Below are 268,548 nucleotides of genomic sequence, written 5' to 3'. Positions count from 1 at the left end.
TGAGAAGGTGCTGCCTATTCTCTGGGAAACTATTTTGTGAGTAACTACAGCACATACATTGTTTCCTCACAGGAGGCTACCTTTTACATATAAGCTACTTGCTCTATGTAAAGAGCCATGTGTTTGCACTAACCACCATGTGGGTCACATTAGACCACAGAACTATCCACCCTAAAATTGTCCAATTCATGGCTGTTTTCACTTTTTGCAAGCTTGTAAGACGCAGCAAGGGCAGTGTAGGAGTTGGAGATAATGAGCTGGACAATGGCATTACAGTGTGCAGGTGAGCTTTGCTGCGTTTCTGTTGCTGCTAACATCTTAGCTAGCCAGTCTCATTCCCTCTTATTAGATTGCACATAACCTCTTTGGCTGAGAATATTAATGGAGATAAGTGGCACTCCTCTTTATTGACTGTGCACCAGTATTCTGAGTCACTACAGTATTTGCAGAACTCATAGGCAGAGGTAGTTGTCTAGGGCTAGGAAAGGTCCCCATGTACATTTCTGCTGAGTCATTAGAGCATCATTACGATTTGTCTGGGCAGTGACAGTCTGGATCTGGCCTAAATTTGCCTGTGGAGCACTTCCTCCTCCTTTTAATCTGCAAAGCAAAGTCCTTCAAGGAGCTTTCTGCTTGTCTCTTTTCCTTGGGTCTGGTGGCTCCATGGGGCACCTAAATAAAGTGCTTCCCCCTGCCTACCACTGAAGGAGTATCTAACTTAGTGAAATCACCCATAAACCAAAACTTGTTAGATTCTGCTTTTAAAAGAACTGCTTTTCAGGGGTCTCTAACATCATCTGAATATTCTCAGAATTGAGAAGCATATGGGGATCCCCCACTGCAAGACACCAGCCTCATTCACTGTATGGAGAGGCCAAACAGTGACCACTAATTGCAAAATCCTTCTGGAAAACTCACCAGTATGCTAAATACTAAAGTTCTGGCAGATTATGCCCTGCTAGGAGAATGGCAGCAATCCTTTGAGCTTTGCTGTCTTTGATAAACTTAAAAAAAACCCACCTCCATTCTTTACAATCCACCAGTAGGAATAGAACTATTTAAAAATCAGATATTTAAGAGTAAAAAAATGTCAGCATCACTGCAGTGTGCTTTCCTGCCTTCCTCCCCAACTAAATCCCTCTGGTGTGAAGCAAACACAGATTGTTTTAATAGCAGAAATTAACAACCAGTATCAAATTTTTTCTGGTTAAAAGCCTAGACTAAAAATAAGACTATCCCACTGCCCCTGATTCAAGCCCTCTTTCTGCTGCTTGACTTCTGCAGTCTATTTATCAAAACTAATCTAGACTCCACTGCAGCACCTCCTGGGATTTGTATAAGTTCTTGGCATCTATTTTTACATGGGATTTTACTGCCACCAAGTGAGGAAGAATTATTCAGTACAATCATAAACAAGCCTAAGAACCCTGTGTTGTGTGCACTAACAACTTGCTGTCACTTGTTTTAGAGTTTTTATGTTCTATTCCTCTTAATAAATTTTTTTTTAATGAGCCTCAGTCTTTACAATTGTTTTCAACATTGAGATCACCCAGCTGAGTAGAAACAAAAATAAAACCCAACACCCTCAGCTGTTTAGTTACTACAACCACACAAAAAAACCCACCTTCCATTGCTGTAGGAAGCATCTCTATTTCTGATCTCTCCCATCAGAGCACTTAAATTGACTTCACTGCTAGATTGAATTGCACCAGGGAAGAAAGATCACACCCCTACCCAGGCAGGAACAGCTTTGCCAAGTAAACTGCATTTCAGATCTCCCCAACTACTCTAGACAGAGTCCAATGTTCACTCCTGTATTTTTCTGCTCAGAACATCTACATTGTCTACTGCTGTAGGCTAGGCCACTAAAACTTCGGCTTTATGGTAAGTATCTAAAAAAATTTGGAGTTTTCTGCACAATTCCAAGGCAAGTTAAATCTAAGGTTTAACCCTTCCACTCTTCTCTTTGGACATGCACCTCAAGTTATTAACTGTAGTGAATTTACTATTAAATCCTGCTAGTAACAGACTGATGGACAATTCAGCTTAACCCCAGTGATGTGAATACAGACTATTCTGTAACAATCTGCTTTCTCTCCCTCTAGAACCTACATTTTCATAGCCTTCCTTGGAAGGTATGACAAGCATTGCACCTTACACCACTACTCCCAAACTGCTAGCAGAGCTATTATATTGGATGTCCTGACCCATCCCATAGCTACCATGTTCAGGATACCATCAAATACACACTGACTTAGCATTAGATACTCTGTCAAATGCAGAATGAAAATTTGAGTGCCATACTCAGTATTAACAAGGAGTCCGGTGGCACCTTAAAGACTAAGATTTGGGCATAAGCTTTCGTGGGTAAAAACCTCACTTCTTCGGTTGTATCCGAAGTGAGGTTTTTACCCATGAAAGCTTATGCCCAAATATATCTGTTAGTCTTTAAGGTGCCACCAGACTCGTTTTTGTAGATACAGACTAACACGGCTACCCCCGATACTCAGTATTGAAAATTAAGTGAATATAGCTCAGAGGCCATTCTTAGATTCTCCTTGACTCACAAGACAGGTGGTTTGGTATTGCCACAAATTTGCCATTATCCAGTATAATCTCCCTGCTCTTACTGAACGGTTTTCAGTTTTCGCCAGCTGTCTCTTTGCAGCCTAGTTTTTTCCAAATATCAAGACTGCTTTCTGTTCATTACTGAAGACCAGAGTAGTGAACCAAAGAATTCCTCGTTGCATCAACTATGGTAGAATTAGATTAAACATCTAGCTTTTGTTAATAGGGGGTTTCTTGTTTGGACTATATCTACCAAAGCTCAAGGCCATCTTTGAAAACAGAAGAATTGCTAACTTGAGCTGTTACTTCAGGGGAACAGTGTACTGAGATTCAGGACAGCTTGATTCTTACTCTACCAGTGCCTAGATGTGTGCTCTAGGTACTTCACTTGTGTGTTCTAGTTTTCCAATAAGACTAAATGGGGATAAGTCTTCCCGCACCTCACAAGAATAAGGCGGAGGGTTAGGGTTGTTGAACCTTGGGCCAAAGCTACATGCTATAGAGCAGCATAGAATTGAGAGTCTTTTCCAGATAGAATGATTATTCTATCTTCCACACCACAATGTTTTTAACAGCATATTCTTCTCCTGCTCTTGTAACCCCCCCCCCCCCATCTCTTTTCCAATAAGCAATACAACTACCAGTGGCAGTCATATCACAAAGGCAAAACTTGAAGTTCCTGTATTATGTTCTATTTTTTATTTTAAAGATAAATTAAAAGAAATGCCCCCTGCCCTTGAAACAGTCCTGAGTTTTATGGCAGTTTAGACTAGCACTCCAGAAAGTTCCATCTGCACAAGCCTTCACCCAGGAGAGAACACTTCTTTGACATGTTATGTGAATCAATAGGCAAGTCTCATACGTTAAAAGAACAGCAAATTGTTTCACGTGGTTTAATAACTTACATTTCACTCATACAATATACCTTTCATGTTTCATTCAAAATGCATAACAGGTCACATGTGCTTTAAAGTAAATCCAAATTAAAGCCTCTGCATTTGAATTAATGAGCTTTACAGTTGTTTTGATGCCAACAATGGAAGTGAGCTCTTCTGGTCCATTTCATTCCTACAAAGACAGACAGCAGCATTAAACTCCAACCAGTAAATACAAACAAAGTATTAGACAGGTAGCAAACTGACTCCCCCCCCCCCCCCCCCCCAATTACAAGCTTCTCTATTCCAGTCCTTGTCAGAGACTTTTCACCCTTACCTAAGCAAGATTTAAAACTACTCTGAGCCTCAGCCAAAAAAGCATAATCAAATACTGCAGGTACAGTTTTCAGACGAGGTGTCAGAAATAAAGTAGCTCATCACTGGCTCAAGTTTAGGGTTTGCTGGCCCTATTGAAACATGCAGAGTTCATTTTGGCCTCATTTTAACAAGAATCACTGGTGTAGACTCACCTCAACTTGTGAGCATCGAGTAACCTAAAAAAAACAACAACAACACAACACCACTTAATACATCTTAAAGAAGTAATGATAGTTACAAGTACAACGTGCAGCCTCAGGCATGAAGCGTAATCAAGTACTGCTTGGGCAATACTCATACGAGGTGTCAGAAATTGAAAGCTCATCACAGGCTACCCTCGGCAGGACACGTCCTGCAATGGTTAATGCGGCAACCTCCACAACAGCAGCTTGTCCGACCTCTAACTTGGGCAAGCGTTCCTCAGTAACAGACCCCAAGGTTAAGTTTACAGTAGAAAAAAAAACAGGTGCATTAAAACCATGATGGCTAACAAGTTTGAAACAGAACGCAGGACAGCCTTGACACATTACCTGGCCCTGCAGTTTAGGACTTGGCATGGGGGGGGGGGTGATGTGAGTCCCAGTTTACACAGATACACTTGCACTAACATTCATTGACAGTGCACTAAGCTGCATCTACATGAGCAGAGGATTCAACCACGGCCCTCAGCACCAAGTGTAGCCCTACCCCGCTGGCACGTGAGAAACACCACCCTGCCTTGCTCACACCAGGAATCAGCCTCACTCCCAAGGCAGGAGACGTTGAACACGTGCCAGCCGGGGGAGGGGGGTCTGGACTGTGTGGCCACGCCCAGCTAACACGGGTTACAGCCGCGACCGGCCCATCCACACTAGAGCTGGTGAGCGTGTTAGCGGCGCCGTGTCCAACCCCTCCCCCACAGGGAGCCCCCCGCCCGGCCCGCAGCGCGGGGGGGCTTGGCCGCGCGCAGCCCCACACCGGGGCCGGGCCCGGACTCCTGGGTTCCGGCCCCTCTCACCAGGGAGCGTCCCTCGGGCCCGAGGCGGGGCAGGGGCGGGGCCGGTGCCCCACCCCGGGCCCGAGGCGGGGCAGGGGCGGGGCCGGTGCCCCACCCCTCTCTCCCGGCGGCAGACTGGGCCCTCGCGCGCCAACGAACCGACCTCACCTAAGCTACCTCCGCGCGGAGAGACTGTGCCCGCCCCCTACCGCGACTTTTATAGCCGCCGCCGCCGGGCCGCCATTGGGCAGGCTCCCTCCTCACGCACAGCCAGTCACAAATCCTCTTTTCGCTAAAGCCCCGCCTCCTCCGGCTCTAATTGGTAGCTGCTCCCCCCACGCACCAGTCCTACGAGAGACTCGTCTTTAGCCGCGCGATTGGCCAGTAGGTGTGAAGAACGGGCACGAGTGGCCAATAGTGACATAGATTGTAGCATAGAATGAGCGGATGAGCACCAATCAGGGAAAGGCGGCCTAGGGCTGCTGGGATTTGTAGTCCATGCGACACGGGGTTCTCTGTACAGCCGAATGGCAGGGGGCGGGGGGCTGGCGATGAGGGACTACAACTCCCAAGGAGCCCTGGGACCTGCGCTTCCGGCCTGGCTAGACAGGCCCAGCAAGCGCCGGGGCAGCAGCTGGAGAAGGTAGAGGGGCAGGAGATCGGTATGGGCCGGTATTGGCCAGCCGCGGTCCGGCCGCCGCCGCCGCCAGGTGAGTGCGGGGCCGGGGATCTGACGGGCCGGGGCGTGCGGGGACGGGTGCGGGTCCCGGCCCTGTGGCTGGGGCGCCCTTGGGTGAGGGCCGGGGGATGGGGGGGCAGTGGGGGGCTGGATCACGAGGGGGAGGGGCATGAGGGAGGCATCTAGGGGTAAAGGATCTGTGTCGGGGGGGCTGTGTGTCTGGGGGGGGCTCTGTGGGGAGACCCGGGGAGGGGGTGTGGGGCAGGCTGCAGGTGAGGAGAATGGGGATGGGAGCTGTCAGGGGTGGGGGGAGACTGTGGGGAGGGGGCTATGTGTGTCGGGGGGGGGGCTCTGTGGGGAGACCCGGGGAGGGGCTGTGGGGCAGGCTGCAGGTGAGGAGAATGGGGATGGGAGCTGTCGGGCGAGGGGGGAGACTGTGGGGAGGGGGCTATGTGTGTCTGGGGGGGGCTCTGTGGGGAGACCCGGGGAGGGGGTGTGGGGCAGGCTGCAGGTGAGGAGAATGGGGATGGGAGCTGTCAGGGGTGGGGGGAGACTGTGGGGAGGGGGCTATGTGTGTCGGGGGGGGGGCTCTGTGGGGAGACCCGGGGAGGGGCTGTGGGGCAGGCTGCAGGTGAGGAGAATGGGGATGGGAGCTGTCAGGGGTGGGGGGAGACTGTGGGGAGGGGGCTATGTGTGTCGGGGGTGGCTCTGTGGGGAGACCCGGGGAGGGGCTGTGGGGCAGGCTGCAGGTGAGGAGAATGGGGATGGGAGCTGTCAGGGGTGGGGGGAGACTGTGGGGAGGGGGCTATGTGTGTCGGGGGGGGCTCTGTGGGGAGACCCAGGGAGGGGCTGTGGGGCAGGCTGCAGGTGAGGAGAATGGGGATGGGAGCTGTCGGGCGAGGGGGGAGACTGTGGGGAGGGGGCTATGTGTGTCTGGGGGGGGCTCTGTGGGGAGACCCGGGGAGGGGGTGTGGGGCAGGCTGCAGGTGAGGAGAATGGGGATGGGAGCTGTCAGGGGTGGGGGGAGACTGTGGGGAGGGGGCTATGTGTGTCGGGGGGGGGGCTCTGTGGGGAGACCCGGGGAGGGGCTGTGGGGCAGGCTGCAGGTGAGGAGAATGGGGATGGGAGCTGTCAGGGGTGGGGGGAGACTGTGGGGAGGGGGCTATGTGTGTCGGGGGTGGCTCTGTGGGGAGACCCGGGGAGGGGCTGTGGGGCAGGCTGCAGGTGAGGAGAATGGGGATGGAAGCTGTCGGGGGAGGGGGGAGACTGTGGGGAGGGGGCTATGTGTGATGGGGGGGCTGTGGGGCAGACTGCAGGTGAGGAGAATGGGGATGGGAGCTGTTGGGGGAGGGGGGAAACTGTGGGGAGGGGGTTATGTGTGTTGGGGGGGCTGTGGGGCATGCTGCAGGTGAGGAGAATGGGGATGGGAGCTGTCGGGGGAGGGGGGAAACTGTGGGAAGGGGGCTATGTGTGTTGGGGGGCTGTGGGGCAGACTGCAGGTGAGGAGAATGGGGATGGGAGCTGTCGGGCGAGGGGGGAAACTGGGGGGAGGGGACTATGTGTGTCGGGGAGGGGCTCTGTGGGGAGACCCGGGGAGGGGCTGTGGGTCAGGCTGCAGGTGAGGAGAATGGGGATGGGAGCTGTCGGGGGTCGGGGGAGGCTGTGGCTGGTTGTGTGACAGGGGCACTGGTGTGATCTGTTCCCAGCGCTGCAACGGGGGCGCAGTTTGATCTCCCCTGCACGGGGGCGGCCGGGCTTGCTGCTCGGTGCAGGGTCTGCTGCGGGAGCTCATGGAAGAAGCTCAGCACCTCAAGGGTTAAGAGGCTGTTGGCCTCTATGCACGGGGGTTACACTGTGAGGTCAATGTGGGTTTCTGCACTCCTATTAGTTAGCCTTGCCTGGGAATGACAAGCGTGACACATTATTGCAACAGCTGTTCTATGCTGCACCTGTGTTTAGTTAACTGGTTGACAGCTGTGTGGAGGTGCTGAGAGCTGCAGTTGGCCATTAGATAAAGCTATGCAAATGGCTCTCTGCGATGGCTCTCTTGATTGTTGTTTCCTTGTTTTTTATTAAAAGTTAAATAATTTGTTAAATCCCAATGGGGGGTGGTGACTGTCCAGCGCACAATAGAGCCAGGTCTCCTTATGGGACATAGGCCTCAGTAAGTCTTGGCTGCCTCTCGCTCTCCGTATCTCTTATCTCAATACCTTCTCTTTGCTAGGTGCTATTTTATGTACTTCTTTATCATACAGTGCATTTCAAATCTATATTGGCTAGTTGTGTTGCATGTCCTACCCGGGGCATATGCTGCTGATTGTCCTCTATTTCTCTTGATCATCTTAATAACCACATTTCCTCCAGGTTTGTGCCCTTAGCTTTCCCATTACTTGCCTCTCAGTGTGCATTTAGTAGTAAGATTCTGCAATTGCCTCAAGGATATTTTGGTTACAGAGTGTCCTCTTTGGGGCAGAGTAGAAAATTGCTCTTTGAATCTTTCATCTCAGATTGGCTCTTCAGTTCAGCTTGATTTTCATGCCAACCTCTAGCTGCCGCCCATGTGACCAGGGCCACTTTTTCCTACTTGATCAGATTTCAGCCCACTGATCTTTTTTGTTCTGTGGAGCTGTGAAGCATGGGCTCTCTTTCAATTCAGCTTGCCTTCATGCTGGGATCCCATTGTAAGCCACTAATCAGGAACCTGTCTGCTGTATGCTGATAGACATGAAAGGAAAGATCAGTGTAGACAACAGCTTTTGATGCACATTTAACAAATAAGGAGCAGGTTACTGTGTTCTCCCTGTGGAGATTAACTACGCTGCAAAGAACTCCTGTGTGGCATTAATGTATTTTCTGAACTTTGAACATGGTACCAAATCATTCCTTTCTGCTCTGGTAATTTCAGTTTTTCTCCTTAAAGTCCCTGTGCAGTTTCAATTCACCTCTGTCTTAACCTGATTAGCATTGGTGGTAAGTACCTGTCATGTTTCAGCATAGAATGGCTGCTGGGTGAGCAATCTCTGTGTAGCGCTGGAGTATCGTTTGGTTACATTTGCGACGCGCTCCGGGATGGAAGGGCTGTATAAGTGGGTGAGGGCCAGACTGTGCCCTGGTTACCCTCGCCGTGCAGAATGGGGGCAAGCAGGTCAGCCATCTCCGGGGCAGCATCCCTACCTGCTTCTCTGGACGAGCCTCTGTCAGAGGGAAGTGGGCAGGGGGACTGTGCATTGCCCTTCTTCCCCTCCCCACTGGCTCTGGAGAGTTTCCCACTGACACTAGCTGAGGACTGAGTTGTGTTGCCAGGTAATGGTGAGGGGGCACACAAGACCTCCATGCCCATAGACCAGTGTCCCTGCAGGGTCCTTGCTTCATTCTGCAATTTCTCCCCAGCAGAAGAGTGCAGAGAGATTCTCTTGGAGTTTCCTGGCCCCCTATGGGTATTACTGCCCGGAAGCACAGCCATGCCAAAATCTCTCTCACGCATCAGGTGAGATGAAGGAACGGAAATATGTGTTAACTACTTGCCTCTCTGTGCATGCATGCCCAAGTAGGCTAGGAATTGATTTCTATCCATATGTATGACAATGAATATTTATATACATTTACATACATAACTGCATAGGGTTGTTCAGTTGGTATGGGGATTTTAAATAATTCTTGTGTACAGATATCTACCTGCCATGGGGAGTGGGGGGTTTAACAGGGCAATTTTCTGAATAAGGATAAAAAATGCATATAAAAATAAAACCTATCCATGGCCTGATTGATGTCCATTGAAGTCAATGGAGACCCTCCTGTTTACTACAATGGGCATTGGTTCAGACACTGGATGTGCCTGCAGTAGGCATGCCGAAGTGTGTATGGGGTAACAGGAGTGACTATCTGGTAAATCGTTTGTAAAACCTGTAAATCTGCAATAGGCCGCACTCCTCACAGAGGAAAACCATTCTGGACCTAGCAGCTATTGCAATGTCTGAAATAGAGTGAGCCACTGGCCCCCATCAAAGGGTTGATGTTGACTTCAGCTGGTGCTGCGGGATCTTGACACCTCTGAAAACGTTGCCACTTGGTTAGTTGCCGTAATGTCGATTTCGGGCCTAACTTTCCACACCCAAGTTTGAAGATTTTGATCCCACGCTCTCTGGGAAAAGCTGAATGTAGCTAATCAAACATTTGTGACGTATGGCTGGAAGGGTTACCCAGGAATATAGACGGCTGGGTTGTGGATGCTTTGTTGACATGCTCCTGATGCTGCTCATAGCAGAGAGCGCTGAGAAATGATGCTGGTTTCCGGCAGGGCCTTATGGGATTCTGCAGGGAATCGAGGAAGTGTGGGTTGCAAGACATTGCTTCCTGCACCAGGTCTACCTGATCTAATTTCTGCACTGGTCAGCACTTGTCACTTACAAGTTTCAGTTTAAATCCTATGCCCAGAAACCTCTTTTGCGTACGTGTTGCTCGCCCATTCGTCCAGCCTTGGCACTCTCCCCGTCCGAGGCAGATGAACGGCTCAGGAATGTAGGGGCAGCGGAACCTAGCCAAAGCATGAAGGGCTCACTGATGTAGGTGTCAGCAACTGGGACAAGCTTGAACGTTTAAAAATAAATTCAGCTCCAAGTTCCTCCATTGTCAAAATAATTGCTGTTTAAAATCCACCCTTAGCAAATCGCAACAGCGGGTTCCTTCATCCACTGGCAGGAGCTGGGAGTTTTGTCCCCATTAGTTAGCGTTCGTGCAGCTCTTGGAACATGCCAAGGTTGCTATTCTGCGAGTCTGCCAGGACTAGCAGAAGCCTGGATACACTTTCTTTAAATAGGAGATTGCAGCCGCATACAGTAACTTGCTAAAGAATCTCTTTCTGTTACAGGTTCCTCCCTGGGCCTTCATCTGCCCAGTTTGTCCCCAGCAGGAATTCAGTGGGGTTTTGGAGCAGACTGTGGCTCTCCGTGACAGTCAGGGGGTGGGGGGGGGCGGGGGGAGGAGGAACATCTCACACCTTTGGAGTTCTGAGGAAGGGAGGCAAAGGGTTCCTTGCAGCCAAGGCTCACTGGGCCCAGCGTAAAGGGCTCCACATTGCCGGAGTCTGAGTCCAGACACTCTTAGTCCCCGCCCCAGAAAAGGAGTTTGCTCCATTGTAGCCTAGCCCTGTTCTGCTCAGTAACAATCCCTAACCTGAAGGCAAAGATCTGGGCAGAGCGGGATTAACCCTTTCCTTACCAATCCATCCCATTACATGTGTTTAACCTATCTGTAGCTATACCATTGCTCATCATTGGAGAAGCACTGAGCTGAGTGCATGGTGCAGTCAGCTCTTTGGAACACATTCAGCAGTTACCACTTAAAGAAATCCGCAGTTATCATTATTCATGGTATTACCGGAGTGGCTAGAGGCCCCAACTGAAAATGGGGCTCCATTGTGCTAGGTGCTGCACATGTACATAGTAAGAACCGGGCCCTGCTCCAGAGATTTTAGAACCTAAATGAACAAGTTGGGAGAAAGGGCTTGGTATTTGACAGTGAGGAACTGAGCCCAGAGAGATGAAGTGACTTGCCCAAGGACACATGGGAAATCGGTGGCAGAGGAAATAGATCACAGCTCTCCAATCCCAGTGCCTTCACTCCCATGCGGTGGGGATGGAGCTTACTCCAGTATTTCCCAGAATCAGACTGAGGAACGCCACAGTAAACTCAAATATGACAATCTGGAAAGGGCTGGATTTGCTTTTTGGAGTGCTCTGCACTGTGGCTGATCTTGCTCAGCTGCAAATAAAATGCCCCAGCAAGGTGTGGCTAGGAAAAGGTGAAGATCAGTTTCTCTCTGGTGAAATATTCCTAAGTGGTGTTGGGCAACCCAGGCCAAACCGGTGCACAAAGGGGTAGGTGTAAGCGTTCAGTGAGTGAAAATAGCTCCAGAAAGGAAGCGTAAGAGATGTGGTGGTGTTAGGTAACAGTAGTACCTGTATTAACTCCTCCACAGCCACGCTGGACAGCCATCAACGCTGCGTTCGTACTGCAGGAGTGAGAAACCCAGAGGCAAGAGGTCTGGGAGGTTGTTCAGTTTGTTCTTGCTTGCGCAACTCCCCGTGGCTAGGCCGCGCGCTGCAGGAAGCTGTGTCATGTGACGAGCTGGAGGGGAATTACAGCAGAAGGGATTGTTTACTTGGGACTGATTCTGAGTGGTGCTGAGCGGCCGGCAACTTCCAGTTGACTTTGGGGTGTGCTGTGGGTGCCCAGCACCGTCAGGATCAAGCCCTTTTTTATTATGTATGATCTTAACAGCCCCTTCTGGCTTTCAAATCTATACATCTTCCACTAGGATAATGTTAGTCTTTCAGACTGCTTATGGCCCCGGTCAAACACACACATCTCCTCCATCCGTGTCATCCGAAGGACGCAGGGGAGAAGATCCTTCCCAATCTTACTTCTGCACCCTTCGATTACGAAAACAAGCAGCATTTAAAAACCCGGTTTGCCCTTCGCCCTTTTACGCTGCTTCCCACACGCTCGGACGTCACTTTGTTCTCTTTGGGCAAGGAATCTGGGCCTGCTCGGTTTCCCGAACAGGCACAGTCCCGTCACTGCGGCGTTGGGGGTCTCAGTGGGGTATAAGTGCATCCGAAGGTTTGAGTGAGGAATTTTCAAACGCCCCCCCTCCCCCCCCCCCCCCCGGCCTAACTCGGCTCCCACTGAAGTCAAGGGTAAAATTCCCGTTGCTTTAAATGGGAGCTGTGTTAGGCCAGTGCAGGGCACATCTGAAAATCCCACCACCAATTTAAAACACAAAGCCAAAAACTGCGTGTTCGTCCAAATGTCACCGACAGAGTTTTGGTTCATTTTGGATGTTGCAAACTGACCTCTTCCCCTTAACCTCCGGTGGGCTACAGCTGAGTCAACAGTGACTCTTAGGAGCTAGGATAAAACATAACTAGGGGGTTGATTTGAAAGCGATGGAGAAAGGGCCGCGTGTGTTTCCCCTTGGAGATCACTGGCTGCAGCCGGGGCAAACCTAAAATCCTACAACCTGATGCTTATCTCATTGGAGCAGTTTCACAGACCTGTAACTCCAGTGAGCCTTCTCCTGAGCTCTAGCTCGTGGGACAGGCTCTCCGCTCAGTAACAGGGCTCTTTGTGATCACAATTCCAGTCACCCCAGCGTTCCCTGGGGCAGGGCTGCAAACCGTGAGCTGCTGTTTATTAAACTGCTAAACGCTCTGAGGAGTTTGAGGATTTCTGCCCTTCTTTGGCCCAGTTCTAAAATCCCTCTGGAGCGAGCACTGTATGTACTAACCTCTCCTGGGAGGTTTGTCAGGCCAGAGTAAATCCGTGTGTGGGGAGGGTTTTCCTTGCTAGTCTAAATCTCTTTGGACTCAGAGAACAACCCGGACAAAGCCGAAATGGAGAGTTGGGATTGGCTGAGCTGTGGGATTTTCCAGCTGAATTTACATATCACCCACTTCTCTGCATGCCTTTCTGTTTACATCACTTAAGAGCCAGCGATACACACAGACAGGCACACAGATAGTGGAAGAGACATTTTGAAAGAGTAAAAGTCTGCCTGGAGCTGGAGCACTTTGTCCTGGGAGCTACTTGGCCAGCTTTGCTTCTTGCTTCCAGCTTGACTAGCCCGAGTGAATTTCGTGCAAGGTAAAGCCCTGTGTAAGGAGTGTCCTGTGCATGTCGGCAGAGTTTCTGTTTGAAGCACAGTCGGAAGGTGGCTGTTGTTTTTTAGTAATCAGTGACAAGTGAGGGAAGCGTTCTGCGTCTTCATAACTGTATGCAAAGCTGAGTAAGGAAGCTGAATGGAGCTAAAATTCAAGGCCCGTTTGGAAGTGGCTGTTACCCTTCGCCTGCACCTAATTGCAATACCTTAAGATATCTGAATGTGCTGGTATATAAGGTCAGCATGACGCGTCATTAACCCTTTCCTGTGCAGTGATCGGGGGAATCTACATTTCCAAAACGTGTCACAAATGCTAACTAAGGAGGTCTTGTATGTCAGCTACTCTTAAAAATGCCACTCCACTGTAAAGTGCTCTGTGTTATTAAAGGAAACGTTTGAATGGTTCATTAGTATGGGCTTTGGTACATTTTCTACCTAAAAGCTGCTACTAGATTTCTGCGCTTACATTTGGAAATCACCATTGTCACAAATTTATCTGAAGGAATCAAGGGTCTGTTCTCTCGGGGTTCCTAGGTCTGTTTATGGCTATCCTTTGCGACCCGTTCCAATCCCTGCTATCCGTAGTCTCTATTTCCTTTGCTCTGATGCTGGTTGAAAGTTTCTCTAGCAGTAGTGTTGGCTGGCTTGCATTGCATCTGATTGTTTCTGTTTTAAGCAGCAACGTTCAGGGAGATGTAGTAATATGAGCAGACAACTGACCCACACTGAAATTTTTCTCTTCTCATTGCTTTTGTGACATTTCTAGTAGGGGGGCAATGGTTGGCATATTTCAGATGAGTCTTTAAAGCAAACCAGTTGCACCCAGAACATGCGTAAAGCAAGTCATCCAATTTCAAAGTGGTGTAAAAAAAAATGGACGCTACATATGTTTGGGTAGAGATTATGGCTTGTGTTTCTCGGAATGCCTTTCAGCCAGAAGAATCCCCATATGGAATTGCTGGACCCTGCCAGAGGAATGCAGCCACCATTAGGATGGAACATAGTGGCTGTTTAACAGCGGACAATAGCAGTACACAACAGTTTAGGACAGGAGGTAAAGAAGAAAAAGTCATCCAATTGGGGGGAGTTTTAGGAAGGCAGAATGTAATGTGCTGATTTTAGTGTCCAGGGTGCGGCAGGTTTTCTACCATTTGGCAACAGTTCTCTTGATATTGACAGGGATTTCTTTGATCACTTATTAAACTTTACCACTGGGTATTTGGTGGTGTTTAAATCCCTTCACAATTCAAGTGAAAGATGGCTTTTAAATCCACTGCAACCAATGTGAGTCAAACACCAAAGGTTTGATTGATTGAGGACAGATTAGCTTCTGTTCCGCTGCTGCTTTTTCACAGGCAAATTCCTCTGCCCCAGAATATTTGAGGAGCCTGTGTATGAATTGTGGGAGCTGGGGAAGTGAGAAGTGTAGGGGATGAGGTCAGGGGCTGTGTTTGTACAGTAGTTTCCTGGGTCTGTTATCACTACTTCTGGGTTGGTCAGCTAATTCTGACATCCTGCCCAGAGTAGACAGTTGTGCTTTGTTTCAGATGTGTATTTCTTGTGCACATATACAACACCACCAGGGCTGAGGTTGGGGTGGTTTCCTCCACACCCTGGCTCTGCTGCTGGCTTGCTGCATGATCTTGTGCCAAAAGCACTTCCCCACTCTGTGCCTCAGTTTAACCCACCCGTGAAATGGGAAGAATACTTACCTACATCTCTGGGGTATGGCGAGGCTTAGCTAGTACATCTGCAGAACTCTGAACATGGAAAATGCTGTGTACGTGTTCTGTGTTATTAGGTAAAGTACTAAATTGAGCATTAGGGTTTATTTAATTATGACAGCGCTGGGACTGGTCTGCAATCGGTAATGGCCTGTCGGACGTATCTCTGGAGAGCCCTTGGTAACTGAAAATGGCTTCAGATTTCTTAAAGTGAATTGTGGGACCAATTAGTGCCAATTGTGATGTGATTTTTAATTCTGTCGTCTGCTTTTTAAATGTCATCTCTCATGGTCATGCTCTGATTTTGAAGCCCTGATTTCCATTAACTGGGGTCATTGTCTCTCAGTAGTGAGAGCTGCAAGACTGGGCCCGTAGGATGTAACTTGATAAAAATGCACACCTCCAAAAAAGGGTCTAGATGTGCTATAGGATACAACACAAGAGAGTTCTGCAGCGTGCTGATCTCCTCTGACAGTCTGGCCACTTATTCAAGCTGAACTCTTGAAAATGTGGCCCCAGTTGTAGACGCTGGACCCTTCTGAAAGTCTAGCCCTTTGAGTTTTATGCAGTCAGAAAAGTCTGTTTACTAGGGGAAGTTTCCCCCCCCCCCCCCCCCCCAGGTTTCCTAAAATTAAGTCAGGGGAAAGCATGGTGAAGCAGAGTTTTTGTTTTCAATGCTTCAAGATTGATTGTGACCCTTGACCTCTGATCTAAGCTGTGATGTGATCTAAGGAAAAACTAGATGCTTTAGCCCCCTGAAAATTATTTTTGATCCAGTTGTAAGAATGTGTAAAAGTTATTGATTCCGTTTTTAAAACAAAATATTGCAAATAGTTTGTCCATAACTAAAGCTGATTATTTTCTAGAAGGGGAAAACCACTCCAGAGGGGCTCAGAGAAGAAGCATGATGTCTGAGCCCAGCAAAAGGACATACATAGACTCGAAAGGCTGATTCTGTTTCTGAAGAACAGAGACCAGTGCTACAAAACCTGCCGTCCTGAATGGCAGTAACCGGGGCCCCTTTTATTGTACCTCTGTTAACAATATTTTGCACTTCTCCAGCACAGTCTGTTGGCGGTTCTCAACGCGCTTTCTAGACTCTCTAAAGACTTGCAGTAGCTCAACCAGAAGTTACAGGCTGCTGCAGGAATCACTTGGTGAATTCTCTGGCCTGTTTTGCACAGGTCAGACTAGATCATCATAATGGTCTCTTCTGGATTTAACAATCTATTAATCCAGCTTCACAGCCCTTGTGAGGTGGGTATTGTTATCCCCATTTTACACATGGAGAAACTGAGACCCAGAAAGGTGAGGTGACTCTCCCAAGGTCGCCTGGTGAGACTGTGGCAGAGCCAGGAGTAGACCCCATGAATCTGGTCTCCTTTGTGCCTTAGCCACAAGGCTGTCCTTGCCTGCTTTTGTACCAGTCAAGGATTGAATAAGCCATAGAGACTGAACTCCTCTCACAGTTGTAGAGAGACAGAGTCCCCTCCAGGGCAGAAGTTGTGACCCATTGACAGTGGAAGGAGGCTCACACTGCTGATGGCTGCGCTGTCTCTGTGCTCTGTGCATAGAATTGCAATTTCTAGGGCTGTCTCTGTCGCATACACACAGTTAAAGGCTGAGAGAAAGAGAGAGAGAAGCGTCTGCTGAGCCCTGACGTGTGACTCTGTCTTCGGGTGTCCAGAATTCTTTGTCAAGTAGAGAAGGTGTGATATCCCCAGAGACGTTCAAAATCCACAAAGCTGGCCTCCTGCTTGTTGTAACCAGTCTTTCTAGAGGGATGCCCTCCCTTGAATCCAAGAGCCAGTTCTCAACAGAAGGTGGCTTTTCAGCTTTCCATCAGACAATGTTTTTTGGCCTGGAAGTAAAACACAGACAACCCATTCTTACTGCAGCTTGGCAAAGTGGAAAAAGTTCAACTCATGACGGCAGATTCTATGTATCAGAGGGGTAGCCGTGTTAGTCTGGATCTGTAAAAAGCAACAGAGAGTCCTGTGGCACCTTTAAGACTAACAGATGTATGCATCTGATGAAGTGGGCATTCACCCACGAAAGCTTATGCTCCAATACATCTGTTAGTCTTAAAGGTGCCACAGGACTCTGTTGCTTTTGGCAGATTCTATGTGGATTAACTGACCACCCAACAACTGCCTCAGGGGATGAGGGAATGTGACAGAACCTGGGAGATACGTGTAGTTACCGATTCCCCATCAACTTGTCCCCCACTCCAAACACGTCCTTCCCTTTCCGTCTGCATTTGGCCCAGCATGCTCGACTGTTGGACCCGCTCACCATTTATTTCACGTTGTTGCCCTCTCTCTGCCCTGTAATATTCTTTGCTAGGTGCTGTGCAAATAAGCTAAAGAATGTGTAAGCCTCTTGTACAGACTTGCAGAAGTTTGTGATTTTTGTCATTAAAATACCTGCTATGAACTAAAGAAATTCTACGCCTCAGGGGCTCCTGCGAGATACAGTAAGAGACACTCCCCCATCCCCCATGTCCATCCTCGCCACCGTTAGCCAGTGCATGGAGCCAGCAAACAGCCCTGCTTGGTATGATTGCAGCAGCATTGCATAGCATTAGAGACAACCCCAATGAAGCTGGGAGCGGGGAGGAAGAAAGATACACATATGGGGCTTCTTAACTGGACTGTATGGACCATTCCGCACATAAGGTTGGGAGGTGGTTGCAGATTCCTTGGCAAGTACCAGACATTTTGCAGTACGAGGCGTCCCATCAACCCGGTCCTTCTTCTTAGGTGCAATTCTGTATCTAAGGAAATGCATTGGAGGGGTTCTGTCCCACCCCAGTGGAAGTCTCCACATCACAAAACCCATCACTGCCATCATGCCTCTCAGCCTCCTATGGCCCAAACGCGGAGCACAAGTTGGGGCGGAGACCCAGAAAGAGAAACAGAACTGCGTTCATGCAGGAGGATGGAAATGCTGGGGGATTCCTTCCCTTGGATAAATGGCTCTTCCTAGGCCTGGCCTCCCCAGTGAAAGGGAGGGGACGCCAGGTTTGTGTGGCGCTCAGGGACCGAAACGAGAGACATCCCTGGAAATGAGCAGATTCACCTTTCCCGCTGCCTTGTAAGCAGGTGCATGAGAGAGGCCAAAGGCTAGACTGGCCGTAGGGAACACGCTCCCCTCTTACACGGAGCTGCTCCTCCTGACCAGGGTTGAGGCATCTTGGCTTGGGAAGGGCAGTGTGGGAAATTCTGATTCTGCGGAGAGAGGGTCGCAGTCCCTGTGAGCTGGCAGCCAGACCCAGATTTCTTGGCTGGGTCACTTAGGCAGGAATTCTGGCACCTAAAAGTTCAGTGTGAGTACTTGAATCCAGCCCACCTCCCTCACTGCATCTGCTTACTGTCAGTCATGTGATTTAGTGAAAGGCTGGCCCTACTGCTTCCGCTTTTTTTTTTTTATTTTCTCTTGGCAAAAACAGAGAAACTGCTTTAAAAAATAAGCTGCATGGCAGAGGAGCTCTTCAGATCTCTGGATCTGGTCAGGCTGGCTCGCTGTCCTCCCGGGCCTGCCCCTTTCCTAAGGCATGACCCCAAGGCCTTTGCCACTAGCTATGGCCCCTGGCCACGTGAATGGTTGATACTTGCTTGGTTTTCTGGTGCAAAATGGAGCTGTCCCTTCCCCTGCAGCCGTTGGTTGGATACCCGCTGCCCTTGTGGGAGCTGACCCTATAAAGTCCTGGATTGGAAAACTCAGAGAGGGTCTCCAAAAACGAGGACTCTGGAGCCTTCTCTGTGGAGATGTGAGGGGGCTGCTTGAGTGGACATCTAAGGCCACTTGCTTTTCTAAGCAGCTGAGAAGGATATTGTTATTCCTTGTACATCTTTTATTCTGTACATCTTTTATTCGGGATCACGGCGTGCACGTATTTTGTATAACACAGAATATGTCATGGCATTAATGCGTCATTGGGGCAGCCGGCACTCACACCTCCTCAGGATGTGATTTTTGTCCTCCTCAACTGTGCTTGGAGGGGGAAAGTGCAGTGTGCTGTAGGGAAGTGCTGCAGATTCATCTCTTCCTTCTGGGCTAGAATTGATTCACTGCCCCTGCTTGGCGTGAGGAGATGTGGCTTTCGGATGTAAAATCAAAGTCCTGCCCGCTTGTGGCCATCCAAGATCCCATGATAATTTTTGCAAGAGTCGAAAGGTGCTAACCCTAGTGGCCTAAGCAAATTCCAGCTCGAGTCTTTGACATTCGGCCTCCCTGGAATTCCTCAGGTGTCGTTGGCTGGGATGTTCTTCGTTGTCAGTCCAGCAACTGTTCTGTAAGGTGGCTGCTTTTGAGAGGTGGCTGCATTTCAGGACTTGGTGAAGTGATTCCTAGGTCTGGTGGTTAACGTAGTCTGGGATGAAAGATGATATAAATCTGAGTTGTGGCTGCTGCTGTTCTGTGAGCAGCCGATACTCCACTCAGCATCCTGCCCGTTGCTTGCATTGCGCTGCTTTGCTGTTCAGGGAAGACCTGAAGCCGACTCCCAGTTGCCTAGCTCAGGGGGCTACTCAGCCAAGGAGATGTTCTGAAAGAAGAGTGGAAAATCCCCATCTTCTGGCTAACGGTCCCTTATTTAGGGTTGGATCTAAAGGCCACTGAAGCCAATGGGCGTCTTTCCGCCGATTGGAATGGGCTTTGGATCAGCCCCCAAGAGGGTGTGCACTTTCCCCATCCTTAATGTACCTGCTCAGCTCCCTTTAGAATTAAACACTTACATGCTCCCATCTGGAGAGGACAGGGAACCGGGACCCCACATGTCATGCAATTACAGGACTGCAGATTGCCCCTAATTGTCCCTCCTTTGACTAGTCCATCCCTGTTCCCCTGAACCAGAGCTTCCCTTTCCTTTGTGAAGTCTCCATCCCGTATGGTGGCAAAGAAACCCTTCCAAGGGAGAGAGCGTGAAATGGAGTCCGCCTGAGTCTGCACACAGCCTGAAACATTCCCTGAAGAGGCAAATTGCCTCTCTTCATCTCAGGGGGGTGTTTGTTCACTCTGAGCCTAACGAGAACACCTTCAATGTCCGCTCTCTTCGCTCCGCTAGCCGGGGGAGGAACATCAAGCGGGAGAGCCGCTCCCCTGCTGCAGGCTGACGTGGTGGGCGCTGGAACGGAGGGAGAGGGCAGGGAGCAGGTAGATGCTGCCAAGGTTTCCTAGGGTGAGGAATCACAAGTTCAACTCCTTTTCCCCAAATTTAAGTCCCCTCTGCTCCTGCCCTAAAGGGAGAAACCTCCCCTCCCCAACAGCAAGAATCTCAACTGCTTCCTGCTTGCCAAAACACCACACCAACTGCCGCACTTCCTGGGTGCCGAGCCCCTACCCAGCTCCCCTGTAACCACTCCTGCAGGGCGATTGCCCATTGAATATGAGCTAAATATGAGTCAACAGTGTGATGCTGTTGCAAAAAAAGCAAACATGATTCTGGGATGCATTAACAGGTGTGTTGTGAGCAAGACACGAGAAGTCATTCTTCCGCTCTACTCTGCTCTGGTTAGGCCTCAGCTGGAGTATTGTGTCCAGTTCTGGGCACCGCATTTCAAGAAAGATGTGGAGAAATTGGAAAGGGTCCAGAGAAGAGCAACAAGAATGATTAAAGGTCTTGAGAACATGACCTATGAAGGAAGGCTGAAAGAATTGGGTTTGTTTAGTTTGGAAAAGAGAAGACTGAGAGGGGACATGATAGCAGTTTTCAGGTATCTAAAAGGGTGTCATAAGGAGGAGGGAGAAAACTTGTTCACCTTAGCCTCTGAGGATAGAACACGAAGCAATGGGCTTAAACTGCAGCAAGGGAGGTCTAGGTTGGACATTAGGAAAAAGTTCCTAACTGTCAGGGTGGTTAAACACTGGAATAAATTGCCTAGGGAGGTTGTGGAATCTCCATCTCTGGAGATATTTAAGAGTAGGTTAGATAAATGTCTATCAGGGATGGTCTAGACAGTATTTGGTCCTGCCATGCGGGCAGGGGACTGGACTCGATGACCTCTCGAGGTCCCTTCCAGTCCTAGAATCTATGAATCTATGAATCCTTGCCCTCTCTGCTGGGGGTCGTGCAATGCGCTGGGACTCTGGGGAGGCAGCGCAAACGCACCTGAGCAGAACCTAAATCACAGGGGGTGTCTCAGCTGTGTGCACTAGGGCTGGCTTCCTGGCTGCCAGTGGGGCTGGAGTGGCGATGGGAATGGTTGGAAATGGGCACAGCGGTATCCTGGCCTGGGCAATGGGGAGGGGGCATGTGTTTGCATTAGCAGTTATTAATACAGTAGCACCAGAGGCCCCATTGTGCTAGGCACTGTACAGCTACATAGGAAGAGATTGTGAACTCTGGGAGAAGGACTCTCTGAGCCGACTGGCCAGAGAGAGTCAGTGGTTTGCCCAAGAGCACACAGAGAGTCGGTAGCAGAGCGGGGAATTGAGCCCTGGTCTGCTGAGTCCCAGCCCAGTGCCCTAGCCACAAGCCCATATGATTTATTCCCATTCTTTGTTCTCTACAAAGATACTCCTGACCAACTGCCAGGCTCTTTGTGCTGTGCAGCATGGCTTTGACTCTGCTCAGCTCTGGATTGACGCAGCGCCGAGCTGTTCTCGAGACCGCGCCAGTAACGCTGAACATCTCCTACGGGATGTGGCATTTGAACGTGGCCAGTGCACTGCTTCCAAAGAAATGGAAAATAGTCTCCCACGATGGCTTTTTAAAACAGTTTCTTGCTTTCTCAGACCACAGCCTGTTCCAAAAGTTTAGTTCTAGGGAACAGTTCTTTTCCCAGGACTGAACTATTGTACTGTGAATATTGGACAGTTGTGCAACATGGAACCTAAAAACTGTACAGTGTGTCCTGTCAGGCGGGGCTGAGTGGTGTCCTTTTGGCTCACCAGCAGAATGTTTAACATAAAACATGGCCCGGCATGATTGTCATGCTTGTGAGGCCTGATCTACACTTAACAGTTCGGATGAGGTGAGGGGTGTGAAGAAACCAACCCCCTGACTGACACAGTTATGCCAACTTAACCCCAAGTGTAGATGCAGCTGTGTTAATCGGAGAGGCGGTGTTCCTGCACCGAGGGGAAGCCCTTTCCGCTGGTGCAGACTGCCTCTACGGGGACATAGCTTTGCCGGTGTAGTCTCGGGCGCGTTGAGAAATCTGTAAGCGCAAATTTAGACTCGGTTGTTGGGCGTGTGGTGGTAGCACGCGAGGCAGTCTGTACAAACCCAGCACAGAGACCGCCCCGGCCCCAAAGAGCTTACACTGACCTAGTGCAGAAGCTGCATTCAGAGCCCTAGAAACTGAAGTCCTGAATGGAAGGAGCTGCCAGGGCAGGGGTCTGTCTAGTGCAGTCTCATCTTCAGTGGTTAGCGCCAGCTGCTTGGGGGAAATGGACCAGAAACACTGTGCTGGCCAAATATGCAATAGCTGGCCACAGCAGATGTTTCTCCCTATCTGTTAGTGTTGGCTCGTGCCCTGAAATAGGAGGGTTCGGCTCCCTGTTTAGTTTAATTGTTTTTGTCCTGTCTAGTTGAATTGCAGATGTTCTTCTCTGTACAAATGTCTGATCATGCACTGAATCCTCTTAAGCTCTTGAACTCTGTTATCCAGTGGCAGTGAGTTCCAAAGGATAACTATGCCTTGTACAAACAGTTGGGTAAGCGTCTTGCCTTTCAAATTCAGCGGTCCTCTCTTTATCCACTGAGCAGATACAGGAATGCAAGCTTCTCTGTGTGGTCCATCCCCAAAGCACCTCAGCCTTGACAAGGAAGGGGAAACTCAAGAGGGGAGCTCTGTCTCCTGGGCCCTGTGAATCTTTGTCTGCTTTCCTGAAATTGCTGTGATGTAAAACTGGACTGAGTGACCCCTATGGGTGTTCCATGGTATTGCTCTGTAATGGCCCCACACACTGAAGTTTCCATCATTGGAGCAATTAACGTACAATACTGCAGGGTTTCTCTGTAGTCTGGGAAGCCTCCAAATAGCCATCAGATGGGTAACTAACGTTCTCCACAAGCCCTGGTCTGAATCTGAACGGGTGAGCTAGAGATGGCAGGCTCTGCATCTCATTCCCAATGGCCTCAGACACCCAGTTCATGTCAGGCACTTGTGTTTCCTACTTAACGTGCGTCTATTCCACACCAGTCAGTTGTTTTGAATAGAATTTGGGATGGGGGTCTTGTAGCAACTTGGTGTGCCTGTTTATACTGCGAGATTGTGGGCCTGGAAGATGTCCCCTCCCCTAGGCCGAGAGAGGAAATGCTGCATTACTTTAGGTGAGGAGATTCAATATCATTGTGATGGTTCTGAACAGCAGGCTCAGAAATACCAGTTAGGGAGGACTCCCTCTTCACTTGCTCCACCCTCTCCCCATCTCGGTCACCAAAAGTGTTCCTGCATTTCTTTACATGAACCCGCCACAGAAACAGCTCAGTGTCTGCTGGTTGTTGGCTGGGCTTTGCTGTTTAAACAAAAACCCACACATGAGCTGCCCTACTGTTACACACCCAGGCCTGACGTGTGCAGGGTGAGAACCACGCCCACATGGAGTCCACTGAAGTCAGTGGCATGCAGCTGAGCATCAGGATCTGCTCACAAGAGTCTCATCCCAGGATTGAGACCCAGGACTCCTGGCCGACCCTACAATAACAAACCAGGACTCCAGCCCGACATTAAGAAGCCTGGCTATTGTGTACTATCGAGCCAAAACCATGAGGGCACTGCTGTGAGTTGTAAGCTCCCAAAGGGTTTGTTTGGGTCAAACCTGTCAGAAATAATGATATTAAAAAGATGGACAAATACCTTCATAACATTCTCTTTTTACTATGGAATTTGCTAAAACAATGAATTGGTTCCATGCCATCAAACATGTGATTCAGAGTGATGTGGCCAGGTTGCCAAGGGAACTGTGGCCAGCCCTTGTTTGGACATTGGGTAGCCTTGAAGGGAGGAAATGGGAGAATTGACCCCTCACCTATAAAAGCTCTTGGCTGTGATTGAATATGGAGTTTTTGCCATGTGCTAGAAAGGTGGCTTTGGAGGTTGTGACGGGACCCCTGGGGTGCAGCCTGGAACTGTGGGACTGCTGTGCCCCCTTAACTCTCCAGCCTGGGCTGTCTCTCACAATGCTTTGCTAGTGCCAAGCAGCGAGCCCCTCCAGGCATTGTGATCACTCAGCCACCAGCATGCAGAGACACACCCAGCTAAGGTGTGTGAATGCTCTCTTGAACTGTACATAGGGAAAAACCAGCAAGCCTCCCAAGTCCTTCTCTGGAGCAGGGCAATTGTATTAATTAGCTCACCACTTCATCAAAGGAAAGTGGACATGCACCAGCCTTTGTAACCTGAGCAGATTCCCCACACACTTCAGACAAACTCCCTGGCTAAGAGAAAAAATTACAATAAGTGCCTTAGCTACAGAAAGATCGATTTTCAGTTATTATAAGTGGTAGGCATAAAATGTCAGAGGTAGTTACCAAAGACAATAAAAGGTAAGCTCGCAGTCTAAATCCTAAACCTTATTCGAGTAACCAGTATTTGGATCAAGCAGTTTTTCTCACCCCACTGGATGCTGCAGGTAGGTTAGAGTCCTTAATACACAGGCTTCCCCTTTAAGCCTGGGACCAGTCTCCTCAGTTCAAAGTCTTTGTCTTCCCAGTGTTTTTGTTGCTTTCACCATAGGTGAGAGAGGAGAAAAGTAATCGCATGGTGCCACTGTCCCTTATTTTATACGCTCAGTCCATGTATCTGGAAAATGCTAGTCCAGACATGTCCTGGTGGACCTTGTTGAGTCACAGAGTTGAACGATTTAGGACTAAGAGGGACGTTCTTCTGACCTCCTCTGCCCCTGCAAAAATAACCAACCCTCCAACTTTTTGTTGTTCCTCCAGAGCAAACTTCCCATGACTAATAAATGCTGGTCTAGATTATGAGCTCAAACAAGAGCGCTCGCTACAATCGCTTCTCCAGTGGCGCAGCAAACATCACGACTTCTGAGAACACTAACGGGGTAAGGAGCAGAGCAGGGGCGAGAAATGGGCAGGGGAAGGGGTATTTCTGGCTCTTACACCCTCCTCTTTGTTTGGACAAAATAAAGATGATGAATGAAAATCTGGGGCTGCGATCTCCACAAATAAAATCTTAGCAATCTTCTCGTATATTTTACCAACCTTGGCTGAGTAGCAACCCCCAGGCTGTGCCAGATCGACACGTGGTGACGTTAATTCTGCCTTCCTTTCAGACGAGAATGGAAACGACTTTTGGGCCTGCCTATTCCGCTGTGACCACCATCACGAAAGGTGAGCGTCTCGCTGCCCCGGAAGGGCTGCTTACTGCTCCGATTGAATTCTTCCTTCGCTGCACAGATTGCAGGGAACCAAAGCGAGTCACTGCGCGTTCGCTGAGGGACAAGCAACAAGTCACGTGCAGCCCCAGCCCAGCATATTGTAGGGCTCTGATCACCAGGCAGGACAGAGAGAAGTGTCTGTGGAGATGCTTTCCAATCAATCAGACTTTACAGTGCCGCGGGGAAGCCCCTGCTATGTCCAAGATGCACAGCAGTGTCCGTTATCTCCCCAGTTCCGGTCCCCTCCTCGTGACCCGCCCAAGCGCTTGGTGTTAGGGCTGATGCTTTCCATCTTTGCTCTCTGCCCGAATGTGAATTACTTTGGACAGGTTGAGCAAAATCCCCTCAAGTTGTTTGGAGTTCAGCAAGGGGGGGACTGCACTTTTCCCATTTAAAAAAAAATAAATCCTTGCCCTTTTTTCTTCATTTAAAAAAAAAATGTGCACAGGATCCAAGAAAGGGAGTCCACAACCACCCAACCAAAAGTCCCCTTTAAGAAGGCCCCCAAGCCTACCCCAGCTGGCAGAATTCCTAGGTCTTACTGCTCTGGGAAGCAGGCAGGCTTTCTCGCTTTTCCGTGGGCATCAGGTTGGGGAAGGAGCAGCTTGCTGGAGCACATCAGGCCCTTATCTCAGAGCCTTGAGTCAGAGCAACCAAACTTACCGTCAGCAAACAGAAGTCTAGGCCAGGCTGGTGTCCAGGGGCCTGCAACCCACAGCACCCAACATGACTTCTGGTCCCCTGAGTGCTCAGCTTCCCTTCTCCTCTTTAAAAAGCCCAGTGCCAGGGCGGAGCAGGGTGCTCCTTGATTGCTCCCACGCTGTCTTGGCTGTAAGCGCCAGACTATCCCTTAAAGGGGTCGTACACCCCACCTCACAGGGCTCCAGCCAAACGGGGGAGGGGCATGGCATGAACATAGACCTCACAGAGGACCAGTGGCTTTGCTCGTCTTGACAACATTGCTTTTGATTTAGCAAAGCTAAGACTCTCCTACAGGGGAAAATGACATAGTAAAAGGAACACTCACATTATAATGCATAGTCACAAAGGGGCGGAGTTAAGGTTATACTTGCCGCTGTACCTGTCGCATTTCCGGACTTTTGAGTAGTTACGTTTACAACCTTAGTGTAAATTAGTAACAAGCTGATCTTTATATGAACATCTCCACTTTGGCTGTAGCAGCCTTCCCTGGCGCCCAAGGGATACCCAAACCTCCCCTGAGATAAACAATTTACAACGGGGGGAGGCTCCCTTTAAGAATATTTTAAGCCTATAGCTCTAGCAGAATGTCCGTTTATTTTTCCTGCTGGGCCAGCTCCCCTCAAGGAAGCACTGGTGATAAGGTATTGATGGCGCTGCCCTTCCTGGGGCCTCCAGGGGAGAGTGGGGAAATCCCTATTCCTTTTCTTTCGCTTCTCCTCGAGAGCCCTCGCTCCTTAAAGGTGCAGCGAAAAACCTGAAATGTTTCTTTTGCTTTAAAGCTGACGGGACCAATACCTTTAAGCAGCACTGTAGGACTCCCTCCTCATCCAGCACGCTCACCTACTCCCCGCGAGACGAGGACGATGGCATGGTACGTATTGCACAGGAGTGACCTTTCTGATCCCACTCGCAGGGAGTTACAAGAGAAGCGCATTGTCTGATTATCCCCTCTGAGAGCACTCTGCCAGGCAAGTCTCGAGCAGGGCATGTGCAGTTCCTGGGCAGGACAGTAGCACAGCTAGACCTGTCTGGCTTTGCTTGGTTTAATGGAGATACCGAGTGGTGCGACGGGGACCTGTGGGATGGGCAGGTAAGTATCGTTGTCCCTGTTTGGTAGGCAGAGAGGTGACGGTGCTCGCTGACGGTCGATATCAGAGTCAGGATTAGACCTCCGCGTTCATGGCTGCCCCGTCTGGTGCTCAGACTACGAGGCTGTGTGTCTGTCAGGCTCTAGCAGTTTGTAGCTGGGGTTAGATGTATGCGTGGGACTCTTCAGACTGCAGCCTGAGCTTTGGAGGCGATGGGCCTAATTTTTAAAAGCAGGTGCCAAAGTTGTGCCTGCTAAATGTCCATGTAGACCAGCTGCAAAGCCCACAGACCTGCTTGTGCACAGGCAGCAGCTCCCGGTGTGGGAACATTCTGCCCCGAGAGTCACTTGTTACTCAGGGTGCAGAAGGGCTTGAAACAAAACTGTTTTTCAAGGTTTTGGGGTCCCAGTTGAGGCCTGCCAGTCTGAACCAGGCCCCTTTTCAATGCTGCCGGCAGCACCAGTTGGATAAGTAGCTACTTCCACGGAATCTTTTTCCTATTTGCACCTCTAGAGGGGGCCTCTCACCAGAGAATGAAATTCTGGAACCAGAATCAGAGCTAGACATGCCATGATTGTGCCAAAGGGCTGTGCTTCATATTCATCCCGTCCACTGGAGTCAGCCACGGATGAACCAGTGTGAAGTTCTTAAAGCAAAACATTCCCGAGTCTCCAGGTAGCCTCGCCTTCTTGTTTGTATCTGGCTGACTGATTCGTCACACACATCTCTGAGTAACTTCCTCCTCAAGGATCAGGTGTTCTCACAGGGTTTGAGAGCAGTGTGGTTACGGGGCAGTTAAATCAAACTTAGATTGAGGGCTTTTTGAAACAGACAAACAAAACACCCACTTTAGTCCGAGTAGACTTTGTCAGACTTCGATAATGCTTGGTCCTGCCACCAGTGCAGGGGACTGGCCTAGGTGACCTCTCGAGGTCCTGTCCAGTCCTGCGATTTTCTGATTCTTCATTTCGATGCAGATAGTTATGGGCGGGATTTAGAGCTTGATCGTTCACGGTGCTGAGGAGGCTGGTGCTGTCCCCCCAGAGTGCTAAGCACATGCTTAACTTGGAGCAGGAGGGTCGTCCCGTAAAGTTGAGCATGTGCTTCGATGTTGGGCTGGATCGGGGCCAGACTGCTCAGCAATTTGCAAGATCAAGCCGCTAAACCTTCCCCTCCATTGTTGTGTCATTGCCTGAGTCATGGGCCATGATGCTTTTCTGAAAACCTCCACACCCTCTTGTCATTCAGTTAAAAAAACACACCAGAGAATAGTTATTAATATGAGGCCAGAGCCTCCTCTGGGTTAAATCTGCATAGGTCCCCTGGTCCCCTGGATCTGGTCCATTACACCTGCTACACTGCCCTGCTCTTGAATCCTACGTTCCGAGCATTGATTTGACGCGTACCTCTAACATCTAGTGCTTTAAAATCCTAGCAATATACAGACAGAGGAAAAAGATCCCAGCTGGGATTTTCAGAGGAGACTAAGGGAATTCGTTGCCTAGGTCCCCTTGCACGTAGGGCTCCAAACTCCAATCAAAACCAAAATAGATCTCTCGTAAGAGCTAGCCATGGTCCTCACCGAAATGTGCAACCCGTCTTCCCTACAGTGCTACACCTCAGTCAGCAAAAACAGCAAGAAACATAACGAACACAGAAAGCCACCCAGTTGGTGAAGAGCTCTGGACGAGGAGAATGGCAGAGCACGACTCCCTAAAATCCCAGACTGACTCGCTAACCCTTGGGAAAAGCATCCTTTCCCTTCCCCAGAAGGTGCCAGACTCTCGTCACCCATCCCAGAGGCAGCTGGAGGCAAACCGGAGCTCTCTTGGGAATAGGATAGTTTTCTTTTAATTGCTGGTAACGAAACCAAAAGTAGCCAAGTGCTGTCTTCATGCGGGGCGATTACTGCTGGTTGCCCTGCTGGGTGATGACCAAAGGCTGTTCAGAAAACTGCACAGCATGTTCCTGCGGGAATGTGACTAGGGTACAAACTATGGGCCCGATTTTCATTTATACCACGGCTGCTCCACAGCGCTCTAGCAGTGTGCAAAATGTACCCTCTGTTAAGGCTTCCTCACCCTCCCAGCACAGTGTGACGTGGCCTTCGTGTAAATGCTAATGGCTAACGCGGAGTATGAGGAAACCCTTGACAATGGTGGGCCTATTGCTGCCCTGGGAGGTGGATTCTCAGCTCCCACTGTGTTTGTTCGGGGTTTCACCGGTGTGCCTGAGGGCAGAATAATGCCTGTGAAATGTGCTAGGTTGTTAATTCTCCACCAAGGGAAGTTGTGGAAGCTCCATCGCTCGCGTTATTTGAAGATGGAATGGACAGAATTTTGGAGGATCTGGTGTGAAACAACCCAGCCTTGGCAGCACCTCTGCTAACAGACCTCGTCCCTCCCAAAGCTCTGGGAGAACCAATGTGCCAAATTGTCACTGCTGATGGGCAGCTGGTCACCAAGCTCCTGGGCCGGGCAGTCCCTAGGGGTCATCAACCTGCTCGTTAAAGCTTTGCTCTGTGTAGATCTCTCCCGTGTGCTTCCAGGAGACAGACATTCCCGTTGTGTGGCACATGAAGCTCTTCTGTCGCCCTGGGCCCCGAGTTGTTTTTGTTTTATTGCAGTAGCGGCTCGAGGCCCCACCGGAGCCCGGCCCCGTGGTGCTCTGTGCTGCACACACACGTAGTGAAAGATATTCCTGCCCTGGAGCGCTCACAGTCGGAATAGCCCAGAGCAAGGGTGGGAGGGGAACCTGCCCGGGTGGTGCAGCAGGGAATAACGCCCAGGCCTCCTGAATGCTAGGCCAGTGCTCCATGCTTTTGTATCGGCAAAACCGAGGGCGATATTTACCTTGAGGGGGTCACCTCCCCAGACAGCCGATTTTGCTCACTGTCATTTTCCTTTCAAAAATTCTAAGTTAACTCATCGATTTCTTGTTGTTTCCATTTACACTACTGCCGAGCTGCCCAGACCCCAGCCCTGAGTCTTCCGCTAGGAAAACTTTATTTCCCTACCTAATTCCCCCACGTGCCCTCCTTCCCCCAGTAAATCAGTGCAGGTCTAGTCTAGCCACACCCATCTAAATCTCAGACATGCAGAGTAGCCCTGTTGACAGAACTGCCCCGTCTAGTGTGTGTGGTCTGACTACTGAGGTCTTACAGAAAGCTCCTGCCGTGACTTTCTTTGTTTAATAACGTTTTATTATCTTCCCACCAGTAGCACATTCATGGCTGAGTGCATCAAACTGAGGTAACCCATTGGCACCACTCAGCCTTGGGTTTATATATTTACCTAACAATACATTTGCCTGCTCTATTTAAACAGAACTCTGAGCTTTGGCTTTTAAGCGGTGCAGTAACAATAAGAACTCGAATTCTAGTGTCATTAAGCTCCGGAGACAATAAAAGCAGAAGACCAGTTGGTCCTACTTGCTGGTCGTCTTCGGTCCAGTTCAGACCCTTTCCCATCCTGCAGTACGTGGTGTTGTGGCTTGGCCACTTTGCTTCTCAAATCCCTGCACTTCCCTCGGGGAGCCCATTTTACAGCCTGCTACATCTTGCTGGCAGAGATGTTCTCTGATGCTCAGCCTATATTTTCTCCCACTTATTTTCCGGTCATACACTTGTTGAGGCCCCTCTTAACCCATTCCTGTCTGTCCTGGGGCCTGAGTCTATAAACCCTGACGTGAGAATGCTTGTTGGGGTTACTCACGTTGTTTATCCAGCCTGTTTTTAAAAACCTCTAGTGATGGGGATTCCACAACCTCCCTTGGAAGCCTAGACCAGTGCTTAACTACCCTGAGAATTTAAACGGTTTTAATTATGTCTAACCTGAATCTCCTTTGCTGCAGATTAAGCCCGTTACTACTTGTCCGGCCTTCAGTGGCCGTGGAGAACAATCGATCATTCTTTATAACAGCCCTTAACAGATTTGAAGACCATTATCAGGTCCTCCCTCAGTCGTCTTTTCTCGAGACCAAACATGCCCAGTTATTTTAATCTTTCCTCACAGGTCAGGTTTTCTAAACATTTTAGCATTTTTGTGGCTCTCGTCTGGACTCTCTCCAATTTGACCACATCTTTCCTAAATAGTGGTGCCCAGAACTGGACACAATACACAGCTGGGGTCTCACCAGTGCGAAGTAGACTAGGACAATTACCTCCCATGGCTTACATATGACACTCCTGTTAATACATCCCAGAATGACATTAGCCTTTTTCGCAGCTGCATGACGTAGTTGACTCATGCAATTTGTGACCCACTATAACCCCCGGATCCTCTTCCACAGAAGTACTGCCTAACCAGTTAGTCCCCATTTTGTAGTTGTGCGGTTGATTTTTTTCCTTCCTAAATGTAGTACTTTGCACTTGTCTTTATTAAATTTTATCTTGTTAATTTCAAACCAGTTCTCTGATTTGTAACACTCATTTTGAATTCTAAACCTGTTATCCAAAGTGCTTGCAACCCCTCCCAGCTTGGTATCATCTGCAGATTTTATGAGCACACTCTCCACTTCGTTATCCAAGTCATTACTGAAAATGTTGAATAGTGCTGGACCCAGGACAGACCCCTGGGAGAACAACGCTCGATACGTCCTTGCAGTCTGACCGCTAACCATTGAGAACTGCTCTTTGAGTACTGTCTTTCAACCCGTTGTGCACCCACCGTAGAGTAATTTCACCTCGACCAGATTTCCCTAGTTTGCACGCATAACACTTTGTCTTTCCTCCATCAGTCCATCCCTCCTGCTCCCTGCAGGTTTTTCTTGCTCCTCTCCAAGCTCTTTCCAGTTTGCCAGTATCGCTCTTGTACTGAGATGCCCCTCAGTGGATGTACTACAGGCTGTTCATTCCCCCTCCCCCTTGCTGGACTGAAGAGTTTTCTCCATTGTTGCTTTAACGCTGAATTGGAAACACTAAGGGCCGTGCTGATGGTTAATATTCCAGTGGCAACATCCCCTGCAAAGCCAATCCCAAAGAGCCCTGCAGCCAGAGCGACCTCCTTGATTGGTGCATGCAAAGCCCAGTTAGCTCTCCCCTCCCAAACAGGAAGCAACAAAGCCAGGCTGTTCTTGAATTGAATTGGAGGAAGTCTCCACACTTACGCAAAGCAATTTGGCAGAAGTTAGATAGCAGTGAAACAACAAGTGCTACTGCAGAGATTATAGAAACTGCAGAGCCTGGGAGCTGTCTCGGGGGCAGATTTACTAAGCTTTCTGCGAAGGATTCATTCTTAGCGACCGCACTACAGGGACGCGCAGTAAGTAACTGCACAAATGAACCGTGGCGTTTTAATGTGTCGGTGTACGTTGGGCCTGAATGACCAGTGGCACCAAACCTGGTGGGGGAGTCAGGTGACCCATATTGTGTTGGCGATGAGATACCTACTGCTTCAGTCCTGTTTTACACTTGGCCAGGCCAAGCAGCCTGGCATGCAGGAAGATTTGGCAGAGCATGTGGGCCCCTGGAACTGCTAAGTTGCACGGAGGAGGATGGGAGAGGTGGGGTTACTTGTAATAACTGGGTTGTTTTTTGTCTTTAATATGGAAGCCTCCGATCAGTACCCCACGCCGTTCCGACTCCGCCATCTCCGTTCGCTCGTTACACTCCGAGTCCAACATGTCCTTGCGCTCGACGTTCTCGCTCCACGAGGAAGAGGAGGAACCAGTAGGTATTTTGATGTCTTCTTTAGAAACAAAACGAGGACATTCAGTGTCAAAACAGCTTCTTTGTGTAACCTGCAGTGTGTGCATGCGGCCTTCAAATGGAAGAGCCCTTGTTTGGAGGGAATGTTGTCTAGTGGGTTAGTCAGGAGACTAGCAGTCAGGACTCCTGGGTTCCAATCCCAGCTCTGCCACTGACTTGCTCTGTCATCTTGGACAAGTCACCACATCTCGCTGTGCCTTAGTTTCCCCATTCGTAAAATGGGGGTGATGATAATCCTGACTGGAGAGCTGTGAGGTTTCACTGATTAACATCTGTGAAGTGCTTGGAGATCCTGGCTGTGATGAAGGGTGCTAGAGAGGGGAAAGGGCTATGTTATCATTCTATCTGCGGGTGGCAGTGCCTGTATAGGTCATCGCTGTCTTAGGCCCCAGTCCTGCAGTTAGCTCTACGCAGAGTCCCATCGATTTCACTGCAGCTCCACTTGGGAACAGGGATCTACCTGTTTGGAGCTTAGTACGGGATCGGGGCCTTACTCTTAAAAGCGTTAACAAGAGCTGAGCCTGTGTCACAGAGACTGCATCCAGACTTAAACGTCCCCCAGGCCAGGCCATGTCTGGTTCAAGGGTTGGGTAAATGTGTGAGTGACTCATCCTTACCACAATCCATGGGGAGCTCGGGCTGAGTTTCACTCTTGGAGCGATGTATATTGAATCTTAAGTGACAGATCTGAAATGTTAATACGTACTTACCCCTTGGTCTGCTTTGAGCTCGGAGGGTGTACTCCATCTAGCCAGGGAATACTGCTTCTGAGCCCTGAACTTCCCGTTGAACTGGTAAACTAAAGCAGAGCTCCTGGCCCATAGTGACAGAAGCCAAGTCCCGTGGATTGCATGAGGCAGAGAAATCTTTCCTTTAGGACACCTCAGATACACAGGGGGACGAATATATTGTTTCCAAATCACTTTCGAATGTCAGGCTTCAAAGCAATAATCCAGGGGCCTTTTTACCCAGAAGGTTTAAGCTGTCACTCACTGCTTCAGGATGGCCATGATTTGGCAAGGTACTCCTGCCGAGCTGAGGAGTTCCTAAGGCCTCAGCCAGCCTTGTAAACTAGGGGCCAAATTCTCTGCTGGGCTAAACGGGCACAGCTCCACTTCAGTTTAAACTAGCTGACCCCACTAGGGGCCGGATCTTGCCGGATGCCAAGTACCCCCGGTTCCCAGTGAACGGAGTGGTGGGTGAGGGCCCCCGGCCATTTCTAGGCTCAGCCCCCAGCAGCTGGCCTATCGAAATTCAACTTCAGCTGGAGATAAGGCAAGTTGAGTCCTGGCAGTTGGTTAGGAAGCTTTGTTCTCTTGGCTCCTTGGTAGCCTTGGGCTGCATTGCTGGTGTTTGGCATCACAGCCACAGAAACAGACCATCTGCACTACACAGTTAGGTCGACACAAGGCAGTTTACGTCGACCGAACTTCAGAAGCGTCTACACTGAAACGTTGCTCCCACTGATGGAACCGCCCCACTCTGCCGACTTCATAACTCCACCTCCCCGAGCGGCGCAGAGTCAGTGTCAATGCGGTGTCAGTGTAGACACTGCGTTACGTACATCCACTGTTACTGGCTTTCAGGAGTCCCCTCACAATGCCCCACTCTGACAGTACAATGGATACAAGCTCTTCTGGGGAAGCCTTGCACCACCAACACAAGGACACCCAGGAGCAATGTAACTACTGCGGCATCTGTATGCCAACCTAAGTTCGGTTGACTTAATAATTTTGAAGTGTAGACATGGCCTCAAAACTCTTACTGTACAAGCTGCTTCCTCACGCTCTGCTCCCTGCAGTGCGGGAAGGGGGTTGCATTTGAATTGTAGAGAAGCTCCTGACTTCACCCTTGGTCTTTCTTTGTATTCAGGAGCCCTTGGTGTTTGCCGAACAGCCATCAGTGAAACTCTGCTGCCAGTTGTGTTGTAGTGTGTTTAAAGATCCAGTCATCACAACCTGTGGGGTAAGGAAGTCCTCTTTCCGCATCACTACCATGGGCTTTGTGAATTAACAATGTGGCTAGCAGCTATGCCACCTCGACTGGTGACCATTAGATCTTGCAAGCCAAGCTGGGTCTGTGCCTAGATGAGGGGAGACCTGCCAGGAAAACTCACGGTGCTCCATGAAAGGTGTTGATGATTAGTAGGTGGCTTTGTCACCTGAGAGTCTATTCTGAACCACTGCCCCACTGAGGTGGTAGGGGGCGCTGTGCTGCCACCTGTGCTATCTGTCAAATGAGATTAAAGATGGTTAAAGATCCCATGACACTTTTCATATTGCATGTTCCAATCTTATTTCAGTTGGGTTTGTAACCCTTCAGTTCCAGTCCTGAAGAGCTTTGCTGTGCAGCGTTTCTGCATTCTGCTGTGTTCCACCCCAGAGCTGGCTGCATTTTAGTGGTGAATAGACTGTTCCCTATCTACCAAGTGTGGCGTGAGGCTTAATTTAGTTAATGCTTTTAAAAGTCTCTAAGACCCTCAGATGAAAGGCACAGTGGAAGGGCAAAGTATTATTAATTACTTTTATATACTCCATTTTATTAGAATGTTAATGGTAGCTGTATATTATTCCCGCTTCTGTGCCACCTGCAAAAGGAATATGTCTTTATGGTAGTGTTGGGTGTATAATTCTCTAATGCTTGTAAAGTGCTGTTGGATCTATAACTAGAGAAGCACAAGGCAGGATGATTATTAAGGTAAGAGTGCTAGCTCTCGTTAGTTGAAGCTTGTTCCTTTTCGCCAGCCAGAAAGCCTGCCTCTCTGTACACAATACCCGTGTGACTGTTCCAGCCAGAAACCTTTCATGTAGACTCTGAGATTTACTGGTTAATATGGAAAATAACCCTTTGCAACAGGAAACCAACTGGTTTCATTTGCAGCTCTTGTTTGGCAGCTCTGGAGGGAGCGCGCAGCTGTGTGAGGCAGGAAAGGGAGGCCACAGCAGAATTGCAGATAATGTATTGCTGTAATAATAACATTGCAATTCTGAAGTGACGATGCCAAGTTGTGGCCTTGTCGCAGACTCCGGAGAACCTACTGAGTCAGATTAGAATCCTGTGAAACGCTGCGGAGTTCGTCTTTCTCTTTTTCTGTCTATGAGCTTTAGCCTGAGAGTGAGTGTGACGGGTTGAATCACAGAAACCCCCTTGGGGCTGCCAACTGATGTGCCAAGACTACATCTGCCCCTGCTTTCCTGCCCTAGCAGCTTAGGACTTCAGTGCCCTGCCTGGTTTGAGCCAGACCCGCTAGCCTGCTGCAAACCCAGACCCAGGTCTGAACCACGTCCCCTAACAGCTGTAGGCTTAACTGAAAGCAGCTTACAGAAGTGTTCCTGTCTTTAACACTCAGATGTCCAACTCCCAATAGGGTCCAAATCCCAAATAAATCCATTTTACCCTGTATAAAGCTTATACAAGGTAAACTCATAAATTGTTTGCCCTCTATAACACTGATAGAGAGAGATGCACAGCTGTTTCCTCCCCCTCCCCAGGTATTAATACATACTCTGGGTTAATTAATAAGTAAAAAGTGATTTTATTAAATACAGAAAGTAGGATTTAAGTGGTTCCAAGTAGTGACAGACAGAACAAAGTGAATTACCAAGTGAAATAAAATAAAACACGCAAATCTAAACCTAATACAGTAATACAACTAAATACAGGTAAAATCTCACCCTGAGAGATGTTTCAATAAGTCCCTTTCACAGACTGGATGCCTTCCTAGTCTGGGCACAATCCTTACCCCTGGTCCAGCCCTTGTTCCAGCTCAGGTGGTAGCTAGGGGATTCCTCATGATGGCTCCTCTCTCCCTCTTTGTTCTGTTCCACCCACTTATATACCTTTTGCATAAGGCGGGAATCCTTTGTCCCTCTGGGTTCCCACCCCCTCCTTCTCAATGGAAAAGCAGGTTAAAGATGGATTCCAGTTCAGGTGACATGATCACATGTCACCGCAAGACTTCATTACCCACTTGCCAGCACACAGGTATACAGGAAGACTTACAGGTAAAACAGGGCCATCTGCAGACAATTGTCCTGGTTAATGGGAGCCATCAAGATTCCAAACCACCATTAATGGCCCACACTTTGCATAATTACAATAGGCCCTCAGAGTTATATTTCATATTTCTAGTTTTAGATACAAGAGTGGTACATTTATAGAAATAGGGTGATCACACTCAGTAGATTATAAGCTTTGTAACGATACTTTACAAGAGATCTTTTGCATGAAGCCTATTCCAGTTACATTATATTCACACCATTAGCATATTTTCATAGTGAGTCGGTTGCTTTAGTTACTGCAGGTTTCTGTTGCACGAGGAGAAAGGTAGATGCTGTGGCTTTTAACATGGCTGGTTACAAGCCACCTTCCCATTCTTCTACCTGCACAGCTGGGCTTGGGACAGACCTAAAAGCTCTCCGGGTGGGGGGGATGAATGCAGGCAATTTGCCAAGTAGCATAGTCCAAGGGGGGGAAAGTTAAACTGTATTTGTCACCTTTGGATGCTTCTTTCATAAATCGTTACTTGTGTCATTTCTGTTTTGTAATGGGGGGGGTGGCAGGGAAACCCGGGTTGGTCTTTGTGGGTAGAGAAATCAGCCCAGAGGATTCAGAGAGGTGCAGAGCAAGTCCCACTGGATTCACTGCAGGTGCTCAGAACCTCTGAGGAGCAGGCCCCTGGTGTGGTTTTTTGGCTTCTTGAACTATATGGCTGTTTTCACACAGCTTCATTTCTCATGGTATGTGTCTGGGTGGTCATAGGGGCGTGTTACGGTACCGAACAGGGAGCGTATCTGCTGTGGCCCACAATCCACGGGGCTCTGGCCTCTGACCGCCTGACACCCCCCTTCTCCCCCTCCCCGGATTATCTGTCTGATCGTGGGGAGTCTGACAGTGCTATTCCTCTTTGCCTCCACAGCACACGTTTTGCAGAAGATGTGCCTTAACATCTGGTAAGTACAGAACCATCCTTGTGCAATGCTCACCTCTCCCTCCCGCGTCACTGGGCCGTTCAGCCTGGCAATCTGTTCCTCTCTTCCTCCTGGAGAAACTGCAGCGCATCAGCCTTAAAGTCTGCCAGGGTCTAGGATGGACCCCCCGAGCCCACCCCATGTGACCTGTTGTGCCTCAGATCAAGGCCCTGGGGGCTCAGTGGGGAAGTACGTAGCTGTGAGCGTTCTTGCTGCGTTGGCATCCCCACTGAGCTCCCAACCCCCATTGCAGCACTTACTGGATTCAGTGCAGGCTGGAGTGGATTCCCTAGGAGCAAAGTATTCCCAAGTCCTGGTCAGGAATGTGGAGTGGATAATCTCCAGGACAGTCAATGACGCAAGCACCAGCGGTGCCAGACGAGTGCTCCGTTCAGCCCCTCTGCTGGGGATAATTGACATGAGTTTTGACAGAGGTGTCATAAATGCCTCCTTTTCTCCTATGGTTGTGTGCAGTGGTGGTGTAGCCGTGTGGGTCCCAGGATATTAGAGAAGCAGGGTGGGGAAGGTCATGTCTTTTACTGGACCAACTTGTGTGGCTCGAAAGCTTGTCTCTCACCAACAGAAGTTGGTCCAATAAGAGGTATTACCGCAGCCAACTTGAGTCTCCTTTCCTCCTGGCATCTGTTCATGCCAGCTCTTCTAGCCGCTGATTTCCAGTCAATCCAAAAGTTAAGCAGCGTTTCGCCTCTTTTCTTCAATAAACTCCGGTTCAGAAAGCTAGGAGAGGCTCTCTCGGAGATGGAGTAGCCAGCACCTCTCTCCTTTGCACACCATGCTATTAAAACCCATCTTTCTCTCTGCTTGGCACATGAACACGAACGGCGCTGTTCCAGCCGCTGTTCCAGCCCCAGGCCCAGCCGTGCTGACTGCTGGGCTTGCCCCCTCTTCCAGGGAAGGCTCCCCGAGGGCTCATTCTGCCTACAGATGTTTGGCTTTCAAGTGAGAAGGCTCCCCCCATTGTCCTCGTTTGCTCCTTCCCACCCCAGGGCTCTGCAGCAGGAGGCTTCGTAGGTGTGATTTTGGCTCTTTGCTCTGGGGTCTGTCCAGCGAACAAAGGCACCAGAGCAGTGTGTGGGAAAGCATCTGTTCCCTTTTCATCAGAGCTGGGGTGCAGATGTTTGTATTCTGTGCACACAGAGAGCGAAAAGAAACCTCCCCTCACCGCCTCTGCCCGCTGAGACAGCAGAGAGGTGGCTGGAGCTGAGGTGGGAAAGACGCCTAGCACAAAGCAATCGGGTTTAAGGCTCTGTTGACTCAGTGACTTTGGAACAGCACTCCCCCCTGCCTCCCCCGCCCCCCCCCCCCAAACTGGGAGTCACGGGGCTCTTTGCAGATCTCTCCCTCGAGCCCTGCGTGTGCCGGGGTTAGTGGTGATCACAGCCAGCCGTGCCCTAGGCTGTGTGACTGGCACTAGTGCAGCTGACGCCTGTTTGACACTTAAGCAAACGGCACCAGTGCAAATGGCTACACGAGAGGTTTCCCCGATGTACATTACAGGCTTGCACTGATGCAGCTGTTCCAGGAGCTGGCTCTGAGGGCTGAAATCAGGGCTAACCCCCAGCATAGATGAGGCCTTAGAGAAAAGAACCTGCACAAACACCACAGAAAACAGGCCTTCCGGGGCCCAGCTGCTCTCTGCTTGGAGTGTCGTAACTAACACCTCTCTCTCCCCTCTCTCCCTCCCTCCCAGAGAAGTGCCCAGTGGACAACGCCAAACTGACTGTGGTTGTTAACAATATTGCTGTGGCCGAGCAGATAGGGGAGCTGTTCATTCACTGTAAATATGGCTGCCGGCCCGCCGCCAGCAGCAAGCCTGCTGCCTTCGAGGTGGACCCCCATGGATGCCCCTTTACCATTAAACTGAGCGCCCGGAAGTAAGTGCCTTGTGAGCAGAGAATGAACTCTCCGGGGCTGGGCCTCTAGTGCCGGTTTATTGCTCTGCGTTTGCCACGTTATATGGCTCCTTGCAACCGTTCTGCTCCCATGGTCCTTCTGTCCAGCCCTGTGCTGCTGGGAATGGGGTGGGTGCAGCAGGGGACGCCCTCTCCTCTGTCTTAGTGAGGCACTAGGAGACGCTGTGTTGCAGTAGCAGGGTCAGAACTGACCCAAACGTCCCTGCACGGGGATGTTGTACTGCTGAATGTGATGCCTTTCAGCTGAGATCTAAAACTGAGGCTCTGGCCACCTGTGACAAGGACCACAGGCTCTCCAAGAGATGGGGCATTAAACCCACTATCCTACCTCCATTCCCTTTTGAGGAATTCCCATCCCGCCTCCCTAATCCGCCCTCTGCCCCCCGCAGCATTTAATTTGCTTCATGTCCTCAGCTGTTGGGTGCTGTTGATCAGCTGCCATTTCATCTGTCTGTGGAAGGACTGATGCAATTGGAGAAGTTGGTGCTGTCCACATGTATGTGGCCTGTGTATCCTCCAGCAATTGCAGCTGTATTCTTACTGCAAACCTGGTTAAATGGAGGTTCAAAGATAGCTTCCAGCATCAGAACAAGTGTGTATCTCGAGAGGGGAAGGTTTTGATTAGCTGGAGTTCTCGTAAGGGCTGCTTTGCTCCACGCCCTGTCAAGCCGTGTGGTTTCCCATCCTCTCTGCCTGTCGGTGACTTTCTCTCCTTTGTGCCTTTCCCTGTGTGCACAGAGATCACGAAGGCAGCTGTGATTACAGACCAGTTCGCTGTCCCAATAACCCCAGCTGCCCACCTCTCTTGAAAATGAACCTGGAGGCGCATCTCAAAGAGTGTGAACACATCAAGTGCCCTCATTCCAAATACGGGTAAGCAGTGGGGCTCCAGGAACTGGCACCGGGAGAGCTGGCTGGGCCCTTCACTGCTAGGGGGGGTTGGACTCCATTTCTGGGCTGTCTTTCAGACACCGGGTTCTTGAGCTGTGCTGGGCAGGGCCCTGAGACCGAATCTGGTGCTTGGCCTCACTCTCCGGGGCCAAGAAGGTCTGCAGAAGCGAGCACGTTGAGCTCCCCCCGAGGAGAGCATAGCCCATGCTGCTCAGGTGTGACCACTGCTGGCCCTTCGGGAGTGTCCCAAGGAGACTGCAATGGGAGAGCCTCCTAGAGAGAGTGGCGGGATCTGTCCAGGGCAGAACTGATACAAGGATAAGGAAAGTGCAGCTGAGGCCGGTGCTCTCTGTGCTGGAATCCCTGGGCAGGAAGGTATCCTGGTCTGGGAAATGCCCTGCCTGCAGGACACGAGGCCTGAGGGCACTGGCATGGCTAGGACCCAGTGCCAGAGGTGGAGGCTGGAAGGTGGCTGTTGTGTGAGGAGACTCCCTTCTGATGTATGGCTGCAGAGCTCGGCTCTGCTAGAACAGTTGCAATGCACAGACCAGCCTCGGCAATTTGCCAGGAGCCTGGGTGCATGCGTGAGGCCCAAGCCGGCACCCACTGTGTCAGCTGGAGCTTGCCCCTTGACTTCAACGGCAGCTGGACAGGGCCTTCGCGGAGCACGTGCACTGACATAATACTTTGGATCCTGCCTGGGATCTGCTTGTTCTTGGAACTTCCTGGAGAGAGGGATCGGAAGAGCCTACTTGGGCGAGTTCCCCAGCAGGACCAGGTGCAGCTGCTCAGCCTTCTCCTGTGGTTACAGGGGAGGGGTGGCTGCAGCCACGATTGGCCTTTGGGCACTGCAGCACCATAGAGATCCCTCCAGAGGGGAGTGGGGCGCAAGAGCCTTCGCCTGTAGCTGTCTAAATGCCCAGCGCAGGAGCCAGTGGGCACTAGGCCCTCCCGACAGAGCCTGGCTCCAGCCTCCATCTCTCCCCTTCCCTCCAGGTGTACGTTCATAGGAAATCAAGACACCTACGAGACTCACTTGGAGATGTGTAAGTTTGAGGGGCTGAAGGAGTTCCTGCAGCAGACAGATGACCGCTTCCACGAGATGCAGGTGGCAATGGCTCAGAAGGACCAAGAAATCGCCTTCCTGCGCTCAATGCTGGGCAAGCTCTCAGAGAAGATTGACCAGTTGGAGAAGAACCTGGAACTCAAGTTTGGTGAGTCTCCGGGCCAAGGGCCTGGCTCCTCCTTCAGGGCTTTACAGCTAGGTGGTCAGGTTTGTCAAGGGTTTAAACTTCCCATTCGTACCATAGTGAAAACTAGCTGTGGGCAAACCTCGGGAGGGTCAGGGATTCCCTTTGGCTGAACAACCAAAATTGAGCTGATCTTCGGAGCTACCTGGATTTCTTGGGTGTGCAGGTTTGGGGCCTGATCCGACAGCTCTTATGCTGGAAATAATTTCCCTTGGGAATTGTAAGGTCCCTTATTAAGGTTTACCATGACTCAGCTTCCAAACAAGTGTTTCTTTATTAGTCCAAAGGCCACTGGGTCTTAATTACATCAACACACACACACTTACTTTATATCCTAACACAATACAGTTGTAAGCATCGGCCAAAATACTCACAGCACAGTCAGGCCTGGGAGTAACTCCAAAGGGGTTAGGAAAAGGCTCTGCTAGAGAGACATCTGCAAGCCTTGCTTTTTATACCCCAGAACGAACAAGTGATGTTCTTACTGGTTAGTGAACGTTCGCCAAAGACACAAAAGGGAGTCGGAGCTGAACCCTGCACCTGGGGCCCAATTAACCAGGGTGTTTATATTTCTGTTAGTTCAACCCCCGCCTTCAATAAGGTAACTGCAGGTATTTCCAGGGTCACGACAAATGTAACACAAACAACCCGTCTCTGTGCAAACACCCTGGGGTAGTGAGTGAGTTTCCTGGCCAGGCGGCCCTGGGGGTGACGGCCCTGCCGTTCTGTCGCCCTAGATGTGCTGGATGAGAACCAAAGCAAGCTGAGCGAGGACCTGATGGAGTTCCGCAGGGATGCCTCCATGCTAAATGTGAGTCCTTTGCATGATACGGGGCGTCGGGGAGGAGCCTGTCCATCGTAGTCATCTGGGTTTCTGGTGAAGAAAGGGTTAACCGCATGTACTTGTAAAGCTTCTCTTCCCGTGGGCGGGGGAGACCCGGGTTAGGGGTTCAAAATGGCCAAGACCTAGTTCCCTCCGCACTGGCTCTGATCGCCCCCAGTTTTGTTTTTGCCGTAGCCAGGCAGGGATCCCTGCGTGCACAAGGTGCAAAGGGCACCAGAGCACAGCTGGAATCTGGCCCGGGTGGGCAGCCCGGCTGCCTGCAGAAGCCCTTGGAATTGGCTTGGAGGCCTTAGTGTGGCACAGGCTGGAGTCAGGCTGTGGTGCCGGAGCCCTGGGCTGCTACAGCAGGACACTTGTTGCAAGTAGCCAGGGCTTTGCCCGGAACTCTAGCACTCCTGGGCCTTTCGTTGCAGCCAGGGATCGGCCCAGGGCTGGTTCTTTGGGTCTTTACCGCAGTTCTCTCTTACCACTGGCAGGAGAATTGTGCAGAGCCACAGTAATTGTCTAGTACTAACACGTAGCAGGCCCTTGGCAGCCCCTTCTGGCGCTTCTCAGGGCATTGATAAGATCACCTTCCAGCCAGGGTTCAGGTGGGACACGTCCCGCCAGGAGCGCACACCCCAGCTCTGTGCATGCTGCTCAGGACTGAATGCAGAGCGCGCTAGACCTGACGGGGCCAGATACAGCCAGCAAAGCGGCTCCGTTGGAGATGGCAAGGCCCGGGCCCCGGAGCACTGTGTCGAGTGACCCCTGCAATATTTTCAGGCAAAGTGGATTTGGAAAGCACCGCAGAATGAGTAGCTCCTCATGACTGCCTGGCCCTGCCCGGTGTCGGTTTTAGGAAGAGGAAGGATTGTGCATTTTGAAAGGTGTACGAGTGTCCACGTCCAGACCCTGATCCCAGGGAGACCCGGGCTGAGCCCCGTACCCACAGGAGCGTGAAAGCAGGTGCCTGCTCACCTCTGCAGAGACAACATGCATGGCTATAAGGAAGGTGCTTCCAGACCTCCGCTTTCCCCTGGCCAGAGAACGAACCCCCTGGGTGAGCACTGCCAGGCGCTCCTGTCCTCAGTCCAGAGGTTGCTGGCTGGAGCTCTCAGCGTTTGCAGGGAGTGGCTCAGACTCCGTGGGAAGCCTAGCGGAGTGCCTGCCAGTGCCGGGACTCCGGATTGATTCCAGTTGCTCTGTTTCTAACCCTGCCTGGTTTGTTTTTCAGGATGAACTGTCCCACATCAACGCCCGCCTCAACATGGGCATCCTAGGATGTGAGTACACGCTTGATGCTCTCTCCCTCGGCTTGCCCCAGAATGTTAGGCTTGTTGTTACGATTTCTCAGCAGATCCCTTTTGGAGCAAAGCATCAGCTGACTCAGTGTATTTCCCATGATGCATTTCAGGCTCGTGTAACACACCAGCTCTTGTCTGTAGAACCCTCCCCTCTGAGTTCCATGGCCGGTTCTGTGCTGGCAGGGCGTAGCGTCATGGTTCCCCTAACCTCCTCCTGCCTCTTCTCACTCCATAGCGTACGATCCTCAGCAGATCTTCAAATGCAAGGGGACCTTTGTCGGGCACCAAGGCCCTGTCTGGTGTCTGTGTGTTTACTCCATAGGAGACTTGCTTTTCAGTGGCTCCTCAGACAAAACCATTAAGGTAAGAGCCCCGCAGCATGTGCGCACTTTAGACAGGACCATCCACCCCTCAGCTGGGCTCGGAGTGTAGCTCCACATCCGAGTTTACCTGCTCGGCCCCAGGTTTGAGCTGAAATGGCTCTTCCCAACTCCACCTGGGCCGGAAGCATTGTTCAGTTCTCTGCATGAAGATGCCAGACCCGCGTGTCTCCTCTCAGGAGACAAATACAGTCTTCTGAGCTTTATGAAACCCTGATCCTGATCTCACACCTGTTGTTCATGTTTTCACCTTGTCCCAATTCAGCCTTTAGAGAGTGTTTCAGCTGCTAATTCTTTATTTTCCATGGTGGCTAAAGCCCTTTTAGAAGCTGGAAAACAAAATAGATTTTCCCTATGAAATGTGTCTATTTTACAAACATTGTTTGCTTTTCCTTGTCCTGCATTTGAATAGAGCAAATTGACAGTCCGACCAAAACAACATTTTCAAATGTTATCCTGGCCAGCCGCCAGTGTCACGGATGATTGACTGATGGACGGATGTCAGCAAAGCTCTGGGAATTGTGAATTTCACTGATTACTAGAAAACGGGGTGCCTATAGACCCTACATAAACAGAGACTGTCATGGTTGAATCTTGGTTCTTTTTGGTTTATTTATTCAAGGGCTGGGAGCCAGGATTTCTGGGTTCCCATCCTGCTTGAGTTGCTGATGCTCAGATTTGGGGCAAGTCACTTGAGGCCTGATTGATTGGATTTTCTCCCCAGGGGAGACATCAGGGAATTGACATCAGGGAATGCTGTGCGTATCCAGCACCAATGGCAATTGGCCTGGTCATCTATCTGGGCCTCACGCTGGGAGTAATAATTCTTAACTCCCTCTGGCCAAGGGGCACTGGAAGTCTTAATGCATGGGAAGTGCTTAAAGATCTGAGGCTGGCAAAGCCTAACTCTTAGCGTTCCATTTGTCTGCATTTTTCTCCCAATACTTTGCATTCTGAGATGAAGGACCTGGTTTCCATTGGCTGGAGCCACAAATGCCAACATGTAGGCATGGTGGGGTATCCAATTAGGGAGGCCAGATTAGAAAAGCAGGCCCGAGCTTGGTTAGCAGGAACCGCCCTCTTCTCTCTGCCTGTGTCCTGCTCTCGCAGTATGGAAAACGGTTGCTGTACGGTTGGTTTTGAGGTCACTTGTACTAATAGCACATAATACTCAGCAGCTGAAATCCCCATGCGGCAGGAATGATAATGGGGAACACACATTCTTCATGCTCAGACACTGGGAGTGGTGAGAAAAGCTAGCCGGGTGGTGACTAGCACTCACCGCCCATGTGTTTGCCTGAGTCCATCAGGGTCCCCCAGCTGAAATTGCCTGGCATTTTCTTACTACGGGTTTTAGGGAAGTTTGTTATCTGCCCTAGCGCTGTGGAGTGGCTGTGGCTGCATTTCAGGGTTTGGTGTCCCTTGGAAATGCAGCCTGACCCTGCTTGCGAAATTTCCTTTCCTAGATGTGCTCATCTCTGCCGGTCAGACAGGAAAACAGGTGCACCGAGGACACAGGAAACAGCGGACTGATTTCCCTGCTCTCCTGGATCAGCTGACTTCCTGCTCTGATCCCCAGCTGCTCTGGAGAGCAGGCATGGGGTCTCCTGCTAACTTGTCTTTCCTGTTAGGTGTGGGATACCTGCACCACATACAAGTGCCAAAAGACCTTGGAGGGCCACGATGGGATTGTCCTCGCTCTCTGCATTCAGGGGTGAGTGGAGCGGATGATTTTTGTGCCGCTGGGGGGGGAAATGGGGAATTGCGACGAGAGACTTGTGGTCTGTTCTCTGGCCTCTCCTAATTAGTGAATTATGAGAAGAGGGACTAAGATGTTAATTTCCTTCCTAATTCTGGCGTGCGCATGTGCACCAGGCTTTTACACACATGCGCATGTGGATGGGAGGGGCCAGAATCCCAGATCTCCCCGTTTAATAAGCCAGAGGGACAAATGGGCAAAGTCATCAGAGTGAAAAGCCCCTTGGTCCCAGCCCTGTGCGTCTGGGAGATGATGAGCAGAGTGTTTTGTTTGGGGACAGGGGGTGTCGCCCCGGCTCCTTTCCTCTGAGCAGGCAGGGGTGGGGCGAGGAGGGTCTGAAAGGTGCGAGGTTCCTGTTCCTGTGTCCCGTGAGCAGAGCCCCCGGGACAGCTGGAATCCCACCGCTGACTGACGCCCTTTCATTGTCTTGTGACGTTCCAGGAACAAGCTGTACAGCGGCTCTGCTGACTGCACCATCATTGTGAGTATCCGACGTCGCCGTGGGAGGTTACAGGGCACAACAGCTTGTGAAAAGCAGCACCTCCAATGTCCTCTTGGCTGGGAATGGCCGGAGAGAGCAAGAGAACAAAGGAATCCCTTGCGTGTGGTTTCCCCATCCCGGGGATGAATTATAATAATAAAAGGGGGGCGTTTGTCTCTTTCAAGTGCCCTACACTTGACTAGACGCCCCAGTGCAGAGTGGGAAGCCAGGGCATTGAACTGGCTCAGGGCTGACCATACGGGGCTTGGAGTAACTGACAAGTTCTAATCCAGCAGTGGCTTCCTGGGAAGGCTCTGTCCTGCCCCACGAGGGACCTGGCCTCCAGCTTCTGTGGCCAGCCAGGGCTGGGAGTGGGGCACAGAGCCGCTGACTCCTCGCCACCTCTTCTGCTGATTCACAGGAGGCTGTGTTAGTGTCTGGGATGAGAGTCCCACTCAGGAGCCCTCCCGTCGAACCTACGCCCATCAGAGAGGGGCTATATCCTCTGGGCACAGATGCCGTCTATCCTATGTCACAGCTGCCCTTGCTGTGTTTTCCTGCTGGGGGTATTTCCAGGGCAGACAGGCGAGAGGGGGAACTGCAGGGGGTTTCCAGAGCAGGCCAATCCCTAACCGACTTTGTCTTCCTTTTCGAGGTCTGGGATATTCAAACCTTGCAGAAGGTGAACACGATCCGAGCGCATGACAATCCTGTTTGCACTTTGGTCTCCTCACACAACATGCTGTTCAGTGGCTCCCTTAAAGCCATTAAGGTAGAGGGCTGAGAAGGCACCTGTTGGGGTTGGGTGGCCATTTGGGGAGAAGTTCGCTGGCAAGAAAAGGCTCTTTTGGGCCTGCGTGCGTCTGTCTGCACGTGGTCTGGTTAGCGCTGCAGCGTGAGCTTAGGGGGAGACAGACACTAGGAGGGACAGCTAGTGCTCCCTGCAGCCGAGGCTGCAAGTAGATTTTGGAGCAGCTGACTGAAGAGCCTTGCTTGTTTGTGTTGACTCCTACAAATCGGAGGCTGTGGGCACGTGTGTAGTTGGTGTGTACTTGTGCAAACACACAGACCCATGCGGGGGCTCGTGTACCATGTGCTTAGAGCAGGGGACTGGGATCAGGGCCAAGATCGCCACAAGGGAGCAGTGATTTCAGGTGCCTGTTTTTGGGTGTCCAACCTGAGAGCCCTTCAAAGGGGCTGGTTTCCAGAGGGTGCGTGCCACAGTCTGGCCGTCGGGGGCCATTCAAGGTGTCTGGTTGGGCACCCACAATTGCAAGTCCTTTGGAAAATCTCGGCCAGCTCTCCTGGGTTCTGTTTCCAGCTCTGCTGACAAGTCACCATGTGATCTTGGGTGAGCTGCTTAGCTTGGCTGTGCCTCCATTTCCCCATCTGTTGGGGTGTCGTGTGGCTCAAGGGCTTTGGGACTTGTCAGGCACCAGAGAGCTGTAATTCAAACAACCTGCGTTTAGTAAATATGCATTTAAAAAATAAACCTGGCTCCATGTGTGCCAGGTGAGTGGAGCAGAAAACTAACACCTGCTTCTAAAGCTGCTCCAATGTCCTCTCCTCCTGACGCACGTGCCTCAGTGCTGTTCCCCTGCATTGCTCCCTGGCTTCGCAGCTGCTGCTGGACTGCTCAGTCGAGGGTTCTGGGGACGCTGTATGTATGTTGTATTGCAGCCCCCTAGCACAGGGCGGGCGAGTCCCAGGCAGAAAACATTCTCCACTGCAGTTGCTTCTGTTTAAACTTCCAGGCATGTGGCTCACGTTAGAGACGGGCTGTACAAACGGCAGTGTGAATTTATCTGTAGATCAGCAGCTGCAGTGGATCTTCCCAGGGCCTGACACTGCCGCTCTCACTTCTCCCCCCACATGCAAGGGCCAGTATGGGATCGAGGCCCCACTTCCACCCTCTTTGGGGACCTTGTGTTGTCTCTCTGCACAGAGGTGGATTTCGTGCAGGAAGCAGCCCTGCAGAGTTAGTCGTAGCCATTTGGACTGGTCTTTCTGACCACAATGGCCCTGCTTAGCAGTGTGCAAGCTGACCCGTCGTGTGTGTGTGTGTGTGTGTGTGTGTGCCTGCCACAGGTCTGGGACATCGTGGGCACCGAACTCAAGCTGAAAAAGGAATTGACAGGTCTCAATCACTGGGTGCGAGCACTTGTGGCTTCTCAAAACTATCTCTACAGTGGGTCTTACCAAACAATCAAGGTAAGTACGCTGATGACGTGTGTGTGTGTGAGTAAAGCACCTTCCAACCTCCAGCACTAACTTCCTATCTGTGCAAAACCAAAGGCAGCCAGGAGCACTCGGCAGCGTGCTTTCACAGCTGTTGCGTCACTGACACATTGGAGTTTACTCCGGCGATTGTGGCTGGTAGGTTCCCATCTTTGCAGTAAGATCAGAGTTTGGCAGGTCCAAGCTGCTGTTTGACATTAGCCAAGACCAACACTGCCATGTAGCCATGGCCCTTCTCCAGCTGCTGGGACGTTGTCGTCTAGTCTCTGGCACTGACCCTGCTGCTGCTAAGAGAAGAGGGGCAGTGTCTGGGCTGCAGAATCACCATCATTCTGCATTTGGTTCCTGTAAGAGTCTCGTCTTTGTTGGCCCAGTCCCTGCTGGTTAACTTAGCAGCTGGTGTCTGGACTGTTGGAAAGTTGGGGTACATTGTGCCTGGAGCCCCCTGCTCCGCACCCTCTCCCCTCCTGTGACAATGGGCCCACCTCCCCTTCCCTTTCTGGGACAGGACCAGGCTCAGGCCTGGTTCTGCTGGGCCCAGCTCTGTATTTTGCTGCCCGTCAGACGCTGGCTATGGGAGTGGTGCAGCTCGTGCCCCGGTAGGAACTTGGCCAAGAGCCTTTCCACCTGTTGCCGGCCCATTGGCCCTGCCTGGGACAGAGCCACTGGCCCCGACGGGCCCTCCAGCCAGTCTGGAAAGGCACCACCGGCTACGCACTGAGAGGAATCCAGTGTATCGCTCCGGGGCTCACTCATTCCTACTGGGCTACTGCACTGGGGCGCCGCTGACCTGGACGGGGGCTGTTTCAGATCTGGGACATCCGGAACCTGGAGTGTGTCCATGTGCTGCAGACGTCAGGGGGCAGCGTGTACTCCATCGCCGTGACCAACCATCACATCGTGTGTGGCACCTACGAGAACCTCATCCATGTAAGAACACAGAGGCCGGCGGCGCAGCCCTGCCGCTCACTCCCTGCAGAACAGGGGCACAGCATGGCTAGCCGTGCCGGGATATCCCCAGCATCTGCTGTGCCAACGGGCCCACCTCCCTCCTGCCCAGCGGGCTGACGGAGCACCCTGAGGGATAAGAGATGGACTCCACTGAGGCTATCCAGGCCGTGTGCTTTCCCATTCTCTAGGGGCTGGCCTGAGACCCACCCTCTCGGTGCTGGGGGTGCCAGGCAGTCAGAGGGTGCTGTTACCCTCTCTGATTGGTCCCGCTCTGCAGGCCTGGGCGCTGGCCTAGCTTGCTCCCGCTCCGCACCCTTGGATGTTGGCTTCGTCACTCTGAGCCGTCTCTCTCCTGTTCTCCTTGCTCAGGTCTGGGATATCGAGTCGAAGGAGCAGGTGCGCACGCTGACCGGGCACGTGGGGACGGTGTACGCCCTGGCCGTCATCTCCACGCCGGATCAAACCAAAGTCTTCAGCGCGTCGTACGATCGCTCTCTCAGGGTACGTGCTGCCGTGTCCTTGCCTAGCTGGGGGAGAGGCTCCCGAGGCTGAGGGGGAAGCAGCGTTGGGAGGCTAGTCCCCACGTAGACCTCGCACCCTTCACCTGCAGCCCTTACGGCTCTCCTTTGCTTTTAGGTTCTCCGTGTCCGGTAAGGAGGGGGCAACTGGCTGCTGCAGGGGACTGGGAGTGAGGGGTCCTGGGTCAAGTCCCGACTCCTTGTGCCCTTCCACTGTGTGTTCCTCAGTCCCTCCAGCTGTAAAATGGGGCTCGGTGTCTTCGTGTTTGGAGAGCTGCCGATGCAAGGGGGCTGCAGAGCGCTGCTGTTCCCGGTGACACTGACTAGTGATGCCACAGTGCAGAGCCTTGCCAGAACCTGTTCACTACGGACCGGTCCGGCTCTGGCCTGGCACTCGGGAGAACTGGGGTTAGTTAGTACCCGGCGGTGGGGCACTGGGCCGGCCACTGAACTGAAGGAGTGAGAGGCAGGCAGATGTGGTGGTGATGGGACCATGTCCATATCCAGACAGCCGGGACGTGGTGACGCAGAGAGACTGTCTCAGTTCAGCACCCCAGGCCTGGCTCCTGTAACTAACACGGGTCCCTGGGAGAGTAACATAGGTCCCCGAAGGGCAAGGGAGGCCTCTAGGCTGGGGGTGGAGAATTCTTTGGTCTTTGTTCGCACTCCAGGTTGTTTCCTTCCCTTCGTGGCCAGAGCCCTCTCCTCTGAGCCCCCTTGGTGCCTGGGCAGACAGGCCTTGCGGTCCCCAGCTTCGCATTCACACATCCCTGCATGTGCTTCCAGGTGTGGAGCATGGACAACATGATTTGCACTCAGACGCTGCTGCGGCACCAGGGCAGCGTGACGGCGCTCGCAGTCTCCAGGGGCCGCCTCTTCTCTGGCGCTGTGGACAGCACTGTCAAGGTCGGTCGCCCCTGGGCTTTCCCACTGCAGCTTCCTCACCGGGGGGAGAACCCAGAGCCCAGCAGCTTGTCCTGGCGGGAGGGGGTAGAAGCACCAGCTGAGATTACCCTGGGGGGGCTGCAGCTTGGGGAGAGCAGCTGTTGCCCACGATGTGTCCACTCTTCGGGGGGCTGTGGCTGCAGGGCTGGGGTTCCTGGGCAGGCCAAGAGCTCCCCTTTCCTCCTGGGTCACTAGGGCAGCAGCCACGAGTCGGGGAGCAGAACGGGCCCCAGCTGGCCAGCAGGGATCGCTATGGGCTCCGCTTCGAGAAGGGCGTTTTTGGGGAGGGAGAGGAAGGAACCAGCTGGGTTCCCTTGACTGACCTGGATCCCTGTTCACCCGTCCCTCCCTGCCTCCACAGGTCTGGACGTGCTAACGGCAGCAGCTGCACCGGTCCTGCACCCCGAGCTACCAAAATCTCCTTCTCCTCTGCCGGCCTGTTGGATGACTGACACCGCCCTGAAATAGCTGCTGCCGCCCTCTGCTCACCACCACCACCTGCTGCCTTCCATCGGCCACAGCAACTGCGCCCTCAGCATCGCTCGTCCCTCCGACCTGCCGTCGCCCAGGGACGCCCCAGAAGTCAGCCGTGTCCCATGAAATAGGTGGGAGACCTGGCCTGCTGCGAGGGCCGGTGGGTCACTGCTGTTCTCCGTACTGCACACAGCACTGGGCAAGGGTTTGTTACTGTGGCGTCACCATGGCAGAGCCTGACCCAAAGGCTCGGCGCGCCAAACGGGACATGTGCTGGCTGGGCTGGTCGGGCCAAGCAAGGCGCAGTTGGCGTGGACGGCAGGCGGCAATGGGACAGCACAACTCAGCTGGTCGCAGCGGAGCCTGTCGAGGAAGTGAAGGACCAGGAGCGAGGTCACTTTGCAAACAGGAGAACTGAGCTTCGGCCTTGTCCTCCGCCCGGGCCCCTCTCTGTCGCTCTCGTATTTAATTTGACTGCCCAGACGATAGCGAGCTGTTGTTTGGCCTTTCAAGAGGAATCTTCCTTGTGTAGCCAGGTACGATTTTTACACCACAAGCTAGTTCTCTGATCAAGTAACATGAGCGCATCGGTTCACCCTCCCTGTAATTACAGTCTCCACATTAAAGAGAAAAAGCCTCTGTTGCATTTTTACTCACATTTTCTACGGTTTTTAAGATTGTAATATAATTGGATTATTTCTTCATTGACAATAAAAGTGGAAAGAGCTGTTCCAGGCACGTGTGAGTTACTTGGGGGTGGCTCGCTGGGGGAGGGCCAGCTGCCACCCGCCTGGCCTTCCACGGGCACGCACTTCCCAACCCTGCACACCTGGGCAGGGGAGCTCGTCCCTGCGCCAGGCACAGCAGGTGTGGGAGGCCACTAGGGGTATGTCTACACAGCCGCTAGACACCCACAGCTGGCCTGAGCCCCGGCAGCCTGAGTCAGCTAAGGGCTGTTTTATGGCTGTGTAGACTGCTGGGCTTTGCTGGGACCCTGCGAGGGTCCCAGAGCTCGGGCTGCAGCCTGAGCCCCGAAGTCTACACAGCCATGAAACAGTCCCACAGCGTGAGCCAGCTGGCAGAGGCCAGCCATGGGTTTTTCTTTGCAGTGTAGACCTAGGGTAAGGCAAGAGCCATGAGAAGTGAATGGTGAGGCACCCGCGGGGGTGAAGTGAGTTCTTTAAAAATTCTTCTCCCATTGGCATAGGTGCTTGGGGGCTTTCCCCTCCGTACGCTCCATAACTGCTGCAGCGGCTCAGGGCCACATAGTGGGTGAGAATCAGGTGGTGTCTCTGAGCCGACGCGCCGATCGGCTACTGGCAGCAGAGTAAGACAGCAGGAATGGAGTAACTGGCAGTAGCATTGTCCTGTGTAGTCCAAGCGCATGCCTATCTCCCCCCATTACCTTCACTTGGTATCATCCCTGGCACTATCAAAGCAGAGAGCTACGCTTAGGGCTAGATCTGCATCATGGCTGGGAGGGCCCTGGCGAGACCAGGATCAACAGTGCTTTGAGCTGGTTGTGGCCCCAGGGTGTTAGAACCCTGCGTACTTGCCTCTTAGCTGAGGGCAAAAGCCATGGGAAACAGTGTCTCCTACCAGGGCTAGAACGACACCCACTGCCTTGCAGAGCAGCAGCTCTGGGAGTGGAGGGCTGAGGAAGAGGGGGCCTTGGCGTGTTTGTAAGCAAAGGGGGGGGGGGCGATCATATGGGACTAGCGCTGCAGCTTCTCCTGGGGCCGTTAGTGTCTGTGGCCCCAGAACTGGGCTTGCCCCTAATGGAGGAGCAGGGTTCCAAGCAGACTGGTTCAGCATGGGTGGGATATACCAGAGCTAAGGGGGGGGCCGGGCCAAAACCTGCACAGGGAGACACTGACCTCCGGTAGCTGAGCAGCGCAAGAGACGACAAAGTGAAACAGTTTCTTGTTCTGCTGGCTTATCCCCTGCACCTGCCAGACATGGAGGGAGCCTGGCCCAGCTTGTGCCGCTGGTACCTGCTGTGCCTTCCACCCTTGCCAGCAGGCCTTGCCTTAACCCTGGGTACGGGCACCCGCGGGGCAGCTACACAAAAAGTCTGAGCTCCACCAGATGTTCCCCAGAGGTTGGGGGGCACTAACCCCACTGTTGGAAAGCCGTTCAGACTCAATATTTCATTCGTAACATACTCGGCCAGCAACGCTCACCTAAAGAGCCATGCACCCACACCTGCTGGCCCCGAAGAGCAGGCCACTAATGCCACAGCCTCACAGGGGGTGTTGAGTAACCGGCACATTCATTCTGGTTTAAATCTCACACCGAACATACCCAGATTAAACTGCTGCTGGGTGCGGCCGCACCATTATCCAGATGGACAGGCCGCAAAGGGTCAGGAATCAGCCCCCTGGGCTTACTTTAGTCAACCAAAAGGTTTTTTCCACTATGCTTAAACTCCACCACCACCTTTGCTCGCTGTCTAAGCTAAGTGAAAGCGGGGGAATGGGCCTGCTACTGTGGGGATCTTTCCTGGCTTAGACACGACCCCAGTGCAGTGGGCTAGCGAAAGGATCTGAGTCCTCGCCCCTTCCCCAAGCCCCCCCCCCCCCCCATTCACTCCATTTCCCTCTCCCTGCCTTGCTCGCTCTCCCACACCCTCGCTCACTTTCACTGGGCTGGGGCAGGAGGGTGGGGTCTGGGGGCGTGATGGCTCCGGTTGGGAGTGCAGGAGGGTGCTCTGGGGCCAAGGGGCTCAGAGTGTGGGATGTGGCTGGGGCAGGGGTACATGAGGGGTTGGGGCTCCAGGCGGCGCTTATCTCAGGCAGCTCCCAGGAAGGCAGGCAGCAGCCGGCATGTCCGGCTCCACGGGCTGCCCCTGCTGGCAGGCACCACCCCCGCAGATCCCATTGGCTGGGAACCACGGCTAATGGGAACTGCAGAGCCAGCGCTTGGGGCAGGGACAGTGCACGGAGCGCCCCCCTCCCTCCACCCACAGACATGCTGGCCGCTTCCTGTCCTCCCAGGAGCCAGGCAGGGAGCCTGCCTTAACCCCACTGCGCCACCAACCAGACTTTTAATGGCCCGGTCCATGGTGCTGACCAGAGCTGCCAGGTTCCTTTCTGATCAGGTGTTCCGGTCAGGAGTGCCGCCAGCTTTTTTGCTGCCCGAGGCGGCGGAAGGTCCCGCCCCCGAAATGCCGCCCCTGAAATACCGCCGACGACCAGGGCGGCCGAAGATCCGGCCGCCGTAGTCGCCACTCCCCAAATGTTAGCGCCCTACGCGACCGCCTAGGTCGCCTAATGGGTTGCGCCGGCCCTGGTTCTGGTCGAAACCTGAATCCCTGGCAACCCGAAAGCTTGGAAGGGACAAGCCCAGCTGCAGAAATCCCACCCCCCACTCATTCTACGGTGTGTTGTGGCTAGTGGTAGGGTCCCTGCCCCGCCTGTCCATGGGCCTTGCCTTATTGCCCAAGAAGGGCAGCACCAGCGCCTCTGCATTGTCTCTGGGTGCAGGTCCTCTCTTTCCCCCCACACTTCGGGACAACCCCCCACCCCTCTCTTTACTCTGCCTCTGGCCGTTTCCCCTTTTTGCCTCCCCCTCAATGCCCAGTGTGAGTGCAGGGCCCAGAAGGAGCCCTTCCCCTGCTCCAGCTGTCATGGGGCCCCTCCTCTGAGCCCCAGCTCAGGCACTGGGCCTGAGCGGGAAGGGGTCTGCTGCCTGGGCCCAAACAGCCGGGTGGCCCCGGCCCCTGGAGCTGCAGGCTGGTCCCTGGGCCGTGCACAGGCTGGCGTTACATGGTTGACAGCCCCTGTTCCCGTCCATAGAGCAGCCCCATCTCCCGCCCCGACTGCCTACAGCATCCGCCCTGCAGCATCCAATGATGACGTAGGCACTAGCTCCTGCTCATACCAGCAGAGAGCAGGTTGTCTAAACCCTGAGCCAGCCCCACGGCCAGGGACTCTGAAACACTCAGCTCCGCAGGGGTTTCAAATTCTTGCTAAGCCTTTAGTACAGCACCTGAATCAAATGGGGGAGGGGCAGCACAGCTGCTGCTATAACCTGGGCGTCCTTAAGAAGCGAATACTAGGAGCTTTGCTCTCTCCGGTAACAAGGAGTGAGCTGGCCGACACCAGCCCACCTCTTGATCGTTTTCCTCACCCACGCTTTCAATCAGGGAGATTTTTTTTAGGAGTAACAGGGTCAAGTTTAGCATCAAAAGCCTTAAAGTGTCTTGCTGGAGCCAGAGCCGCGGGAAAGGGTGTGACCTCAGTCCCGGCTCCCTTACCTGGTGCCAAAGACATTTACCTCGTCTGGGCCAAGCCAACGCTTCCAGCCCTGGGCATGCCCCTGGTGAATACAGCGCAGCCAGGGGCCAGGCGTGCTGCACCAAGCCCCCGAGCTACAGGACCAGCTCTGGGCGTGCTGCTTAGGGCAGTTCCATTTCCATCCTAATTTGCCAATTTGCAAAAGGTGTCAGTATTCCGGGTGCTCGACCTGAGCCAGGCAGCAGCCGGGCTGGGGATTTCACACCCTGGGGCCCTGGGAGCGAAGCAAGCAGGGAAGGTTTGGTTTAATTGTCCCGCAGCGCGGTGACCGTGTCAGTCCCCATGTCCACAGGTGGCTGCCCCAGTTTTCCGTGCTCCTTGCTCACCCCTATGCTCCTGGGAGGGTTAGGAACACCTGCTCCTCCACGCCACAGTCACTTCTGCCAGGGTTGTAGCAGAACACCCATGCCCCATCTGGCCGCACCCCCATTAACGACAGCAGCCAGGCCTAGCGAAACAAGAGTGGCACCCACCTTGAGTTTTCTGACATTTATTGAGAGCCGATGGCAGTAAATGCAGTCAGTCAAGCATACCACTGCCACATGCCTGACAAAAAATTACAGTAGGAGTCAGTCCATCGCAGGGGACCAGAAGGACATATACACACACTGTACAACCTGGTGCTTTAGGAATTGTCTGTACCATGGAATTTTTTTTGGTTGGAGTTAATTCCCAACAATAAAAATAACATTTGTCTCTTTTACAATTAAGGTTGATAAGGTTTTTTTTTTTTTCCTTTAAATATTTGTTGCCAGACTTTTTATAGGAGCAAACGTCTTCAAAGCACCACGAGCCATTTAATATTCAGAATAGTCATAATAATATAGGTGGAACCGAAGCACAGAAGAGCAGGGAAAAGCACCAAGATGCATAGCTTTGACAGAATGGGAATACAATACAGATTCCATAACTTAATCATAAAAAATATATATATATGTATATCTCCATCATGTAGAACTTTATGGATTTTGTTAAGATACATTTTTTTTCTTTACAACAGATAGTTCTAGGCTTTTTTTTAAAGAAATTTCAAAGTTGTGCCAAACACATCTGGATCAGCAAACACAATGGGAGAAAAAGAGAGAGAGAGAGCAGTTTGTACTTCTCAGAAAAAAATTACATCAACACGTTGTTTTGAAACCACAAGCAAAATGCATTCATCAGAAGTCAAGCGATAAACCAGACTCCAAATCCTGTTTATACATGAATATACAGCTGTGTATTCTCAAGAATACGCACACACACACACACACACACACACACATTCACACACAAAAAAAGAAAAAAAACAACCCTGAAGACACCTAAGAAAAATAAAACAACCTCCAGATCCGAGTTAACAAAAACCTTCATGAAACAAGGCACATCCTTTGAGTTTCTTAAACTGTGTAAAAATAAAGGAAGAACACTGAATTCCAACAGAAAAACAAACCGAAAGCTGTTTGCACAGACCTTCTAACGAGATAAAAGGTATCTTATGCTTGTGCTACTCTTAATATGATCTTGCCACAAAGACATAGAGCTTATTGTAATCTAATAGATTTTTCTCAAGCTAAAATCCAGTTCTCTTGATTTTTTTAAAAACTTTTATTATATAATTGATACTATTTTTAATATTTTAAATATATATTTGTTAAAGTTTATTCCTTTTTTTTTAATTTCTGGGGGAAAATATCTGTCTTAAATCTTTTTTTCCCAATAAATTAATACTTCTTTATATAGCTTATTATTTCTTCATCCCTTATCGCCCTCCAGAGAAAGAGTTTTTGTTCCCCAACTAGGAAGTGTTCGTAACACTTCACTGCAGTAGGGCATTGTCCTAAATACAGGCCTCGCTCAGCCATGTCCTCCTCTAATCTGCTTGCTTCGGCTAAGGCCCTCTTCCCTCTGCAATGAGCTCAGCGCATGTAAGAAACCTACTGGGATACAGAGCGCGCTAACAACCCTCTTGGACAGGAGGCTCAAGCCAGAAGCGAAGGAGCTGAACCCATGGGCTGGTCTGTATTCCCCTAGCCCAATTTTGGGTCCCCAAGGTCATTGGTTTGACAAAGGAGCAAATGTATCGGGATGTGGCAGGGGAAATCACTGGCACTTGCAGGAAGCAGGGAAGCCGATCCCAGCCCCCTCACTCACACATGGCCCCGCTGACATCCATGGGCCCAGGCCTGCGAGTAACACCTACCTACCTGGGTACAGGCTGCAGGATGGGCGGCCTCGGAACTGGAGCCCTTGTAGACGGGAAATGCTGGTCTGGCAAGAGTTTGGAGGAAAAGCCCTGACAACACATCAGCTGCTCGGCCTCGTCCCTGCTGGCCAACCCCAGGCATTGATGCTTGAGCCCAACTAACAGCTCCACGGCGGCTCGTTCTGCTCCGGTTGTCACCCCTGCTTGTTCAGACGCAGCAAGAGGCAGGGGGGAGGGAGACAGGTTATAGAAATGGGGCAGGACATTGAGGCTTTAGAAACCGATGAACAATTTGGGATTTCTCAGACATGCCCCCCCCAGTCCCTTGGGCCAGCATCGCAGCGCATGGCTCACCAGCCCCTTGGAAACTTGAAAAGGGACTGGACATTCTAGGGGAAATCCAGCAGAACCAGAGTTAGCATAACTAATGGCCACACACACATCGGCAGGGACATTCAAGCTCCTGCTTCAGGGCTGTAGCCAAATGCTGATGGGTAGGGCTGGTCTCCATGGCACCGCGGTGCAAGCCAGAGGGGTGGGAATGGTTGAGAACTCTAATCGCCCCCCGTAGACCCGCTGGCACGAACTAAAAGGTACACAGTGCATCGTAACGTAACGGCCACCCTGGGTCAGACCAGTGGTCCATCCAGCCCAGTGTCCTGTCTTCTGGCAGTGGCCGGCACCAGATGGTTCAGAGGGAATGAAGAGAACAAGGCAATTATCGAGTGAGCCATCCCCTGCTGTCCAGCCATCGAAGGACCAATCCTCCATGAACTGATCTAATTCTTTTTGGAAGCCAGTTATACTTTGGCTTCACCACACCCCCTGGCAACGAGTTCCACAAGTTAACTGTGCGTTGTGAAGAAGTACTTCCTTCTGTTTGTATTAAACCTGCTGCCTATTCATTTCAGCTCTACAATTCATGGCGGTGCCCTGCAGACAAGCCCTAAGAGACCAGGAGGAGGCCTAATGAGAGCGGAGGGGAATTATCCTACATCTGCCACTGCAGCCTTCTTACACCCGCCTCTGCTGCATCTGGAACTGGCCCCTCGCTGAGAAGGGACACTGGGCTAGCTGGAGCCAGTCAGGCACGCCCATGGGCCTGGACTGGAAACTGGCAGCACGTTTCTAGGGCGAGCGGCTCCCGCCCAGGCCTGGGCTCCCCACGGACGGCGGGGTGTTCAGAACACAGCCCGGGGCAGTGGGATTAACCAGCAGGGTCAAGAACTGTCTGTCACACTGAGGCTAACCTGCCCAGGCCGCGTGCTACGGGGTTAGACACGGGTTAGCTACTGTGGCTCTCCAAGGTCACGCTCTGACACAAGCCGGTCTCCCTGAGGGCAGGCAGGGCTGGGGCGCAGGGTGGGGGACCAGTGAGCCCCACGTAACAGAAATGCCGCTGGCACCCCCTGCAGGACTGACTGGGACGAGGAAAGGGATTTGTTCCCTGAGCTCCCTCTGCTCCAGGGGCATTGGCGCTGCCCGGGCAGTGCCCTCTGGGCTGGTGGGGGGAAGGAGGAGCAGTGAGGCCTGACCGGCCAATTGGGAATCCATCACTAGGGACTCCTGGATTGTGCTTGTATGAGGGGGTGCTGTAGTCCCATCCCCCTCCTCGCCACGCAGCTCCCCCGGGTCTGGCCGTGGCGGTTGCCAGCAGAACCGTGCCGCGGCGGAACCCACTGGGCAGAGCACTGGGCGCCCCCATGGCCTGGCTCAGGCTCTCCGGGTCGCTAAGGGGGGGGGCGCCCCAGGCTGGCTTCCCTTTGCTATCGGTGAGTTGGCTGCTGCTGCCCCCAACAGACCCCACAGAGCCACCCTCTCGTATCCCCCGGTAAGACCCCCCCACCCCCTACGGCAGCCCGTGACCAGGCTGACACAGCACCTTGCTACAGATGGAGGAGAGCCCTGCGCTCCGCTCACTAGGCAACGCTCCTCTCTGAGCAGCACAGCTCCTGGGGGCTTGGGCTCTTTGGGGCCTGCAGGGCAGGCCTGGGGGGTCTTGGCCGCTGTGGTTGCGGCAGTGTTTTGAGGGGACAAGCGGTGGGGGACGGAGCAGTGAACTGGGAATGAGCCTGGCCTGTGGCTTGCTGCTGCCCCAGCCCTGCATGCATAGCGCCTGGCTCTGAATACCCACAGCCTGGCGCCCACGGCCCTCAGAGAGCTGACAAGCCCCTAGGCTCCTGCCATCACAGCCCCTTCCCTCCCAGCCCCTGCCCTCCAGCAGCATCTGCAGGAGGGTTCTCTCCCCCGCCCTCCGCCCCCCGCACAACTTTCCGGCTCCTCCTGGCTGAGAGCCCCACTACTGCTCACCCCCTCCACAGCCCAGCTCGCGCCGAATCCCCCGCAGCCCCACTGCTCCGGGGACACCACCCCGTTGGGGCCGAACGCATGCAAGCATCCCTTTCACTGGAGACCGCCCTCCGGGGCCCCCAGCCTGCTGCCACGGGCTTCCACAGAGCACAACCAGGCCCCTGACGGCCAGCGAGCCTGGGACTGGCTGTCGCTCCAACAGAGGAGCGGGGTGAGGATGGGCATTAAAGGCTGAATAGTCCAAGTCAAGGACAAAGTCTTTGGAAGCCAAGTGGCTGAGTGGAGAAAGGGGCAAGGTGATGGGGCTGTGCTCAGATTTCCAACAGCCCTTTCTGTGCAGTGAAAGCCACCCGGGCCCCACCTCCCCGGGCAGCCGCCAGGAGCCGCCCCCAGCAGGGAGTGGCATGTGGGAGGGAGGGGGCTATTTTCTATATTTTTCTTTTCTTGTCATAACACTGTCTCGAGCATGCAAACCTACAAAACTTTCTCACGGTGCCGGCACACAGCGCTGCTCCCCCGGCAAGACGGCCCCCAAAATAACCAGAACACAGAAAAAATAATAATTTTTAAAAAATGAAAGAGCTAATTGGTCAAACCGGACTTGTCACCAGAACAACGTCTCACGGTCACAGCTTCTCAGCACCAGGAAAGAACAAACAAACACCTTCCGAATAAAACAAAGCATGCAGCTAACCGAACGCCAGCGGGCAAGCGCCCACCCTGGCACCCACAGCGGGCGGCCCCGGCCCACCACTCCTAGCGTCTCCCAACATCAGCAGACGGGGGCATGGGAACGCAGACGGCGGCACACGGGATAATGGCAGTGCTCAGTCGAGAAACGATAGCAACACGGCGTCACCAGAACGAGAGTCTAACCCAAACCGAACGGGGAGGAAAGCAGACGGATTGGGCCACGTTTGGCTACACACAGAACTGTCACATCTGGGAGTCCGGTGAGAGAGAGGACGATTGGGTCAAACTAAAAAGGTGGAAGTTCAGCTACACGGCACAACCGGAACAGAACCGTTCTCGCTGGATTTCGGGTTTGGCCTGGAGAGGCGAGTCAGGGGACGAGCCCCACTCCACTGCCTTCTCGGCCTGGCAGTTGGGTTTAGACGGCATTATGGGCGCCTTTATCCCACGGTCGCTTGCTACTTCGGTAGGAAAAAAAACATAACAGGGCTTTTTGTTTTTTTGCTTCTGCAAACCCACTCCCGCCAAAAGCCTGCCCCGAGCGCCGCGGGCTGTGTGAGCACAATCCTGAGGTAATCTTTTCTTCTTTGTGCAAACCCCGAAGGATGGGCTGTTCGCCGAGGGGGGGCAGGCTGTACAAGGGGCAGGGAGGGGGGCTGGGAGTCGGTGGATCGTTGTGCCCTTGTACCCACGGTAAATCCTGAGGTTAGCTGGGGTTCTCCTCGGGCCTCATTCCAGCATGGCGTCCAGCTGGTCGGCCAGGTCGTCGAACATGCTGCCGATGTCGTCCAGAATGCTGACTGTGCTCTTCGCTTCTGCGGCAGAGCTGCGGGTGCAGAGAGCGTCCGTTAGCATCAGTGGGGCTGGGCTGCGCCCCACAGGACCCGTGGCTGAGGTGGGTCTCCCCCGGAGGGCAGAGGCAGCGGGCACGTGGGGGCGGGAGGGGTGTCACACTGAGCAGTGGAGTAACTTTCCACCCAAGCTGCAGGGAGGGGACCCAGTCCCTCAGAGCCCAGCAAGCCCCTCCACCCCCACAGCCCCTGACAAAGTAACTTCCCTCCTGTCCCCCCATCTGTACAGTTCTGCTCCCCAAGCACTCCGCATCCTGCCCAGGGCGCCCCTCAAGCCTGTGTCCCACCCCAACTCTCCTCCGTAAGGCCCCCCTCAAGCCTGGATCTCCCCAAGAACCCCCCAGTACTGCCCCCCATGCCTGTGTCCCTCTTCCAGCTCCCCTTGGGTCCCCCTCGGAACTGAGCCTCCTTCCCGGGGGGGAACGAGGAGCTGGAGCTGCAAGGCAGAGCTGGGCTCTGTCCCCCCTCCTAGCTGTGGGGCAGTTGGGGGTCTCACCAGCTCCACGAGGAGGGGGCCATGGAGCAGCCCCCAGAAGCATTGTCCTTCAAAAGCTGAAAGGGGGGTAACCTGGGGAGGGGGGCAGGAGTTTGTATCTATTAGCGCATACGTCCTTAAAGAACCTGGAACTGACCCCAGGAGTCCTGCCGGCTTGTCGGCATGGGAGCTTTTCCAGTGATACCAGCAGAACTCTACCGGTACAGCTAAACCCCGATGGTTATCCTGGGATAACCCTAACCCTTGTCGACACTAGAAACACTACAGCTGTGCCGCTACCCTCGATGGGAGGGTCCGCCTCCCCGAGAGGCCGGAGCTAGGTCAACCTAGCGCTGTCGTCACAGGGACTTGGATTTTTCCACTCCCCTACCCCCAGTGACGCTGCTTGGCCGATCCTAAGAGTAGGTTTTCTCAGCTTAGTTTAAATCAGGGGTCGGCAACGTTTGGCATGCGGCTCGCCAGGGTAAGCACCCTGGCGGGTCGGGCCAGTTTATTTACCTGCTGACGTGGCATGTTCGGCCGATCGCGGCCCCCACTCGCCGCGGTTCGCCGTCCCGGGCCAATGGGGGCGGCGAGAAGCGGCACGGGCAAGGGATGTGCTGGCCGCGGCTTCCCACCACCCCCATTGGCCCGGGACGGCGAACCGCGGCGAGTGGGGGCCGCGATCGGCCGAACCTGCCGCGTCAGCAGGTAAATAAACTGGCCCGGCCCGCCAGGGTGCTTACCCTGGCGAGCCGCGTGCCAAACGTTGCCGACCCCTGGTTTAAATCATTTCCCGAGCAACATAAGCTAAACTGGAAATAGGGCCTCTTGCACCAGAATAAGAGCGTCCACACAGGGAGTTATAGCTGCAGGGCTCTGAATTCACACCCCACCTTATTCCGCTATCACTTCCCTAGGTGCACATGCCCTGCGTCTCATCATTCCTTCACGGCCTAGCAATCAGCTGAGTGTGCATCCCCATCCCCTCTGGGAGCAGGGCCATGTAGAAGATAACAGCCTTCTACTGCTACCGGTTATTTGTTAGCTTACATGGCCGAGCCCTGCTGACGACCCCGTGGAGGGTCAAGACGGTTTAAAAAACCTAGGGAATTACCTAAAAACCCCTCCTTTACAAGCACGTGAAGGGCTGCACAGCTAAGCACCGGCGGTACCTGAATTAAGGTTGTCTGCACTAAGCGCCGTCACACTGAGCTCTGTAGAAGGGAGCCTCTGCCCTGAGGAACGTAGAAAGACTGACCCAGCAGCGACCAGACTCACCGGGAGACCCGCAGGAATGGGGACAGCTGAGCCTTGTCTACACTAGGTGAGAAGGGACTTTTTCCAATGGAGCTAGCCTGGCTCAGCAAACAGCCCCCACCTGACACCGACAGGGAGTACCATATCCCTGAAGCATGAGGAGCAACAGCCCTTGCACCCACGGACTCTTTCCTAATTGCCCTGCTGGACTCTCAACCCGGACACTGTCCAGCAGCAGTGAGTCCCAAAGGTCGGTGCCCCTCACAACCAAGGCACAGCCCCGTGCGCACATGCATGAGGGAGCAGGATCCTTACTCTGCTGCCTGCCCGTCCTCCTGCTTGATCTTCTCCTCCACGGCCTGCAGGGCAGCCGCCAGCGAGGCGCTGGTCTCCTCCAGCTTCTGGTGTGCCGTCTCGGGGCTGGCGCTCTCCGTCGAGGGCCCGGCGATGGAGGAGCGCGGCGGCTTGACGGGCACCTGCTGGGGCTGCCCGCCGGGCGACAAGGGCTTGGCGGGGCTCGAGCAGAGCGAAGGCGGTGTGCTTGAAGGCTTGATCGTGGTGGTGAGCTGCTTGGCAGGGGATGGGGTGGGCGTGGAGCCCGCGCTCACTGACTGGATGGCGGCGTGGGGTTTGGGGGGCTTGGGTGCCGTCGGGGGCGGTGGGGGCTTGGGCGACACCGGGGGTGGGGTGCCGTGGACTCGCTTCACCTCTGCAGGAGAGACGAGAGGAGAGGGGCTGTGAGGGTCATAGCCATTGCTGTTAACACGGGGAGGCTGGGATCGGGGGGGGGGGTCACCTCTGCCCTGGGTGAGAGGGGCTGGGTTCGGGGGGGGGGTCACCCCTGCCCTGGGTGAGAGGGGCTGGGATCGGGGGGGGGGGAGGTCGCCCCTGCTCTGGGTGAGAGGGTCTGGGTGTGGGGGGGTCACCCCTGCCCTGGGTGAGAGGGGCTGGGATCAGGGGTCACCCCTGCCCTGTGGGGGGGCACACTAATGGGAGCCAGCATCAGGCCTTTGGGAGGCTTCCCCACAGTCAGCAGCAGAGCCGGGAACAGAACCCAGGAGTCCTGGTCCCCCCCTCAAGGCCGGCCCTCCCCACAATTAACCTCAATATAAAACCCAGCCACCTCAGGGGCTAATGCATTTTTTCAATACAATCCAGATAAAGCAGCAGGCAGGCAGCGGCAGAGCCACCCTGACTCAGCTGGGGCGGGGGGGCAGGGCCGCCACAGGCCCCGGGGCCCCACACCTCCAGGAGACGGGCGCTGGGGATCCCAGGGGGAGCCGGGAGAGAACGGGACACCCCCAAACAGCGCTAGGCCAGCCGCCAAGCTCAGCGCAACGCGTGCCCTGGGGAAGCTCTTCCCCACGGGCCTGGATGAGCACAGGGTCGGGGAGCCGCCCGCCCTGAAGATCACGCTGCCAGGCAGGGGTACGGCCCAGAGGGGCTCCCGCTATGCCCAGGGCGCTGGAGCACGAGGCACTTGGACGGGCAGAGACCTGGGGCCCTACAGCTGGAATGATGCTTCCAGGCCCGTTACAGACAGCGCTGTGCCTGTAACGCCCACAGCGCTGTGCCTGTAACGCCCACCTGATGGGTGGGTTGTAAAACCCGGCAAGTGGCCTCTCGAAAGGCTCCCAGAGAGCACTCCTCCCACGCCGGGGGGAAGGGAACGTCAAACCACCCCTAGCTGGAGGGTTAGCAGCAGAGCATTAAAACCCACCCGCCAATGGAGGCTCACCGCACGCATCCACCCAGCCTTTAAACACTTCCCCAGCTCCAGCCCACACCCGGGCCCTGGGCAAGGATTATTTCGCTGGGCTGTCGCCCAATGGGCCCTGGCGTTCTGCCTGCAGATCAGCCCTGCGTTAGGAAGAGCCAGAATCCACGACCCGCAGCCATGGACACCAGGGCTGCAGAACTAGTTCTGTTAGCTCTCCTCCCTGGACGCTGGTCGATCCGCCTGTAACCCAGCGTGGGGCTCGTCCCCTCTGCAGACTAGTTAGTGCCACCAGCTCGCAGGACCAGGCCACAGAGCAGTGGTGGGCAACCTGTGGCCACCACTTCCCGCAGCTCCCATTGGCCGGGAAGGGCAAACCGCAGCCACTGGGAGCTGCGGGCGGCCGTGTGAATGTCTGGTGGCCCGCCAGCAGATTACCTTGACGGGCCACAGGTTGCCCCACCGCCCCCACTGCCATAGAAGCTTGTACTCTTAGCTCCAGAGCTCCTACAGTCGGTCCCCATACGTGCCACTCTAGGACTTTGTCGGGGACTCCAGTGAATGTGCCGCTCCCCTCCCACGAGCCTGAGGAATTATGGGGCCTGGCTAATTGCTGGGACAAGCCTCCTAACGCCGCACAGCATTCCAGCGGCTGTTCTAGAGGGGTCTTTTCACTGCCCACTCACCCAATGGGGCGATGTGCAGCAGCTGCTGGCCAGGACCCGGGACCCGGCCCAGCTGCGCAGGATGGGGTGTGGGGGAGGCAGTGCATCCAATGGAGGCTGGCTGGAGGCAGGATGCACGTGAGACTGGCAGCTCTCTGGGGCAGGACTGTCTTTTGTTCTGTCTGTACAGCACCTGGTGCCACGGGGCCCTGGGCCACGAGAGGGCTCCTCGGTGCTACCACAATTCAAGCCATAAACAACAGCGGGCAAGGCTGGAATGGACCTGATCTCTCACTGTTCTGCCCCAGCTGAAGGGATCCCACTCCACCCCGCGGTGCTCCTGGCACATCCCTGTGGGGCAGCGCTCACCGAGCACAGGCTCACGCTACAGAGGGAGGCCCAGAGAGGCTCTGCCGGGCAGCAGGAGGGCAGGCGGGGGCAGAGAAGACGTCCTGTCCCAGCTGCCAGCCGCCATGAGAAAAGGCTTCCCTCAGCGCCAGCCATGAGGATCGCCCCTCGTCAAGCCGTGCGGAGGGAGCCCGGCCCGGTGCTGGGAGAACTGCCGGAGATGGAGATGGGCTGCAGAGCTACCCGCCGCAGGCAATGGGGATTAAACCCGAAACGCCCTCAGCAGACGCTTGGCTGGCACGGAGCCTCCCGTCCCCTCGCAGTGAGCACGAGGCAGGGCCCTGCGCCTGCACCAGCCGGCGTTTGCCTGAGCGCTCTCCCAGGCAAGAGCGACCTGACTCTGACCCCGCTTAGCTTGTGGGCTCTCAGGAGCAGACCCTGCGTCCCTCCAGACTCCTGCCAGCTCCCTCGGCAGGACACCACCTACCTGGGCTGCCGGGGCTGGGGATCGGTGCCTTTTTGGAAGTGGGTGTGGGCGGCCCGGGGACCTTCTGTGCTTGTGGGGTTAACACGGGCTTGGGAGAGACCGGCGGCTTGAAGGGCTTTTTGGGCTCCCCGCCCACAGCCTGCGGCACATGCTCCAGCCTGTCCTGCCTGTCGCCTGCGGCAGGGCCCTGCAGGGGCGTCTCTGCACCGCTCATCTCAGACGCCGGCCTCCGCTTGATGGTGCCGGTGCCGTTCTGGTAGACGGAGAGGGGGGCCGGCTCCAGCCCCTGCTCCTTGTCTTTGGACTTGGGCCGTCGCTTGACTGTGTCCGACTCGGTCAGGATGAACTTGACGCTGTCCTGCTGGCTCTGCTTGGCCCGGATCCTCCTCTTGAGTGTGGCGCTGGCCTCCACCTTGGCCAGGTCCCCGTGCCGGTGAGCAGGCGACAGCCCGTCCCCTGCCTCGCCCTTGGCCAGCCCCATCTGCCGGGGCCGCTGCTTGATGGTCAGGTTCCCATCCTCGGCGAAGGGGATGTTCTCGGACGAGCTGTTCTGGGGGGAGCCCCCGTGCTCCGCCCGCAGCCGCTCCACCGGGCCACCGTCCTTGCCCGTGTCCGACCTGATGCTGTCGGAGCGCTCCCTGCGGGCAGCCGCGATGAGGCCGGTCACGGGGCCGCTGATGGTCCTGCGCCGGTTCACCACCTCCCCGTCCAGGCCGATGGCGTCTTTGTGCTTCACAGTGGCCAGGACGGCGGCCACGCGGGAATGCTCCGGGCTGGCCAGGTGCATGGCGCCAGCAGGGTGCAGGTAGTAGCCTTCGGGTCCCTTCCCTCCTCCTCCTGGGTGAGGCTTCTGCAGGGCCAACGCCCGGGCGCCCCCGCCAATAGAGGACATCTCCAGCATGGCGGCAATGCTCTTCACGCTGCCCGCGCTGCCTGTGTCCACGCTGCCCCCCACGTCGCTCGCACGCCGCTGCTCCCGGTAACTCTCCTGCCCCTCCTCATCCTCCCCGCCGGGTGCGTCCCCTTCCCCCTCCTTGCTGAAGTCGTCGGCCATGTTGGTGCTGGAGATGGCAGAGCTGGAGCGCTTGGGGGGCGGCGGGGGCGGCCCCTTCTTCTTGGGCCTGACGGCGAAAGACTGGCTGCGGTTGACATTCTTGTCTCCGCCCGACTGGGCCCGCACCGAATGGCTCCTGCCCACCCGCCGCTGGACTGTGGCGTAGGGCCCGGCGTCCGGCACCAGCAGCTCATCCCGTTCCTGCTCGCTGTCGGACATGGCGTAGCGGTTCAGGCTGTGCGCACGCTTCTTCGGCCTGCCCAGCTCCTCCTCTGCCTCCCCGCTCTGCGGCGGCAGGCACAGCACGGGCACCGAGACCGGCAGGACTGGGACTCCTTGTGCCACGGGGCCCGGTGGGTACCCGGCGAGGCTTTCGCCCTCCACGGGCTGCGGCATGACGTAGGCAAAGCCTCTGTGGGTGGGGGACTGAGGCAGGGACCGGGGTGACATGGGGCGGTCAGCCTGCTGGAGGAGCTGCGGCGTGGGCTTGACCTTGGCCGTGGCGTGGGGCACGATGAGCGTCTGGGGCGAGGACGGCCGCGGCTTGGTGGGCGTCTGCGGTGGGGTGAAGCGCCCTCCGGCCGGGGGGAATGACTGCCTGGGCTTGCCTGGCACCGGGGGCACGCTGGCTCTCTTGACGGTGTGCCCGTGCCGCATGGGCCTGACCTCCTTGGGCATACTGGGGGGCCCCTCCTTCACCTCCTCCGTCAGGTACTCCTGGCTCTTGGACATGGCTGCGCTCGGCCCCTTGGGCCCGTCCCCCAGCAGCTCCTGGGAGCTGCTTATGTGCTTGGCCCGGCCGCTCAGGCTGTTCTCATGCACGTGCCTGGAGGAGGGGCCCCGGTAGCCTGCTCCGTCCCGGATATGTGCCACGTGGTTCGCCTGCTTCTCCTGGCCCTCGGGTGCCTCGCCCGTGCCCGTGAGGGCCACCTGCAGTTCGTTGCTCAGCTCGCTGTCCTGGAAGGTGGTCATCTTGGGAGACTGGCACTCGGCGTTCTCCTGCTGGGGGGACTCGATGGCCAGCACGTCCAGAGACTGGGGCGCTTTCTTCTTCAGGGTCCCCGACTCGTACTTGACGTACTCGGCCTTCTGGATTTCTGCCAGCTTCTTCACCGCCAGCATCAGCTTCTTCTGGTGGCCTGAAAGGGGGGGAGGGGACACATGGCACAAGGGGGCATTAACCAATGGGGAGCGACTCGTCCCACCAGCAAACCCACAGGCCCCGGTGCTGGCCCGTGGATAGTGACGCTCGTTCCCCCGGGACGGCTGTCTCGGCCCAACCCAGCCATGCCCACACCCTGAGCGAGCGCTTGTCTCCCACAGAGCATCGGGGGGAGGGGGGGGCCTTGGCAGCTTAACCGGGGCTGTGTATTTTAAGGTGTTTTAACTAAAAGGAGACTGCCAGGTTAGAGACACATTGGGGGGCCCCTGACTGGTGTCAGTCGAGTTCTCTGGAGTTCCACTGGTGACATGAAAGCAGATTTGACCCAGGTGGCCCCCGATGAAGGACTCCTTAGATCATTAAACCAGAAATGATTTCATAGGAACCTAGGGACTGCCCCAGTAGATCAGACCCACGGTCCATCTCCCCCAGTATCCTGTGTCTGGCTGCTTCAGAGTGAGGTGCAGGGTCCCCCGCAGGAGTGGATGTGGGAGAACCTGCCCCCCATACTAGGTCTCATCCTGGTCTCTAACAGGCGGCGTTTGGCTAAAGCCCTGAAGCAGGAGGTTTAATGTCCCTGCCAACAGCTGAGTTAGCATTGGCTACCCCAGCTCTGGCTCTTCCTGTTCTGCACAGACATGTCCGTCCCTTCGGGGTCTCGCCCTTCCCCTTTCCAGCCCTCAGGCACAGCCCCGCTCTGCTGCAGGGAGGGGCTCTCAAAGGGGCCTCAGGGAGTTAGGCACATCAGGCCTACTGATTTAGGCCTGCGCGCCCAACTCCTTTAAAAATCCTTCCCTCCCAGCAGCCCGTTTCCGTCAGCACAGCGCAGGGGTTCTCCTGGAAGCCAGGCTGCCCCCCTAGGTCCTGCAACAGCTGGTTCCCACTGACCCCGACCCCGGGGCTGGATTTGAGCCAACACTTCCAGCCCTTTAACCGTTTTGTTTGTTTCCCGGCTGCGTGGGGACTATTCTTGCTGGGAATCACTGCGTAGCACCCAGCGGCTAGGCAGGGGGAGATCTGGGGTGAAGCAACAACCCCCCTAACTGAAGCAACTGGCGGTTCTGGTGAGCAGGAAGGCAGCCAGCCACGGGGGCCCTTGACAGGAGAATCTCTCCCAGCAGAGGGGAGGCTGATGGGTTTTCTAGCTCCCATCTGAGCTCACAGAGCCGCCATTAGCTGGCTTCTCAATCTCCGGGAGCTATACACGCCCGCTATCTCCAGGCATTGCTCCTTTACGTGCTCCAAGCGCCGTTATGAACCCTGATCTCTCCTCCCCCGCAAACCCACCTCGGCTGCCTTGCTCAGTTTGGTTGTTCTTGGCCTCGGCCGTCCCATCGCCACGCGGGTGCAAAGCGTAGCGATCCGCCCAGAGCCGGCCAGGACCAGAGACCGCGCTCACTACAGATGGCATCGCTACCTTACTTCCTAAACCTGAGGTTACTTGCATGAATATGTCAAAAACCCAGAGACTGACTCAGGGACTTAACCCGCCACCAATTTCCACTAACAACCAACTGCACGTGCTCTCTGCACTGGTGGCTTTAATGTCACCTTTAATGTTAGAGAATCCACCACTTCCCTTGGGAGTTTGCTCCACTGCTTAATCTCCCTCACTCTGCCTTATTTCTAATGGGAATTTGCCTGGCTTCCAGCCACTGGTTCTTGCTCTGCCTTTCTCTGCTAAATTGAAGGCCCTTTAGCAGCCGGTATGTTGTCACTGAGCTGACACTATAACCAAATCACCTCTTGACCGTCCTGCTGTAAGCTAGAGATTGAGCTCTTTGAGTCTCTCGCTGTCCGCCATTCTCTCCGCCCCACCAATCCGTTTTGTGGCTTTTTTCGGCCCCCTCGCCAATTGGTCAACATCCTTTTTAAATTGGGGACGCCTGACCTGGGCTCAGCATGCCAAGATCGGTCCCACCAATGCTGCACACAGGGGTAAAATCACCTCCCTGCTCCCGTGTTTCTCTAGTCAAGCGTCACACCTGCCCGTCTGGCCACGGCATCGCACTGGGTGCTCGCATGGTGTGGCTTGTGCGTTATCTAGGAGCCAGCAGTGTACAATCTGGGGCTTGTCTACATAGGGAAATTGACCCGCATTGCGATAGCGGTGTAAATACACGGCTACACGGCTCTGGGCCAAGTTCCCCCGGGTGCAACTGGGCTGACTTCAATGGGATTGTGCCCAAGCTGCACTGGGATGTCGGCCAAGTCGACAGGGTGCGTGTGGTAACCAAGATACAAGGGCCTCTGTCTGTTTTCCTCCCTCTACAGCAAGGGCCCCATTCTCCAGGTCCCCTGGAGGCACAGCACACATGCTGCAATAGCATCCACCATCCCAGGTCTTCACTGGGCATTCGTGTTCCGACCGGGCACCTCTCGCTGACGCGGGCACCTGGGGCAGGGAAGGAATCAGTCACCGCATGCAGAAATGTCAGGCTGCAAAAGTAACCACAACGGGAGCGGTGAGTCCTGCATGTCACGGCAGCTGCAGGCGGCTCCTGATTCATGGCACCGGGAGCAGTGAAGTCCAGGCACCGGCTCATGGCACACAAGATCCCCGGAGGTCGGGAGGATGCCAGAGCTAAGGAACATCCTTACATGGCCAAGCGGGAAGGTGCTGTGAGCCCTGCAGCTGCTCTAATAGACAGCCTGGCCCTGCTTTGGACGCTGCAGGCTTTGGGTGTGAAGCAAGGTACGGCACACCAGGGGTTAACAGAGCACAGCACAGGGTGGGAGAGGCGAGGCCTAGGTGCACCCCAGGGTGCCACAGCATCCTCTGAGCCTAGCTTCTGGTATGAGAATCCCCTCCCCACCTCGGGGAGCCCTTCCATTCCAGTGCCAATGCCCAGCCCCGCATTACCCAGCTTCGTGATCCCGATCTCCTGCAGATCCTCCCACGTGATGTCCGTGATGAAGTCGATGTTCTCGTAGCCGTTCTCCACCAGGACTTTGTAGTACTGGGCCAGGCCGATCATGGAGAGCCAGAGAGCCAGGTTGGCCTACAGGGGGCAGGAGGCAAAGGGAGAACGGTGCTTTGGCCCGGACCCGACACCATTTAAAGGGACAGCGTGGGGGCAATACCTATGCCATGACCTGGCATTAACACACCCCCCCTTCCCCTGAGGTTACTGCAGCCGAGAGCTTTATAATCTAGCCAATGACGTTCCTGCTCCTGGGGCCCGAGTCTGCTGTGCATCTATGTGCACCAGCACCACGTGCCAGCGTTCAGGTCTGTGCACCCGCCTTGCCCGGCTGCGAACCGCGCCCAAGGTGCCAGGCAGCAGCGAATCGGGCCCCTGGCCTTTCAGGATACCCTGAGCCAAAGCGCACGACAGCAGCGAACTGGGCCCAACTAGCTCAGCCTCACTGCAGGACCCTGCCCGGGCTCCGTTCTCCAGCACATTGTTCAGTCTAGTTCAGGGCTCCCACCCCTTCCCATGGGACAGGACTGCACCACGAGGGGGTTTCCTCAGACTCCGCCTAAACTCTCCCTCTCCTCCTAGTTCCAGCCTCGTGCTCCATCCCCTTCACTTGGAGATGGCTTAGCCCCTGGACTCCCCCTTCCTTAGCATCCCGATCAATCCAGCGCCCCGGAGCCATTTCCCCTGCATTTCTCGGGGTCCCCTCCAGGACAGGGCACCCAGACCTGTGCTCAGGGCTCGGGGGAGATCCAGGCAAAGCTCCTCTCTTGGGTGGACAGCATTCACTGCTTTCTGGGAGAGGACTGGAACCTCTGAATGCGCCGGGAGAGGGCCCTTCCACGCTGCACCAGGACGCTGTCCCAAACAAAACAGGCTGCAACACGGGGACCAAACCCACATGGCAAGGAGACGGGGTCCAGGCCTCACCTATCTCCAGCAGTTAAAGAGCCACAGGCCATCCCAGGGTGGGAGAGGTGAGGTAGGTACACCCTGGGGTGGTTAGTCCGGCGACCCCATGCCCCATAGGGAAACCTGCCAACAGGGCAAAGCTGACAGGCAGGGAGCGAGCTGGGGGAGCCGTACCGGCTTGTACTCCGGAAGCCACTCGGGGATGTTCAGGCTGTTGATCTCCGAGGTGATCTTCTTCCTGTGTCCGGGTTTCGTCACGCCGATGGCGGTGAGGTCCTAGGGCACAGACAGACACCGTCACCTTCACCGCACAAGCAGGGCCTAGCCGTGCGGCGCTGGCAGCCCCCGCAGAAGAGCGCAGGCCGTCAGCCGACGCAGGCCACCTCTCCGTTACAAGGGGCGTGGGAGTAAGCTTGGAAGGGTGAGGTTTTTATTGGTAAATGGCGATTTCACTGTACACCCAAACCCACAACAATACTTCCAGTGAGCCCCACGGAGAGCAGCAGACAGGAGAAGTGAGAGCAATGCAGGTTGAGAACTCGTTAGAGCGCGAGGCTAATGACTTTGTGCACGTGGACATGCGACGTGTTGGCATTTTAACAGTTACAAAGTTTTAACTTTTTGGGTCTCAACAGCTATCGTCATTCAATAATTATGGTCTGACACCCTCCCCCATTGCCTGACCTCCATACACACACCCCCGATAATTCCCCCCAACTTAAAATCGATACAAATGAAAAAATGCTTCACAATAAACATTGATCTTCTCCGTGGAGATGAGAAACCAATCCAAACGGCATTCTCCTAGTGGGAAGGAAGGCTCTGGCTTGGCAAAGCTAAGGGCACGCTCTGCAGGGCAGAGATTGCATGTGTGTGTGTGCGCACACACACACACCACACCCAGAGCAGAGGAGCCCCACCCACAAGAGGCCGTTGGATGCTACCGCACTGCTAGGAGTGAACAAATTGGGTCCCGTGGCATTCCCCCAACATCACACACAGGCGGACTCCGGCTGGAAGGGCAGAGCTCAGCTCAGCCGTCCTTTGGAGCCAGGACACCCAGCGTCAGCTCTAAAGCTGCTCTAGGTCCGGAGACCAGGGGAGGAGGGCTAGCTCCCTCGCCCCCGTGTTCTCAGGGCAGGCTGAGGGGTCCCCGCCCAGTCACCCTGCCGGGATCATGCCCCAGGTTCTGGTGAGAACGGGAAACGCCCCCAGAGCTGCGGCTGGAGCAGCCCTGCGACGTGCCATCCCACATCACCAGGCCGCTAGGGGAGTGCGGCAGGGCTGGGAGCCTCAGGATGGAGCTTGAGCCCAGCCGCTCAGAGCTGTCCTCGGGGCCAGTCCCAGCCCACCCGCCAGCAGCTCACGGGGGCCCCAGCCCGGCACCCGTCAGCTTGGGACAAGCCCTTCTGGGTGCTGCTCCGAGCTCAATGGGACGCTGCTGGCCTGCGATCAACCACAGTGTGAGCTGTGGGGACTCAGCGCCTCGGAGAGGCCCGGAGCGTCCCCTGTGAGAGCGCCCAGCGCCCGTGGACTCTGTGCCCACCCAGGCGCTGGTAATGCTGCTGCAGCACGGCGACACCAGGGGGTGGGGCCAGGGCACCAGCCCCCCATGCAGAGCCGCCCTTGGCCCCTCCTGGCACTCCTCACACACCAGCCCCCCACCCGGCCACAGGCGTGTGCCGAGGGGGGTGGGGGAGAGACATGGGCCTGTCCCAGCAGCTCTGGGGGGCTAAGCGCCGAAGTGGGGATCTTAACTCGTCTGCAAAGATGGGAGCTCAGCCTGGATTTGCCCATGAGCGCCGCACCCGCCCCAGGCCTGGCACAGCTCCCAGCTCCTCCTCCCCCCGTACCACTCAGCTGGGTCTGGAACGATCCCCTTTCCCTTTTACCGTCTAGAAGGCCGGGAGCCAGCAAAGCTGGGCGTGCTGCCCACGAGTGCCGCTACTTGCCGTTCGATCCAGGCCCGACGTCCCACCCCACGTCACAGAGCCTCCCAGCCCGTCCTGCAGCCCCTCCTCCGCCCTTCACCTAAGGGGTCTCTGCTCTCTCTCTGGGCCCAACCCCGTGCCACTGCAAGGAGAGCTCAGTGGGAGCAGGATCAGGCCCCTCGCCCTTCCGCTCCCTCCCGGCCTCACCTCTGGCGTCATCCGGCTGATGGTGGGGATGTCGTACCCGGCATTGATGAAGTTGGCCGCGTACAGCTGCAGCTGGAACTTGCAGAGCCACTGGTACACGGCCTCGGAGCTCTGGGGGCGAGGCAGAACGGGGGTCACTGGCACTGCCCAGCCAGACGGCAGCATGCGCAGGCAGTGCCAACCCAGCCGGCACCCAGCCAATCCTCGTACACCACCCACCACCCCATGGGCTGCCTCCCTAGACCCAGCAGTTGGGGGAGAGGGAGCTGCAGTCAGGCAAAGCCCAGAGGCTCCCGGCTGTAACCCCCATGGGCAGGAGAGGCGAGAGCCCAGCCACCTGCAGGATTTAGCAAGGAAAGAACCTCCAGGCTGAGTCTGTGACAGGTGCCTGACCCCAGCTTCTCCCCTGGGCTGCAGCCCTTTGAATGGAAGAGGGGCAGGAGCCTGGGGAACTCCCTGGGACATGAAGGAGCCTGTAGGAGATTTGCTAGATGGTCCCCTTCTGCCCTGGGGCCTCATAGCAAGAGGCAGGCGAGTCATTCACCCCGTCACCAGCCCCGAGAATCACTCCAGCAGGGAGACAGACCGAGCAGCATTTCCTCCCCCTCCCTCAGCCCAGCACGGAGAGGCCCTTCGGAAGCCCGCAATTCCCCAGCGCGCCCCAGGTCCCTGCCCGCCCCTGTGCTCTCTGCACCCCGTCGTGCCAGTCTCCTCGCAGCCTGCTCCTTTGCAGTCCCGCCGCCCCGGGAAGCTGTGAAGCGCAGGTGGCAGCACAACGAGGGAAGCTGTCTGAGGTGCTCAGCCAACGTGCGACTCTCGCCCCGGGCGCCGGAACGGTGGTTCCGGGGAGGGGACCCCGCCGTGCCGCTGCCGAGATGTGACGGCTGAGCCGAGGGCTGCAGACAATGCAGTCAGCACATGGCATCCCCCTGCCCTGCGCAGAGCCAGCCCCGACTCCCACCTGCACTCCCGCACTGAGAGCCGCTCGCAGGGCCCACTTCCTCTCCAGAGCCCCCCTCGCCGTGAGCAATGGGTCAAACTGCCCCCCGTCCCCGCAACACCAGAACCTCTGGAGCTGCCAAAGGGACAGATGTAGGGATTGGGGGGCAGAATTGCTGGGCTGGGGGAAGGGCAGCTGTGGGGCTGGGCACATACCGAATTAGGATGTGGGGCTGGGGAGAAGCTGGGAGCTCTGCACCCCCAGGCGGCGATTGATAAAGGCTGTGTGATTTGATCTGAGTTGGGCTCCCCAGCGAGAGCCCATATCCTGGCATTCGACACACCTGGGCGAGGGGGCAGTGCTGCGACCACCCCACGCCCCCTGGGGGGGCGGCAATCAGACGACAGACCCCAACACAATATCATTTTGCAATCTCATGATCTGCGAATTTCGGAGTTGGCCACGCTGCGTGGGTTCTGCCCGGTGACCCCTGACCTCAGTGGGGTGACCTGTGCGGGGCAGCGTGCCGGATTGGGACGGGGGAGCCACTGCCATTAATAATAAATAGCTCCAAGGTGAGAGTCGACGATAAGCCACTCTCCTGTGACACCCGAACAGCATCTAGAGCTGCCCACTGGGCGGCCGCCGAACCGCACGTGAACTCAGGTGGGGAGAACGCAACAGGAGCGGCCCACGGGACCTCACTAGCTCCCGCTGCACCGTTCCCCAGCTGAGGCCATGGTCCTGGGCATGGGCCGCTGCAGAGAGAGGACCCTGCTTCCAGGAAAAGGGAGGAGGTGAACGCCGGGCAAGTACAGGTCCTGCCTCGGAAAATTAAGCCAGGGGAGAATCCCAGGGGGCAGAACTCCCTCAACGCAGTGCCCCCTGCAGGCACATCCGCTGTGCCCCGGGCCAGCTCGCATCTTCCACAAAGCAAGTGGCCCATCCTGTGCGGGGAAGGTTTTTCCTCACCTGGCCATCTGAGAGCCCACCCCGGAGCCCCAGCGGGCAGATCGCCAGCTGCCTGGTCATGACTCATTGGCTAGGAGTCTCCCGGATTGGCTGGGAGTCTCCCGGAATCGGCATCGATCTCCCGGTGACTATTGAAAGCCATCCAGGAGATTTTAATAGGCCGCTAAAAGTCCGGTCAGCGGTGCAGTGGGGCTAAGGCAGGCTCCCTACCTGCCCTGGCTCTGCGCGGCTCCCGGAAGCAACCGGCAAGTCTGGTAGGCGCAGGGGCAGCCAGGGGGTCTCTGCGCACTGCCCCAGCCCTGAGCACCGACTCTACAGCTCCCATTGGCCGGGAACCGCAGCCAATGGGAGCTACGGGGGAGGCGCCTGCAGGCAGGGGCAGGGCACAGAGCCACCTGGCCACCTCTGAGCCTAGGAGCCGGACATGGCGGTTGCTTCTGGGAGCCGCCCGAGGTAAGTGCCGCCCGGAGCCTGCACCCCTCCCCCCCTCCCCCTGTCCCAGCCCGGTGAAAGTGAGTGCGGGTGGGGGAGAGCAAGCGACGGAGGGAGGGGGGATGGAGTGAGCAGGGGCGGGGCCCGGAGAAGGGGCAGGCAGGAGTGGGGCAAGGGTGTTCAGGTTTGGGCGATTAGAAAGTTGGCCACCCTACGCAGGCGGCGGACAGAGCGAGTGCATCAGAGCCTGACTCGGAGGGCAGGGGGCAGCTCTCTCTGCCACTCGCCGGAAAAGGGAGTGATCGCTAAAATCGAGCTGCATGTGAGCCAGGACAAGCCGGCCAGGGCCGGGGCGAGCTGGGCTGTGACACTGGCCTGCCAGTCACTTCCCTCGCACCGAGCGAGCCTGGCAGATGGGGGCTGCCTCGTGTTAAAGGCCCGTTCCCCCTTCCGGCTGGATTCAATCAGCTGCCAGGTGGGCTCCCACCTTCTTACCTTCCCTTCTGACATCGGCTCTATCTTCTTCAGCTGCTGCTCAGCGGGTGGCTGCCCGGCGTAGGGAGAACTGGCCAGGCTCTGAGTCCGAGACGAACCTGTTGCAAAGCAGGCAAAGGGAACGGTCAGAGCAGCTGGGAACGCTGCACTGGCAGGCCCTGCAGAGGCCTTGCAGGATGTAAACATTAAAGACCCCACGGCACTTCTGTCTGGGGTGTCAGCCTGGGGGTCCTGGCCCCAGGACAGTACGGGAGACCCAATTCCCCTGTAGGTCCAACTGGATGAGGAACACTCTCTCACTTGTCCTAAATTGTTGTGCGGCGTGGCTGCCAAGCTCCTCCCCAGTGGTGGCTGCATTTCAGCAATGGGCGCCTTTCCTGTAGAACCCATTCATGTCTGTGGGGTGCTTGGGGATCCTCCCATAAATGGGGAGATCTGGAGTAAGAGCAGAGTGCGGCATTTCCGTTTCCTCCCACTTCCTCCGGTGCTACAGATTCCCACAGCATAATGACTGCCCAAGCATTATTATTTTATCCACTACAATTGGGTAATAACACAGTAAAAGCCTGCTGATTGAATTATTAACCAATCGAAGTTATTAACCAATCACACAGTGGTGTAACATCATGTGCCACTTGCCTCAGTCTGATTGTCACTGTCCTAGGCCATGTCAGGACAAGACATGAACCCGACAAGAGCCAGGGTGCCGGCCTGCCACGGGTGCAGTGCACCCGCCCTCCACCCTGGGGAGAGCCGCGTATCAGACCTAGAACGGCCCCGGGGCCCTGGGTCTGACGCCCTGGGGAGAGCCGCGTATCAGACCCTAGAACGGCCCCGGGGCCCTGGGTCTGACGCCGTGGGGAGAGCCGCGTATCAGACCCTAGAACGGCCCCGGGGCCCTGGGTCTGACGCTGCTTTTTGGGCACTGGCCCTGGACCAGAGCGCAAAGGCCAGGACGTTCCGACTGGAAACCGGCCCTTCTCCAGCCCCGTTACCACGGCGGTGCCCTGCTGGGGGGCTTTGCTCAGCACCCCCAGCCTAGCTCTTTCCTCAGGTTTGGGGAGCTCCAGGTCCAGAGGAGGGAGTGGCTCTGACCCACAGGGATTACGGCATTCGGCTTAGGGCTGCTCTCCCCTCCCCCTGCGTGCCAGCAGCCAGCCGTGGGAGCTCCTGGGGCCCGGCTGAGAACTCCCACCGCTCGTTCTAGCAGTGCCGTGGGGCGGCAGCCAGGGCAGGGGAGGGAAGCCGAAGGGTTTAGTGACGGGCACGAGCTGCCGGCTCGGCCGAGTTCCCAGCCCCCGGGGAACCTGCAGCCCAAGTTAAGCACTTTGCAATCGGGCTGGTAAAATGGCTGGATGCTTCCAGCATGGAGGTGAGCAGCAACCCCCACCCCCGCCCCACCCCTCACACATCCCCCCACACCACACACACACACACACACACACACACACACACACACCAACCACCCCCACCCCCAACTATACACATGCACACACCATACGCACCCCCCCAACCACACACATACCCCAACCCCCCCACCCACACCAATCGTATACACACGCACACACCATACACACATACCCCAACCACACACCCAACCACCCCCACCCCAACCCCCCATCCACACCAATCGTATATACACACACCACCGTGCCACACACACACCAATCACACTCATATGCACACACCAATCAATCACACACACACCACAACGGCACACATGCACCAACCACACACACGCACCCCCCAACCCCCCCACACACATGCACCCCCATCCCCCCACACCCCTCCACACACATACACCAACCATACACATACACCACATACCCCAGCCCCCCCATACACACACACACCCCAACCACCACGGCACACAGCCACCAATCACACGCACATGCACACCCCAACCACGCACACCTCCAACCCCCCCCCCACGCACACACACACCCCACACACACACCAATCATACACACATCACCACCCCAACCCCGCACACACACACACACCAATCATACACACACCACCACCCCAACCCCGTGCACACACACACACACCCCAATGCACCTCAATCATGCGTGCACACACACCAGTCATACACACACACCACACACGATGCTGCTTGGCACGCAGGGACCGGCGACCAACAGACGGCTCTGGCAGCAGCGCCGAGCCTGCGGGCCGCGGGCTGCCCCTCGCTCCCTCGGTGGGCCTGGAGCGTGGCCAGGCCCACAGCCTGGAGGTGGAGCCCACACCAGGACACCCCCTCGCCCTCCCCAGCCCCCCGGCCCCCGACTAACCGAAGCAGGAGAAGGCCTGGCAGCAGCAGAAAGGCGAGAGCGTCATTTTACCCACGCGCTTTCCTCTTGGGCAACAGGAGCAAAAAAATCAACGCCAAGCCCTCGTAGGTACCAAGGGTCAGCCCTGCTCCGAGCGGCCAGGCAGCCGCCAGCCACGCACCTGCAGGAGACTCCAGGGCCTTGCCCGGCCCATCACCCACCACGGACTCTTGCACCGACGCCTTCTGGGACAGGACCGTCGCCAGCAGCTGAAAAAATACACCACCACGGGTAAAAAATGGGGAGGGAGAGGGGGGTGGGGAGGGGGGCCTGTCAGGAGCCAGAGACTCTGTGTTGCTAACGCTGCGGCAGCCGGAGCCGGAGGCGCGGGCGGGCAGGGAGGGGCGCAGCAGATTTTGGATGCAGCAGGGAGTGTGTGAGAACACAGCTCACAGCACAGATGGTGCTTCGCCTCCAGCAAGTGATGGCAGGAGCTGCAGCTCCATCCGGGACACCCCAATTCCAGCCTCCCGCACACCTAGCCCCAGCCTCCCGCAGCCACGGGGAGCAGGGAGGGGCCCCCTCGGCCTGCTTACCCAGAGCATGGCCCCCTTGCCCGGTGGTTCCAGAGTCCTGGGGGGAGGGCAGGCGTCTGGAGCCAGGGGCCGAGTGGCTGAGTAGAGGCAGCAGAGCCCAGCCAGCTGCAGCAGCAGCCTGGGGACCCTCTGCCCCATGGACAGGCCGGCTCCAGGCACCAGCTTGCCAAGCAGGTGCTTGGGGCGGCCACTCCGGAGAGGGGCGGCACGTCCAGCTATTCGGCGGATGGTCCCTCACTCCCGCTCGGAGCGAAGGACCTCCCGCCGAAGTGCCGCCGCAGATCGCGATCGCGGCTTTTGCTTTTTTTTTTGGCGCCGCTCGGGGCGGCAAAAACCCTCGAGCCGGCCCTGCCCATGGAGAAGGTGCAGGGAAGGGAAGGACAGAGCAGCCCGCATAGGATGGATCTCCTACCCCCAAAGTCAGCCCTGGTGCCACTCCCAATGGACAGCCTCAGAGAGGGGCAGGCCAGCGGGATGGAGGGCCAGGATGGTGCTGGAGAGCACAAAGCCCGTTAGGGGAGGGCTGCAGTAGGCAGAACCGGAGTGCAGCTGGGCCCAGCGTTCTGCGCCCAACCCCCAGGCCCAGAGCAGGCTGCAGGAGCACGGCGGGGACCAATGGATGTGCAGGGCTTAGCGTCTGCTTTGTCATCCTGCCCCCGCTGGGCTGGGCACCCAAACACAGAAGCCCCGTGCAGGCCTCGCCCTCCAAACTGAGCGAAGGGCAGGAACATGCCCAGCGTCCATGGGGCAGAGCACAGGGGCAGGCCAGAGGGCTGGAGCGCTCTGGGCCATCTGGCACCCAGGCAGGGAGCGGGTGCCTGGCGAGGGACTGGCAGTTCTCGTTACATCAGGTGCGTACGCTGAGAGCGTCTCCAGGGTGGGGGAGGACGGGAGACCACCTCGCTCCGCTGCCAGCTCCCCACCAGGCAGGGCTCCCTGGGGAGACAGGGGCCGAGGGTTACCTGCTGCCTCCGCATACCCAGCTGCCTTTACCTTGACCCCTTCGGAGCCAGCATGCAGGGCATGGCTGCCACTTCCCGTACTCTGGCCGCTCCCCGAGCTCCGGGCACTGGCCACGCTTCCTGTGCTCCCCAGGCTGCTGCGGTCCCCACCTGCCAACGGAGAGGGAGGGTTAGATAGCGGGCGACGGCCGTCTGTCACCACCTGGCAGGGCACGTCTCCGCACACCGCGGGGACCCCCTGCTGCTGGGCGCGGCCGGGCTTTGGGGCCCCAGCACCAGCCGGTGTTTCGGAGCCTCCTGTCGGCACGGCTCAGCCTGCTGACGAGCACCACCGCAGGGGAGTGCAGCAGAACGCCAGCCTGCCGCTGGGCAGCAGCAGCAGTCAGCGTCGGGCCGAAGCAGCGGTTCCCAGGGCACGGGGGCCAGAGAGATGCAAAGGCGGCTGTACCTGCAAAGGGTTTGCGCAGCACCCAGATCTCTTCCACCGGAGCCGGTGTGGCAGCGGATCCGCCCTGCGACGGCGACAGATGCGACGGGCTGTCGGACCCTCGGGAACCTTTGGAGCAGAGCGGAGAGAGTGGCGGTGAGAAGGGGGGTAGCAGTGCGGACCAGTGCAGTCTTACCCAGACGCGCCCCCGGGGCGGGGGGCACTTGCTGGGAACGCAGGCTGGTGACAGGGGAACAATCTCAGGCTGGCGTCAGCTGCGTGACCCAGGTAGTCTGGCTGGGCACAGCACGGAACCACTGCCCTGCTGCCCCCCGAGTGGCCCCTTCCGCTGACCAACCCCACTGGCCTCCTGGGGCGGCCTCCCAGCCTAGCTACTGCCAGGCACTGTGCCCATGGACACCACAGGCCCAGGGAGGAGATGCTGCCTTGGCATGAAGTTCCAGGGCAGCTGGGCCCTGCAACAGCTCCTCTCCCTGCCCCACAGCACTGGCACCCTCCCCGCCGACCGGAGGGCAGGCGTGCCCGGCTCGCAGAGCAGCAAGGCAACCAGCCTGTTGCCCAGCCCCGGCGGCGGAGCAGGTACTAGACCTTCCATCGCCCCTTGGCCAGCGCGCAGGGCACACATTTGTAAGGACCCGTCCACACACCACAGCCCCCGGTAAAGCGAACCCTTCCCTCAGCGAGGAGTGCGAGACCAGGCGCGCGCCGAGCGAGAGCGGCTGCAGCGGGGAACAGGCGGGCAGCTGGTCAAGCACTGCTGAGTCTACGCTCCCAGGGGTTATTTCCCCAGGCGCCGGCGGGCCCCGCTCGGAGCTCACCACAGGGGTGCACGAGGGAGAACCGCGTGGAGGACGGGCTTCTCCAGGGCTGTGGTGAGCATGGCATGGTGCAGCCGGCAGCAATGGGGCTGCACACAGAGACAGCCCCCAGCCCCGGCACTGGCTCTCAGGAGGCATCGGAGACGTGCCATGGAAAAGGTTTTCACACGGGGAGAGGATGAGGAGCAGTGGGTGAAGGGCAGTTTAGGTTGACTAGCAGGAATCAGACCGAAGGCGGGCGCCTCCTGGGCCGTGCCTGCTCCAGAACATTTCATACCTGCTTCTCCGCCATGGGGCAGCTGCCACAGCCAGCCCCACAACCTATGTTTGGGGGAGGGGGGCACAGGCAATGACGCTAGCTGGGGGAAAGGGGCCACGAGGGACCCGAGAGCTCTGTCCCATCACCACGAGCCACCGTGCTAGAATTCACCAGCCGCAGCTCTGCGGTGACCCCTCGGCCAGACAGGGGCTGACACGGCCCGGCCCTAGCCTGGCTCCCTGGCCCACATGACCCTGGAGCAGCAACCACCTGCTAAAGTAGGACTCCCCCCCCCCCCCCCCTCGGACATTCACCGGTCATCCCGGAGCGAGAGCCCGTGTCCCCCCCAGCCAGTGGGAAGCTGCTGCCAGGTCGGATTTGGGAGTGGGGACGACGGAGCTGAACGGTCTCACGAAGCGAGCCTCCTGGCATGGCAAGGAGACGGGACGGGGGGCGAGACAGACATTGAAGGCTGGAGTCTCTCGCGAACCGGATCCTGACTAGCGCAGAGCCAGTGGGCTGGGCCGTCACTCGGGGACGCGCAGACCCAGGAGGCTGCTAGCTCAGAGCAGCCCCGGGAGGACAGATTCTCTTTGTCCAGAATTGGGAACCTTGCTCCAGACCCTGCCCGCTCCCCAGAGGCCAGGCTTGGTCTGCACTGGGGGCTCCAGGCTTGGCAGGGGGCTGCGCTGACCCCCCCACACTTTGCCTAGAGGGGCGGAGCCCTGCGTGCTCTCGGGGTGCGGATCAGCACCCCTGGGAGAGGCCTTGGAGAGGAGCCGGGGAGCCCTGCTGGGGCCTGGCCCCTCCACCACAGACAGCGGGGCGGTCAGTGAACGGCAGCAAAGGCCATTGCCCAACGCCTGCCCGGGGAGGCTCAGGACTTGTGCATTCCCCATACGGAGGCTTGGAGGGTGGCTGCGATGGGCTGAGGGAGGGTGCCTCCTCCCAACGCTCTGATCTGCTCGACTTTGCTTATGGGGGGGTGCTGGACCCACAGTGCTTGTGGTTGGCCAGGGCAAGTCACGACCCAGCGACCTCAGTGCTGTCACGGCCTCCCACCAGCTCCAGTGCTGCCCCTCCCTGACTGCATGTGTAACCCACACACCGTCTGGGGGTGGGGTGCTGTCCCATCCAGTGGCACCGCGACCACTTAAAGAGAGAGAGTTAAAGGAGTCTGCGCCACAGCCCTAACGAACAGCCAGTTGGCTTGTAGCTCCTGCACTAAGCTCAGGAGGTCCCCGGTTTGATCCTGCCCGACAACGCCCAGGGTCTGTCGGTGTTACACAGGGACTGCCCACGGAGGCAGGCACACGCCTGTGGGCGTAGGGGGAGCTGCATCCAGCCCGTGGGGAGCATCTGGGATTACAGGAGCCATTGGGAAGTGACACCACAAGGCCCCAAGTTCCTCATCCGCTGAGACCTGTGTTCATTTTGTCTGAGGAGTCGCTCGCTGTGCTTTCCAAGGGCCGGTCAGTGACTTGTTCAGCCGCTCCTTGGTCTTAGAAGCCTGGAAACCCCTCTTCTCTAGCCCTGAGTCTGAGGGAGCGGGAGGGAAGGCAGCTCCCTTTGCACCGCTGATGTCAAAGCGCCCAGCTCTGGGCACCACACTGTGATGTTTGCTGAAGAGCCGGTAGGGGGGAGCCCACGCGTGTTATGTAAAGCGAGCCCCGCGTGGGGTCTGCAAACCGATCTCTCAGCAGCGAGGGAGCAGATTTAACAAAGGGTTCACGATGGAGCAGGGAGTTTCAAAGTGGGTCACACTGGGGGGGGGGGGTGCGCCGCCACTGAGGAAAGCAGCCTCGTGGAGAGCGCAGGCGGCGTTCGGCTCTCAGACAGGAGGGTTAAAACAAGCAGAGCCATTTCCCCGCGTGCAGGGCGACACAACGAGGGGGTTGCAGATTACACCAGAGAAACAACTCAACCCAACTGCACACAGATTCAATGCAGCCATTCCCCCGGGGATTCCTGCAAACAAACATGCATTTCTTATCCCCCTGCCAACCCCCGCGCCAGGAAAACCAGAGTTAAAGGGAAGTGGCTCGGCAAACTCTTTCCTCGCACCTGAAAGAGAAACAGAAAAGCTGGTTGAAAAAGGAAATGGAGAAAACTGGAGATTACTCAGCATGTCCCTGGCCTGGTGATGCTCTGAACCAGCTGGAGAGAGACTGCCAGCTCCCACGGGGAAGGGGAAGGTTTGTTGAGACCCACGGGTATGATGCTGATGCACCAGAATTTAAACCTTTCATCTGCTCCTGTCTCTATTAGCCCTCTGAGAGGAACAAACATCACTGTCATTTGTTTCCAGGTGGGGTCAGTGGCCCAATATCCTGCTTCTTGGAATGCCCAGGACCTGGAAAACCCAACTGTGGCTAGTTATAGCCATAGCCAGGGCTCTGCCAGACCCATGGACTAACTGCACGAGACTAGAAGCAATCGAGTCGGCAGCCCAGCGGGGGGCTCCTGCCTGACCCCAGCAGCACAGCCCTGGTGCATTTCATCCTAGCTGGTGTCACTGCAGATGCTAGCTGTATGCATTCAGTGTGCACACAGGCTACAGCGCAGGGCAGACTGTGCAGGGTGAGAAAGCCATTACGAGGGCTGGAAGCTGAAAAGAGAGGAGCACGGCCTTTAACGAGATGGAACTTGTCTGCACTAGCCAGGCCTTCATCAGCACTCAGGTAGGCCAGCATGGCGGAGTAATGGCCAGTGGAAGGAGAAGGCGAAGAGGGAAGTGCAATCTTCCTGAGATTAAACAGGGAAAATGACAGGCAGCTGCCTAGGCATGCACCCACCCAGCTAAGTAGAAGTAGAAGATATCTAGTCCAACCCCCTGCTCAAAGCAGGACCAAGCCCCAGACAGATTTTTACCCCAGTTCCCTAAACAGCCCCCTCAAGAATTGAACTCACAACCCTTGGTTTAGCAGGCCAATGCTCAAACCACTGAGCTCTCCCTCTCCCCCACATTGGCCTTTCCTCCACATGATTTTATGGTGAGTTCTTTCTGCATTTCCTCCCTCCATACAAAGCAGTATCGCAGCCGCCTCGCCTTGGTTCTTCCCTCGTGAATTCAGTGGTGGACTGACAGACGTCCTCCGTGCACAGTGCAGACATGGCCTGGGTAGCAGGGCACCCTCCCACCCATGGCACCCCCGTTCCCATTCCCTCCTGGAGCGCTCTGTGGGTTAATGTTCAACCAGAGGGTGAATTTCTGGAGTCATCTCAGCACTGACCAGAGACATGACACGTAAGGCACCAACATCCCTGCCCCCCTGGAGCATGCACGGCGTCTGCACATCAGGCACGGTTGAGGTAACGGAGCAGGCGGGGGACCGATGAGTGAGACATCCAGTGATGGGAGAAATGACCAATGAGCAGTGAGGACAGGGTGGCTGGGCCCCAATATTAAATATTTTGTTTCTCTGGTAGGTGCTTACAGATTGTAATCAAGTCACCCCCAATCCTCCCTTTGCTACGTTAGATGGAGCTCCTGGAGTCTCTCACTCTCAGGCAGGTTTTCTAACCCTTTAACCGTTCTGGTGGCTCGTCTCCGAGCCCTCTCCAATTCATCAGCCGCCTCCTCGAACTGTGGCCTCCAGCACTGGACAGGGGATTCCAGCCGCGGTCGCCCCAGTGCCGAACACAGGGATCAAATGACCTCTGCTAGGTGCAGCCATAACCAACCCAGCTGGGCAACCCGGCCTGGGCCAGCAGCAGGGAGCACACACCAGGGAACATCCCCGAGAGCGGCAGGGAGAGGAGCTAACAGGCCGTCCCCAGCCTGGGGTTCCCCGCTGAGCACGGCACATGTGGCCTGCAGCGAGAAGAGGCTCTGCCCGGGCTGCCATCTCACAAACCAACCAGGCAGATTAGATGCACGTAAAGAGCTTAACTGGCCAAAGAGACGGGACATGAAGACACTGCTACTGCGCCCGACAGCCACGCTGCCTCCCGCGGGGAGCCAGCCAGCTCCTACAAGCCCCGCAGAGAGGGCACTGGAAGTGCTCGCAGGGGAGACCTGCAGGGCGGTGCCCTGACATGGCGCTAGGGGGCGCTCTTCTGCTGGACTAGCTACTTTAAGGAGACATAAGAATGAGGTCTGGACCCTCCGAGTGTATCAAAGATCCCATGGCACAGGTGCTAGACTCATGCCCCGGGCACACTCCAGCTGGGGAAATGACACGTGCCCTGCCTAGAACTGAGGGTGGGGGTCTCCATTTCCTCTCCTCACTGTCTGCAGGGCTGCTGAGTGCTGGCGGTCAGAGGTTCGCCGCAGCCACGACCCCCGGGCAGCGGACACAAGGGCACGGCCCAGCTTGCAGAGAGAAGCAAGAGCCACCGGCCCAGGGGGAATTTCGCTCTGTAGCAGAGACCGACGCACTGGAGCGGGATCAGCGCTCACCAGCTTTCGGGGAACCCTCCAGCAGCCCAGCACTGCCTGCCCAAGGGGAAAGTGTGACCTACCGCCCGGAGCCACCCATGCAAGAGCTAGCCCAACCCAGCCTGGCTTAGCCAGTGGGCCCCGGCTCCCAGCACTAGGTGATGCAAACAGGGCGGCTGGAGCCTTGCGTTCTGGGTCCATGCAGCGCCGGGCACAGCGGGGCCCTGGTCCGTGATGGGGGCTCTAGGTGCTACGGTGATACAAACACTAAGTACCGGAATCCTCCCAAGATAGCCACAGACCTGGGCGGCGACTGGCGTAAGAGGCAAACCCAGAATCCAACTCATGAGCACGCCAGCCAAACACTGCACAGCCTTACTCCGCTGCCCACAGCTCCTACCGGCCTGTCTAGCCCCGGAGGAATTGCTCCAGGGCAGCATTGACCCCGTCATCACTGCCAGGGACATCCCAGTGCCACGCCAATCCACAGCTGCAGCTACTTGGGCCCAACTAGCCCAAGTCAATGCTGCTCTAAGTGGGTACCAAGCCAGCTCCAGATCAGAAGAGTATCAAGGTACATTTCCGGTCACCTTTGCACCCCACATCCCCAGACTCGGGCCCCTTAGATCTCAAATTACTTCACCGGATTATTGAGAGTTGCTTCCTGCTTTGCTGTTCAAACATGCACTTGAAGGCTCTCTGAAAAAAAAACTAGCAGCCCATTGGTAACCAGGAGAGATCCCACAGGCCAATTGGCTTTCCCTTTACTGCTTCCACGTCCCCTGTCATGCACCCTACAGTGCAGCCAGGACATTGCTGGGTGAGTCCCCGCACATGCTGTCCTGGCAGCAATGCGGAGAGCGGGGAGCTGTGGAGCTCAGGAGGGGCATGACAATGGCCTCAGAGCAGCAATGCGGACCCTGTGACGTTATCACACGCTTGCAGTGCGCCAATTCTTGCAGTATTTGGTGTCTATCTTAAAGCCCCAGCTCCCGGAGTCACGGGATTCTGGGAGAGTCTCAGCTTCCATTTTTAAAAAGGAAGTTTCTAGCCCTTGTGGTTGCAGCCTGGAAATGTGATCTGAGTGCGCCCCGAGGCCTCTGAAACCAGAAAGCAAAGAAACCCCCCCACATTAATTATTAGGATCGTTCAATCTCCCGATTGCAAGCCAATCCGGTGATTTGGGGGACCTGCCTCCGGATTCTTAACACTAGGGGTTAGCTGTATTGCCCATTTATTGTTGTCTCTCAGGGCAGGCTGTCAGCAGAGAACTCCCCATTCCCTCCCCGGGTCACTAGTGACCCTGCAGATTGTTCCAGCCTGAAGGGTCAGAACAGCGCCCGCTGTGTACGTCCCTCTTCTCATGCGTTTCTGTGACTCTGTGCACTTCCCTCAGCCAGGGCTGGGAAAGCCGACGGTCAGTTTCACCGCCTGGCTCTCCTGCTGAGCTAGCCCAGTGCTGGTGCCTTCGGGGTCCCGGCACTGAAAGCAGACAGGTTTGAACTGATCTTTGTTTTGTTTTCAGCCATAACATCATGTCTAGAACTTGGCTTCCGCAACACCTCTCTCAGTTCCAAGATCTGCACCTCGGGGCCGCTTCTTGCTGACGATGGGCCCGATTCTCCACTGCCAGGCCCCTCGTGTGTCCTTTACACCGCAGTGCAGGGTGGGTGCAGAACAGACAGGCAGTGTCGGACACTGGTTTGGCACAAGGAGCAGGAGGATGGCACGCCAGGCCCAACGGTGGCAATGCAGAAATCTCCAGGGCTCGGTGTTTTTGGTTGTAATTAGACAAGCTCTTTAAATGTTTAGCATGGCTCTTAATTAGGAGAAGCTCCAGGAGCCCAAGTATTTGCTGTGCTGGGCAACCCGCGACACACACCGATGCAGTCTAGTCGAGGGCCTGCCTGCCTGGCATTCAGATGAGTGGCTGGCACTGCGTGTACCGGGGAGCTGCTGCGGTAGACACAGCGCTAGGCTGCCTGGCAGCAGATGGGGAGGAAAGGACGCAGAGAGTCAAACCAGCAAGGAACAAATCGGGGTCCGCACACCTACACTCAGCTGGTCCCACAGAGCCAGTGGACCCATGGCAGAGGACAGGCCCACCTGTGTCATCAAACGGGCTCAGAACATCATCCCTGCCCAGGACCCCCTGCGCCCCATGGCCCTCTCCACCAAACGACTCCCCGTGACCCCGCTGTGTCTGGACAGCAGCTTGACAGGGAACCCCAGCAGCTGTACCTAAGACCTCAATTGTACCAGGCAGTGCACGCTAGCGCCTCCAGCTGGCTACAGAGTGCTGTTTCCCACCATGGCGCTTTGACCACCCGTTGTAAGACGGGGGTTTGGCGCTTGGTGGAGACAGAATGAGGAGAGCGTTCTGCGGGGATCCCCCCCTCAGGCCCTGCCTGCAGAAGCGTGTCGGGGTTCTTTATAGGGCAGAGCACCGACGACTGAATGGCCCGAGGGTGGGGACCGCTCACGGCAGCTACCCTCCGGCTAGGGAGTTCTGCAGCCCGAAGGACCATTCGGGACATGCCCCCCACATGGGCGGGGAGTGACCGTCACACATCCATCATGCCACACTCACGCCACAGCAGCTCTGGAAAGGAAAGGGGGGGTTGGGCAGACACACCTGCTCGCACACGCACCAGAGCAAGCCGAGGGGGAGGGGAAGGCAACCCAAAAAACGAACACAAACCAAATGAAAACCCATGAAGCGAGCGGTGAACTACCTGGTCCATAAGGCAGCTCCTCGGCAGTGCTATGGGAGAGCCTGTGATAGCCAAAGGAACTGAAAAGAGGCTGATGGGAATGTGGTGGAGGAGGTGGAGGTGGAGGCAAGAAATGGAACGGATGGGACGAGGAGTCACCGTTAAGCACAGCCGCCCTGGGCGCTGGGAGCGGGATCTTTTGGTAGTAGTGGGGAATGGTGACTGCGCCCCACGGACCTGCTAATAAAAACATAACAAGAGACAAAATGAAAAAGAAGCAAATAATCAAGAGACACGTAAAGCCACCAAAACCAACCGGCCAAAACGAAAGCAAAACCAAGCCAGGAAGGAGCCTGAGCGCAGCGCCGCATCGCACCCGGACCCCTTGGGAATCCATGGGACTGGCCCCAACCCCCGAGAGCAGATTCCAGCTCCCCGCCAGGACAGCTCCCCAGGGCCAGCTGGCTGGAAACCAACAGGCCACAGGACTTCCCAGCGGCCTCTCTCCAAACCCACATGGAGCAGCAGTGCTTGGACCACGCGGTCACTAGCTGGCAGAGACCAGAACCCGCTGGGCCGAGCACTCTGCCTCTTGGCTACCGGACGGGCCACGAGCGCCAGCACGGCCCGAGGCTCAGGGGGACCCTCAGCTTGCCCTTGACGCGTGCATGACCTTGCAACCAGTGGGGGGCAGCGGTGTGCGGACTCCCACTAGCACCTCCCAGCCGGAGCCGGGGTGGCAAATCGCTCGCCCTGAGCCCAGCACCGTCCCTGGGAGCGACACCAACCCACCCTCCAGAGCAGGGCACGGCCGTCACCACGGGCCAAGGGGCTTGCACACTCCCCGCCCTCCTGCTGGGCACACCCAGGGACAGCCAGCGACTGGGGCAGGCGAGACTCCAGATCCCGCACAAGCAGGCGGCAGCCTGGCCCGTCACAGCCCGACACACACTCTGGGGCCAGCAAAAGCCACCTGATCACGCCCCCCCCCCCCATTCACACCCCAGGAAGAACTCTCCCCCCTCCGCTCCCTGCACAAACGCCCCAGCCCCTGGCCTCCTGGGCCAGCCATTAAAGCTGGTGCGTTTTCCATCCTTTGGGAGCAGGTCTCAGTGCTTGAGGTGTGCTGGGGAGCCGGGGGAGGGGCCCCCGTTTGCCTCTTTTGTCACAGCCAGGGGAGGCACTTGGAGGACAGAGAGGGCGCTTTGAGCGCGGCACAAAGGCTCCAGCACTGCATGGAGCAGCGAGGCCTTGACCTCACCATAAACATGCAGCCCCCAAGGCTGCCGTAGGACCCCGGCAGCTGCCACGCCAAGGCCCTGGCTGGCCCCCAGGCCCAGAATGGAACGGCGAGAGGACGAAGATTTCCAGAGCCAACGGGATGACTTTCCTCGCGGTGCCAAATGAAAAACACCCACGATGGCCACAGCTCTCCGCGCTGAGCGGGACGGATCTGCGTCTCTGCCAGGGAAACGGCCCCCCGAGCCATGGCTGGGGGGGTCTCATTGCTTTGAGGAACCCGCCTGCTTTCTGCAGCTTGTCAAACTAGAGACAAATCTCCTGTCCAGCCGCCAAAGGGACCGGGGTCTCCCCGATCTGCAGTGATAACCACACCTCTGGCACAAGCTGATAACGAAAGGTGACCCATGTCTGGCTTGTTTCAGCTCTAACGTGAAGGCTGCCGCCCCCTGGGCTAAGACCCCACAGTGACCACGGAGCCAGGTTGGAACTCGACAGCAGATGGGATCCAGTCAACGCGTCGCTGGACGCCACCCCCAGGACCGTGTCACTGCGCCGAGCCCGGGCCCGCTCCCTGCAGCCATCCTTGGATCCCGCTCCCAGGACGGTGCAGGACACTGGCCCTGCAGCTCCATGCGCTGGACAGAACTAAATGCTAGAGGGGGCCAGCGAAGCCCAAAAGCTGGAGGCATCAGCCTAGTGCCCGAAATAGATCCCAGCATAGGAGGAGTTGGAGAATGCACAATTGCCGAGATAACCAGAGCCTTGGCCAATAAAGACTTCAGCGAGCCCATCCTCCAGCGGCTCCTTGTCTCAGCCAAAGGCATGCTATGAGCAACGGGACAGCCCTGGCTGAATCGCTCCTGTCCCGTCCCTTGGGAGGACGCCCAAGGCTCTCTGAACAGCGACCCGGTACTTTGTCTCCAAGGCCTCCAGGGCAGAGGCATTCAGGTTACAAATCAGGAGGTGGCTTTTCCAGCTGTCAGCCCTGCAAACAGCCTGGGATCTGAGGGCCAAGCCGGGCTGTGCCTGCAGCGCGCATCATCCCCAAGAACAAAGGTCTGCAGTGCCGCAGCCCCTGCCTCAGGAATCCCGTGCAGCCCCCTTGCCTTGCCCAGGTTTGCCCTGGTGTAGCCAGTCAGGACTTGACTCTGCCGGCAATGCATCCGCCCAGGGCCGCGCTTCCTCCCCCTCCCCGCCTTGCTCTCAGGTGACCCAGGTGGAAAGGACCAAAAGACACCAGGCAGGGGAGAATGAGGGCCCCAGGGCGGGTTAACAGGGCTGGCAGGTGGGGGAAAACATCTCACTTTGTAAGCTGAGTGAGTCGGCTCGGACACCCCGAGGGCAAGGTGACCCTGGCTCCCCGTTCTTAGAGCCCCGTTCCCGAGCGTGGGAAGGGGGGGCTCTCTGGGCTCTGGTGGGTTCCAAGCTCCGACCCGCTCGTTTTCACCCCGACACAGCCCCTGCTGCCCGAGCCAGGAGCCGGCTTCCTCCCGACAGGAGACGCCGCAGACGCGTCAGGACCCTGGTCTGGGGGGCTGGTGAATGGGGAAAACTGACCAGTGTGAGGCAGGGGCTCTGCCGTAGACCCCCCCGATCCTACGGGTACGAGACACACAGGAATCGCAGCCAGGACATCGCTGAGCAGCTGGTGTCCACAAGGCCCTGGGGTGCGCCTGGGCATGGCCAGGGAGCTGCTCCTGCCCGGCTGAGAGCAGAGCTCGCTCGCCCCCTTCGGGGTGTACCCCATCGCAGGGCGTGGGCTCCAGAGTCATGGCACGAGTTGGCCACAGGGGGTGTGCAGGAGACGCTCTGCCAGCCCCTCCCCAGCAGACCCCCTCTGCACTGGGCTGGCATGTGGCTTCTACCTGCTGCCCAGGCATCCGCTCCACCCCCCAGGTGCTCTCCCACCCAGCCTGCTGCCCACCCCCCAGTGCTCTCCCAGCCTGCCCCCCCACCCCACTGGGTGCTCTCCCCCAGCCTGTCCTGCCCCGCCCCCCAGTGCTCTCCCAGCCTGCCCCCCCCGACCCCACCCCACTGCTCTCCCACCCCGCCCCCCAGCCCCCGCCCACTGGGTGCCCTCCCCCAGCCCCGCCCCCCCACGGCTCTCCCCCAGTCTGCCCTGCCCCGCCCCCCAGTGCTCTCCCAGCCTGCCCCACCCAGCCCCACCCCACTGGGTGCTCTCCCCCAGTCTGCCCTGCCCCGCCCCCCAGTGCTCTCCCAGCCTGCCCCCCCCCGGCCCCCTCACTGCTCTCCTGCCCCCTGGCCCCCCCCACTGGGTGCTCTCCCCCAGCCCCGCCCCCCCACTGCTCTCCCCCAGTCTGCCCCGCCCCGCCCCCCAGTGCTCTCCCAGCCTGCCCCCCCGGCCCCACCCCACTGCTCTCCCACCCTGCCCCCCCCCACTGGGTGCTCTCCCCCAGCCCCGCCCCCCCACTGCTCTCCCCCAGCCTGCCCCGCTCCGCCCCCCCCCACTGCTCTCCCCGCCTGCCCCCAGGATGCCATTCGCATTCCCTCTCAATCTGCACCAGACTCAGTTTCTCTGCAGCAGCGACACGAGCTCGGCCCGGCGTGTCCGGCCCTGATGGGGTTGCGCAGTGCGGGAGGCACGGGGAACCGAGGGAAGCCCCCGCCCAAAGCCCGACCACTCTGGCTCAGCTGTACAGAGCCACGGCCCGCCCAGCCGGGCTGCCAGCGCCGGGGCTGACAGGGACGCCACGGGGCTGAGGCCGACCCAGGGCGAAGGGGCACTGGGGACAGACGGCAGGGTGCGATCTCCCACAGGGTCAGCACGGAGTGGGAAGGGAGGCAGAGTCTTGCGGTTTGTAGAGAGCGCCGTCACTTGGCCCCCCATGCCAAGGCTCTAGCTAGTCACACGCCGTCCTGTGGCGAGGGGCAGCAGACGCCCGTGTGCGTTCGAAATCACCGAGCACAACCCCAGCCCTCTCTAGGAGCAGGGTCAGAGCCCCAGAGCCACCCCAGCTAGAATAAGACACGCTCCAGCGCAGAAACCTCCCCAGCCCCCGGCACCCAACCCCGCCCCACCTTGCAGGCAAGCCCCTGGCCTCGGGCTCCAAAAAGCACGCCCAGGCCCATGGAGGGCACACAGCCCAAAGGGGAGATCCCCTCCGCTGCCAGCGCGCCCCTGGGAGTGGCCCGTGAGAGCTGATCTCGGCCGGCAGGGGGAGAGCAAAGGGCCGCATGGCCCAGCCTGGATGGCACTGGGTGCCAGGCCAGCACAGAGGGTGGGCGCTGCGTGCCCCCGTGACAGCATGTGCTGAACTTTCGGGCTGGTCAGCCTGCATAGCCTCCCCTCCCGCCGGGGCAGGCTGCCACAAGCCAGCCGGTTACTGCTCCCCTGCACGGGAACAGGATCGTGGCACCTTGGGAGCTCAGCCTCAGGTCCTTGGTCGGTGGTGTGACAACCAGCTGCCATGGAGAGGAGCGAGGCCCTGGGGGCAGAGCGGGCAGATGGGCTCCTAAGATTCAGAGCAGCGGTGCAGGGAGGGGGAAATTCCCCCTCCAGCGGCAGGGCAGCTATGACCTGTCCCATAGGAGCTCTGCCAGCTGTGGAATCAGCGCTGGCCACGCCCCTTTCCCAGCCAGCCACGCCCACCTTTGAAGCCACGCCTCTCCCCGCAGGCTCCAGGCCACATCAGGTGGAGGAACCTGGCCCCACGCTCCCATCTCAGCTGGGGGTCGGAGCAGGGCTCGTGCTCTCAGGGTCCCTGCTCCTGGCGGCATCTGGCAGGGCCCCTTGTACCCTCCCCGTGGGGCTTATGGGGCTCGCAGGCCCATCCGGGGAGACCCAGCCCAGGCCCTTTGCCTGGGTGCGGTGGCGGCAGGGCCTGACGTGCGCCGGGCGGGGGTTGGGGAGGGCCGGGTATTTGCCTGTGCGCTTGCTGATCGCTTCCACCAGGCTGGACGGGAAATAGCCCACGCGGTCATTGCCGGTCCGGTTGTCATGGATACAGCCCTTCCACCTGCCGTCCGCATGCTGCTCCAGAACCTGCACGACAGAAAGGCCCGGAGAGGGGGGCGCTCGCTGGCGGGGCCGAGGGGACGGGAACCGCAGGCGAGAGCCAGCCGGCAGGAGAGACGGGGGCAACATCCTTCTGTTAGCTCCTGCCAGCGAGGGCTGGTACCCCAGGCAGGCGGCTGGTGATCGGCTGCAGCCATCTCGGCGGCAAGGGGGCAGTGGCACTGGGGATGGGGAGGCACTAGGGCAGGGACTATAGGGAACAGCCCAGTGCCGACCAGATGGTGGGGGGGCAGAGACCATAGGGAATGGACTGGCGCTGGCAGGGGGGCAGGGACCATAGGGAATGGCCTGGCGCTGGCCAGGCAGCAGGACTAGAGGGGCAGGCAGATGGGGCAGCGCGTGTCCATCTCTGCCCAGGCACGACTTTGAAAGCGGCCAAGAACGCGTAAAGGACCAAACTCCTGCCAGCCCACGGGCTCGGGTGGCAGCCCCATCCCCCCAACATGGGGGTGGGCTGCTCCCATCTCTGTGAGCGCTGGGTGTGGCCAGGGCAGCTGCCTCCCTGCCCAGCCCCTCGCTACGGGGGCAAAGGCTTCTCTAGCCCTTTGCCATCCTGGCTAGTCCTGCCTTCTCCGAACAGGCTCTTTCTACCCGCCTCGGCATTGGTCCCTTGGTCCCGCCACCCCCACCCCAACTGCAGTCTGAGCCCCACATTGCTGGTGTGCCAGCGGCTGCCCAGGCAGCTTGGTGCCAGCGAAGGACTCCTGCCTTGGGGCACTAAGGGGCAGCAGGCTCCTCCCTCCCCGTGAGCAGAGGGAGCCGAGGGGCAGGCTGCTGGAGGGAGGGGACTGGGGTCATGAGGGCCGTGAGCCCAGCCCTGGCCTGGACCGCCGCTGCCGGCTCTGCAAGCAACTCACGGTGATGACGTCTCCGGCTTTCACGTTCAGGCTGGTCAGGTCGTAGTTGTTGCAATAATCTTTAACGGCCCTGACCTGCAGCGCCGCCGAGGCGTCTGCCGAGAGAGCAGGAGGGAAGCGTCGGAGAGAAAGCCCCACAAAGTAACCTCCCTCTCCCGCCCCCGAGCAAGAGCTCTGGGCTCCCTGGCGAGGAACAGGGGACAGGAGTTCCCTGTAGCTAGAGCAGCGACGAGAGAGCACCCACTGCTCCAGCGATGAGCCGCGCCAACCAGAACCGGAATGCAGCGCTAGACCGTACTATCCTGTTCAGCCACGAGGAGGCGCCGTGTGTAGCCGGAGCTCAACCAGGCCCGGCAGAGCATTACAGGATCCTAGGATGAACACCATGGGTGTCCGAGCGAGATCTGTGCCCTGTCCACATCTGGTACAGAGCCCCTGCCAGGGAGCTCACAGCCCTTTGCAGAATCAGAACCAAGTCCCCCACCACTGACTGGCAGCCACCTCTGGGGCAAAACGTGGCAGCTGTTTAACACCAATACCCCTGAAGGGCTGAGGACAGCGATAAAGGACATGACTGTCCTGGAGAGGGAGTTAGACCAGGGCTAACGGCCCTGCGCATGTGCCCCAAGGAGAAAATGCTCCAAGCAGCTCTTGAGTTGATGCACTTGACCTTCGTAGGTGGTTCAGAGTCCAAGCCCCAAACCCATCAGCTGGCGGGGAGCTCCCTGCGTGTGGCTGGGGTGGAGCATGAGGGGCCATGGCGTGAGCCCAGGACTCGCCCCCCACACAGGCCAGAACTCACCTCCCACCCCAGGGCGACAGAGCAGCTCAGAGCGGCTGGGAGTCACTGCCCTGACCTTGGCAACAGCAGGGCGGGCAGGGACTCTGCTCCTGTCAGCGCGGATGGCAGCCAGTGGAGCGCGCTGCTCCCCCATCCTGGTGGGATGTGAGGGGACCCCGGGCATTCCCAGCACCCGCCCATGGAGGGAACCCCCCCGTACCCCGCAGCATCTGCTTGATCTCCTTGCTGGCTTGGGTGGCGGTGAACTGGTGGACGATGTCCAGCGCCGTCTGGCTGTACGTGTTCCGGATGTGGGCGTTGATCCCGCTCTGAAATACAGAGACAGATTGAGGGGAGGTGCCCCCCCGCTGGCCACAGCAGCCACACCCAGCTTGCAGGCAGTTCAGGGGCGCCACAGCGAGACCAGCTGGGACAGACTCCCACAGGCTCTTGGCCTTGTGAGCAGCGCGTGGGCTCAGACAAACTGCCCCCCGCAGGCCAGCACCACCCAGCCAGTTGCATTGTGGGAGCTCAGTGGAGACCCGGGCCTGGGATTGGGCGAGGACTGGCCAGTGCCCATTGCATGGGCAGCATGTGCACTGCGGGAATGAGCGTGAAACCCATGGGGTGATTGGGGCGGGCTGGTTATAGGGGGCTCGGGGACACACAAAGCCAGTGGGAGTCAGACCCTCCCTGCCCTGCAGTTCAGGGTGAGTCAGTGCCCACTCCTGGCTCTGCAGGGACACCCCCTGGACATGACAGAGGCCGAGGGGGTTTGCACACTGGACTCTCTCTCTCTCGGCCCCCCTCCTTCCCATTCACTTCCTCTCCCCCATCTCAGCGGCTCCCCGCTGCAGTGCATCGGGCAGCAGCAGAGCCCCCCAGTCCAGAGGGAAACCCCCTTCCTCGGCACAGGACTGGAACCGAGACCCAGCCAGCTCCCCGGACCTGAGCCCGGGGTTCCTGCCGACAGAGCCGGGACGGAGGGCACAGCTGCCACGCTGGCTGGGTAACTGGGGCAGGGGGTGAGCAAACACGACACGCAGCAGTGCCCCAGCCCTGGCACAGCCGAGCCGCCCTGGGGACGAGCTGTCTCCCCCCGAAGGAACACCCCCAGGAGGGTGGGCTCCAGGAATGATGCTGCAGCACCACTCGCATTGCCCAGCACCCCAAGGACATAGGGGGCACCTGGGCAGGGGGATGCTCATTTCACAGCCCCCTTGCAAGCCAGGCCAAAAGCCCCCTGCACTGGGAGGGGCCCCCTAATGCTGGAAGAGCTGTCAATGGGGAACAGACCATGCCCTGCTACCCCAGGACAGGAGAGTCCTCCGGCTAGTTCAGCAGCTCCTCCCCCCCCCCCCGCCCTGCCCCCGGACACACGCAGCGTGACACAGGAGCCCTTACGTCCAGCAGGAGGCGCACCACATCCGTCTTGCCGCACAGGGCTGCCTCGTGCAGGGCCGTGCCCGCCTTGGTTTGCCGGTTGATGTCAATGCCAGCCTGCAGCAGGAGCCTGCCGGGAGCGCGTCAAACGGGTTAGCGACGCGGGCCGGGGGAAAGGGGGGGAGAACAGGGGCAGGCGGGTGCAAGCTCCCCACATGCAGCTGTGCCGGCATCCCTCACTCCTGACCCGCAGCCCCGCCAGCCCAGCCCTGCTCTGCCCCCAGCTCTGGGGCTGCCCCTCAATCCCAACCCACAGATCCAGGGCAGAGGCTGCTGTTTATGGCAGATTCTGTGGCAATTTCGTCCTGCACCCCAGCCCCTCTCGTGGGGGGCGGTTTCCCTAGAGCCCGAGTTGCCAAAGCAGGAGACTTGCTGCGCTCGTCCCATTGGTGCCCACGGTGGGCGGGACCCAGCCAGAGGGACTCAGCCCCTGCCCCACCCAGATTCTAACGCAACGACGACTAAAATCCAAAGGTCCCCTCCCCTGTGGGGCATGCAGCGGGGCTCTGTTCCCCCCACTCTGCTCCCCCGCCAGCCAGCTGGGAGATAACCTGCAGCCCCCCCACACCCACAGACACTCCTGGGATTGCTGATGGGCCCGGGAGCCGAGCGTGCGACTCCAGCCCTCCCCCTCCATGCTGCAGGGCCTGGGGGAGCAAAGGGCAGGGGCTGGGGGTGAGCAGAGAGGCAGCTGCCTCCATCCCGGCCACATCTGCAGCAGCTGGGAGCAAACCTGGCCGAGGTTACGGCACTGCCGCGAGCCAGTGCTGCAGGTGGGTGGCTGCGAGGTGCAGAGCCAAGGGGCTGGGGGAGGGGGTCCTGTCTCAGCTACATTGCCCAGCACCGCATGCTTGAGCCACCTGGGCAGAGCAGCATCCACCGCCGGATCCCACCCGGGCACCATCCCACAGGACTCTGCTGCTTCAAAGATACTGCCTGGCCCTGCAGCCTGGCCATGAACTATCACCAAGGGGAGCCAGGAGGGGCAACACTGAGCCACGGGGCCAACCCACAGAGGGCAGCCAGAGTCAGGGCACGGCCTTGCGCTCAGTGGGAGCAAAGCGCGCGCAGAACATCCCAGGATTGGGCCCACAATGCCAGTTCTCCCAGGTTGGGTCCCTTTTCCCCTTCCTCTGAGGCCCAGGCAGGCCAGCACGACACACACACACTTCCTGGGGTGGGCAGCCGTGCCAGCGCTGCGATGGGCGGGCACCCGCCCCCAGCCCTCTGACCAGCCTGGCTCCCTGCACGTGCTCAGAGTCTCGTCTGCTGCCAGACGCTGGGATCCTCGCCCTGGTCTGTTCACTCCCTCTGAAGCACCTGGCACCAACCTCTGTCACAAGACAGGACACGGGGCTGGCTGGGCCATTGCTCTGATCCTGTGCAGCCGTTTGTACGGCAGAAATCCACGTGTGCTGCGTCCGGCCCCTCCTGTCTGGGAACAGGGAGCCAGACTCCAACCCGGCTCGTGCAGCATGAATATCGCGCCCAGTCCTGGGAGCCGCGTTTTAAAGGGGGCGAAGAACGACACTGGAGGGTACAGGGAAGAGCCACAAAAGTGCTTCAAGTGCTGGAGAAAACAGCCGAGAGAGACTGAAAGAGCTCGGCCTGTCCAGCTTGGGAAAACCAGACTGAGTGACTTATTCCAGCGTCTAGGCCGGGCCCTTGGTGGGGAGACGCTAGGGGGTGCTAAGGGGCTCCGGGACCCAGCGGGGAGGAGAAGAACAAGAGCCAGTGCCTGGATGCTGAAGCCAGACAAATTCCAGCTAGCAATAAGGCACAAATTGTTACCGGGGAGGGTGGAACGAACTGCCCAGGGACGTGGTGGATTGTCCATCCCATGAAGGCTTCAGATCGAGCCTGGGAGACGCTATAGTCAAACCCGAACTCTTGGTCTCGGTGACGTTTTCTGGTAACTGGTGACGTTTTCTGACCCGTGCGAGGTTCAGACGAGATGAGCGATGCTCCTTTCCAGCCTTCAACTCTATGCAACAGCAGCTGGCTCCAGCCCCTGCTCACTTCTCTCCACCTCACCAAGAATCCCACGGGATGTCCAGGTGGCCCAGAGGCTAGAATTCCGTGGCAGGGCCTCGTCCCAGCTATGCCATCAGCCCAGTGTGACTCTCTAAGCTCCAGGGAGAGTTTGTGAAGACGCCAGGGAGTGAAACCCATTGTTCGTCCCTTGGAGAATGCGCCCAGCTAGCCAGGAACCCGAGCTCCAGCCGCCCTCGGGCTGTTGGCTTTAGCAGAGGACGCTAGAGAAACGTACATGGAATCCAGGCTTGATTTGCTGGAGACACAAGAACACCCAGCGCGGGAAATGGAGCAGCCTCGTTGCAGTGAGCGAGACGCAGGAAGCAAAGGGCCAGAGAGCTCTGCCGGTGGAGCGATGGAAGGGGCTGGCGGGGAGGAAGGGAGTTATTTACCCCTTCCCTTAACACATGAACCAGGGGACACCCCAGGAAATCAACAGGCAGCGGGTTTAAAACCAATAGAAGGAAGTGCTTCTTCACACAACGCACCGTCAACCTGTGGAACTGCCTGCCAGGGGATGCGGTGAAGGCCAAAAGTATAACTGGGTTGAAACAGTAATTAGACACGTTCATGGAGAATAGGTCCATCAATGGCTATTCGCCAAGATGGTCCAGGACACAACCCCATGCTCCGGGTGTCGCTAAACCTGCCAGAAGCTGGGACTGGGCGACAGGGGACGGATCAGTCGGTAATTGGACTGTTCTGTTCATTCCCTCTGGGGCACCTGGCATTGGCCACTGTCGGAAGACAGGATACTGGGCTAGATGGACCATTGGTCTGACCCAATGTGGCCATCTGTAGGCAGTAGCCCGGGGGAGGAGAAGGTTCCTGGGACAGCGTGTACCAGACTTGCCCCGCTGAGCAGTAACTCGACGAGCAGGCTGAGGGTGCACGCTCCAGTGGTTTGTGAACAGCACTAACCAGCGTAGCCCTCGGGGCCGGCCCTCCCTTTGTGCGGCGGGACACAGGCCATATCCGAAACGAGGCCTGGGACAGCTCCACCCTAGAACAGGGAGTTACCATGGGGGGGGCACTGACTGAACTCCACCAGCAGCCCTTGGGGGGCCCTGCTTTCCAAAGTGCCGTGTCGCCCCCCGGGGAGCCAGAAGGGCCAGTGGTGGAGTGGAGGCGGGACACAGCTGGCCTCTCGGCCCACCCCCCGACCCACAGCAGGGCTCAGACCTGCTGAGGTACCTGGGCTGTGTCTCCCCTGTGCTGCCTAGGAGGGGGTGCTTAGTGCCTTTGCAAAGCCCATGCACCAGGCTGCACCAAAGCGCCGACGGGATACGATGCCAGGGGCTGCTGCTGGCGCCCCAGCCCGCCCCCCCCCCAGGGACTCAGGACATCTCCCCTTCCCATTGCCTGGTTGGACCAGCTCCCCCCCAGATCTGCACCCGTGTGCCACAGACGCTGCCCTTTTTCCTCCAGCCCCCCGGCTGGCAGCAGGCTGCACGTGGCCCCCAGGTGCGGGAGTCAGGGCTCCATCCAGTGACTGGCAAGGGGCACAGGTTTGCTGGAGCGGGTTATTTTCAATGAGCTGCCCAGCCCGTGGAGCTGGTGAGCACCAGTCCGCGCTGCCCGCGATCTCTGTAGAGTAGGCGAAGGAAGAGGGGACGGCCAGGCCTTGGAGTGAAAGAAACTCTCTGCGGAGGACGCGGACAGCTGCTCGCCCTCCCCCAGCCCCGGCCTGGCATCCCTGAGCTGCACTGCACCGCCGCAGACGAATGCCGTCCGGAGATGCCCGGGGGGTGGGGAGCTCGGCATTACCACTGATGAGGTCAAGAGCCAGATCCAGCAGGACAGCTGCTGCCAGGCTCCGAGATGAGCCCCGCTGAGACCTAGAGCCTGAGGAGAGGGCGTCAAGCCACAGGCAATTTGCTAAATGACTCCAGCAGCCAGGAGAGGCCTTGCCCTCACTCTGCTGCCCCAGGGGGGTGCTGGGCATCAGGGATGCATCCCCCTAGCCCCTCGTCACGCTACCAGCCACCTCCACTGCAATGCCGCAGCTTCTCCAGCAGGTGGCACCAGTTCAATGAGAAACCTGCACCCATGAGCCCACTGCACGGCCCCCAAGTGCCCGGCCCTGGGGCCAGGCGCTCTGCGCCCCCCGAGACCCCCCACCAAGGGCCAAGAGCCCCTCACCCTGAGCCCAGCGCCCCGGGACAGGTGTCTCTGGGGGAGGGGACACACGTGAACTAAGCCTGTGACTGCACCGGGAGCGGGTGCCAGGCTGGATAGGTAATGGCTTTGTGGGGTGCAGCTGGGGGCATGGGGGAGGGGATCCCAGCCCCCCCATCTCCTGGGGCGTTTCACACGGGGGACTCAGGCCAGGTTCGTTGCACTGACGACGACAGAAACGGGCTTGGAGCCTTTCCGCCAGTCCCTGAATTGCACTAAATAATAAAGCACCCACAGGCCCGACACGCAGGGGTTAAATGACCCGCCAGAGACTCCCGCCAAACGCCACCGCTCGCTGCAAAATGTAACCCCTTCCGCCCCTCCACTGAGCATTCTGGGTGGGGCAGCTGCTACCAACCCTCCAGTCCCTTCCCAGGGCACTGTCAGGGAGACAAACCCCAGACGCTCTTCCTGCATCACCGAAAGGCAGCCAGCTCTGGGGTGGAACGTGGCAGCTGTTTAACGGCGCACAAACATATTGCACAATACATGGGAACAGAAGGGAGAGATCCCAGTGCACACGGCGTGTAAGGAAGCCAAGCCGACCAAGCTGCTAACACGGACCTTCGCGGTGAGTCGCCAGCGAGCTCAATCCACGAGTCCCGAAGCCGGGATCGTGTGTTTTGGGGCTTTGGACTCTGAACCAGCTGGGTCTGGGCAAGGCCTGGGGCTAACCCCTCGTATGCAGAAACTGCCATGGGGTCGCTCTCGACCCTCCCTGCCGCTCCACCGCCACTGGGCCCTTGTGGTACAGCACAGCTGGCCCCACCTCGCAGCCAGCAGCAGCCTCCCCAATCCTTCTTGCCAGGGGGCTGCAGAACCCACCTGGCAGCCAGGATCCGAGGACTAGGACCCAGACAGGCAGCACCCTCCCGCCAACCAGCCAGGGCGCTGGGCGCTGCAGCCCCGGGTTCAGAGGCATGCTCGTGACAGCCCCCCTGTGACTCCCGGGGCAGGCTGTGCCCCAGCAGTGACCAGAGCACTGAGCTCAGCGGGGGAGGATACGCAGCGACCCAGCCCCTGGCACTAGGAGGGGCCTGGCCTTGGGGGCGCGGCTGCCCATAAGAGCCCAGCTTGGGGGGGCCCCACAGTCAAGACCTTGTCTCCGACCACTGCGGCCAAGGCAAAGTGAGCATCGTCCATGCACGCAGCCCCCCAGCGCTCTCACCTGCCGCTGCCTGCCAGGGTGGGCGGCTCGTACCCCATTCGCCTGCGCACACGCCCGGCGCCTGAAATCTGCCAGAGGAGGGGTGCCAAGGGGACAGGAGGGGGCAGCGCACACCAGGACAGGGAGCCCAGAGCACCACAACCAAACGCCGCCAGCCCCGTCAGACCAGGGACTAGCTGGGGCCGGAGACTGGAGTCGCCAGCTGCCAAGGGGGCGTCTCTCTCCAGGAACCCCTCCCCCCGTCGCCCCCCACTGCGTCAGCCGGGGCCCTCCCCCGGGCGGGGCTGGCGCTCACCTGATGATGTCGATGTGCCCGTTCTTGGCTGCCAGGTGCAGGGGGCTGGTGCCGTTGGGGTCGGTGGTGTCTCCCGGCTTGGGCTCCAGCAGGGCTGTGCACATGTTGCTGCTGAGAAGCAGCTGGACCACCTGGGGCACCAGAGATGGAAGGGACAGGGCTGGAGAGACAGCTCGGCTCCCCTGGAGACGCAGATCCCAGCCCGGGGGCGGGACACGGTGCAGAGAGCACGGGCTGGGCCACCCACCCCGGCACCAGACCCATCCACGCACCCTTGAACCGGATCCCCTGGGCAGGGCAGGCTCTAGACCGCAGGACAGGGCAGCCGTTAAGCTGTGGTCCAGGGCCTGGGCTGCTGACCACAGACAGGCCGGCGTTTTTCAGCGAGCCGGAGAACGTCTGCACTGGCCAGGAGAGCCCGGGCAGGAAGGTTTATAAAGCATCAAACTACCCCCCGTTTCTTCTGAGCCCCTGGGGCTGTTTGCCAGGCGGCCTGGCCCAGCCCCCCAACCGAACGCTGCCCCTGCCAGGGGAGCAGACCCGCAGCTTGCCCTGCTGCTCCCGGGCGCTGGTCTGGGATGCACTGAGCTCCGCCCTGCCTTCAGGAGCAACTCACCTCCCCCCGCTCTGCGCTCTGAATGGCAGGCTGGGCTCTCGGGGCATCCCAGCCCCCGGTGCCCTGTGCCCCCCGCCCCGGGCGCTACATGCCGGCTGCAGGAATGCAAGGGAGTATTTTCCCAGTCTCAGCCGATGTGGAGCAGGAGGGAGAGCGGCTCCTGCCCTCCGTCTCCCCAGGGCAGCCGGGGAGTGAATCCAGATTTCCCCCGCTGGAAGTGAGAGCAGGATCCCGGGAGTGGAGTGGGATCCCGGGCAGGGGCAGGGCGAAGCTCCCCACAGAGACGTAGCCCCAGCCGTGCCCAGGGAGAGGGTTGCCAGGCCAGCTGAGGCCTGCAGCAGGTTCCACTGGTGCTGCTGACTGCGTCGTCGAAACGGGGCTCAGGCATCTGGATGGACTTACCCCGACCCGGCCAAACTCACACGCCAAGTCCAGGGGCGTCTTCCCGCAATTGTCCATGATGCACGGATTGGACTGGTGCTGGAGCAGCATCTCCGACTGCGGGGCGGGCAGAGAGGGCAGAGCTCAGCACAATGCCCCACGAAGCTGGCACAGCACACGGAGCCCGGCCCACCCCTCGGAGCAGGGGCGTCAGGGCAGCATCAGCCAGAACAGGAACCCATCCAGAGTACGTGGCACCATCCCGGGCTGCCAGCTGGAGATGCAGTCTGACACTGGCTTGGCCAGTGCCCCTCAGTCCCTGCCCGCAGCCCCCTGCTAGCCCAGCCCTGGGCCCCCCCCAGCTCTGCCAGTGCCCCTCAATCCCGACCCACAGCCCTGGGCTCCCCCCACCCCAGCTCTGCCAGTACCCCTCAATCCCGACCCACAGCCCGCTGCCACCTCAGCCCTGGACTCCCCCCCCCCAGCTCTGCCAGTGCCCCTCAATCCCGACCCACAGCCCCCTGCTAGCCCAGCCCTGGGCTCCCACACAGCTCTGCCAGTGCCCCTCACTCCCGACCCACAGCCCCCTGCTGGCCCAGCCCTGGGCCCCCACACAGCTCTGCCAGTGCCCCTCAATCCCGACCCACAGCCCCCTGCTGGCCCAGCCCTGGGCCCCCACACAGCTCTGCCAGTGCCCCTCAATCCCGACCCACAGCCCCCTGCTAGCCCAGCCCTGCCCCATCCCCCCCAGCTCTGCCAGTGCCCCTCAATCCCGACCCACAGCCCCCTGCTAGCCCAGCCCTGCCCCATCCCCCCCAGCTCTGCCAGTGCCCCTCAATCCCGACCCACAGCCCCCTGCTAGCCCAGCCCTGGGCTCCCACACAGCTCTGCCAGTGCCCCTCAATCCCGACCCACAGCCCCCTGCTAGCCCAGCCCTGGGCCCCCCCAGCTCTGCCAGTGCCCCTCAATCCCGACCCACAGCCCCCTGCTGGCCCAGCCCTGGGCCCCCACACAGCTCTGCCAGTGCCCCTCAATCCTGACCCACAGCCCCCTGCTGGCCCAGCCCTGGGCCCCCACACAGCTCTGCCAGTGCCCCTCAATCCTGACCCACAGCCCCCTGCTATCCCAGACTTCTTGAAATACCAGTTATGCCAAACTGAAGGGTGATTCTGGGATAGGGAGAAATGTCCCGCCAGGACGAGAATGAAACCTACCAAGCTCCCCGATGGGTGACCAGCTGTCATACATGTGGCCAGGCCTCCAGCCCCAGCTGCTATCCCAACTCACCCTTCAGTCCCCTGCCCTCTGGCGGGGGCACCCCCCCTCTGCCTCTTACACACAGAGCGCCAGCCAGCCAGCGCCCACTGCCCACGTGAGCAGGCAGATCCAGGAGCCTGGCCAGCGCTCAGAAACACAGCCGCCCGCCCCTCTGGCCAGCGCTCAGAAACACAGCCGCCCGCCCCTCTGGCCAGCGCTCAGAAACACAGCCGCCCGCCCCTCTGGCCAGCGCTCAGAAACACAGCCGCCCGCCCCTCTGGCCAGCGCTCAGAATGCCCCAGGGAAGGAAGCCGGCTTGGGGCGGGCAGCTGAGCACATGGGCGTGGCCAGCTCCCGGGTGCCGGGTCCCCTCCCGGGATGCTCCCCATCCTCCCACGCCCTCCAGCCTCCCCCATGCTGCGGAGCTGCTGCCGGCTGACCGCGCTGTCAGCCCACCAGTCCCGACCCGGCGCCCAGCTCCCAGCTCGCGAACCAGGCCCCCGGGAGGGGTCGGCGAGCCCGGCCCCCCTTACCACGTCATAGTGCCCGTGCTGCGCCGCCAGGTGCAGGGGGATCTGCCCCTCGTCCGACTGGACGTTCACGGCCGACCCGGCTTTCAGCACCATTTTCATGGGCTCCTTCTTGCCTTGCCAGGCAGCGTAGTGCAGGGGCCGCATCCCTGCAGGGATGGAAGGGGAACGGCCGGCTGAGCAAGAGGTGCCCCCCCAGCCAGCAACCCGGCCACAGCCCGCACGGGAGGCCTGGCTGAGTGGGTGCCTCCCGCCTCCAGCCCTGTCCAGGGAGGAACCGACAGAGCGGCTGCCCCCGGAGCCGTGCGTGGCCCCGGGCCAGGGCCAGGAAGTGGAGTGACCCGCTGGGGGGGTGACACGGCAGGGAGAGGAGGGGGCAGGGTAAGAGGGGCAGGAGGGGGCAGCCAAGGAGACAGGTTCTGGGCAGTATCCCCCCTAGGGCTGGGGGGTGCCTAAGCTGCAGGGGGGAGCCCGAGAACTGCTCACAGCCAAGGCAGAGTCAGGCTTCCCGGCTTAATGGTGCTGCTGAGGCCTGCCCGTGTGCTGGGGGTGAGGGCGCTGGCACCAGACGAGCCCTGAGCTCCCTACCCAGCCCCAGCGGTGGGGTCCCGCCAGCACACTGGCTGCCCTGCTCTGGGGCTCGGGTCTCTAGGGCATCAGGCTGGCAGCATGGAGAGCCTGTGGCCCCTGCTGGGAGCAGCCGGACGGGCACGGCCCAGGCACCACTGCTGTCACCAGGCCAGTTACGGAGCTCCCTGGGGTTGCACTGAGCTCCCAGCCCCTGCCAGGGACCCCGGCACTTGCCTTTATTGTCCTTGATGTCCACAGCGGCCTGGGCCTCCAGCAGCAGTGAGATGAGCTCTGTGTTCCCATTGAGAGCAGCGTGGTGCAGGGCCGAGAACCTGGGGAGACAAGGCACAGGGTGAGGCCGTGACCCTCGGGTGCAGATTAGCGCGTTAGCGCCAAGAGGATGTTTCTGAGGGTCTGGGGGCCCCACCACCCTCGCAGTCAGCCCCCTCCCCACGGAGCGCAGGCTGGCGCAGGAGAACACCGCAGAGGGCGCAGCACGAACCACGCCACAGCCCAGGCCTACAACAAGGGCTGGGAGATGTGGGATTCGCTCTTTGGTGCGGAACTCGATTGAAATTTCCCCCTGGGTTACAGCAGCAGGCCCCAGCTCAGCTCAGCTGGAAGGCAGCGCTGGGTTTCTGGGGAGACCCTGGGAGGTCCAGGGGACAGGCAGTGGGATCCCAGGAAGTCAGTGACCCAGGGAATCGCCGTCACCACAGGGCAGGGAATCTGCTTTTTAACCAAACTCTCCCCACCCCGGCCCCCACCCCCGGTTTGGCACCCAATTCTCCAGCCAGGCCTGCAGTTGACCATATGTCTTGGATCAAGAACCCACTGCGAAAACGGGACTGAAAAGCAGTGCAGCCTAGTGCAAAGAGCACTGGACTGGGATCTAGGGGGCCTGGGTTCTCTTCCAAGCACCAGCCTGCTGGGTGACTTTGGGCAAAGCCCTTCATTGCTCGGTGCCTCAGTTTCCCTTTCACCCTTTGCCTGTTTGGACCATCGGGGCAGGGGCTGTGTGTCCGTGCTGCGCCCAGCACAATGGAGGCCCCATCTTGGCTGGCCTCTAGCTGCTACTGAAATATAAACAATAAACCAGAAGGAGCAGCCAGGACCTTTCCTGGGTCCCTGACCTTTTGCTCCAGCCCCTGAGTCCTGCAGCCTCTCCGGCTACGAGACCGGGTGTGCCGGGTCATGTGCTGTGGCGCCGGACGCTGAGCCGAGCAATCCAGGCTGCAAGGGGCCACGGACAAGGCCTTGCTCAGCCCCTCCCAGCCAGGCTCATCAGGAGAAAGCAGGACAGGCGCTGACCTACTTGCTTCTGTAAACAACCCAGAATCCTCTGCGCCACTACGATGTTCTCCTGCTGCCTGCATCCCACAGGCACAGCTCCTTACCCGGGAGGAGGGGTCTGGGCAACCGGCTGCCCAGGGGTGCTGCTCGCTGGAGGGGGAGTCGGGGGAAACCGTTAGCTAGAGCGCAAGGGCTGAATCCGGAGCAGGGACCGTGCAGGGAGCACCCCGGGGGCTCTGGCTGCACTAACACTAGCAGGTCCCGGCTCAGCCCCCGTGTTGCCTCGAACAGCCTGAGCGTGTTCATGGGACATGCCTGGCAGGCCCAGGGCAGGCCTAGAGAACCCAGGCTCAGCTGTGCTGTCTCCGGGAAGCGCCTTCATTCCACGCGGGAGATTGTGTCTGTGCCCACCGTGTTCGTAGCTCTCTCTCTGCAGCCTGCAGGGCTGGCCGGGGTGACAGGCTGTGCATACCATGCCGAGCTCTCCCAGCGCTGCAGCAAGCAAACAGCCCTGCCTGGCCACGCTGGGGATCTGTGGGGCGAGCCAAGCCAGCACCCCACGCTGTGCACTGCACCCTCGCCCCACGCAGCACGAGTGGCTGGATGCCGGGTCAGAGGTAACCAGCATAGCGAGAGGAACGCAGGGGACAGGATGCTGTCAGCACGCCCCAACTGTGGGCCAATGGGCCTGGCATGCCATGTGGGGAAATACCGCCTGCCCCACTGGCCAGAGCTATCACGGGTCGGCTGCCTGGCACTGCACGCTGCATCCCCATTGCAATGGTGCTGCCATTGTCCATCAGCGCCTGGAGGGCAATAACCCCTCCAGCTCTCTCTCTCCTTGCCACTGTCTATGGCACACAATTTTAACAGTGAGGTTAGCCACTGGAACACTTCGGGGGGTGGCTCCATCTCTCAATCAAGACCGGACGTCGGTCTCTCTCTACGGGATCTACCTGCACAGAAGTTCTGAGCTCAAAGCAGGACTCACGGGGGAGATCTAGAGCCATTCTGAACATACGGGCCCCCTCTGGCCTTCCCGTCACTGAGTCTATTCTCCCGACCGTCCCCCTGCAGAAGGGAGATGGCCACGGAGCAGGGAGCGGGGGCACCACAGAACTGGACTGTAACCAGCAACACGAGTGCCCCTACGGCTGGAATAGCGGGTCCCAACAGTGACCGTGCTCAGCTGCATGATTCCAGATACACCCCCCAGAGATGGCAGCCGCTCCCACCCTGCTCCCTTGGAAACCTCCACCACGGAGCCTTCGCTCTCCTGCAGCCCAGCCCAGCCCCACTGCAGCAGGAAGCTACTGTCTGCTGGGAGCTGATGGGCTCATGCCGTGCAGGGGAAAGCCGGGGCCCCCCAGCAGATGAGCAGGGCCGCCATTCCCCTTCTCATCTGGAGGTGTCTCCCCTCTCCCCCACCCCGGAGCATCCCACCTAATCCAGCCTGGCGGGCTTTTGATTTAATTTTTAATGAAAATGCCAGTAACTTCTGCAGGGAGCGCGGGCGCTAATCCGGCCAGCTCGGGAGCGTTGCAGAGCAGGGCGGCTTCGAGTGAGGAGGGCCCCCCACAGGAAGGAGCAGGGCGGTGCTGCCCAGTAGTGCTGGCAGACAGGAACTCATCTACGAACGTGCCGCCCGCCCCCGGTGCCTGGCGTCGCGGCGTGCCGGGGCACTGCAGCTGGGCAGTACTGTCACCTCCATTTCACAGCTGGCAAAACCCACGTACAGAGAGGGGGGGGGGGATCTGCCTAGGGTCACCCAGCCAGTCTGCAGGAGAGCTGGGAAAGAACCCAGGAGTCCCAGCACCCAGCCCAGCTCTAACCACTAGACAATGGTGCACTCGACAAGAACCCTGCCCCTCTCTGCCATGCATTACAGCAAAGGGACGAACTCAAACCTCCAGTCCAAACCGCAAGCCAGACCCTGCCCCAGCCCGCAGACTGACCGTGCGCCGGCCCATTAGCAGGGAGCGCGGCAGGCGCTGGGACACAGCAGTGACAAGGATGGTGCAACGCGAGAGCTGGACGTGACATTTCCCATTCACCTCCCGTTGCCAGCCCAGCCGGGGGAGAGCCCTGGGGACGGAGCTCTCCTTGGGTGCCTGCCTCTGCATATCCCTACAGCTGCCCTGAATGCCCCGGGCTGCTTGCGGGAGTGCCGCCCTCCCCTCCGACACAGCGAGAACTGCCCCGAGCTCCCTGCCCATTCACTGCAGCACAGGACAGCCTCGGATCTGCCTCCAACCCCAGCCAAGCCCAGGGTCTGGGTGTCCCATGGCTGAATCCCTCTGGAGAGCCACCCAGCACCTGAGCCTCTGGCTCCCCCGAGCAGACAGGGAGCGAAGCACGGCGGTGGGCACAGAGCGGGGCAGCCAGCCGGGATCCGTGGCCACGCGAACACCGGGGGGCTCTCTGACTCCTCTGGAGGCTCAGGGGTTCAATCCCCCGCTACTGGCGACCCACCGTGGGGCCTGGAGGACTAATAATCCAGAGGCCACGAGAGACCCGGATAGCAACACCGGGCTGTGTCATTCACCTGGGAGGCAGGTGCTGCGCCAGCCCAGCATTTGCCCAGCCACAGCAGACTGCCCTAGGGAGGGGATCGTGCCCGGGGGGGGGGGGTGCAGGGGAGCTGCCCACGAGGCCAATCACTAGGAAGGGGCGAAGGGAATCAAAAGGAACCAAAGCAACTCAATGGGAACCCCTGCCCGGAACCCACCCAACTCCCTGATTGAGTTCTCCAGCGGTGCCTGCCCTCGCTCCCCGGTACTGCAGCTGGTCCCAGGTCTGCCTCCGTGCTCTCCCGGCCCTGCCACCCCCCAGCAGCCATTTGCTCATCCCACGCGGCTCAGGCAGGCTGCAGCGCCTCCCCACGCAGAGCCGGCTCATTTGTCTGCACCACTGGATGCTGCAGCCAGGCCAGGCTGCCTCGGCAATGCTCTCATCTCTCCTGCCTCTCTGCTGTCGGCTGCTGATCCAGAGCACGGCAGGCTGGGAAAGCCCCGCTAGGTCACACAGCCCCCAGGGAACCGGCCCTGGGCCGTTGCTGTCAGCAGAGCCCACAGCCAAAGGCAGGGGGAGGGGGAAGTAAAGAAGCCGGCTTTTGCAGCTATTCATTTTCTTTTCAGCTCCGGCTTCCCAGCGTCTCTGTTGGCCCTGACTGCTCCAGGCAAACCTGTGTGCGCGGCTCTCAAAGGGTTAGGAGTTACCTGGCAAAGGCAGAACAGATTGCGTCTGTTCAGCTCCAAGGGAGGAGAGAGAAACCCAATGTACCAGCTTCTGTGCTGCTGTCAGGGCACGCCTGCCTCTCGGAGCCGCTCGCTGGCCAGCTTTCAGGGCTGGGGCTGGCCCGCTCAGCGGGGGGAGATGGGCACAACCATGGCCATGAGCTCTGTGCCGTCTGCACGAAGCCCAGACTCATGCAGAAACCAACATTTGTCCCTAGGGAGCTCACTGCGAAGGCTTGGGGCATTTCCCTAAAGCCCCGCGGGAGATCCCAGATCCACCCGGCCTGTAGAGGGCTTTGGAGGATGGGGTGAGCGTGTCTCTGTGCCCTGGGGCTGTCCGGGGCTGTGTGTTCAGCTGGCTGGGTCTGTGCCTCTGATTTTGTTTCTAGAAAAAAAATTAGCTCTGAAAGGTGGTTTTGGAAACGGCTGCCCGCCCCCCAGGGCTCCAGCTCCCTGGCGCATGCCGCCATCCCAGGCCCCATAGCCACTTGGGGCTACCTCCCGCCAGGTCCTCTGCCCCGACAGGGCACTGCGATCTCGGAGAGGTATATGGGGGAGGAAGCAGAGTCCAGGCTGCTACTGATGCTGCAGAGAGCAGGGGCCTGGAAGACTCTGCTGCAAAGGAGAGAACAGGGGCAACAGGCAGCCCTGAGCACTGGCCTTCGAGCCTCTGGATTTACATGCCCCTGCCCAGCAGCGCTGCCTAGGACCCTGTGCGCCGCGGCCTGTGGTGCTGTATAGGACAGTCCATGGGGACGCCCTGCCCAGCAGCGCTGCCTACGCCTGCGTGATGTGGCCGAAGATCCAGCTCAGGAGCTGCCGGGGCTCAAAGGTTGCCAGTCCAGAAGCTGTTAATTGAAAGGAATCCGTGTCCTGTGGAGGCGTCTCTCTGTCCCCGCAGCCACTCAGCCTCTGCTCGGGGCGGGAACAGCAGGGCCCGGAGCAACAGGAACCATGTTTGTTCTACAGCGTAATGAGACCGAGCCAGGAGCGCGAGGGAGAGTGTCTCCTCCCCGCGCCCACAGGTCCAGCGTGCCCGCAAGCCAGCCTGGCGCAGTCAGTCAGGGGCACAGCCTGGCCCTTCCCCTGGCCTGAGCTCCGGGCTCTGCACTCCCCCTTCCTTTCCAGCTGGTTGCCTCTAACATCTGGGGCCCAGCATCCCCCCGCTAGCTGGGTCACTGAAGGCTGCGGGCGGAACACAGACCCCTGCCTACAAAATATCCCCGGTCCCTTTCTGATGGAGTTACTGGTGAGTGTGCAGCTGGCCTCGGACCGACTGCGAGGCCAGGCGGGTTTGCGCCATTATTTACAGGGAACCTTTAATCTTGAAAACTGCCTCGGAGCACAGGCGCCGACTCCGTGGGTGCTCCGGGGCTGGAGCACCCACGGGGAGAAATCAGTGGGTGCTCTGCACCCACCGGCAGCCAAGCTCCCCGCCCCACTACACCTCCTCCCCTGAGCGCACCACGTCCCTGTTCCTCCGCCTACCTCCCAGCACCTGCCCCTGCCAAACAGCTGTAGCAAGCTCCGGGAGGGAGAGGGGAGGAGCAGGAACGTGGCACGCTCAGGGGAGGAGGCGGGGATTTGGGGAAGGAGTCGAATGGGGCAGGGAGGGGGTGGAGTCGGGGCGGGGACTCTGGGGAAGGGGTTAGAATGGGGGTGGGGGGGCGGAGTCAGGGCGGGGACTCTGGGGAAGGGGTTAGAATGGGGGTGGGGCAGGGGTGGAGTCGGGGCGGGGCCGGGGGCAGAGGAGGGGTCGATCACCCACCGACGTGAGCAGAAGTCGGCGCCTAGCTCTCGGAGGAAGCCGGGCCTAGAGAGGAGCGCGCCGGGGTGGAGACAGAACACCTGGGCTCCAGTCTGATTTTAGACTAAGCTTTTGGGGATAGAGGCCGTGTCTTCCCAGGTGTGCGTAGCACCTAGCCCAGGTGGGGTTCCCACAGAGGGCAGCCCCAATTTGTGGAACTGCAGCTTGCTCTAGCCCAGGGCTTTGGAGACAGCCAGCGGCCAGGGGCTGGTTTCAAGAGCAGTTTAGGCAGCGCTGGCTTCTAAGGGACAGACTGTCGTGACTTCTCTGCATCTCGTGCCCATTTTCCAGACCACGCGTCGCAGGCCCGGTCTGAGGGAAACACGGCAGAGCATTAAATCCAGCCCACGGGCCTGGAGCCAAGCCTGGCTTTTCGTCCCACCGGTGTCTGCAAAACTGATTTGGCACAAATCACGCGACCATTCCACTGAGGCCCATTAGATACAAGGCCCCACACCAGGCAGCGCTCCCCTCTGCCGTCCACCGAAAGCTCAGGGGACACAGTGCCAGCTAGGGAGTCTGTCTGGGGCTAACATGGAAACTGGAGGTTTTGGAAACTAGCTTTTCCCCCTGGCTGCTCGAAGGCAACAAATAGCAACCCCGTTTCCCAGAGCAACCCATGAAAGCAAAGCCGCTGGGCAGAGAGGTCCTAACACTGGGGGTGCTCAGCGCGTGAGGGAGTGGATGCTGCAGAACCGGATGGAGCCTCCTCCCTCTCCCGAACTCTGAGACGTCTCAGAGCTGGGCTTGGCAAAAAAGAAGAGGCCCTTGTAAACCAAGGGGGAAAACGCAGGTGCCAACAGACCATAGAGAGCAATTCACTCACAGAGCAGCCTGATTTCATCATGGAGCTTGGAGGGCTCTCAGACACCTGAGATACTCTTCTGCTAGCTCCATCCAAGCGGCAAGCACCCCCCATTCACACACTCAGCTGGGCACCGGGGCATGCAGGTGGCACCGACTTACCCATCAGTGTCTTGGAAGTTGACATTGACTTTCTTTGCTGACCCGAGGAGCTCTGGGGGAGAGAGAAAGCAAGCGTTAAACAAGTGACAAACAGGGACGTTCACCCAAGCTCTGACAAATGGCACTTTGTCCCTTGCTTTGTAAAAGCCGTTTGACGCTAATTTAAGGGCCCCTGCAGAACCACGGAACGGGGACAGCCCTGAAAGCAGCAGGGGAGACTCGATCCTGCCTCGGAGGGACCCCGCCCTGGGATGGGACATGGCCCATGCAGAGAATCCCAGCAAAGGGCCCAGCCATGGCCAGCTGTGGGGGGGATTTCGGGACGTGGGCACTTTACCACCAGGAACTGGGCCGGGATGCCCAGTTCATCTGCCGTGTGCCACCAGCCTGGGCAAGATTCGAATGAGCACCTCACCAGAGAGAAGCGCCAGAGCTCAGGCCTCTAAGCCAGCCAGACTTCCGTGGGCTCTGGCTCAGGCCCTGCACGGCCTACAGTGTCCATTTCCGTCACGTCAGGGCACAGGGACTTGGGGACGGGAGGGGACGTTACAGACGTTACAGCCCAGAGGGCTGGCTGGGCATCACCCCCTGCTCTGACAATGTCAGGGTTCCCAGGCAGCCCAGGCCGGGGCCCACACGGATGAGGGCTGGCAGGATTTCGCGCTGGAAGCGGGGATCCTGTCAGAACCCTTCCTTTCCCACCGCAGCCAGGTCTCCTCGAGCCCAGGAAAGAGCAGAGGGAGACCAAGGTCTCGGCAAAGCACAGGCTCCCATGGATAATCCCATAGCATGGCTCGGGGTTACTCACCCCCGGAAATGCTTTGCCGAGTCAGGGGTTAGAAAAGTGGGTTAAACGCACATAAAATAAGAGGCACACAAATCTGTGATGGGTGCCACTGGCTAGGGGTGGTCACGCTGCCCCGCAGTGCTGGGACGAGGAGCGAGACACGCTGACGGTTCTCCACCAGACGTGGCAATGGTGCTACAGCAGAGACAGGGCAGGTGCTTTAACCAGGGTCAGACAACATGATGGTGAAGACCCCAGCGCCCTGCCCGCACTGCAGCATGCTGCCCCACGGACAATCCCAGTGGACAATCCCAGCTCTAACGTATCAGCCCCGTGAGCTCAGGGATGGGGCCCCCGGGGAGGACACGGCTGCTCTGCACATGGAAGATAGGGGCCTCGATTCTCCTCCTGCCCAGGCTGCTGCTAAGTGCGAGCGAGCGGGGGCAGCTGCCCTGCTTTGAAAGCATCTCCAGCGAACCAATCTCTCCTTCTCCAGTCAGTTCTGTCTGAAGCAGGGACGGGGGGAACAGGCTGGTCCGAGAGCAGTGGTAATTATAGCAGTCTGCACCTGGAAGGCATTGCCAGTCCAGCTATCCTGCCAGGCGGCACCGTACCTGCAGAGCACTGCTAGCCGGGCACAGCTATACCCGCAAAGCTGGGCTTTCGCTGGCATTGTGTATTTCAGCCCCCTCACCCCTCCCTGCCCTGGGGAAATCAGCTGTACTGGTAACAGCACAGCTCCTCCAGGATAACTGCGTCTGCACTAAATTAAATAAATTAAAGGAGATGTCCTATCTCCTAGAACTGGAAGGGACCTTGAAAGGTCATCGAGTCCAGCCCCCTGCCTTCACTAGCAGGACCAAGGGGCTTCTGCCGGCACCGCGGTTGCTCAGGGTCTCACCTCTGCACATGCTTGGCCGGGATGAGTGTATCACAGCCCCTTACATCTCAGGAGAGGAGAACAAAGCACCTTCCCCAGGAATTTCTACCTTCATCCTCCCCTGAAATGCAACTACCTCTGGGTGAGACACAGCATTGCCAGCTCTTGGGATTATCTCGTGGTACACGGTGTTTCTTTCTTACAGCCCCAGCTCCTGGAGTCATGTTATTTTGACAGAATTTCAGCTTTAATTATTAACAACAAAAGTTACGTTTCTGGCATGGTCACCAAGGAAGCCGGAAAACATGATCCCTAAAGGCTCAATGCCCAGAAAAAACGAGAACCCAAAACTTGGTATTTTTTAAAATCACGTGATTTGGGGGCCAATCTCATGACTCTTTGGGGCCTGAATCACTTTTTTTTTTTTTTTTTTTTAATGCTTGGGGTTGGTCCACCTGGAAGTGGGGCAGCGATTGAAGAGTGCTCAGAAAACCACACGGGACAGGGGCTGTGACGGGGACAGCACGCACGGAGAGAGTCCCACGAGGCAGCGTGCAGGGACCCGGAGCTTAGCGCCCCTGCTGCACAAAATGGGCCATGGGGACAGGAGCTTGATGCCCACGATTGACCCATTCTCTGGAAGGCTGCTACCCCTCACACACACCGGGGCGCTGGGTGCAGTGGCTTGGGAAGAAGAGCGCCCCCTACTGAGTTATCAACACCACGCCCCCCAGTGCCCTGGCCTCTGCTCGGAGCTCTCCCGCTGAGCTGCCCCACGCCCGCCGAGCAAGTGGGAGAGCGGAGAGCCCGACTGAAGGATCGCTGTTAACAAGCTGCACCGTCAGAGCCTCGATAAATCAAGGCGAGACGCTCGAGGAAGGGAAAGGAGGGGAGCGAACTGCGAGTCTATCGCCTTCTACGGCTGTTCCTGCCCCACCCCTTACCCTTGGGGTCAGCGTCACGGGGCAGCCAGACCTCATCCCCTCCGAACCCTCCCCTGAACACACACGCATGCACCATCGCTTGTGTTTCCAGCAGGAGAGGCAGGGAAGGCCGCTGCGCTCTGGCAGGCTTGCCCGTTTCTCCCAGGTGCCCCTCGTGCCCCAGGCCATTCTGTGCAGGACTTTCCCACGGGCATCTTCCCCAGCCTCTCCTTGCGCTGTCAGGGTGCAGGGGCCTCCCCCACCTCCCTGGAGCCTCCCTCTGTGCCGAGCCGCTCTCCGGACTCAGGAGGCTGGGGACGCTCGGTGGAGCACACATCTGCAGCACGTCCCTTTGGAGAAAGAAGGGGCAGCTCAGTGTGACACCTGGCAGGCAGCCACAGATTACACAGGGAGGGCAGGGGAGTCTGAGAGGAGCCAGTTCCTTCCCTCGGTGCAGGCCTGGCCTCCTCCAGCAGGTCCCCAAAGCCCAGCGGCTGGGCTGCTCCGCGCTCTGCCGTCACTCGTCGCCCCGGTGGGATCGCAGCAGCGGGTTAATGCGTCTGGGCGAAGGAAGCGGGGAGGGAGGGGGGGATTACGCTGCACTTGCTGGAGTTGGGCCCAAGTGCCGGGAAAGCAGCACAGGCCATATCAGGACAAAGAGAATGGAGCTTTCCAGCAACCTGCCTCCGTCCCTCTGTCTGCGACGCCAGGCCGCTGGCCCCTAGCAGCCAGGAGACCTGGGCAGCCACTGAGGCAGCTTCCAGAGCCCGGGGCTTGGCAAGAAACCCTGCAGTGCCCAGCCATGAAACCAGGCGCCATCTTCCTCCCTCCCGCCCACCCCATCGGCCGCTGTCCTGGCTGCACCGCCGGTGGGCCCCTGCCCCAGATCCCTGCCCCAATCTCAGCAGGGCCCTGCCTCTGCAACCCGCTGCTTCAGAGCGAGGTGAGACATTCTCTGACCCCCCGATCCAACTGGGCGAGGGGCAGGGTGTTCTCCCAATGCCTGCAGGAGCCCCAGCTCAGATCCATGAGACATGCAGCCCTGATAGCAGAGACAATGCCGGAGACAGCTCCCTATTAGGGCTTTGCTGTGGCGTGTCTGCTCTGCGACCACCACTGCCGATGCCCGATTTGTTCACCTTTCCCATTCACCACGTGTGACACCGGAGTAGATGGACCAATAGCGTCCTCTGACATGGGAGGAGGCCGGATCCTGGAGCAGGCCGACCTATGACATGGTCCGATCACGGAGGTGGGATGCTGGACTCCAGGGGCCCAGGTGTGACTTGAGGTCATGGTCCCTGTAGGCCAGCAGCCCTACCGAAGTCTGTGACCCCGCTCAGCAGGAAGCGTGACGCTACCCTAGCCAGGGAAACTATCTGGCAATCCTCATCTGCCTCCATTGGACACTCACTTCCAGCCATTACCAGACCTTTCCCAGCCCATGATCTGAATCTGCGTCTCTCAGCTGCAGAGCATCACATCTGCTAAGCCCTCTCATTTCCTATGCCCAGAGGCCTGGCCCACCTTCACCCGAGTGCTGTCAACAAATAAGGGTCCTGGCTGACATGCGCATTCATCTCCCCAGTATCCGAGCCCGCCGCACAGATGAAATCCCCGGAGATCCACATACATCTGAGAAAGCGTCTCCTTCGACAGCCACCGCCGCCCCTTGGCCTGCGGCTCAGGCAGAAAAGGAGCAAACGCTCCTCCTGATGCTGAGAAATACTCCAAGCCTCAGAACGACTGCCGAGCCCCAAAATCCTGCCTCCTCCTGGTCTCCTCCGCCAGTGCTGGCCTCCCCTCTGCACTGTCCCCAATTCCAGTTCAGTAACAGGTATTGCTTTATCCGGTCCCACTGGGGGCTGCAGCCTAGGCAGCAGCTCCTCGGGACCACGCCGGGGCAGTGCTGGTAAGACCTTTCACACTGCGATCCAGTGCCGGGGGGTGTGCGGTCCATACAGTGGGCCAGGTACCACGTCAGGCCATCCAGCTCATGGTCTGAAACATCACAAAAGTGTGACGCACACACACAAGGCATCATCTCTCCAAGGAGAGACGGAGCCCCCAGCAGCCCGGCTCCAGGGCTCTCGCCTGCAAAGGACTTCGGAGAGATGCTAGACACGGGGTTTATAGCTCCAGAACAAGGGTAAGAAGAAGTGACTGATTGGGGTGGGGACATGTAGCTGGTCATCGCTGTTATACCCTGGGGGTGGGGAATGCCCCTACACACATCCAGCCTTCTCCACAGAGAGATTCCCGGCGGCTTGGAACCCCAGAGCGGGACAGTCCCCATCAGGGAGCGACAGCAAACTGGGCTGCGTGCTCAGAGGGTTAAAGGGGCCTGCCCCGGCCAGGCACTCATCCCAGAAGGGCTAAATGGATCCAGTGAGGGGATCACCTGCTCAGCCAGAGCGATGACACCGCCACCGCCCAACCATCTGCGGCCCCCAGCCACTCCCACTCCGGCACAAGCCAGAGCCCTGTGCGATCAACACACACCACTGCAGCTTCCGCCCTGCTCCCCCTGCCACCGGGGGCCTCACAGCTGGGCCGGCCTCACCCCCACTAGGGCAGGACAGTTCCCTGTGTCAGATTCCCCCCAGCGCTCTCTCCAGCCCAGCATCACTCGGTTCCAGCGACGAACCCTCCCCGGCGAACACAGCCGACAGCCGGGCCCTGCCCGACCCGAGAGCGTGGGCCCTGCCCAACGCCAAGCCCCCTGCTCTCCCCGGGGCACAGCGGCTGCCCAGGGCAGCTCCTTCCCACTTCTCCAGAGCCACAGCCTTTGACGGCGCTTGGCGATTGCTCCCCCTTCGGCAGCACCCAGCCCCTGCTCCTGCCGGCTGAGTAGACACGTGGCCCCTTCGGCAGATAGTGGTGCGCCCCTCCCCGGTGCCACCCTTTATTCCAGCTGGAAACAAGGCAGCCACAGGTCGCAGGGAGGCTGGCGCTATGTGGAGCTGTTTTTACACCAGGCTGGAAAGTTGGCTGCGTCCCAAATGTGAGCGGCTCCCTGCATCCCAGCAGCCGAGCGCTGAGCAAGACGACAGGCTAAGCACGGCAAGGGGCTCACCTGGGGACGCCCTCTCCCCCAGTACCCACCTAGGCCCTACACGCCCATCGTGTGCCTAGATGGCTGTGAGAGCTCCCTGCAGCCAGCACGGTCCCACCCAGGAACCAGGGGACAAGGAGCAAGAGAGGTCAGGTCTCTCCTGGTCCTGAATCCACTAATGTTTTGCCCAGCCCCAGACACTGGAGCACCTCTCAGCTGCTGACTGGCCACAGCTCCCCACATACCCCACACCTGTAGGGCGAGGGTGCATCTCCTGCATCCTGGGTGCAGGCAGACAGCTGTCTCTGCTGCTGACGGAGGGTCCCAGGCCCCAGATCTCCAGCGCTGGAGGAGATATCAAAGAGGGGCCGAGAGGAACCTTTTGAACTGGATGCCTTGGCAGGCAGCCCAGCATCTGCACGAAGTATTTGTTCTGACTTGGAGAAGAAGTGACTTTAAAAACTAAATTTGGGCTGAAAAAGCACATACAAGAGTGGCTGGAGCCAAGGGAAATGAACACAAAGGCAGCTCGACCTCCTTCATCTTTGTTTCTTCTTTTTTTTAATGTCTGGTTTTGGCAAATTCTGTATGAAAAGACCAAAATGTGGACAGTTTCACACCTTACGTCACACTCGGTTAGAAGTCACTTAGCTCCAGGGCCAAATGGGGGGGGGGGGGGGAAAAGCCGGTACAAATTACCAGGGCCCGGCGGTCTGGAAGGCTGGCTTCTCCGGCTTCATCAGCCCTGTTTAGCCAGTCCGCCCTTGTTGGGGGGCCCGGAAAAAAATTTTCACTGGGGCCCGAACCCGCTCTCAGCGGCCCTGTTTAGTCCCTTGGCACTACCTAAGGAGAACGTTTGCGGATGCTGTCCGGCCCAAACAGAGCTCAGTGGGATTCCTGGTGGTTGGGCGAAACAGTTCCCTGGGAGACATCCCAGTTAAAGAGAGTTCCAAAGGAAGTGGGTCCCCGACAAGGCGGTGCACACAGTAAATAGTGAAGCCAGCTGGGCTCTTACTGACGCCATCCATTGACACGCAGACCAGGGAGAACACAACAGCCTTGAAAGGTGACAAGTACAAAGATGGATAGAACATATTATCACTGAACAAAATCTGTGATTAGCCTGCAGAACTCTCTGCTGCATAACGCTATTGAGGCAAGTAGGTTTCGATATTTATACTGATAAGATCAGCATCTGTAACACACTAAGTAGGGTACCAATTTTAAGAGCTCACTCCTCATACTACAGGGTGAAGATGATCAACAGCCAAGTACAGGAAGCAATCTCCTGCCTAGTGCAGGATTACACAATTAGCTGGACTGGGGGATTTTTATCCTTCCTCGGAAGCATCAGGAATTGGCCTCCATTGGAGAGTGGTTTCTGAGGAGATGGCCCATCGGCCTGTGCTGGCAGAGAGGAAGGAGGCTGGAGCGTACGGACCATTGCTCTGTTCCGGTACAGGAACTCTTATGTTCCTAACAGCTGCGTCTGTTTTTCAGCAGAGACCAGAATGCAGCTGAAATTGACAATGAAGAATTAAGAGACTCCTTGAGCAGGCAGAGAGGCAGGAGACAGGATAAATGGAAGCAACAGTGAGGGATTTGGTACCGTCAGAGCAACTGAGTTAAAACCAGTGGTTGTAATGGATGCATGACCATCACAGAGTGCCTGGCCCTGTGATTAAAGTGGGTTCAGCTCCCCTGCACCAGAGCAGGGGCTCCCAGTGGGGTTAGTTAAGAGGGAAGGGCAGCACCTGGACACCATAAAAGATCTGGAAGAGACCCAGTGAGAGGCGGGGTGGGAATGGGGAGATGTTTGGGGATTTCAATTTTCAACCGCTAGCCAAAGGGAATGAACGTCACTAGAAGCAAGAAGAAAGATGCGTGTAATTCAGATCTTTATGGAGAACAGGTGCATGTCATTAACAGGTTTAAATTTCTGGGCGCACTGTTTGACAATAAACTTACTTGGAAGGGTCACACAGAAAAGTTTTACAAACAAATGTAAGGGTAGGCGTAATCTATTTACAAGCATTGCTGGGATTAACCAGGGAGCAGATAAGAAAGTACTGATGATGCTGTATAGAGTGTTAATAAGATCAGGCCTAGATTACGAGCGTCAAGCCTTTAATTCTGCATCCAGACCAGGGCTTTAGAAGTTTGAGTCAATTCAAGACCCAAGCGCTACGAATTGCATGTCGTGCATTGTTATGACACCACTGTGTGTAACACAGGTAGCTATTTGAGAAATGCCTATCAGTTTAAGAATGGAAATGTTAGGTCTGGCATTTTGGGTTAAACTCAAGGGAAACATGGCAGATAAGGATTGTGGACAAACATATGATGAATGTTGGGAATTATGCAGCAGGAACGTAGGCTGACACAATAAACTCCCTCATGCTGTTTAGGTTAAAATGTAGGTAAAAGACTGAAGCGAAAAGGAAAGTCTAGAAGAGATTAAGATCGATAGCTCTGGGGCTGTAATTTATACCTGGCAAATCATCTTTCTGGATGTGGATTTCGAATTGTAGAATAAAGAAAAGGGAAAGACAAAGTCATTCTATATGACAGAGAAGGTTTAAAAAGACCAGGTGGATGAGGTAATATCTTTTATTGGACCAATTTAAGATAAAGTTTATGAGTTTATATATGGTAAAATGGAGTCACCAGTGCACAATATATTCTGACAGATCTAAAGATGGGGAAGAAAAGGTAGAGTGAGAGCAGCCTTTTTACCCCTGAGACTGGAGTTCAGAAATCTAAAAGAATATCTAATTTTACAGCCACGCTGCCTGGTGAATTGGTGGGAATCATGTTAGTGTTAAACTGGATATGGGACGTATGGCCTACCACAGCTGTTCTCTTTTTGGATTCATCATCAGGTATACTGCCGGCAAGTAAAAGGGGTATAACAAAAAGCCAGAGTGAGCTAATAAATGAAATATTGTGTTTGGCAACAGACTTAGCACACTCAGGTTGGGTGACCAGATGTCCCGATTTTATAGGGACAGTCCCGATTTTTGGGTCTTTTTTTTATATAGGCTCCTATTCCCCCCCACCCCCCGTCCCGATTTTTCACACTTGCTGTCTGGTCACCCTACGCTCAGGTGCGAACAGAGCACTAACATGGATTCCAGCACCTGCTGGACCCACCTGGCAATGAAATGGCGGATGAGAAGCGAACAACGTTTTAAAACATGGAAAAACTGAGTAAAGATTCCTTTGAGCAAGTAGCAATTTCAAAGTTTAGTTAAAAGGGATTGAAAGAGGAACAGCAGGAATTGTGGGCCATGGAGAAACGTGGAAGAACATTCTATGAAGTGTGCCCCATACTAGAAGATAACGAGGTACTCGTATTTAGAATAAGTGGTCACTGTGGTTTGAATAATACTTTGTGTTTATTGAAGAGACACAGAGTTGGGGTGGGGAACAGCCGTAAGGATAAAGAAACAGCTGACCACCTGACACGGGAATGTTCCCAGGAAAGACAGGCTCTTTAGGAAGCAGTCAGACGCATTCAGGTGACAGACTATCCTAGGAGGGGGTTACTGAGAGGGATGGGAACGAGGGGATCATTAAAAAAGCTCAACGCCATTTTTTTAAGGCGCTAGAGCAGGGAGTGCAGTGCAGTGCCAGGAATGCATGAGGAATATAGTAGGCGGTGGTTACGGACTCAGTAGATGAGTCTGCTTCGCCATAAAGCAGCAGCAGCAGCAGCGGCGAGAGCCAGTCAGGAAAAGTCCGGAGACTGAGGGAGGCTCTCTCTGGGGAAAACCGTAGAGTCCAGGACGTTCACCGCAGGCCCGCCCTGGGAATAGGGAGACATTGGCTAGGAGATGTTTGGGACCGGGGAGAAGCCTGAAGACAGGAGAGCAACAAGAGGGGTTTGCTGGCTGGCGTCCCCAAGCCAGAAAGCCACGGCCAAGAGCCAGAGAGGCTGCAGGCAGAGGAGCAGCAGAGAAGCTCATCCACTGACATCTCCAGGGCTGGAGAGCAGGACCCAGGGGCACAGTGAGCAGGCCAGGGAGCATGAGGACTCAGAAGAGGGGAAACTGAGGCAAGTGTGCCTTGCACGCTGCAGCCAGCTGCAGGAGGGCGCTCCAGGCAGGGCCACTCGACCACAGCACCAGAGAACCCATAAAGTCCCTCTAAGAACCCCACCCCCTTCTCTGCCAGAGGGCACACCCCGCCCTCTGATCAACCCATCGCCGAGCTGACGTGGAAATACACATGAGTAACCAATGCATTTGTAGATGCTGCACCCAACTGCTTTGAGGCTCCCAAAGGCCTTTGCAAAGACGGGTAAATATTATCCCAACCTTAGAGAGAGAGAGAGAGAGAGAGAGAGAGAGAGAGAGAGAGAGAGAGAGAGAGAGAGCACGAGCATGAGGGCTTTGCAGAGTCAGGAGTAGAACGGCCAGTGGACCACACTGCTTTGATAGCACCTTTGATCCCAAAGGAGCCCAACGTGCTTTACAAACTACAGAATCCCTATGCCCACCACTGGATGGCAGCCATCTCTGGAGTGGAACATGGCTGCTGTTTAACCGCACACAGCAACACGTTGGCAAAGTGACGGAACCGCAGTTGGTTTCGAGGCTGGGCTTGTTCTCCTTCGGGGTTGGCTCTCACTCTGGCTGTGCAGAGGCCTCCCCGCTCCCCCAAGGCCACTGGGTTTGGCAGGGCGGCCCACGCCTGGCGTCACTACTGTTCATGCTGCGCTAGCAGAACGCTAAATGGAGCCTGGCTGTGCTCAGACCCCAAACTGTGCCTGGCAGAGGGTGGGACTTTCCTCCCGCTAAACGGCAGAGAAAATAAGATACTGGGAATCAATCCAATTACCAAAATTATGACAGATTTTGTAAGATTTACATAAGATTTACTCACTAATACAGCTAAGGCTTTCAATTAAAGGGATCTTCATCCCAGCCCTGGCACAGCCGCAGTATGGGAGCAGGGGAAGCCACAGCACAAAGGCGCAGGGCCAACGCAAACAGAGCCGCCTGGGTTTGAATTACAAGCCCGTTCTTTGACACCTTTACCCTTCGGCAGGGGCAGGGGGTGCTGGAGTAGGGACCAGACGTTTGTCCAACCCTGCTCTAACCGCCAGTCTGATCTTCCACTGCTCCTAGCCCCAGTGGCGAATTATGGGTCTGAATTTTCCCAGCATAGCCAAGCCCAGTGTCGCTCCCTGGGACAGCCCTGAGCAGAGCCATGGCTACCGGCTCTGGAGCTGGAAGGACAGTCTCACGGTCGAGACGTTGGGCTGGGACTCAGCGCAGCTGGATCCCACCCCCAGCTCTGCTCCAGACGGCCTGCGTGCGTGCTCCTAGGCACATCACCGAATCTCGTCCCCCTCGCACGGTGGGAGGCAGGTCAGCTCCCCGGATCTCTCTGTGACTCAGGGCTCCTTGCTCATTTGGTACGTTTCCCCAGAGTCTCCTGGCAACAACCATGCTGCTGGCGTCGCGGGGCTGAGCCGTGTGCCCCAGAGCAGCCTGATAACCGGGTCTCACAGGTACGTAGGGACTTCCCTTCCGAAGGGCCCCACCGCACCCACAGACTACAGCACCCCTGGGGGGTGCACGGCCATCAGCTCACCAGCCGCACGTGGAGGGGAAACACTGGCCAGGACGGCGGGGCAAACCCCGATTGCCAGGCAGAGCCATGGGGTTCACCGGCCCTGGAGGACAAGACAGGACCTCGGTTTTTGAAAGTCCTCTCCGAACAACCCACACGTGGCTCGGGGCAGGGAGTTCGCACTAGCCACCACCTTGGAAGAAGGGAACCCCTGAGCCGACACTGATGGGGTCCCTGCGCCTAGCTCTCGAAGGAGGCTAAAGGCACACGGCTGGGAGCAGGCTCTGGTCCAGTCTCCCCACTGGTAACAAAGGGATAACACCCCTGCCCTGCCCCACATCCGCTCGGGCTGAGCCCCCGCTCTCTTGGCGTTCATCATCGTTACTGGTAACACAGCTGGGCCGGGTCAGCAGGGTGACCTTGCCCACCTAGGCCAAGGGGCCCCACCCCAGCCCAGGACGCTACTAGCCCCACGGCAATCTCACTGGGTTGCCTGCCTAAGAGCGGGCACCAGCCGGCACCACGCCAGGCAGTGACTAACGGCATCCGGCAGAGCAACGGGAGGGCAGGTGAAACCGCTCTTTGCAAGGAGCATCCTCCCAGAGCCAGAAGCGCTCCACGCACACATCTGGCAGTTACCATGGCAACGCCAGGTCTGTCTTGCAGGGACGAGGCAAAGCGGAGGCTGCTGCTGCTGGCAAGGGCCCGGGCCTTGTGGCTCTGGGCCCAGACAGAGGTTCCCAAGCGGGGAGGAGGGCAGGATGGGAGACACGGATGAGGAGCGCTTCTGCCAGCGAGCTGCTCGCCGCTCCGGCTCAGCCGCATGTCTCAGGGCTATTGACAAGACAACGCTGTTCGGAGGGAACAACCGGGGCTGCCGGGGCGAGGCTAACGACAGAGCACCAGACAGGAGAGCCAGGAGTCACTGCACGCCGGACAGCGGAGGCGGGGCCGGCATGGTTAGAGAGCCCAGTGCTGGGGAGGGGACATCTCTGGGAGGCGGGTGTCCTTCTGCCTGCCGCCTCCCCAGCACCGGCTCTAAAGCGCCTCGGAGCCCCTTCCCCTCAGCAGGCTGTCCGTTCCTCGGCTCAGTTCCCTGGTCTCTGCTTGCAGTCACATGAGAGTAGGCAGCTCTTATCTAGCCCGTTCCAGCAGCAGTGCTGTATCGTTACCCACACTGTACAGCAGGGGAAACTGAGGCTCAGAGAGGGACGGCGCTCCCAACCGGCCACTGGCAGAACTGAATAGACCCAGGCCTCCTGAGTTCCAGTCCAGTGCTCTATCATGTAGGGCACACTGCCTCTCTCTTTCAGTTAATTTCCTTCTCATTACACCAGAAACTAAAGCCCATCCACCCACTAGTAACCCAGGGGCCCCCAGACCGGGCAGCGCCTAGCACCATGCCGGCACTGTGCCAGGAGCCTGAGTGGTAACAGGAAGCAAGTGGACCTGCACTGGTTTCTGCAGGAGGCAAAGCCCCCTCTCCATCACCCCCCCCCCATCCCCACCAGGCTCAGGCATTTTCTGCAGGAGGCAAAGCCCCCTCTCCATCACCCCCCCCCCAATCCCCACCAGGCTCAGGCAGCAGGTCCCAGTAGCCTCCAGCCCAGGCTGTGCAATTCCCTTCACCCCCTGCTGCTGGGCGCCATGTGTCACGAGCGCCCAGCATAAAGGCAGCTGCCGCCGTCTCTCCTCACCCCTCCCCATCGCCCATCTCGGTGCCCAACACAGATCCCTGGGCGGCCTTTGAGGAGGGACCCCAGGGTGCAGGCAGTACAGCCTCAGCAAGGCTGCAAGACACAGCCTATAGCTGGGCCTTCGGTCTCTTCCACCCCCCTGGGGCGGTGCTGGCCTTTTCTGCAGCGAGAGCTCCCCTCCCCTCGAGTGCCAGTTGGGCGGCCTACATACCCTGTGTAGCCCGAAGGATTAATTTGCTGGTCTGTATAAATACATTTTTCTTATAAATTTAAGTATTTCATGTAATAGGCTTATAGATTTATACAAAAAATAAGTTTGCCGGTAATGCAAGAGACCTACAGGCCCAAACCCTGTACGTTAAGCTAAGGCAAAGTTAGCACATTTTGGGACCCTGACCCAAAAAAGTAATAATAGACAAAACACACACACAGATGTCTAACAATGAAGAATGGCATAGGGGATTTTTACAAGGTTGTGCCCACAAATGTAACAAGTACACCACAAATGCATACTGACCTGTCATCCATACGCACATACATATTAGCCTATGGGGTAAGTGTACCCTAACATTTCTGTGGGGAAAGAATAAAATTTGGACATAAGAAGAAGGATTTCCGACCAATGCCCTATAAAAAGGCGAGGCAGCTCGTCATTAAAAAGGCAATCTATCCACCTATCTACTCTTCATTGCCTCCACCTTCAACAACGTATCGATGCTACCCATCTACGACAGCTATTAACTATTAATAGGCCGTACTTTATTTCTTTTCAAACTTTAAGTTTAAGGTAACTAGGCTAAGCTTGCGTTTATTTCAGTTTAAAATTTATAAAGCTAAGTAAAGAGAGTAAACAGCTCTGCAGTAGCTTCCTCTGCCAGAGGTGTAAAAACAGAACTGCCACAGGTGTGGTCCTGTTACTTCCAACACCAGGTTATTAAAACAAAGTGTAAGTATTAACCACATTTGCAGCTCATAATATTGTATTATTATATGTATCTCTTAAATAACAGTAATACAAGTGTAACTCTGTAATTCTAACTGTTTTACCATTTGCTTACTATTTTATTAATTTTAATAAAAGGTCTTTATAACTATATCTGTCTCAGTGTAAGCTTCCTGTCATACCCCCGAAGGTCCTTTTATAAACTCTGTAAAGCCTAATTCAAAACAAACTTTATCTTCTGATCAAACAAACTGGCGAGCCAAAACCCATACTAATTAATATCCATAATAATAATTATTATTAATTAAAAATTAATTAGATAAAATAAAATTAAGTAAATACATTAAATCAACACTACTAACACACCCCGAATCAGGCTACACCTGCCCCTGCTTCTCTCTGTCGAGTACTCTGTGCCCCCCTTGGAGCTCTCGTCACGCTCAGCAAGCCATCCTTTCCGCAGCCATCTCTGCTCAGGGCTGGTCTCGAAGGCAGTGGAGTGGGGGAATTGTCCTGGGCACGGCTCTAGTGACTTTCCACAGAGGGTCTCCGAGAGCTTTACCGAGAGCCCACCTTGTAGGAATGAGGTGCCCAGAGGGATTGCCTTACCCATTGCTGAAATGCAGCCACCTCTGGGGTGGCCTGAGACAGCAAGGTAAGAGCGTACAGTCCTGCGGGAGACCAGTCCAGGGCAGGCTGTGAAGTGAAGTGTGCCAGAGTTGGGATGGGACCAGGGCACCCGAACCAGCACCCAGGCTGTAGTGAGAGGGGCCATGACACGGTCAGGAGCTCCCTTGTACGTCTCTTCCAAAGCATAGCACCCCCCACAACATACACCCCCTTCCGCCACGCTGGGGCAACAAGTGAACACGACCCAGAGGGGAGAGGGCTCCCTGCAGAGCAACCCACCCCAGAGACTGCAGGAGGTCCAGGGCTTTGCTGCCTATGGGGCTTGGCCCTGCTCCCACTGAAATCAATCCAGAGGGTTCCCAGGACTCGCAGGCCTAGTCTGGGATCTCAGACTGGCTCTAAAGAAAGCATTTTTGTTCCACTTCAAAGATCTATTTTAAACCTCCAAGGAAAAAAATAAACCTAGTTGGGGAAAAGAACAGTGGCTGGGAAAATGTCAGAGGAGATGGATGGATCTTGGAGACAGGGGGAAGCTTCCTGGATCTGAACCCAATGCTAGAAAATAAATACATCACTCTTGCAACCACAGCGCCAAGCAGCTGAGATCTGGGCCCCACTACGCGCACAGAGTCAGTCCCTGCTCCAAAGACCTCACAACCGAAACAAAGGGTGGGAGGGGGAACCGAGGCACAGAGCGCGGAGGGGCTTGCCCAAGGATGTACAGCAGATGAGTGGCAGAGCAGAGAGTACCCTGAGTATCAGGCCAGCGCGCTGGCCACCAAACCATGCGCGTCCACAGGGGCTGTACGACCCCTCTCCTACCAGCAGTTCTGCAGAGCAAGACCCTCAAATCCTGTGCCCATGCGTGTTTGGGCCTTAGCCTTGTACCCTCGTGGGGGAGCTTTGGTTGTTTAAAAAGACTCCGGCCCCTGCATGTGCATCTGCCCCCGGGGCCTGCATGCAGGGGACATTCTCCAAAGCCATTTGCTGTTCACACGTGCCCACGCCAGCCGTGAGCACAGCAATACCTGCCCAGACCACACGGGAAATCATTTAATCACGGCCAGAAAACGTGGTTAGCCGTGAAGGGCGGCGATCAATCTTCCTGACAGGCTGGGTGCAGAACGCGATTTGGGGCCTGGCCGCTTGTACAGACCTGGCAGAAGGGAAGACGTGAAAATGGGCAAAAAGAAAAGAAAAACCTCCAAGGCCGTGAGGGCGTCTTGTCTAATCCAGCTGCTCTTCCTTCGCCGTGCCTGCGGGGAGTATTCAGTTATACACCACACCGACGGGACGGCCCCCGGGTGCAGAGAACGTCGTTTCACTCCAGGAGGGAGGGCATCTCTGCTTAGAGCGGGTTTGATGCCTGCTTCGCCACCAACTCACTAGGCGAGCTGGGGAAACCCCTTGATCCCGCAGCGCGCTTGAGCGCATATTTCGCTTGCAGCATGTGCCCCCAGGCTCACTGAGGCCAACGGGGCCACTCACACGTTTAGCGCAAACCACACCCGGGTGCGCTTTGCTGCGCAGGGCCCACGGTGCTCACCTTGTCTGTGCCTACACTTCCCCAGCTGGGCAGAGCCCGCAGCCCTGACCGACCTCCCCAGGGGGCAGCAGGGGGAGGGGCTTGGGGCTACGGGAACGCATCTGAGAGCCATGGCTGGCACAAAATGGTGATGGCAAATGCCTGTGCCAGGGAACAAAAAGCTGACACTGATTTGCTGCCTTTCCCTGCAGCGCATGGGAGCACCAAAAGACGCAGTTCCCACAATACCCTGCCACACGCACTCCCCTTCCAGGGATCTGCTGCGCTCTGCCTGTGGCCGAAAGGAACCTCTGCTGCATACATCACAGCAGCTCGCCATGCGGCGTGCCTCACGCAGCCCTCGTCAGGGGAGCGAGTCCCCCTGCCAGCCTGCCCGGTCCCTCCCCGGCATGCGCCGCCATGCCTTGCAGCCGCGCAGCAGCCAGATTTAATTCGATCCACCGGCTTGTCACTGTGATGACATTAGACAAGAGGAAAGGAGGAAGCAAACAGCTAATGCAATCACGTCTCAGGCCAGCCAGCAGGGGCTAGTCCCTGGGGGATCGGGGTCAGCAGAGCTGCTCACTCCCAAAACACAACAAAATGCCTATGTCATGTGTGACAATGCGGTTCTGGCGGAACCCAACTGAGAGCGCCAACTCAGGACAAATTGCTCAAACAGGGCAGTTACAGCCCAAGGCTGGGGTTTTTTCCACCTCTAAGGCAAACCAAACCAGCCAGACTAAGAGGACTTCGGTCTCACCCCACTGGCTAACCGCAAGTCTCACAAGCAATGTCCTTAGACACTCCAGTTTCCCAGTATCACCACCAGTGCCACTCGTTATGGGGACAAATGGTTATGAAAACCAAGACCCCAGTAAAAGAAAAAGGTTCTCCTGATCCCAAAGGACCAAGCCCCAGACCCAGGTCAATATACAAATCAGATCTTACCCACAAATCACGCTGTTGCCAATCCTTTAGAATCTAAAATCTAAAGGTTTATTCATAAAAGGAAAGAGATAGAGATGAGAGCTAGAATTGGTTAAATGGAATCAATTACATACAGTAATGGCAAAGTTCTTGGTTCAGGCTTGCAGCAGCGATAGAATAAACTGCAGGTTCAAATCAAGTCTCTGGAATACATCCCCCGCTGGGATGGGTCCTCAGTCCTTTGTTCAAAGCTTCAGCTTGTAGCAAAGTTCCTCCAGAGGTATGAAGCAGGATTGAAGACAAGATGGAGATGAGGCAGGTGTAAGAACACCTCTTTGTTCTTACTGTGGAAAATTACAGCAAAATGGAGTCTGGAGTCACATGGGCAAGTTCCTGCATACTTTGCATACTTTGCATACTTTGCTGAGTCTCAAGGCATATTTGCCTTCTCTCAATGGGTCCATTGTATAGCTGATGGTCCTTAATGGGCCATCAAGCAGGCTAGGCAGAGCTAACACCAGTTTGTCTGGGATGTCACCCAGCAGCATAGCATAAGTTTGAAATACAGACAGTATAGAGCCAATATTCATAACTTCAATTACAAAATTGATACACACATATAGACAGCCTAATCATAACCAATAAACCATAACCTTTTCTTAGACACCCCATTTGACCCCCTTTATACAAGATTTGCGTGCCACTACAGGACCTTGGCTGCAACAATGATCTATATGGTCCCAGATTATATCAATAACGTCACATCGTGTTCACAAGGTTTTATCACAGCTGTAGAGATTCGGATGATCTCCTTCTCCCCACACCCTCCACACTGCTCGCCTTCCAACAGCACGAGCACCTAGGGCAGGCAGTGCCTCCCTCTCTGTGCAAACAGCACCCAATCCAGCATGCTGCGAGGGCTGCCAGAATACAAAAGGCTCCCATATTTCGATCCCCTCCAGAGGATCCCCTTCCTTTCTACTGCACAGCAGGGCGGCAGGCTGCTCGCCCACCCTTCCACAGTCCCTTTCAGCCAGAGAGATCCGGAGTAAAACCACATACCCAGGAGTCACTTCCCCCAGGCCCCTGAAACGCAGCCACCTCTGAGGTGCGAGGGACGTGCAGAGCAAAACAGCTTCCTGCCCCGAAATGCTGTGAAGGCTCCAGCATCCCACTGAAACGGGAGAAGGTCTGTGGGAAGCAGAGCATCAGGCAGGCTGGAGCCCAGCCAGGACAGCTGCACTACCACCCTGGCTCTTGCAAGGACCATGTGACCTTTAATGACTCTGGCTAGCCATAGGGTTGCCAGGTGTCCAGTTTTCGATGCGGCTCAGTGCCCTGCGCACCAAGGGGCAGCTGCTCATTTTGGGAGAGGGCCGGAGCCCGGAGGATCAAGGGGATTCTGGCTGTGGTACCTTTGACCAGCCCCGGTGAGTGAAAAGCGTTACAGCCTGGTGTGCCACCGGTGGCTGACACACTGCGCTGGGAGGTTTCTGTCCGGGTCAGCCCCAGTCACCGGCGCCAGCACCTATCGCAGTCACAAGGGACAGGCTGCAACGGCCTCGTGGGAGCAGTGGGGAGGAAACCCAGACAGCAGCCCCTCCACACCACCGAGCCGCCTGCTGGCAGCAATGGACTGGGTCCCAGTGCCTCCAGCAGATCCTGGCAAACGGAGCCAGGGCGCTCCCCTCAGCATGCATGACCTCGCCTCGCTGAGCCGAACGAGCCCGTAGTACCAGCATGCAATCAACCGCCCCACAAGGGAACGTTCACCAGACCCAGGGATCCCATTGTCTCACCACGACATCAGAGACCCGCCCACAAACGAACTTGGGGTCTGAAATATTCCAAACAAGCCTGAGCTTAATGAGAGCTGCTCAGTGCACACTGAACCCTGAAGGAAGGCCGAACACCGGCTGGGAGGGAAGGACAGCTGGCACACGAGATGGGACCATCTGCATACAAATGAGAGGAACAATACAAGACAGCTCCACAGGTCAGCAGCAAAGGCCCAAGCAGGCAGGCCCAGAGACCGACCCTTCTAAAGCCCCAATGTTCCCGGCTGGGGGTTGTGACCAGCCCAACGCCTCCCTAGAAATCAGCAGGGACAGCTGCGTGCTGTGCGGTGCGGCGGTAGGACTGGGTGGGAGCCGGGGTGGCGGCGGATGGGGGATATTCCCCATGGCATGCCAGCCTGTGCCGATGGGACACGGCTGCTGGAGAGTGGGAGGGGGCCACGTTCAGCGAGACTCACTCCCGTCCATCCCAGACCCACACAGCCGCAGAGAGGCTAACGTCACAGGCCATTTGGCGTTCTGCTGAAGAGACCTGTAATGCTAGGGATCCGTCGGGGGGAAAGCCAGCGCCCTGCCCTGTTAAACCCATGTCATAGATTCACAGATTCTAGGACTGGAAGGGACCTCGAGAGGTCATCAAGTCCAGTCCCCTGCCCTCATGGCAGGACCAAATACTGTCTAGACCATCCCTGATAGACGGGAGCGGCACCCGCAGAGATTACACGCACGTCTCATTCAAAACCAGGGAGATGGAGCCCTCTTCCTTTCCCCTGCTGAGACGTGAATGCAGGAGGCTGAGCGTCTGGTGTCACGGCGGAGGGCATCCCAGGCAGCTAGAGGAGGGTGTTTTTCTGCCCTTAGGAGATGCAGGCAGCGGGAGCACAAGGATACTTGCTAGCAACACCTGGAGCATGCTTTGTCTGTTTAGATCAGTGGCTCTCCACCTTTCCAGACTACGGTACCCCTTTCAGGAGTCTGATTTGTCTTGTGTACCCCCAAGTTTCACCTCAATTAAAAACGACTTGCCTACACAATCAGACATCAAAATACAAAAGTGACACCGCACACTAACTGAAACATTGCTGACTTTCTCATTTGTACCACGTAATTATAAAATAAATCAACTGGAATATAAACATTGTACTTACATTTCAGTGTGTACTATATAGAGCAGTCTGTCACTGTCTGTATGAAATTTTAGTTTGTACTGACTTCGCTATTGCTTTTTATGTGTAGCCTGTTGTAAAACTCAGCAAATATCTAGATGAGTTGATGTACCCCCTGGAAGACCTCTGCTCTGCGTACCCATAGAGGTACATGTACCCTTGGTTGAGAACCACTGTCCTAGGGACGCAAACTGGGTAATTACTGGGAAAAGCCTGAAACCCCAGCAAAGCGACACTCATGGGGAGCTGAGATCACCAGCGCTGGGGATCGTGGGACAGCTCCCATGTCACCCAACGGCGCAGCGAGCGCAGCGCTCTGCCAGGTACCTGCTCCTTGGTCTGTACGTGGAGCACATCAGACACAACTGCTTCTTCACCACGGAATCAGATCGGGCAGGAAGAGAACGTCTCAGAAAGGTGTGGGGGAGGGGGGAGATCGGCTTTCCTCTGAACTGAGCCCATATGGAGCCTTCTGTTTGTTTAACATATTAACAAAGTACGTCAGCAACAAATTAGCAGCACAGCTGAGAAGGTGCGCGCTGGAGATCAGCGCCTGACGCAGCAGCCATGCAGCCGCCCAGGCAGTGCCTGCCCCAGGAAACGCTCTGATGCTGGACACGTGGGAACATTCCAACTCCAAACAGGAGCAGATACTGGGCCGGGGGGCAGAAACCCCTCCTACTGCACGGTACTGGAGGGGAGCGTCTGCCCAGGGCATGCCCCCCTGTGCCAGCCCAGAGCCGGTGTCACCGCCGGGATCTAATCCCTTTGGCGGTGAAAGGCGCTGGACTGACAGCCCCACAGGGAAGGAAGCCTGTATCCACAGGACTGGCACAGGCTGTCCCAGCCAACGTACCTCAGTACTGAGCTGGACGCCCCCCACCCCCCCACACACACACCCCCCCACACACTCCAGAAGCAAGAGGGACATAAGGTTTCCATGGCCCGGTCAGTCTTCAGCCTCTCTGCTGAGACTGCGACACCCAGACAAGAATTATTGGCCCTGGTGATTTATGGGTATGACGTGGCCAAGCATTCACGAGCACCTGTCCTGAGATGTGCCCGACTCACGTCGCTCTAGGGTGGGGAACTTGGGGTCACCACTGGCCTGTAGAGAATTTAGAGACGCTCCAGACTCTGTTCCCATTCCCAGAGCCAGCCGGTCCCACCGAGAGGTTTAAAGGGAACAACACATACGTGCAGAGAAATCCAAGCTGCCAGCACAGGCCAACCCCATGGGAAGTCCCCCCCACTCTGGGCTCATAATAAACTCACAGCCAGCTAGCCAGGCAAGAACGGGGGAGCTGTCCCTAATCCGTGCGCTTGCGGGCGCTCAGCCGGTGACCAAGGCGCGACCTGCTGCATGCGGCTTTGCCCGAGGATGGCCCTGTAATTAAACCGCGGGGAACGGGAGAATTCACACAGAGCCTGCGGCCACTCTGCCCCCTCTCGGGCAGGTGGAACCTTAGTGTCCGTTCCTGTTCCTTCCAAAGGATCCGGCCAGCCAGACATTTCACAGCATCTGCAACAAAACTGCTGCTTCCCAGCAGGAATAAAACCTGCCGCCTGCCAGAGCCCAGAGCGTGTTTTTATTGGACACAAAGAAACGCTGCAGGTGCCCCAGCCTCGGGGACAGCTCATTAGAGCAGCACCCCGCCAACAGCAACAAGGCCCCCGGAGCACGGTCTGCCCCAGGAGTCCAGCTCAGCAAGGCAGGGGGTGTCTGGATTCAGGAACCTTGCAGGCCGTGTGCAATGCAGACCTGGCATCCCTTGGCAGGCGCACATGCTCTGCAGCACTCCCCCGGGACCTGGGAACTCCCACTCCGCCCTCAGGGATCACCCACCAGCCATGCCACCATGCTGGTGCTGTGGGTCTCCAAAGGACAGACAGCTCTGAACTCACAGCTTCCACACAGCTCATGGACCCAGAACGCACCAGGGCCCTGCCCAGCCCTATGCTGCATCCCATTACCCGGAGTCCCCCAGAGGCCTGCCCAGCATCCTCTGTTACCCAAGATCCCCCGGGGGTCTGCCCAGCCCCACGCCCCCCTACATAGCTAAAAGGAGCAGGCCCGGTCGGCCACCTTTGGAGCAGTCGGCTCCCAGCAGCACCGTCCCGCTAGTGGGTGGCTCAAAAGAAAAAGGCTCCTTTCCTTTGAGGGGCTAACTGGATTGAGTGATTTGCAGGGATCAGAGCTATCTACAATCTGTCAAAGGGCTTTGCTGCGTTCACATTAGCATCTCTTGTTCCCGTGGCAGCAGCCTGGAGATCTAAGCCCCAAGCGCTGGACTGCGGTAGCAAGATGCTGCTGCTGGATCCTTCCCCTTTTGGGGCCACCGCAGCTGATCCCCCCACCAGCAAGCCAGCCGCAGAACCTTCTTGGCTAGGTTTGCATTTGAACCGTGGGCAGGAGCCCGCAGGGAGCTGCAGGAAAAGCCCCAGCTCTAGGGGATGGGTGGGCATGCACAGGACAGAGCGGATCACAGAGGAATAAACGCCTGTGGTGAGTTTGCTGCCTTGAGTTTGTGAGGGAGCTGTGGGACAGGGCTCCATTCTGCCTGCCCGTGGGGCACTGCCATGCTCACTGCCCCATCCCCCCAGGGGCCCCAGGCGACCACCGTGGAAAGCATCCCCTTTCTGCCGGAGTGCAGGGATCGGAACAAGAGAGCAGCCAGGCGATGACCATGGAGCACAGCCTGCCTGGCCCCAATGCCATGGGCTCATCAGGGCATTGACCGAATGAGTAACCAACTCTGGGCCAGGCCAGGGATGATCTCCAGGAGGTCACCCTGCCCCTCTCCCAGCGCCGGGAGCACACCTGCAGCCTATCAGCCTAGTACTGAACATCCCAAGGGATGGGGCTGGAGCATCGAGGCCGCGCTGCACTAGGATCTCAGAGCCATGTACAGACATCCAGGAACCCCGTAGCCCGTCCTGGGAGGGGGCATCATCCCCACTGCAGAGAGCCCTGAGTCACAGACAGAGCAGGAACGCTCCCCCAGCAGCCCTGGGCTCTAACCCACCTCCCACGGCCCCTGCCCTGAGACAGCAGCTTCCCTGTGCTTTGCACAGCCGCCTGGCAGCAAGAGCAGCCAGGGCTGTGCCTGGCCATGGGGCAGGGGGAATGGTTTGAAGGGATAACGTGATTTTAGTCAATTAGGCATTAACGTGCCATCGCGGGTAAAATGAGGATCCGGCTGTAGAATCTTGCCTGTATGCTCGGGGTACTGCTGATCGCCATATTTGGGGTCGGGAAGGAATTTTCCTCCAGGGTAGATTGGCAGAGGCCCTGGAGGTTTTTCGCCTTCCTCCGCAGCATAGGGCAGGGCTCGCAGGCTGGAATATTCTGTTGTGGGTGGGTCAGCTTTTGTGGCCTGCATCATGCGGGAGGTCAGACTAGATGACCATATTGGTCCCTTCTGACCTTAAAGTCTATGAGTCTATGTTCGCGCTGCAGCCCCCCAGCCACTCCCCCGGCTCCTGAAGGAGATGTCCCCTCCGCTGCTGACAGCCAGCAAGCTGCTCATTGGTTGGGGCCAGCTCCACGTGATGGGGCCACGCTGGTCCCTTGGGGGCCCTGGCCCTGGCTCAGGACTGAGAATAATGCCGCCTTTCACTACCCACAGAGATGCCCCCAAAGCCGCCTCCACCCCGCCCCCCAGCTCCATTTAGCTGGTCCCATGAGATGGGCAGAGCTCGCCTGAGACAATGCCATTGCCAATCACATGCTGACAAAGAGCCAGGCTGGCACCGATTCCTGCACGTTGGCACCCCACACAGGCTCAGTGCTCTAATCCTCAGCACTGGCCTAGGGACAGGAGTTTGGTACCGCTACCTCTCCCCTCCCACCCAGGGCCCCTCCAGGACCCTGCTACCGTCTCCTACCCACAGCTCCCCCTCTTCCAACTCGAGCTGCAAGCCCCACCAGCAATCCCCCTTCCTCTGACAACAGGGGCGCTGCCGGGCAGCCCCACACACCCCTTTTCCCCTAGCGACTGACCCTGCTCCTGCTGCAAACAGCCTATACTTCCCCAGCCCAGGAGTGGGCACCCAAACAGCGCAGACTGCTCACCACCAGCCCTGCCCACGCTGGCATCAGGGCAGTGCCTCGATTTCCAAACACCTTCTCAGAGTTCACAGCGAGAGGCAGCCCGAGGACGGGCACCGACCTAGACAGAGCTGTCTGCTCAACTATACCCGCACCCGCCCACACCAGCACAGAATGCGGGCACTGTGCCCTCCATCAGATGAGACGCTCAGAAGGTTTGCAATGCTGGGCTGGGACTATCTGCAAAGTAATAAGAAATCCCCACCGATTTCCTACCCTTCGCAATACGGGTGAATTATTTCCCACTCTCCTTTATAAAGCGATGGGGCCCCTCACTCGCCAGGCGGGACCTCAGCACTGCGAGCAGCCCCTCAGCCAATGCAGCAGCGGCCCGAGCGTTCTGTTCCTGGTTAGCTTAACTGAAGGGAGCTCTTGGCCAGGCAGTCTTTGGGCCTCTCCTGCGCATTGCATTTGGCAAGGGCTTGGCTAAGAGATGGTGGATTTAGAGAAGCAGCCCCAGGGGCCTGTCTGACCAAGAACAGGGGCCACACCGAGGTCACACTTTTCCAGAGGTCCCATTTAGAGAGAGCTGGGGTTAATACCCACTTCAGTCCAGTTTTACTCAACGGTCCATCAACCCTCAGAGAGTCCAAGGAGTTGGTGATCACCATCTATAACGCCTTCTGCTGACGTATCGATAACCTGATAGCTACAGGACAAGCCATGTTCGGACCACCGCCTGCCCACCCACTAGCCATCTATAAGCCACTGATGAATGGACCCTTCCGACAAAGTGGAAGCCCAGATCAGCCAGGCTGCAAGCTCTGCTCCACGCTGCCCGGCTTCTCTCATGCATGCATGGACGCCGCGCTGCACCCGGAGACCCGGAGACCCCAAGGAACTGGCAAACGTGCATCTAATGCAGGTGGGCAGGTGCAAGCGTTGTTCTTGGGCCACTAGGGGGAGAGGGAGGGCCCTGGGGTGGGAGGGGTGCACCATGCTCCCTGACCAAGCTGCCCCCCCCCCCACTGCCCAGCGGTCACTGCAGATAACGAGGCTCACAAATCAGTGTCCCGGCAGCTCCTCCGGGGTAATCACACTTCACACTCCAGGGCAACAGCTGGGGAGAGAAACACACACAGATCACGTGCCCCTGGCGCGGGTGGGGGGTTAGCAAGCACCAGGCAGCTCACATCAGATGGAGTTTCCTAGGCTCCCCCCCACACCTGACACCTGCCTTCTGACCAGGGAATGACTGAGAAATGGACCCCGTGGATCAGCAATCACTGCCCCCAGAAACACAGAGCACAGGCAGCTCGCATGCACCTGCGGCTCAGACCGGCCTCCCAGGGGCCAGGGCACTCGTGAGGGAAGGGGGCTCGAGGACAGCAGCACAGCCTGGGAGGCACTTGAAAGGGCTGAGTTCAAAACGCTCCTGCCGGCGCCGCGTGCAAGGCAGAGATAGGGACGCCGGGCCTCGGTACTGGCTGTAAAAAGAAGAGCATCAGAGCAAGCAAAACATAAATGCAGGAGCAGAAAACAGGCCCGGCCACGGCAGCAACGTGCAATATTTCATAGGAATACTATCTTATATGCTGACGCAACAACTTCCAGCCCAAAGGATCCAAAGGTATGTGGCACCACTCAAGGGCATCCACCTCTGGGGTGGAGGGCAGCAGCTGATGCACGAGAGTCAGACACAGCACAACAGTGGGCGGAGGGAGAATGCTGGCCAAAGACACCAGGGCAACCCTCTTCCACAAGCTTATAGAAATACCAGGGGCTCCATAACCCTCTCAGAGAGCACATGGGGCCTCACATGCTACTCGATCTACCTCCCTCCAAAGGACATGGGGACTCCGCTCTCCGTGCTGGGGCTGGCCCACGGATTCCAGGGCCTCTGGGCACGTTCCCGGCCTGCAGCAGGAGGACAGCCTGAACGTTACGCAGCGTAACAGACCAGAGCCATAAACTGGACACAAAGCTGCAGCGTCACAGGATCGAGCAAACCCCGTACAAAGCAGCAAAAGCCCTCCTGCCACTCTGAAAGAGGGAGCTGCCCCCCACTGCCACGTCACATGGCGCGGTGCCTTTGCGCAGACAGCTGGAGAGAGCTGTTAGTGTCCCCCAACTCACCCCTGCCCGCCCAGAAGGGCAAGAGACTCTTGGGGCTGGGCTACTTAAACCACTACAGTGTAGACACCTCAAAGCCACCAGGGGTGGGGGGGGTTCTCCTATTGGTGTAGGTCAGCATTTCTCAAACTGGGGGTCCCAACCCAAAAGGGGGTCACAAGCCTATTGTAAGGGGGCGTCCTGGTATTAGCCCCCTTACTTCTGTGCTGCCTTCAGAGCTGGGTGGCTGCAGAGCGGCACCTGCTGGCCGGGCACCCAGCTCTGCCTCCAGCAGCAGCGCAGAAGTAAGGGTGGCATGGTATGGGGGGAGGGAGTGTCACAGCCTGAAATATTGTCAAAGCAAAAAAAGATTTGAGAACCGCTGGGGTAGGAAATCCACCTCCCCGGGAGACAGTAGCTGAACAGGCTTCTTCTGTCCACCTAGCGCTGTCTACATGGGAACGCAGGTCTCCTGAACTACGTCTCTGGACGGTCCTTTGGGAGTGACAGGTGCTGCCCAAACATATAGTGTCTTTCCCCCGCTGCCACAAGCCAGCATTTAGGAGAGCACCTAAAAATAGGCCTGTTTAGCAATTGCCACTGGAATTATTCATTGTGTACTTTGCAAATTTGACAGACCTGCCATTGATGTGCTGCTGGTGAATGAATGAAGCCGTGTCTCTGTGGCTGAACAATGAGCCACACTCCGCTACCTGAGCTCATCAAAGGCAAAATGACTAATAAAAATTAATGCTTTAAAAGAAAAAAAACCCCGCCAGGGTGACAGCGAGTAATAGATTATTATGCACTGGTTTTAATTTCCAACCAGCAGCTACTAATTATCCCCCATTTAAAACCCAAAGTGGCTTTTTTCAAACCAAATCAGGGACGTCAGTTCCCTGGAGAATCAACAGTTCATTCCGCCTTTGTTCTAAGCACGGGGCTGCAGCATTGTTATTCCCAGCCAGCGCAAAGCCGGATTACACGCGGCAGCACACTGGGGAGTCACAGCTGGGCGAGGAGAGGGTCTCATTACTTCACTCACGCAGCTCAAGTGTCAGGTGGTGCTGCTGCTGGAGAAGGGCCACTGGCCCCCTTCCAAGGGGCGTTATTTCGGGATCTCCAGGTGTGATGGTCTGAAATTGAGAAGGGAACATTTCGGCTGACGATCAGGAACAACAGTGTGCTGCAGCGGGCTGGGGGATCCTCTCCCCAGGGAAGGGGGTGTCCCAGCCCCTTTCTGGGGTCTCTTGACTAACCTGGGCTGGATGGCAGAAAACGGGAGTAGAGCGGAGCCAATGGGGCTCTGCCGTTGCCCACCTCTCAGGATCGTTAATGACTGGCAAGGTGGCTCATCATTATGCTTATTGGGATGCTGCTGTTGGGCACTGCAGGGTGTCGCCCCGACCTGCTGCGCTCTGCATTTGAAATGGTCACTGCTCACTCGGGGACAGGCTGGCTCCTATGCGGGGGACGGGGGGTGGGTGAGGGTCTAAGTCACCAGTTCAAATCCAGTCCGGCTCCGTAATGACCCAAGGCTGTCACCGTCTGCTGGGCGTTAAAGGGTTCGCCCACACGGGGATAAAAGACCCACGGCACAGCCACAATGGGCTCAGGTCAGCAGGCTCAGGCTGTGGGGCTAAAAATCACGGTGCAGATTCTCAGGCTGGGGCTGGAGCCTGAACTCTGGGACCCTCCACACTCACGGGGTCCCAGAGCCTGGGTTCCAGCCCAAGTCCGAGCGCCTAGACAGTGTTTTTTCAGCCCTGGAGTCCAAGCCAGCAGACCCAGGCCAGCCGCACGCTTTTATCCCTCTGTAGACATAGCCTGAGGGACACAGCCAGTTAGTTCCCAGGAGCAGGTGTTCATTGATCCCCAGCCCCGCTGGCTCCTCCCCACAGAGAGCCCAAGATCTGAATGGGCCACATAGGGTTAAACTCAACCCCAGTGAAGTGGGATCAGCACCCCCTTGACCTCCATGCTGCCCCCTCGCTGTGGGATAAGGTGTGCAGGGCTCACACCGAACCGGGGGTGGGGAGCTGCCCTGCCGCTGCCCACGCTTCGCCTGGCCCGGGGGCCTCCTCTCTCCAGGGCTGCCGGGCAGTAAACCCACCCCATCACTGAGCCCAGCGTCTCTATAGGGAGACTGCCACGGGGCGCCTGGGCCGCGCCGGCAGGCCGGGCATCGAGGTTTACAGCCGTACCCCGGCTCTTCGGAACAGCTTCCGCGAGCAGTAATGGGCACCGCGGCTGCCAATGGACTCACACACCGTTACCTCTCGCACACGGCCAGCCATGGGGCTCCGCATTGGCCCTCTCCACCCTGAGCCAGGAACTAGAGGAGAGCCCAGCACCCCCACACCACCTCTCCCAGAGCCGGAGGAGTGGGGTAACCCAGACCTGGAAAGCCAATGGGGACTGGCTGGCTCAGGATGGGATCCAGAGCCTCCCCCCGTGCGGCAAGTGCCGCCACAAACGCTGGTGCTGCTGGTGCCGCAGTTCGTACTAACTAGCCCCGCTCCCAGCAGCCTTACCGAAGAGGCCAAGCGCTCAGCGGGCCGAGAACAGACTCTCGCCAAGTCGGGAGCGGGGTTTGGAGCTGTCAGAGGTGCCCTACCACCCATCCAGCCCACGCCCGGGAGCCAGGACAGCACTGTACCAGCCGGACATTTCCACTTCAACACCCCAAGCAACGAGGCTCCTTCTCGCAGCTGGGTTTTCCTTTTCTTAATTTCACTCCCCTGACCCTGGCCGTGGCCCTTCCTCCCTATCCTGGGAGCTTCACCCTCCAGAGATCTTCAGAGCACCCCCGCGCCCACTCCGGGCTGGAACTCAGCCCAGCTAGCGAGACGTCGCTCTGGCACACCCCCTCATTGGCGATGCTCTTCTCTGATTCCCTCCAGTTTGTCCGTATCTTTCCGGTGCCACCAGGACCAGCAATGGCCACGACCCATCAGGTGCAGGCACACACAGGGCCTGCGGCCGTGCAGCCCCAACTCACAGCGACAACCTCGGCTGCAAAAATGACTTTGGACTGGCTGCCCCCTGGTCTCCACCAGCCGTTGCAATTCCCCAGATTTCTCCAGCCCAGGGAATAGCCGAGCTCCCGGTTAGTTCCTCCCACCCTGCCCCCAATGCACAGAGCTTGCCACGTCCTAAACTGAGTCTGAGCGAGTCTGTTGGTTCCTGACCACATCCTGTACCTGTCCAGCTCCCTGGATATTACTGCTCATGGTCTCGCCTGCCCTACGGTCAGCTGTCTGCGTGTAATTGAAAGCCAGGCTCAATGCTTTACAACGATGTAACTGGCTGATTGGCTTGCTCTCGTTAAAGCTGGGGGCCACACTATTTGTCCAGCCTCCTCCATTACCGCACGGCAATACTGTCACCTGAACACCAGCAGAGGATCATTTCTGGCCGCTGACAGCCACACATCTGGTGTCATGTTTTTAGCTGAAATCCTGCGTGTGCTCCGCTAGGCAGCGGCCTGCAACCTCCTCGGACAGAGCTCACACGCTCTTTAATCGCCTCGCCTCGTCTTTCAGACACAACAGCTAGGTCACAGGTGGAGGGGCAGGCTGGCTTGGGAGCGCTACAGCCAGAGTACCATGTGGCCAAGGGCACAGATGGTCACAGGGTGGTGGGGAGCTGTAGTTCCCTTGCATCCCTGCTCTACGCATGCTCTACGATGGGCAGCTCGCTGGCTGGAGGCCAGCTCTCAGCAGGGGCCAGATAGAACCAAACAGGACTCAGAACCACGCTGCAGCCAGACTCACAGAAACAAGGGGCCACAGTCACACTTGCTGTCACGTAGTTTGCTCCAACAGGCTTACAGCAGGGAGTCATCTCAGGGAGGCGTGCACTGGCCCTTATTCCGCTGGACGTGTTGACTCTGAAACCTAACGACACTGATTCAGAAAAGTGAGTGTTGGCCATAGGTCTGTCTGGGAGGAGTGGGGGGCTTGCCTGCTATCCTCTGATCCCTACGCCAGAGCTGAAGCACTCACAGCTTCCCCGCGCTGCTTTCCGTGCCTGTGGCTTACAGCTGCAGAGATGCAGAGCCCTGAGTTCAGGTTTCTGCAGCCAGGCGAAGGCGGGAGTTGGATGAGTGCCTGCAGGTTGGTTTGTTCTCTTTAAGCCGGCAGAGGACGTAAGTCACGGACTGAAGGGCCTGGCGCCTTCCATGCCAGGGCCCCTGGAAGTCGCTTCGGCTTCGCCTGCTTGGGCAAGCATGGCTCTCAGCTCAGAGCCCCCAGCACCAGGTGGGAACGATTGCTCTAGCAGCCAGCACGGCTGCAGAGTGCTTATCCCTGCCAGGACAGAGCGAGGGCCGTAGCGAGTCTGCAGCAGGCACACGGCACTGGCAGCGCGGCTGTGTTTGGGTAAAGCTCAGAACTTCCCCACAGCGCAGGGAGTCGGGTGCTGGGTCGTTGCACCACTAAGGAGTCCGAAAGACCCTTCAGAAACCCCCAGCACAGCTTTCTGGTGCATCGGGAGGCCACAATTGTATAGCGTGGAATTCCCCGACCAGTGACTAGGAGACAGGATCACAGGGTGTTGACCTGGCCTTACAGACAGAGGGACACGAGACAGACAGACAAACAGCACCAGGAAAATGATGCTAAACACATGTCTACAACCAAACACCTCTCTAAGGAGCTGCAGAGCGGCTAGGAGACAGGATGGGAGAGAGGCGTTCCCAGGGCTCTGATAGGAACGCCCCGCATCGTCTGCCCATCACAGCTTCAACACCGCCAGTAAAGCAGCCAACGCTAAGGGAAGCTTCACACCAGCGCATTACGGGGCCTATCTATAGATCATATACGCTAATAAATAAATGCTAGATAGACACAGCACATGCACTCCCAGCTGAGTGATCGGTAAGCAGCCCAGAGCCCTCTGGACAGACAGAAGACACACACCCACCACCCGCGGAAGAGAACGGATTCATTGTTTGCCTTTGTAATGTGCCCCCACTCTGCCTGAAAACCAAAGCGAGACAGACCTTGTTACATGTCCATGACGGGGACCTATGGCCTGCTCAGAAAGACGCCTGCTGTGATGGATTTCCCATGGCCATTTTCAGGGGTGGAGGAAAGGCAGTTGTGTGCTGAGAAAGGCACCAAGGCAGGGGATGATGGAGGACACCAGTGGCAGAGCTGTGGAACAGAGGACACCCCACCAGGCCCACGTGACACAACAACTAACACGGGGCAAACAAGCTCCGAGTGGAAAGGAAGGAGGCTGGGCTTCAAACAGTGGGATCCACAGTGCGGGTCAAAGAATGGCTGGGCACCGGCCAGTGTCCAAGGTGACCCAGGGTCAGAGGGCACACCCAGTGGAGCACAGACTACAGCTGTTTGCAAAGGCCACTTCTCTCTAGAGGAGTTTGCTCCCCCCCCTCCAAAACTCAATAACAAATGCTTTGCAGGAGCAACCCTACAATAACAAACCAGCGCGTTCAGCCCTAGATCCTACAAGGAGAGGTCAGTGCGTGCAGCTCCTAAGCAAGCCCAGAGCAAACTCAGGTGCATAGCCCCAGCGCCCCTGAGCAGCCCCACAACAACAAACCAACATGCGGTACGCGTGCAGCAGAGGGACGAACATTTAGGAAAGGAAAGTGCCGCCAGCATCCTCGGAGGATGTTCTAGACAGAGAGACATGAGGGGATGTAAAATTCACAGAGCGCCAGGCAGGGCCCTGCTAGCCAGGCAGCCCCCACCTCGGGATCTTACATACCTGTAAGACAGAACCAGAGAAGGTGGGGCTCACGGGGAGACCGACGAAGCGCAGTCTGAGGAGAAAAGCTTGTCCTGTGGGACTCAGATTGGGTTCAATCCACAGCTCTGACACAGCCTCCGTGGGCGACCTTGGGCGAGTCACTTCATCTCTCTGAGAGTCAGCGGGGATAATCATCCTTCCTTTGGCTTCTCCAGCTGGAGTGTAAGGCCGCTGGGGCAGGGACTGTCCCTCCCTATGTGCAGCGCCTGGCGTAACGGGCCGGGATCTCAGCTGGCAGGCACTGCCGGAACACACCTCACACAATGACGAGGGATTGAATCATGGGGGGGAAGGAAGGAAGAGAATCGAAGAGAAAAAAAAAAGCTCCTGATGAAGCCTTTAAAGGAGGCTGGGATTGGGCGGACACGGCCCTCCCCCCTCCCTGCTGGAGGTACAAGCCGATTACCTGTCTCCCTTTCCGAAGCAGTGCTAATTCCGGGGTTGCGACTAGCATGGGCTTCAACGGAGTTTAAATCCTACACCCTGGCGCCCGGCCCGGCCCGGCCCCCTGCTGATAAAGAGGCCTATGAGGAACACAGCTGCTGCAGCATAAGCGAGTGGGGACAAGACAGGCCGAGAGGGAGCACCCCTGGGAGTAGGGTGACCAGACAGCAAATGTGAAAAATCGGGACAGGGTGGGGGGTAATAGGAGCCTATATAAGAGAAAGACCCCAAAATCGGGACTGTCCCTATAAAATCGGGACATTTGGTCACCCTACCTGGGAGCCCGCAGCAGGCAGCTCGTCAGCGGTTAACAAACCCCCTTATTAGACTGGGCTGCGGGGCCCCACTTCATGGAGCTTAACAAAGACTCATGTCGAGAGTTGTTTGGATGGAAAACAGAGCCCAGGCCCCGGCCCCCGGCCCACACACAGACTCGCCCACTGCTCCCTACAGCAAGCAAGGCGGAGCTGACCAGATGAGGTGGAAGGGGGAGCCCCTGGGCTGGCACGGAGCTGTAAGACCCCCTCCCCAACAAAGCAGGCTGCAGGATCAGGGCCTGAGCCTAGAGGTGACCTGTTGCCAATGCTCAGGGTGTCCCCAGCTGCTCCCTGCACCCTGAAAGCAGTGTTGTTAGATGCTCCGCACCTACCCATCATCTCCAGGTTCATCCTCACACCGTCCTGACTCCCCCCATTCATCCCTCCCCAGCTCTCAGATCTCATCTCCTCTCCCGGCGGAGCTCCTAGCGCCCAGGCCAGCCTGGCGGCAGAGGGGTTAACACAGCGTGCCGGCATGACAGGTTTGCCCGCCTGAGACAGCAGCGCAGCTGGATTCTGGCAGAGACTCTAGTGACCTGATTCCATTGAAATCCCAGAGCCAATTGTCTGTCGCAGGGTTTCCAAGGAGAACTGGCTCCTGCATTCTGGAGACGCCTGCGGCTGGATTTAGGACTCTCCGTATCCATCGCCCACCCCAGCATGGCTGGACCAAGTGCTGGGGAAGCATGCCGAGGCTGAGCCCTGCACAGCGCTGGCAGCCTGGGGTGCCCGCTCCACCAGGGGCAGCGAGGTCTCCCTTGACGCTCGCTGTAGGAAGATCAGAGGAGCGAGAGGAACGGCTGCGCTGATTTTGGCCAAAGACGCCACCCTCCCTGGGCCCTGGCTGGAGCAGGAGAGTTGCATAGAGCCAAGAGCCTCCGGCGCTTTAAAGCACCACTGAGGTGTGGGGGGCGGAGGGAGAAGGAATGGGGGGCGGGGTGACGGCAACAAGGAAAATGCTGCGCCCTTGGCAAGCCCCGGTGTCTCCTTCACTCGCCCAGAAGGAGGGGCTGGGCCGGGAAGTCTGAGACGCCACAAAGCCAGCACCACAGCGATGGGCTGCGGGTCGGTTCATCAATACTGGGAAGGCAGGACGCCTTCTCTGGACCGGCCAGCCAGGCTGGCAGCCTCGGCCACCACCGGCTCACAGACAGCAGAGAGACACAAGCCGAGTCACACCATAGCTAGGGGCAGTGCCCTGCATGCCATGGGGACAAACAGCAGCTCGCAGCTGCACAGGGACCAGTGCAGTCACCTCGCCTGCCTGTGTCTAACAACCCAATGAGGCCTCTACCTAGAGCGACTCTTCCCTCACTGCCCGAACAGAACCCACCCAGCTAGTCCAGCGCAGCACCCTGTGTCCGGCATACCCCACACACCTGCAGTCGGACCCCAGCAGCTGATTCTCCAACACATCCCTGGCCCCCAACTCCAGCGAGCCCCCGTTTTCCCAGCCCATCCTTCGCACCCAGCAGCAGCTGACACTCTACCATGCAAGTCTCCTCCCCTTCACACCAGCAGACCACCACCTGCATGCCAGGCAGTCACAAACACGGACAGTGAACCAGCCATCAGAGTGACCTCGCTTTGAGGAAAAGGCTGCATAGGTGCGCACCAGCAACCTGCCGCCAGCGAATTCCCCCGCTCCGGCGTATGGGCTCCCCAACCTCTGAGCCAGGAGGACAACACAGATCCACCCTCAGAGCCATCCTGGGGACGGGGCGAGGAGCAGTGCAGGGGTCGGCCAACCACCACCAGCAAGGGATGCGCTGCAAGATCCCTGCGTGCCGCCACTCTCCCAATGGGGACCTTACCCAGCCTCTCTGCAGCCACGGGGGATTTGTCTGGGCTCCACGGCGTCCACACGGGGCATTCACGCAGGTGGTTGACACACAGGTGAGCCTAGCTCTGGGGCGGGACTCACCGCGCACCTCCCCCCCGCCCCCACAGTGTTGCTAGCACTGCCGGGGCCACATCCCCTGGCTCTTTGCGCTGCTCTGGGAGTGGTGGGAGAGCTTGTCCCGGGGGAGAGGGGATTGTGGGAAGGAAGATGATGGAGGACTCTCGACACTGCAGGGTCTAGCAAAGGGAGCACGTTACCAACCTCAGGGACAGTGGCACCCGGCGGGCGGGTTGTGTGTCTGTGCGCGGGAGCAGGGCTAGGGGAACGCCTGGGGGAAAGGCCAGGGGAACTCTGCGGTGAAGCTGGGGGCTGGAAGAGGGGCCTTACAGCCTATCACGTGGTCAGCTTTCGCACAGGAACGTGGGAGGGAATGATGCAGCCATAGCCAGCTCCCATGCCATTGTGATCCCAGCGTGCGACGGCACGGATGCCAGCCAGGCAGTCCCAGACCTGCCCCCATTCCCCCCCCCCTGCACCGCAGCAGCGGCTAAGAACGGGGGCCACAGCTCCCCAAAGCTGGGCCCCCACCCCCGGGTGGGACTTTGGAAGGTCCAAGCAATTCTGGAGCCAGGGAGGTTGCCAACGACTGGTGGAGGCCGGGCTCTGAGCAGCAGGAAACAGGACTAAGCCAGACATACGCACGGACCTGACAAGCATCTGCAGACCTTGCAATACAAGGCGAGCTGGTGGCTCTCACTGCTTCTCAAAGGAGATGCAATCATAGTACTACACAAGCTACCAGGCCATCTCCGCCTGCGTCCCACAGGCAAGAGACTGGACATGGGGTGTCGCTCCCCCACATGCACACGCTTCCCGACAAAACAAGAGCTCGTTAACGGGACTGAAACGAGAGCAAAATTCCCTCCGATTAATGAGGAGACAGTCAGACGAGGGGAGCTAGGCACTGGACTAATTACAAATACACACTGCAAAGGAAATTAACAGCATGGCGAGGGCAGCACAGCTAACTGTGCTGGAAGGGGGGACGGGCGCTAACTAGCAGCGTCTTGCTGCTGCTTTGGCTAATTACCCAGAGACTCTGTGTACCCTGCTTCTTCTGCCTGCCGTTAATTAAAGACATGTGAAGGAGATCACTCCGAGCCACTCTGCTGCGCCCACATGGTGACAACGCAGCATATGCCACCGCTCAGAACAGTCAGGAGTCGTCACAACCAGCCCCCACGGCTGTTCCCCGGGGGATGGCAGGCGGCCGCTAGCGTTGGCGGGGTTACGGCTAGCCCAGATGCCAGTGGTGGGAGATCCTTCCCATGGCTCAGACGGTGCTGGGAGCTTCGCTATGATAACAGCAGGGATCCAGACACAGGCGTGCAGATCTGTATCTACCGCTAGCCAAACGAGCTTCCCTCCACATAGCGACGTAGCTCTTTATTCTGGGGTTCTGTTTTCTTGCTCGCTTCCTTGGTATCCAAAGGCAGAGCCCCCCCACCCTGCAGCCAGCGCTATCGCTGCTCCCCAGCCCCTCTGCATGAGAGACGTCTGCCCAGCACTGTACCTCCCCCCAAGCGCTGTCCCCTTAGCATCAGCGAGGCCTGGCCGTGCTCGAGTTCGCATGTTCCAGAGCCAGGGGAAGGGCAGTTTTGGGGGCTTTGGATTCCGGCCTAGGTACAAGCTGACGAGTATTCCGCACGTCCCCCAACTCCAACCCGCAGCCATGTCAAGCCCCAGAACGTGAGACCTGGCGAGGGAGAGTTCGGACATCCCTGATCTGCTCAGTGTCCCCAGCTGGCAAACATCTGGTGCTTTCCCGGCCTGCACAGGGAGCATGTCACCATGGAAACGCCGGGTCCGAAGAGTGCTACCATGGCCATCTCATCAACACCAGGCCTCCCCCCCTGCCCAGCCAAGGCCTGACCTCTTTATGGATTGCAGGCTTCTCCTCCTCCACCAGACACCTCCCCCAACCCTGCACCCCAACCCCACCACCCTCGGGGTGCTCCCAGCCCGGCCCAGCCATGCAGGCCTGCTTTCCCTGCCCCCGCAGAGGTGTCTGATGCTCCCCGGGGGCCCTGCTGTAGGTCACAGAAGCCATTGCAACCGCCAGGCTCAGCTTGCTGGGAAACCAATCCCGCCAGGGAGCCGCTGTGTCCCTATCCGACTGCAGCGGCTGGGGAGGGTTGGGGGCGGGAAGCCAAAGCGATTTACTGTCTCTCAGCGGCATGGAGGGCAGATTACTTACACACAGCGGAGTGTGTGCCAGAGTGCCTCGCACCTGCAGGCCACCTGCTCGGGGCGACGCTGATCCGTGCAGAGAGCCCCAGAGCTCAGGGCTGGTTGCCCAAACCTGCCGCATGCATGTCCCCAGCCTCGCTGCATGGGAGAGTCCAGCTGGAGCGGAAGTCTTGCCCACTGGTGCCTGAGAGCCTGGAAAGAAGCAACAATGCCCTAGTACAGCAAGGGAGAGCTCCTGGTGTCCAAGGCCACAAGTTGCTGCTTTGAAATCCACAGGCCTTTGCTACAGCTTCACCTGGGGCCGATTCCTCCCGTCTTCGGGTTCACAGGCCTCCCTGCTGCCCCCTCAGCCAGAGACCCCCGACCTGGCTGGGAGGAGCCACCGTGATGCTCAGCAATGGCCAGTTAACGAAGGTACCTGCGTCAGCTCCCCCAGCCACGGGTAGTTCTCCTGGCCTGGGGAGCTCTGGCTACAGAGGAGCTGCCGGTCAGTCTCCTGCTGCGGAAGGCAGTCCTTGGCCTCCCTGGAGAGCGTGACGCTGGGCTGGTGGAGAAGGACTGAGGAATGAACTCCTTTCACAGCCCTGGGCCAGGAGCAGCGCTGGGCCACTGGCAACAGGCAGTGGGACGGGAACGCCCAGAGGGGCGGCCCCACGGCTCACCCCCCACCCCACCCCCTGCGCAGCAGCGAAAAGACTCCATTAGCAAAGGTGCAGGTTAAGAGAGCACAAGAACATGAACCAAGCCACCTTGGTTCCCGTCCGGCTGGAACCACGCTGGGGTGCGCGATCAGGGCCTGGGTTCTGGAGCGAGGGGGGCTGGCGCACCCCCTGGCTTGAAGTGGTTTCCATCATATCCAGGGTTTACAGTTTGGTTCAATGGCTCTCAGCACCCCCATGTACACATTGTTCCAGCACCCCTGGATCAGGGCATATCCGCTGTACAGATGCTTCACCCCTCTAATTTTCGGTACCGTCTTTTATTCACCCAGAGACCACCTCTTCGCCCCAGAAGCCCAGGCATCCCCCGTATCCAGCAGCTGCCCCTGGGCTCTTCCCAAGAGTGTGGCCGCAAGAGCCACGCTAGGGCCAGCTGACCACAGAACAGCTTGTTAAGAGTCCGGGGTTTTTTTCTCCCCGTTTCATCTTGCATCTGTCCTACTTTAGCATTAACCGCAGCTAAAGTGCTGCTGACTCCACAACATCCGCGCCGGCCGGCTCAGAGCCGCTCGCTCGCTTTCTGTTGCTAAGCTAAAGAATGTGTATTTATTTATTTAATTCCCCAACCAAAACCGCCTCGAGGAGGAGGTTACCTGATCCTTAGAAATGTCCCCTGCGGCAGAGGAGTGGGGAAGTCTGTCCTTCTGCTGCAGCCAGGCGGCAAAAAGTTCCCTCCACGACGACCCTGCGTAATTTGAACAGCTTGCATGTCTACCAAAAGGCCTCAGCGTTACGAGCCCTGTAAAGGGAGCTTTTCACCTACCATTGAAATACAGCCACTGCTGGGGTGGAACCTGGCAGCTGTTTAACAGTGCACAGCAACCGTTCAGCAGAGTTGTTTAAAAGCACCAGTTCAGAGGACCTGACGCATAGACTAAAACTGCGGGAGGCATTTTAGGGAGGTAGCACGTAATTACCAGTTGGGACCTGGCCAGGATTCCAGGGCTCCCGCCCCGTCAAGTGCAAAGTGAAATAAAACGCCAGGGAGCGTGGTGAGACCTCAGCTTTCGCGCCTTGGTCTGTAGCACCCCCAGCAGCACAGCGCCCCCAGCCCTGGGAAGGAAGATTCTCGGATACACCCGCATCTCCCCAGTACAGCGCACCCTCCAGTGCTCGGTCCAGCCAGGCATTACATGAGCACGTTCCCTAGCACGGTGCCTTGCAGCCGCCTGACCAGCCCGGACCCCTCTCCCACCCTCGCCCCCTGCGCAGCCAGAGGCTAAGAGCACAGCTCTGCCCTGCAGCACCTGGCCCAGCCCACAAGCCACAGGGTCTCAGCAGACCTGGACGCAGCCCATACGCTGGGAAGCGACAACGTCCCTGTGGGAAGGGACAGCCAGCCCCGCTACCCCTGGAACAGCACCTTCTAGGCCCAGCTTTCTACCCTGTCCCTCAGGGATGGCCTCTTCCCAGCCGCGGCACCGCGTGCAATCAGGCTGGTGGTGCACAAGGATCCAGATGGCTTGCTGGGTTTCCAAAGCAGGCCTCTGGCTAGCTCAGTCGGGATGTAACTGGCCACAGAGTCTTTTGCAGCAAGGTCAGTGGTTCGAAACCTGCCCAGGTCTGAGCCCTGGGACCTGCCAGTCTCCTGCTTGGCGTCTCTATTGTGACTCCCAGCAAGCAGGGCCCATCGTGGTGCACCCATCTCCTTTGACCCAGACCAGGGCTCCAGCTCCCCAGGGGGTCAGCGCCCCAACAGGAGCGCTCCAGAAATGCCTATCAGCGAAATCAACTCCTTCCTCGCAGGCCATCACTCCATCACCCCGGAGCTGGCAGGGAGCTGGGCACCCAGAGGAGACCAGCCCCTGGAGCCGCCCAGTCCCCCTCAGAGAGACAGCAGGGGAGGAAGGGAGAGCGCACAAGCTCTGCGCCGATGCTGCGCACACTGCGGCCTCCCACCCGCGCTGCCAGCTGCTGCCCGACGCGCCAGGCCCTGCGCTGAGAACCCAGCAAGGGCAAGATCGGTTACTTCAGCACCAGCCTGTGCGTGGCTGGGAATCATGCCTGGTGCCACCTCCTCTCAGAAGCCAGAGCCCAGCCCGTTTTTCTGGGGCCTTGTTCATTGGTAACAGAGACAGGCAGTTCCTAGGGCACAGGGTGCCTTGCCCATGCAAAATGGAGCTTCCTTTCCCAGTGCCCAGGGTCAAGAGCCGTGAGGACTAGGGCAGCCTGCCCTGGGGCTGTACTGAGAGTTCCCTGGGGGCAGGGCAAAGCCAACGAACCTGCCTGGTCTGTCGGTTATTGCTGAAATACAGCGAACCTGCCACCAGACGCTGCCGGCCCCAGATTCCCACGGCCACATACGGCCTGCTGGAGGGCCCTGGCCGCCGGGGTCACTCCCTGGAGATCCCAGAGGCCATTCTGAAAGAGAAGGGGGTAAATGGCCACATCCTGGCCCAGCGCCAGGTAACCGAGGGCCCCACAGAGCTACAGGAGCCGTGCCAACCCCAGGCATCCTACGAGGGAAGAAGCCTTTGTACCAGCTTTTCAGTCTTCATTCCCAAAGAGAGGTGGGACCAGCTCTCCCCACGCCAGTCCGTGCCCAGCCTGGAGCTGGGACAGACGAGACCCCAGAGATGCTGACACCCTGGTCTCTACAAGGGTGTGAGCCCGGGGTCCTGGCCAAAGGCTCATTCGAATGCCCTGCATTCCAGATGGACATTGCAATCTTCCCTTCCTGCCCCAAACCACCCAACAGCTGCCTCGAGCCCCACTCCCGGCCAGCGAGGGGAACCCTGAGAGCCTCCGAGCCCTCCCAGGGACGGGGGCCACAGCGCACACCTCCCACTCCCCCTCGTGGCCGACCCCGATGACGTGACACTGCCTTAGAATGGGGAAGGGACGTTTTAATAGCGCTTATGTCCAGAATGGAGGCGGAACACGCCACGCGCACCCCGGCCAGCACCAGGCACGGGACACTACAAACTGCCCTGCAATTAGCAACCCAGAAATTACGTCTGACCCCACCTGGGCTGTTCCAGTATATTGTGCACACGCACCTACCAACCCCCGCCCTCCCCAAGCTGGGATAGCCACTCACACACACAGCACCAGGATAGCCGCTTGTACATGCACAGAGTACAATCTTTTATTAGACTTCACTGGAGCATCTTTCCCAACCCATAGCCCAAAAGGCCTGACAGGGTTCAATAGGAAGCGAGAGAAATTAACAGCTCCAGGGAAAGGAAGGAAAAAGTCCCATCCCGCTCTGGGTAATGCTCTTCCCCGCCCCACTCCGAGATTAGTGTACATGTGCTAGAGAGAGACACAGACGTCTGCTAGAGACAGCAACTATAAACAGAGTCTGGTGGGCATAAACACTTACCGAGAGATCCAATCCCAATTACTACTGTCAAAAACGCCTTCGCTCACATTCAAACCTACGCGTGGCTCCCGGGATCGGAGATTTCCATCAGAATGTCTCACTGGGCAACTCTGGCATCTCCTCCAAGGCACAGCTCACACAGCACGGGCTCCCTTTGCTACCCTCCCAAACAGGGGATCCAGCCACCACGAGCGACTCCCAGTGACTTCCCTACAAGATGAGCTCTCACGTCTGTCAGCCCAGGACATAATGTCACGCTCAGGTGGATTCGCAGCCCGCAGCGGGCGCTCCTCACTCCAGCCACCTGGGATTATATTGAGAAGGGAAACTAAACACAGAGACAAGCCGAGTGTGAGTTTTGTGTCTGAAGCTCTGGCCAAGCAGAACCACCCAGTCCCTGGGCATCATCTCTAAAGGTGCTGGGATCAGCGGGGCCACGGTCTGCAAGAGGGCACATGAAGCAAGAGACGTAGGTGCATGAAATTGCCTGGGTAAAAGATTAAACTTACAAATTTCTTTTGTGCAACTGAAGCACCAGATGGAAAGTAAAATAACACAGCTCCCCTAACAGCCCAGGAGAGCGCCAGATGGCCAGTACTTGAATAAGGGCAACGTGTCCTAGCTGTCCGATTCCCTTCTACCCAGAACCTTTGATCCAGCTGAAGGACACAGCAAACCAGAGTAAATCACCAGCTGGTGGTTCCAAGTCAGACCAGAACATGGGCCTTGCGAGCAGAGGGCCAGCCGTCAAATCACTACATGCTTAAGCCTTCCAGCTCCCCTGCAGCTGCGCTAAGCGCTCTCTTCGCACAGCTCTCATGACCAAGGGAAGGAGCCAAAGGGAGCAGCTCAGGCCAGCGGGGCTGCACTAGGCACACCTGGAATGGCTGCGTGCAGGGTGGGGAGAGGAGGGCATGTGCCAACTGCTTTGGATTGGGGAACAATTCCTTTGCACGCTGCACTTATTGTGCCGTGCACGGTGTGTGATGGGGGAGCTCCTACTCAACACAACACACAAGCCTGGATGGGAAGGGGCAGCCTGGGGCTGACCCACCACCATACAGAAGCGTGGGCACAGCAGCGCAGGATGGGGTCACCACGCTTTGCCGCTGCCTAGGCAGCTCCGGCACTTTGATTGTAAGCTCCTCGGAGCAGGGACCGTCTCACCCTCTGTCTTGTACAGAACTGAGCAAACCATTGTGACGTTATGAGTGTAATATAGTATCTCATTGAAAGATGACAGGGCCAGAAAGAGTTAATTACCTCCCAGACTGACCTGACCCATGGGTGAACTGTAGAGACTGGTTAGGAAGATCTGTAAATGAACAGAGCTTTGAAATGCAAGTCTACATTGTTAGAGATAGAAGGGGAGATGTTTGCTCAGGTCTTGTGATGTCAGCAAACAAGTCTTGTCTATTGCTATAGCTTTAATTCAAAGATCAAAAAGGAATATTAACATTTATGATGATACTTGAGTGAAATAGTATTATTGTCTATATGTCTCTTTGAAGGTTGTGGTAACCTGTATCTGAACTGTTTAATGGATAAATTACCCTGTGCTAATTGCCATGATGTTTAGAAGAAGGAAAGTTGAGCCTATTGTTTTCTCAGGCCAAAAGGCTGCTGGAAATGTATAAAAACCTTGGGACACGATCCTTCTGCATCTCAGATCTGCTTTGGGTTTCAAGAGGGGGAAACCTTAAGCCATAATGATTGAGATCCCCAGTCACTGACTGGAGCCACCCTGAATATGGACATTGGACTATAACCTATGGATTATATCTAAAAGGACTTTTGGCAACTACACGCTCACCTCTGCTATGTATCTGAACCTCAAGAATTGAAAGTCTGTCTGTATATTGATCTTTTAACCAACACACTCTCTCTCTTTTCTTTTTTAATAAATTTTAGCTTAGTTAATAAGAATTGGCTATAGCATGTATTTTGGGTAAGATCTAAGTTATAATTGGACCTGGGTATGTGGCTGATCCTTTGGGGTTGGAAGAACCTTTTCTTTTATATGATGAGATCAGATTTTCAGTAATCATCATCATATCTGACAGGTGTGTCTGGATGGAGGCCTGAGGCTGGGTACTTTAAGGGAACTGTGTTGTTTGGACTTCTGAGTAACCAGTGAGGTGCTATAGAAGCTGTTTTGGGCTGGTTGGTAAATCTAAGTATTGGAATAACCACCAGCTTTTGGGGTTTGTCTGCCCCGTTCTGTTTGCAGTTCACCCTGATTGAGTGACCTCAGCTGGCTCCCACGGGCAGCACCGTCACAACCATCAAGGCTTGAATAAAAACAGCCAGGGCCTGACTTGCAGGAGGGCTGAGGACCTGCTTCCCCAGTCAGAAAGCTGCTCAGCACCTCTGACAATCAGCCCCTAACGATCCCGCCCCAATCGCTGCGGTTACTGAGAGCTGCTCTCACATGGGATCCAAGCACCTGCCGTCAGAGCGCCCTGTGGAGGAGGAGTTCAGCATCTGTCCAATGTCTGTCCCTGCCGGGTGCCGCGGCCGGCGCCCTGGGATTAGTTGCTGCGGGGAGGAGCCTCGTACACAGTTGTTCTCATTCTGCCCTCTGTACGTCAGACTCCCCCTTATTCTGAGCAATGACCCTCTCCTCCAGGGCGCAGGCCCCGCCTGGAGCCGAGTCACGTCACCGTGGCCAACCACTCGCCCCGCGACGGGCACCGCGCGTCTACCAGTGAACACTGGTCATTTGCGGCCACTTCAGCTCAGGAGCCAGCACCGGCACCACCTCACCCAGGGCTCCCCTCCACCGTGCCGCTCACGCCACCGGCACCAGCCGTCACACGTCGGCTCTTCCCAAGTGCCCAGCGACCGAGTCCCAGTGAGGACTGGTGCCCCGAAGGCGGAGCGAAAGACGGGCCTTTGTGTAAGAAGTGCTAGGGACGGGTGCTTCTCATAGATCAGCTGTTGGGCCACGAAATGCCCATTAATGTCTATGAGAAAAATCCGCTAACCAAGGGTTTTTCATTTGCAGGGAAGGTGAGAGCCAGCAGAGATCGATCGCAGTCCCTGGGTCTCCAGAGGATTTTCTGCCCCTCTCCACTGATCCACCAAGCTCATCCTGATGAAGCAGCTATTGATCCCACGCCTGGGAGAGTGTGTGAAAGTACTGCAGATGGGGCTGAAAGCGATGAGACAGCCTCCGAGCTGACCCGCAGCCCCAGCCCCCTCACTACAGTGCTGGAGCCCTCGTCCTTTGCATTTTGCTTCCCGTGCACGTTCCGATGCCAGTCCATCACATGGGGAGGGGGGAGCGCTAGCGCTCATTGTCAGGGAACCAGCTTCTGAGCAGAGCAGATGGTTTCAACTTCAGTTAAATCAACATTCATCTGGGGAAAGGCAATTCCCTTCCTCCCCCTACCCCCCACTCAACTAAACCATCTATTTACCTTGCTAACTGTTGGCTGTTTATAAGAGGGAGACTCTTAAAGGAACAATCCCAGGTAGGCAGGGCCCCTAAGGGACTTAACAGCAGGTGCCATCAAACCTCACCTCTTCCTAGGATTGGACTCCTGGACAGCTGGTGCCCATTCCAACACTTGGGACCTACCACGTGTGACGAAGTGGGACTGTTCTTAACGTTTCCTCTGAATACTGTAGGGGTGCCTCAGTTTCCCCTATGCATTTCTTAAGTCTCTAGGGGGTGGGATAAGGGGGTCTGACTGGTGCAGAGCAAAGGGCCAGTGCACATAAATGGCCTAAATGGCCGACACTCTGTCTCCTGGCAGCTGATGGCCTGGGCCCTCCCCCCCTGCAAGGGGATAGCTAAAGGTGTGGAGAACAAAGGAATCAGGTGACCTCCTGGCCCGGGAAAGGGACAAAGCCCAGAGGACGAGGGGCTGGAGGGGGAGTCAGTTTGGGGCTGGCTGGGGACGTGGGTGTCTGGCTCACTGCCCCCCAAAATGGACCCGGCTGAGGGGTCCTGTTCTCTGTGCCTACAAGCTCTGTTTTAGACCGTGTTCCTGTCATCTAATAAACCTCTGTTTTACTGGCTGGCTAAGAGTCACGTCTGACTGCAAAGTGAGGATGCAGGACCCTGTGGCTTCCCCAGGACCCCGCCAGGGCGGACTCGCTGTGGGAAGCGCACGGAGGGGCAGAGGATGCTGAATGCTCCGAGGTCAGACCCAGGAAGGTGAAGACGTGTGAGCTTCTTGCCCTGAAGACAGTCTGCTCACAGAGAGGAGACTTCACCAGAGTCCTGACTGACTTTGTGGGGAGCAGTTCCAGAGCATCGCCCGGGGACTCCGTGACACCCCTGCAGCGTTGGGCCAGTGCAGGAGAGTCATGGGTGAAACCAACAGACGCTTGGAGGCCGTTTCAGTTCTCGTTAGTTCAGGTGATATGAGTGAGATGGGGGAAGAGCGAGGGGGAGGGAAGGATTAAAATACAGGGGCCAAGGTTTCCAAGGGCGACTAGAATGTCTCCTGTTTGGGGGCGCCCCACCCGACACACCTCGGAGGGCCCGATTCAGCATTTTCTGAAAATCAGGGCCCCCAAACTCCGTCACCAGCACTGTTCACCTGATTGCGCCCATTCCCGGCAGTCTTGCTGCACCAGCGAGTCACGGAGAGCGGGAGTGAGTGACAGAGAGAGAGGAAAGTTCCACTCTGGCTAGCTACAGACTCAGGGAACTGTCTCTGCAACAGGGCCACATTACTGAGACGCCAGTGGCCCCCTGCTCGGACAGGGGTGCAGACTTCAGCCTGCAGCCCGGCGAGGACAGACTTCGCCCCAGAAACATAGGATCAGAGAGGATCCCATGTGACTGCTGCCACCGGGGACTGAGCTGGGGCCCTCCAGAGCTAAAAGCACACGTCCCTACGGCAGGCGCTGTAGCTAAGGGCTGAAGCAGGGTCACACCCTCTATGGATCCGGTGCAGAGGGGGACGCGGAGCACGTGCTGGCCCCTGGGTTCCACTTCAACAAGTTCTTTAAATGAAGCATTGCGCCGTCACCTGGTCTCTCTGCTCCTTAATGCTGGGTTGTTATAAGGGCAGGAACCGGTCAGAGATGGCTCCAGCAGCTGAGCTTCCATCTGCTGGCTCCCCTCGGCGTGTGCTCAGCGGGGAAGAGCACGGGGGATCAGAAGCCTCCTCGGTGCTGATCCCCTGGCAGCTTTTACCAGTCGGAGGGAGCTCACGGACATTTCCATTGCAATGCGCCCTAGCCGGGCCAGGCTGCTCACCCCTGCAATGCACAGCGTGGCCTGATGCCCTGAACCCCTGCCAAAGGCACTGGGGAAAAACTGGACCCCAGGGCACCAGCACAGCCCTGGCCGAGTGGGAAATAGAACCCCGGAGTCCTGACTTCCTGCTCCAGCCACACCCCACCGGCTCCCCCACTCCTCGGATGAGCAGTGGCCCCTCTTGCCGCCCCCCCACCGAGGACCGTCTGTGCACCCACCAATCAATGCCGTGAAGGTCTCTGACTGGCCAGCAGGAACCAGCCTGGCTTGGCGGCCTGGATTTGAGTGGAGAAAGCCAAGCATAGGGACACACCTGCCCTCCTCCAAAGTCCCCTCCTCCCCCACTGCTGTAGCTAGCACCAGGAAAAAGGTCTCTGGGCCTTCTTTATGCCCCAGCCGCTGCAGGGGGGCGGGGCTGATCGCTGTTTAAGCTGCATTTTGTGGTGTCATCAGTAATCACCAATAGCGCATCAAGCCTAGGCTAACCATTGTTCAGCTGCTTTCGTGATTACGTTGCTCCGAGGAGCAGGTCGATACCATGCTATCCCACGGTTCAGCAGCGCTCAGCCGTCTCCGGTTAGCTCAGAACATCTGCTAGCCGGCGCACAGCCAGGGGCGAGCAGTGTGGGCACACGCCCTCAGAACTGCCATGCCAAATCACCCCTCGCCTGGTGCAGGGCCTGCCTCGCGTCCCCTCCCATCCCCCCGCTACGTAGCCCAGCTCCTGCAATGCCAGACAGGCCAGTCAGGGAGCTGGAACTAGGGCTCTGAGATCGCCAGCCCCAGGCCAGTTGGGGGGGGGGTGTGGCGGGGAGAAGAGACGGGCTCTGCCTATGGAGCTGGGGATTTCCCAGGCATGCTGGGCTCAGAGATTTGCAAGCACCCCGAGGAACAAAACCTGAGGGGACCCCATCTGGAATAGACGGGATGTCAGTGAGTCCCACCAGGGAGCCCAGGCAGGGGAAGAGGAGCAGGCGAGGGAGGCCAGAGAAGCAAGCCCAGCATCCCCTGCCCTGGCATCCATTGACTCAGTGAGAATCGAGCCCCCCTCACAGAGAGACACGTTTGGAGCCGGTGCTCACCCCCTCGGACACATGAGCTGAGCTGTGCTGTGCTGCCCGTAAATCTCCCCGTGCCTATGCCTGCAGCCCCGCTTGCCGGCAGCTTCTCCTGCCTGGCCTTCCCCAGCTCTGCTCATGCAAATCGACTACAAAGGAGGGAGCAGGGGAAACGGGAGCCAGGACTCCTGGGTCCTGTCCCTGGCAGCGCGGTGTCACTTCGCCTTCTAGGACATCTGTAAAGCCACAGTGAGCGGAAGCAATGAGCTGGAAAGTCCGGGCTGTGCGGATAGCTCCCCCAGCGGCAGCGCTGTCCCCCAACCAGGACAGGCGGAGCGTCCCCCCACCCCCACCCCACCTCCTCCCGCTCCCGGCACAATAAAGGCCTGTTCTCACAGGGAACTGTCTGCCTGGGGCTCGTCACTGGGAGGAGCTTTGTGGGGTGTTGAAAGAAAACCCTTTGCAGGTGCGAAGGGCCCTGAGCCTACAGAGCCCAGCTAGGGTTGCCAACTTTCTACTGGCACAAAACCGAACACTCTTTGCCCCACCCTCCTCTGGGGCCTCGCCCATGCCCCGCCCCTTCTCCGAGGCCCCGCCCCCACTGACTCCATCCCCCACTCCCTCTGTCGCTCGCTCTCCCCACCCTCACTCACCGGGCTGGCTCAGGGGGCTGGGGTGCGGGCGGGGGTGAGGGATTTGGTTGGCGGTGTGGGCTCCAGGGTTGGACTCCAGAAATTAGGAGTTCAGAGTGTGGGAGGGGGCTCTGGGCTGAGGCAGGGGGTTGGGGTGTAGGGGTTGTGAGGGCTCTGGCTGGGGGTGCGGGCTCCAGGGTGGGGCCAGAAATGGTTTGGAGGGCGGGAGGGGAATCAGGGCTGGGGCAGGGTGCTGGGGGGAGGAGGGGAGGACTCCGACTGGAGCCTGCCAGCCCCACTGCGCAGCGCCGCCAACTGGACAGTCAATGGCCCGGTTGGCAGTGTTGACCGGAGCTGCCAGGATCCCTTTTCGACCAGGTGTTCCAGTCGAAAACCGGACACCTGGTCACCCCAAGCCCGGCAGGCCTTGGCCAAGTCTGGCAGCAGGGGGCAGTGGTGTGTTTGGATACCCGTTCCATACGCTCCTGTTGCAGAGGGCCCAGAACCACCATCGCCAGCTCCGGAGGCTGGCCTGGGAGCATCCCGTTACGCCAGCAGCTCCCGCCCGCCGCACGCTGTGTTTTGGTTCCCGGCGCCCACGGGATGTTAGCGAGGAATATTTTTATGAAGGAAATGAAGTGCATATTTCATTGGGTGAGGGGAGGTTTCGTAACAGCAAATGCTGTGAATTGGCAGATAAAGGAAGTGTCAGAAATAGCTGCTCTTAATTATATTCCGGCTGACGAGCAGCTCACAAATAACCGGCGCTGAAAGCTTTTGTTGCATTAGCTGGGCCTTATCAAGTGCCGTTAAGAGAACAATGATACTTTCCAGTCCAGCTTCCTGGGCTGATAAAGGCAGGTTAAAAGGAGAGCGTGAGCCAGGCAGCTCCCAGAAACACCCTGCCGGAGGAAGGCTCCTGAAGGGGATTCCATGGTGTCCCCGGGTGCAGCAGCTGAGGGCAAAGGGCCTACCAGCCTTGCGCGGGGTCCCACACTTCACAAGCCAGCCCCAACGTACACCAGGTGAACGGTTCAGAGAAGCTGGGCCGAGCACTCCCGTTGTGCCTGGCTCCCAACACAAGGACACTCAATGAAACTGGGCAATGGCCAATGCAAAACCGATCAAAGAAAACAGATTGTCACATGACACAGAAGCAGTCAGTGGAACTCACTGCCACAGGATGTGGTTGAAGCCAAGGTTAGAAGACAGATTGGACACTTGTTTGGAGAACATAGAAAACCTCATGCTCTGGGGCTCCACCAATCCTCTATTAGGGCTGGAAGGAGGCTCCCTGGGGGCAGATTATCCCACGCTGGCCTCCTGTGGAGCTCTTGCACCTCTCCAGCTAGGCCCCTGGTGCTGGGCACTGTCAGACAGACCCCTGGGCCAGATGGACGTCAGGTGTGAGCTCACCTGGCAGTCCCGGTGTACGGTGCTATGCCCAGGTCGGATCTTTACCTTGCAGTGCCGCAGTACAGCACAGGGGTCTCATGCTCTGCCCTTGAGGACCTGACCCTCCAGGGGTTCCAAGGACAGGGGACAGCCCTAGGCGGACTCCCCTTCTTTACATGGGCTGGGGTGTGTGTGGGGGTGACAGCCCTCCCCCCCCAACCCCAGGATCACTGGGGCAAATGCCCCGCAGAGAGATCGTCGCCAGCAGCAGCTGCAGCGACCCTTACATGTGGGGCTGGCTTTAATTAATAGGATTCAGGCTTGGTATTAACACTTCATCCCGGAAGGCTGATGGATAAAGACAAGGCGCTGCACAGAGGCAGCCGGGCTCCAAGCGCTTATGTAACAGCTCAGCTTATTACCCCGACTTGTCAGTCTTCCTAGGGGTCATTACTAACTGGGAAGAGCCTTCCCAGGCCGGGCTGGCAGCAAGATGGGGCTGCAGGGCCCCCAGAGCAGGGATCTCAGCTGCACGGGGCTCTAGGCCCCAAGCCAGGCTGGGATCATGCAGCCAGGAGACCTTCCTCGTCCTCTCCCACCTCTCTCTGGGGGAGTGGCTTGCGGGGCAGAGAGAGATCCCCTCTAGCCAGCCACAGCACTGAGGGGATGGACTAGAAACACAGGCCTCCTTAGCACCCACCCCAAGCCAGGCCTCGCGCCAGGCACCTCGTCCCCAGTCTCTGCACCCTTGGGGGCCGGGAGAGCTGGCTCCCAGGTGCTGTGGTGACGGCAGCCCCTGAAGCAGACTGAAGGGGAACATTCGGGTGCTGTCACCTCTCACTCTGAGGATTAATCTGCCCTCGTTTCAATACATTAACCCACTGCCAGTCAACAAGGTTTGCAGTCCCCCCCGGTAGAGTGGCGAAGGGATGGGGCGAGGGGGGGCTGGTAGAGCTGGATCGAATAGCGTGTGTGGGGAGAGGGGCTGCAATCAGGCTCAGCACACGGTGAGGCCAGGCCGAGCCTAGCAGGGGGTGCTGTGTATCAGGGCTGTGGTGCATTAGCGGGACTTGTGTAGGAGTTTGCACAGCTTCTGCTTGGCTCTAATCAGCAATCTCGTCCCCTTGTTTCTACAAGCAACAGCTTCCCCATCTCAGCTGAAAAAGCCAGAGGAGGTTTTAGTTCACAGCCAACTTTGAGCCCAGTTAAAAATGGGGGATTGCAATGTACTCTCCCGGACCAGACACGCCTCACAGCCACGGCTCCCATTCCCCTCACTGCAAACCAGCTGCACACCAAGCCCAAAACCCACAGCCTGCTTCTTCAAACAACTGGCTGATCTTATCTGAGGCACAGGGAGAGCAAGAAACCCGGCTTCCAACCCGGGGAGGGATGTTCCCTCAAACCTTTGCCTTGGCAGGTGAGTCACTTGCAAGCGAACTGACTATAAAGCCCAGGGCCAGTGTGCCAGAGGCCAAGCAGGACAGGGCGTGGGGGCTCCTTGGAATCTGGCAGCAGGTCAGGCCCATCTGAACACTGCCCATCCAGATCAGGTGGCATATGCCAGTGGGCAGTTGGGTACACAGCCTATGGGCCTCACATTGCCCAGGGGCAGAATACATAGGACAGCTGGGAAGAGAACCCAGGAGTCCTAGCACCCCATTCTCTGCTCCAACGTCTAGTCAATAACATGAACAGTTACTTTGGCAGCCGCACAAACGCAAAGTTACAACGTACAACTGGGGCCATTCAAAGCCCCCAGAACCGAAAGGTGGCCACAATGCCCAGTACCGAGCGTCAGAACCTGCAGCACATTTATACACCAAGCGGTAGATGCACGAGTAGAAAACAATAGACCCATTTATCACTCTGCCTTGCAAAGATCCTTTTGCAGGTGCTACTGCTCCATCTGCCAGTTCTGCCTCCTCCCTGCCAGCAACGCTCCAGACAAACCCCACGAGGCCTCAGACAGACGGACAGACAGCGCTTGTCAGCCCGTGCATGTGGGCAGATAGATTTCCGAGCCATGGGGCGGGAATGTGCCTGATATTCGATCGGGGTAGGGAGGCAGCCTGCAGATGCCGCATGGAGGCAGAGGCCTTGCCAAGGCAGGGAACAGTTCCTAGCGCTTGTAAAACAGGGAAACGCTTGTATTTCTGCAGCCAAGGTCATGTCAAGTAACCAGCCCCACACTCCGTTAAGATGCTAATGAAGCCATTATCATCTTATGATCAATTCGGACTGTATAAATAATGCACTGGGAAGCTCGCCGGATGCTGCAGAAGCACATTAATAATGGAACTTTGCATTTGCTGACTGCAAAAGGCTGGAGAAACCCCCAGGGGCTCGATCCCATACGGGGATTAAACCATAGCCTTCCCCTAGCAGCGGCGGCAGGCACAGATCAGCTGGCATTTGCTACCACACAAGGACATTTCTCCCTCTGTTCTGCAAGGCCTGACCCACATTCCCAGCCAGGAAAAGAGGAGCGTCCTAAGCAATCCCGGAGTTCTCCTGTAGGGGAAGCAGGCACCCAGCCTTGCCCCAGAGAGCTCCTGTCGGCTGACGCTCAGCCCTGCCCTCGGTAGCCCAACAAGGATACTTCGCACCTGTGCTATGGAGCGGGAACAGCTGCTCCATTGCTAAGGCTGAAACAGAGTTCCCACCACAAGCCCAGTTTGCCTCTAAACCACCATGAAAAAACAACACACTTACAAAGAGCTGGAGAACCTACTTTGCTGGCCTCCTCGAGCCGAGACCAGGTTATAATTTGTATTACAGTGGATGCGCCGAGCCAGATCTGGGCCACATCACACGTGGTACTGTGTACATAGAAACGCAGGACTGGAAGGGACCTCAAGAGGTCATCTAGTCCAGTCCCCTGCACTCACGGCAGGACCAAAGATTACCTAGGGCAGTGGTTCTCAAACGTTTGTACTGGTGACCTCTTTCACATAGCAAGCCTCTGAGTGCGACCCCCTCCCCTTATAATTAAAAACACTTTTTAATATATTTAACACCATTATAAAAACTGGAGGCAAAATAGGGTTTGGGGTGGAGGCTGACAGATCATGACCCCCCATGTAAGAACCTCATGACCTCCTGAGGGGTCCCGACATCTGGTTTGAGAACCCCTGACCTAGACCATCCCTGACAGGTGTTTGTCTAACCTGCTCTTAAAAATCTCCAATGAGGGAGATTCCACAACCTCCCTGGGCAATTTATTCCAGTGCTTAACCAGCCTGACAGTTAGGAAGTTTTTCCTAATGTCCAACCTAAACCGTCCTTACTACAATTTAAGCCCATTGCTTCTTGTCCTATCTTCAGAGGTTAAGCAGAATAATTTTTCTCTCTCCTCCTTGTAACAACCTTTTATGTACTTGAAAACAGTTATGTCCCCTCTCAGTCTTCTCTTCTCCAAACTAAACAAACCCAATCTTCCCTCATAGCTCATGTTTTCTAGACCTTTAATCATTTTTGTTGCTCTTCCCTGGACTTTCTCCAATTTGTCCACATCTTTCCTGAAATGTGGCACCCAGAACTGGACACAATACTCCAGTTGAGGCCTATTCAAGGCAGAGTAGAGCCGAAGAATTACTTCTCGTGTCTTGCTTACAACACTCCTGCTAATACATCCCAGAATGATGTTTGCTTCTTGCAACAATGTTACACTGTTGACTCATATTTAGCTTGTGATACACTATGACCCCCAGATCCCTTTCCACAGTCATTTCCCATTTTGTACATGTGCAACTGATTGTTCCTTCCTACGTGGAGTACTTTGCATTTGTCCTTATTTTATGTCACCCTATTTACTTCAGACCATTTCTCCAGTTTGTCCAGATCATTCTGAATTTTAATCCTATCCTCCAAAGAACTTTCAACCCATCCCAGCTTGGTATCATCTGCAAACTTTATAAATGTACTCTCAATGCCATTATCTAAATCACTGATGAAGACATTGAACAGAACCAGACCCAGAACTGATCCTTTCAGGACCCTACTCGATATGCCCTTCCAGCTTGACTGTGAAGCACTGATAACTACTGTCTGGGATCGGTTTTCAAACCAGTTATGCACACACACACCCCTTATAATAGCTCCATCTAGTTTGTATTTCCCTAGTTTGTTTATGAGAAGGTCATGCAAGACAGTATCAAAAGCCTTACTAAAGCCAAGATATACCACATCTACCGCTTCCCCCATACATAAGAATGGCACTACTGGGTCAGACCAAGGGTCCATCTAGCCCAGTATCCTGTCTTCCGACAGTGGCCAGTGCCAGGTGCCCCAGAGGGAATGAACAGAACAGGGAATCATCAAGTGATCCATCCCCTGTTGCCCATTCCCAGCTTCTGGCAAACAGAGGCTAGGGACACCATCCCTGCCCATCCTGGTTAATAGCTATTGATGGACCTATCCTCCATGAATTTATCTAGTTCTTTTTTGAACCCTGTTATGGTCTTGGCCTTAACAACATCCTCTGGCAAGGAGTTCCACAGGTTGACTGTGCGTTGTGTGAAGAAATACTTCCCTTTATTTGTTTTAAACCTGCTGCCTATTAATTTCATTTGGTGACCCCTAGTTCTTGTGTTATGAGTAGTAAACAACACTTCCTTATCTACTTTCTCTACACCCGTCATGATTTTATAGACCTAAATCATATCTCCCCTTAGTCGTCTCTTTTCCAAGCTGAAAAGTCCCAGTCTTATTAATCTCTCCTCATACGGAAGCTTTTCCATCCCCCTAATCATTTTTGTTGCCCTTTTCTGAACCTTTTCCAATATATCTTTTTTGAGATGGGGCGACCACATCTGCACACAGTATTCAAGATGTGGGCGTACCATGGATTTATATAGAGGCAACATGATATTTTCTGTCCTATTCTCTATCCCTTTCTTAATTATTCCCAGCATTCTGTTCGCTTTTTTGACTGCCGCTGCACATTGAGTAGATGTTTTCAGAGAACTATCCACAATGACTCCAAGATCTCTTTCTTGAGTGGTAACAGCTAATTTAGACCCCATCATTTTATATGTATAAGGCTTGTTACCCTGTCAAAGAAAGCTATTAGGTTGGTTTGACACAATTTGTTCTTGACAAATCCATGCTGTTACTTATCACCTTATTATCTTTTAGGTGTTTTCAAATGTACACACACACACGTGTGTGCGCACCCACACACAGCAAGAGACAGCTCCTGCCCCAGGAGCTTGCAGACTGAATATACAAGACAGACAGGGCAGCAGAGAGGAAGGACTGTGATCCCCCTTTTACAGCTGTGTGCCTCCATTACCCCCAAGGACTCTGTGGCAGAGCTGGGAACTGACCCAAACCTCCTGAGTCCCAGGCCAATGGGTTAATCACAATGCTTATCACTTCTACAGCTCCCTCTGCCTTCAAAGGGCAGCACAAGCACTAACCAATGAGCCCTTACTGCTCCTGGAGAGGGGCTACTGCTCACAGGCGGGGAAACTGAGGCACCTAGAAGGAGAAAAACTTCACCAAGGCCCCAAGTCGCACGATTAGGATTCAAAGTCAGGAAGCTCCTCTCTTTCGGCTCCCTAAGGATCCTCTGTGTGTCCGCAGAGAGTCACTTCTCCCAGCAGTGATGGCAGAGGGGTTTGCTGTCTTGCAGATAAGACATAAATCCTGATACTTATCATCATTCAATCCCAAGACACGTTTCACGGGGACAGGGGACATTAGCCCCAGCATCCTCATGAAATTCCAACAGAGGCACATTACAGCTTGGCTCTCAGCAGTTGCAGTCACACGTAGAAAAATCCCTCCCTTCCTGTCCCAAACTGTTGTGCGTTACTAACCAGCTGCCAAATTCCACCCCAGAGGTGGCAGGCCCAGAGATCCAGCTCAGTCCATGGCTGGGAAGGGAGTGGCATTGCTAGGCACAGCTGGCTGCTTGCCCTCTCCCGCTGCAGCTCTCGCTTCCCCTCTGCAGACGCTGGGCTGTGGGCAGGGTGGATAAAAGTCAGTGATGGGTGAAATGATCCCTAAGAATACAGCATCTGAGAAGCACCTGGTAATGCAAGTCACCAGCACACTGGCCAGGAGCTAGCAGCCCCTCCACAGGCTACGAGCACTGCAGAGGCAGCCAGTCTGTGTTGCCCTGGCACCAGATGGGAGCAGCAGCAGACAGGGGAGAGCACAGAGAATTCCCTTTACTGTCTCAGGGTCTCACGGCTGCAGGCGCTGTGTTTGGGGTTAGAGCCCTCTGGAGATCCTGCTTGGTGTCTCTTCCATCTAATTCTGCTACTGGCCCCTTTTAATGCAACATGAACAATAACTAAGTGATGGGAGGGGATGCCAGCCCCGCTTCCCTCCCGCCACACTTGGATGGCTCTGACAGCCCAGGGACCCATGCAGCATGAATCAGACGCTTACAACAGCAACTCCCAGAGAGAATCCCCAACTTCCCTTCCAGCTCAGCCCAGGATATACGTCCCCCTCCCAGAGACATTTCTCCTCCCTCCCGCAGAAACACGGCCAATCACCTTACTAGACAAGGCACCTGCCCCACAGCTTGGGTGGATTCATTTAAATCACTTAGTGGAAAGCCACGATTAAAATAATCAATTTCAACCACCTTTTCTATTTAATAATATAATATATGGAGATATACCTATCTCATAGAACTGGAAGGGACCCTGAAAGGTCATCAAGTCCAGCCCCCTGCCTTCACTAGCAGGACCAAGTACTGATTTTGCCCCAGATCCCTAAGTGGCCCCCTCAAGGATTGAACTCACAACCCTGGGTTTAGCAGGCCAATGCTCAAACCACTGAGCTATCCCTCCTCCCCAAATTTGTACTTTGATTCTTTTCTCAAGAAAGGTACGTTCCCATTGGTGGAAATAACAACTCAAACATGCTGATTTACAACTAACTAGCGCCTTTACACTAGATATTGGGCCGTATTCAGACTTTTGAGGTCAGGCCGTATAATCGGGTGGGAAACGTCTTTCTGGACACAGAAGTGCAGCCTTGAACTAAAATTCTTGATAGAGGATCATGGATTCAGCATATTCATTTTCTAATTTTAAATGTTTTAAGCGATTATAAGAAGTTTAGGCCTTAACATATTTTGTATTCAATTCAGGTTTGATTTTAAGCTGGCTGATTTGTAAATCATAAGTTTCTTTTTAAATAACAAAAATTTTAAAAAATCTGATATTTTTATTTTAAAAAAATCCCACTGATTTTTCTCCGCCCTGCCCCCAGCCCAGCGTCTGCAGAGCGGCAGGAGAGGGCAGGCAGCCAGCTGGACTTGGCAATGCTGCTTTCATCCCCAACGCAGATTGATCTGGATCTCTGGGCCTCTGTTTGAGTCTTTCCAAGGGACTTCAAAATCAATCCTCCCCTCACGCCTGGTAGCAGCAAAATGCAGCGCGAGCCTGGCCCCTGGGGCCCAGACGAAGCATCTTAACTGGGCCTCTAGGAAATCAGAGAACTCCTTTGTATTAAAAAAAAACCTTTTAAAAATCAAGAGCCAGAAGGAAAGTGCTTCCCTTCGGCACTGCATATCGACTCGGGGAGGTGTGAAGCCAGGGGACGGTGGAGGGAAGGGGAAATCCCTTACACCAAAACTCGCCACCAATTCAGATGACTGTCAATGCAGTTTACATCTCCTGCCAGAGAGAGGTGCTGCAGGCAAGCGGCTGGGGAGAGGACAGGTTGCAGAGGTGGGAAATGGAGCATTAAAAAGGTGCAGTGCTACCGGAACCCGGGCTCATCCCGCACGGCCTAGACAGGTGCGGCAGGCGGAGGAGCCTTCTTGTGATGTCCTGCCCGCTACAGCCTTCCTGACAGCCCACGCCATCTCCTAGCACGCAACAGAAAAATGCTGCAGGGCCACTGCCGAGATGGTCATATGTTTAGTACAAAAGGAGAGCGAGACAGATGGTCAGAATCAGGATGGGGACCAGATGCTTCCAGCTTGTCTCTGGGCCGAGCAACCGTCAGACTCACGCTTGCAAATTCTTCTGCTGCCTTCGCTTAGTCACCGTGTTCCTCTGCCCCCGGAGCTGCAGCCCTGCCTGCCCCGAGAAAAGCAGCTGCCATCTATCACTGCCTCTCCCCTCCCAACAGGGAGCCTCGCGTGGGGGTGGGGGTGATCATCTCAAGGGACGGGTTTGGCTGAAGGCCGGTGGGAATTTGGTTTATTCCTAATTAAATTTAGCACCAGCGAAAGGTGCTGGATCGATGACCTGAGACTGAAGTCAAAGCTTCAACCCAGTCCCTGGAAGGGCTGCAACCCCCCTACCTCCAGCCAGCGTCTCGATCCTGTCCCAGCACCGCCAGCTGGAGGGCAGCTCGCTCTCCATGACCCATTCAGTGCCTGGCCTCTCTCCCGAGGCTCCCAAAGAGCCACTGGTGGCTCTGGTGGTGGGGCTGCCTCCCCCCAAAGGCAGCGTGGAGGGCCCTGTGCCAGCTGATGCTCACATGCACTGCTTGGCTTGGGCACCAGCACTGGCCCCCTGGCCCAACACACAATAAAAAAAATCAAGGCAAGAAGACTAAGAGCAACCATGAGATGTAGATTCTGGACGTGACCGGGGGACTGGGTTCCCCAAGCCCCTGGTGAAGGGAGGTGCAATAGGGGGGCTAAACTCAGTGTCGCTTTAAATCCACCCCCACCCCACTGTAAATAACACCGGGATACAGGTCCGTTCGTTGGCTTATAAAGCAGGGGTGGCCACACTGCACATGCAGATGACACGTCCCAGCATGCAATGCTTCCTTCGCTGGCCCCTCTGCATGCTGGGACTTGTAGTGTCTCTGCGTTTTGCCGCAAATGAACGGGAAGGTCCACACATTGGTGTGCCAGGTGCAGCCTTCAGGCCCCGGCGTACTGCCGGTGGGGCCTCCCCAGCCGGGCTCCCTGCACTGCACCCGAGGAAGAGCTGCGGGGCTCAAGGGAGCTGGTAGAGCCCAGTGAGCCAGGGTTTGCCTTTCAGTTCCGGACCCTTGTGTCTGCAGTAAATACGCAGACCCAGTGCTCCAGGCACCGCATGCACCAATGCCCTGCGGGATGAGCTCAGGCGCGGCCTGGGCCCAGCACTCAGGGGGCAGCTGGATGGCGAGCAGAACTGGGTATCACGCTGCTCAGGAAGGGTCTCAACCCGCCGGGGTCTCCTGCAGAGGCTGCAGCTCCTCAGGAGAGCTCAGCCAGGCTCCCAAAGCACGTACCACACGGGGCGAGAAGGCAGCTCTGCCCTCAGTCCCTCGGCACCGCAGCATCTGATTCCCATGCCTGCTGCATGCCTCCCCATCAACCTTATCCTCACTTGACCTCCCCCCCGCACGCAACTCGTCTGCTGCAGCTGCTCTGAAGCATGTCTGAGCCGATCAGTCTATTTGCCCCAGCCCCGGCTAGATCACGCTTGGGCCTGGCCAGTGCGGTGGCACCGTGTGCAGCTCCCCACGGAGCCCGGGGCGGGGGGGTGGTCACAGAGCCGGTCGAGTACACGCACGACCCTTTGGAGATGCCAGAGCCGCCCAAGCCGTGCACACAGAATCCTAGCTGGCAGGGACTGCCCGGACAGCTCCCTCCCGTCCTGTCCCCCCACCCGGCTGCAGGGCTCTCCACCTCACAAGCCCAGCGAACGTACAGTGATGCCGGTAGCTGAGCAGGGGTGGCTGGAGTCAGTAAAGCAGCCAGGGGCCGGGCCAGCTGCCTCAGGCACCTCCTGGGCCCGGGGTCACATGCAGAGCACGGGCTGGAGCAGCATAGGAGAGTCAGCTCCACTAACCCAGCCGAGCCGTCCTCACGCACGAGGCACGGGATCCCCCTGTCTCTCGGGGACACCCCCCTTCCCCTTCCCAAAGGCTGCCTGCCTGCCTGGACTGCACCTCTGCACCCCCAGGCTATGTCCACACAGCAGCCGCTAACAGGGATCCTACCCACGTGGAGCCTATTCCCTCCCTCGGGCAGAGGGGCCCCCAGGGGACGGGAGGAAGGGACGTACCTTGGGGAACTAGCTGTTCCCCTGTCTCAGCAGCACTCGGAGCAGCACTCCCCAGCACAGCGCAGCTCCCTGCCTGTCACAGCCACTTGCCTTTGCCCCACACATGGCACCATCAGGCGGCTGCGTGGCACCATACCCGTCACTGGGATGGCCTCCTCCCCCCTTTGAAATCCCCCTCTGGCTCCCATCCACCGCCCCAAACCCGCCTGGGAGGAAGGTTGGGCCAGTGGCTAATGCAGCAGCCTAGGCCAGGGTTCAATTCCCTGATCCCAGGCAAGTTACTCCGCCTCCTCGTGCCTCTGATCCCCAGCTGTACCCTGGGGACAACAGCGCCGCCCGCCTCCCGGGGTGCTGGGAGGGTCAGTACGTAATAGAGACACTACCGATCGAACATGCTACATGAGAAACAGCCATCGGCATTACTGTGAGCGCCTGGGCCTCCCCTCCACGCCCCCTCAGCGCCTTCACAACCGGGCCCCTCCTCACTAGCCACCGTCTTCCCTTGTGTCGGGGACCCAGCGCCTGCTTCTCGCACAGCCAGCCCCACACCACGGATCCGGCAGGCCCAGCCCACGACTCCCTGCTGCAGCATCTGCGGGACACAGGCCCGGCCGGGCGGAGCGGCTCCTGGAGGGATGGCGTTAGCGCTAACCAAAGGGTTTAGAGTCGCCATCAGAGCCCGGCACTCGCCAGGTGAACTCAGCGACCTCGTGGCAGCTCGTCTCCGAACTGGACCGTGAGCTCTTCAGGGCAGGGACCGTGTCTGCCCAGGTGCTCGTGGCGCACAACTGGGGCCCCGGGCACCACCACAAAACCTCTCTGGCCTTGCACCCTAGACAGCCTCCCGACGAGGCCGCAGTTCCACCGAAGCCAAGCAGAACAAGGGCCCGGGACAGGCCACGTCACCTGCTCGGCTCCCAGGTTTGATTCTGGGTTTCAGTCCTTATGCAGCTCCCAACCGCACAGCCCCCGAGCAGCAGGATGACAAGCCCCCCTCCACCCCCACCCTCTGACACGGGGCAGCCCAACTCAGTCAGAGGAGCTCTGCACCTGGGCATGCGAGGGCCTGATCCGGAGAGATGGCGAGCGAGCGCCCACAACGCCTGCAGGAAAGCACGCCTCTCCGGACCAGGCCCCTATGGTCACAGGCAGGAGGCTGCCCGAGGTGAGGAGGGTTGGCTCTGCCAACATCTCCAGGGGCAGCCACCAAGCCTGCAACATGAACTGCCACCTCCCCCCCCAGACACCATCCGAGGAGCCACTCACCCTCCCCACCCTCTGCTTCACCCCACAACCAGGACACAAGGCTCCCAGTACCAGACACAGAGGCCCGAACCCACAGCAGCATTCACCCCTTTGGGGGGCCCAACTCAAGACACTTTGTGCCTCATTTCGTGCACCCCAGAGTCCCACAGTGAGTCAAGAGCCAGAAATAGGACCCAGGAGTCCTAGATCTCAGCCCCCCCCCCCCCCCCCCAGCACACTAGAGCACAGGTGCCCACAGTTAGTGACAGAGCTGGTAACTAGGGGAGCATCAGCTCCATCCTGGCTTAGCCATAGGTGCCAAAGGATGCCACCGGCTGTGTCACTGAGCAGCGACCCACCCCCGTGGGTCCTGGACACGCGCCCCCAGCAGCATTAGCAACTGGACAGAGCTCGGGGGTGGGGGGTTTACTGGGCGAGGAGGAGGTTTGGGCATGTGGAGAAGCTCATCGGGAAGGTTTTAGGACTCTGGAGTGAGCAGTGCCAGGCAGCGTCCCAGGGAGAACACACCCCACAGGACACACAGCTGCAGAGCTGGGCTCTACACCCCTGGGGGCAGTGCTGGGCAGTGCCACCAGCCAGGCTAGGATAGCAGGAGGGGCAGGAAGCACATCGGGCTGCCTGTTTGTTCCCAGCAAGGGGAACGGCTGGCTCAGAGCCACTGCCCCTCCCCAGGGCCCTGGAGAGGGACGCTGCTGTGCCCAGTGACCCAGGGGAGGGGCCGGGGGCATCTCTTCTCATACCAATACAACGAACAAAAAACAGCAAAAGCAAATCCCGGAGCCGAACAGAGACATCGCTGCTGCAGCCTTCCTGGTGCACCCCAGTGCTTCCCTCTGCCCCACTGGCCCCAGGGCCCTCCAAGACTCAATGGGACAAGGGGTGCTCTTCGATACAGCACTTTGGTTCCCCCCAGAAGGGAGGGGGTAGCTGGGGTAACCTGGTCTGACTGGAACGCAGAGAACAACAGAGATGCAAGATCTATGAAAGAGGTGAGACAGCCCCCGCAGGTCCGCTCCCGAGCCGTGGGGCGTTAGGGAACGCAGGTGGCTGGGGACGCTTGGCAGGGCAGTGGGTTGGCAGGAAGTCTGGCAGCAGGGTGGCCCATGCCCGTATGGCAGGCAGCAGCTAAGCCATTCCCATCTTCTCGGCAATCGCTGAGGCACTGTCCAGATTGGATGCACTGGTAGCTCACCTGGGACCAAGCCACCAAGCACAGCCTGGGCGCCAGCCGAGGTCGGAGCAGGTCCCCAGTGACTCACAGTCCTCGAGGTGTTGATCCCACAGCCCCCAGGAGCTAGGCGGGGCTGTAATCCCAGGGTACAGCTGGACGGCTCAGAGAGACCAAGGGCACGAGCAAGCCTGGGTGTGAATCTACAGCACCCCGGGCTGCTGCGCGCTGCCTGGCCACATGGACCCTGCTGCCGTGCCCTAGACGTTCTGTCACCTGTTTGACCCAGAGCGCAGGGGTCAGCCTGCTTCTCGTGTGAGCACCCTGTTCATCTCCCGTGCACGCCCCCGTTCATCTCCCATGCACGCCATGTGCACTAGCAGGAGTGCCCTGCAGCTTTGTTACGAAGCTCTTTCCTTTCACAAACGAACCATTCTGAAGCTGTTTCTAGCTAATTGGTTCTAGACGCGGAAGGAAGGCTGCATCCTGGAGCGCTGGGCCCGGGGGAGCCGGGACATGTGCCACAAAGCCACCAGCCACCTGCTCCAAACCTCGTGTGTTTCCCCTCCGGGCTGCACTAGGTTCCTCCGCCCCCCAGCCGTGGGGCTCACAGGGCTCTGGCTGGAGACAGGAGATGCCCACGTGCCCAGCAGTCAGGACTGCCCTGGGTTGGAAATGATCAGACACCTTGGGAACGTACCGTGCTGCCAGCCCTGGCTCCAAAGCCCGGAGAGTGGAGTCTGGCTGTCTCCAGCTCTGACAGACGCCACTGCTTCCCATCAGCGCCTGGCTCCCAGGGCCTACTCCACCCGGAGGAAGGGGAACGCCCACGCCAGCTTCCCAGGCAGCAGCCTCCTGCGGTCCCACGGCAGCCTGGAGACCAGCCACAAGACACAGCAAGCCCACTGAGCTTCTGCCAGGGCCCGAGGAGCCAGGGGGGCAGCTCTGCGGGCACCCAGCCCCAGGCAGTGCCAGAGCAGCAGAGATGCAGTGCCCCCGGGCAGGGGTTCTCAGACAGACACAGCTCAGCCCTTCCATTGCGGCTCTCCACCCCCTGCCCGGCTGTGCGGCCAGTCACCCCCGGACCGTAGATACCCGGCTCTCGGAGCACAGCGCTGGGACGCACAGCCTCACAGCCGGGGCACGTGCCATATGGCAACTGGCACATGCATCCCCCAGACACACCCTGTGGCAGTTGGCTGTGCACATACACAGCCCCCGGACGTACCCCATGGCGCCCCTTTCCCTGAGGCCCACTACACCCCGAGGGCACGCTCCACTCTGCCTGCTGCTCCTGTCTCTCTCCTGACGCCCAGGCTGTTTTATTGGGTCTCCCTGCCAGGACTGAGGCAGCCACGTACGATCCCTGGGGCGACCTTCCCTCAGACCCGTGGGGCACAGCGCCACATGTGCTGCCTCCTTCGCTGGTGACAGATCATGTCTCCTGGGCTTCTCATCCTGGGACTAGACAGATGGGTGGGCTGGGGGCAGCAGCTCCATGCAGTGAGCACTGGCCTGAGATGCCAGCTCCCAAATGAGGCTGAAGACCCACCTCCTCTCTCTGCCACCCCACCCGCCACTCAGGGACAGGGAGGCTGGGTTGCCTAGTATCTTAGCCATCTAATCAAGGTTTCACGCGGCGCTAACCCCGATCTCCTACCCCCGCGGGCCCCCGGGGAACATACCGCTCTTCTCGAGCATCTTGTTTCCTGCGCGATTTCTGGGAGATTAAAACACGTCCGTGAGTTCTCAGCCAAGCAGTGAAGTTAAGTGTCACTTAGAGCAATGCCTCCGAAATCTCAGCTCTGTGCAATCTCTGTCCCTCCTGCTGGGCCTCACCGGCCCAGGGAGAGGGCTGGGAGAGCCCATAAGCACCCAGCCCTTCTCTCCAGCACCAGCGGGGGACTGCTCCCAAGCGTTTTGCCCAGTCTAGTTAACAAGTGACCCAGGCAAGGAGGATATGCAGCCGGCAGGGAGGTGGAGAGCTCTCCCCCCGCATTAGCAGTGTTGGACCCAGCCAGCGCTCCCCGTACCAAGTCTCCCCCTATCTGTACCAGCAGAGAGTGCCCCCAGAAATGGCACCTTCATGATGCCCCCCACCTCCCGCAACGTATCCCCCGTGATTTCTGTGTCTTTCCCATCTGCACAGGAGTATCTCCAATCCCCAGGCAGGATCTCTAGTGGTGTCCCAGCGCAGAGCGGGTCACGGGAAGTCACTGCTAGAGCCTTTGTTTCAAGTGACGAGAGATGAAGTTCCAGCCGGCGTGAGAATCCCTGCTGCCCTGGGCTCCTTGCAAACCCAGTGACCCTTGAATACCACAAAAGGCCTGGTTGGCTTTTTTAGAGCTTTACGTGACTCACCCGCCCAGTGCTGCTGCTAAGAACAGGCTGTAAAGACAGAGAGCAGTGACGGGGGCACTCAACGGAAGCAACGTCTGTGTTTGAAACCAGAGGAGACGCAGAGCAAAGAGGAGACTCACACCCGACGACACTCCAGACTATTCAAACAGGAAGAGCTTTTACAAACCCATCGTGCTTTGCCACGCAGGTAGTTTCTTGCTTTCTGCACACTGCTCAGCTCTAGGCCTGTCACTTTTGCTGCCTGGCGCTCAGGCCCCAGCCCATCAGGGTGGTATCTGGGTCTCCAGCACTGTAGGGCAAGATTTAAATCCAAAGCCAACTTCACCGCCTTTCGAGGTACACTCCTGTTTACATCGGTTTCTGTTCCCCCACAATCCTTCCAGCCAAACCTACATTTGGGGAACACCACGCCTGACAGCAGCTCCTTAATGCTACTTGTCTACACAGTGATTGCAGGTCTAGAACTCAGATCCTTCTGCTCCAGAAGCACAGGCTGGTAACACCTGAGCTAGAAGAGAATCTCCATGAGCTGTTAGCAGTGTGGGGCCTATGACAGACAGCTGAGCTGCTCTAATTCCTTCCAGTAGAGGGCAGTGGTGACACACACTGGTCAGCTTATTACAGTATAGAGTTATTCTCTGGATACCCCTCTCACCAAGACCTCAAGCTGGACAGATTCACACTCAGTTCTAGGGCAGGATGGAAGTTTGTCAGCTGGGAGGGGGCCCATTACCTTTCCTTTCTCCCCAGCCCACCCTAGGAGCTGAGCATGCGCTGCCCCCGCTCTAGCCCTCCCCCCCCCCGCTTCAGCCCTCCCCCCCCCCCCCCCGCTTCTACTCCTGCATTGCCTGGTTTAGCAGCATTAAAAGGGCCAGGTTTCCCACGCCGCCTGCTCTGGAGCGATGCAGCACCAGGGTGAGCACACGTACACCAGGACCGTGGATCCTCTCCGCTGTCTCTGTGCACTTACAGGACGAGAGGGTGTGTGACGAAGTGGGAATGTTCTTAATGTTTTCTCTGAATACTGTGGGGGTGCCTCAGTTTCCCCTTTGCATTTCTTAGGTATCTAGGTGGGGAGATCAGGGTGTATAATTGTTGCAGAGCCCAAGAAGCCCCTGTGATGGTGTCTGCACAGAGAATGGCCGGCACTCTGTCTCCTGGCAACTAATGGCCTGGGCCCCTCCCCTGCAAAGATGCCAACTGAAGGTGTTGGAGAACAAAGAGATCAGGTGACCTCCTGGCCCAGGAAAGAGACAAAGCCCAGAGAGGAGGGGCTGGAGAGTTTCAGTTTGGAGCTGGCTCAGGATGTGGCGTGAGGGCAGACGGGTTGTCTGGCTCACTGCCCGCCAAAATGGACCTGGCTGAGGGGTCCTGTTCTCTGTACCTACAAGCTCTGTTTCAGACCGTGTTCCTGTCATCTAATAAACCTCTGTTTTACTGGCTGGCTAAGAGTCATGTCTGACTGCGAAGTTGGGGTGCAGGACCCTGTGGCTTCCCCAGGACCCCGCCTGGGCGGACTCACTGTGGGAAGCGCACGGAGGGGCAGAGGATGCTGAATGCTCCGAGGTCAGACCCAGGAAGGTGGAAGCCGTGTGAGCTTCTTGCCCTGAAGACAGTCTGCTCACAGAGAGGAGACTTGCCCAGAGTCCTGCCTGGCTTTGTGGGGAGCAGTTCCAGAGCATTGCCCGGGTACTCCGTGACAGGGTGTGAACGGGGAAGCTCTTTGATCTCCCTTGCAGGACCCTGAGGACCTGTAACTGATGGAGAGAGACGAGCACCCGCACCAGGCCCCTAGTGCAGATCTGGGGCTGACCTGCTCCACCCCGAGCTGCCAGTTACGTCCTGCTGATCTTCCCCGAGCCACTGGCCACACACAGCCCAGGGCACAACACAGCCAGCACGGCTTCAACAGGCCTCTCAGCAGCAAAACACCCACCTTCGGCTGGGTGGAAATTCATGCTGGTGCCATTTCACGGAGCCTTAATTGAAACTCTGTTTTCACAGCTCTGGGGCTAAATTAAACAGGTAATTTCCAGGAATCACAGCAGCTGGAAAGGAGTCACGCAGCATAAAAGGGAAAAGAGTAGAAAGGAAAGAGATGGGGTGGGAAGCAGCACCAGCCTGAAGCTCTCAGAGCTCATTACCCGCATTTACCTGTGGAAGCCCCCCAGCACCGCCAGGAGGTAGATAAAGGATTGTGTCACCCACTGAGGTGCAGACACCTCTGGGGCGGGGCAGGCAGTTGTTTTAACAGCACACAGCAATGCTACATAACCGTCTAGGGCAGGGAGGGGAGACTGGCAGGTGAGCAGGGCACCAGGCCCGTGCAAGTGGTGCCACCTGATCTCTACTGACCACAACTGCCCAGGGCTTCAGCGTATTGTCCCATATGCTGAAGCCCTGGGCTTCAGCATACTGTCCCATATGGTGGAAGACGGGCCCACCACCAGCTCATGCCGCCCAGGGCCACACGGGGGCGCTCGGTCCTGTCCTGAGCCGACGCCCCGAGGGATGTGCCGTCCTGCTGGGGTACTCGGGGAGGGAGTCACCAGCATCACATCCTGCAGAGCCTGGCTGGTCCTCGGAGGCAACTCAGCCCAACGCTGACTGCGGGGGTGGGGGGAAACCACTCAAACTAGCGAACACTCGGCACCTAGGGAGAGCGTCCAGCTCCCTCCCCACCCATGAGAAAGCCGGTATCCAAGGAGCCGCTTCAGAGCTCCAGCCCAGTTCTGCAGATCCTGGAGGATCCAGGTTGTTGGGTGCGTCTTCATCACGGACGTGACTGCGTCCAGCACCTGCACACTGGGCGGCCCTCCAGTCCCCGCTGTGACACCCACAGGGCCTTGTGGGGGCACTGCTCTGGGGGGAAGCCCACAACCTTCCCAGTGCTACGGCCACCCCCCAGGCTGCCAACCTCACCCTCCTCTGCTTCCCGTGAGCTCTGTCTCCTTCGAGAGCACGAGCCAGGAGCCTTCCCTGCTAAACCCTTCGCCGTCCAATTCCAGTGAGATTAAGACATGAGTATCTAGTGGCCTTTTACAGAACAGACAAACCCGAGAACTCAGGCCCCTGCCTCACACTAGGCATCAAGTCCCCCCCCCGCCCCCCCCACACACACACAGTCTTTAGCTGCACCGGCCTGATGCTAAAGGCAATGAAAGCTACCCAGGAGAAGCTTTCCCTTTCTACACCCTGCTAGTCTCTCTTGCTGCCTATCAATCAGGCTACTAGGAAGTGTCCTGCGCCCTCCCAGAAGGACACGCAGGGGCCCAGCTGGGTTGGAGCCCCCAGGTCTCTGATGGAGGGGGGTTGTTGACGCCGTCCGCCCCTGGGAAGTCAGGTCAATCCCCAGACCTGGAGCACCCTCTCTATCCCTGCCCCAGTCCAGCCTGGCGTATAGCTACACCCCCTCGCACAAAACAACCCTCTCGGCCAGTTCACAGACGCTCTTCCACTGTCCTCTACTCAGCTGGGCCAAACTGTCTCCGGGTGTAACACCACTTTAGTCACTGGCAGAGAATTTAGCCCCATTTAAGCTACCTTCCCTTTCTTATTGCCTCCGCCAGCAGGGAAGCCACCAGCCCCGCATCTCTGCTCCATACGGGCAAGGTCCAGTAATGGGAGGAAGACTCAGGCTTTGGCTGATTGGCACTGACCCAAGATGGTAGCAACTCCCTTCAGCTGGAGTTCACCGCCGCCGCTCCAGGCTTCTGTGCTGAGCCTTTTCACCAGCAGAGCATGCCTGTTAGCAGCAAACATCTGACTTGGATTGATGGCAGCAAGTGAGGAGAAGGGACTAGCGCTCAGATGCTACCAAACAAAGTTACAAGTGTCCTGGCCGCTTAGCTGAGCGATCCCAGGACAAGCTGTGCCTGTCGAGTTACTGGACAGCAGCTCCCTTTCCACACAGCAGTCAGCGCAATCCGCACGGCTGTGTGCTCTGGCTAGACAGAACAGCCAAGATGCCAGTGTCGCAGCCCCATGCCCGGGAGGGGAGGAACGGGGACAGGGCTCAGCTCCCAGGGACCGAGAGGGAGAGCAATTACAGGACCTATTTGTAATTCAAAGCCCAGAGAAGAAGGGGATCTCCCCGCCAAACTGGGAACAGAAGCCTCATTGTATACAGGGGCCCCGTGACGTGCTGCCATGAGGCACAGGGGAAGCTCACAAGAGTCTCTTTCGTGTATGCAGCAGAACGTTTCGGTGCATGGGCAAAAATGCACTTCTCCCCTCCCGCGAGATCTCCCCGGGCTCCAGAGAGTGCAACGGGCCCTTACATGACTTCAAACAGCATTCAGCTCCACGGGACGCTGCACCGGGTCCTGAACAGGGAGCATGATCTTACGTGTCTATAGCAGCTTTCATCTCAAGAGGTCCCACAGTACTTCTGATATCAATATATTGGTTGCTTCACCCACTGCTGAAATGCAGCCACCTTTGGGTTGGAACATAGTAGTAGTTTAGTTGCACACAGGAACATTACGCTACAGGTAAGGCAGAAAGTGAAAAAGAATAATGTATCCAATTGAACTGCGGAGCTGGGGCGGGGGAGGGAGGAGGGTGGAAGAGGGTGGCTTTAGGGAGACAATTTAATCAGGGTGGAATTTGAACAGGACTGAGTTAACACCCGTGACTGCTGCCAAAAGGGTCATGGAATCTCCCTTGGTAAAGTCAAGACCCCGACCTGAAAGACAGCAGCACCTAGCACCAGGCTTGGGCATGGGTCCAGAGGCAGGGCTGCCCCCATCACTTCCTGCTGCACCTGGGTTTTCCTTGGATAAGGATTCCCATCCATACCGCAGCCCAGGTCCCAGCTCAGAGCGGGGTGGCCAGCATGACTGGCTCCTACTCCCAGGGGCTGCACGGGGCTGTTATCCTGTTCACTGCGTCACACCAGTCACTGCAGCCAGGGACGCACAGCTAAACACCCGCTTTAAGAGTATTTACAAAAGCGGGCAGTACAGGTTTCACTGCAGGTTGATGTCCCCCCTCTCAGGGTGAGAGGTCTTTGCTCACTTAGCCCTGCAGTTCGGCAGAAGGAATATGTGACCAGCATGAGTCCCATCTTCGCAGAACCAAAGCATGGAAGACACCCCACTAGTTGCACTTATTGGGGGGGGGGGGAGGAAAAATCAAATATTTCCAGTTTAGAGCATCTAACTACATAGGGGTGGGGATCAGTTCTTCATCTGCCTTGAGCGAACGGAGTCTGCCGAGAGAACGGCTGAACATTACAATGTAGTGTCCAAACTAACCGCCAACTCCATGGCAACGGGCAAGTTCTGCATTGCTGATCCTGTGATCAAGCCCCTGTTCCGCGCCGCATTGTGTCAGTCCGCTGGACTACAACTAGCACAAACGATCCATCATTATCCAGCCGGCAACGGCCAAGGGACATCAATCCCAATGACGACAACCCACGCGGCTGCAGTACGTCAGCGGGGCACCGTGCACTGCCGCTGCGTGGGAGTGGTGACGCAGCCTGGGCCGGGGGGAGACTGGGTCAGAGACCAGGCAGGCTGGGAGATCGCAAGGTCCATGCAGAGGGACAGGTGGATAAATCTGCCCCCACCAGGGACGAAGGATATCCCTGGGCCCAGCATAACCAGGAAGAGTGAGGACTACCCAGGGTCAGCACTAGCCTCTCTGGCCTGAGCTCCATCTTGCAAGATTTAAAACAAACCCCAGGGAAAGACAGCCAGGCTCAGTACTGCACCGGAGGCCAGCGCCTCTACTGCAGGTCCTGACCCTCAGCAGCACTACCAGGCTCTACTCCTCCCTGCCCTACGAACGCCACACGCATCCCTGCAGCATTCTTCTCTGCAGTCCCTTGATGAGCCTCAGCCCCCCAATCCAAGCAGACCATGCTATGTAGTCAGCAAACAGCCCCACTGCCCTGGCTGTCTGGCCTAGACCTCAGTCACCAGCAGGGCCGACGAGAGGGGGGAAGCCGGTACAAATTACCGGGGCCCGGCGGTCCGGAAGGGGGCCCGGGGCCCGGCTTCCCCCCCCCCCATCAGCCCTGTTTAGCTGGTCCACCCTTGCTGGGGGGCCCGAACCCGCTCTTGGCGGCCCTGGTCACCGGCAGTTTGGAGCCCAAATGAACCCATCAGGGAAGCTGTGAATTCCTTGGTCCCAGGGCAGAGGGAGAGCACCTCCAGGGCTCAGGGAGAGCACCTCCAGGGCTCATAGACTCAGACTTTAAGGTCAGAAGGGACCATTATGATCATCTAGTCTGATCTGCACATCGCAGGCCACAGAATCTCACCCACCCACTCCTGTAACAAACCCCTAACCTCTGGCTGAGTTACTGACATCCTCAAATCGTGGTTTAAAGACCTCAAGGTGCAGAGAATCCTCCAGCAAGTGATCCGTGCCCCACGCTGCAGAGGAAGGCGAAAAACCTCCAGGGCCTCTGCCAATCTGCCCTGGAGGAAAATTCCTCCCCGACCCCAAATATGGCGATCAGCTAAACCCTGAGCATGTGGGCAAGACTCACCAGCCAGCACCCAGGAAAGGATTCTCTGTAGTAACTCAGATCCCACCCCAGCTAACATCCCATCACAGGCCATTGGGCATATTTACCGCTAATAATCAAAGATCAATTAATTTCCAAAATTAGGCTATCCCATCATACCATCCCCTCCATAAACTTATCAAGCTTAGTCTTGAAGCTAGATATGTCTTTTGCCCCCACTACTCCCCTTGGAAGGCTGTTCCAGAACTTCAGTCCTCTAATGGTTAGAAACCTGTGTCTAATTTCAAGTCTAAACTTCCTAATGTCCAGTTTATATCCATTTGTTCTTGTGTCCACATTGGTACTAAGCTTGAATAATTCCTCTCCCTCCCTGATATTTATCCCTCTGATATATTTATAGAGAGCAATCATATCTCCCCTCAGCCTTCTTTTGGTTAGGCTAAACAAGCCAAGTTCTTTGAGTCTCCTTTCATAAGACAGGTTTTCCATTCCTCAGATCATCCTAGTAGCCCTTCTCTGTACCTGTTCCAGTTTGAATTCATCCTTCTTAAACATGGGAGACCAGAACTGCACACAATATTCCAGATGAGGTCTCACCAGTGCCTTGTATAACGGTACTAACACCTCCTTATCTTTACTGGAAATACCTCGCCTGATGCATCCCAAGACCACATTAGCTTTTTTAACGGCCATATCACATTGGCGGCTCATAGTCATCCTGTGATCAACCAATACTCCGAGGTCCTTCTCCTCCTCTGTTACTTCCTGGGCATCACAGCCAGACAGAACCCTGGCCCCCGGCTGGCCCCAGGAGCTCAACTGAAGGCAGCCATAAAGCAACCAGAACGAGAATGTTAAGTATCCCACGGGCCTCGGACACCCGCCGGCAGACAGACCAGACTAAGAACTGGGCTTTCTCTGCCCCCCAGCCCAACACGCATGAACTGCATGTGTGCAGGACATGAGCTGTCAAAGAGCCCGTCAAGGCCCAGCCCATCTGTCGCCAACTGGGCCATCTTCTCAGGGGCGCGCGCTCTGAGGACAAGGGCTGAAGGCTGCGCTAGGCAGGTCCAGGCCGTGTGTGCGGCAGGGAGACGAGGAAACTGGGACGAGCCCTCCAGAGAGGCAATGGACCTTTGGCTGCACAGAGCCTTCTCTTGGGGTCTAGCCCGAAGCAGAAGGACGCCCATTCTGGAGCTCTCCGATTAAACGCGCCCGAGCTCCTGCCCACGAGAAAGATTTGGAGGCAACTCGAAGAGGCAGTGAAGTCTGATGAAACCCCAGTAATGGGTGGCTCCAGCGAGCTGCATGCAAACTGGCTCAAGGCTGGCAGGAGCTGTAACCCCACGACTGATGGGGCAAGAGGGTCACATTGCTCGCTGCCTTGTCAGACGCTCGGCTGCCTCAGTTTCTCCTACTTCTGCACCTCATGCGTAATCACACACACCACATACTTAGCGTTCCCAACTGAAGCCTCCTTTCTGGGCCCTGGTTTGAGAGAGATTCAGCCCCTCACCCCGGACTCAGGGCTCTCAATCCTTCTGGGCCTACCTCAGTGCAGGACGGGTTCTCTCTTCCCCATGGATCAGGGCCCAGCCCACAGTCCCTTCTTCCGGGCACCACTGTCTCCTCTGTAGGCCACTTCAGACTTTTTGACCATCTCCTTCTCTTGTATTTGTAACTTACAAATATAGTTGTGGGCATTCTCATTAGCCATATCAATGTCCAGTCTTTCCAGAGGTCCTGGCCTCCAATACATATTGTGGTAGTGAGTTCCACAGGTTAATTTAGCTTTGTGTAAAAATATAAATAAATAATACGAATTATAAAAGGAAGCACTGCTGTGGCTCCTAGAAGCCCGGTCCCAGACCAGGACCCCATTATCAGTTTTAAATCTGTCATCTTTCAATTTCCTCAAGATGTCCCCTTGTTCTTGTATAATGAAAAGAGGGTAAATAGGTGCACCCAATTTGCCTTCTCTATATCATTAGTTATCGTGTACGCTTCCATCCCATCCCCTTTCATTCACCACCTTGCTAAACCCACCTCTGAAATGCAGCAGCCTCTTGGGTAGAGTACAACAGGTGTTTAACAACTCTCAACAACACCACTGTCACAGTTTGGAGCAGGAAGTGAGGAGGAATCTCAGAACTACTAGAAATTGCTGGGGAAATTTGACAGGATGTAATTACCCGAGTTGGAGTTGGGCCAGGACATTAGAAATAAATGACTCCCAGTCAGCGGTGACACATAACAACAATGCAATGGGACAGGCTCAAAGCACAGGGAGCCTGATGGATCATAAGCACCTAATTAGCTCAGGGTATCGTTCTTCCATTTAAGAGCTAATTAGGGTTGTGTGTGAACAGCAAAGCTCTGACTACTGGGTCCAGTAAGGCAGCCTCACTGGTTTCCAGCTCCGTATTAATTGCGGGAAGATAAAGTCGGATTGCATGGTGTTCCGCAGAACAGACTGGCTGAATTCCTGCTGTAGCGCGGTCGACGTAATTGCTTAGTCCACATTATTTCTGTCTGAAACCATCCCAGGATTTGCTGTCCCTGGAAATGAGACAGATTTAAGAATAGCTGCTGAGGAATCGCGCAGAAGCCTTTGAGGAATACACACGGTAAACAGGCAACTGCAATGCAGGAGCCGCGAGGGCAGCTGCTTAATTTTGTCAAACAGCTCGAACGCTGAAGTACAAAACCCAAAATCTATTTCTGAATCATTTAGGAGGAGGAGGAGGAAGGCGGCTCCTTGCCAAGCTCCTAACATCCTCATCTGGAACTCATCAGCTGCTCCACTCCATGCCCATTGCTACTGAAATGGGAGACCAGGCCCCAGGCCACAGCTGCACACGGCCATGGACTGGCGAAGGCAGCCTCTCTTAAAGGCACAGAGGCTGAAATCAACCACTGTTAGGCTAGTGAAGTCACTGGACTCACAGAGGCACATGGGAATGCCTTGAAACATTGGGCAGCATCACTGGGCAAGCTACTGAGCAGCCGCTATGTTCTACCCGCAGGGTCAGTCTCCAAAGCACTTGGACAGAAGAAGTGCTGGATAAATGCAAAAGCTGGATTAACTAGGAACATTACAGGTGTCACGATATTGCACGCTGCAGCTACATGGAATATCACAGCAACAGTGCGGCTCAGAGCACAGTTCCTCCTGCTCCACAAGGCTAGACTCCTGCCACTCAGGTTCAAGACGAATCTCCACTAGCATTTAGCAGTACGGGGCCTCTGACACACAGCTGAGTAGTTCTGATTCCAGACAGCAGAGGTGAGGCAGACACACTGGCCAATTCGTTACAATATTGCAGAGGGAGAATACCGCACAGAATGCTGCAGGGCAGCTCCTCAGCACCACAAGCAGGTCACACCTCCCTTCCACTCTCCACACTGGCTTCCCAAAGAACTGAATCAAGCGCAAGGTCTCAGGCATGGTCTTCAAGGCGCTCCACAACCAGGGCCCAGGATATCTAAAAGAGCCTAAAGCTCTGGGCTGAAGACTGTGGTCGGCAGCTACGTCTGCGTGGGAGACAAGATTTCCTCAGGGGCTGGTCCCAGGCTGTGGAACGAACTCCCCCTGGAGCAAAGGACCATCCCTAACCTCCCACTCCAAGTGCCACTTGCACATCTCGGCCCTGCCTTCGGCAGCATATACACAGAGCAGCGTATACACAGAAAAGACTCCTACCAAAGCAAACCACTCCGCTGCACGCAGAATTCGCCCCCTGGACAGAGGATGAGAGAGAACAAACCACACGTGACAGATGTTAGTCACATCACTAACGCACGACTGGCAGGCACTCAGACACGGTAGCGATACGGGCGGGATAAGGACCTCCAGAGAACAGAACAGAACCGAAGAGACAGAGCACATCTTGACCCAAAAGCAGCCAGTGAGATCCAGAGTCAGACTAGAAAACCAGATGAGACAGCCCATGCTTTAGACTGGAGCCAGCACCCACCACTCTAGCTCAAGGTCCTTATCCTGGAGGAGTCTCCAGAGAGCCATGCAGGGAGAGACCTCTGCATGCAATGGGGCATGGAAAGGGGCTCCCTCTCGGCAGCCCTTCTCCACAACCCTCCCCTTCCCCTGCACGCTGAGAGCGGAGAACGCCCCACGGTAGCAGCTCTCTCTGCTTCTAGGCTCAAAGGCTTGAGGGACGATTCTGAACCTGATTGGAAGCAAGCAAAGACAAAACCCACCTCCCTCCCTCCCCCCATCCTCTAGCTGCCTGGGGAGCTAACAGCTACACCAGCCCCCCATCTTCCTACGCCCCCCATCCCGCCTGCTCCCCTACCCGAGTGCCTGTCCTGGGAACACTGACTAGTCTGATACTGCGATAAGAGGAGACAAACAGGGACACAAAGCAGAGGACCGGACCCAGCCACCCAGTGACAGGAACCAGAGTGACAGGCTGCGACTGCCCCCTTGCCGAGACTGGGGCAGACGCAGCCAACGCACACGGCCTAGAGCCTTCTGTGCTGGCCCCCGCAGCAGACACCACCAGGCTTACGGGCCCCAGCCCAGCCAAACAGCCCAGCGTGCAATGCTCCATCTCAAGCCATCCTCGGGGCGGGAGGGCTCCAGGAGGGAATGTACCACCCCACGGTGAGGTGGCGCGCTCGGAAGGGAACCACGCCCACGCTCCTCCTGGCCCAGACTGGAGGGGGGACACGGGGGGACAAAGGGAGGAGAGGAAACAGGCCTCGTACCTGCTATACTGCATGCATGGGGGGCCCCCAGGGGAGATGCAGAGAGAGCACGCGCCAAGCCACACAGCCCCAGTGCCTCCCTGCACCCTGGCCCCACAACGCACAAGGGCTCTCACAGCAGCCCGTCAGCCACCTGAAATATCTGTTCAAATCCCCTGGCCTGGCACCAGGAATGCCAGCAGCAACCTTGCTCAGCAGGGACACGGAGAACATGCTGGGCAAAGCACCCGCCCCACCCCCTGCAAGCCTGCATGCACCAGCCGCTCGCTCTTTGCACTGAGCCCTGGATATCTGGGGAAGAGCCAGCCTCAGCCTTCTCCGGCTGGCCATTGCCTTGCTGCTGTTGTGATTCCCCCCCCCCCCCCCAGCGAGGGACGCAGACAGCTTCCCCTCTGGGCGCTAAACTGGCACCTGCAGCTTAGCAATGGTGGGCGATGCCCGGATCTCCTGCAGCATCAGCCTCGTCTCTTGCAGGTGGAATTCACCGCTGGCTGATCCGAACGTACCTGCCTAAGGGGCCGGGCACACAATCAAGTGACCATCCCAGCTGGGACGCAGGTACTACGCATCAGGGCAACCATCCCACTTCAGCTCCACCCAGGGACCTCCTGGAGCAGCCCTCGTCCGGCCCCGCAGGGCACGTCTACACTCCAGTCAACACCCGTGGCTGGCCCATGGCAGCTGGCTCAGGCTTGCAGGGCTGTCTAATTGTGGTGTCGACATTGGGGCTCGGGCTGGAGCCCAGGCTCTGGGACCCTCCCTCCTTGCGGGGTCCCAGAGCCCAGGCTCCAGTCCGAGCATCTACACTGCAAAGAAACAACCTAGTAGCTTGAGCCCCCCAAGCCGGGGTGGGGACGGAGGCCAAGCCTGAAGGGGGCTTCCAGCTGCAGAGCATTTGTCACAAGGGAGTTAGGGAGGGAGGGCAAGGGTGGGTCTCTGGCCCAGAGCGCCACCCACAGTCTGCACTGCTGCAATCCCCCCAGTCCTCAGTCCAGCGTCCCCTCTACCTGGGCAGGCATGCGGCCGCTCAGCGAGCTCTGTGCGAGCCCCACACAGCTCCTGCTGCAAGGGCAGGCCCCAGGGGAGGCAGGAGGAACGGTTCCTGGGAGCACATGCACAGCAAGCGGCAGCAGCTCATGACCCATCCCGTTAAAATGCAACTTAAAGGGGGGGATAGAAGCCTTAAATAATCCAGCAAGCGTCTGCCAGGAGCGCGGTGCTCCCACGCCAGCCACAAGGCGCACAACCAGGTCCCTCTCTGCAACCCCCATCCACATGGCCCAGACCCAGTTCCCTTAGCTGGGATGGATCAGCTCAGGAGATGGGGTCATGAGGCAGCTGGTTGGAGTGCGACTAAGTTTTGAAAAAAGAACAGGAGTCCTTGTGGCACCTTAGAGACTAACACATTTATTTGAGCATAAGCTTTCGTGGGCTACAGCCCACTTCTTCGGATGCACAGAATGGAACATATATTGAGGAGATCTATATATACACATACAGAGAGCATGAAAAGGTGGGAGTTGTCCTACCAACTCTGAGAGTTTTGAAAAGGGAGATGGGGGGTGGGAACCTGGCTCGGAAGAGGAGGGGAAACGAGGGATTGAAGGGATGGGAGAGTGTGTGTTAATGGCCATGGGAGAACTGATGGACTCTAGGGGAGATTCTCTCAGCCTTGGGGTTTTCTCCAGGGCCCACCACCGCAGGACCTAAGCCCCAACGGATTCAGAGGATGCTGGAGAGGGGTGTGGAATTTAATATGCATGAAGATGTCTCTATGTAAATGTGATGCAAACATTTCCCTCTGGCTTTTTGCTGAGCCAGCGGAGGCAGCTCTGAGAACCAGCCACCAGGTCTGGTGCACTGGGCACACCACCTCTCTCTAGCACCCGGCTCCGGCTGAGTCAGTGAACACAGGCCAAACCCAGCCCCCCTTGGCCAGCAGCAGGGTAGCGACAGTGCAGGGCTGGCCAGGGATTTAGGGGTAGGGGTCAGAGCCTTAGCCCTGCCAGGAAGGAGCAAGGGCACAGGGAAATAGGCCCGATGATGGGCTCCTTGCGAAAGGAAGAGAAAGCTGGGCCTGAAGCCCCAGACGGACAGGTTTCCACAGAGCTACTCTGGATTTCACATCACTGGGGGTGGAGGGGAAGGATGCTCCCCTGTCTAGCTGAGGTCACTATAAGTTGCCAGTCACCATAGGGACAGCAGGCAGGTGATATCCAAGCAACAGGGTTACTACCACCTTTCCAGGCACCCTAACTTCCGCAAGCAGCTCTGGATTCACTCTGTAGGTGAATCCCAGCAGCAGGCCCAGTGTAGACAGACACCTTCCAGCTCCTGCCCCTATCTGCTGCAAAGCCTGGCACCCAGCACCCCCAGCGGCTCCAAACCAGCACAGGGGGTTTCGGGTGGAAACAGGGATAGAATCCAAATCCTGCTGCTCCCAAAGCACAGGCTCCTACCACTGGAGGCAACAGAAAATCTCTCCTATGCATTGGCAGTATGGGGCACATGACACATAGTTGAGCGACTCTCATTCCATCCACTAGAGGGCAATGATGCACACACACTCCCTAGCCGATTCCTTCCCCTGGAACAGCAGTGGAAAGCTTTCATGCCACGGTATTCATGAGAGGTTAGCGATAGGCATGTGGTGGCAGGCTGAATGTGACCTTATTATTGAGGCGTTTCAGTGCAGAAGCGAGGAGGCTGGTGCTCTGGGGACCGTAGACTCTAATTTTTCAGCCTGATTGCTTCTGTCAATGCGGAGGCTGGCTTTAAACAGATCATTTTCTCTTTCATAGCCGAGTTTGAAAATACTATTAACATTTCATTACTGCTTTAAAGATCCCTTTCATTCAGAGATGTACAGCAAAATCCATACCCATATCACTCCCACATCGGGCGAGGGATTCGCCGGCCATTCCGTCTCCCTCTGGCGAATAAACCACAGAGAGCGGATTCGGAGCCTGGAAGAGGGGGAGCCAGGAGATATTGCAGTGTAAAAGGGGACTTGGGTGGTAGAGGAATGCTACTTGACTACTGCAACACAGGTGCCTAAGGGATGCCACAGTGTGAACCACTGACCTTCCTTTCTGGGATACAATAAGCAATAGCAACGCTTTGGCCAGATAGCACTTTGTGTCAAAGGATCTCACAGCACTTTACAGATGTCACCGAATGAAGGAGGCAGGAGTGCATCATTCCCCTGGGGAAACTGAGGCACAGAGTCTGAAGAGTTTGAAGCCTGATCCTGCAGGTAGTCTGGCTCCAGAGCTCCCAGTATTTAAACCCCACAGGATCAGGCTATAAGGGACTTGCCCAAGGTCACACGGAAAATTTGGGGACAGAACCTAGGAGTCCCAACTCCTGAGTGTTTTAACCACAAGACCATCCTTCCCCCCTCTTGTGTTCGTTAAGCAGACATTGCAGCACACTGCATGCAGAAGAGAATTCACCGACTCCATTGACCTCCCCCCGTCCCAGGGGTCCTCTCATCCATCCGGGGCATGAAACTACGCTGACTGCAGCACTTCCGGCCCAGAAACATGAATCCCTCCCGTATGCTGCTGGATTGAACAGCACCGTATCTTTGTGAGCAGACAGAATACACGGGACACTTCCCAGGCAGAGAGAAAGAGCAGCTTTTGATTTGTAATCCTTTTTTGCACACCGGATCCAAGTCCAGCCATAATATAGATCGGCCATTAAATATTAGCAAATTAGCTCTTACTGCTCTCCCAATGGCTTTTAAAACACTTGTGAAAGGCACCTTTAGCTTCCTGGCATGGGGAAGTGGGTGCAGAGCTGGGCTTATAAGAACCTTCAACAATAGGCAAATCAATCTCACCTCTGAACGGAGAGGTGACAGCAGCCAGCACTGAACAGGGTGATGGGCTGAACAGAGCGCTCAGGGAGGGGGGGAGTGGAGACGGCCCCTTCCTCACTGCACAGGGCACTGCCAGGTAGATTCAAAGGGTTCAAGCCACCATAAAAAAAACCAGGAGGGGGCAGGGGCTTGATTCGACCCTTTCCACTGGGAACGTCAATGCAGCACCAATGAGCTCAGGCAGGAAGGGGAAAGTGAAACCGACCAGAATCAGAGACAGACCCTGACCCATCCAGTCACACTAGCAACTGGGGGAAGCGCTATACAACACACCCACGCCCCACTACCCTGAGATTCCTAGGGATGGTCTCTGGGTCGACACTTCATCCTGCCTCCCTACGTGGGAGGGCCTGCATGACCCCTTGAGTCCCCTCCAGCCCTGCATCACCGTGATTCATAACAAGTGTCCAGCTGACTAAAGTGAATCTTGGCTTCCACAATCCTCCCCCCACCCCCACCCCCACCCCGAATTCCAGACCCTGAAAAGGCCAGACTCACCTGCTCCCTTCAGCAGTGGATATCTCCTCTTCTCCCACCCTCTCCCTACAGCTCCGGCCCAGGCCTCCCCAGGCCATCTGTTCCCCTTCCAGGTTGACCAAAGGGCTCAAGCAAGCTGTGTAAGCTGCTGCCTGCCAGCCCCGTCATGGAGTGTAGGGGAGACCAGGCCCTGCACCCCCGGCTTCCTGCGATTCACCGGGACTCTCAGCCAGCCAGTAAAACTGAAGGTTTATTAGATGACAGGAACACGGTCCCAAGCAGGGATTGAAGGTACAACCAGGACCCCTCAGCCAGGTCCCTCTGGGGGGCAAGGAGCTTACACCCCAGACTTGGGGTTCCCTGCGTCTTCCCAGCCAGCCCAAACTGAAACAAAAACCCCTCCAAACCCGACTCACTCCCCTCCCCTCCGGCTCCTCCTCTGCCTTTGTCCAGTTTCCTGGGCAAAGGTGTCACCTGGCCCCACCCTCCTTCCCTCATTTAAAGTTATCCCCTGCTCTCCCATCCCCCATGCAGACAGTCCCAGTAAAACTAGAGACATTCCCAGGTAGGGTGACCAGACAGCAAATGTGAAAAATCAGGACGGGGGTGGGGGGTAATAGGAGCCTATATAAGAAAAAGACCCCAAAATCAGGACTGTCCCTATAAAATCAGGACATCTGGTCCCCTATTCCCAGGTCAATCTGCCCCGCTCCCTACTGCATCACACCCCCACGCCCAGCAACTGAGTGCGCTGCCCCCACCAGCCGGAGAATGAGACGCCAGAACCTGCTGCCTTCATAGCGACCTGCAGCAGAGACCCTCCGACCGCTACAGACACAAACCCGAGTGACTGCAGGGAAACGGGCAACACTGCCCTGGGCAGAACCCTGGCGTTGTGGAAACGGCTTTTGTCCCCTCCCCTCCACCCTCAGCCCTCCCGGTGCCACTGCCAAGTTCTGCAGACAGAGAACAGATTAAGGGGACTGCCACTGACACACCCCCTTATGGCAGAGCAGGTTCTCCTCCTCCCTGGCACCCTCTGCTGATGGTCACTCCAGGCACCTTCTTCTTCTGCAGCATCTGGTGCTGGCCGCTGCTGGAGACAGGAGACTGGTCTGACCCCATCTGGCAATCCTTATGTTGCTACACATCAGGAGCTAACTGTACAGGCCTTATGACACACGGCTGAGCAGTTTTAATTCTGTCCAGCAGAGGGCAGTGGTGGCATACACCCACAATCAACAGCGGCCGAAGGGACCCCGAAGAGCGGTGCAGGCTGTCACTGCAGGGATCCCTTCATCCACTGCTAAAAATGCAGTGGCTAGTCGGCAATCCGCAGCAGCGCCACCCAGCAGCTTGTGCCAGGAAGCCAGGAACCCTGTATTCAATTGAAACTAACCAGGGGGGAGTTACTTAGGGAAACAAATGACTTTGAGTTCGGCCAGCATTCCGAGGTTACTATTTCCTACTCCTGCAAAAATGCCACAGGATCTTTAGAAACCACAAGCAGAATCGGGATGATGATTAGAGCTTCAACATCCGTACAGAGCACCACAGGGATGCAGAGAGAGTAAAGGCCTGGGGCCCACCCTAGCACAGAGCACAGCAAGGCCTCTGGGTGACGAAGGCATCTGAGATCATGGAACAGGCAGCCTGGAGATAAAGCAGCCAGCAATCACCAAACGATTCTTGCTGCCTTTTTGGAGGGACATCAATCAAACCGAACGTCCCCAGGAGCCCTTCACTCCGCACACGACAGGCCCGTTCCCAGGAAACAATCCAAACCAGGCCCCTGCTCAGCCATCCAAGAAACCACCGGGGCTGCTCTGGAACATGCAACGCGTGTCTGGTTTACATTGCCGGAGTTCTTTCCACGCTGGGGAAGCTGAGACATAGAGAAGTGATGCGACTTGGCCTGCGAGGGATGGGCAGAGCCAGGAACGGCACCCAGGAGTCCTGGTTCCTAGCCCCCCGGCTCTAGCCATTACACCATCATCTCCCCAAGGCGCACGTCTTTCGATACGAATGGATTTGCCCTCCGTTAGCTCAGCCCCCCGCCCCCGCTCCAGCTGATGCCTCAAGGAAAAATTTGCACACGCTGCACGTCCACGAGTGTGTTCAAATGGCTGCAGGCATCACTCTCTGTTCACGTGTCTATGGCGACTAAGCCGTCTTCTCTGGGTACCCGAGGCCTTGATCTGCCAGAGCAACCCCTGCCCGTGTGTCCCAGAGGGCCCCTCGCAGGACACAGAACAGCCAGCAAGCCGAGCTTCCCGGCCGTTTCTCTGGTGCTTAAAGGGAAAGACACATAGACGAGAGGGAAGAGCATGGGGGGACCCTGGGGGTTACCACTTCAGATCCATGCAGAACCCCCACCCCAGGGAAGCCTCCAGCAGCCCTGGCATTCACACCTGAGTACTGAACCTCTTCCCCTGCCCCCACACTGCCTACTGTGCCCCCAGATCTCTATGGGCACATTAGCCAGCGGGGCAAGGAGGGGGGTGCTCTCCGCACACCTGCCAAGGAAGGGGAGGCTTTCAGCAGAGGATGGGGGAGAAGTGCTCACTTCACCCCGTCTTTGGCAGCATGGCTAATGCTTAACGGCCCCTAGCTCAGCATGGAACGACCCAGCTGAGCCCCGGAAAGGGACAGGCCACGTTTAAACCATTTGCAGAGTGCGGCAAGACGGCACCCGAGGCAGGCGTGAATATGGATTTAAACGATGGGGTGATGGCGAGGAGGTGAGGAGCCCAGGACTGAGGGCCAAAGTCCCCATGGGCATTTCCACTGGCTGCTCCAGCCAGGGCTTTCGTCTGGAAGGCATTTAAGCTCAAGGATTGATAGTTCATTGACTTAAAGGACACTGACAGCTCACTCATATGCAGGAAACACACAAGTTGGACTGAGACAATTCCCATATGCTCGGCCCTGCAGAGTGTGCCAGCCATTCCCTTGTGCACTTTCACTTTGGCCTGTGACAACTTTCACATCCAGGTTCTGCCGGACGCAGCGCTGGGGCTGCAAACCCAGCAGTTGGTTGGGGGCATTTTAAAGAAAATTGCGGTGGAGGCATTTCTACTGGGCTCTGTTTGTTTTTCCACAACAGCTAAATTCTGAGGCCCAAGTTCAAGTCTCTTTAAAGGGAGATTGTCAGGGCTAGGTTTGATGAAAACAAAGAGGAAGGGTTTTACACAGCCCAGCGGGTTGAAAATCTTAATCAAAGCAGGTTTTCTATTTTAAGCTTCGCCTGTAGCTGGAAAGGGAAGGGTTAAACATGAATCCCAAGTAAAAGAGCCTTGTGCTAATGCAAGGGAAGCAGGAAGAGAAGCTGGCCACAAGGAGAAAATTAAACTGACCAGTCCCCATTCCCAAGAGAAGCGAGAACCAATGAGAAAGCAGCTGCATTCATGGCAAACAGGGCATCTGATTTCTTTTTTCATCCTCTCAGGTGGATTTAGCAACCCAATAGGTGCAAAGGGGCATATGGAGCCCCTGGAGATGAGCCCAAGACCCTGCTGCACCTGTGCTGGGTCCTGAGGAGGAGACCCCGCTGAGCCGGCCAACAGCCTGGAGCTTGGGGAGTTCATTCCCAGCCAGGGTTCAGAAGCCCAGGGAGGCACTCCCACCTGGGATCTAACAAGGTGTCACTGAGCATATTTAGGCTCAATCCCTTAGCAAAGCAGACATTACTCATGCCTGTACCTGGGTGGGAACTGGAGCAAAAAGATCCCACCCGTCCAGCTGCATTGGTGCAAGCCCTAGTGTAGACAATGTTCCGGCACTGTATCTTAAAACTCCCCCCACTGCCATGCTTACAGAACACTCAACAGCAGCTAGGCAGCTGGGCCACGGTGACCCCCGCTCAGCAAAACCGTCTCCCCACTCTGCTTGTTGTAGCCACCTGCCTCCTCTCATCATACCTCTGGCTTGTTAGCTCCTTCTGTTGTGCATGTGTACAGCACCTAGCGCTGAGGAGCCCAGCCTCGGACTGAGGCCTGGAGACGCTACCACAATCCAAATATTAAAAATCACCCTCCTCCTCCTAAACCAGCAGGGAGCACAGCTGCTATACGGCGCGAGAGACTCTGGGCAAATTAGTGTTGAACTGGGTTCATCCCGAACCCCTGCAATAAAACCTGAGCCAGGAACGGTGATTGCACATTCAGAGCACAGCCTCCAGTGAAATTCCCTCTTCGTTCCACCCTGGTCCTGGGACACCAACAACGGAAACTTGTCTCTAGGTACAGGATTCTTAACATGGCAGGGTCCCGCTACGTTCACCCCTCCGGCAGGGGCAACAATCTCTCCTGCTGAAGGGATTCCAGGAGCCTTTGTACACCTGAGGCGTCTTTAGGGTAGAAACTGGAGTTGCTCCGGGTTAATATCAATTCAGGCTAATTTTATTCCCCAAAGTCACTCTGGCTTATTACACGTTTGCCTGAGCAGCTTTCCAAACACCTGCTGCTCACCTACCAGGTCTGCATCAGCACAGACACTTCGAAAGCTGCCCAATTCCCGAAGACAGCCCCAGCCCATCACTCCGATCTGCCTGGCAGGATCGGGCTGATCACGGAACGCACAGTCCCCGTGCTAACACGCCTAGGCTCGGTTAGAGGCAGGGTCTCCTCTGGGCCAGAAGGGTACCAGCTCAAGTGAAACCTCAGGATCCAGGCACACACCCAGCACTGGTGCAGTGTTACCGGGAAGCACTCTGGCCTCTCGTCAGCAATCTGTGCGCCCTCCTGCCGGCTTCCAAATGCCATTTAAAGATCACCTAGGGCTGCTCAGAGGGACTTGGAGACAACCCAGGTTTCCCGGGCCAACAGGAATAACAGTGGACTCAGCCAGTAGCGTAGCTGGGGGGGAGCAGGGGGAGCGGCCGCTCCCCCTGAGCACATTCTCCAAAAGTGGCACCTTAGGTGCCGACTCCCTGGGGGCTCCGGGGCTGGAGCACCCACAGGGAAAATTTGGTGGGTGCAGAGCACCCACCGGCAGCTCCCCGCCCCGCCCCCAGCCCCAGCTCACCTCCGCTTCGCCTCCTCCCCTGACCGCACTGCCCCGCTCTGCTTCTCCGCCCCTCCCCCCTGGCTTCCCGTGAATCAGGTGTTCACGCGGGAAGCCTGGGAGGGCAGAGAAGCAAGCGGCGGCTTCGCGCTCAGGCCCAGGGAGGCGGAGCGGAGGTGAGCTGGGGTGGGGAGCGGTTCCCCTGTGCGCCCCCCCGGGTTACCTGCTGCGGGCAGCCCCCCCTCCCCATATATGAATTCGGATAGAACGCAGTAAAGCAGTGCTCCGGGGGGGTGGGGCTGCGCACTCCAGCGGATCAAAGCAAGTTCAATATAACGCGGTTTCACCTATAACGCGGTAAGATTTTTTGGCTCCCGAGGACAGCGTTGTATCAAGGTAGAGGTGTATTAGGAAACATGCTTTGAGAAAGCTAATCGAAACTAGGTGTATTTCATTTTTAAAATGCACATGGACAGTGTCAGTTCAGATAGTCAGTAACGCCAAGCAGAGCCCATCACTTGCAGGCTGCTGGTCCAGCCCCAGCAGTGACGGAACAAAGCCAGCACTTTGCTAGACCTACATGCAACAAGCTGGGAAGTCTCAATCCTCTTCTCAGTGGCCATCACAGACGCCACCAGGAGATGCTCAGGTTGTGTGATGGGAGTCATGCAAGTTCCTAGCTAGCAGGACCCCTCATTGGCAATCTCAGCAAAGAGGCCGAGCTCTGAAGGCCCATGGAGACTGAACTTGCTGCCCCTAACACAGAAGCCCTGGCAAGGGCAGCACGGGAGGCAGCCCTTGCTGCACCCGTGTGGTGGAGAGATGGGGACCAGCTGCAACATTTGAACCTAGATTTTGCAAGATCCAGTTCTTTAGTTCAGCTTGTTACAGAGCTTGCAAGCGGCTGGATTGGGAATCCCCCAAAGGTCAGTTTTGCTCAGACCCTGGGCTTTGCTCCTGGCCCATCCTTGGCTCTGGGGATAACTAAAGGGCTTCAGTGTCGAGGGCTGGCACTCGAGCGCTTTCACCCACACTAGACTCACGGCAAAGCGCTCGTGCGGATGGATCGGGAAAGACTAGCCAGCCCTTGCCCACATTCCGATTCCCAGCACTGGCTGGGGCGGGGAAAGCTACTGGAGGGGAGCAGAGGGTTCGTGTTTACAACTTCAGAACGGCCAAATAGAGAAGCAAAAACCGTAAAATAAATACATGTCACCCCAGGCTGAGTAATAATTCCCGGCCAGAATGGAACTTGGCACGCGGGAGTGTTCCCAGCCTGCCAAGCTCCATCTTGGAACAAGACTTCACAGTCAGGTTATAAACCCCACAAAGAGGTTTATAAGGGAAACGTTGACACATCATTAAGTACGGCAGCGAGCTGAGCAGCATCCTTCTGACAAACAGCATGCAGCCCGGACGCAGCCAGCCCGCCGCACTCGCAGGCGGGAGAGATGGAAATGAGTGGCTGGGTTATCTACTGAGCCGGTCCACTGGCAGGGCAGGACTGCTCCAGACAGCACACGGCCACACCTGTACTCAGAGATCGCACTGCTGGAGACATTTCCTCAATTTCACTCTGTTCAGTTTCATCCCTCCCCCACTCGTGTTTACACCCTTCATCCCGCCAGCCCTTAGAAGCGGATTAAGAAGCAGACAGCCAATCACAGCTAGAAGCCCCGTTCTGCATCTCTACCGGTTTTCAGTGTTGTTTGCAGTCATCACACAGCACCTGCCAGGGGAGGGACGGCATCTTTGTAACCCACCTGCCGTTAACTGGCCAGGCTAGAGACACTGAACTATCACAGATTATAAAGCCAAAGGGACCCCACCCATGTGAGCATCTACGAATCTCTCCGCAGGAGTCAATCCCACTAGCTCATTCCTCACTTTTGTCGCTCTTCTCCAAATTCCCGGCGGCTTGTTGGCGTGACGGCTTTCTAGCACGGAAATGCCCAGGAGTGGATGCAGGGTTTTCAAATAGAAATTGATCCCCCTGGAAAGACCCCTCTGTACATTTTGAATCAGGTCCCTAGAGCTAGGCTGGTACCTCCCTGTTCTGTGATGGCTCCCCAGCAGCGCCATGCCGAGAACATTCATGCATCGCTTAGTTCCTCTCATGGGTCAGATGTTTTTTATTGCCAACCCTGCAGACAGGCACTAGCCTCGGCACTATGGGAGCGGGAGCCCACCTTGGGCCTGCGCGTTGGTGCTGCGCCTTCCCGGTCAGCCGTACTGTGCTGGAGCAAAGTCTGGAATCCCTGTGACTGAGACAGGAGGGTTGGTTTTCTCTCTCTAGGGTGGGCTGAGGAGCCTCATTAATGTCCTTTTAGATTAGATCTGCTGCGGGTGCTTTGAGGTCTCCTATTGCTGGGTGCCCACGGCAGTTAAGAGAGGCGCTTTATCTCATTAACGTTAGTTACGTTTCCAGCACCTGCAGAGTGTAGCAGCTTTACAGGGCAAGTAAGAGAAACGGCCCCCGCCCCGGAAAGTTTACCTGTAGGAACGATACCCTGGGACGGTCCCTAGTGGTTTCCCCACCCTCTCACCCCAGCATGCTCTGTGTGTACCACGCCACGGCTGGATTTGCTGGTGCCCTGCCTTCTACTGCATGAAAATTGAACTGTAAGACATCTGACATTTCCTAACTACGCCACATTAGCCTGGTTTTATTAAATACTGTTATCAGAGGAGATTATTAACGCGATCAAATGCAGGCAAGAAACCTAGAATTAACTGCCAGCCACAAAGGAGAGAAGCTCTCACCAGAGAGACAGAACACGACATATTTCAAAACACAGCCTTCCTCCAAGGAAGATGCTCTCTCTGAATGCTCTACGTGGAGGAAGGGGCCTGCTCGGAGAACGCTATGGCAGGGACCTGGTCCAAGGTCACGCAAGTCAGCCACAGAGCCACAAAAGAACCCAGGAATCCTGGCTCCAAGCTCCTTTTGAGGCCACATTTCCCATTAACCTCCACTGCAGAAGCCCAAGCTGTGTAGACCAGGGCAGAGTTAGTCTATCTTTCCTTGTCACGTACAAGTGCTTGCCACCGACCAATGAGCATGGAGGATTCCCCATCATTCCAAGTTTTCACAATGGAGAGAGGTACATAGCGGGGTCCCCCAAGGATCTGTACTGGGACCTGTGCTGTTCAGCATATTCCCAAATGATCTGGGAAAAGGGGTGAACAGTGAGGTAGCAAAATTTGCAGGCAGTACAAAAATTACTCAAGAAAGTTAAGTCCCAGGGAGACTGCAAAGAGCTACAAAAGGATCTCACAAAACTGGGCGACTGGGCAACAAAATGGCAGATGAAATTCAATGTTGATAAATGCAAAGTAATGCCCATGGGAAAACATGATCCCAACATACAAAGTGATGGGGTCTAAATTAGTTGCTACCACTCAAGAAAGAGATCTTGGAGTTATTGTGGAGAGTTCTCTGAAAACATCCACTCAATGTGCAGTAGCAGTCAAAAAACTGAACATGTTAGGAACCATTAGGAAAGGGATAGAGATAGGGATAATAAAACAGAAAATATCATAATGCCACTATATAAATCCATGGTATGCCAACACCTTGAATACTGCGTGCAGATGTGGTCATCCCATCTCAAAAAAAGATATATTAGAATTGGAAAAGATACAGAGAAGGGCAACAAAATGATTAGGGGGATGGAACAGCTTCCATCTGAAGAGAGATTAAAAAGACTGAGACTGTTCATCTTAGGAAAGAGATGACTAAAGGGGGGATATGATAGAGGTCTATAAAATCATGACTGGTGTGGAGAAAATGAATCAGGAAGTGTTATTTACCCCTTCACATAACACAAGAACTAGGGATCACCTCATGAAATTAATAGGCAGCGGGTTTAAAACAAACATAAGGAAGTATTTCTTCACACAACGTACAATCAACTGGGGAACTCATTGCCAGGGGATGTTGTGAAGGCCAAAATTAGATACATTCATGGAGGATGGGGCCATCAATGGCTATTAGCCAAGAGGGTCAAGAATGCAACCCTGTGCTCTGGGTGTTCCTAAATCTCCAGCGGCTAGAAGCTGGGACTGGACGACAGGGGTGGATCATAGAATCGTAGGACTGGAAGGGACCTTGAGAGGTCATCTAGTCCAGTCCCCTGCACTCATGGCAGGACTAAGTATTATCTAGACCATCCCTGACAGGTGTTTATCCAACCTGCTCTTAAAAATCTCCAATGACGGAGATTCCACAACCTCCCTAGGCAATTTATTCCAGTGCTTAACCAGCCTGACAGTTAGGAAGTTTTTCCTAATGTCCAACATAAACCTCCCTTGCTGCAATTTAAGCCCATTGCTTCTTGTCCTATCCTCAGAGGTTAAAGAGAATAATTTTTCTCCCTCCTTTTAATAACAACCTTTTATGTACTTGAAAACTGTTATCATGTCTCCCTTCAGTCTTCTCTTCTCCAGACTAAACAAACCCAATTTTTTCAATCTTCCCTCATAGCTCATGTTTCTAGCCCACTAATCGTTTTTGTTGCTCTTCTCTGGACTTTCTCCAATTTGTCCACATCTTTCCTGAAATGTGGCGCCCAGAACTGGACACAATACTCCAGTTGAGGCCATATCAGCGCGGAGTAGAGCGGAAGAATTACTTCTCGTGTCTTGCTTACAACTCTCCTGCTAATACATCCCAGAATGATGTTTGCTTTTTGCAACAGTGTTACACCATTGACTCAGATTGACTCATTCATTGTCAACAAAGGGCTTTGAGCTCCTCAGACAGCGGTGCGAACCACGATGAAATCCTGACACTCCACACATTGCGTCTGCCTGAATAACCGGGGGCTGGTTGGGTTTGGGGGGGCGGGGGTGGCTCGGACTAAGAGGAAAGATTTTGGGCCCAATTCTCCTCCCGGATACACCAGTTTTTACACCAAACAATGGTGACTCAGACCGTCATCACCTTAGGAGCTGGGCCAAAGGAAGGGAAAACAGCAAGCGCCGAGGAGGGAGAGGAATCGTGGAGGGTGTAAGGGCGCAGAATAGGGTGTGATTAGTCTGAATATTGGAAAAAACTTCCCGGCCCTTCAGTCCATCCACCTGGAGAACCGGCTCCGTATGGGCAGTGGCAGTGGAAACCCCAGAGTAATTCAGAGGACCACCCTGCCCTGGGGGAGGGAGGAGCACCGGAGAACCCCACCAATGCTCCTCGCACTCTATGTCTCCGAGAGAGGACAGCGTCAGGAGAACAGGTGACTTTGCAGGCCGCCCAGCAGGCGGCTGAGATCCCTCCATGGCCCCTTCCAACCACACAAGGTTTCCCCACCGCTCCGGCCTACAGCCCTGGTGGTTTATCATTCCCCAGCCCTGAGCGGCAGGCCGGTACAGCCGTGCACCGAGCAGCGCAGCAGAGCAGACGGACTCAGGGGAGCAAGGCTGCGGCATGTTAAAGTCACCAGGCTGCAGCCCGACACCAGAGGAGATTTACGCCTAGAACAAGGCCGGCGTCTCTCCGCAGCAGGGACAGGCCTGGCTGGGGCTGCCTGGATAATCCTGGGATGCTGTGCTCGGGGATCACCCCACTAGCAGTGAGACTCGCTCAGGTCAAGAGCAGGGCGTGACCCAGCATCAAAGCACAGATGGTGCTGTGGAAATGGAGCCGTCCCTGGACGAGGCAGGAGCTTCCCTGCACAGCGGCCTGGGCCCTCACCTTCAAAGGCCCGACTGGGAAACAGAGTCAGGCCAAGCCCGTGAGCCAAGAGAGGGGGAAGAGATGAGGCGAGATCTAGCAAATATCTAATCCAAGGGGTGTCTGGCTCTTTGGAGGGGGGGGATGGGACCCAGGCCCTTTCCCCTCTATGGGGCACTGGCTCGGATCTGGCCCCAGGGCAGGGACTGGCTGTCTCAGGGGGTGGGGAATGGGACACGGGGTCTTTACCCTCCAGGCCCTCAGAGAGGTTTGAACCTGGCCCGCAGGAGTGGGGACTGAAAGTCATTCCCATTGGAGCAGGACATGCTAGGAGCCCGTTTTCTCCTGATCCTGGAAGCCTGCACAGTGTTTAGGGGCCCTGCTCCGAGACCCTCCTTTTGCTCCCCCTCGCCCATTTACAGCATGATCCCCACAGCCCACCAGGCGGATTTCTGTGGAAACCCCGTCCATCCCCACCCCAAAGCCCTGTGGCCGCAGAGCAGATGCCAGGGCACTGAAGGTTCACTCCGAGGCCTCACCGCCTCTCCCCCGGCCCTCGGGGCCAGGGCCCAAGCCAGCACTGGGCGTCAGTCCGTCTGCTTGGAGGATGCAGACCAGAGATGCAGCGTTAACTCACTCGCAATGAGCCCCCTGGAGCAGCCAGTGCAGAGTCAGCTGGGGGAACCACGCAGCATAAACAGAGCAAACACACGCTACAGGTGCCAGCCACCCCCAGCACGCACTCAAGTCCTGAGGCCCTGCACAGTTCACGTGGGGCAGACACGCACCTTCCCTGGACACGCACACAACAGCACGGCTGCTCTCAGCAGTCAGGAGCACAGGCTTCCTCACAAGAATAACACACACATGAAAGTGTCTTGGAAAGAGACGTTGGCTTGACCTGCCCTTGGCTCCTGACACAAAGCACAGCTCTGGAGCCAGTTGGTTCATGAAACAGCAGCTCTGGGCCGCCAGAAATCAAGTACAACCCCTTCGAATATCGGTGCTCCCTGCGGAGACGCCTTCCTCCTGAAGCAGTCGGGATGTGCTGAGCGCCAGCCAAAAGCCCGTGACCATTGGAAGTGGCGTTGGGTTTTCAAATCGGGCAACCAGCCAGCAGGGCCAACTGGCCAGGCCGTTCTGGGAAGTCAGTTTGTTTGCTTCCCACAGACACCAGTACGTGGAGTTTTCCATTGACCCCTTCTTCCCTTTTCCTTGTTTGGGCAGAGCCAGGTAGAATGTTGTGTTCCTCGCAATGGCTAAGGGCCGAGGACTTCTGGGAACTGGATACAGAGGGGGTGCAAAGAGACAACAGCAGCAACACCCTCGCTACACATCATCGGACATGCAAAATAACCCGAGCTGGCACTTCCTGGGTGGCCTACATCCCTCACACACACAGCCCTTGGCCAGGGCAGCATAACTCCTCTCTCTTTCCCCCTGATGCTGAGGTGCAAAGACAGGGAGCAGAAGTGAGGAGTGTTTATGTCACTGCAATTATCCGATCCGTTGATTTAGAGGGGAGAACAAACAACTTGCTGCCAAGCTTCGGGTCTCCGTTCGCGTACCTTTCAGCCAATCTCATTCATTCCGGACGCCGGGGAGTTACGCCTTGCGCTCGCCGTGCCCCAGAAGCGTCGCTGAACGAAAGTATTTCACTCTGCACACTAAACCGGGCCCCGGGTCACCATGGCAACCCATGTTAATTCACGAAGGGATTTTTTTAAATCTGATTTATTAAACCCCTTACGAAGACGACATTATCCAGATAACAAAGCTAAGTTATCAAATCTTCCCTGTAAAAACAGAAGAGGGGCTCTCTGCACATGGGAAATTAGCCCCAAAGATTGCGAAGGGTTGGGGTGGGCAGTGAGGGGAAGGGATGGGGCTGGTTTTCCTTAGGCTGGGACCCAGTGGAAACAGAGCGAGGACGCATGTTCACAGCGCAGGCAGCTCACGCTTGGCAGCCTCCTTTGGAATAACATTAGCTCGCACCTACTACACTATTTACGTTTCCTCCCGTGGCACAACGCCACCCCCGCCCTCTCTCGCTCACTCAAGTTCCGTGCGCGGCTCCAACCGCCAAGTCAAACGACCTTCGAGTCCCCGCGGATGCGGGACACTGAGCCGGCCCTGGACTGCTTTACTGAGAGGGGGCCAGTCCAGAGGGGGCTGTGGAATAGGGGATCACGTGGTGATGCTGATCTCATGCACAGGCCCCCAGGCTGCTTCCCCCATCACAGCTCCCGCTGTGCACCCCTCCCTTCCAGTTAGAGACCCTACCAGCGGATTATTTACTGAGGCATTGGGTGGATAACCGCAAGGTGCTCGGGTAACGGTCACATGTTGCAAGCCACACGGCCCTATCAGGGGATCTCGCCCCGTCTCCCAGGGACCAGTGCAGGACTGGTCCCTACGGCTGTGGTCTCCAGGGCTTTGGCCAGCTTCGCGTTGACTAACCCGAGCGATGGGGTTCTGGATCGGTAGTGCTGCGGTCGCTGCAGCACTGGGAGACGCGTAGGCTTAGCTGAAGCCAAACCCAGTCTCTGTTGGGGATTCCTGACCCTGGGGTGGCAGTTTCTGGGGTAATGAGGAAGTGGCTCAGTAAGTGGGAGGAACGGGGCGAGCTCGGAGGGTGAGCCGGGGCTGAGGACGGCTCTAAGCCTGCAGCGCACTCTGACATAGCTGGGAAATGAAGAACAAAACACCCACATGGTGACAGGGCAACAACCTGCTGCGCGTCTGTGACTAAGAGACCAACGAACAGGCTGGGCAGTGCGGCACGCTGGGGAGCGATGGGGGCACCCAGTGACAGGCTCCCTCCCACCACTCTTCTCCAGGCTAAATTCCCTGTGGCAGGGGCTGTCTCTTGGTTCTGGGGTTGTACAGCCCCTAGCACATCGGGGACCTGGCCCATGCCTGGGGCTCCTTGGTGCTATCCCCACACAAATAATGAATGCACCTGTGCTCCAGGCTGCCTGAAGGGCTCAGTCCAACACTGAACGGGAAGTCAACCCGGGAGAGTGAATCCTCAGCAACCTGTTGACATGAGTCATCAGAAGACGAGCAAAGGCTTACCCCGACTCTGGCCTGCAGAGATGGGTGAGAGGCATCCTGCAGGGAGCTAGACAAGTCAAGATCCAGGCACAAGCCTCGGTGCCAAGACTGTCGCTATCTCCTGACATTTGCACAAGAGAGCTGGAAACCCCCATTCTGCCATCAGAAAGATGCTACTGGTGGGGGCGGGTCTTACCACTGAGATCAACAGACGGAAGAGAAAGCATGTGTGTGTGTCTCCAGTTACCCTGGGGCTGCAATACAAGCATTGCTCCACTGCAAAGACCCCTCGCTGAGCACACAAGTGGCTTATGGAAAACATGAACTGGCATATAATTTACCTCCAGCCTTCAGAACTCCTGAGGTCTGGTGGGAAGCCACATGTCTTGGGCTGGGTAAGTACCAGCTGCACATAGGATCAGCAATCCACGAATTGGCTGTTTGCAGAAGTGGCCTGCGGACCTGATTAAATGCATAGTCAGGGGCATGGATATCTACCAGGTGACCGGCATGGTCTCTTCAAAAATACAGGACACTCTCTGACTGAGAAACTGGAGGGCTGAGTTTTTAGCAGAGGAGGATTTGGGCGCATTTAAAAAAATACAGGAAGAGAAAGAATCAGTGAGGGGGCGGACCCTCACTCCAACACACAGCTGGGCATTGCCATGGAAACGCCAGCTGTGCGTGCTTGCCCGCAGGAGGGGATTTGATGAGATGAACGCTGGGGGTGGCCACCTGGCGGAGGGCTGCTGGGGTCCCTTGGGAGCACCTCGTCGGCACTGCTCTCCGATCAGCACCCAGGACGGTCTCTGTGAGCACCGAGGGCATGTCTGCGCAGCACTGCGAGGGTGTGATTGCAAGACGTGTGCACACACCCAAGCTAGCGCCGACCTAGCCAGCTCGCTAAAACTAGCAGTGAAGCCCCAGCAGCATAGGTGGTGGCCCGGGACACCTGAATACAAGCCCACCCTGGACCCTGGGTACGTGCTCGGGCCACTACCTGATGCAGTCACCCACACTGCCGCAGCTTCACTGCTATAGGTACCCCAAGCCAGCTTGAGCAAAGCTAGCGGCTCTGCCTACACATGCTGCAACCACCCCTCCCGACTGCTGTGTAGACAGACAGAGACTGGTACCCCACCTGCAATACAAGGGGTGGGCTGGGCTGGGCTAGAGAGCCCTGGATGACTTGGGCCCTGGCTAGCAACACTCCCCCTCTCTCCCTGTGGTGCATCACAACAGGCAAAATGCAGTCCATGGACCGAATCCTGAGCAAGCCAGGGACAGGGAGTTCACAGTGGAGGGACCCGCGTTCTGGAATCTGCCTCAGTTTGGAAGGGAGCTGCAGTGCAAGGCCTATCCCCCCTGCAGGACTGGCCTGGAGGAGGTGCTGCTGCTAGGAGGTTTGAGGACGTACAAGTGCCCCCAGCTAAGAGGAAGGGGCTTTTATGAACTGGCACAAGGATGGTCTTCCATGCCGGTGCCACCTGGTCAGGTACGTGCACTGAGCCCCTCTCACTGCATGGGAACTTTCTATTTGCATCCCTGAGATACTCAAAGGCTCTGGAGCAAACTAGGGGCTCGTCCTCTGCAGAGTTTCGTTTTAAACGGACGGAACGTCTCCATGCACGGAGCAGGAAAAGCACAGCTGGTACTGCGGCAGGCTCCCTTCTCTACACACTGCCCCCTGCCAGCAGAGAGACTCCCACTGACCTTGGATCGGGCCCAAGGTGGCTTTACTCTCCCCTGGAAGGACTCCTGCTAATGGCGTGAACTGCTTCTTGCTCCCCAGAGCCCACCAATAATCAGTGCCAACTGCATGGGTGGTTCCTCTCAAGTGGACACCTGCCACACCTGGACTGAGACCCAGTAACTCATTTCACATAGGGCCAAACAGCCATCAGAGGGGGAGTAACTTTCTGCCCCTCTCGCCCTGGTCCAGATCGGAGCCAGCGTCGCAGGAGGTGGAAAGCTACATATCCCCTGCCATTCCTAGTCCTCAGACCTGTCGAGATGCCCATTTCCAGCTGGAGGACTGCAAGGATAGGTCCGATTCCCAAGAGAAGGTCTCTCCTGCTGTCTCACGCGTGGCCCAGCAGAAGCGTTTAGGTTCCAGAAGAGAAATCACTGTTGCAATGGGAAAGGTGCAGGTAAAAGAAAAGTAACAGCAAAGAACCAGGCCATACAAAGCACAGTAAAAAAGCACCCCGGGCACAGGCAGAATTGCTATTTTGCTATTCCATTGCCTATTTCCCTCCCATATCCACCAGCAGCATTTGCTTTCATCTCCCTGCAAGGGGAGCATCCGTCACTTCCCCTCCCTACTACAGGTTCTGCTGGGGAAGTGCAGTCTAGCAGGATGTAAGTGCCATATTTATCAGCGATCTGGGTCCCATAGGGAAGGGGAGGGCTGGATGAAAATTTGTATATTTATAAGCCTTCATGAATTATTCAGTTTGGTGGATGAAATGCCTTTAACCAGAGCAGTTAAGAAATGCTGTCTCCAGCTTACAAGATACAAATTCACCCGGCGAGCGCCCACGCAGACGGATAACTCTGCGCTCTGCTTTCCGTGGCAATCATGACTGCACGTGTGTGGTGCCCTCCCTCCCCCAGGATGTAGTTTAAAGTCACATACACGTCAGAGTGGCTACTGAACGGGCGACAACAACGTTAGCAGCAGCAGCCACAGGTGGCCAGAGCACGAGGACACAAGCAGAGGAATTCTTTAGCACACAAGTGCGGCCTGCGGAGACTACATAACCCACAATGCACCGCTCCATCCTGATGCAGCAGCCATACCTTGCTCCGCTCTATGAAAACTAGGCACAACTAGTAAGCCACTCTCGGGAGAGGAGCGGGCAGGAAGAAAAGGGAGTTCCCACCTATTGGGATTTGTTTGTATGACAAATCTTGTTTGGCATGACCAGCAGCAAAGCTTTCGCCCGACTCCAGCATGCCCAGGCCGCGTGATGAATTCCCCCTCAGACGTCCCATCAGCTCTTACCCTGACCAGCTCTCTGCCAGATGCCATCGCTTGCAGAAGCATAAGGCCTTACTCGCCTGGTCGCTTGCCTATCAGCTTATAGCTCTCCGCGGGGGCTGAGTGGGTGGACTGCCGAAATGCCAACATGGGGCCTACATTTGAAGCACCAACGATAATAAGAATAATGCCCATCTCACTTGCCCCTGACACCGCCTGGGCTGCTCCCGTTAGTGATATCTCGCTTAAGCTGCTTGGGGAAGCTTTAAAGAGATTGCTAGCAGCTTTAAGACAATTAAAGGGGCAGAGTCAGCCAGCATGGTCTGACAGCAAGAATATTACTCGGAGGGGGCTCTGCTCCCAGGCACTGACTGTCAGGGCTGGGAGTTAAACAGATTTCTTACAAAACCCACAGGGCTTTACACAAGCAGAAAATGCCAAGGTTCTTTTGGTGTCACAGCCAGGGTATGTTTAGTTTGGAAAAGAGGAGATTAAGGGGGGATATGAGAGCGGTCTTCCGATACTTGAAAGGCTGCCATAAAAAGGATGGAGAAAAGTTGTTCTCTCTTGCCACGGAGGGCAAGACGAGAGGCGTTGGGTTCAAACTACAGCACAGCAGATTTAGATTAAATCTCAGGAAAAACTCCCTAACCGTAAGAACAGTCGGCCTATGGAGCAGACGCCTCGGGAGGTCGTGGAAGCGCCTTCACTGGAGGTTTTCCAAAGGAGGCTGGATAGCATCTGTCCTGGATGGTTTAGACCCAACAAATCCTGCATCTTAGCAGGGGGTTAGACTAGATGACTCTTGCGGTCCCTTCTAGCCCTATGGTTCTATGATACCACAGTGATGTGCGCAATAGAAGAACCTGAGTACAATGGGGAGAGACTGTCTTTTTTGTTCTGTGTTTGTACAGCACCTACCACAATGGGGTCATGGTCTGTGTCCCTAAGTGCTACCACAATAGCACCTTGTAACCTGGCATGAGGCTCTGCCTCTTGGCTTAGCTGCTCCCTGCACTCATTTCCCCATGTGTTTAACAGGGCTTCCTGATGCCTCAAGGAGGAGCAATGCCTCCTTACCCTGGTATCTTCCACCCCAGACCTGAGGCAGGAGTTAGCTCCCTGTTTGCCAGTTGCATGGCAGAGCCAACTCACCCTGTCTCAATGCTGCTAACGAGATGTGAAACAGGAACAATCATACATGTCCCAGCACTGGCTCAGTCCTCACACCCAGCTTTCATTATCAGGGGCTTTAGGCTCTGTCCCTCTCTGCCTGTTGCTTGTGCAAAGCACACGAAATCTCGGCATCTGAAATGGGAATCAATTTCCTGCACTCCGGCTCTGCTGAATACTAGCTGCATGTTAGTGGCTTACAGTAAATCTGCAATCTGCGTATGTGTTTCCCTGAAAAGCGTCTCGAGCCTCGATTTCCAGCATGGTTTGCTCTGCCGAGCCAGCCTGCTGCACCAGCAATCTGCAGTGCTAAAAATCAGGAGATCCCATAATGGAAAAGCTATTCCTGCTCCAGCGCATCTGTGGGTGACCGCTCGCCACAATCAACTACACGGAGAGCAGCACAGAGAGAAGGGCAAAGACTTTAGGAGATAACAGCATATGCTGGGGGCTCTATGCAGTCTACACAGAGTTTGTGCAAGTCGAAGAGTGAACCAAATTAAACACTGCCATAGGAACAGATCCATCTTGCTTGACCCCTAGAGTGACGGGAGCTGTAGAGTATTTGACATGAGACACTGCTGTAACGTCTCACATTTGTTACAGTCTCCTTCTGTTGAGACCCCCTAGCCCCCATCAAAGAGCGCTGTGAAGTCAAACCTTCCCCCACAGCGCAGGAGGGTACCATCTGCAACCAAACAAGAACAAATGCCCGTCTCTGCTACTGGCTCGGTCAAAACTATTTCACTCTTACCATTACGCCACAAATCAGAGCGTCCCTTCAGGCTGAGATTTTGGCAGAACAATTTCAAGATCCTGTGAGTTTATACAGTATAGTAAACAAACACAGGCACATGTCTTGGCAGCTCCTACTTCAAGAGACCCTTTCAGGCGAGAAAGCATATTGAAAAACACATGATTGCCTCTTCCACCTCCCTCGCCACCTCACAGATGATCACAACAAAATTGTTTTTAAAAAAATCAAATGTACTTTTCATTCTGTGTCTCATTTATTTACTTCCTGCAGTTCTCCCAGGCGGGGCAACAAAACCAGGGTGGTGAGTTTCACTCTTGTTTCCAATCAATTCTGCAATGTCTGGATTGCACACACTACATCAGGAGGGTCGATTCGTGAACAACGCGCTCTCCACTGGAACTTCAAACAATCCCAGAAAAATTCCTGCTGGCCTTGGATTTTGTAACAACCCGTCTAAATTTGGGCACCAAGATGGACCTGAGAGTGTCTATTTAACCCTTCAGGACCCAAGTTAACACGCCCGGGCCCTCGCCCCTGCTAGGGAATGAGTTGAGTAATATGTCCAAAAAAGCACCTGGGGGACACGTTTAATGACACCAAAGAGGAATCCCAGCAACCCCCTCTTACTGAGTAACAGCTCCAGTCAGTTCGGTGATCCAGTTAACAACCCCAGAGGAGATGGATTCAGGGAGCAGTATGAACACATTTTCTTGTTTAAACAGGTGTTATCTTTAGGCTACACATGCATTAAAAAGAACCACCAAACCAAGGAGAGTTACTCTGTGCACTTTATAAACAAGGCACAGCCAGGAGTGCCGTTACAGAAGATAACTGCTCTCTGCCATTAAGAAGCAGAGAAGGAACCAATAAGGGTTGAGTACTTCATAACTACACCTATATGGAGATTCATGGTAGCTAGTTTAGTTCAGGGAAGAAATAGCTGCACTGTACATGGTGGTGAATACAGAACGAGCTGCAGAGGTTCATAGTGTAACATGCACCAGGGCCAAATTCTCCTCCACAGTCCAGGCTCCATAAAGTCATTTATTCCATCGCTTAATCTAATCAAAAGCCGTTTGACCTATGGGTTGCCACCTCAGCGCAAGTTCAAAGTGTGTCAAGCGTTCATCAAACGTATGACCGTGTGAAGTTCGGAATGGATTCTATCTGTTCAATGGCTTAGTCTGCCCAGCCAAGCAAATTGGGCATCCCCTGACCGGCAGAACCGCACCCTGCCACGTGACTCCACCCCCAACGCTGATAGGCACCAGGGCATGTCCCGTTCAGTGGAGACTGGTGACAAGCCCCCGTTTAGATTCTGGATTCCAAGGCCAGACAGGACCACTGTGATCCTCCAGTCTGACCTCCTGTATAGGATAGGCCAGAGAATGTCCCCACAATAATTCCTAGGGCAGAGCTCTTAGAAAATCATCCACTCTTGATTTAAAAATGGTCAGTGATGGAGAATTCACAAAACGTACGCGTTATTTCCAGTCTGAATCTGTCTAGCTTCAACTTCCAGCCATTGGAGTGTGTTATACTTTCCTCTGCTAGACTGAAGAGCCCAGTATTAAATATTTGTTCCCAATGTAGGTACTTACAGACTGTGATCAAGCCACCCCTTCACCTTCTCTTTTTTTAAATGAAATGCATTGAGCTCTTTGAGTCTATCACTGTACGACATGCTTTCTAAGCATTTTCAGGGTTCAAAGCATTTGCCAAGCAGTGTTCATTATGGCTCAGACATCAGATTCACTACTGCTAACACTAGGAGACGTTTCTACAGCACCTTTCATCCCAAAGGATCCCCAATGTGCTTCACAAATGCAAACAGGCAACGCCCCCGAAATGCAGTCATTTGTGTACCACAGCCAACCAGCACACAGCAAAACCGTGGGGAAGGGAGCGTTTCGGCCAAGGGACTGGGGCAAACCATGACTTCAGGAACTGAAATGCCCTGAAGACCAGACAGAACCTGGGGGGTGGGGGGGTAATCATTTCAGGCTTCTGAAAGACCCACACATAGTTAGCTGCTGAGAGTGAAGTTCCAAGCTGAACCTCTTGGGATTTGAACCTGCCGGTTCAGGGAGTTAAAGCCGAATGCAAACCTGATGCTCGCCCCATTCCACTAGAGAGGCCTTGTTCCTCATAAAATAAGGACATGCTCATTCAGCGTGCACCAGGGGCCTGGTTTTCACCTGCACGGAGCTCGCGCTGAAAACCATGGGAGCAACAGAGAATCTGCACCTCTGAAAACCTGGCCCCAGGTATCCAACTTGGAAAGGCACCCAACATTCCTGACTCTCCACCCACCTGCAGCTCCATCTTGGGAAACAATCAAAAGAGGGTTTTCTTTGGTCACAAGTCAAATGGGGGGATGGGGAGCTCAGCTTAACTCCCTGGGGGTGTTTGCACCACAGAGCTATAGTATAAATAGCTGCTGCTTGCGAGGGGCCGGATTGGATTAGACAGGGCAAACCGCAGGTCAGGATTGAGGTGCCTTGGCAGAGCTGGGGGCCAGGACTGGAGCAGCAAGTCAGGACTGGCAAAGCTATAGCAAGGGATGGGGATGTCAGGATTAAGAAGACATCGGCGGGGTTGCAGCTCGGGCCTGAGGTGCATTGCCAGAGCTCTGCGCCACGGACTAGAACAGGTTGTTGTGGTCAAGACTGATGCAGGGCGACGGCCACACAGCACCCGCCTGGCTCCAAGCAGTGCTGCATCCCTCACTTGCATGAACATTAACCCAAATTCAGTGGTTCCCTGAACACTGGGCCCTGCTCGGCCTGGAGCCTATTGCCATCAGCCCCATCCCGAAGAGCTGTTCCTTTGCCGAAAGGCTCAAGGTTCATTTTTCCCCTTTTCACTTCAAACTCTCCCTGCCCTCCATTAATTCAGCTCCAACACTAAACCAAGGCTGTTACATTACCGATACCATCATGGCCTGAAACATTAGAGCCGCCCCATTGCTCTGCTGGACTGGACTGGGCTGGGCTACAGCTTGAACCTGGGGTCTTGCTTGGGGGTTTAAAGCATGAAAGAAACACCCTCGTCTCCTGCTCCATCGCATTCCCCCCCGCTGGATGCGAGCCTGACGTGCCGATGGGTGTGTGTACACGAGGCAGAGGATAGATGGGGAGGGGGGTGACTGGGCGAGTAGCACTGAATTATTTTCCACGGTGCGTATCCTGTTCACTTGGCTCCCATTCTAAGCACCGCTCCCAGGCTCTTAGGAATGCCCGTGTCCATGTTTGGGCAAAACCCAGCTGCAGGGCCACTCGGGGCTGGGTTTCTCAGATGAGAGGGCCCTGCAGGGCAGTAGCCCCCAGCCCAGCTGCCAATTGCAATCAGATAAAGGATCCTGCCACTCTGGGTGTGGAAGGCAGGCGAGTGGCTCGGGGAAAGGCCGGGGTGTATCCAACCCAGAGCCACGCTGCTGCACTGGCAACGGAGTGACCCCAGCAAACATCCAGCAGCGGAGCGAGAGGGCGCCTCTGGGATTTAATCACTGTTGCAAGGAGCACCACACACACACACCCCCCATCCCAGCAGGATGGAGAGCTGAGCGCCTGCTTTCCCCTCCCTGCACACACACACACACACACACACACACACACAGCCTGACAGCTCCGGCTTGCAAGCTCAGCTGGGCACCCAGGCAGGAAGGAGCAGGGCACGGAAACCCGCGGGCTCCCCCTCCCACTGCACATTGAGGGACAAATCCCAACGAGCCTTTATAGACTCCAGGGGCCAGCCGAGCCCAGGGGCTGCTCCTCACCAGCCAGATCGGGGAGGGGGGTTCTCCCCCCCCCCCAGCACTAGGCTCCTCGGGAGGGTGCACAGCCCTCCAGCCCAATCCCCCAGGAGCCCTCCGCACCCCGGCGGTCCCCCACCACCCCGAGGCTACTCACTGGCTTTGCCCGGCTTGGGCCGCTGCAGCAGCTTCTGCACCGTGCCCACGTCCTCCGCCTTCACCGCCTGCATCAGCTCCTGGTCCTTGCCCATGGCGAGCGGCCGGGCGCGGCGGGCAGCGGGCCGCCCTCAGAGGCCGAGCATCCTCCGGCCGGGGCGCGGGGCCCCGAGCCTGCTCCGGGAGGGGCCGCGGCGGCTCACACGCCCTGGAGCCGCAGAGCCCGAGCGCGGCGAGGGGGGAGCCGGGGGGCGCACGGGGGCCGGCGCCCGCGATGCATCCGCTGCAGGAGCCCGGGGGGGCGCCGGGCCGCAGCCCGGGCAGGAGGGGCTGGGGGGCGGCTGCTCCCCGCTAGCGGCGCCGCCGCCTTTGCAGGGCTGCTGCCCCCCTGCGCCGCGCCGGCTCCTCCATGGCTGGGGCTGGGGCTGGGGCTGGCCGCCGCCGCCGCAAGCGCGACGCTCACTGGCTCCCCGGTGCCTCCGGAAGGCTCCTCCCCGCCAAGCCGGGCAGCCGCGGCGGCCGCCTGGGAAGCCCCGGTGCAGGGGCTGCTCGGCTCCCCCCTCCCCGGCGCGCCGGGCAGGGGGCGGGGAGGCCGGGACCGGGACCGGGACCAGCCCCCGGGCAGGGCAGAGCTCGCCCGGCCCAGACCCGGGGCGCGTCCGCGGGCGAGTCCCCGGGCAGCCCTGGGGCGCACGGACAGGACTGACGGACACGGACCGATCCCCGGCAGGGCACCTGAATCCCCGCGGCTGGCTAAGGGCTGGTGACAGGGGCGGGTCTGTCGTGTGGGGGGAGGGGTTATTGACTAGGGTGAGCCGAGGGAACCGGGTGTGGATACATTGGGGGGCAGGGACTGGCTGGTCCTTATAGGTTCCGGCAGCCCCGGTCCTTGGCTGGGCCCCCGAGGGGGCCCCAGCACTGCTGCTACTGCTACTCAAGGAGCAGGGTCCGGCTGCCTGCCGGAGGGTGCCCTCTGGCTGCCGGGCAAGAGCCTCCTCACCTAGGATGTGTCAGGCTGAGCCTGGGGAAGACGCTACAGAACAACCTTGACTCCTCCTGGCTCTGCTGCCCATGGAAACACAGGTGCCGGGGGCCTCCTGCAGGGATAAACTCAGAGACTTTAAGGCCAGAAGGGACCGTCGTGATCATCTGGTCTGACCTCCTGCCCATGGCAGGCCACAGAACCTCACCCGCCCACTCCTGTAATAGACCCCTGACCTCCGGCTGAGTTACTGACATCCTCAAATCATGGTTTAAAGACTTCAAGTTACAGAGAATCCACCATTTACACTAGTTCAAACCAGCAAGTGACCCATGCCCCATGCTGCAGAAGAAGGTGAAAACCCGCCAGGGTCTCTGCCAATCTGACCTGGGGGGAAATTCCTTCTCCATCCCAGATAGGGCAACCAGTTCCACCCTGAGCATGTAGGTGAGACCCACCAGTCAGACACCTGGGAAAGAATTGTCTGTAGTAACTCAGAGCCCTCCCCATCTAGTGCCCCTTCTCCAACTGTTGGGGATATTTGCTAATAGCAGTCGCGGATGGGCCCCATGCCATTGTAGGCAGTCCCATCACACCGTCCCCTCCATAAACTTATCAAGCTCAGTCTTGAAGCCAGTTAGATCTTTTGCCCCCACTGCTCCCCTTGGACGGTGTTCCAGAACTTCACTCCTCTGATGGTCAGAAACCTTCGCCTAAGTTCAAGCGTAAACTTGTTGATGGCCAATTTATAGCCATTTGTGCTTGTGCCAACACTGGCCTGTGACTTAAACAACTCCTCTTTTTCTCTGGTGTTTATTGGGGGCTTCATTTGTCCACATGAGCAAATCAGCACAGGCTGCGACGCAGTTGTGTCTGGATTAGCAGCAAAAACGGGAGTGGCGTGGGGATAGAGCACTACAGGTACTGGAAAAGCTCTGCTCCCCAGTAACAAGATTCTTCTCCGGTAGCCCTTCCTCCCCATGGTCTGTACTGAGTGTTGAGTTTTTATTGAGGATTGAGGGGCATCAGCAGATCTCTGTGTGTGGGGAGCACAGGGGTGGAATGCTATGGGCAGAGCTGGGGGCACAGGGATGGAATGCTGTGGGGGCAGGCAGGGGGCTGCAGGTCAGGATGGAGGGGTATGGGCAGAGCTGGGGGCACAGGGATGGAATGCTGTGGGGTCAGGCAGGGGGCTGCAGGTCAGGATGGAGGGGCATGGGCAGAGCTGGGGGCACAGGGATGGAATGCTGTGGGGCAGGCAGGGGGCTGCAGGTCAGGATGGAGGGGTATGGGCAGAGCTGGGGGGCACAGGGATGGAATGCTGTGGGGGCAGGCAGGGGGCTGCAGGTCAGGATGGAGGGGGATGGGCAGAGCTGGGGGGCACAGGGATGGAATGCTGTGGGGCAGGCAGGGGGCTGCAGGTCAGGATGGAGGGGTATGGGCAGAGCTGGGGGCACAGGGATGGAATGCTGTGGGGCAGGCAGGGGGCTGCAGGTCAGGATGGAGGGGCATGGGCAGAGCTGGGGGCACAGGGATGGAATGCTGTGGGGGCAGGCAGGGGGCTGCAGGTCAGGATGGAGGGGGATGGGCAGAGCTGGGGGGCACAGGGATGGAATGCTGTGGGGCAGGCAGGGGGCTGCAGGTCAGGATGGAGGGGGATGGGCAGAGCTGGGGGCACAGGGATGGAATGCTGTGGGGCAGGCAGGGGGCTGCAGGTCAGGATGGAGGGGGATGGGCAGAGCTGGGGGGCACAGGGATGGAATGCTGTGGGGCAGGCAGGGGGCTGCAGGTCAGGATGGAGGGGTATGGGCAGAGCTGGGGGGCACAGGGATGGAATGCTGTGGGGCAGGCAGGGGGCTGCAGGTCAGGATGGAGGGGTATGGGCAGAGCTGGGGGGCACAGGGATGGAATGCTGTGGGGGCAGGCAGGGGGCTGCAGGTCAGGATGGAGGGGTATGGGCAGAGCTGGGGAGCACAGGGGTGGAATGCTATGGGCAGGCAGGGGGCTGCAGGTCAGGATGGAGGGGGATGGGCAGAGCTGGGGGCACAGGGATGGAATGCTGTGGGGGCAGGCAGGGGGCTGCAGGTCAGGATGGAGGGGGATGGGCAGAGCTGGGGGCACAGGGATGGAATGCTGTGGGGGCAGGCAGGGGGCTGCAGGTCAGGATGGAGGGGTATGGGCAGAGCTGGGGAGCACAGGGGTGGAATGCTATGGGGCAGGCAGGGGGCTGCAGGTCAGGATGGAGGGGGATGGGCAGAGCTGGGGGCACAGGGATGGAATGCTGTGGGGGCAGGCAGGGGGCTGCAGGTCAGGATGGAGGGGGATGGGCAGAGCTGGGGGCACAGGGATGGAATGCTGTGGGGGCAGGCAGGGGGCTGCAGGTCAGGATGGAGGGGGATGGGCAGAGCTGGGGGCACAGGGATGGAATGCTGTGGGGGCAGGCAGGGGGCTGCAGGTCAGGATGGAGGGGGATGGGCAGAGCAGGGGGGACAGGGATGGAATGCTGTGGGGCATTTGCGCTAGGGGTTAGCCCCTGGCTCCCTTTCCCAAGCCCCACACTTGCTCAGATATTTCCCTGTCAAAGCCAGGGCTCTGAAGTGCCCTGTCCGGTCTCCTCTTCCCCTCTCCTCCTTTGGCCTTGGCAGGCACAACACATCAGGCTTTGGCAGCTAATAATGTGGAAGAAGTGAGCAGGTTTCAGTTTCTTTAAATAAAGTCCTGATTATTTTCTAACTTTCCACTTTCGTAGCCACGATGGCCAGGGACATCAGTCCGCCTGCCTTTATGTTATTTTATTTTTTTAAATGGGTCAGACATTAAAAGTGTGGAGATGAGAAAACGCTGCCAGGAATGTCTGAGTCTATAATGGGCTAACAAGATGCTGAGAAACCTATTGTTCAAGGTGACTAACTAACGTACCAGGCCTTAATGCTCCAGTGAAGCCGAGTAAACATGGTGGTGACATAAACGCCTCACGTGCATAAAACTGGGTGGAAACAAAACAAAGTTCAACCAAACTTCTTTTCCGGCCCATCTGCCTTGCAGGAGCCTCGGTTGGTGGGGACCCTTTCGGGTGTTTGCCCCCAGGGCTGGTGAGCTAAGGGGCTAATTGCCAGAGAATGTCCCCATCAACCAAGGCCCCTGCAAGGCAGATGGTCCGGAAAAGAAGTTTGGTTGAACTTTGTTTGTCACAGATTCTGTATTTAATGCAGGCGGTTCATGGCCTCGGGCTACAGCAGGAGTTTGGCTGAGTTCAGACCCAGTGCCTATAACCTCGGCTAGAGCGCACAGAGGGGGCAGCACGGGTGCGAGTCTGAGTTTAAAACAGTGACGACCTCTGTAAGCGGGACAAGGAAGCTGGACACTACCCGGGTGTGCTGCAGCCTCCTTCCCTGGCCGCTGCCCTTCTCCACGCCAGCCCCTTACCCAGGCTGTGTGCCTTTGGGCAGTATCCCAAGTACTGTCTCCACAGCACAGCCTTCCAGGACAGCTTCCCCCTCTCTGCTGGCCCTTCTACCCCCAGTGCACCGTGGCTCTTGCCAGGAGCTGAGCATGTCTTTCTGGGCCTCCTCCCCGCCCCCACCCCCACCCCCACTTGGCAACTCATGGATTCCAGGATGAAAACAATTTCTAATCTGCCCTTTAATCCAGCAGCGTAGCGTTATGCCATTGGCTGTGGGATCTCTGGTTGCTGAGGGTCTCCTTCAGGGCCGGCTCTAGGATTTTTGCCGCCCCAAGCAAAAACAATTTTGGCCACCCCCCCCTGTTTTTTAATTACCCCACCCCCGGCCCCACCTCAACTCCTCCCCTTCCCCAAATCCCCAGCCCTGCCTCCTCCCCCCAGGCTCTCAAGCCTAGGAGGGAGGGAGGGGGAGAAGCGGCGCCCGCGCCGCGGCCACTCGGAGTCTCCCCCTCCCTCCTAGGTTTGAGAGCCTGGGAGGGAGGGGGAGACTCCGAGTGGCCGCGGCGCGGGCGCCGCTTCTCCCCCTCCCTCCCAGGCTCTCAAGCCTGGGAGGGAGGGGGAGCAGCGGCGTGCGAATCAGCTGTTTCGCGCGCCGTGGCAGCAGCAGCGGAGGTGAGCTAGGGCGGCCGGGGCACATTTTTAGGGGCGGCATTCTTGCACCGGCCGTGCTGCCCCTAAAAATGTGCCGCCCCAAGCACCAGCTTGTTTTGCTGGTGCCTAGAGCCGGCCCTGGTCTCCTTCATCTAGCGCTGCAGGCCCAGGAGCTGCCTTCCTGTTCCAAGACAGGGTGTGCCCAGAGTGAGGCCCATGTGGAATTCATCAGCAATGATCGGTTTCAGGGGGTCCTCTGTGCTGGCTGCCATCACCTTGTCATAGGGAATCACTGGCAGCTTGTAGGTTGTAACAAATCCTTCCTTCACCCTGAGCATCTCCTCTCAGGCCCCTTGTGTCTAGTTTAGCTCCATCCCTGCTAGGGGCCTAGATTCAGCAGTGATGGGCACAGGAGAGACACCCATAACATGCACAGAGGGTCTGTCCTGATGTCCTCTCCATTTTGCAGTGGGACTGGCTAGGTCTCCCCACGCCAGATGGTCCCGCTATGACCAACTGGCTCAGCTCAGGCCACTTCTCTAGCCAGTCCTCGAGCTCTCCCTTATCTGAGCCTAAGCTCTCTGGGACTCGGCCGCCTCCATTCCTATGCTGACCTATCAGGCTATGCCCCAGGCCTCCCTCACTCTACCCATAATCACTCCGCTGTCTGGCCTTTCATAAGGGCCGTAACTCTGCATGCAGCAATGTTAACAAGGCTGGACCCTGCCCTCCCACTCCGCCCCTAGCCCGGGGGGGGGACGGGGACAGGATTTACTGGGGGCTCTACCCGTGCAAGGAGGGTGAACTGAGGTCTGTGCAACGCTGATAGCACCAGCTCGGCCGACGTGGGACTGAACCAGGACCTCCACTGAAAAAACACCTCTCTACAGTTTGAGCGGCAGGCCCAGGTGGTCCAGCTTGAGCCGGGACACACTCACCCCCGCTGTGGGTCGGGCACAGGGTGGGGCACAGAGCACGCAGTGACCAATGGGCTACACAGGCACCAATTCACCTGCCAGGCACCCGGCGCCGTCCTCAGCAGATGCCTCCACCTTGAGCATCTCTAAACCCAGCTCTCCTCCATCACCAGCACTGTTCCCAGGAGCTTCCAGCCTCCCCCTCAAACCCGGGCTGTCTCTGAGGAGTGTCGTTCCCAGCCCAAGTCTCTGACCTGCCTGCATCTAAGCCCATTCCTTGACTAGCCCTTCGGCAGTACCCTGCCGGTGCCTTACCAGGGCCTCTCCTTTGATCAACATTGCAATTGGCTTCTCCTAGACGTATAAAAGACTCCTCCGTGCCCCAATCCTGTGCAGGTCCCGGCGCTGGCCCAGGAGCCATGGGATTGTCTTGAGGTGCCTCATCACAACAGAACTGCAGAGATTCATGGGGCCCTGGTGCCACCCATTGAGCTGAAGGGAACGGCCAGCATCACGCCTCGCCACGGCGTAGCAGAGCCACCACCACTCGGCTGGGTCCATATGTTGCCTGTCGTCCCTGCTATGCGGCATTAGCCCCACGGACGGATCACAGTGCCAGCGTGGAGGGGAAGTAAAGGGGGGGCGGGGATGGAGGCCGATGATGGGGAGAGCTTGGTGTGGAACAAGGAAGGCAGCTTGGTGCCTCTCCGGTCATGGACTCATCTGATTAGAGGAATTCCCACACACACTCCAGCTAGCCTTGCTGTGTCTCCTGCCCTGCAAGAGCCGAGTGGGGAATCGCAGAGCTGACCCCATGCTGACACGACTGAGCTGCTGGTACAGGGGTGAGGAAAAGCACGGAGCGTGTCGCTCCAGTTTGTGGAGTTCCGGCTCCCATCATGAGTACATGGGCGAGCGCCAGCTCTTTGGGAAAACACTTGTGAAGCCGAGGTTTGCAGATAAGTGACGATTGGTGCCAAGAAGTGCCTTGTGCGTGAGTTGCTGATCGTTAGCCTCCTAATGTCCCAGTCAGCCAATCAGGGTGGAGACCAACCACCTCACTTGACGACTCAACGAATAACCCCCCAGTCGAGACACGATTCACCCACAAGTTGTGAACTGCTAAGGCGGGGGCAGGAAGCCGGGGCAGCTGCTGTCCCTCTCTCACCGTCTGGGGGCTTTGCAATTAATCGTTCAAACAGCCCCAGCCTGAGGCACAAATCAGCCAAACGGAGCCTCCCGCCGGCGGCGCTGGTCTCAGGCGGGAGCCACCTCTCCCAGGCCAGTCTGGTAGGAGCTACACCGGGCTGGGTTCAGCTGTGTCACCAGCCTTGGCCACTGTGGTAGGAGCACCAGTGAGCTGATGCCTGGGACCCCCCTTCCTTGACTGAGCTGGTAGGACCCTTAGTGAGCTCCGCTCACTAGGCGCCATCATCCCTGGCTCAGCTGGTAGGTGCTACAATTCCTTGGGCTCGCATAGCTTCCGTAATGGGATGGGAGCTAAACCTGGCTCAGCTGGGTCTGGGAGTTGCCCGGTGCAGGGCCTGGCCGTCGCCCCGCTCCCCAGGCATCGCCTGAAATACAGCAGAGAAACAGCCTCACAGCAGCTATTCAACAAGAGCAAACGCTCCAGCAGCCCAGCTAATGCTAGATAAACAACTGAGCAGTAATTACGGAGGGGAGCCAGCCCTGGCTCTGTGCTGCAAAAATCCCAGCTGGGCACAGAGCACCACCGGTGATGCCCTCTGCGGCTGGGGCAAAGGGAGGGAGCGAGGAGGATGGAAGGAAGGGGCAGGTCTCTTTCATATGCTCTTTCCCAGGGTGAATCAGGCTGTGGACACAGAGGGATTCTGCTGGGTAACTTGCCTGGTTCTGGTGCCAGCCTGGCCTCTGAACTGACAATCCCACGATTGTCAGGGACTCCGACTGGGGGCTGGCTGCCCACCGAGGCCAGATCTTGAGTGCAGAGTTAAATTCAACGTACAGACTACACTCCATTGGGTTGGAAAGACCCAGGCTGGACCTCTTCTCTCCCCTGCTCCCATGGGTGGAGTTATTTCATGGCCCCAAACCAACCCCACCCCCGGGCTCTCTCTGCTACCAGCCACCCCACACCACCCTGCACTAGTGCTGAGCAGTCCCCTCAGGATGTTTTTCCTACTGTTTAACCAGGATTGGGCTTGCAGCCGTTTCACCCCCTCCTTTCTCCTGTGCCCTTGCTGCTTCGTCAGAGTGAGCAGCCCCTGTTCTCTTTAGGCCATTGCTCGCCAAGCTGAAGTCAGTGGGGTTGTGCCAGGGTAACTTGGCTCAGTAACTGGTCTCCCGCACGCATCCGTTCTCCCCGCTGAACTGAGCCAGTTATTGTTTTAAAGTGTGTTCCAAACCTTCCTGCATGGTTGTGGCTCCCCTCCCAGCTCCCTCCTGGGCCGGGAGGTCTAAACAAAACCAAAACTGACTGTACTGAGGCCGAACCCAGGCCAAGCCGAGAGGGAGTCTGGAGTGAGCGAGACAGGGGGGAGATCATTTATGTCATGCCCATAATTTGTGGGGCACTGAATGGAAGAAATGGCACGTCTGCTCCCAGATCCTCCGGGCGCTGCTGGAAATCAAGCGTTTCCTCAAGAACCCATTGGATGGGGATACCACGAGGGAACCACTGCTCCGGACATGGTCATATCAAACTTGGCCTGTCCTTTTATAAACCCTGACATCAACAGAAAGGTCTTAACAATTAACTGGGAGAGACTGTGGGACAGCGGGCAGAGCACTAGAGTGGGACTCAGGAGCCCTGGATTATATTGCCGGCTCTGCCAGTGACCTCAGGCAAGTCCCATGCCCTCTCTGTGCTTGTTTCCCCTCCCCTTCTTTGTGTGATTAATCTATTTAGACTGTAGCCTGTTTGAGAGCAGGACTGTCTCTTACTAGGGCCCCCATCCTCCAGGTATTTGGGGTTCTAACGGCCATTGATTTCCCGTGCTCAATGGATAGTAGGAGCCTAAATCCCTTGGAGAATCTGGGCCTGTCTGTCTGTACAGCACCTGGCACAAGAGGGCCCTGATCCTGTCTGGGGCCCTCAGGCACTACTCTAACGTTAATCATAATTTTAACAAAGAAAACGTGAACATTTTAAACAAAAGCCATCACGCTGGAGTGGGTGAAAGCTAAACACTGAGCATCGAGAAGCTGAACGTGAAAGCCACGAAGCAGAACTGAAAAGGCCTATAAGTAACAGCGAAACTGACTTACAGTGTTTCCCTTTGCAGAAGGTGAGCAAGATGTACAATTAACAGAATAAATAATGGCAGGACGGGGGAACCTGGATTTTAGATATTCGTTCACTTCTAATAATCCAAGGTGTCAGAAGCTGGGAATGGGCGACAGGGGATGGATCATTTGATGATTACTTGTTCTGTTCATCCCCTCTGGGGCACCTGGCATTGGCCAAAGTTGGAAGACAGGATACTGGGCTAGCTGGACCTTTAGTCTGACCCAGTCTGGCGGTTCTTATGTTCTTAAGGTGGTTTTAGTAACATGGATAACAAAATGTGCTTGGTCCCAATACAGGAGTTTTTAGCTGACAATGTGCCTTAAAATACAAATCAGAAATTTATTATAATATTTATTCCACCTCAAAGCTAGATAAATACCAGTGAAGGAGGCTGCCCTTATGGAAAGGAAGCAGAGCACATACTGGGTGGGAAGCGTGCCCAGTGCATGGATTATAGATTAAAAGTAGACGAAGGCGGACTAAAGAGGGTTCATTTTCCGTTAGGACATGTTTTTAGTAACATTTGAAATATGAAAATTCACTCCTCATTATCCTGTTTCCTCTGTCTCACACTATGATCAGAGGCTGTTTGAGCGCCAGCTGGCATTTCAGGCTGTAGTCTGGCTTTCACGCGGCAGGCTTTAATGGGACACACAGCACGTTCCTCCGCGTTGTTAGATACACCTTGCATTACTGGAACAGAAAGAACGCTAATGTTCTCGTTGCCTTTCCCCAGCGATGCTGTGCCCCTGGGAGCACATCACTCTCCCAGGCTGGCCAGTTTCACCTTCCCGTGCATCAGCCCAGCACTGCTTTTGGGTCTGGGCGCTGACGCCTCAGAAGGCAGCTTGGATATTGGCCTGTTTTCACTGACAGGTAAACAAATCATGAAAACCTTTCTCTCCAGCTCACATTTGCACACTTCTAAGTGCCATCTCTAGCCTAGCCGGCCGTATCCCTTCCACGGTTAGCAATTGCACATGGCTTTGGTTTAGATGCTAGCCGTCTCTCCCAGGAAGAGATTTCCAGCAACAAGATTCGTGCTTAAAGGGAAATTTTGCCCACTGGGCTCAGCACAGTGAGTGGGCGAGTCTCTAACCGCTTCCCACCTGGAAATGGAATTTGTGATCCTACTTGTTCCATCCGAACCCCCAGCTCCAGGTGACCATCTTGCTGGGAAGCAATAGCTTAGACAACGCTGGCAGGGTGGGGAGCCCAGAGTTAGGGGCAAGCGACCACCTGGGGTGCTGGGCTTGGGTTGTTAGCCACAAAAGGGAAAATAGAATGTTTGAAGTAAAATGTTCCCGGCCTTCTGGGTGTGGATTCATTTTAACATGAACCTCCTAGAATGTTCTGGACCTTCGTAGAATCTCATGGAACCTTCCAGACTTTCTGAGAACTACATTTTCCTAGAACCTCCTAGAACATTGTCAGCCAGGCCCTCGCGGGTATACCAGAGGTGGGGTGTTGCCAGTCAGTCAAGGAAATGGGCTACAAATGCAATTAAAAAAATATATATAAAGTATTCAAAAGTTTAACAAATTGAGGGTGGTGGGAACGAAGATGCTCCTTGCCTGGGGCGCCATTTGGTCTAGGGCCAGCCCTGAGCATCACAGATTGAATGTGAGAATTTCAGACCTAATCAGTCTCCTCCATCTCCCTGGGGCCTCTGCTCCCTGGCACCAGCCCTCAACAACCGGTCCTGCTCTTGTGGGGTGGTGACAGATGCATTTGACTGGAAACCCATCTCCCTTTGGCTTTAACAACCAGAGCAAGGCCGTGACCGTTTGCATTTCCAACACCGTGATCTCGTGTCAGCAGGACGCAGAGCTGGCACAAGCAATGGGACTTTTAGGGGCAATGGGGGTGGCTCTGACTCGGCAACTGACGAGCCAGCCCAGCCTCTGCAGCACCGGGGTAGGAGCAGGAGGCAGTTGCCCGGCCCCATCTTAAGGCAGCTTGGGGGCCTGCAACTCATAAGGGACGGACTCTCTTAACATAGGGCTCCCCCCACCCCCAGGCGCTACTCCCAGCTTTGAGCGTGGAGGGCAAGGCTGGGGCGCTGACACTCTGTTGCGATGGAGCTATAGAAAAGCACACGGCAGGCTCGGTCCCCCTCCATCTCCAGCTGGGGGACGACGTGAAGGGCCGGTTCATGCACTGCGACGGGATCGGACAATCCTCTGTGATGCACTACGGGGGTGCTGCTCAGAGGGGCCCAGCCCCTCAGCTGAAATCAGCAGGACCGACGCGTGCTCAGCACCTTGGGAAGTTAGGCTCTGGCTGTGCACATCCTGCCAGCCGAACTGGCACAACCATGGCTGAGGTCTGCTAACCCCCTCCCCCCAGCAGCCTTTTCTAACTCACGTGTACAGTTCCTAGCAATGCCAATGGAGATGGGCACATGGACGTCTGCCCCCTGCCCCCACTGGGCAGAGCCGAAATCCAGCTAGTTCCCAGCATATTAGAGAACAAGGAAAAAGCTGAAGCAGCAGAAACTGGTGGCAGAGCCTTGTTTATTCAGCTCCCAGCCTCAGCTGGCCAGTTTTAAACAGGCTCCTCCCTCTGTAGCTGCAGAATGCAGATTTCCAGCCTAGCCCTGGCCTGCTGTTGTCCTTAAAGGGCCAGGACAGCTGGAAGAGGGCACAGGCCTGGGGGTATGGGGCATTTCACACGCTCAGCAAAGCAGGCGCTTGGAGCAGGTGTGCTGCGTCGAGTCCTCTTCCTGCTGTAGTTGTCACTTCTGCTGCCTCCTTCAGCCCACCGCTGTGCACGGCGGGAACGCTGAACGGCTCCGAGGGCAAGGGGAACCAGGAGACCACTCACAAGGGAGCTGTGTCCCTGGATTAGCACCTCACTCCATTGCCAGCTGCAGCAATGCCGCTGTTCTGCTGTCCACACGCTTGATGCATACAGCTCCTGGCAGTGCTTCCAGGTCTGAATGGCCGCTGGCCTTAGGTGGGGAATATCTGCCTCCTTCCTTCTTCGACACCTGGACCCCTCCATCCCATGCAAAGCTGCCCTTGGCCCCTTTTATTACAGTCAGCTACTTCCATCAGCATCCCTGGGTCACAGGCCAGAGCTAGAGACACGGTCAGGTTTTCATTGCTCAGTTGCACATCACTTGACACGTCCTGCTCCGCTCCAAACCCTGCATCCTGCAGCAGGGCGGGAGCTGTATCAGCTCAAGCAGATCTCAGGGCCATTGCACGGAGGGCAGAAAGCAGGAATCAGGCGTGATTCCGTGTGATCTCCTTCTCTCCAGGTTCTCAGGAAGAGACTGAAATGTTCCAAGCAAAAGCAGCAGCAGCTGATGACTGGGACATCTCACCTTTCCCTGCTACCCACACCTAGACATACATGTGGAACTCCTTACCTGAGGAGGTTGTGAAGGCTAGGACTATAACAATGTTTAAAAGGGGACTGGATAAATTCATGGTGGCTAAGTCCATAAATGGCTATTAGCCAGGATGGGTAAGAATGGTGTCCCTAGCCTCTGTTCGTCAGAGGATGGAGATGGATGGCAGGAGAGAGATCACTTGATCATTGCCTGTTAGGTTCACTCCCTCTGGGGCACCTGGCATTGGCCACTGTCGGTAGACAGATACTGGGCTAGATGGACCTTTGGTCTGACCCAGTACGGCCTTTCTTATGTTCTTATGTTCTCTGATGGCAAGGAAAGACCCTTGGCAGAGGCTGCCTGTGTGATCAATGGGAGTATATGCGGTGTATAGCAGGACTGCATGGGGGCGACTCCTATTTCTTTTGTCCTTTGCAGCCCCCAGTCACTTGAAAGCGCTCTCCAGCCCTGCTCTCTCCAAGTGCACCTCACTGGAGCAGCTGTGCCCTGCTCCAGCACAATCAAAGTCACCTTTGTTTTGGATCCTCCACTCAGCTGGTTTCAGAAACATCCCAACATCCGCACTGTTACCTACAACAAAAGACAAACCTCCCGGCTACTCTGTGTATGCGAAGCAGGGCTTTGTAAAAGCCACACAGGTTAGGCCGTTCTTCGGGAATCTTCATTTCCAGCCCTAAGCTGCCAGACACGGATGCTGGGAGCTGTTAGAGGGCTTCCTTCTCCCCAGAAGCAGCTGCATTTCAGTGATGATGCAATCGCTGACCACGGGCTGGGATCCTCCTGACCCAAGAGCTAGGGTTTGTTTGCAACCCATTCTAGCGTTATCCCCTAGACGGGAACTCACTTACAACCTCTCTCTCTCTCTCTCATTAAATACATTGGTTGTACATTTTCTCTCACCCAGCCCAGGGCTTTGACTGAGTTGATGTGCTTGTTAACTCCAGCCACGATACCAAGCAGCGGGTTTGGTCTCTTTAAAGGAGCAGCAAAGCGAATTACGTCTGAGAGTGTTCCAGGAGAGGCCGTTTTGGGGAAGTTTGGGATGAGGGGTGTTGGGGTCATTCTGCAAACAGTAACTGGGTGGTGGAAGCTGGAGGGGGGGCACCTGCCTGGCTGTTGGCTACAGGCAGAGCAAGCACATGGCGAATTCTCACCAGCGCCATTGAGTGTGAGAAGAGAGACCAGGCTCTGCTCCCCACATGGCAGGATCCCACAGCCGTGGTACCCGCCTAGCACTAAGCGGAGAAGGACTCCGCCTCCTTACAGGCCTCCAGGGCCACGGATCCAGGTCAGCGTCTCCCCCGTCCTGCTTATTCGCCGTTCCCAGCCCAGCAGCAAAGGCAGGGCTGGAAGCCAGGGGCAGGCTGGTGCCATGGGCTGCAGGCAGCTCATCCAGCTCACCCCCGCATTGGCCTTGCCCGGAATACGCAGCAGTCGAGGGGGTTAGAAGCACGTCGGCAGAGAGCCTGGAGCTCAGGGGGCTCCCTCGCTGCTGTTACAGACCTGTTCAGTGCCCAGAACTGACCCACAGCAAGCTGCTGCCCTCCTCCACCTCCCACAAAGAGGGGGCTGGGGAATTAGAGCCTTGGGTTCCCATTTCATCCAGAGTACAGTCGTTCTGGAGCAAGGGCTGCTCTCTCCTGCCCCCAGGTGCCAAGCAGGGATGATAAACCGGGAGCGCTCTCCTTGTGACCTTGCCACAGAGTGCCCCCGGCTCCCCGCCCCCCCACCCCTCCTGGCTGCAGCTGTTAAGGCCTGGTTCTGCCCTGGGCTGGATTGGTGCATCCCTCCCGTCTTCCTATTGTTGCTGTTGGATACGTCCCCTGGACCCAGAGGCAGGGCAGGCTGCCCTTGGAAGGGATTCCCTGCCCGAGAGACGGTTCTCTCCCCCGAGACAATGACGGTTCCCTCAGCACGGAGGCCTGCACGGCCCAGAGTAATAAAGATCTGGCTGGTTTTTGCAGCCCAGGCCTTTAAACAAAGCTACACCTACCTCTGCCTCTGGGCGCTTCAACTAAGCAGGGCTCAGGCATCACGGGGAGGAGAGCGAGCTAAAGCCCACAGGCCACCGGACAGTGGCTGGGCCTCTCGCTTCCTACACCCTGATGAGCTGTCAGCCAGGATAGCGAGCGCTGCAGGGAGCCTAGAGGCCCTGATCTGCTGCCCACCCCTTTAAATAGGGGCTTTTCTGCACCCCCTCACCCCAAGATGAAACCCCTCCACCCATTCTCTCTAGAGCCAATTCTGATGATGGCGTTAGCACATGCAGGGCTTTGCCAACAGCCTCGTGGCTCAGTCCGGTGCCCCCCACTCGAGGTCACACAGCCGCTCTGGGGCACCACAGGCATCCCCAGAGCAGCGCCCGAGGCCGGCCCACTCCCAGGAGCACCCCAGTGTTCTCACGGCACAGGCAGGAGGCAGCGCCGGAGCAGCAAGGCCGCCAGGCTCCAAAGAGATGGATACGAAGCGCCTGGTCCAGCCAGGAGAGCAGTGGCTGCGTGTCGACTCCGACACGTCCCACGCTTTGCCAGGCGGCCACGCCGCAGCCTTTCCAAGCTCCCATTGCGCCGCGGGCGCTTGGCAAAGCAGCTCAGAGTCCTCCAGCTTTCGGGCACCTGGGAAGCACCTTGCTGGCGTCCATGGAGAGAGAACAGCGCCACCTCTTGGCTGCAAAATCCATCCAGCTCATCCACCCACGGCTTGCAGCTTCCCGGGGGGTAGGAGCAGTGGGGCTGGAACTAGGGGCACACCCCCTGGCTTCAGGTTGTAACAAACACCAAATAGATGGTTTCCATCCGCAGCACCCCTGGACCGGAGCGGTGTGAAGCATGTCAGCAGGGAACAGCTTCAGCTGCACATGGGCTGAGCAGGCGGGCTGGGGGGAGCCTCCCCCATTCACAGTTAGAGGGGGCTGCTGGAAGGGCTCCTGGAAGTGATGAACAAATAGATGTGCTGGGTCAGAGACAGGCAAAGCCTGAGCAGGTGCAGAGCAAGTGTATCATACTTCTACTAACACCCCTCAATCCTGGCCTGCAACTCCCCTGCTATCCCAGCCCTGGACTCCCCCCAGCTCTGCCAGTGCCCCTCAATCCCAACCCACAGCCCCGGGCTCCCCCCCCAGCTCTGCCATTGCCCCTCAATCCTGACCCACAGCCCGCTGCTACCTCAGCCCTGGGCTCCCCCCCCAGCTCTGCCAGTGCCCCTCAATCCCGACCCACAGCCCCGGGCTCCCCCCCCAGCTCTGCCAGTACCCCTCAATCCCGACCCACAGCTTCCTGCTACCTCAGCCCTGGGCTCCCCCCCCCAGCTCTGCCAGTACCCCTCAATCCCGACCCACAGCTTCCTGCTATCCCAGCCCTGGGCTCCCCCCAGCTCTGCCAGTGCCCCTCAATCCTGACCCACAGCCCGCTGCCACCTCAGCCCTGGACGCTCCCCCCCCCCAGCTCTGCCAGTGCCCCTCAATCCTGACCCACAGCCCCCTGCTAGCCCAGCCTCCACCCATAACTCTGCTGCCGACGCACCTTTTGCTGTTCCAGGATCCCCGTGCACAGCTCCCATCCATGACAGCAGCATCCACGGACAGTCTGACCCTGGGCCTGGAGACTGCCACTCCTGGCCAATCGCATGGGAGTTGTCTGGTGGACCAGAGCCGTGTCCGTCAATGCTGCAATCAGAGAGGTGATTGCAGCACATGGAGACACAGATGGCTTTGATTGTGCTGGAGCAGGGCACAGCTGCTCCAGTGAGGTGCACTTGGAGAGAGCAGGGCTGGAGAGCGCTTTCAAGTGACTGGGGGCTGCAAAGGACAAAAGAAATAGGAGTCGCCCCCATGCAGTCCTGCTATACACTGCATATACTCCCATTGATCACACAGGCAGCCTCTGCCAAGGGTCTTCCCTTGCCATCAGTGGGAGTTGGTCAGGACAGGACTGGGGCCAGTATTGTGCATGTATGTCTAGGTGTGGGTAGCAGGGAAAGGTGAGATGTCCCAGTCATCAGCTGCTGCTGCTTTTGCTTGGAACATTTCAGTCTCTTCCTGAGAACCTGGAGAGAAGGAGATCACACGGAATCACGCCTGATTCCTGCTTTCTGCCCTCCGTGCAATGGCCCTGAGATCTGCTTGAGCTGATACAGCTCCCGCCCTGCTGCAGGATGCAGGGTGTGGAGCGGAGCAGGACGTGTCAAGTGATGTGCAACTGAGCAATGAAAACCTGACCGTGTCTCTAGCTCTGGCCAGGGATGCTGATGGAAGTAGCTGACTGTAATAAAAGGGGAGCACCAGAGCAGCAAAGCCTCAGCAGCACAAGTTCAAGCCCACCTGGGCCCCTGCGTACCCACTCGGGCGGCTAGGTTGTGCTGAAGTCCACGCGGTCGCCCTTTCCCACCCTTTCAGCCTGCAGCCAAACTGGAGTTTGAACCAAGGCTCCCCTGGGAGAAATGCCTGTTTAGCACTAACCCGCTGCCCCGTCCGCAGCCCAGGGACTGTTCCCAGAGAGAAGGAAGCGGCCCGGAGGGGGCAGTAGAATCGGTAAGAGGGACTCTGGCCACAAGTGACCATTTGCTGCGTTTCTTAGGAAAATACTTTATTGTGGAAGTCGGTATTACATGAGCTTTCTATACAGTACAAAAACAAATTAGGCTCAATATATTAAACCAAATAGATCCACTGGCAAACGGGAGTCCTCTCCATGTAGTCATGGGACCCAAGTGTCACTCACTGTATTACAGCAACATCAGCTAGTGCAGAGACAGCGGCAATGCGAGAGAAGCCTGGGTTATTGCACAGTGTCTGCCACCTTCCCTGGGGAAATGAAACATCCCGCTGTACTACCGCCCACAGCGAGAACCTGCGAGGGACCCCAGCCCTGTGACTGGGGGGGAGGGGGGGAGGACACCATACATCGCACACTTCACTTTGGATTGTAACCCCATTGCTTGCAATACGTTCAGATGTTTGAGATCAGGGTCTCCCACCCTGGACTTGCCCTTTACTCCCCAGATCAGAAGCCACCAGATGGAACTCCCCTGCCCTCTCAGATGGAACCGATATTGATACGGCTGCTTGCAGAGATTGCTGCTACACCGAGTTACTGCACATTAATTAGGCCAAAACGTTGGCTCTTGCCCCGGCATCAGTTTTACCACAGTCTGGGGAAGCCTCTGCATCCAGTGCTGCTGAGGAACCAGCAGGGGGAGCTCACACATTGGGTTTTTGTCAGTCCCACCAATGCAGCGAGAACTCCCAGCTCCAGGTGGATTTAGAGCCCACAGGCCAACCCCCAGTCCCTGTCCACAGGCTGACCCCCAGCATGTTCTGAGTTCTCAGATACCCATTAGTGTCTCTAATTTGTGTCCCGCTGTAAGGCCCAGGGTCTGTCACCACCCCCAATAGAAAGAAGGCTCCTGCTCTGGGGCATTTATTTGCCAAAACAGGACCCTGCCCCCTGCAAGCCTGTTTGGCAGCATTGTCCCTGGAGGAGCCTCCTAAAGCAGGAATTGTTCAGCATTTGCCTAACCCTTCCCCAGACTGCAGTGGACAATAACACTCACAACATTTCCCGGGGTCCTGCACGGGGGAGCCCTGGTGCAGAAGAGCAGCGGCTCTCCCCAGGGACTCGCCCGGCATGTTAAGATCCACATCTCCAGAAGGAAACAGATCGTGGGCATCAGATCTTAGTGTCCAAAATAGATACCACCAGCTCAGGGTATGTCAATCGGAGGAGCCACTGCAGCTCAGGCAGTATTATGGGAATTCGCTTTGACCTCGCTAGTGAGGCCACGGCAGCATGGCTTCCGCACAGGCTGTACACGCCGGTCCAGACTGCTGGCTACGTACTCACGTTGCTAGCCCACCTCACTGCAGCTTCACGCCACGCTCGCTAGATTAGAGCCCGAGCTCCAATGACTCCTCTGACTGCAGTGCAGACAAACGCTAAGGGTGAGTTTTCAGCAGCGCTCGGTGTGGGACTCGGCACCTGCTGCAGTCAGGGGATGTTTTACCAGCGACTCGGCTGGCAGGAGCGAGGCCAGCTCCAAGCCCGTTGGAAAGCCTGGCTCCAAACAGCCCAAACCCTAAGCAAGTCATCTCCAGAATTCACCATTGCTACGGGGCCAGTGTGAGCACTAGACAGCGCCCCCGTCACCTCGCTGGCACGGAGGGCACAGATTCACCGATTTTCGATGGGTCACCAATCTGCGACTAGTGCAAAGAGCACAAGACCTCGTGTGACACCCGCTGCCCAGCCTACACTCAGGGCGCTGCTCTTCCCCAAGTGGCTGGAGTGTCGGCAGAGACCCAGCTCCCAGCACACACCAGCACTTCGGGTCACCAGGAGGCGGACGGGGGTCTCAGTCCCAAACGAGCTGGTCGCCGCAGGGAAAGCTTTCCCGGGAAGGCCCAAACATCTCCCCTTGTTACGGCTTTGTGGAGCGCCAGGCTGGGGACAGACCCACCCCGGGCCCCTCGAGGAAGGTGGGCACGGCTTTCCTACCTGGTCCCATGAAGAAGAGGGATCCGCGGAGCAGGTCTGCGCTGCCAGAGCCATGGGCTCCCCGACGAGCGTGGATGGGGGCTGAAAGGCAAGCCAGCCCCATCCCACCTCTCCTGGGGGAGCCGCAGTGATGGCATGATCCTGGGCACGCAGGGACAGGGCACTGCTCTGAGGCTGGAGAACGCATTGCGGCCACAGGGCTCACAGCTCAGATGGCCAGCGACTCGCTGGCTGCACCTCTGTCTGGGATGGCCTGCTCAGAGCCACTGCAGCGCCAAGCCCAAGACCTTAACAGCTGCCCAATCCCAGAGGCTCCCCATGGCCTCGCTCATGCTTTTCAAGATGATTTTAGGGACTAGTGGGAAGAGGGGTTGGAACAGAGAGGTCCAGTGGCCACCTCTGCAGAGAGGGAGCCAGGAAACAAGACTGGCCTGGGGGTTGCTAATGGACTACGACGAGGGGAAATAAGCTCCGGCCAGAGTCCCCACGTTCCCGGCAGCTCAAGCTCACTGTGCGGTGAAATTGGGCTCCTCACTGCAGCGAGCCAGCCTGGGCTCCCACCCCTACAGGGCCCTGGGCTTGGCATTCAGGCGGATGATCTCCCTGTAGTCCCGGACGAACTCCCGCAGCCGGTCCATGTAGGGATTGACGTTCTCCTCCATCCACTCCTCCACCGTGTCGGGGAAGTAGATGCTCTCCAGCTGGGAGCGGAAGTTCTGGATGAAGTTCTCCCAGTCCTCGTGGACCCTGGCGGCAGAAGGCGGCAGCGCGTCAGAGCCTGGAGCCTGCGGCGTTTGCAGGGGTGCAGGCTGATTAACAACCATTACCACGGGGCTCGTCGCCATGGGACTCTGAGAGAGTCACAGGGGCACCATCGACCAGACAAACCTCACAGCATCGCACCTATCACCAGCCAAGCGCCTGTCATGGAAAGATCTCCCCATGGACTTAGGCTCTGCTCTGCACAGCGCTCCGGGTACAGGTGAAAGGCTCCGTTCTGTGAGCTCCTCCCAACACCCCCCAGCCACGGGGACAGAGTCCTTTCAACATAGCGGGGTGGGCAACTGCATCGCCATGGTGACCGGCGGGGGCTCCAGGGCAGGCCCAGACCCCAACACTCTTTTGGAAGTTGATGGTGCCCCATAAGGCCCACAAGACCCCTGGGTGGAAGGCCCTCCTCCTCCTCCCTGCTTTACAGAGGGGCAGCCGAGCCCAGGGGGGGCAGGGGTTGGTCCAAAGTCACTTGGGAAGCTTAGGGCAGAGCCAGGCCTAGGACCCCGGTCTCAGCTCCCGGCCCAGCCCTCCTCCCATCATTTTAGAACGAACTGCCTGGTATGTAACCGGCCCCCCGCCCCACCGGCCCCAGGAAGGCAGAACGGGGCTTTGTGGGAGTGTCACCTGCCGACACATCATTGCCACGTCAAGAGACCCAGGGACCTCTAGCGGCTGGGAAGAGGCCACTGGCTCCTGGCCACAGGAGAGCAGCAGGCCACTGCTGTGAGCACTGCGCTGGGAGCCCCTGGGCCCTGACAACACTCAGCGGCCAGGATTCAGCTCAAGTTAGGGCTGCCGCTTTGGATGTGACCTCCCCAAAGGGGCTGAGGGAAGCTGCCCCTACCCCCGCAGACAGAGAGAAGGGTTGGGGTGGGGGATCAAGGTTCAGGCTTGTGAGAGACCAACCCTGGCTCTCAGCAACACAGGCAACTTGGTTTGGGCACTGCCTTCCCAGGGCACATGGCGCTCCCTCCCTGCATGCCCTCCCCAGGGCTGGCCCATACTGCTCCTCTCGGCTCCATGCCCCGCGGAGGTTCACACAGGGCTGAGTTCAGATTCCTGCTCGGTGGGGACCTCGCGGGCGGAGGCCTCGCTCGTGGCACAAGGCCTTCACTCCGCCTCGGAGAAGAGCCCCGGGAAGGCAAGCGCTCGCTTCCGTTCCCCTTCCCAGGAGCCCATCACAAGAGACTCCGCCAGGCCCACCCAGCAGTACGACTCCCGCCTACCCCACCTCCAAGAGCGGACCAAGGGAGCCCCACGTACTTCAACACCTTGGTGCCGAAGTTCTCCAGGTTGCGCGGGTTACCGAACTGGTGCTTCCTGTGGTACGGGCTGAACCAGCCCTTGATGGCGCTGACGTGAGAGACAGACAAATGGACCCCACCCCAGAAACACCAGGTTAGTTGTTTTGTAACTACGCCTCTCCCCCTAGCAGGTCTCGCCAGCGACAGCTAACCCCGGTGGGGGAGCCCCATAACAAAATCGCCAGAGAACTGGACTACGGGCAGGCCTGGCAGCAACATCTCTACTTGAGAGTTGTCCAACACTTTCCACTTGCTTATAACTTTGCCAAACACTAGCTTCTTTGGGCCAAAGTTTCCCATGCCAGGGGTCTGCCTTAGGCTGAGTTTTTATGTTAAAGTTTTAGCTTTAGTTTTAGGAAAGGGTTCAGCTGTTTGTAGTACGTGATTAGGGAAAAATACGTTAAACCGGGTTAAAAAATAATAATCTGACCACCTTTTTCCTTGAGAAGCTCCAGCACCCCCATGCTTTGGGGCAGGGATTTGAAATGTGGCAGGGGTGTTGCCCTGGTGTCAGGGCGGTGCCTTTTGTCATTCCTGTGAAAAACTACCCAAGTTTGGCTAAATTATAAGCCTATGAAAAAATAAAATCATCTCAGTTTGCACATGCTCGGTAGAGACTTGTTAGAGTTTGGCAGCTACATTCTCCAAAGCTTCCATCTGTACTGAGCATGCTCCATCCCCACACAGCTCCTAGAGCAACTGGACTGTACATGCACTATCCCCACAGCGCACCCGAGCATGCCCCGTCCTGAGGCTGCAGGGGTTTAGCAGAACTTTCCCTGAAATTGCTCCCCATGGCGGCTGGGGGAGGCCGTAGTGCTGGACACAGAAACTGAGAGCAAGCAGCATGTCTCCCCCATGCGCCCAGGAGGAATAAGCCTGACTCGAATGCAGAGGGGGCTAGAGCTGGAGGGGCTGGGGTATGTGTGCATGCAGCGGAAAGGGGAGATTGGGACAAGGACCCTGAAGGGTGGAGGCTGGGCAGGAAGAGAGACTGAAATCAGCCAAGGAGCTGGGCAAGAAGCCTGGGAGGAGTCACTGATTCTGCACACCGCTGGACGAAAGCTAGACGTAGCAGAGCCCAGAAAGGAGCTCCAGTAACCCCCCTGCCCCCAGACAGCCCAACCCTTTGGGTTGGCTCCCAGCACCCAGACGCCAGCACTCCTCGACATGAGCCAGGAGACTAGGGTAGGGTACAGAGCCCCGCTTCCAGCCCCCACAGCACCCAGTTACCTTTCTTCCTCCAGGACTTTCGCAATGCTCTCTTTTAACTGGCCATTGATTTGCTCGACCATGCGATAGATTTCAGAGCCTGGAAATGCACCATTCCCTTCACTAGGAGAAACACACAGCAGGAGCAGACATGAGCCATGGGATAGTTACTAATACAACTAAGGAAGCAGATCCCCAAATCCCCATTTGCTCTCAGAGCTGGTACAGGGGACTTTCCATTTCATCCAGTCGCTGGTTAATGCAACCAACCTTTTTGGAACCAGAGGACACCCAGCTTCCTACTCCAAAGTGCTGGGCAGCCGCTATTCCATCCCCACCAAGCCTTTTTGGCTTGGGCCAATGGCTACAGAAAGTTGGCATTTCATTAATAAGGACGTGGGCAAGTTTCCAAGCAAGACAGGAAAGACGAGAGACCCCCCAAAGGCCACCCATGACTTCCCCTAAGCTGTGTGTCACACAGCAGGTCCTGTTCTATGCCAGGGACTGGGTCATTATGTGGATAACAGGCTCAAATGGATGGGAAGAGACTAGATCCCACTAAGAGGACATGGACTGATAGACGAGAGGGATACCGGTTACACAGTTCTTACTGCAGATGTTTTAGGTTCATAAAACAAAGGAGCTTGTTGTATTATGGAGATATTCCTTTCTGGGTGCTGTCTGAGTTCCTCAGCTGGCCCCCCCAATCACCTGAGTGTCTGAGCACCTCAGTATCGGACGTATTTACCCACACAGCACCCCGTGAGGCAGGCAGGGCTGTTGTCCCCATGGCATAAAAGGGAATGGCAGCACAGAGAGGCTAAGTGACTTGCCCAAGGTCACACAGGCGTCTATGGCAGAGCAGGGGAATGAAGCAGTGTCTCCCAAATCCCAGGCTACCTGTCTAACGACTGCACCCTCTGAATGCAAGAGAGTTCCTCCGCCCCCCCGGTGTTTTACCCGCTCGAGCAGGGGGTCTCAAACTGGGGGTCAGGACCCCTCAGGGGGTCACGAGGTTATTTCATGGGGGGGTCGCGAGCTGTCAGCCTCCACCCCAAACCCTGCTTTGCCTCCAGCATTTATAATGGTGTTAAATATATAAAAATGTGTTGTTCATGTATAAGTGGGGTCGCACTCAGAGGCTTGCTGTGTGAAAGGGGTCACCAGTACAGACGTTTGAGAACCCCTGCGCTAGAGAATCCCAAGTGGCGTGGCTGGACTGATCCAGCTCCGGACGAGAAGCCTTTTGCCATCAGCTGGAGTTGTGGTCACACCAGGGAAGGAAGGATCCTCGGAGCCAGACGACTCCGTGGACTCAGAGTTTGGGTGTTAGGACGCAGCTGCTGGAACATCAGCACCAGGGCAGGACTTTCGATTATCTTGCCGTTAAGGAGCCTTTAGAGAGAATCTACACACAGGTGCTTGGATCCACCTCTGAGGCTTTTACAGACGACGCTTAGAGAAGTTATGAAGCACATTTTGCCAGAGCTTTGAAGGGCTACAGAGGCTGCTAGAAACGAACTGAACCACTAGCCCATTAGCCAGCAGCCACCACAAGACAAGGCGAGTAGCACCCCAGTGCAAGAAGGTGCTAACCGAGGGGTGCCTGGAGACCAGGTTCAAAGTGACGCTGGGACGCCTGCCCGCTGGACCGAGGCACCAAGCCTGCCGCAGGAGAGGGGCGGGGGAGATACATGGAGGCTGTTGGGGTGTAGGCATGAGATGCCTTCACGCCAAGCACCTGCTGCCGACGAGTCCAGTGGGCATGGAACCTGCGCGCTTCGGAGGAAGGGTCATCGCTATGGAAGCAGTGGCTAAAACAGAGGATTGGTGGGTTAGACAGAAGAAAGGCCTAGTGGTTAGGGCACTAGCTTGCAGACTCCCAGTGACATACCTGGAGCAGATCACTCAGTCTCTCTGTGCTGCCTGGCCCCATCCGTACAAGGGGGATACAGCCCTGCCCTGCCTCAGGGGGCAAGGTGCTCCACTACGGGGGGGGTCAGACAAATGCCACAGACACACACACGAGGTGCAGCAGGCTCCTGGGATGTGCTGGTACCACCCCACAAACGAGAGCGACCGGAAGGACTAGGACACAGCAGGCCGGCTGGGCTCCGCGACTGCTCAGCACTGCCCAGGGGAAGCTCTCGGATCCACAGGTGCCGGGCAGCAGCCCTGGGAACCGACGGGCCTGAGCAACGTACCACATGCTCTTCTCTAGATTGATGCTCTGGAAGCCCAACATGTCCAGGATTCTCTTTTTAGTTGCTTCAGTAAATCCACCTAGAGGGGGAGGAGACAACACACGGGTTAGCGGAAGGGGAGAGGACGGGCCAGTGCAGGCAGGAGAAGCACTGAGAGGGAGTCTAAACTTCACCCAAGGGGGGCTGTACTGGCAGGTTGCTAGGAGCTCAAAAGGGGGGCACCGTCATCTCTAGGTCATGTCTGCACGTGGAGCTGGGGGTGTGGTCCCCATCTGAGGAGACACACCCGCGGTAGCACCCATCCAGCCAGCGTGGTAAGGACAGCAGCGTAGCTGTAGGAGCGCAGGCAGCGGCGGGAGGAACCTGTCTGGAACCCCTGGGTCCGTGCTCGGGGTGGCCAGCCCCACTGACCACTGCAGGTCCACTATGCGTAGCGTGTGCCAGCTGAATGAGAGCTACGCGGGTACATCTCCATGGGCTGGGAGCTGCCCCCAGCGCCGAGGCTAGACGTACCCTTAGACTGGCGAGCGGTCCCCCAACAGAGCATCCCAGCTGGCCAGCTCCTCCCCATCTCCCCACATGCCGGGGAAATGGGAGCCTGCAGGCACGTGGGCAGAGGCACTGTGGCTGTCCCCATTATAAAGGGAAAAACAAATACCCAGGAGAGCACTGCGAGCATCAAGCCACAAACAGGCCAAATGCACAGGACGGATATCATACGGACTATGGAGGAACACCGGCTACTAGCCAACCCCAGCGCCTGCCGGGCATACCAACTTCCAGCACGGCCTCCCTAGGCATCTGAGGGCCTTTGGAACCCTAGACACTGCTAGCTTGTTCAAGGGGCTGTGTCTGGGGAACCCCTTGGTCAAATGACCTCACGTTTCCCCCACCAGCCCCCTCCCTGGTTCTGATGCGGCATAGTGATTCTGAAAGCAATCAGAGAATGCGTGGGGACGGTACAGCATTCCGAAACATCAGCTCTTGGACAGAAAGCTCTGCTCAACCTCATCTGGATTATAGTGTGTGTGTGCGCGCATACCCCCACCCCAACCCCGCAGGACGAACATCTTGACTGTGATCACTTAATAAAAATAGCACGAAGGACCAAAATGCCCCCCAAAAGCTCAATACTATTTTACAGGCAACCGTTCCCCTCCTGGCTGCCAACATGCAGGTTCAAGGCCAAACCAGCTGCTTTTCCAGGACAAAATATTCACCCATCAGGGAAACAAACAGCACAACTGCATTGCTCACCTAGTGAGCAACACTCCTGGAGCGAGCAGTGTGCATGTATTTAGCAGGCAGGCTGGGCTGAGGCCACAGAAACACTCAGTATCTTGCCAGAGAACTGCACAATTCTGGTATTCCTCCTCCCACCACAGGAGCTCCAAGCGTGGTGGGCTAGGTTAATCCCAGCCCTCTCTCCAATGCCCTGGGTGCTCCTGGGCAAGTCACTAAGGACTGGTCTACACACACTATTGGTACAGCTTTACCTAGATCGGTTTGAAACCTGGATAGTTAAAGCTGTACATCCCCCTAGTGTGGACAGATGGAGTTATGCTGCTAGGAAGGGTGCACAAACCAGTAGAGCTCATTCCTGTAAGTTACGGGCGATAAGCTATACATTTTATTTTATATATATAAAATGTATAGCTCCATATAATGATAGAGGCTGAGTGATACGTCATTGATGCTGGTGGGTATGACAGCTGCCTTTCATCCAGGATAAGTGTGGGAAGCAGCCAGAAAGCCAAGGAGACAGCCAGAAAAGCACTGGGAATGTGGCCCCAAGAGAGCTTTTAAAGCAGAGTGCTGGCTGGCAAGAGGCTGGGAGCTGTGAGTAAAGACACTGCCTCCTGTTCAATTCCTCCTGTGTCCAGGGACGCAGAACTTTGTGTCCAGCCTTTGTAAATATTGCAGAGAAACACCTGACTCCACCATCAATTTCGCCGCCTAACAAAAACAACCCACAAGACCTTGAACACTGGCCAACTGCTTGGGTCAAAAGGGGTAACTATAGAGCTCATACACCTCAATGAAACAGTTAAAAATTGGGCTAAACACAGTTTTTTGTACGAAGTCTTAGAGGAAGCCACACATTAAACCGCACAAGGGGTCAGTGGTAAACCCAGGAATAGAACCCAGGAGTCCTGACTCCTAGTCACCTGGTCTAATTGCTAGACCTTGCCGCCTCTCACATTAGAGGGCTGGGTTAATTCAGGCTTGCTGGCCCCACCCCGCACTGCATGCCCTGGCAGCGAGCCCCTCACCGTTCACCAGCGTCTGCAGACACATGGCCAGGGACGGGATCCCCACCGGCAGCAGCTCACACAGCACGGAGTAGTGGTCATACCTGCGGGGACAGGAGAGCAGCACATGGTCACGCTGCAGAATCCCCTGCAGAACGGTGTCCCCAAACCATCACCCGATGCCAGCTGTTCTGCCATCTCCCCGTAGTCCCTTGGCATCGCACTGGGAGGCGGACGCACACACCGCAGCAGCGGACAGCCCCAGATCCTTCCACTGACAATCTGTAGGGTCCCTAAGCTGTCCTGACCCCCGCAGGAATCCCCAACTCCCACTGCCCCGAGGGACTCCTGCCAGCCCCGCAGCTATCCCTGCCCGTTTCTCGCCAGAGCTCCACGCCAGCTTCTGCTCGTCTGTGCTGCAAGCAGCCCCTCTGAGAGCCATTCCAGCAGGCTGGCGCACCGGTGCTGCGGGGCGTAGCCACGGGCCAGAAGAGGAACATTCTGCAGCAGCCGGTGACTCTGCTGGGGACTGCACAGCCTGGGATTCGGGGTGGGTTTCTATCTAACCAGGGCAGGGCTCTCCCTATTCGAGTTCTGTCCAGTCCCCCCCGTGGCAGCTTTCACCCTTCCCCTCAGGAGAAGGAGCCGCAGGTGAAGGGATCCTCCTGCATGCTCAGTCTGTTTTGCCCCATCTCTCCGGATGCCGTTGCCCCTAGTTCCCTACCCCTCTCCCCGCCTTGTGTCACCCACCGTGACATGACCCCTCGCTTATTTCCAGACTGATAGACCCTCCCCTCAGCCACCCAGCCAAGCTGGGACGATTTCTGTCTCACTCCCCCATGACCTCCCTCCCTCCCCCCAGCTCACTAATCCTGTCTGATGCTCTTCTCCAAGCTCCTGGCTGGTCGTCGGCTCTTCCCACTCAGGGGTCGCCCCGGCCTGAAGGCAGCATTCCAGCTGAGGCCACGGCACAGTAGAGCGAGCAACGCCGGCGGCTGCTCTGCTCTGCTCGCCCTCCCCCCATCCATTCCCCCGCCGGGGAGAGGTCACGTTCTCTGCAAGCCCAGAGGGACAGCCGTTCCCCCTGCCGCGCCTCACCTCTGCCACCCAGTGAGGGCAATTCCCTGGAACTTGATGAACGGGAACTTGGACATGGCCTGGATCACCTTCAGCCAGCTCAGGTGGTTTTTCAGGTGGTAATTTAAAGGGGTCCAGGCCTGCGCGGGGCCGGTGGTGCCTTTAAAGGCACTCGCGAACCACACCGATTTGAAGCCACTGTCTGCGTACTTTGAAATAAACTTTCCTAGGAAAGAAGGAGATACCAAGATCAGCAAACAGCTGGAAAACATCTGCCAGCGCCAACACTCTGAGCTTCAACACAGCGCTCCCAAGGTGCTAACGCAGAGTGCCCCTGGCGGGGGTCAGCCGTGGGCCCCACACAGACCCATCAGCACCGCTGTGTGGCTGGCAAGCTGAGGGGGAGATGCACTGGTCCTCTTGCTGAGCCGTAGGCATGGGCACACGCACCAGCCCGAGAGCTGTTAACACAATTACCCACCTATCAGTTCCTCTGGTCTGGGGCCGGCGACAGGAGGCTGGCGGGTGGCTCAGAGGTTTGTTAGGCTCCATCGTAGATCCTACGCTACCTTTAAGTTACCGGTTCAAATGTGACCCAGACTAGCAAAGAGTAAGAGGGTCTCCAGCTGGCAGCCCCTGGGCAGTGAAATAAAGGGACGCCGACAATCTCCTAGGCACCAGGGGTCCCTGGCACAAAAGTCAGTCACAGTCACAACGGAGACAAAGTGAAGGACATCAGCAGGGCAGGACACAAAGGAAACGTGACCCTGATTTCCATGAAGCTGTCCCCAGCTTACACCAGGGCTCAACTTGGCCTTTAGCCACCTGACATGCAATCAGGCAAGTCTCACAAAGCAGCTCACGGATGAAACCGTCACAGGCTCTGCCCCTTACCTATCTGCTCCGTGTCAAAGTCTGGGGCGTAGAACCACAGCACCGGGGAGGCATGCTTCGCGATGCCAGATTCTGCAGAACAAAAAAACCCAGAGAAGAGAGATTGCAACAGCATCTCTGCCAATAGCTCCCGGGGAGGAGAGAGAAGGCTGCTGGGGTAACCCCCCCACACCTCATTCCACCAGCCCAGATCCCCCCTTACTCCCTACACGAAGAGTCGGGGTGACCGTGTGCAGGATACACAACTCCAAACTGCACTGATATAAGTGAGCCCTGAAGCATTCCCCACTATGGGCGGGAACCAGGGGTGCTGGAAGGGGGTGGACAACAGGGGACCCTGGACCCATCACTATTAAAAGCAATGGGGGGAGGGGGCTGAGAGAAGCGAGCGGGGGCAGGGCCTCAGGGGAAGGGGCAGCGTGAAGGGCGGGGCCATGGTGGGCCTGTGCGCCCCCCCCCCCACTTTTTAGGGACCTTCCACTGCTCCTGGCGGGGACACCACCAAACCCCCAGGACACACTCTAGTCTCAGTGCTACACTTTCTCCCCTGCCCTGACTCCTCCCAGACAACACCGCCGGGGGGGGGGGGGAGCATTACAGGTGCCCTCCGGGCAGCTGGACCACCACAGCAGCATGAGGATGTGACTGGGATGCTGCTCCTGAGACATACGCAAGAGTCACCCTAGAAAATCCCTTACAACTAACTGCTCCTGGAGATGAGCACAAAGCCACCCTGACCTTGGATGGCTCCCACGCTGATCTTCCTCAGCATGTCGTCCCACATGAGGACTTGGAGTCCCTTGTACTGGTTCACGATGAAGTTCACAACCTCCTTGATGTGATTCAGGTACATCTTCCCCACGTCTCCATCGCTGCGGCTGATCCAGTTCTTGGAATCCATCCCTTCCCCTAGATGAAAGACCTGGATTTACCGGAAGGGAAACTATTGTTAAGATCAGAAGCTTACTAACCTCTGTAAACAGGTATTGAGTGAAGAGCGAGCAAGGTTTATGTCCTTCCTAGAGCGATGCACCCAGGGAGCAATGATGGGAAGCCGCCCGCCTGCGCGAGACCCCTCCCCAGTGCAGCCCCACAGCGATCACGCCTCTCCTCAGTCCTACACAACAGCTACACACAGCCAGGGCCGGCTCTGGCTTTTTTGCCGCCCCAGGCAAAAAAGCCTCCCGCCGCGCCCCCCCCCTCCCCAAGGGGAGGGCGGCGAGCCCCGCCGGGGAGAGCGGAGCCCCGGCGGCCAGAGCGCCGGGGGGAGGGCGGCGAGCCCCACCGGGGCTCCGCTCTCCCCAGCGGCCGGGGCTCCGCTCTCCCCGGAGGCCAGAGGCTGCGCCGGGGGGGAGGGCGGCGAGCCCGGCCGGGGCTCCGCTCTCCCCGGCGGCCAGAGGCTGCGCCGGGGGGAGGGCGGCGAGCCCGGCCGGGGCTCCGCTCTCCCCGGCGGCCAGAGGCTGCGCCGGGGGGAGGGCGGCGAGCCCGGCCGGGGCTCCGCTCTCCCCGGCGGCCAGAGGCTGCGCCGGGGGGAGGGCGGCGAGCCCGGCCGGGGCCAGAGGCAGCGCCGGGGGGAGGGCGGCGAGCCCCACCGGGGCTCCACTCTCCCCGGGGGTCAGAGCGCCGGGGGGAGGGTGGCGAGCCCAGTCGCGGCCCCGCTCTCGGGCCGGAGCGCTGCGCCGCCCCCCTCCAGGTGCCGCCCCAAGCACCAGCTTGGTGGGCTGGTGCCTGGAGCCGGCCCTGCACGCAGCGACTAGGCGAAGCGGTCAGACGAGACGGACCCAAGTGCCAGCAACATGCGGAAGATACACAGCTTCGCCACACGCGACCATACCACGGTCGGTTGAGCCGGACTCCAGACAGACAGAGGCGATGACAGTGGCAGAGGAAAGCGCTCTGAAGAGCTTGTGGGCACAGTGCTGTCTCTTCTGGGTGAAGGATCACCCCCACAATGGGGCTCTCCCCAACAAGGCCAACGCTTGTCTGAGCGGCAAATAGACCTTTCTCGGGGCTGGTTCGAGACTGTTTAAACTAGCTTCCCAGGAGCGAAGGTGGGCACCTCCGACCAGCCGTCGCTGATGTAAACACGGAAGAGCAAGTATGTTTACCCCCCCCCCCCCCCCCGCACACACACACACACCAGAACATCTAGACAGTCATGAGTCAATGCAGCACAGCTTACATTAGCTCTTCAATGGGGCAACCCTCGATGGCAAAAGTAGCCAGCTGGGTTGGAACACAGCTCGATTCTCCCCCACTAACCCCAAGCTCACACGCAGGCTGGGACAACTCAGCCCTTCACCCCTGCAGGGTGGGCAAATGGAGTTATAGGCACTTTACTGCTCATGGGACCTTTGCAGGATGCTTTGAAACACCAGGCCCCATCTGCTCTGCAAAGCCGTTAGAGAACCCAGGGGACACTGCGTAACATGCAAGAGTTTGTCCCCGTGTCCTTTGGCCAAAAATGTCACCTCCTCCCAACCCAGTGTCGGGCACCATAGAGCTGCTACCCTGCACCCCACAAGGGGCTACATTTCACTGGTGCAGTATGCAGAGGGGGAAGCACTTTGTAGCGATCATAGCTTCTGTTTACAGACCCCAGAGCCTGCAATGAAGCCACTACAAGCTGCGCTCAGTGTGATGGAAGGTGGAGTAGCTCTGCAAACCTCTTCTCCAGATGTTTTGTTCCTCTTCCCTTCCCTCTACCCAGAGGGGCGGTCGTAAGCAACAGAGGCCATTGCACCTAGAATTGGCGATTGTCTAGTGTGTCCCTCCTTAGACCATTAGGCAATAAGCTTGTCAAGGCAGGGGCAGTCGTTGTGTTAGTACAGCACCTAGCACAGCGGGGTCCCAATCTACAGTTGGGGCTATTGCAATACAAATGACCCCTCCCCCCCCAAATAACTCCCAGAGCCGGCAGGGGGCGGAGAGGAGCCTCCCCAGCTCTTACCTCGTCGGCTCCGATGTGGATCCAGCTGGAGTGTCTGTGTTTGTCCATCACCTGCGACAGGATGCTCTTCAGCAGGGACAGGGTGTCTGGGACGTGGGGGTTGAGGCTGTTGGGGAAACGCTCGACCTCCCGCAGGTATCGGTACTTGTCGTGCTTCAGGATAAACTGTCACAAGGAAATGTGTGAACCCAACGCAGCACAAACCGACCCCGCTGGACCCCGGGCAGGTCACGCTGCGCTTTGTAAAGAGAGCAGCTTGACTGCAAGGGAAAGGAGTAACTGGGAGGCAAGTCACGGGTCTGCTTTAAAGGGGCTCTGTCCAGCTAGAGTCATGCTGCGCCCTGGGGGCACGTGGGCCAGTAAGAGGGGGACCCCCCTGTCAGCACCGTCCGAGGGAGGTGTACCTGCTCCCCGTGGAATGCCCCGCGGGGGCTGAGCGCGCCGGTTCAGAGTCCACAGGAGCCTCCACCAGGCTCCCTGTCAAGTCCTGTGCAAATACCAGTTGTTTACGGACGGGTGACGTGGTGGTGGAGCTCGGTCTGGAAGGAGCCAAGCTGGACCCATGGCTGGCTTCCTTGCCAGCTCCCACCCTGCCCCAGGGAGGCCTGCCTGAACAAATCAGAGAGGAAGCTGCCTCCGTGCCTGGGAGGAAAGCCAGCATACAGCTACCTCCCCTTGGCGGCAGAGACCAACGCCAGCTTGTTGGGTTGATGAGACTGAGGTGGCAGGGTGAGGAGAGAGACCGAGACACCCTCAGAAGAAGCAGATTCCTCACTCAGCAACAGAGAGGGGAGCCAGACACTTGTGAGAGAAACCCAACAGCCACAGAAACAGACCCCGGCTCAGTGCGGCCAACGGGCATCGCGTGGGAGCCCGCAGGCAGCACTCGGTGTCTCACAGACTGTGGTCCTCACACGAGGGCACTCTGGTGCGACGCTGGCAGGAGTAGCCCTGTTCCACAAGCGGGTTCCTAGCCCCACAGGTGGGCCTGGCGCTTCAGACTTAGAATGACAGCTGGTCCCTGCAGGCAAGGAGACGTTTGCCTGTTCAGAGCCCCTCAAAAACCAATCTATAGCTAGCCCTCTTTAAATGCTTCCAATCAAGACACATAACGAAGGGCAATGGACGGTCATCCTGCCTCCCCTGACAAAGGGAGAGTAACCCCGGGCGACAGCCTGCGAGCGCCCAGAACTCGCCTGGCTCCCTGAAAGACGGAGAGCTGCAAAGACCACAAACAAAACCCTGCACGAACAATCCCGAGGAGAGTGCCCCCCAAGCAGGTCCCATCACAGGCCTTCCCCACCCCCATCTACTGCTGCAACGGGTCTACATCCAGGGCCAAGCCACCCCAGGTCTGCAGTAATTGGTAAAGCCACACAGTGACGCCTGGGTGAGCCTGGGTTAAGCCAGAAAAGAACAGAGCTTTTCTGGGGAGAGCTCCGGGGGGGGGGGGCCCATGTCTGTGCCTGCCTGATGGGAGAGAGGAGGGAGATTCAGCTCTATGCAGTGTTTGGTACCAGCCATGTCGGCACCTGGATCCACCCCACAACAACGGGGTGTTAGGACATGCCTTTCACTCTTCGGGCCAAGAGCAGCTGGTCTCAGCCATTCCCTACGGAAGGGCCGACTCACACGGAGATCAACGCCTACCTCCACGTGCCCAAAGGTCTGCACCAGGGGAACCACCTCCAGCTGATTGAGCGCCGCTAGCTGCTGGATCTTCTCGACGTCGTCTTCGCTGCAGGGCGACAGGGACAATCGGCAGGTCAGAGGGCTTTGCGTTTGCCAACCAGCAGCTGCAAAACCCCAGGCCATTCGCGGACTCCCAGACACGCCGACGCCCGAGTGTTACATCCATCTCGGGACACTGGGGGTGGGGGTGGGGGTGTTAATGGCTGTGCCACAGAAAGGAGGAGCCTGATACTCCCACATTCAGCGTTTCCGGGTGAGCGCTGCACATTAGCACCTCAGGAAACCCGTGCGCGTCCCCAGAGCAGCACAGTTACATTGCTGCAGGTCAGAGTCACTCTATGCTCATTGGCTCACTGCTTTTCCAGGTGGAGAGAATCTGGGAATGCCAATTGGGATCCAAACATGGACACTGTAAGAACAGACACGGAGGCTGCTCTAACTGCGGGCACGGCCAGCAGGCTCTCATCAAGGGCTCTGTTCCGGCAGGGCCATGCCCCGACTTGCAGACCCTCCGGCACCGAGCGGGTCACGTTACTTTTGGATACCTAGCCAACCCACACAGCCAAATGCTTCCTCCGGTTCACTCGCGCCCACTGCAGTAGCTTACCTATAAGCGTATGGAGACTTGAGGGTTTCAAGCTCACCCTTAAAGGGAAACATGTCTTCGTACTCGACCAGGATTCCATTTGCACCAAGTTTGGAGAGAAGCGGAAACACCTGCAAGGAGAACAAATGCCCAGGCCAGTGAGCCGACCTGCTGGGGCTGGGGGGGGAAAACGGGAAACTCGCCAATCAGTCTCCTGGCCAGAGACCAGGGGTCAGACCGAACCAGGGTGTCTATGGGTGCAATTCCCCTGGTTTCCATGGGGCCAGGCTCAATAGCACCAGAAGTGCCCATGGCCTTGCCTGGCTAGAAACCCGGCTCAGCAGGGCTCCGTGCCAGGCTGCACGGGTTCCAGGCGAGCCCAAGGGCAGCAAAAGGAGTCAGCCACCCAGAGCTCCCGGGCTCCCACGAGTCTCTCTTGCTCTGAACCGCAGCCACGGAGACTCCGTAACGTCCCTCTGAGGGGAGTGTGGGAGCTCCCTGGCCGGTGGGCAACACCCCCCGCTCAGGCAGTTCCGAAGCCAGCTCTTCCTCTCCCTTGCCCCCTGCTCTGCTCGCGTGGCCAGGTGCACCGTGCTCTCTGCGAGCACTGGAAGCCAGTGGCTGAACTGTGGCGCCTGCAGGACCTGCTCGTAACAATTGGGATGTCCCCTCCCCCTGCCACCCACAGCCCAGCAGGATGGGGACAGGGCAGGAGAGAGGGGACAAGCGTCATCCCAGAACCCTCTGCTGCTCACCTGCTCCAAGTAGGAGACCTTGGGCGCGGCTCCTTTCAGGTCCAGGTGGACAAGCCTCATCTCCGTGGTGCTGAAGTCCTTGGAGAGCTGCTTTTTGGTGTCTTCCTTTGGACCTGTTATCTTCACCGCCGAGAGCTCCAGGGCCTGGCTGTGGGGGTGGGCCTCCTCCTTTTCCTCTCCAGCCTTTCCCCAGAAGTCATTGTCCTTGCTGATGTGCTTGTGCAGCTCCAGGGTAACGCTGCGCATGCAGAACAGAGCGGCTGGAAACTTTCACACACACTCCGCCGCACCGGCTCCCTTGTGGGCAGCCCCAGGAGAGCGGCCCCAGACACTGAATTCCCCTCCCACCCCACGGGGGGCTCTGCCAGGACAGATGGTGTGGGGGAAAGCCCAACTGGTATCTGCTCTGGAGACGGGCAGGGACATCAGCCTCCAGGGCTGTGAGCGCAGCAGCTTCCACCCACTGCTAGAGTCACGTAGTTACCCTTGCCTAAACCAAAGGGGGTGCGCCCTGCTCCAGCCCCATCGCCCCCAAGAACAGCTGCTGGCCCTGGAGAGTATCTGAGCAGAACAGTCCAACCTACTGCCATGCGGTTGTGCCCTCCAACGTGTGCTCTGCAGGAGAATCCCACAGCGGCCACCTGGGAATGGGTCACAGCCTCCAGTACTTGCTGTCGCTGGCAGACTGGGACGCTGCTTCAGAGCTATCGGCTGGGGGCAGAGTGGGGCAGACGCAGCTGTCTGTCACTGGGACCCTCCTGCCCCTTTCTCCGGGTCTGTATATTATGGGGCAGAGCTGGCACTGGACACTCCAGCATCCAGCGAGAGATGCCGGGGAGCAGCAGTAAGATCCCAGTCCCCACCATTTGGTTACAAATCCAGAAGGGTGCAGCAGGCGCTGCTGGCCATGCCAGTGCAGAGCTCGAGAGAGACGGGGGTGGGGGCGTATGGGCGCTAGCTCAGCTAAGGAGCTACCTTGGGGCCGGATGGAGAGAACTCAGCTCCAAGCACCATGGGAGAAGCATGCTCCGCAGGTGGCCCCAGCACTATCCTGGGCTCCGCGGGCAGCCTGGCTGCAGACAGGCATCTTACCTGTCTCGGAAGATAAATTTGATGCCTGCTAAAGCCACGATCAAGAGCACGGTGAGGCGCAGGAGGTTCAGCTTCTGGTTCCGCGGGAAGGCCATGTCTGCAAGGCAAACGGGGGGAGGGGAGGCCAGCTGCACTGCAGAGCAGGATGTAGAGCAGCGAGTTGACAAACACTGATAAAACCTCCACCTGGGGCCAGGACCTGCCTTTCACGCCGGGGGAGGAGGGACATGGAAGCAGAGCTCAGGCTGCAAGGTGGTGCTGCGAGCGAGCATGACAAGTGTGTCCAGCCGAACAGACCCTAACCACCGACTCACGGGGTTACTCCAGGGTGGGATGGGAGAGACGCCCGGGTACAAGCGATATGCAGTAGAGAAACACCTTCACAAGGGAGCCTGCTGGCTGGCCGGCTCCTGCCTGGCGAGGCGACCTCAGCCGACGCCCAGCCATCCCAAGCATGGTTCTGCTCCACCTGTGCAATGCAGAGGGAGGGCGGCCTTATGGTCAGGGCACCGGCCTGGTACTCCGACGAGCTGGGTTCATTTCCCAGCTCAGGCGTGTCCGATCACCTCCCCGAGCCTCAGTTCCCACGCTGGAAACTGGGGAGAATAATTCCCCTCATCTCTTTCGCTCAGGCCCATGCGACATCAGCTGGGACCTGGGGAGTTGCTTCATCCCTCCGCACCTCCATTCCCCTGCTCATCCTGTGTGGCTGCTGTCAGCAAACGCGCTGGAGCAGGGACAGTCTCTCACCACAGGCCCGCAGAGCAGCCAGCACAACGGGCCCGGCTCTGGGCCGGGGACTCCAGGTGCCATGGCAAGGAAACCTACGCCTTGCCCACAGGAGCTCACCAGCTGCCCCCAAGACCCTCCCCAGCCTGTCTGGGCGTGGGGGGGCGGGTGTCTGAGCTGGGCTGCCAGCTCCTTCGGGCAGGGACTGGCTCTGTTCGGAGGTAGCTCCTGTGTCTCGGCCGCGGTACAAAGCAAACAGTTGTTACCCAGCAACGGCCCTGAAACACTGGACGAGATGGGTCTCCCCAGAGGGGCAGGCAAGCGGCAGGCGAGGGCCAATACCATGCGGATATTCAGCTAGTGCTATTGGGGTGCAAAGCAGAATCCAGGCAAACAGAGCAGTACCGCCGCTGACCCAAGGGGTCGCAACCTACATCAGACAAGGACTCGACCCCAGTGACAAGTGGGTGGGGAAGCAGGGAGATAACTGCAGATGCTGGGAGGGGAATACTGTTTTGGGGGGACTCATGGCAGTGTTTCCTAGTGGGTAGAGCACTGGCCTGCTGGGTGATCTTGGGCAAGTTACGACCCAGCCCTGTGCCTCAGTTTCCCCATCTGTACAGCGGGGCTAGGGATTTTGGGAAGCATGCGGAGGTCTGTGGCTGAAACATGCGCTAGAAGAGCTAGGTTATGGAGGGAGCCCAGCACCTGCTGTTGAGAACAGATCAGAGAAGCAGTTTCATTTTGCACCCCTGCTGTCCCCTGCCCAGAGCTGGCCAGCTCCACAGGACACATCACCAGGGACAGAACAGCAGGTTTTCACCAGACACACAGCACTGTTAGAGGAGAGCGTTAGCAGAAGATTTACTGCAAACCACAAGGTGATGGATTTTACCTGCACAGGTGGCAGCTGACAGGAAAAGCTGCGTCTGAGCTTGGGGGAGGCCAACAGCGTCAGGGCAGGTTTAAAGAGCATCCATCCTGGCGTGGGGAGCACACTTCACTGCATTAACCCGTCCAGGGACCGAGGGAGCCAGCATGCGGGAGATGCCCCTGCACCAGGGGAAGAGAGGCCGGTTAGAAAACATAAGCAAAGGTTCTCAGGCACCAAACGAGGCTGGGACCAGAGACAGGGAGAGGAGGGGAGAAATTTAGCTCCACCCACAGAGGAGGAAACACAAAACAGCAGCAAAGAGCAGACCAGCTGCCTTCCCTGCCACATCTGTTATTTCAGACCCCTCTCCCCAGCTCAGATTTCCCCCTTTACAAGCGAAGGGACCAACCGTGCAGTCCTGTGCTCATGGAGTATCCCCAATGATTTCACACCGGCCAATCGCCCGAGGAAAGCTTTACCGGATCAGGCCCGAAATAATCCCACTTGTGTTAATCTCTCCTTGTACGGGAGCTCGCTCATTGTACTTGGCAGTTTTTCATAAATCCCTTATCCTGCCTTGCTTCCAGGCAGGCTGTGCTGTCCTGCTAGCCCCTGAAACAGACCGGACGGGCGGCTTTTGCTCTCGTGGTGGCCCAGTGGCTAGGTTTCTTTATGCAGAGGGTGTGTCAATTATTTCTGCTTTGTTAAAACCTCAGCTCATCCGCAATATGAAACCAAGCTTTGAGCAGGTATCGCACGTATTGTGCCACTTCTAGGCGTAACACCAGGAATTGGCTTTCTGAATTGCTGAAGCCAAGGGTAAGGTGTTCTCTCTGCAGGGCTGAGGTCATGCCCCGTCCAAGGCAGCACCTCTTCATTGCAGATTAGCACTGTACAGACAGGGATTTGTAACGCACACAACACAGACACACTGCAAGAGAAACGGCTCTCTGCTCTAGGGCTGAGTGCGTGACACGATGGGGCACACAGTGTAAAACCCGGACGGGTATTCAGAGAAAACGGCCCCTCACTGCATATTTCTTTCTAGGGGTGTGACAAGAGATGAGCTACCAGACGTAACAGGAACCCGCAGGACGCTCAGCTCGATCAACCCAAGTCTGTTGCGAAGCAGTTAGGGCTGCTACACACAATGTGTCCAGCACAGACACACAACTGCACTGGGTTTCACGCTGGGGGGCACGCCCCCCTGGGGAGCAATGAGGTTATCAGAGGGGTGCAAGATGAGATGCGGGCTGGAGAGCTCACACTGGCCACCGTGCAGCAATGCCTCCCCCGAGTCCACCACCAGATCAGAGTGCACCTGGCGTGGGGAGAGCCTGGAACCACCCCACCTAGGCAGCTGTTCCATACCTCCCTAATTCAGCCACTGCTTGGAGGGTGTTTAAACAAGCTGGCCCAGCCCTGGAACTGAGTACACAATACTGACATCACACCACTTAGCCACGCCAGTCATGCACTGCTGGGGCCCTCCCAGCCTGCACTCCCACACCAACACTGACTCCAGGCCGTGCTATAAGATACGCTCCCCAGCAACCAGGGCAGGCGAGTGTGTTTGCACCTGCACATCCCCCAAAGGAACACCACCGCCCAGACATGGAGCCAGATTCTCAAAGGTATTTAGGCTCCTAAAGATGCAGCTAGCGCCCTACTGGGATTTTCAAAAACACCTACTTGCATCTATAAAATGTGTACAGATAGTGCCGTGGATTTCAACCTGTGGTCCGCGGATCCCTGGGGTTCTCCACAGACTCTGCCTATGGTTTCTAAAGGAGTCTACACCACCATTTGAAATTTTTTAGGGGTCCGCAAATGAAAAAAAAAAAAAGGCTGAAAGCCACTGAGAGTGTATCTGCCTAGTTAGCAAAAAGAACCACATTTAGTGTAAAGACTATATTTGGTTGCAAATCAATGTTGTAATTGTTATACCAATTTTTCTTTAGGAAAGTAACTAAAGTACAAATGCAAAACAAGATTAAATCCAATGATTTAAAAAAAAAATCAAAGTTTCTGGCTCGCTGATTTCAGTCATGATTAAAGTCAGTGACTTAAATCATTTTGATTTAAATCACTCCACTCTCCCCCATCCTCTGTCTGTTCCCTTGGCCCCACAACAATCCCAAGATCCTTCTCAAAATCGTTCTCCTCAGTCTTAAAAATCCTCCTGGACTTGCACCAATCCCAACCCACCCTGCTCATGCAACAGCCGCCTCCTGGCTGCTCCTCATGTAACCATACTGCTCTTGGTAAGAGAGCCTTCTCCAGTGCAACTCCTGACCATCTCGCCTTTTCTTCCCCATTTCTGTCTGGCTTCTCGTACAGCAGCCCTCGCTACAGTGTGCGAGCACTTACCAGAATTCAGTATAACTGGACGTGCTCATTCCTTTCCTCCAGCCACAAGGAAACAGAGATGCAAATCACCTGCCTGCAACCATCCTCAAAAAGAACATAAAAAAAACAAAAAAAAACCACCAAAGGGAGATGGACACTGAGGGTGCAGCCCTTAGAGCTATTTACTCCAGAGCACTTGGAGATACTGGCTGCCCGACCCACAGGAGAAACTGGAACTGGGTTGTGCTGGGTTACGTCAACAAGAATCTTGCCAATAAGGGAGGACACTGTCACGGTAAAAGCCTTTGTAGCTGCCCAAATCCCTTCTCAGATCAGAGACGTGGCAAAGAAAACAGCCCAGCGGAGGGAAGAAAGAAATCGATTGGACAAACGGCTGGGCTGGATGGTTAGGAGCAGTGGAGCTGCTCCCGATGAAGTGGCTGTAGGGCCACAGAACTCAGGTGTTTTTATCACCATTACTTTTTAGAAGTTAGTAGTTCTAGTGCCTAGAAGCCCCGGAGGGGATCAGGGCCCCATTGTGCTAGGGGCTCTACACACACAGGGAGACAGTTCCTGCCCCAAAGAGCTCAAAGACCTAACAGATCAGACAAATGGGGGGAGGGGAGGCAAGAATAGAAACACAGAAAGAGGAAGGGAGTCGCCCAAAGTCGCCCCAAGTCCCAGTCAAGCACGCTAGCCACTGGACCTTGCTGCCTCTTATGCAGGACAAGATAAGCCAGTGGTAGAACTCCTGTGTCCCGTTTACACGAGTGTGCCAGGGTTGTTGACACTAGTAGTTGACAGATCCTAGTTCCCCCAACACTCTGGAAGGCCAGGCAGAGGAGCTGTGGAAAGTACAAATGCTGTATCACTAGAACGTCTCCCTTTTGCCACACTGGTGCCAACGGGAGAGTGAGGAAACGAGGCCTGCTCCCGTGGGGGGCTGCACACAAGCCTGCCCGCTAGCTGTGGTAGCTGGAAAATCTCCCTGATTTCTCCAGCTGCAGAGTCCACCAGTTCCTACATTTAGCAGGACCACAGGCGTCACGGGGCTGGGAACAGGCCCCCGCTGCAGTCTCTGCTCAAGTTTTATCATCTCACGGGAAGGATTTCATCCTCCCCACACCCACACACACACCCACATGCTCCTCAGTACATCAGGCCAAATCCTGCCATCAAAATGACTGACCATAGTTAAGTCCCAAGCAGACTGTGAAGAGCTACAAAAGGGTCTCTCAAAACTGGATGACTGGGCAACAAAATGGCAGATGAAATTTAATGTTGATAAATGCAAAGTAATGTACACTGGAAAACAATCCCAACTATACATATACAATGATGGGGTCTAAATTAGCTGTTACCACTCAAGAGAGAGATCTTGGAGTGATTGTGGATACTTCTCTGAAAACATCCACTCAATGTGCAGCGACAGTCAAAAAAGCGAACAGAAGGTTGGGAATAATTAAGAAAGGGATAGATAATAGGACAGAAAATATCATGTTGCCACTATATAAATCCATGGTACACCCACATCTTGAATACTGCATGAAGATGTGGTCACCCCATCTCAAAAAATTGGAATTGGAAAAAGTTCAGAAAAGGGCAACAAAAATGATTAGGGGGATGGAATGGCTTCCGTATGAGGAGAGATTAATAAGACTGGGACTTTTCAGCTTGGAAAAGAGACGACTAAGGGGAGATATGATAGAGGTCTATAAAATCATGACTGGTGTAGAGAAAGTAGATAAGGAAGTGTTGTTTTCTCATAACACATGTCTCTGCTTCCACACACAAGAACTAGGGGTCACCAAATGAAATTAATAGGCAGCCGGTTTAAAACAAATAAAAGGAAGTATTTCTTCACACAATGCAAAGTCAACTTGTGGAACTCCTTGCCAGAGGATGTGGTGAAGGCCAAGACCATAACAGGGTTCAAAAAAGAACTAGATAGATTCATGAAGGACAGGTCCATCAATGGCTATTAGCCAGGATGGGCAGGGATGGTGTCCCTAGCCTCTGTTTGCCAGAAGCTGGGAATGGGCAACAGGGGATGGATCACTTGATGATTATCTGTTCTGTTCATTCCCTCTGGGGCAACTGGCACTGGCCACTGTTGGTAGACAGGATACTGGGCTAGATGGACCTTTGGTCTGACCCAGTAGGGCCGTTCTTATGTTCATCCTCACGCAGGCAAAGTTCCCGTTCAGATCAGCGGGATGAAGGGCTGCAGGTCTGGTCAAACACAGACCAACGTTGAGAGGTGCTGAGCAAGAGGCGCTGCGGTTCCTCAGCACAACATGATTAGCCTGCTGCTCATTCACCCCTCTAATGCCGTCTGTCCCGATCCATGAGCGCCCCCACACCACCGGGCTCGGCACAGACACCGTCCTAGACACATGCTCACCACTTTGGCTTTTACACGGTGCTCGTCGCCACGGGACCCAGGTGCCCGTTTACTAGCCTCAAGCTGTCCTGAGACAAGAGATTTATTGGCCGCTGCTCTCCAGTTGTTCTTGGAACAGCTGATCTCTCGGGGGGGGGGGGGGGGGGAGAGGGGGGAAAGGGCAGTGAAGCCAATGAACCCTGATTGGTACCACGAAAGCTTATGCTCAAATAAATGTGTTAGTCTCTAAGGTGCCACAAGTACTCCTGTTCTTTTTGAGGATACAGACTAACACGGCTGCTACTCTGAAACCTGTCATTATGCAAGGCACTGCATTTAGCCGTATGGAGTGGAAATCCATCAACTTCATGAAAAAACTCGTACAGATACAGACATCTTCCTTTCCAAATGCAAACAGATGGACATCATACCAAAAGGACTAAAGGTAAAAAATCCATTACAATCTACATATCACACAGACTATGCTGAGAGACTGTGTCACACACTCTCAAAGAAACCACCTGATCAGCATCCTATACAGCAAACAAGGAAAGATTAAGAATGAGCTCTCAAAACTGGATACTCATAAAAAACCAACCTTCCACACAAACTTCCAATGAGAAACTGCTGAACTTGAATTGATATGCAAACTAGATACAATCAATTTAGGCTTGAATAGAGACTGGGAATGGCTGAGCCATTACAAACATTGAATCTATCTCCCCATGTAAGTATTCTCATACTTCTTATCAAACTGTCTGTACTGGGCTATCTTGATCATCACTTCAAAAGTTTTTTTCTCTTACTTAATTGGCCTCTCAGAGTTGGTAAGACAACTCCCACCTTTTCATGCTCTCTGTATGTGTGTATATATATCTCCTCAATATATGTTCCATTCTATGCATCCGAAGAAGTGGGCTGTAGCCCACAAAAGCTTATGCTCAAATAAATGTGTTAGTCTCTAAGGTGCCACAAGTACTCCTGTTCTCTTTACTTTCCTCTCCTGCAGCCACCTGCTCTTGGGGATACCGTGCTTTCCCGCAGCACTAGCAACGAGACAAGCAGCTAAGAGAAAGGGAAGAGGGTAGAGCGCCTGGCTGGCTGGGGACATGGCTATTCCCTAGCGCCCCTGGAGAGTTACCGAGTTAATTGGCTGTTTGAGGAGCTAGTCTGACAGCTACAGTCTGCAGAACCAAGAGAGCTCCATCGAGATGCGGGGAGGCAGGTTGGAAGGAGGAGAGAGATTCTTCCTGGATCAATTTCCCTGGCACAAGGGTGGAGCTTAATCCGTCTCTAGTACCTCTCAGTAGAAAGGTCTCACACACACTGTGCAGATACAGACAGCCCTCACCAGGATTTCAGTGGAAACCACCCAGTGGAGGCGTTTGCCTTGGAAAGGTCCTGAGGTCTGTTAAGTGTTAACGCTTCTGCTAGTCATCAAAGCGAGCGCGGTGCTAATGGCAACAGGAATAGCGATTGCTAGGTCCACATCCTGCAGTGGGAACAAAGGCCCTGGGGCTAGATGTTGTGGCTGAGCTAAAAATATTGCCCTGGGAAAGTTAAAAAAGAAACAGGGACTTCTTTGCTGAAGTCTGTCCCCATTCCTATTCCAAGGAGCTTGTTTTGTCCGGTTGTTGTGTCCACGTGATAATAAAGTGCTTAGCCAGTAGCCTTGGCCTAGACCAGAGGCTCTCAAACTGGGGGTCGGGACCCCTCAGGGGGTCGCGAGGTTATTACATGGGGGTTGTGAGCTGTCAACCTCCATTCCAAACCCCGCTTTGCCTCCAGCATTTATAATGGTGTTAAATATTTTTTTAAAAAGTGTTTTTAATGGATAAGGGGGGGGTCGCACTCAGAGGCTTGCTATGTGAAAGGGGTCACCAGTACAAAAATTTGAGAGCCACTGGCCTAGACACACGGGAAGCACATGCAATTCTGAAGGTTCACAACATGGAAGACGGTTCTAGCCAGCATGCAGATCAGTTGCTTTATTTCTTAAAGAAGCAAAAACTTTAAAAAAAAAATCATCTACCCATCCGTAGCTACTGACTGTACCCGCCGTTATTACGAGCGCCTCCAAACAGGACTCACCGAAAGAAAGTGAAGAAAACAATATTGTTCTCAATTCTTGTCCGTTTACTTTGTGCAGCAGCCAGCACTGTGCAAATACGCAGCCCTCTTCTCTCCGCCCCCTCCAAGTCCTGCCAGTGTTTATCAGTAACACGGGAAGTGAAAGTGAACAGGCAGCAAGCAGAAAACAGCCGTGTGCACAGAGCCTCTGGTAAGAGGGATGGACCTCACTATCTTTGATCACGTTACTCTCGGGTCTTCTCAAGAGACCTTCTTGAAAGGCAAGGGGGGGGGGGATGGAAAGATATGGACAGCGGGGGTGCAGGAAAGACCTTCACTCTTAATTTAAAAACAATAACAATAGAAGTCCAGTACATGTTATAGAAATGCATCCCGATCAGAAAACAGAATATTTAAAAAGCAACAGAGAGTCCTGTGGCACCTTTAAGACTAACAGATGTATTGGAGCATAAGCTTTCGATGCGTGCGTCTGACGAAGTGAGTATTCACCCACGAAAGCTTACGCTCCAATACATCTGTTAGTCTTAAAGGTGCCACAGGACTCTCTGTTGCTTTTTACAGATCCAGACTAACACGGCTACCCCTCTGATACCAGAAAATTTAACTGACTTATTTAAAAGATGCCAGGTTGACAGCATCTCTTTCAGTAACAGTGTAAAATATTTAAACAAGGGAGGGGTGCTAGTAAGTTTTCCAAGCTACAAAGTGAAAACTGATGCAGGGACCTCATGGCAGTTTCAGAAAATCAACCCTTTGATCTCACAGGCCAGTAGGACAACAGCAGTAGAAACTTTCCTGATAGATATCAAGTATGTCTGCAGCGTTGTTGTAGTGTTATAGGTCCAGGATATTAGCAGTATTGCCAACCCCAAATGTTCAAAAATCATGAGTCAGGCTCACCAAAAAATCATGAGATTAGCTTTAAAGTCATGAGATTGTGTAAAAATAATAGACTTGGGGTTCTTATTATTTGACTTCCACATTTTGAGCCTTTAGGGTGGACTGGGGTCACATTTTGAAGCTGTCTCCATAGCTAGGAGGGCTAGAAACTTACTTTTTCTTTAAGAATGAAGGCTGAAATCATCACATCTCCACTTGACTCCAGGAGCTGGAGCTTTAAGGAAAACAATATTATTTATCATGAGACTCCTGACAAAATCATGAGAGTTGGCAACACTGTTAACAGACAAGGTGGGTGAGGCAATATCTTCTATTGGATCAACTTCTGTTGGGGAGAGACAAGCTTTCGAGATTACTACACAGGTCTAGGAAACAGAGTGTCACAGCTAAATACAAAGTGGAACAGATTATTTAGCATAATTAAGGCTGCGAGTCTGTCACGGAGGTCGCAGAAGTCATGGATTCAGTGACTTTCCAGGACCTCCGTGACTTCTGCAGCGGTCGGTGAAGCTGGACCAGGGGCCGCCTGAGCAGCTCGGGCAGCCCCTGGGCCAGCTGCACCGGCCGCTGCTGGGGCAGTCTCAGCCCCCCAGCACCAGCGGGGGTCCCGAGCCGCTGACCCCACTTCCCCTGAGCACCCGCTCCCTCCTCCCCCCCCATTTAGTCGGGGTATATAGTACAAGTCGTGGACAGTTCACGGGCTGTGTGACCGGTCCATGACTTTTACTAAAAATACTGGTGACTAAAACGTAGCTTTAAGCATAAGTAGTTAACACATAGTTCAAGGGATCATTCAAGATGAAAGGTTTCAGAGTAGCAGCCGTGTTAGTCTGTATCCGCAAAAATAACAGGAGTACTTGTGGCACCTTAGAGACTAACAAATTTATTAGAGCATAAGCTTTCGTGGGCTACAACCCACTTCTTCGGATGCATCCGAAGAAGTGGGTTGTAGCCCACGAAAGCTTATGCTCTAATAAATTTGTTAGTCTCTAAGGTGCCACAAGTACTCCTGTTATTCAAGATGAAGTGGCCCATTAACATCCCTCCAGCCAGATCCGAAGAAGAGCTCTGTGTAATCTCAGAATCTTGTCTCAGACTCTCACCAATAGAAGCTGGCCCAGGGAAAGATATTATCTCACCCATCTTGTCTCTGAGATACCAAGTATGTTAGCAGGAAGTCTAGGGCCCTGATCTAAACAGATATAAATTGGACATCAAAGCTCTTCATCTGATCAAGTCATCATCCAGAAATTAGGGATTTCTCCAGGGATCTCTGGTCACAATGTTTTTCTGCAAGCTACACAAACTCCCTTGTGAGAAGCCAGGTCAGTTATAATTAAAAAACAAAACAAAAGAAGCAAACACAAAGTTAAGTTAATTCCTCTCATATCCATGCACCCACTGCTCTTATTTAATGTGAGTCTTATGGTAGTGCTAAGAGCCCCAACCGAGATTGGGTCTATGCTGTGCTAGGCACTGCACAGACACATAGCGAGAGTCCCTTCCCCACACAGCTTACCTGGAGACAAGACAAGGGTGGGAGGGGAAAGAAGCAGAGAAAGAGGAAGTGATTTACCCAGGGGACACAGCAGGTGAGTGGCAGAGTAGGGACTAGTACGTGCCGCGAAGCTCAGAACCTGCGCCCCATCCCCTAGACCACGCTGCCCCTCAAGCCTCTTTGTTTTCCTCCACAGTCAAGACTACTACCAGGAAGGATTCTTGTGTTGTGCAGAGAACGTGCTCTCGCGGTGGTAATTCACGCTCAGACCACAAACAGATTCGTACCACATGGAACACGCCTTTGACTCAAGTGAAAATAAAGAAACGCCCAAAAAACTAAAATGGAAATGAACTAACACAGACAGGGTGTGGAGCATTCTGAAGCACTGAGAAACAGACTCCACCTGACTTCAGAAAGTCCATAAATATGCACCATGCTAGTCACGCCATCATGGGAACACCATACTTCACTAGAACAGCTATAAATATTTAGACAGGTGCTGTCAGATCATTGAGATTTGCCTTTCACTTTATTTGGCTTTTTGTTTGTTTTTAAATTTTGTTTTTAATTTCACTGAAAAAATAATTTGCTTGGATTTGAACTTTCATCTCCATCCGCAGCCATGCTATGGTAGATAGACAGTAGGGTAATGGGGCCATATAGGTACCTAAATTAACGCAAGCAATGGAGACTCTCAAAACAGATCATCTTGTCAGTTTTCATTTTGCTTTTCAATCAGCTTGAACAGGGAGCTTAAATGGTAACATGCATCTTTGCGACTGCACCCCAGTTCCCGCACCAAGACAAGGACAGAGAATCAGATCTTTAAGCCCCCTAGTACCTGGTCTGGATGCTTAACTTGAATTAAAAAGACAAGCGAGAGAAACACTGCACCCATCTCTAGCACCTTCCAAATGTGACTGTGCTTTATGTACATTAAAAGGGCACTGGCAACTTAAATGTGGACCAGCATTTTAATTTTGGAAGAACAGCCTTCGCCGTCCAATAGAAACATTTCCACAATTTTAAAATATTCCATTGAAAACTGCTATTTACAACCACTTGGCCACATGCAACTGAACCTGCTCAGCAGAAGGGAAACTGGGTTGTATTGTCCTAGCAGAGACACACAAAGAAACAATGAACTTAAACAGCAACAAATCAATGTTTTTATTTTTCAGTTGTCCTCGTCTCTTTCACTAGGCATGAGAACACTATGGATGTGTTATGTTTATTAACAGGGCATTGTCTGCTGACAGAAGTACTTTTAGGAGGCTACTGGCATAGTATTGAGGCCAAATCCTCGGAGTTCAAGAGCAAGCCCCAGAGCCGCTGAAGACAGAAGGTCAGACTAGCTTTAAGGCCCCCTCCTCAAATTTGAGAGCTAAATTCTAAAACAGCCTTAAAAGTACACAGCACTTCAGCCACTCCAGATTTACACACTAGTTTAAATGTCCTTTGGAAACAATACAACAAAGCTGCAGGATAGAGGAGAAGGCGAGAGGTTTAAATGTACAAAATAATAAATCGAGCTTCTAATTTTGTTTTGGTACAAGTGTCTGTCCAGAGCACAGCTCGCTATGCCTAGAGACCATGGCTTTACACATAGCTAGATACATGGCTTGCTATCCAGCCTGGGGGAACTGTTGGAGATTGCAGTAAATGATGCATTAACCCCTCCCTCCTTCCCCAATTCACCCCTCCCCCAGCTGCTGCAAACAGAATAGAGTTTGTTTTATAATTTCCTTTTTTGGGGGCTGGGATTTACATACAACTACCTACCTTTCTAGCTCAGATGAGAGAGGAACCTGAAAAACAGTGGAGTGGGCCAAGGGCTGGCTGGATCATCGGTGTTCTGGCCCTGCCACCCAGGATTCGGTGTAGCCAGAGGAGGGTGCACTGCACAGAAGAAAAGCAGCAGGAGACAGACGGATTTGAAAATGCAGCATCTCCAGAAAGCACTCTGGACTCAGAGAACGACAATTTTAGTCTTGTGAATTCTGCTGCCTCATACAGCAGCACAACCATTTGAGAGGTCCCTCTGCAGCTTCATTTTAAATAATTCTTCAACTGTTATTGGCATGTACAATTCTTCTCCCCCAAGCCTGAGAGTGAGAGTATGTGAAACCCTCCCCCCCCCCACCCCCACACAGAGTCTAATAAATGTCACCTTAGCAGAGGCAGACAGTACAGGCCCAGCGGGGCCCCATCCCTGCAATGAATTGCAATCTAGCCAAAGTGGTTTTGCACTCAGCTGGAAGCAGCCTCACAAGGTCAGGGTACACTGGCACCAGAATTGAATAGAATAATTAAAAGACCGGACAAAGCTCCCTCCTACCGGCTTGCACCTCCATAACTTGGCAATGGGGACGAACCCTCCTTCAGCAGAGGCACACACCAGCAGTCCAGCCCTGGCTGGGGATCAGGCCTGGGGGGGATGCTGGGTGCCCGGGTTTGATCAGTTATAGAATATACTCAGACGCCATGGCGTGGCGGCAGGATGAAGATACAGACAGAGCATTATCAGCCTCTGTCTGAGGTGCTGATTTTAACAGCGCCTGGTTAACAGGATGGTGAAAGCCAGACAAATAAAATACCCTTGTAACATTCATTAAGCCACGGCCACCACCCCCTGGCCTCTGCAGGGTCCAAGGTGCACATTGACCGATCTGACTCCCTGGAACACCCAGTCCCCCAAGGCTGAGGCAGAAAGCCCTAAACCTGGCCCATTCCCTGCCAGAGCAGGACAGCGCCTGCTGTGACAGGGGCAAGGGGAAGAGATCAGAGGGGTCTAGGCGCGGTTGTCTCACGTTCTGATCTCTTTGGAACCAGCAGCAGTGTCTTGCAGCTCTTCCCGCGCCTGGGGCCAGGGCACTTTCTGGAGACTTGGACAGACCTCCTAGCAAGCCCTCCCCCAACTGACGCCCATGCTCCTTCTTACCAGCCCCAACACTCCCAAATTATGTCAGTGCCCCTGCCTGGCACCTCCTCAACCCCCAAGACCTCCTCCGCTACTTCCCACAGGGTCACCTGCCTGGTACCCCCATGCCCCACTGCCCAGTGCCCAGTACTCAGTGTCCCATCTCTTTGCCCCAGAGCCCCCCTCCCAGGCCCCCCCTCAGTGCCCCATCCCCCTGCCCAGTGCCCCGCTTCCCGGTACTCAGTGTCCCATCTCTTTCCCCCAGAACCCCCCTCCCAGGCCCCCCCAGTACCCCATCCCTCTGCCCAGTGCCCCCTGCCAGGTACCCCCAGTATCCCATCCCTCTGCTCAGTGCCCCCTGCCAGGTACCCCCAGTACCCCATCCCTCTGCCCAGTGCCCCACTGCCTGGTACTCAGTGTCCCATCTCCCGTCCCCCAGAGCCCCCTGCCAGTGCCCCATCCCACTGCGCAGTGCCCTGCTGCCTGGTACTCAGTGTCCCATCTCTCGTCCCCCAGGGACCCATCCCCCCAGTGTCTCCCTGCCCAGTACTCAGTGTCCCATCTCTTTCTCCCAGAGCCCCCCTGCCAGGTACCCTCCCAGTGCCCCCCACTCAGGGCCTCCCCAGTGCCCCATCCCACTGCCCAGTACTCAGTGTCCCATCTCTTTCCCCAGAGCCCCCCGTGCCCCATCTCTGCCAGTGCCCCCCCATTTCCCCATCTCTGCCAGTACCCCCTGCCCGGTGCCCCCAATGCCCCATCTCCCCAGTGTCTCCCCGCCCGGTACCCCCGCAGTGCCCCATCTCCCCCGGTGCCTCCCCCGGTGCCCCCCCAGGGCCCTTGACCCCCCTGCCTGGTGCCCCTCAGTCCCCGCCAGGCGGACGGCGCTGGGTCCTGCCCTCATGCAACCCGCCCCTACCGTGCAGGTGCAGCGGGCGGCCCGGCCCGGCCCGGGGGGAGCCGCAGCAAAGCCCCGCCCGGAGCTGGTGCAGGAGACGAGCGGGGCTCTCAGCCCAGGCTCCGGCATCAGCCTGCAGCGGGGAGTGGAGCCACCCCCCGCCGGCTCGGCTCAGCCCAGCCCAGCCCCGCTCTTAAAGGGACACGGACCCCGCCGCGGATCGGCCCGGGGCGGGGCCCATGGGGGTATCGGGGTGCATGCAGGGGGCACCCGGGTGCCTGCAGGGCACTGGCAATAGATGGGCCTGGGGGATCAGGTGAATGCGGATGGGTGGGTTACATGGGGTATCCAGGAGGGTCGGTATTTGGGAGTATCAGGGTGCACGCAAGGGGGTGCATGCAGGGGGCTTTGGGGCACGAGTGCCTCCAGCACTGCGGTGCACTGGTGCAGGTGGGGCGCTGCAGGGCTCTGGTTAACATGCCCTGCGCTGAGTTCCCTTTGCTAGCATTGCTGGTGCAGATCTGGGGCGGGGGGGGGGGCAGCCATGCGCAGCCCATCACTAGCCTCCCCGTCCCCTGATTTATACCCCCATGTGCTCATATACCATCTGATTGGCAAAGGCAGGGCTGGAGTTGGCATTGCAGGACTTTGTGCAACCTGACATGAGGAAGGACCCAGCCATCTCCCTCCCCAGGACCACCTTCTCCCTGCCCCAATCTGCCTTCTCCCTGCCTGAGACCCCCTTTGGCACCCCTCATTCACCACCAGTTTGTGAAGCGCCAGAGGCTCTGGTGTGGGAAGCTAGAGGAGGTGAAGCTGACATGCCACTTTTCAAGCAAGGGCAGAGAAGGGCAGATAGGGAGCTCAGTCTCTGCCCCACGCCAATGGCCAGAGAGAGGGAGGCGGACAAGGAATTAGGGGTGGCTGGGTGGGAGTATTTGTGAGGGGACTGCAGAACTCTAAAGTCACCCCTGTGCAAAGAAATACAAGAGAGG

At 56.6% G+C, this 268,548-nt stretch overlaps 3 protein-coding genes, 1 long non-coding RNA gene and 2 other non-coding genes across 7 annotated transcripts; 1 reads left to right on the top strand and 5 right to left on the bottom strand.

Annotated features, from left to right (window-relative positions):
* Nucleotides 1–3,447: 3,447 nt before the first annotated feature.
* On the bottom strand, nucleotides 3,448–4,990 carry LOC135885179 (uncharacterized). Its single transcript, XR_010561728.1, has 3 exons — nucleotides 4,966–4,990; nucleotides 3,974–3,997; nucleotides 3,448–3,636 (listed from the first exon to the last, which is right to left on the bottom strand). It is a non-coding gene; the product is annotated as an uncharacterized LOC135885179 (long non-coding RNA).
* On the bottom strand, nucleotides 3,805–3,889 carry LOC135885222 (small nucleolar RNA SNORD60). Its single transcript, XR_010561737.1, has one exon. It is a non-coding gene; the product is annotated as a small nucleolar RNA SNORD60 (small nucleolar RNA).
* LOC135885223 (small nucleolar RNA SNORD60) lies at nucleotides 4,072–4,154 on the bottom strand. The gene has a single exon (XR_010561738.1). It is a non-coding gene; the product is annotated as a small nucleolar RNA SNORD60 (small nucleolar RNA).
* Nucleotides 4,991–5,407: 417 nt separating the features above from the next.
* Nucleotides 5,408–52,356, top strand: TRAF7 (TNF receptor associated factor 7). Its single transcript, XM_065411869.1, has 21 exons — nucleotides 5,408–5,507; nucleotides 24,756–24,874; nucleotides 25,106–25,163; nucleotides 26,692–26,783; nucleotides 32,552–32,668; nucleotides 34,580–34,672; nucleotides 37,626–37,659; nucleotides 39,389–39,572; nucleotides 40,350–40,484; nucleotides 41,499–41,716; nucleotides 42,490–42,563; nucleotides 43,813–43,861; nucleotides 44,118–44,245; nucleotides 45,894–45,976; nucleotides 46,463–46,502; nucleotides 47,158–47,274; nucleotides 48,591–48,713; nucleotides 49,551–49,670; nucleotides 50,061–50,192; nucleotides 50,996–51,115; nucleotides 51,516–52,356. The coding sequence occupies exons 2-21, from the start codon at nucleotides 24,794–24,796 to the stop codon at nucleotides 51,528–51,530; spliced, it is 2,013 nt and encodes a 670-aa protein (XP_065267941.1). The 5' UTR covers nucleotides 5,408–5,507; nucleotides 24,756–24,793; the 3' UTR covers nucleotides 51,531–52,356.
* A 9,487-nt stretch (nucleotides 52,357–61,843) lies between these two features.
* On the bottom strand, nucleotides 61,844–217,141 carry CASKIN1 (CASK interacting protein 1). Its single transcript, XM_065412256.1, has 21 exons — nucleotides 217,048–217,141; nucleotides 115,085–115,136; nucleotides 108,017–108,114; nucleotides 107,216–107,361; nucleotides 105,447–105,542; nucleotides 104,429–104,559; nucleotides 98,715–98,823; nucleotides 97,531–97,639; nucleotides 96,530–96,624; nucleotides 95,522–95,639; nucleotides 82,223–82,330; nucleotides 81,806–81,924; nucleotides 80,394–80,485; nucleotides 77,944–78,022; nucleotides 75,105–75,215; nucleotides 73,141–73,242; nucleotides 71,997–72,135; nucleotides 67,507–69,110; nucleotides 66,918–67,467; nucleotides 64,016–64,409; nucleotides 61,844–61,940 (listed from the first exon to the last, which is right to left on the bottom strand). The coding sequence occupies exons 1-21, from the start codon at nucleotides 217,139–217,141 to the stop codon at nucleotides 61,844–61,846; spliced, it is 4,443 nt and encodes a 1,480-aa protein (XP_065268328.1).
* Nucleotides 217,142–236,682: 19,541 nt separating this feature from the next.
* Nucleotides 236,683–261,443, bottom strand: LOC135884689 (hexosaminidase D-like). Of its 2 annotated transcripts, XM_065412185.1 has the most exons (15): nucleotides 261,338–261,443; nucleotides 254,536–254,693; nucleotides 252,912–253,044; nucleotides 251,820–252,057; nucleotides 251,086–251,195; nucleotides 250,437–250,524; nucleotides 248,787–248,951; nucleotides 246,575–246,758; nucleotides 245,837–245,908; nucleotides 244,964–245,168; nucleotides 243,887–243,969; nucleotides 241,614–241,692; nucleotides 239,431–239,532; nucleotides 238,157–238,246; nucleotides 236,683–236,866 (listed from the first exon to the last, which is right to left on the bottom strand). In XM_065412185.1, the coding sequence occupies exons 3-15, from the start codon at nucleotides 253,004–253,006 to the stop codon at nucleotides 236,683–236,685; spliced, it is 1,695 nt and encodes a 564-aa protein (XP_065268257.1). In that variant the 5' UTR covers nucleotides 253,007–253,044; nucleotides 254,536–254,693; nucleotides 261,338–261,443. The 2 variants fall into 2 exon arrangements, with proteins under 2 accessions (XP_065268257.1, XP_065268258.1); XM_065412186.1 differs by lacking the exons at nucleotides 254,536–254,693; nucleotides 261,338–261,443 and having other exon boundaries at nucleotides 252,912–253,401.
* Nucleotides 261,444–268,548: the final 7,105 nt, after the last annotated feature.

The sequence above is a fragment of the Emys orbicularis genome, chromosome 10 (assembly GCF_028017835.1).
Source record: "Emys orbicularis isolate rEmyOrb1 chromosome 10, rEmyOrb1.hap1, whole genome shotgun sequence".
Taxonomy (NCBI): domain Eukaryota; kingdom Metazoa; phylum Chordata; order Testudines; family Emydidae; genus Emys; species Emys orbicularis.
The sequence above is the reverse complement of the archived record's forward strand: the minus strand, read 5'-3'. Positions and strand labels throughout refer to the sequence as shown.

Coding starts and splice junctions, on each gene's coding strand:
- TRAF7 (XM_065411869.1), top strand. CDS start 24,794: ATGAGCTCAAACAAGAGCGCTCGCTACAATCGCTTCTCCAGTGGCGCA. Junction 48,714..49,550: donor GGTCTTACCAAACAATCAAG/GTAAGTACGCTG, acceptor GGGCTGTTTCAG/ATCTGGGACATCCGGAACCT. Junction 49,671..50,060: donor CCTACGAGAACCTCATCCAT/GTAAGAACACAG, acceptor CTCCTTGCTCAG/GTCTGGGATATCGAGTCGAA.
- CASKIN1 (XM_065412256.1), bottom strand. CDS start 217,141: ATGGGCAAGGACCAGGAGCTGATGCAGGCGGTGAAGGCGGAGGACGTG. Junction 107,362..108,016: donor GGACATCAAGGACAATAAAG/GCAAGTGCCGGG, acceptor CCATCCCTGCAG/GGATGCGGCCCCTGCACTAC. Junction 105,543..107,215: donor AGCACGGGCACTATGACGTG/GTAAGGGGGGCC, acceptor CCCGCCCCGCAG/TCGGAGATGCTGCTCCAGCA.
- LOC135884689 (XM_065412185.1), bottom strand. CDS start 253,006: ATGGCCTTCCCGCGGAACCAGAAGCTGAACCTCCTGCGCCTCACCGTG. Junction 241,693..243,886: donor TCTGCAGACGCTGGTGAACG/GTGAGGGGCTCG, acceptor CTCCCCCTCTAG/GTGGATTTACTGAAGCAACT. Junction 239,533..241,613: donor AATCTAGAGAAGAGCATGTG/GTACGTTGCTCA, acceptor TGTTTCTCCTAG/TGAAGGGAATGGTGCATTTC.